This window comes from Tiliqua scincoides, chromosome 2 (assembly GCF_035046505.1).
Source record: "Tiliqua scincoides isolate rTilSci1 chromosome 2, rTilSci1.hap2, whole genome shotgun sequence".
NCBI classification, from domain to species: domain Eukaryota; kingdom Metazoa; phylum Chordata; class Lepidosauria; order Squamata; family Scincidae; genus Tiliqua; species Tiliqua scincoides.
The window spans coordinates 32,545,742-32,834,099 of record NC_089822.1 but is presented as its reverse complement, the minus strand read 5'-3'; the positions used below and the strand labels follow the sequence as shown (position 1 = coordinate 32,834,099).

The 288,358-nt window shown below is 42.8% G+C and overlaps 4 protein-coding genes, 1 long non-coding RNA gene and 2 pseudogenes across 5 annotated transcripts in view; 5 read left to right on the top strand and 2 right to left on the bottom strand.

Annotated features, from left to right (window-relative positions):
• Positions 1–764, top strand: part of LOC136641773 (uncharacterized) — a 9,303-nt gene extending 8,539 nt beyond the window's left edge. The window contains exon 3 of the long non-coding RNA XR_010793917.1: positions 540–764. This is a non-coding gene — a long non-coding RNA (uncharacterized lncRNA). The remainder of the gene's footprint in view (positions 1–539) is intronic.
• A 5,772-nt stretch (positions 765–6,536) lies between these two features.
• On the top strand, positions 6,537–60,429 carry TNPO1 (transportin 1). The gene is made up of 25 exons (XM_066614373.1): positions 6,537–6,613; positions 6,745–6,856; positions 11,226–11,301; positions 14,494–14,643; positions 15,446–15,552; positions 20,286–20,419; positions 21,176–21,257; positions 24,922–25,044; positions 28,749–28,867; positions 31,214–31,274; positions 33,899–34,067; positions 35,682–35,834; positions 40,811–41,036; positions 42,071–42,242; positions 44,952–45,038; positions 46,238–46,345; positions 47,129–47,287; positions 47,370–47,457; positions 48,972–49,070; positions 49,234–49,329; positions 52,151–52,226; positions 53,010–53,109; positions 53,598–53,672; positions 54,163–54,305; positions 55,241–60,429. Exons 2-24 carry the CDS (start codon positions 6,752–6,754, stop codon positions 54,268–54,270), a joined length of 2,673 nt encoding a protein of 890 aa, XP_066470470.1. The 5' UTR covers positions 6,537–6,613; positions 6,745–6,751; the 3' UTR covers positions 54,271–54,305; positions 55,241–60,429.
• An 8,433-nt stretch (positions 60,430–68,862) lies between these two features.
• LOC136642279 (5S ribosomal RNA) lies at positions 68,863–68,982 on the bottom strand (annotated as a pseudogene).
• A 6,283-nt stretch (positions 68,983–75,265) lies between these two features.
• On the top strand, positions 75,266–172,372 carry FCHO2 (FCH and mu domain containing endocytic adaptor 2). Its single transcript, XM_066613327.1, has 26 exons — positions 75,266–75,434; positions 91,082–91,173; positions 99,012–99,086; positions 101,167–101,308; positions 101,395–101,547; positions 102,787–102,891; positions 105,120–105,218; positions 107,945–108,041; positions 122,733–122,777; positions 124,518–124,593; positions 128,628–128,652; positions 133,474–133,531; positions 133,776–133,951; positions 136,236–136,247; positions 138,571–138,595; positions 140,493–140,535; positions 143,510–143,607; positions 145,380–145,483; positions 145,583–145,712; positions 154,340–154,451; positions 157,009–157,164; positions 160,689–160,821; positions 162,074–162,273; positions 166,914–166,978; positions 168,475–168,639; positions 170,058–172,372. The coding sequence occupies exons 1-26, from the start codon at positions 75,402–75,404 to the stop codon at positions 170,078–170,080; spliced, it is 2,442 nt and encodes an 813-aa protein (XP_066469424.1). The 5' UTR covers positions 75,266–75,401; the 3' UTR covers positions 170,081–172,372.
• A 6,171-nt stretch (positions 172,373–178,543) lies between these two features.
• On the top strand, positions 178,544–192,589 carry TMEM171 (transmembrane protein 171). Its single transcript, XM_066616450.1, has 4 exons — positions 178,544–178,849; positions 186,613–187,319; positions 189,912–190,053; positions 191,917–192,589. Coding segments are annotated over exons 2-4 (771 nt in total). The 5' UTR covers positions 178,544–178,849; positions 186,613–186,691; the 3' UTR covers positions 191,918–192,589.
• A 7,581-nt stretch (positions 192,590–200,170) lies between these two features.
• TMEM174 (transmembrane protein 174) lies at positions 200,171–202,583 on the top strand. The gene is given in 2 exon segments (XM_066612547.1): positions 200,171–200,799; positions 202,490–202,583. Coding segments are annotated over 2 exon segments (723 nt in total).
• A 1,733-nt stretch (positions 202,584–204,316) lies between these two features.
• Positions 204,317–204,432, bottom strand: LOC136642893 (5S ribosomal RNA; annotated as a pseudogene).
• Between the last annotated feature and the right edge of the window lie 83,926 nt (positions 204,433–288,358).

Here is a 288,358-nt window from a genome sequence, read left to right as displayed (position 1 = left end):
CTTTCTAAAACCCAATGAAGAACTCAGTTTCCCAAAGTCTTCAGGCAGTAGGTTCCAAAGCTTAGGAGCAATTACTGTAATGACCCTGTTCCAACAACCAGAGTCCTCAGTCGCCATGTGATAGAACCACAACTGCTGGCCAGCTCCTAATTGATGTGGGTTCCTATAGGTCATTTGATACTTTGTTGTTCATCCCATAGAGGATTACTGTTAACCAAATACTATAACTAAATACTTATTAATAGGGTTTGTTACTAGCTTCTCTAGCTTTCTGAATCAGTCTGCTGCATAAAGCTGGCAGCACTGCATACTCTTCTGCCCAAAGGAAATTTGTTTCAGGCTTGTACAGTTTTAATTGACTTACCAAACTGTAGAATATTATTTGGAAACAAACCTTTTCAGGTAGTTCCTGTGCAGTTCAGGCATAACTGTGAGGAAAAGATAACAGAACTTGTGCACAATGTAGAAATGTCTTGCTTGTGGTATTCCTGTTGTAAAGTATCATTCTACTGATATTGTTTTTTGTTATCTTCCCTTAGATGGTGCCATGTAAGCCTGCTGTTTCCTTGTGAGGCTCAAACTGTTCTTCTTCTGATACCTCCATCTCTTAGCATATTTATAGATCACAAGGAGCTTCCCAGTCCTTCACGTACAAAACCTTAATCCAGAATTGCCCTACACTCAGTCCTAGCCTGATGTTTCCACTGGTAAAACAGGCTGCAATGCTATACGACTTCCTTCTTAAACTGACTAATAGGTCTGTCATCCCAAGTTTTTCAATAAATTGCAGTATACTTTTCAGAACAAAGAAATTTTAGCCCTTAAGGGGATTGATTTATTCCATTTATGCATATATCTCTAGCATATCACTTTTTAATGTTTTGTCTTGCCTGAAAGGTGGAGAGAGCCCATCATCCAGTTCTCAGTAGTTCCAGCTAAGATGATCTCTCCCTCCTTCAATTGGCATCACAAATGAACCATCTTGTCCAATTAGACAGAACAGGCTGGTGAGCTACCCACTATCCATTGCTCAGTGTTAGAGCACATTCTTTGCATATTGAAGTTCCCTGGTTGAATTCCAAGTGGCTGCACACCGGCCTGTGAGGTGTAATTAGGGCAGAACCGGAGGGGCACCAACCCCAGGTGCTACAACAGTGGGGGCATGAAGCCACAAGTTCTCTCCTTCTCTGGGGAAAATCTGGGACTGCCTTGAGACACTTAACAGTTCTCCTGGAGGAGGGGGTGCTTGCTGCTGCAGCTTCATGCCACTGTACCTTCTTCTATGGAGGATCCCCCTAGAAGGGGACATCCCTCCAAAGGGAAGCATCCACAGGAGAAGGAATGGGAGCGTGAAGCCACCAGTGCCTCCTTCTCTGGGGAGAACCCGGAAGTGATGTCACAGTGTCATGTGATGTTGTGATGTCACTGCCCCAGGGAGCCAGGGCTTCTAGTTATGCCTCTGGAAAGACCCCCTATTGGAAACCTTGGAGAGCTGCTGCCCGTCAGTATACTGAGGTAGATGGGCCAATGGATTGATTCACCATGAGGCAGTTGTCATATGTTCCTATGTTAGTGGTTCAGCTGAGTTGGTACCACCCTCTCCATCTTACACACCCTGTAAGCCAGAATAGCCTATTCAATAACATGATTTCAGATAGCGGGAAAAAGCATATATTTGAGTGGTTTATTACCTGTAACAAACATGGAAGTCAGTTACTGCAAGGTATCTGAACCCCAGTGCTCTATGCATCCTTAGTATCTTTATTCTGCAGCAGGGGTGTCCAAACTTTTTGGCAGGAGGGCCACATCATCTCTCTGACACTGTGTCAGGGGTTGGAAAAATATTTACGTTTCAAATTTGAATAAATTTACAAAAATGAATATATTAGAGATGAAACATATGAATGAATGAAGGTCTTGCAATAGCTCAAGGCGTATAAAAGGCCTTGCATAAAGCAAGGCTAGCCTTTCCTTTGCTGCTGCAGCTGCATCACGGATGTGAAACAGTAAGCAGTGGAGGGAGCCCTCATCCCACAGTTCACGCAAGAGCTGTTGCATCAGGCCAGCACAGGCTCCAGCATGTATCTGGAGGGCCAGACTGAAGGCCGGATTGGGAGTCCTCGAGGGCTGCAAGTGGCCCCAGGGCCGGGGTTTGGGCACCTACAGTAACTCTTTTTAAAAGTAAGGTGATTCATGAACACAATAGATGATGATGATGATGATGATGATTAAAATTGGGAACACTGCCTCTTCCTCCAGAAGGGCCTCTTTCCCCTGAAGGGACATGTCAGCTGTGACACTACCATTAAAGCAGAGGATGTGGTTGTATCTCACTTCCCGCCTACAGCTGCAATCCTATCCACACTTTTTTGGGAGTAAGCCCCATTGACTATAATGGGACTTAGGGCCCAATCCAATTGGGCTATAGTGCCAGCACTGGGCTCCAGCGGCAAAGCTAGGTGGTGCAAATGTGCCATAAAGCACATTTACGGCACCCTTGGGGTAAGGAGCGCTGGGCCAGGGCTAGTTGGCACTGAGCCCAGCATTGGGAGGAGGATTCTGTGTGGCTGTGGGAGTTGAGTACAATTCCCAGGTGGCGGTACGGCCTTTTGGATTTGGGGGAGGCATTCTGGTGTGGGGGAAGGGTGCAACAGGTAGAAGGGCTGGGGCAGGAGGGAAGTAGGACCAACAGAGGGGGCCTCTGCCAGAGCCTATCCTCCTTGTTGGGCTGAAAAGCCTGACGCAGAGGTTCTCAAGTCTGCGCTGGCAAAATAGTCCATGCAGACTTGAGAAACCCCATTGCAGCCCTGGGGCTTTCCTTAGGGGAAGGGGACAAGAAGAGACCCCTGGGGAGACTGGAGACCGCTGGTGGCTTCCCCATGCCCACAGGATACAGTGGTAATCATTTTGGTCCTGCTGTTCCTCTGGATGCCAGGAACCATAGGATTAAGCTGCCCTTTCTTAGACTTGCATAGGATCAGGCTCTAAATGTAAGAAACTGGGTTGTGCATTTTGTTTTGGATTTTTGAAGTGGCTGAAAGCCAATTCACATACTTTTTAATTCTTTTTCTCTTGTATTCAGTAGGTGCTTTTGTAAGCCTACATTGAATGAGTGTGTGATGAAGCTGTCTTCTTGAGTGCTACATCATTTATCCAGAGCTTGATTTATGCAACTACAATTAAATTTATTAAGAAGTGTTTGTGATGGCCTGATGAAGCACTCAGATGAGTGTCTACTGTGTACCCCTTTGGTGCGGGTTGACAGAAGCTGGCCCAAGCTCCCCAAATAGTTGTGTGAGTTGTCCCTTCATGAGTGGTGGTGTATATTTTGAGACTCCTCTGTTTAATTTATACTTCAGTCACATTAGCACTGTGGAAGAAATTGATTAAAATGTTCAATTATTCCATTAAAGTATAACTGCTAATCAGTCTGAAGAGAATATAACGCAGGAAGCGTGTTCCTAAGTAAAAGATAAAGTTTGTCTTCCTGTCAGTACTACTAATCCTGGCATTTTACAACATTAGTAATTTATTAATCATTGGAAAATTTGGCACTACAGTATTGTTGAAAATATTCAGTGCATTGTTTGAAGTTCATAGTTCTGCTATTGACAGGAAGTCTTTGTCACCCTCTGCCTCCTGAAAAAAACTTACTACATGATTTTTCTTTTATGCAGAGGAGCCTAGCAGTCAGGACAGTTGAGGCTGGGATAATGAAGTTGCTAACACTTTCATCAGCTCATACCTCTTGATTTTTAAAAATTGTCCATAGTGCATCTTTCTGACATGTCATATGTAGAAAGAATGGACCAGTTTTGATTTTATGATATGAACTTGAACTAGGTCAGTGGTTCACAAACTGTGGGTTGGGACCCACTGGTGGGTCGTGATCTGATTTTTGGTGGGTCCCATAGCAGCTGAGTAGAGCCTCCAATGAAAACATGGGTGATGGAAAGATCAGATAACTATGTGCTCCAAGCACATATGCTATTCAAAAATCAAAAATCTATTCAAAAATCATATACAGGTGGGTATATATGATAAAAATCATATACATATCAGTGATAGAACCACAACTGCTGGCCTATTCCTAATTGATAAGTGGGTACCTATAGGTCCTGTAACCGCAGATCTGGCTCAGCATGTGTCCCTGGATCCACATTACAGCCCAATCCTAACCAACTTTCCAGGAACAATACAATTGCAATGCAACCTTGAGGTAAGGAAACAAACATTCCCTTACCTTGAGGAGGCCTCTGACTGCTCCACCCCCACAGAATGCAATGTGCACCCTGTTGGCAGGGCTGCATTGGTGCTGGAAACTTGGTTAGCCAATGGCTGTTAGACTCTGGACCCTCCAAAGGGGACTGGAGTTGTGGTCTGTTCTCCTCTGGAGGGCTTTCTGAAGCTCAGAGAGGCAGCACATGTCTGCCCACTGCCTCTGTGGGCTTCAGAATGGCCCACAGCTGCAAAAAACGCCACTTCTAGTTTCCTGAAGCGGACACATGCTACTTCTCCAGGCTTCAGAAAGACCTCCGAAGGGGACTGGAACATAGCTCCGGTCCCCTTCGGAGGGCATAAGGGGTCCAAAATCATGGATTCGCTTATCTGTGACTTTCAGTACTTGTGGGGGGGGGGGGGTGCAAGAACAGATCCCCGTGGATACTGAGGCTGCAACTATAGCTGCTAATTGACCTGCAAAGAGCTCAGCTCCTTGCAAACTGAGCTCCTGTTGTTTGCAAGCATGTGTAAATACAGGGAGAAAAATTAGCATCTTTTTTCTTAGTTTATTGTTACTTGTAAATAAATAATTTCTTTCTAGATCTCCTTTTTCAAAAGTCTTGAAAACCTAGGTGGGTCCCAATAGAGTGTTTTTAAAAGTGGGTTCTGGTGCTAAAAAGTTTGGGAACCACTGAAGTAGATACAAAGCTTGCTAAGATCCCTAGAATCCATTTCATTAACAAAATTCAATGTGATTAGAGAGAAACCAATATCATATGAAAGTGTATAGCAATATGTTTAAATGAGTGGATTTAAAGCTTGAAATTGGGCAGATAAGTGGGGTATAGAATAAATGCATTTATGTATGTTGGTTGGATATTATCAAGAATATTTTGCACTGTTTTCATCAGAAATTAAGTAATAAGTGATAGGTAGCAGGTACCCCAGAAGGATGTTTACTGTCAGAAAGATGTTTACCTGTGACAATTTGCTAGTGTTTACTGAACACATTGGGATTTCCTTCTGCATAAACCCATTGGGGATTGTGCAGTTAAAAATGTGCTAAATAACTGGGAGACCAATCCTGACGGGCACTGGCCCACTGCCGGTGCGCACTGTTGCAAATGTGTTGTAAGGCACGCTTGTGACAGTTGGTACTGGAGCTGACTCAGCACAAGCCTGTGCTGGGCCAGCGCTGGTTGGAGGCCAGTCAACAGCAGGTGCAGATCCGAGGAGACCCATTGGGGCTGCCTGGTTGCTACATGGGTTAAGGGAGTGTAAGCTCCCTCACCCTGAGTAGCCCTGGTGCTGCTTCCCAACCCCATGGGATGCAGTGGTAGGCACTTTGGTGCCAATGCAACCATGGGCATTGGGAAGCTCAGAAGTGAGCTATCATTCCTATATGCGTCTACTCAAAGTAAGCCCCCAATGCACAAGTAAATATACAAGGAAATAGAGTGCATTTTCCCTTAAAAACTGCCAGATTGCCATTTGGATGGAGAGAACATAACAAGAGCTCAGCTGGATCAGGCTCAGGGTTCATCTAGTCCAGCTTCCTGTATCTCACAGTGGCCCATCAGATGCCTCAGGGAGCACACAAGACAACAAGAGACCTGCATCCTGGTGCCACTCCCCTGCTCCTGAAATTCTGAGGTAGCCAGAATCAGGAAAATTCTGAAATCAGGAGGTTGCACACACATCATGGCTTGTAACCCGTGATGGACTTTTCCTCCAGATGTCTGTCCAATTCCCTTTTAAAGGCATCCATGCTAGCTGCCATCACCACATCATGTGGCAAGGAGTTCCACAAACTACTCACACATTGGGTAAAGAGCTATTTTCTGTTGCCTGTTCTAACTCTCCCAACACTCAGTTTCAGGGGACGTTCCCTGGTTCTGGTGTTGTGTGAGAGGGAAAAGAGCATCCCCCCAGCCACTCCATCACTTCCTGTGGCAAGGCGTTCCACAGACTCTCATCTGTAGCAGACGTCCCCTGGTTCTGGGAGACGCCTCCCAACCGTCCTCTTCAGAGACCCCCTTTGGGGGGCGGGCGGAGAGAGGCCTTCCCCCGTGGCGTGTGTCCGGGCTGTGTGCCATGCCCGCGCGCCCACGGCCGGACTGCGGAGGCGCGGGCTGTGCGTTCCCGGCCGGCCTGGCGCGGGCTGCTCTGGGAGCGCGGAAGGAGGCGCGCGCGCCACGACCGCCCCCTTTGCGGCCCGCCAGCGGCGCAGCGGATGAGGCCGGCTGCCGGCGGGGAGCGGCGCTAGGACCCGGGGGACGCGGCGGGCGGGCGGGCTCCGCGAGCCGGACTGCAAATTCTGCTCGGTGACTCAGTCGGCTCCGCGCAGCGCAGGGGAGGCGGCGGCGGAGCGGCGGCCGGGCGGAGGGCGCAGGTCTGTGTGGCCGGGAGAGGGCGCGGCCGCGGGCGGGGGGAAGGGGCCGTGCCGGGGTCGAGGCCGGCCTAACCCGGCGCCGCGCCCGCTCGGCCCCCGCTGCTGCTAACGGCGCGGCTGTTGTCTTGCAGAGCCAAGATGGAGTACGAGTGGAAGCCCGACGAGCAGGGGCTCCAGCAGATCCTGCAGCTGCTCAAGGAGTCGCAGTCCCCGGACACCGGCACGCAGAGGGCCGTGCAACAAGTATCCTCGGCCGGGCGAGGCGAGGGAGGGGAGGGGAGGAAGGCCCGGGCCGGGCGCCTCCAGGAGGGAGGGAGCGAGCAGGCCAGGCCAGGCGCGGGCTTTGAACCGCCGAGGGGGGCGGCGCGCCTCCCCCGGGCCGCCCGCACCTGTTGCGAGGAGCCTGGCGCCGAGCCCCGTCGCCGCCCCCTCTCTGGGCCCGGGCCAGCGGCCTGCGCAGGGTCGGCTCTCCTCCCCGAGTTCCTGGCGGGCCCGGATGAAACGCCTCCCTCCTTCCCTGGATGGCTCAAGGCAGCTCGGCCCTTGAAAGGCGCACGTGTGAGCGCGGGATCCGTGCCCTGTGGGCACTGCTGCCCAGGCCACCTTATCAGGGAGGGGGGGTTGGGGGGAGGCAAGTGAGGCAGCGCCTCCCCCATCCTTCGCAAAGCGTCACCACCATGGGAGGTGTGCAGGCACTAAGCCCATGCGCCCAGCTCGCCAGTTTCTGCCCAGCTCACAGGTGTACCAGGGACTTGCAGGGGGTGGGGAGGCAAATGGGGGGCAGAGCCTCCCCACTGGTGTCCTTCGAAAAGTGCCACTGCCATGTGAGGCACCCAAGCACCCCCAACCCACGCATGCTATACTCTGCCCGCTTTTCATGCTCTGCACATGGGTTGTGGGTGCTTGGGCACCTCAGACGGCGGCGCTTTTCGAAGAACACCTGTGGGGAGGCTCTGCCCTCACCTGCCCCCCACCCACCCCACGTCCCTGCTTGGTATTATAGGTAACAGTGCCTAGCGAAGGAGCTCGCTTTGTTGATCTGGTATTTTCTAGGTAATGTGGCAGGATCCAGGAATATTTGGGTCTGTTTATGGAGGCAGAAAGATAAAGGTCACCTTCAAAGAAGGGATAATAGCCTTGAATTGTAGATGTGCTATTCTCTCTTCTCTGTGTGATTTTCTTCATATGTGATGCATTATGAAGCAACCATTGTCTCCTTCAAAGGGAATGACAGGTGAATGGTTATCTGTGTGTTGGTAATAGTCACCAGCTATACAGGCATGCTTATTTGCAGTCTAGGCTTAAGCTAGTTTAAACCTAGTAACCCCTCCTTACTTAGATTATTTCAAGCTTTCAGCTCTGTCTTGTGTGTTAATGCTGCGACTAAGGGCTCAATCCTATCCAATTTTCCAGTGCCGGTGCAGCTGTGCCAATGGGGCATGCACTGTATCTTGTGGTGGGGCAGCAGTCACAGAGGCCCCCTTGAGATATGGGATCATTTGTTCCCTTACCTTGGGGCTGCATTGTGGCTGCACCAGTGCTTGAAAACTGGATAGGATTGGGCCCTAAGAGCCAGTGCAACCTGGAGGTAAGGGAATAAATGTTCCCTTACTTTGAGGAGGCCTTCATAACTACCCTCCCACCACAGGATGCAGCACACACCCCATTGACATGGCTATACCAGGGCAGGAAAGTTGAATAGGGGTTGGCCCTAAAACATTATGCTTGTGTAGAATTAAGATTGGAAATAATTGTTTCTCTTTCTCCCCTCCCTTGGAATACAGATTTTGCTATGAACTTGAAGGATGAATGTAACAAAAACTACACACAATCACAAACACAAGAAGTTCTTAAGACTTCTTGTTGGGTTACTTGTGTACCTGATAGCATACTTTCTTTAAAAAGAAGCAATCTAGCTGGCAGTGGTTCTGTGCAGCTTGGCCAGATTATCAGTTTCCAGATTTACCTCCCATTAAATGCAAATTCCAATTAACCTCTTGTCTCACTTTCTATAGTAGTAGTTTAACATTAAGCTTTATTTTGTATGTGTTGGCCTTAGCTTGCTGCATGGCATCCTGGGTATATTTCCTATTACCATGCCATGTTTCTTTTCTACACATGCATTCCCTATAGCTAGAGTGTCAGGAGTAACAAATGAATTCTGAGCGTTCCTTAGTGCCGAAAGTAGTCTTAATGTTCCTCAGACACAGCATGAATGGTTTATTGGATGGTTGAGTGTTTTTTTTTCTGTCTGTTGTAAATCAGTGTCGGGTGGGGCAGAGGCCTCTTTGTACTGAGTGAATAGAGTGGGCCTAAATTATCACTCTCCTTCTGACCAGATCATAGCATATGCACTGAGTTGGTGAGGTGCTGCTTATTTCCTCAGCAACTGTCTTTGCATTCTCAACTACAAGTTTTGTTACTTTGAATGCCATTAACATAGCAGTCTTAAGGTAGGGAATTCACTGCTTATCTATGTATCTGCAAGCGTGCTTCTTGTACCATAATTTAGGGGTTTTTAACCTCTTTAAAAAACCTAAGAACCAGTTATATGCTTATTCTTTTGCCTTTTAATTATATTTTATGTGGTATAATTTCCCAAATTCTAACTACTCTTACTCAAGCAGGACTTTCCTAAAACACTGCCAGGTGATTGAAATCTTCTCTCCATCTTCTATCTAGCCCCTAATCAGTAACTGAAAATAGGAAGACCCCCTAGCCAGTACCCTGTGTAAAGTCTCTCTTTAGAATTTCTTTTCCTATGCTCAAAACAAAACCTCAGGGCTTTACTGGAAGGAAAAAAGCTTTCACATCACCTTGCTTTCTTGTTTAGAAAGGCTTGTTTAGACAGGGCTAGTTTCTTGCTAGTTAGAGCAGGGATGTACAAACTTTTGGCAGGAGGGCCACATCATTTCTCTGACTCTGTGTTGGGGGCCAGGAAAAAAAAGAATTAATTTACGTTTCAAATTTGACTGAATATATTTTATTTACATAAATGAATATATTAGAGATGGAACTTAGATGAATGAATGAAGGTCTTGCAATAGGTTAAGGCCTATAAAAGATCTTACAAAAAGCAAGACCAGCCTTTCCTTCACTGCCGCTGCTGCATCACAGATGTGAAATAGCAAGCAGTGGATAGCAAGCCTTCATCCCACAGCTCATGCAAGAGGTTAAACAGTTGCTCTTATGCTAAGAGCAGTTGGGTCAGGCCAGTGTGGGCTACAGCAAGTCTCCAGAGGGCTAGAAGCTCATTGGTGACGGGGGCGCTCTGAGGGCCGGATTAGGAGTCCCTGAGGGCCATAAGTGGCCCTTGGGCTGGGGTTGGGGCACCCCTGGGTTAGAGGGGTATGCATTCTTAGCTGCTGTTAGGCAGGAGATGCAGATTCACAATCTGCAGAATACTTTATTGAGGGCCTGCTCCTATCCAATTTTTCAGGGCCGATGCAGTGGTGTCAGTGGGGAGGCAGTCACAGAAGCCTCCTCAAGGTAAGGGAACATTTGTTCCCTTGTCTCCGGACTGCGTTGTGGCTGCACCAGTGCTGGTGGTGCAAAGCTTTGTTTTATTTAAATTAAAAGAAACTTACAAATAACCCAAACATGCATTGACATAAATATATAATGGATTAAGTGGCTACAAAAGGATTTTTTTTTGCAGACTTGTTCTGAGTTACAGGCAAATAAGTTCGCAGCTCTCTTTTTTCTTTCCAGATTCAGACCTCAGTCCTAGGTATTGGCAAGGCCACATTGAAATCACTGTGACTTTGTCGATGCAAGTAGGTTTCATTCTAGCATAATGCTGCACCCTGTGTGTACTTACTCCTAAGTAAGTTCCACTGAACTCAGTTGAACTTATTTTCTGAGCTGATGTGCATAGGATGAGGCTATAAATTACTTAAGTAAACAAACATTCCAAAGAATAAACAGATAAACTTGGTGCAGCTAAAATATTTTGCATATGCTCCTGAAACGTGGTTATTGGAATAAGCCCCTTGTGTTTGATATAGCAGGTAGCTGTTTGAATCAATTTGTAATTGATTGCTATTTTTCTGTAATAGCTTTAAGTGACAGCAAAAATCTAGAAATGCTTTGAAATTCAAGACTGAGGGGTGGTTGTTTGGTCCCTACCCTCATTGCACAAGGAGCCCCCCCAGCACAGAGGCTGACTTGCAGTTTTTGCTTCGCATCTGGTAGAGTTCAAGGCAAGTGATGGAGATGCGTGGTTCTTATGTACGTCACAATTCTGAGTGAGGCATAAGATGAGATATAAGACATGCAGTCAACTGACAGCTACGCAGTACTGCCACCTTCTAAGTACAAGATACAGAGCTGTGTATCCTCCAGTGCTGTGCAGTGTGTTTTTTATTCCCATCATAGTCACTGTGGGCAATACTACTACCATTGGCGACTAGATGACTGACAGTAAGATTTACCAGGTGAATGCTAGGGATTTAGCATACTTAACTACCTATTATTTGGGATCCTAACTAGGTAAAATGTTGAGACTTCCTGCTTTGGTGGTTTCTGTAACTTTAACTATGCACAGAACTCAAAACTTGTAGTATTTTCATATTTTACACAAAATAGCCCTTAACGGAATGCTGTACTTTAGAAACTGGAACAACTCAATCAATATCCAGACTTCAACAACTACCTAATATTTGTTCTTACGAAGCTAAAATCAGAAGGTAAGTTGCTCATTTCATACCAGTTTTTTATTATTGACATGCAGAACTAGATAAGCTTCTCTTTGGGTTTCTGAGTTGTTCACTCACCAAGCCTTTATGATAGATTAGATTATACTGAATTGCATACAGATGCTTTGTCCTTAGTCTGAGGTGCCAAGTGCAGTTACTCTGAAACAAGTTGACTATAACTTATTTCAAAGTATATCAGTTTAGGATAGAGTTGTCTAACTGTCAGACCACATACAGATGAAGGATTTACTATTTTTAAAAAATTACAGATTTAATATTTTAAAAATGACAGATATTTGTATCTCAGTTAACTGTCTTAGGGCGCTGGAAAGCACTGACATAAGGGCAATGCAGCTCTGAGGTAAGGGAAAAAATATTCCCTTACTTTGAAAAAGCCTCTGTGAGTGACACCCAACTGCAGGATGCAGCACATGCCCCATTGGCACGACTATGCCAGTGCTGGAAAGAACTGGCATAAGGGGTTGGGTTTGTGCCCTTAATATCACTGTAGTATCTTGGAGAGAGAAAAATTCTTCTTGGGCAAGGTCTTTTTTTAATGAAATGCTTCTGAAAAGAAGGTGGTGATAAACTTGTAGTCTCTCAACTGCAGATTGAAAAAGCACAGGACCTCTGCGAATGCTCTTGTTCTACTAATGGCTAGGGTTTTGTGTGCAAATCAATCCTGCCAATTTTGTTAATATTTTGTGTCATTCTAGTGTAGCATACTATAACTTAGAAGTGACAGTGCATATTGGAAAACAATACATCTCTTCAAAAATAATTTTTTTCTTTTGAGCATGGCTTCTTGCTGGGGAGTTTTATAGGTTAAGATCTGATTTATAACCATTCACTTCCTGTTGCATGCAAGTCTCTGGATTCTAACTATGTATGGTATTTGGACAATTAGAAGTAGGATAATCAAGGCAATAGGATTCGGCTTGTGTTCTGGGAGTGTATATTTGATCTGGGGTTTTGTGCTCAGTCCTTCTGTTGTACATCTCTGAGTCTAAACTGATTCTGAATTTTTTTAAACAGCTTTGCAATTTGTATAGCTTGAATAGGCAACTGGTTGTACTTTAAGGCCAGCATTTCAGAATCTAGCTCAAATGACAGGATAATGTAGTAGGGAGTGAGAAGCAATTAAAATATCCTCTGCCAAAGCATTGGTGGAGAGGAATACTTCTTCATTGGAATTTGCTTGATCTGTACAAACAATTAACTCTGTGTACAGGCATACCTTGACTTTCATCCACATGACTTTCATCCCTTTGCTCTTTCAACAGCTTTTAGTTATAACCCCGTTTCAAATTTAATCCACATGGTTTCTTCTTTAATTCAGTTTCATCCCATCTTTCATGATGTTTGTCAATGTTCTTATGTTTTTTTTCTTTATTTCTGTTTATTTAGGTTTTGCATGTTTTATATAGTTTGTTTTTTCACTGGCAAAATAAATTTTCAATCTAAATAAAGCTATACTTTGACATAAATCCCATTTTTTACTTTCATCGGTGCTCTGGATCCTAACCAGATGAAAGTGCAAGGTATTGCTGTATTAAGAACTTTTAACACAGACTTGATCTGATTTAACATGGCCTGAAGTATAAATCTTCTGCTTTGTGTGGCTCTTATGCAGAGAGCTGTAGTTCTCCTTCAAATGTTAGTGCATTAAGAGATATCTCCAACAAACCGTTTCAAGTTGTGTAGAGGAAAATGTATATGGGAATCCTGTGTAATAATTAGCAGCTTATTCACATAAGACTATTTCAGGATATATTTTGTCTTACTGTAAGCTTTAGACTCCCAGCACAGGTCAAGGGAAGGACTGAGGCACTAATAGTGCAAATGACTTGCCTGTTATCTGAAGGATAGGGAACTTATGTTTGAATACACTCTGGATTGTGTGAGGCATTTCAAGATGTTATTGTATTTCTTTCCTCTCCTTTTCCTCCCCTATACTTAAGCGAGGGTCATAAAGTATAAAACAGAAATTTAAATTTGTGTCTGTAGCAGGATGAAGCTGCTACAAGACTGATGGTATGTTCTGAAATCAAGCATACTGTAACGCAAAAAAGTTAGGAGCCACATAAATGTTTCAGGCTTTTGTTTTACTGTTGGCTGAAAAACAAAACTTATGTGTCATCAGTGAGTGGTATCAATTAGATTTTACATATAAGCAAGCTTTAAAAAATACAGTTCCAACCCTTGTGGTATTAGCAAAACTTGGCAGATAACTGTGTGACAGTAAAAAGTTCCGAAGGCTTTGATTCAGAAAGAAATAAAGAAGTTGCAGCAATTTTTTTAAGTTAAAGTTCATGCCTCAAAGACTGTAATCCTATATGCATTTACTAAGTCCAGTTGAATTCTGTGGGCTTACTTCTCAATACATGTGCTATAAAACAGGTTCTCCTTTCTGACATGAGGGAGGAAGACATACATTGAGAGGCTGTATGTGTGTGAGAGACGCTTCCTCTAAAACTAAGTCCCCTGTCCCTTTACCTTCTCCCCTCCCTTGCCCAGCAGTGCTCACTCCTGTTGCTTCAATGATGAAATCCAGTGGCACCAGCAGCTGAAGTAATGGCTGTTGGTCTTTACAGCAATGGCTGTCTCTGAACTGCAGCCTTTCAGTCATTCTCAAGTAACCAGGAACAAATTTTGAATTGCCCCCAGTGATCTGAATTTGTGAGGCCATGATGTAGTTTAGTGGTTAAAAGACTGAGGTGTGAATTGGGACATTGCTGGTATGAATGTTTCCTGTGCGATGAAACAACTAGTCACTTTGGACAAGTCACTCCCTCTCATCCTCGGCTCCCCAAGTGAATATGGGGATACCAATACTTAACTTGCAGTAAGGTAATTATTGTCAGCAAACATTGTTGCTTAATAACATCAAGCTAGCATATGTGAAGCAATTTCAGAAAGTGCTATACTAAGTATTTAAAGATTTATCATTAATAATGTTTAACATGTACTACAGGATTAGGATCATAACTTTAACCCTTCTTTGTATTGGTTATGTTCCTAAAGTTACAGTATTGAGTTTTTCAATGGCTAACTTGAATAAGTGAAACCAATGTGTCTATGCCATATGACATTTTGACAGTATTTTAAACCTCATTGGAGTCCTGCAATTTTTATTGACTTATCAAAGTATTTTAAATGTGTCTTTCTGAATTTTTACTACAGATGAACCTACACGGTCACTAAGTGGCCTCATTTTGAAGAATAACGTGAAAGCTCACTTTCACAATTTTCCTAATGGAGTAACTGACTTCATTAAAAGCGAGTGCTTAAACAATATTGGTGATTCCTCCCCGTTAATCAGGGCCACTGTAGGTGAGTTGCAAAGATGTAATGTTATTTGTAGTTCCTATTTTGGTGGTAAATCTGCCTGCTTTGTGCAGCATGATTTGCCACCTGTTGAGAGTAGTGTTCTAGAAGGTTTCTGAAAACTTGCTTTAAAAAAAATCTATTTTTGTAAAAAGAAGTTCAAATTGTCAATGTGTTTGAGTATTTTAAATCATGTTCAGTTACTACAGTCTGTATTCAAAGCCTTGATAAAGTCAGATCCCTTCTTCTTTGAGAACTTAAATTTACATGTTGGTTTTTTTTACCAATTGTGATCTTTCTTGCCAAAATGAAGCTAAAATTTGACTTTAATGCACAAGACCAAGAACAGAATGGGTTCTGCAGTTCCACCAACCATAATAAAAGGGTTTTTAAAAATTTTGCTGACCATTCATGGTATTGATGAAATCAGCAGTGTGCTATGGGAGCAGGTAAATAGAATATAATTTCATTATAAAGATTTGCAAAAAGCGAAAGGAGTATAGTGGAATGATTTTGATATGTAGAAAAAGATGGATCACACTTGGCTGCCTGTATTTCAAGTTTTCCCATCACTTGCTGTTTTTCACATGGTAGACGTGGGAACAAGAAAGCTTCTTAAATTCAGATGTCCATATCAGTGTATCAGAATAATCCATCTATTTGTGCAGTTCCTACTGACTTAATAGCAAAATAATTTCTTGTTTCTGATATAATTGTTAAACTTGGATGCCATGCTAGCAGAAAATTACACTGAAACAACTTGAAGATAACTGTATTATCTTTTTTTACTCTTTCCAATATATTCAAGGTATCCTGATTACAACCATTGCCTCAAAAGGAGAGTTACAGAATTGGCCTGAACTCTTACCAAAGCTTTGTAGCCTGCTAGATTCTGAGGATTACAATACCTGTGAGGTGAGGCTTGTTTTGTAATCTGACAGTGCAACCCTATTAGACCCGGGCAGCAGCCGAATTCACTTTCCTCTGGCGTTGATGGATGTAAAGCAGTTGGCGCCAGCTGTAAATGGCATTCTGGCAGTGCGCAAACTCATGCGCTGCTGGAGCACCAACAGGAATGCCAGAGCCTTACTGTGTGCTCTGGAGCAGCTAGAAGATGCTGATGATGGAGTTAAGGTGGCAAGGGATAGACTAAAACACAGGGGGAAGGCCAGAATGGTCTGGGAAGGGGGCAGGTTTGGCTGCAGCAGCGTTCGCTAAATCCCAACTTTATTCCTGAACCTGTGGTGCTGGTCCATTACCAAACAATTATGATTGTTCCTTTACCCAGAGGAGACCTCTGAAACTGCTCCCCTTTCAGGATGCAATGAGAGCCATTTTGGCATTGCTGCATTGGTGGGGGCAGGGAGGCAGGGAAGAATAGGATTGGGCTGTGAGGTTTCCTCTACATTTGGTAGGAGATGACTGATCTTTATAAGCATTTTTAAAATTACATGATATTCCAATATTGTTCTGGTTGTCTAGCTCATTTGTGTAATAATCAACTGTTGTTTTATCTGTGCATAGTTCTATCTGATACTTTCAGAGATGATTTAATCTTGTTTAACAAGAGTCGCCCTAATACATCACCCACACATCCCACTAAAAGAAGGGGGAAAATCAATATTCACTATTGACCAGTCATTGTACAATGGACACAGCTTTATCCAAATAACACTTCCCTAGTTCTCAGTTGTCCAAAATACATTTCCACATTTCAGTGTATCCTACATAAATATAATTCCTGTTATCTAACATATGAGCATTGGAACAATGTGGGGGGCATCCAAGAGAGCAGAATAAGCAGTACTGTGAGTAAATATTTACTATTGGAATTACATTTTGAAACTCCAAATCTACCACCCAACACCAAGTTTCCCCGGAGCCTCTAGAATGCACATATATATGCATTCTAGAGGCTCTTGGGAAACTTGGTGTTGGGTGGTAGATCTGGAGTTTCAAAATGTAATTCCAGTAGTAAATATTTACTCAAATCTGTTCATTCAGTGAACATTTAAAGAAGCACATGTACTCAATTTGTTTTGCATTGGGTCATTTTAAATGTGTCTGGTTTTCACTAGAGTGGCGACACTGTTAATTGCAGCATTTAAATTATAAATTCAGTTTGGAGGCACAATAGAGAAACCAACAAATGTCATGTAATGGTTCAGATTGCAGTAAATAGTTAAAATGGCAGTTAGTCTCTAAATTAAAAACTGAATCTCTTTACTAAAGCAGGTTGTTTAGTAGTAAAGTCAATATAGTGTATAAAACATATTTCTTTTCCTTGTGGTATTAGGGCTGTTTTTAAGCTGGGATTGTTCTTTTTTGGGGGGTCGCAGACAGAATCTTTGAAGTGATGGATTCCTGGACAAGTTGCTGGCTTTTCATGTCTCACTGCCGGAGGACAGTTTCTTGGGAATTCCTAGTAGTTAGTAATTAGTAGGTGTTTAAAACACACACACACACACCACAAAACTTCCTCTTTGTGACTTTGCTTGGGAATCTAAGAAGAATTTTCTTTAGAGTCTACTTGAACTGTATTGGTTCCTTTTTTGCTGACAGTGCTACTATTTTCCGTGAGGAAGAGATCCCCCTTCAAGGCAGATAAAAGTATCTCATGGGATCCAAGTCTTGTAAGCTGACTTGTGTGTCTTTCCTCAGCAAGGAATAGTGGTTTACATGGTGCCAAGATGCACCTGAGCTCCATCTCTCTCTCTCTATCCTCCTCCCCTCTTTCCTGTGTTTGGGAACATACTGCTTTGGTGGTTGAAGTTGGCATTGTGTTTTGCAGAGTGTCATTAGGCCATGGTGTCTGCTGCTTTGGAAGGTCCACACCTGACTGGTCAGATTGTACCAGCTGGAGTATCCTTTCTTATAGACAGAAATAAAACAGCTCCAACATGAACATTTCACAATGAAAGAGAAGAACTTCAAGGGATTCCTAAACATCAATTAGTGCACTCAAAGCTTGGCATAAGGGTATAAGTGGAGTGAGTACGCCACTGTTGATGGAATGAGTAAGCCGCTTTGGCTGTGGGAAAGCTTTTTCCCCCCTTTCTGTTATTTGGGGGGGGTCCCCTCCTCAGCAAGTCTCCCTGACTTGGTTCATAAAGAGAGTGTCTGCGAAGGCAGACATGACAACCCCTGAGTGTCTGGCAGCAAATCTAAATAATTACCAGGTAAGAGGCTAGAACATGTCTCTGAGCTGCTCCCACATGACTCCCCATGTAAGTATCCTTTAGGTGACATTAACAGTTGCCTGAATTCTGATCCTGGGGCCCTTGTTAGCCTGTCACTTGGTAAGTTGAGCAACAGCCAACTCTCTGGTAGAGCACATGGCTTTGCATGCAGGAGGTTCAACCCCTGGCATCTTTAGATAAAAGGTTCACATAGTAGGTGGAGGGAAAAAAATCTCTGCTGAGGTCTTAGAAAGCCACTGTTAATCATAGTAGACAACACTATGCTAGATGGACCAGTGGTCTGAGTCAGTATATGACAGCTTCATATGTTCATGAGCCAGCTATCAGATCTTCCTTTTGGAAAATGGAGCAGGTTTGGGAGAAGAGTGCACAGCTTGAACAAGCTGAATCGTTCTCATTCTTGTTGCCTGGAAACTTGTGTGCATTTCAGTTGGAATTGAGGCTGCAATCCTATCCATGCTTACTTGAGAGTAAGCCCCATTGACTATAATGGGGCTTACTTCTGAGTAGATATTCATAGGATTGAATTCTTGGTACCCCTGAGCAGAATATGGCACAGGCTGTTCAGGCCAGAGGAGAGAGTGCAGTCATTACACAGACTAAACTCCCTATGCGTACTTTCCCTGAGTTTTTTGATTGGACGTTCAGGGAAAAGTGGTCCAGCGTGCCTAGTACCAAATCTTTTCATTGATTAAATTTTAGACTCACAGTCCAAAATGTTGGAGTATCTGATGGTCAGACCAGGATATCGCTCCTTTCACTGTATTTCTAATTGGATAATTCTAGCTCAGGACACAGATTTTTCAGTAATCCAACTATTGAATACACTGAAGACTCCTTAGACAAGGACTTTGAGGCTTTCTTCTGAAGCCTTGTCACCTTTGGTCACCGGTTCCTTGTTTGCCAAGGGACGAGTATGTCACCTACTTGGAAGCAACACTTGGAGTACAAGATGTTTCTCTCCTTGGACAATCAGGAGAGGATCAGGAATCAAATTTATCAGATTGTTGAGCAAGAGTGGGCAGAGCTTCTACGTCTGTGCTCCTTAGTGTGCTTGTATCTGAACAGGAGGCAGTCAGCTGAGCTCATGCTAGTTCCTTTAGGTTGCTATTGCCTTTCCAGTATGATCACAACCAGTGTCAGTTGATTTGTTAGGTGAGCCATTGCAGGAAACATTTGGCAAAGAATGTTTCATCCAGTGAGAACTGGCTGTGTGGACTATCTAGCTTCAGTGTGGGGGCAGAATTGAAGACCCTGATGAAATTAGAAGCACAGACAGTGTCTCCATCAAAGCCTGTGTCAAAGAGAAACAAGGACTTTATGGAGGAATCTTCCTTAGGGGATGGGGAGTGCCAGTTCAGCCTTGTCCCATTCAGATCTTCATTGCTGAGATGAATCTACACTTCATAAGGAACAAGAATGTACTCTTCTCTTTGTCCCAATTGTACTTATTCAGGTGAGGATAAATTCTGTTAGCAAAATGTTGGGAGGACCCTTAAGTTTTACACGAAAAGGGCTTGAGCCATCCAGCAATAAACATCTTTGTCTTTTGAATGTGTTTCCATTGAGGCTGAAAAGAGTTTTCTTAGTAGATGAAGGAATGCATTGTTTCTTATACTCATATAATTCTCTGGGTATCACAGCCCATTAAGTTTGGGGCCAGTGACTTTAGAGGCCCTTCTGAGCCAGGTGGAAGGCATCTGGGGAGCTGTTTTTTAGGCTTAAATCCATGCCTTTCTCAAGACATTACTTCACTGATAAATGGAACTCTGCCGAAGAGTCCTTTGACAGAAGGATTTTGGAGACTTATGAAACTTGACACCTCTGGTTTCAGTGGAATCATGCACCCAGGCGCTACACTGCCTCTATATCCCAGCTGCAGACTGTCCTATTGCCATTAGAGAGAGAAGGGAATTTGGTTGCTTAACCAATAAATCTTCTGTTCTTTGAGATGGATGTAGGGGCAGTCTGATCAAATGCCAAACTTTGAGTGCACTACTTATGAGGATGTTTAGGGATCCCTTGAAGTTCTCTTTCGTTGTGAAATGTTCATGCTGAAGCTATTTTATTTCTGTCTAATGTTAACTTCATGTTTAGTGCCTCCAAACATGCTTGAGAAGTTCTATTCCCCCACTTAGCATGGTCTGCACAAGCAAGCTCCTCTTTGATGTCATTACTTCAAAGACCATCACTGCTTCTAGAAACAATCCCAGTTCATAGTCGCCCTGCTTCTATTAAGAAGAACTTGAATGTACTGGTATGCATCAAATCTTCAATTTTATGATCTCTCAGAACCATGTTTGTCAACAGTAAAATCATTGTTTTTTAATTCTAGATAATGCTTGGAATGCAATCTCTTGAGAGGCATTGTAATTATTGAAAAAGAATAAAGCTTCTCAAAACAATTTAGAAGTCTTTAAAACAGAATTTACCTTATTTACCTTACAGGGTGCATTTGGAGCTCTTCAGAAGATTTGTGAAGATTCTGCTGAAATCTTAGATAGTGATGTATTAGAGCGACCTCTCAATATCATGATTCCTAAATTTTTACAATTCTTCAAACATAGTAGTCCAAAAATAAGGTAAGATATGACAACATTCCTCCCTCCTCCAAATTTTTCAGTCAACAAGCTTTTATGTGGAAGTGTTTTAAATGTCGTTAATCTGAATGCTGCTGTCAGTCAAATACCTTTTTCTGTCTTGGTTAAATTATATTCCTTGGACCTTGTCTGATCATTCTTAACTTTTATTGAACTTCCTAAGCATCCTATTGTTGATACACCACTGATGACAGTGAATGCAAAGCAGGCAAATACTTTTATGGATTTGTTTGATGTCAAGCCTCTGGCTGTATCTTGCTTGAGTTTGGATGCACCAATCTTAATGTCTCTTGTGGTGCAACCAGCCACTCTGATTTGAGGAACAAATCTTGGGTACCCTGGGGTATAAGAGCTTTGGTCAGAGAAGAAATATTTGAACTTGCACACAAATCTGTTAGGATCCAAACTACAGTCTTCTCTTCCTCGTATGTTTCTTTTTCTTCTCTCGCATCCATAGAAGCAAACAATGGGCTGCTCTCAAAAGCATTATGATAGTCTGGAGAGTAAAGTTGTGTACCCAGCTATAACTGGGAGACAGTGTTCATGACAGTCCTGAGTCTTTTTCTGGGATGAAAAATAGTTGTTTGAAAGAGTTGGGGGATGTACATGCATACTGTGTTCACAGGACTAAACAGACAGCCTTTTAAAAAAAAAGAAATATTCAGAAAAGAATCACTTATGCATGGTAACTGTATTTTTTGCTTTGACTATTTGATGCATTGCATAATATTTTTATAGGTCCCATGCAGTTGCATGTGTCAATCAATTTATCATCAGCCGAACTCAAGCTCTCATGTTGCATATTGATGCATTTATTGAGGTAGGTAGTTCTCTTTTTATTGCTTAACATCAGCGTGACACAACTTTTTGACAAAATTAGAAATACATAAAGAAACCTATGCTTGTTTCTGCCTCAAATTTAGTGATGAAACAGATTACATTTGTTATGTCTAAACCAGGGGTGTCCAAAGTTTTTGGCAGGAGGGCCACATCATTTCTCTGACACTGTGTTGGGGGCCAGGGAAAAAACAAATCAATTTACATTTAAAATTTGAATAAATTTACATAAGTTTACATGAGTGAATATATTAAAGATGAACTTATATGAATGAATGAAGGTCTTGCCATAGCTCAAGACCTATAAAAGGTTTTGCACAAAGCAAGGCTGGCCTTTCCTTTGCTGCAGCTACTGTATCACAGACGTGAAACGGCAAGCAGTGGAGGAAGCCCTCATCCCACAGCTCATGCGAGAGGTCAAATAGTCGACCTCACACTGAGAGCAGTTGCGTCGGTCCAGTGCGGGCTCCAACAAATCTCCAGAGGGCCGGAGGCTCATTGGAGACTGGGGGCTCCCAGAGGGCCGCATTGAGAGGCCTCGAGGGCTGCATATGGCCTCAGGGCCGGGGTTTGGGCACCCCTGGTCTAAACTAATGACAGACTTGTGTGTCTCCACACAAAGCAGGATATGAATGGAAATGATGCAAATCTGATTTTTAAAAAAATACTTTAGGTATTTTCCATGTTGCTTTTGTGCTGGGGTTTGTATTAGCACAGAAAAGAGCAGAGTTTAGATAAGGGCACATAGAATTAGGCAAAAAGAATTAGGTAGTTGCGTCACTATCTCTCTGTGTCATCAGTCAACAAATGTTACATTTATTGGAAAGGAAAAGTAGGCCTATACTTTGTTTCTGACAAAACAGAATCATCTGCATTGGCATAAGAACGTTTTCATCCCTTAGCAGCTGCTGTATCTGTGTAGAGCCATCCTTTATTTTCAGGACAACTGTCTCAAGCAGACTTCCTGGATATATCAAGGAAGGCAAAATATCACTGACTTCCTTTTATAATATTTGATAATGTGTCATTGCTCTTTACATCCAGTGTTACCACTATGGATACCTTGCTTACAGAGTTGCCAGAATCAGTGTGGGATTGTCCTTGAAGTTTGCTTCTCCTAACAGTTACCGAGGTGCCATTTTAAATGTTGAATAAATAAGAATTTAAGTTCTAATATAAAATGTATATCATACTGGCAGATTGTGAAAAAAACAGTCATGGCTACTGTTGAAAAGCAATTTTAAACACCCTAAATAAAACACAGTTACCGATAACAGAATATAGCAATAATTAGGCAGCACCTTTTAAAAATTTGAACACCAGCTGTGAAGGCCCAGGAAATTCTTATACATTCTTATATCATACATACATTCGTATGTCAGTTAACGATGGGGACTGGGACTGCGATTCCTGTCATCAAGCGGCGCTTGACACAATCTGAACTTTCCGTAGGGAAGGGGATGCTCAATTCTTCCTTCCTTCTGGAGGGTTGTCTGAGCCTCCCAGAGGCAGCGCACGTCCAAGCGCTACCTTTGCAAGGCTCAGACTGAGGGAAATTGCGCCTCTCACATGACTTCCGGTTTCCCAGAGGAAGCAGAAAATCTTGCATAAGCTGCAACTTCCCTCAGTGCCCCCAACAACCTCGTGACTACATGTGGTTGTCACATATGTGATCCCAGCATAAGCTGGTGGGTCGCTAAGGGCGCACACCTGTATATTTATTATTTATTTATTTATTCGATTTATATTCCACTTTTCTCCCCGAAGGGCACCCAAGGCGGCTAACAATCAGGTTAAAAAAATACAAAACAGCAGATAAAGATTAAAAATACAAAATAGTTAAAACAATTAAAACAAGATAAAATACATGGATAAAATACATACCATGCAGTAAAAGACAAATTTATAACAACAGCCCTTATGGTGCCTCAAAGGCTTTCCTGAATAAAAAGTCTTCAGGCCCCGCCAGAATGCTAATAGTGAGGAAGCAGCTCTCAATTCAAAGGGAAGGGAATTCCATAGTGTAGGTGCCACCACCGAAAGGCCCTGTTTCTGGTCACCATTCCCTTCACCACTCTCAATGATGGCACAACCAACAGGGCCCCTTTTGATGACCTTAGAGAATGGACCGGATTATACGGAAGAAGGCGGTCTCTCAAATACACTGGTCCCAAGCCGTTTAGGGCTTTAAAGGTCATAACCAGCACCTTGAATTCAGCCCGGAAATGAATGGGCAGCCAGTGCAGCCGCTGGAGTAGCGGCGTGACAGAGTCAAACCGCCGACCCCTAGCAACTACACGAGCTGCCGCATTCTGCACTAGCTGTAGCTTCCAGACCGTCTTCAGGGGCAGCGCCACGTGGAGCGCATTACAATAATCTAATCTTGCTGTCACTATGGCATGGACCACCGTGGCCAGATCCGCCTGAGACAGGTACGGCCACAGCTGGCGCACCAGCCGAAGCTGGGCAAAGGCACCCCTGGCCACAGCTGACACCTGGACATCCAGGAGGAGCTGTGAGTCCAGGAGAACCCCCAAGCTGCGAACCTGCTCTTTCAGGGGGAGTGCAACCCCATTCAGAGCAGGGCAATAGTCCAGCACCCGCATCGTGGATTTCTGCACGAGCAGGACCTCTGTCTTATCTGGATTTAATCTCAGCTTGTTCGCCCTCATCCAGATCCCAACTGCCTCCAGGCAGCGCTCCAGGACAGAGACAGCCACCCTGGAGTCAGGTGGAAAGGAGAGATAGAGCTGAGTGTCATCAGCATACTGATGGCACCCAACTCCAAATCCCTGGATGACCTCTCCCAGCGGTTTCACGTAGATGTTAAACAACATGGGGGACAATATAGAACCCTGTGGCACTCCACACCTCAAGGGCCAGGGTGCTGAACAGGAGTCCCCCAAAACAACTTACAAAAATAATATAAAATGCTCATTTAGGTAAGTAACCTTGAGCATCCAGCTTCCTGTTAGCATTCTCTTAGGACCCAATCCTATCCAACTTTCAAGAGCTGATGCAGCCTTGCCAAAGGGGAGTGCGCTGCATCTTGTGGTGGTGGAGGCCTCCTCAAGGTAAGGGAATGTTTGTCCCTTTACTTCAGAGCTACATTGCAGCTGCATCAGCACTGGAAAGTTAGGTTGGATTTGGCCTTCAATCTCCCTTCTCTAGCATTCTGGATGGCTACTTCTCACATTCCTCTTCTAGCATTCTATAACAGGCTGCAAAGGAAGAAACAGGAGTGCTTCCTGTGAGTGCTTCCACAGTAAGTATAGGGTCCCCTTTTATCTGCGGTTTTAGTATCATGGGGAGCGGGAATGTATCTTCTGTGGCTACAGGGTGACGTCTCTATAGAATTTTTTTCCTAGAGAGATTTTGTTAACTACCAGCTTACCCATGACTGTAATATTATAATTTAGTAAAAATTTCTGCTGAAACTCTTAATTCAAAGCTGACAATTAACCAAGCTTCCAGAACTGTAGGCTCTAAAGAAATAAACAATATTCTTTATTGTAAACAGTGTGGGTTGTTGAAATGAAAATATGTACCTTGTGATAATGTGAATAGTCACACTTTACTGTTAAATGCTGAAAATGATTTAGCTTTCTACTGCATCCCACATGTTTTTTTTTTTTCTCCTTTAACAGAATCTATTTGCATTGGCTGCTGATGAGGAGCCTGAAGTACGTAAAAATGTGTGTCGGGCACTGGTGATGTTGCTAGAAGTTCGAATGGACCGCTTGCTTCCTCACATGATTAGTATTGTTGAGGTAACTCTTTTGTTTTGAGTAAATGACAGTATAAGATTTTTAGTAAGTGGAAGAAGGTGAGATATGAGTTGTCTGTCACACATTGATGTATCATTTCATGTTATGCCAGGGATCAAGATTTTCTGAAATACAATTTTTCACTCACTATGTTCTCACCTTGTACTATTTTTTGTTTTTAATAAAAAGTGTAGAGTGTTTCTGTCTGTGTGTTGGCAACCTTCAGTCTCGAAAGACTATGGTATCGCGCTCTGGATGGTGGTTCTGGCACAGCGTCTAGTGTGGCTGAAAAGGCCAATTTGGGAGTGACAATCCCTTCCACACTGGGAGCAAGTGTAGTGTGTCCCTGGTCTGTTTCCCTGGCTATGGGCCTTCCTTCTTTGCCTCTTTGCCTCAGTCTGTTGGCAAAGTGTCTCTTCAGACTGGGAAAGGCCATGCTGCACAGCCTGCCTCCAAGCGGGCCGCTCAGAGGCCAGGGTTTCCCACCTGTTGAGGTCCACTCCTAAGGCCTTCAGATCCGTCTTGCAGATGTCCTTGTATCGCAGCTGTGGTCTACCTGTAGGACGCTTTCCTTGCACAAGTTCTCCATAGAGGAGATCCTTTGGGATCCGGCCATCATCCATTCTCACGACATGACCGAGCCAACGCAGACGTCTCTTTTTCAGCAGTGCATACATGCTAGGGATTCCAGCACGTTCCAGGACTGTGTTGTTTGGAACTTTGTCCTGCCAGGTGATGCCAAGGATGCGTCGGAGGCAGCGCATGTGGAATGCGTTCAGTTTCCTCTCCTGTTGTGAGTCCATGACTCGCTGCAGTACAGAAGTGTACTCAGGACGCAAGCTCTGTAGACCTGGATCTTGGTATGTTCCGTCAGCTTCTTGTTGGACCATACTCTCTTTGTGAGTCTGGAAAACGTGGTAGCTGCTTTACCGATGTGTTTGTTTAGCTCGGTATCGAGAGAGTGGCGGAGATGGTTGAGCCAAGGTACACAAAGTCATGGACAACCTCCAGTTCATGTGCAGAGATTGTAATGCAGGGAGGTGAGTCCACATCCTGAAACATGACCTGTGTTTTCTTCAGGCTGATTGTCAGTCCAAAATCTTGGCAGGCCTTGCTAAAACGATCCACGAGCTGCTGAAGATCTTTGGCAGAGTGGGTAGTGACAGCTGCATCGTTGGCAAAGAGAAAGTCACGCAGACATTTCAGCTGGACTTTGGACTTTGCTCTCAGTCTGGAGAGGTTGAAGAGCTTTCCGTCTGATCTGGTTCGGAGATAGATGCCTTCTGTTGCAGTTCCAAAGGCATGCTTCAGCAGGACAGTGAAGAAAATCCCAAACAAGGTTGGCGCAAGAACACAGCCCTGCTTCACTCCGCTTCGGATGTCAAAGGGGTCTGATGTGGAGCCATCAAAGACTACAGTGCCCTTCATGTCCTTGTGGGAAGATTTGATGATGCTGAGGAGCCTGGGTGGACATCCAATCTTGGGAAGAATCTTGAAGAGGCCGTCCCTGCTGACCAGGTCAAAAGCCTTCGTGAGATCTATGAAGGCTATAAAGAGTGGCTGTCGTTGTTCCCTGCATTTCTCCTGCAGTTGTCTAAGGGAGAATACCATATCAGTGGTGAACCTGTTGGCTCGGAATCCGCACTGTGATTCTGGATAGACGCTCTCTGCAAGTACCTGGAGCCTCTTTAGTGCAACTCGGGCAAACAGCTTTCCTACTACGCTAAGGAGAGAGATGCCGCGGTAGTTGTTGCAGTCACCCCTGTCACCTTTGTTCTTGTACAGCGTGATGATGTTTGCATCCCTCATGTCTTGAGGTACTCCACCTTCTCTCCAGCAAAGACAGAGGATTTCATGCAGCTCAGTGACGATGATCTCTTTGCAGCACTTTATGACTTCAGCAGGGATGCTGTCTTTTCCTGGTGCCTTGCCAAAGGCAAGGGAGTCCAGGGCCACGTGAAGTTCTTCTAGGGTTGGTTCACTGTCAAGCTCCTCCAACACAGGCAGGCACTCAATGTTGTTCAGCGCTTCTTCGGTGACTACATTTTCTCTGGAATATAGCTCAGAGTAGTGCTGCACCCAGCGTTCCATCTGCTACGCCCGATCCTGGATGACCTCGCCTGCTGCAGACTTCAGAGGGGCAATTTTCTTCTGTGTTGGACCTAGGGCCTGCTTGATACCATCATACATCCCCTTGATGTTGCCCGTGTCAGCTGCTATCTGTATCTGGGAACAGAGCTGGAGCCAGTAGTCGTTAGCACATCTTCTGGCAGCCTGCTGCACTTTGCTGCGAGCAGCTCGGAGGACCTGCAGGTTGCGCTCACTGGAACAAGCCTTGTATGCTGCTTGAGCTCTCCTCTTTTCCTCAATGACTGGTGTCAACTCCTCAGAGTGGGCTTCAAACCAGTCTGCCGTCTTATTGGTCTTCTTGCCAAATATGGACAAGGCGGTGTTGTAAACGGTATTCTTGAAATGTTCCCATCTCTTGGATGCGTTTGCATCGGCCTGGCCTGGAAGAGGTTCCTCAAGTGCTCGTGCAAATTCCTCCACTTTTCTCTGATCCTGTATCCTGTCTAATCTGATCTCTGATCCTGTCTAATGTAACTTTTTGACCAAATGAAGTGTACATGCTCTCTGTAGGTCAAATATACTGTTCAGGGTGGCTTAAAATGCTCCATAGTGTGCCTTTGTACTGCTTATTCTTTCACCACATCTGCATCAAGAAAAGTTACTTATAGGGCCAGCATCAGGTTTCAGGAAACCCTCTGCAAACTGCCCTCAGTGGGTCCTTTTCTACCACATGATGGACATGGGCACAACGATGGTATTGGGGACTAGCAGTGGGCCCCAGACCCTTGACAGCTGTCCAGTGATGCTGGCCCTAAATGCCTACATCTGGTGAATCTGTAATTACTTGAAAAGGATTATGAAGGAAATACTTCTAATGGAAGACTTAAGGGCTGGTTTGCATATGTAAGTGTATGCTTATTTTTTCCTTGCACTCCCTCCAGTGTAAGGGATCATGTGAGAAATTTCATTGTGAGCTGAACTATATACAGATAACAGGCTATAGTAACAATTTCTGCCGCATTTCAGCCAACATTTCTGCAACTACAGCAGTGCTTTTTTTCCTCCAGCTTCTGGGGACAGCATGGAGCAAGTAAATGTTTCACAGATGTTTCAATAGCCCCATAACAATCATGCCATCTTCTAAAACTTGGAAATTCAACACTTGGTGGCTGCAAAACAAAACAGTTCTTAATATTTTACAGATATCTTTTTTACATATATCTTCAAATTACCAGTATTGGTCCATAGCATCTTTTACTGATTTACCTTTTTGCTACTTTATCATTTAAGTTTTGGGAAGCAGAATAATCTAGAGAGGCTGAATACTATCCGTAGCAATGTGAGCAATACTTAACTGTTTGTAAAATCTGTGTTTTAAGTTTCAAAAAGTTTTACTGATGGGGGCCCAGAATGCAAGGCAAAACTACAGAAATTAATTTTGGAATTCATATTTAGTTGCCATTTCAGTGACCAGAATCCAGAGTAGTGGTACCTGAGTTGTAACTTTGGATTGCAAAGATTAAAATAACTTTGCACTAAGCAATGCCTGTGACTGCTATATTGAACCATGTAGGATCATTTACTCAAAACTAATGCATACACTTTCTTTATTTCTCATGGTATTGCTTTGTGTGCAGTACATGCTACAAAGGACTCAGGACCAAGATGAGAATGTTGCTTTGGAGGCTTGTGAATTTTGGCTGACTTTGGCTGAGCAGCCGATTTGTAAAGATGTATTATGTCGACATCTTGCCAAGTAAGTTAACAGATTGGGAATTGATATTCATCTTGTGTCCTTTCTTAATTAAAAAACAAAAGAATTGTTTATTTTGTGAATGTGTATTCAAATAAAATCTTAGTTCTGTGTTTTGTGTAGGTAGTAGCTTGATAACAGAGTATGTTAGTACTGTCTCTGTGTGAGCAAAGGAAAGGCGCATCCAATTATTTGGACGCTAGCACATTTTTCTCAGGCTACAAATGTATGCATAAAAGTAGGACCTTTTTCAACCCATGATGAGAAATGAGTGGTGACTCTGTATATGCTGCTAGGAGCAGCGTTTACAAAGTTATCAGAGGTTCTGCAGCAATATACATTCCTGCCAAGTGACCCACTGGCTACCCTTTGGGCATATAAAGCTTCAGAGGTATGTACTGAGTAAATATTTTTTTAGAAATCTAGTTTTCTTTTCCCCCTTTTAAAGCTGCAGTAATCAATTTAATAGCAAAGTTGCATGTGTTCAGTTTCAGCATGGAATCAAATAACTGTGATTTAAGAGTGTGATTCAAAAGGTATGTGACTGTAGTAGTGCTATAAAAACTCGGTATTTTGGAGGAAAGTGGCAGAGGGCAATAGGAATACAACTCCATAATTACTTCTAATGAGATTGTTATTAGGAAATCTATTATTTTTCTACATTTGTATACCACCCTTCCTCCAAGGAGCTCAGGGTGGCTTACATGGTTCCTTCCATCCTTTTGTCCTTACAACAACCCCTAAGAAGTAGTTGAGGCTGAGAGATAATGGCCCAAGGTCACCCAGGAAGCTTCATGGCTGAGCCAAGAGTTGAACCTGGATCTTCCAGATCGAAGTCCAGCTTCTGAACCACTTCACCATCCTGGCTCTCTCTATAATGAATGGGGTGCATTTAAATCATCAAGAGATGGTTCAGTAATTAAACATATAGCAAGAGAAGTTTTTCGGGAAGGTTTAAAAGAAGTTGGGATACCTAAGCATAATCACTTGTAGTGTACTCTGGTAGGTTTCATGAAGTTAGAGTAGGAGCTAATAAGATTAGTGTGTGTTCATAAACTGGATCAATTTTTAATTTACTGGAATAGATAGTGTTTTGATATAAAAATACTTTGAAAATACTGTGCATCTTTAAGTATGCTGGGTCTTGTATATAAGCAGGAATTTTATATATTGTCAGAACTATGCATTGCTTTCTGAAGTTAGGCATGTGGCTATTGTAGAGATGGTTTTCTTGAAAGTGGTGTCATGGTGTCATGTTTATGGAATCCTCCCCAAGTAGGCTCACCAGGTGTCCCCCTCCTTGTTTTTCATACCTGCTACCATCCCCATGATAATTGTAAGTTCACTCCTGAGAGTCAAGTGACACCCCCCCCCCCAGCAAAAGAGGATGCATCACAGGGATATATGAAATACTACCTCCTGTGCAAATGGAAATGTAACCCACACTTGGGATGCAATCCATTGTTATAAACCAGGGGTGCCCAAACCCCAGCTCTGGGGCCACTTGCAGCCCTCGAGGCCTCTCAATGCGGCCCTCAGGGAGCCCCCAGTCTCCAATGAGCCTCTGGCCTTCTGGAGATTTGTTGGAGCCCACACTGGCTCGATGCAGCTGCTCTCAGCGTGAGGGCAACTGTTTGACCTCTTGCATGAGCTGTGGGATGAGGGCTTCCTCCACTGCTTTACTGTTTCATGTCTGTGATGCAGTAGCAGCAGCAAAGGAAAGGCCAGCCTTGCTTTGTGCAAGGCCTTTTATAGGCCTTGAGCTATTTCAAGACCTTCATTCATTCATATGAGTTCATCTTTAATATATTCATTTATGTAAACTTATTCAAATTTTAAATGTAAATTAATTCTTTTTCCCCCGGCCCCCAACACAGTGTCAGAGAGATGATGTGGCCCTCCTGCCAAAAACTTTGGACACCCCTGTTATAAACTAATGTAATGAATTTTTTTAAAAAGATATGGTACTACTTGTATAAATATGAAATCTGTTCTTGTTTATGTACTACTGTCTTTGAGGGTTGTACTTTACATAAAGAGAGAAGGTGGGTTTCTATACCAAAATCTGACACATACAGGGAGATAACAGAGGAAGGGGAGAGAAATGGGTGTAGGAAGATACTGGGAAAGCCTCTGTTATTGTTCACATTTTCTTAATTGCAATGTTGAGTTCAGACATAGTTCCTTCACCATATATAGTTAAGGAAAAGGAAGTCATGTTTTTGCACCTCCTGTTGGAAACTTAGAGTACTTAAACAAGATTGATTAACAGTAGAACTAAGTTGTAATAATTAAATGTGGTGTCGAGCACTTGCTTTCTATCAATTAAATGGAGTCCTTTTTCTCTAGATTGATACCTGTTCTAGTAAATGGCATGAAATACTCAGAAATAGATATCATTCTGCTGAAGGTAAGCATGTCTGATTCTTGAAGAAATGATACCCAACAACTGAAACCCTTGAAAGTTACAAAAAAAATAACATTTATTTGACAGGTCTTGGTGATCTTTTAGAATCTATAGTATTTCTGTCATCAGGAACTCTGTTTGCAGTGCTCATAGAGGAAGCTCTTAATTGTAAATCATGAGACAGAATGCCATCCTAAAACAGACTGTTCAGAGTTTCAAAAAGTGAGAATAATTTTGCAGAGAAGTTCCAATGTGCTTTTGAGCTATGTTGAATCCCTTCACATTTTAAATAGTATTAAGAAGCACTTTTAAACCAACCTGTGCCCCATCTGAAAGGCTTGAAGTGGTGGTTCACCTGATACTCCATTTGTCTGCTCAGGGATCATCCATGGCCCAGGTTGTTTATCCAACTTGGACTGATGGGCCATCTGTGTCCATTCTTCAGCCAGTCAGATCTGTCATGGTTGTCCAGGTTTTGGTTATGTCTCATTTGTATTTCTGTAACATACTCTGTGTGCTGCCTGTGAACAGCATGCAGAAACTTCACTCTTGTTGCTTGACTGTTTACTCACACAAGGAAATCCTACCATTCCATTTATGTTCCATCTGCACTGATTGTCAGTATGTTCTGAGCAGTGGCGTCACTAGGATTCGCGTCACCAGGTCACCATGGGCCTGTACGTCACCCCATGTAGTGGGCGGGGCAACCCCCCAGGTGGGTGGGTGTGGTGATGTACCATTGCCCCACCCCCACTGGTTTCTTGACTGTACCTTTTGTTAGAACACAGATATTTCAATGTGGTTTGTTTCATTGCATTCTGCATGAAATTACGCATTGATTGATATATAACATGATGGGATTATTCCTCCAAATTCTGATTTTGGTGATTTTGAAAACTTGTAGAGTCTCTCTTTCTCACACACACACACGCACCCACCCCGTGTCAACTTACTAACACCTTATTGCAGCAGTTCTCAAACTTTTAGCACTGGGACCCACTTTTTAGAATGACAATCTGTCCAGGACCCATTGGAAGTGATGTCATGGCCAGAAGTGACATCATCAAGCAAATTAAAATAAATAATTATAAATAATTAAATTAAAATAAAAGAAATAATTAAATAAGGGGGAGCCAGTCCTGTTCCATCAACTGAATCTATTCTGAAGTAAGTCCTATTGTCTATAAGTAAGTCCTATTGTGGTCAATGGGGCTTACTCTCAGGAAAGTGTGGGTAGAATTGCAGCCTGTGAGCTCAAGCCTATGCATTTTTACTCAGCAGTAAGTCCCATAGTGGTCAATGGAGGGTACTCTGTAGTCTGCCTGCAATAACAACCCACCAAAAAGAATCAGTGAGATTTCCAACCCTCCCAGTGCCCAGTTTAAAGTTCTTCTATTTCAGGCATATCAAGATAAAGACCCTCCTGGCTTCATAAGTGCAAAATAGAAAACATTCCCCTTACCAGTTCAAGCTATCCTTTTTTGTGTGGGAGAGGCTGCCTTCTAGAGCATTTGTTGCACTCCAGCTCCATTGGATCAGGACCATTCTGGTGTCCTCACATTCCCCTTTGCCTGGCCTGACCACCAGCCAAAGCACGTCTGCCTACTTGCGAGTAAACGCAACCATGAGGCTGCTTTGCTTTCCATAGGGCTCAATAGACTTGCAGCTGGGAGGGGAGACCTCCTTCCTGGATGTTTTTGGGGGCTACATTCATTGGATCAGGACCATTCTGATGTCCTTGGAGTCCTCTCATCCTGCCCTTTCCGACAGACTAAGGCAGGTATGCCTACTCGCGAGTAAATGCGCGATACGGCTCACTTGCACTTTCCATAGGGATCCATTCATTTTTTTCTTTCTGGTTTTTTGGCCATGACTTTTGAAGGAAAGGAGCTATTTCAATTCTGTTTTTTGCATTGCATTCCGCTGGCAACTCCGCATCCAAAAGGTGTATGGCATGACAGGGTAGCCCCTAAAGCCGTGATTTTAGCGCATCACTCCCCTGGCACATCACCTGGTGCGGCCCGCACCCCTCTAGCGACGCCACTGTTTCTGAGTGCAATTTGAGGTGCAGGTTTTTACCGTTCAAGACTCTAAGCACCTTGGGAACCGTGTAGCTTGAAAGATCACTTCCCTCAAATGAAATCACCCATCCTCTGGGATAATGTGTTCTACTGTCACAGATTTTATTCCACTATGTATTCATCACCAACAAAAGTATGTTTGGAGCTGACCTGGGTTAGAGCCTTCTCTGTGGTGGTGTCCAAGCTGTGGCACTTCCTCCTGGAGGAGGCAAGGCTTTCAGTGGCACCACTAGCTAAAGACCTTTTTATACTGCTAAACTTTCTGTTCATTATGTATTGCTGTGATGTTGTTTTGAGCAGATGCCCTCTCTGATGTTTCTGCTGCTGTTGCTTGTTTTTTTAAAGATTATTTGCTGGTTTTAGCATTTTAAATGTATTTCATTGTAATACCTCACTTGAATACCTCACTAGGAGAGGGGGAAATTGTGAAATAAATTTTTTTTAAATAAATACGTTTATTCAAAAAGCTAACAGTGTTTCAGAAAGAGGCAAAAGCATCTTTGAAGTGCTTTATATAGTTCTTTGGTGTTTGGTTTTGGGTAACAGGGAGATGTTGAAGAAGATGAAGCCATCCCAGATAGTGAACAAGACATAAGGCCTCGGTTTCATCGTTCACGAACAGTAGCACAGCAACATGAAGAAGATGGTATTGAAGAGGATGACGATGAAGATGATGAACTTGATGATGATGATACCATTTCTGACTGGAACTTAAGTAAGTCGAATTCCCATATGAATTTACTGTAAAATACAAATATCCTAAGCAGCGTTTCTCAAACTGTAGGTTGGGACCCACTAGATGGGTTGTGAGCCAATTTCAGGTGGATCACATAGCACTTAGCTCAGCCGTCATTGAAAATACAAGATACAGAGCTGCTGGGCAGGGCAGGCTCCTGGTGATGAGATGCTAGAAAGGGGGAAGGGCTGTGTGGTTGGAGAAGCATCCAAGTCTGCACTCTGCTTTAACTTTGGAGCTGGAATGTTTGATATCAGTATTAATATTAGAAGAGAAGAGCTTTATTTGACTGCGGCCAATCACCCAAACATTGTTCAATTCAATGTCTGGAATGTTTGAATTCCAAGCTATGCAAAATAACAGAACAAGTGCCCTGTGTAATGGGACCTTTGGCTGATTGTGGCTTAGGTTTGAAGCCTATATTGATGTTGTCACTTCTGTCCATGACATCATTTCAGGTTAAAAACATCACTTCCAGTAGGTCATGGCAGATTCTCATTCTAAATAATGAGTCCTAGTGCTAAGAATGTTGAGAACCACTGTCCTAGGGTAACACTTTTCTTCTCATCTTCCTACTCTCCCCGTTCCTTTTAAAGCTTATTCAGCCACTGTGCTGAAGGTCTGGTTCCTCACTTTACTTAAGCTTGTTCTAAAGTTTTTAAAATTAAAATGGTTAACCTGATGGCTCTTTTGAAAGAATATTATTTGAACCAATGGTTCTGTCTTGTCATTTCTACGTAGCTGACTATAAACATAATTTTTCTTCTGAGTTCTGCCTTTAGACAAGTACAGAAGTCATGCCTAAAACTCTGTAATGAAGTTATTGTTATTAATAATACTTATATACCGCTTTTCAACAAGAGCAGGTCACAAAGCAGTTTACATAGCAAAATAAATCAATAAATTGTTCCCTGTTCCCAAAAGACTCACAAAAACCAACAAAAAACAGAGGAGACCAGACCCCATCAACAGCCACTTGAAAAGACTCCATGCTGAGGAGGGACAATTGTTTTCCCCGTTAAATGTAAGAGGACACCACTTTTTAAAGGGCACTGCTTTGTCCAGTTAGCAGGAGTTCTTTAGCTGTCGTGGCTTTTAAATGAAAACAGTAAACTGTGGTCATTAAGTGCAAATCTAACTTTCTAGTGCAGTGGTTCTCACACATTTAGCACCAGGACCCACTTTTTAGAATGAGAATCTGCCAGGACCCACCGGAAGTTTTATCATGACCGGAAGTGACATCATCAAGTGGAAATAATTTTTAACCATCCTAGGCTGCAGTCCTACCCACATTTACCCAGGAATAAGTCCCATTGACTATCATTGTTAAAAGAATATGCATAGTAGCTTGGTTAAAAGTACAAGTCTGTAACATTTCCCCAAAAGCAGTCACATACCATGGTAGCATCAAGTCTAATATATTAAAAATAAAATGTTGAAATTAATGGGGACCCACCTGAAATTGGCTCGTGACCCACCTAGTGGGTCCCGACCCACAGATTGAGAAACACTGTTCTAGTGAATTGTGCTTAGATAGCTGATTTTGTAATTAAGATGCATGTCTCATAAATGTATTGGATTTGTATCTTTTAGGGAAATGTTCTGCTGCTGCCCTTGATGTCCTTGCCAATGTATTCCATGATGAATTGCTGCCACACATTTTGCCCCTTTTGAAGGAATTGCTTTTTCATCCGGAGTGGGTAGTCAAAGAATCAGGCATTCTAGTTCTAGGAGCAATTGCTGAAGGTAAGTCAAACCTTGGATTACAGGCTGTAATTTACAATCAAAAGAACACATTGTTAATGGTAGTGTATATCTGAAACTCATTTTAAGATCATGTTGTACACTGAAGGCTTTTTTCCTTAAGCCTATAATTTTTGTATATGCAGTAGGCCTCAGTATCCATGGGGGTTTATTTCCAGGACCCCATACGGATGCCCAAATTTGTGAGTGCTCTCATCCGCAGTAGTATTGCTGAGAAAATGGTGCAAATTTGTGCAAATTATCAGAACTTGTGCGAACAAGGCAAGTACTGCAGGTAGAGAGAGCTGTGAAATGGTGGCAGACTACAGCAGGATCGGTGAAATTTCTTAAAAAATAAATTTTCAATCTATGAACAGTTGCTGTTAAATTAGTGGGTGCAGGGCGCACTGATACAGCAGGCCACTATATAAGTCTGATTTTTGTTTTGCCATAGACACCAAGCAACTGGAATAAGGTGACCTACCATCTTCTTAAATGACACATACTTCTCCAGAGAGGCAAATTTAAAATGCTAATTGTTCTCCTGTGTGGGAACTGTGGACACATCACATTGTTTGAATCTCCTAAAATTCTCCTTCTACACTATCTTCAGGTCCATATTTTCCCAAAATGAATCTGTTTATAGATATTTTTTCTAATGCATATGGACTATATAGTGTTCCCCATAGATGGAACAACTGTACTTTAGGCACCTTGTATGTGAGTATAGGCCTTAAATTAATAAATAAGAACACTGTACAGAGAAAGAGAGAGAGTTCATGTGCTTTCCAAGTTCTGTGTAGAACCTTGATACTTGAAAGAGTTGGTTGTATTCAGGGCTGCATTGTCAGTTAGCTGGACATATTAACAATTTTATGAACCAATGAAACCTTTCCAGCACCAGCCAACGGTAAACAGCTTTAACACTTTTGCTGTGGATTAACCATATTAAATTTTAGGAAACTATACCTCATTCATCTTTCAGCAAAGTCAATGGTGTTGTCATTTTGGGTTGGTGGATTAGAATTCTACTTCCAAAGTAGAAATTGAATTGAACAAACAGAAATTCTCTGAAGCTTTCTAGAAGTGTCCGTTATACAAGGCATTGAGATAAATGGTTTGTTTCATTCTGTAGCCAACTGAGCCATGACTGATTTTTGGTTAGTATATATGTTTGTTCTACATGCATAACAGAATAGATTATTGTTGGTTGATTTCCATCTTGATCTGTAATCTTTATATTGTGACTCTGAATCTGCATTTTCTCCATTATCACATGAATCAATTATTTAGCAACCAGCTTATTACCATTGTGCCAAATTTGCAAGCTTAACTATTCATTTCACCTATTCTAATTTCATATTGCCAACTTATTTTCCACCCTTCCACAAGCTAGCACACTTTATGAATTTTTTTCCTGCTTAATGGTGAGCTGCCTTCAACTTCTTTTGAGTGAGTAGACATGACACATTGATCCACCTTTATAAAGAAAAAATCAAACATAATTAAAAGAAACAGAAAAAGCCTATCCAAAAATTTTTAGACAGTATTCCAAATATGAAGTTCATAATATTACAAAAGAGTACATATGTATGTCCTTTCCACAAAATATTTAATTTGTCCATTTTGGTAAACTCTCTGAAAATTACTGTTCAATTACATACTGTGCACCAGTGCCAGGGTAGCTCATTTAACTAAATCCATAAGCATGAATTGATTCCAATAAAGTCCAAATTTAACAGTCTGATTTCAGACTGTAACTCTTTTTTATTGTTCATTAAAATAGTATTTCACAAAACTGAGCCAAAGTTCTGTTGAAGGCAACAGTTGGTGTTTTCAATACATAGTAGTCATGGTTGTTTCTGCTATAAACATGGTATATATATACCATCACCATTATTCTTTTCCAACATAATCATGCAAAATAGTTTTGGGTGAACAGTACAGTATGTAATTGTAAACATAGATTATAACTATTTTATTTGTTCATGTAACCTTATTTTTAAAAACTCCTGTAGTCCCTCTAAGAATCATACTATTCTTGCCCTTAATCATAATAATAGAAATGGGTTCCCTAGGATTATTTTGCATTCCAGTGCTTCCTGAAATCTTCCCGATTCAAAAATATGTATTGCTTCTCACTGGATTATATTTAGTTTTTAAACATTCGGTTAATTTATGCATCTTATATCTGCTACTTACCTGATATTGTTGCACTATGTTATCCGATTGGAGGTTTCTTATATGATTGAATGGTCAGAGGTTTTAGGGGTTAACTTTACCTTGCCATACTGGAATACTGTTTGGTGTATCCAAACACGTAATCTCTTCTGCTTTAAAAGAAAACAGGTATAAGGTAATGACTTTCTGGTATGTCACCCCTAAGTCTTTTTAAAATTTATTGAGACTATAGTACATAAGAACATAAGAATAGCCCCACTGGATCAGGCCATAGGCCCATCTAGTCCAGCTTCCTGTATCTCACAGCGGCCCACCAAATGCCCCAGGGAGCACACCAGATAACAAGAGACCTCATCCTGGTGTTCTCCCCTACATCTGGCATTCTGACTTAACCCATTCCTAAAATCAGGAGGTTGCGCATACACATCATGGCTTGTACCCCATAATGGATTTTTCCTCCAGAAACTCGTCCAATCCCCTTTTAAAGGCGTCTAGGCTAGACGCCAGCACCACATCCTGTGGCAAGGAGTTTCACAGACCGACCACACGCTGCGTAAAGAAATATTTTCTTTTGTCTGTCCTAACCCGCCCAACATTCAATTTTAGTGGATGTCCCCTGGTTCTGGTATTATGTGAGAGTGTAAAGAGCATCTCCCTATCCACTCTGTCCATCCCCTGCATAATTTTGTATGTCTCAATCATGTCCCCCCTCAAGCGTCTCTTTTCTAGGCTGAAGAGGCCCAAACGCCGTAGCCTTTCCTCATAAGGAAGGTGCCCCAGCCCCATAATCATCTTAGTCGCTCTCTTTTGCACCTTTTCCATTTCCACTATGTCTTTTTTGAGATGCGGCGACCAGAACTGGACACAATACTCCAGGTGTGGCCTTACCATAGATTTGTACAACGGCATTATAATACTAACCGTTTTGTTCTCAATACCCTTCCTAATGATCCCAAGCATAGAATTGGCCTTCTTCACTGCCGCCGCACATTGGGTCGACACTTTCATCGACCTGTCCACCACCACCCCAAGATCTCTCTCCTGATCTGTCACAGACAGCTCAGAACCCATCAGCCTATATCTAAAGTTTTGATTTTTTGCCCCAATGTGCATGACTTTACACTTACTGACATTGAAACGCATCTGCCATTTTGCTGCCCATTCTGCCAGTCTGGAGAGATCCTTCTGGAGCTCCTCACAATCACTTCTGGTCTTTACCACTCGGAAAAGTTTGGTGTCATCTGCAAACTTAGCCACTTCACTGCTCAACCCTGTCTCCAGGTCATTTATGAAGAGGTTGAAAAGCACCGGTCCCAGGACAGATCCTTGGGGCACACCGCTTTTCACCTCTCTCCATTGTGAAAATTGCCCATTGACACCCACTCTCTGCTTCCTGGCCTCCAACCAGTTCTCAATCCACGAGAGGACCTGTCCTCTAATTCCCTGACTGTGGAGTTTTTTCAGTAGCCTTTGGTGAGGGACCGTGTCAAACGCTTTCTGAAAGTCCAGATATATAATGTCCACGGGTTCTCCCGCATCCACATGCCTGTTGACCTTTTCAAAGAATTCTATAAGGTTCGTGAGGCAAGACTTACCCTTACAGAAGCCATGCTGACTCTCCCTCAGCAAGGCCTGTTCGTCTATGTGTTTTGAGATCCTATCTTTGATGAGGCATTCCACCATCTTACCCGGTATGGATGTTAGGCTGACCGGCCTATAGTTTCCCGGGTCCCCCCTCTTTCCCTTTTTAAAAATAGGCGTGACATTTGCTATCCTCCAATCTACTGGCACCGTGGCCGTTTTGAGGGACAAGTTGCATACCTTAGTCAAGAGATCTGCAACTTCATTCTTCAATTCCTTAATAACCCTTGGGTGGATGCCATCAGGGCCCGGTGACTTATTGATCTTTAATTTATCAATGAGGTCTGAAACATCTTCTCTTTTAACCTCTATCTGACTTAACTCCTCGGTTAGGAGGGGCCGTTCGGGCAGCTGTATCTGCCCAAGGTCTTCTGCCGTGAAGACAGATGCAAAGAACTCATTTAATTTCTCTGCCATCTCTAAGTCTCCTTTTATCTCCCCTTTCCCTCCCTCACCATCCAGAGGGCCAACCGCTTCTCTGGCGGGTTTCCTGCTTCTAACATATTTGAAGAAGCTTTTATTATTCCTCTTAATGTTGCTGGCCATGCGTTCCTCATAGTCGCGCTTGGCCTCCCCTATCACCTTCTTACATTTCTTTTGCCACAGTTTATGTTCCTTTTTATTCTCTTCATTAGGGCAAGTGTCTGTTGAATGTGTGGCCAAATGGAAACAATTTTTTTCTATTGTTGGTGGTCCTGCAACACATTAGAAAGCAGATAGCAGTATTGGAAACATATTGAATATATAAATTTAGTCTCGCTTGTTCTTACACAAGTTTGGGGTAGAGTCCCTAGTCTGAAGGAGCCGTTGTTGTGAATGTTTATATACAGCTTTTCAACAATAAAAATTCACAAAGTGGTTTACAGATAAAAATAAAATAACTAAATGACCCCCTGTCACAGAAGGACTTATAATCTTTAAAAAATGTAGAACGCCACCAACAAACTACCACTAGAAGAGAAGAGGACAGAGGGAAGAGAACAGTTATTCTCTCCTGCTAAATATAATATAAGAGGAGCACCATTGAAAAAAGTGCTTCTTCACCTGGTTAGCAAGGTATCAGCTCATTTCCTGGATATTTTTTTTTTAGTGCTCCTTATATGTAAGTGGAGGAGTGGTTCAACTAAACATTCCTAATTTCTATCCTGTTTTTACAGGCTGCATGCAGGGTATGATTCCATATCTTCCCGAGCTAATCCCTCACCTTATTCAGTGCCTCTCTGATAAAAAGGCTCTTGTGCGCTCCATTACTTGCTGGACTCTTAGCCGCTATGCACATTGGGTAGTCAGTCAACCCCCAGACACGTACTTGAAGCCATTAATGACTGAGTTGCTGAAGCGTATCCTTGATAGCAACAAGAGAGTACAAGAAGCTGCCTGCAGGTAGGTCAGAGCTATAAAAATATTGCATGTGGTTCTCAAAGCACATGATAATTCCTAACATTTTTTCATTATGGGTAAAAGCTCCTGCTTGCCAATACTGAATCTTTGATCTAGATTGGGGGTGATGTAGATTATAGATGTACTGGTAGAGATCTGGGTGATCTCTACCAGTACATCTGGGTTATTTGCAGTACATTGGCAAGGACTTGTGGTTCCAATAATTTAACAGTGGCATATAATTGCAAATAAAGCAAAATTTTCTGGCATTGTTGGCCTTGTTGCTTCTCTCTTTGACTCTTTTTTCTCTTCTGTAAATTATGAGCAATTATTGGTTCCTTTGACCAGGTCTTTGTATAGCTTTGGTTACCTGTATTAGAGTTTTCTGTTGGAATTTCTGATCAGATAGACATTTCTCATTCTATATGCACATTAGTCCACATATAGACTTATGCACATTATAAGGTGACTCTGCCCCCCAAGCCACCATTATGAGTCTGATTCTTCCCTAGTAATTTAACATGTGTTTTTTCTGTGGCACTTAGAACATAAATGGTAAGGAAACACAAGGCCTGTTCTAAGCAGTATATAGAGAAGAACTCATCAGTACAGGTGTGTCGCAGTATCCATTGGAGTGGGTCTGATCCACAGACCCCCCTGCTGATACGGAAACCATGGATATGAGGGACCATTGATTTTAATATGTATTAATACTGTAGTGCCACCCCCCATGCCCATTAATGTTTTTCAAAGGCTTACTAGGAAATGCATCTTGTTTATAGAGACCTGTTTAAAGCATTCCAGCTTAAAGTGCAAGGTGAACAGGCTGCCAGCAGCCTGAATGCCTGATGAAACTAGACCTAGTGCTAAATAGGAAGCAGTTAACTTCCACTTCCTGTTTAATGTTAGTTCTAGTTTCACCAGGCATTCCTACATACAAATCTGACATTTTAAAATAAAAATGGCTTGCTAGTTTGTCTACCAAAAAGTAGTATCCTCTTTCATTCTGCAGACTAAAGTTTTGTTTTTCTTCTTAGTGCCTTTGCTACTCTAGAAGAGGAGGCTTGTACAGAACTTGTTCCTTATCTTGCTTATATACTTGATACTCTGGTCTTCGCATTTAGTAAATACCAGCATAAGAATCTGCTCATTCTTTATGATGCCATAGGAACTTTAGCAGATTCTGTAGGCCATCATCTAAATAAACCAGTAAGTATTGCTTATACTTTCAATTAATTAAAACTCCTTATTTCTTCTCTAGATATATGTTTTAGAAGTCCCTATGTCAGTATATTGTGAAAGACAGCTGCATTTCAACATAGTGTTAAGTTTATAATCCCAAACTATGAAGAGTTTATCCAATCGTCTTTGAAAATTTTCTCAACAAGTCTTCCACTGGTCTGAATTTTGCTTGCTTTATGTTCATCTGTGGACTTATTTTTTGAAGGATTATTATGACAATGTGATCATCACCATTTGAAATACATAACTGTGTACTTGAAACACATTCTTTAGTGTGTAGCTATTTTTTCCTAGGTTCTTGTGTGCTTCATTTTATTTCACTTGGAAGGATTACTAATGCATAAGGTAGACAAATCTTATCCCCCTTTACAGAGGTGAGAAATGCTGGCTTGCCTTGTACAAACTACTAAGGTGCTCACTGCTGAAATGAATTCTGAAATTAAGCTTCTGACTCATGCTGTAAACAATCTACTCTTCACCAGCTCTTTCTAGACTGCGGCAGCACAGAGTTGAGAAGTCCCATTGTAGGACGAAAGTCTGCTTTCCCTGAGGGTACCTCCGGCAGCCTTGGCGGTTCTGCTGGATGCAGAGGTGGCCTTTTTGGTGTCATTGCACGCAGCAGAGCTGCCACCTTTAGGACTGGGCTGTTATCCAGCAATTCTGTTTTAGGTAGCCAGTCCCTTTGTGGGAACTTGAGTAGCACTTCAGATCCCATGTCTGTACAAGACAGTGAAGTTACTGTTTTACACAACAGGCTTTTTTTCTTTTGAAGTCTTACAAAAAAGACATGATGCTAGTCATGGAAAGCTATACATGCTAGTTACCTCAGACTTGAGTTGAACATGTAGTGCAGATAAATCAATGAATATAATCTGTCTTGGTAATCCTTTAAGTCAGTGGTATTCAGACTGGGGCGTCAAACTCTCCCAGAGAGTTTGAGAACCACTGCTTTAAGTGATAAATATAATAAATATGTGGAAGCTTGCAGATCTCATTTGTTGTATTGGGACATGTGTAGAGCCTTAGTATTCTTGTGCTGTCTTTTCTCCATCTCGTATTTGTATGAGAAGTACCATGATCGCAATATAATTTATGCTATGCATAAGTCTGTTCAAGCTTTTAAATAGATAAGATTATAATTGAAAAGATCTGATAAAGGTAAAGAAGCATTTCATTGATTTTTGACTTTTAAATAGGAATGATTTCCTCTGTTAAACTCCTGCAGATAGTAAGACACACTTAACTAAACTTAGCTATGTAGCTGTCCTAGTTGCAAAATAGCTTTGGGAGCCTAGGAATTGTTAGGGGAGAGATGACAGAGTATCTTATCTCTATGAAGTGCCTGTCCATCCCAAAGCTCCCTCCCCAATAGCTTTGTACACCCTAAACAAAAGAATGAGGATGATTGTTCTTTACAATCAGCTGCAGATCATCAGATGGACAAATTTATGTGTGATGAAGATTTTAACCACCACCTTACAAGGATCAAACCAGGTCATCTGACTCTCCTTGAAGGATTTTGGTTAATAGTTCTTAATCTAAGTTTTAAACGCCTGGTGGGCTTAGTCTCTTTTGAGATACTAATTCTGAAATGTTGCTAATGACAATCTGCGAAAGAGGAGAAATGCAGTTGTGCTACATAAGCTAATGGGAGAGTATTTGTTTCAAGCTGTGGAAAGGAGATACTGTTCAGCACTTATTCATATAGTAATCTTAAATGCATCTAAAAACTGTAACTGTTAATGAATAAACTATTTATAGGCTACAGTGACTTGTAAAATATTTTTGCTGAGGGTGTTTTAGGAATCTTATCAGTCGAGTGGTCTGACTTACTGACTTCATCATGAAGTTACGAGTAGATTTCTCTATTCATGGTCCTGTCCCTTTTAGTTTTAGACCTTCCGTACCCTGGGTTTAAACCAGATTCCTCTTTCTGTTTCTCAGTACAGGTTGAGACTAATTATTCGCGTGGGTTCTGTTCCAAGCACTTATGTGGATTAAAAAAATGCACTATAGCAAATCAATTTAAAAAACAAAGTTTCTTTGCTCCAGTGATTGAAAAACAGCCTTGCTGACCTTTTGACTCTAAGATAAGAGTCATTAAGAAGGCAATCCATCAGCACTTCACTCAGCCCCTCCCTTTACCAATGCAAAATGATCACCTTTCTTTCAAGTGCTGGGGGAAGGGAGGGGTCTGCAGGAGAGAGAAGGATTGATGGTTAGCCTGCTGCCCTCTTTCTTTCTCTCATAAAGGAGGCTGTTGTTAAAGGACTGTCCAGTTTTTAAAACTGACTTTAAAGGGATGCATTTTTCCCCTTCTCCAGGGATCAACACATTCTTTCTCATTTGCAGGGGCCATTCATGTTGAGTCAAATTGGTGTATAAAAAATCCGTGTATAAATAGGCTGGACCTGTATACTTGTACATGTACTGAGAAATGCATAGAGTGGAACACAGAGGAACTTGTTTAGTGTGAAGGCTTAGTTAGAACCCCATTTAATTAGAAATGCATTTCTTGGGGAGTCTTCATTACCCTTCTCAGACAGGGTAAACCCTTTTGGAGTCTTGCCCTTTGTTTTCAAAAATATATAAACATTACATAAGGTTCTAGATTTCGTTTCTACTTCAGTGCAATTTGCAGTGCTTAATTACATAACTTTCCTTCACTATGTATAGGAATACATTCAGATGCTTATGCCTCCACTAATCCAGAAATGGAACATGTTGAAGGATGAAGATAAAGATCTTTTTCCTTTATTAGAGGTAAATGATGCTATTTTATAGTTAAATGTTGTACCCCCCCCCATGCATGAACTGCTTCATTGTTCTTGTAGTGGCACTGTAAGGAACACTTTCAGCACAATCTTGTTCATGTTTACTCAGAAATAAGCCCCATTGTGTTAAGTTAGACTTACTCCAAGAAAGTATGCTTAGGAGTGTAGCCTCAGATGGAGAAGTTCTTTATATGCTTGCTTGGGAGAAAGCTCCACTGGATTTATTGGAAATTACTTCTACATGGGACTAGACTGGAAACTGTAACAACCAATGAAGCTAATGGCTGTGGGGTTTTCTTCTGGGTCTTACCTGACCAAATCCAGATCTTAGGCCGTATGACCACACCCTTGTGAAGCATCTACTTCTTTGTATTTTAAAGGTTGGCTTTTTTAATTTGAAAGCTGGGTAACAGATGTACTTTGTGGTAAAATTTGTCACTCTGCAAATGCCACACTTGCTAACGCTACTGGGGTGGCTTTGGTGGTGGTGGTAACCGTGTGATCTAGAGATTTTTTCAGATTGATGGCAGCAATTTGTTGCCCCTAGTCTTTAAAGGAATTTCTTCCTTGTTGCTAACTTTTCCATGAAATAATAATAACTGGGTATTTATATACTGCCTTTCTGGTCATCGGATTACTCCTCTGACTTTATTCAAGGCGATTTACTCAAGGCAGGCTGTTTCTAAATCCCCAAGGGGATTTTTACAATCATAGAAAGGTTCTGTCTTGCACGAACCACACAACATTTCAGATGGATCTTTCTGGTTTGGTATCACTTCTGGCCTCCAGTTGCCTTCCACACAGGCTGACAAGCAGCTCCTTCATCTCTTACATGAAGGGCAGCCAAGACCCTTCTTTGCTCACACCAAAGAGCAGGTGGAATAATTCAGCTCAGCTTGTCAGCTGCTTCAAGGTCTCGCCATACGGAGCTGCCAGTGGCCTCGAACTGGCGACATTCCGATGTTATCTTCTGGCTAACGAAGGCGCTACCCTCTAGACCAAACCTCCTGCCCTCAGAAATTATTGTACTAAAGACTGCATAATGTCAAAATGAATATCTTACTCTGGAGCCCAGGTTTCATAGTAGGGGGTGTGTTTGAAACAGCATTCAGGCCCTGCCTTCTCATTATTATCAATAAGGAAAAGTGTAACTTTCACTCTTGCCTGTGTTTGTGTTCTGCATTTCAGTGCCTATCTTCGGTTGCCACTGCTTTGCAATCTGGCTTCCTTCCATACTGTGAACCTGTGTACCAGCGATGTGTAAACCTGGTACAGAAGACTCTTGCACAAGCCATGGTATAATTTTGTTTTTAGTTGTTATAGCAGGAGGGCCACATCATCACTTTGACAGTGTGTTAGGGGCTGAGAAAGAAATAATTAATTTACTATTTAAAATTTGAATAAGTTTACATAAATGAATATATTAGAGATGGAATTTATATGAATGAATGAAGGTCTTGGAATAGCTAAAAGCCTATAAAAGGCCTTGCACAAAGCAAGGCCAGCCTTTCCTTAGCTACCACTGCTGAATCACAGACATGAAACAGCAAGTAGTGGAGGGATCCCTCGTCCCACAGTTCAAATGAGAGGTTGAACAGTTGTGCTTATGCTGAGAGCTGTTGCGTCAGGCCAGCATGGGCTCCAGCAAGTCTCCAGAGGGCCAGAGGCTCATTGGAGACTGGGGGCTCCCCGAGGACCTGGGAGCCTCCGAGGGCCGCAAGTGGCCCCTAGTCTGGGATTTGGGTACCCCTGTCTTACAGCATGAGGAAACACAGCTTACAAAACACTGTACGTGTAAAACAGTGGCATCCCAACTAGCACTTGTGCTGTCAAGTGCTCCCTTGGTGAACAACAGGAGTGTTCCACTTGTGCAAGAACCCCTTGTGTTAGTGGAATACTCCTTCCATTCGTGAAGGCAGCTAGCATTTGTGGAGGAAGATCTGATGTCAGAAGTGCTGTTTGGGATGTCTGCCAAAGAGACATGCAGTATCGCTTGACCAAAGCTGTTGGCTTTCAAGAAAAAGGCAAAAAGTATGAACTATATGTTGCATGATTCTTAATCATTGTCTTTATTTACAGCTACACAATGCTCAGCCAGACCAGTATGAGGCTCCAGATAAAGACTTCATGATTGTGGCTCTTGATTTGCTTAGCGGTTTAGCTGAAGGACTTGGAGGAAACATTGAGCAGTTAGTGGCTCGGAGCAATATCCTGACACTAATGTACCAGTGTATGCAGGTGAGACAGATTACTCTTGCCCACGCACTCCATTAATTTTTCTGAAAGAGAACAAACATTGGCTTCAATCTTTTTCTTCTAGGATAAAATGCCTGAGGTACGGCAGAGTTCTTTTGCCTTGCTAGGTGATCTGACAAAGGCATGTTTTCAACATGTGAAGCCTTGCATTGGTATGTTATTGCTGTAGTTCTTAACACTTATGGAATAGATTATCATTTGAGTTTTATGACATTGTGCTCTGTAAATGAGGATATGTTCGATTTCCATGTGCAAATTTTAAGGACTTTTAGGGTAGTTTTGAGAACTTGTAGGCATAACAGTGAATACAATAATTCTGTCTCCTGAGAGGAATGGTGTAGGGCAGAGGTATTTAAACTGGGGCATCACAAAGCCCCACCCTGAAAAGAAAAAGAAAAAGAAAGGCAGCAGCATGATTCCCAGGATTGTGCTGCTGCCATGGCTGATCAGGGGTGATTTTCCTTGAGCCAGCTCCTGCCTCCTGGGGGTGTGGGAAGCCCTGCAGAAGCCTTTGCAGCCCCCCCCAAGCCTCTAAAACAGTAAAAAGAAAAAAAAAGTAGAACCCACTTCCTGTTTTCTGATTGTGAACAGGAAGTGGATTCTGATTGTGTTTGCTTTTTACTGTTTTTGGGGCTTCATGTGTGGCTCCCCACACCCCCAGGAGGCAAAGACTGACTTAGGTAAGTGAAAATCACCCCAATCAACCACGGCAGGATCCTGGGGATCCTGCTGCTTCCTCACCCCCCCAGTGTGCTTACCTCACTTCTGATACTCCCAAGGAGTTTGAGAATCAAGGGGGCAGCAACACTTTACCAGGCTTTTCTATGGCAGTGTGTACTTGATACTCCTGTATCAGCGAGAATGTCATCTGAATGTTTGAATTATATGAAGAAATATTCACTGTTGGTTATTGCCTACCATTAGATTTCTCTTAAGGTCAGGCATACTTATTGTTACCTGGATCTATGGTAATTTGGTTATCTAAAATCTTCTGTTTTCCTATGAAAAGTTGATATTTGATTGTATTTTGACTAAACACTGTTCTGCCTGAGATGGGAGAGGCCTGGGCAGCCATGCACATACCCTATTTTCCCAGGAAAAGAACATGATCTACAATACTGGTATAATGGATCTTTCTGAACACACTGCCCCCTCTCCATTCTCAACACAGTTACAGATAGATAGTGTTTTTAGGGAGGTTCCAGTTGTAATATAGGTGAGCCTGGTATGGTGGTGATTTTATGCTAGTTTTTTAAGAGAAATGCTAGTTTTTTAAGAGAAGAGTGAAAAGTGTACATCACTCTAAATTGCCATTACTGAGTGTAGCTCAGTGCCTCATCCCTTCAGGAAAAATCTTTTCCATGGACATGTAAACAAAGTATAATTTATAGTTCCCCCTCCTGCAACCAATGGAGAAACTCTCTTGGTTTTTAATTGAATCAAATGGTATGGTATCAGGCTGGTCAAAAAACTATTTATGCCAAAATTGATTTCCCACTTTTGATCTCATGTTACTGGGTAGGGTATTAAATAGATGTTGGAGCATAAAAAGGCAGTTGTTCTTCTGGAAGCTTGTCAATTTAGAATTATATTAAATGTGAACATGTCTGTGAAGCTCTAGCAATAAGAAAATTTAAACAGTATGGTCTATTTGTGTTCTTTTCAGCTGATTTCATGCCAATTTTGGGAACCAACCTGAATCCAGAATTCATTTCTGTGTGTAACAATGCTACGTGGGCAATTGGAGAAATTTCTATTCAAATGGGTAAGATTGCTCTTTTAAGTAAAACTTTAGGGCTTTGCATTGTGTAAATTTATTTTCATTGTTGTTGCCAGTTGTAAATTCTGAACTTTAGATTGTGCTCAGGTGGCCATTGTGAAAGCTTGTATTCCATTTTTTAAAATGAGTTTGTGTTTTGTCTTTCTAGGTATAGAGATGCAGCCTTATATTCCTATGGTCTTGCACCAGCTTGTAGAAATCATTAACAGACCCAACACACCAAAGACTTTGTTAGAAAATACAGGTACCCTACAACTGAACTGCTTGCAGTGAATGAAGTTATGCAGATGTCTGTCTACACATGAGAGTACTCAGAGCTTTAGGGAAAGTGCATCAGAGTTAGTGTTAAAGCAAAGGCAACTCTTTTGGGTGTTTTTTTATAAGCATCTGTCTTGTTCGTTGCAGTTCATTACATTTCTGTTTTTTTTAAAAAAAAGCATTAATTAAAAGCTGCATAGGAACTGGAGGCTCTTAAATTAATCTACTAAAACCTAGTTGCACACACATTTAAATAACATAGAACTTGAAGATCTTTTGTAATGCAGCCCAGTTAAATGTGTTCTATACCCATGGCTATCTTTGAAAAGTCTCATAACTGGCACCAGAGTGAAATAAATAAATAAATAACTTTTTATAAATCCTGACTGGATGAACACTATCCTATATCTCGCTAACTTAATTAAGGTTGCAATCCTGTCCAAACTTTCCTGGGAGTTAGATCCATTAAACACAATGGAACTTACTTCTGAGGACATGCATAGGATTGTGCTGTAAGCTGCAATTCTGTAGTACTTACCTAGGAGTACTTACTTCTGAGGAGACATGCATAGGATTGCACTGTTAGTGCATTAAATGTATCTTGCTCTTAAAAAGGAGGCCTGTTAATAATTTCATATTGGTTGTGGGTTCAAGGAGTCTTTAAAATTGAATTTTAGGCTTGTCCTTCATTTGTAGAAAGCATGCCCTGGTTTGTGTGTTCTTTAAAATAAAAAAATAAAAACCTTCCATGTTCTGGAAAACACTAATAGTTTTTGTTTTTAAAGACAGCTTGTGCTTGCACTGTAATTTGATATCAGTGGCAACAGGTCCATAGATTTATAGTCTTATTCCATAGTGAAAATGAGTCATTACTTGAATTTCACTCCAGACATTAATAGTTACATCATTTACTTACTGGGGGCAAAATTATATTCTATGCATGTTTGTTATCTAGTGGAAAATACAATGACCATAGCTCTATGTTTTACTTTTATATGGAAGGTGAACTTTAAATAAAACAGCATAGTAGTTTAATTCATTATTGGTTTGCACTCTTCAGTGAGTTTGTGTGGTGTGTAGCAAAGTTACTGCAAAGTAACCTCCTGAACAATAATAGGATATCAGACTTGGATCTGTCCTTTTTCAGTTATTGGTGCATTTTGTGTAGTGCTTTCTTTTTATACAGTGTAGAAATTAAGATAGAACAGATCTTTCATTATTACTTTAAAATAATGTAAACAAGTACCTGAGAGGTTGATACTACAAATAAATGTTGAATGTGTTGTACTTCAGGTTTGTTGTGGGATATTGCAGGATATTATAATACTTGAAATCTTATTACAGTATTCAATAGATCTAGCAATTCTATCACTTTTTAATTTTATGGTTCTGTTTGCAATTGGCTTCTCATGAATGATTGGTTGGGGAAAAAATATATAGTAAGAATACCTGATAAAGCAGGCAGCATTGTTCAAACTCTTGAGTCCAGACTCTGTTGTTCATTATCATATAATCTTCGTAAACTGTATTCTAGTAATTGCAATGGAATTTATCAAATTTGACTTTTGGACAGGGGAAAAAAATTAAAGCATCTTGCAACCTTGTATTGTATAGAAATCAAACTTTGATATTACACAATGCACAATAAGTAATTTTTTTATATCATGGCATTGTGTAATTTGTTCACAGCACAGTCCTGTGCATACCTACTTAATCGAGTAAGCTCTATTAAATTCAGTGGGGCTTACTCCCAGGGAAGTTTAAGATTGCAACCTGAAACTCATGGGTTACATCTTTAAAAAGTTACATCTTGCAATGTTGGTATATCCCACACCAAATCTTTTCAGTGAAAAGAGCATCATCTGCTTTATTGCATGTGTTCATGAGATTTGTTCACAAATGCCTGTTCTGGAGTGTTGCATAATGTCTTAAGCATAGGCTTCTCTGCTTCATATAAATCTGCTGGATTTTAGTATTCATGTAGTTTGCTTCAAATAATCCTTAAACATATCCCACTCTGTCCCTTTTCTGAAGAATTATTCTGTGAGTTGAGAGAACATCAAGAAAACACACATGTAATTACTGGCTAAGCAGCCGTTACCCTAAAGACACATGCCCATTACCCTCTATGTGACTATAAAATTAATATTTCTCCTTCTTGTTTATGCCAGATCTGACTTCTGTCAGAAATATTAATATTGGCAATTGATGTGCCTTATTATGAAAGTCTATAAGACTAGACTAAGTTTAGCTTTAAAAACTTAGAAGGAAATTATTTGCTAGGAATTATGAAATTAGATTTTAATAGTTTCTTGTTCTCAATAAAATCCTGTATCAACATTTACATTTGTAATATTTAACTTTTGAAATCAAAATTACCCTTAAACTACCCTTAAAATGTAGTTACTCATCTTCATAAAACTTGAGAAGCTTACTACCCAGTAATCGAGGACTTCTGAAATGCCTTTGAATTGATACTTAGTAATAGATTGAACAGTATTTAAAGTATTGTATTGCTGTAATATTTTGATTTAAGATCTTGATCTTGGTGTTCTCTCATTCACTTAATTCCTTTTTTCCTTTACCCCTCCCTCTCCAAATAGTATGGCACATGTTGCTGCCCCTTCTTTTGAGGGGTGGTAATGAACAGCACTGGTGAAATCTTATGTTTATTATCATACACAGGTTCTGTTGGTTTCTGTTTCTGAGTTATTTGTTGTTTTTTCTTTATTTTTCTCCTTCCCCCCTCATTTGCTCATGTCTTGGTTGGCGTTTGGTGGTGTATAACCGTGATTGCGTTACCTTAGCAATAACAATTGGTCGTCTTGGTTACGTTTGTCCTCAAGAGGTGGCCCCCATGCTACAGCAGTTTATAAGACCCTGGTGTGTATTATTCAATCTTTTTTTTATTCATTTTTCTTCACTTTCTTCTTTATTTCCTCTCTCTATCTCACTTCTAGATATACTTTTCAGTTGGTTACAAAATCACTATTCTTAATCATTGCCAACCATGTGACTAATCTTGTCCTATCAGGTTTGTGAGTTCTTAGCAGTACCGTCATGTATATATTTCATGTTGTGGCTAACAACTAATGGATGCATGGGATAAGATTGTCACATGCTTGCTGTGTTAAAGCTTGAATATTGAAAGCATTTTAAAATCCACCAGAATGTTATTGTGCATGCAAATAGTGAAAAAGTTAAACACCGCATTACATTATTTCAAATTCATTTGGCAATTTGACTTGGTGTCTGGAATATATGTTTATAGACTTGTAATGTATCAAATAGCTTGCTTGCTGCTGTAAAAAGTGAGAGATGTTCTCTTAATGGTATTTGATATTCTGGCAGTATATACTGCTTTTAGCAATTGACACGCCTAAATGTATTTATCATTGTATTTAATGGAATACTGGTCACCTACAATATCTGTTAATGTTAAAGTAGTTGCACATTACAGGAAAAAATTAGCTGACCTGACATCTACAAAAAGAATAGCTTTAAATCCAGGTAAAAGTAAATATGGGGTACACAGGGAATGTAAAGAACCTTCCATGTGTGTGTTACATAGTATTTGAGTTGTTTGCTGTGACATCTATTCCATCAAATACTATAGCGACTTAATTCAGCTCTGCTTCAAATTTAATATTGACTCTGTTTTCTTAGGTGCACCTCTCTCCGAAACATAAGGGACAATGAAGAAAAAGATTCAGCATTCCGAGGGATTTGTACCATGATCACTGTCAATCCTAGTGGAGTAGTTCAAGTAAGTTTTGATTTGATCTTGATAAGCATATCCTAAATAAGGGCTCTAAATCTTGACCCACCTGCCAAATCTGAGGTTTAGAAAAGCCACTTCGCTGCTCAACCCTGTCTCCAGACCATTTATGGCACACAGTGTGCCACAGCACAGTGGTTGAAAATGGCTGCTAGAGTGTCATTTTAAAAAGTGGGTCCAGTGCTAAAAGGTTTGGGAAATATTGCTCTCAAAGGTCAAATCATGGTACCGGTTCTTACCTGTGATCAACATAATCATGATTTCCAAGTGCATTTGAACCCAGCTACTGTAGTGACATTCTATATTGCAGTTATGCCTTTAAGACAATGAATGATTGCAATTCTTATTACTGAAGTGTTTAAAAGCAAAACTATGAAATATTGGTGTAACATTTGCTTATTTTGTCTTTCCTGTGCAAAGCTGGTTGAGTTATATAGTGGCTGATACTAATTTGTGAATTTTATGAACTTTTCCAGGACTTTATATTTTTTTGTGATGCTGTAGCATCATGGATTAGCCCAAAAGATGATCTCAGAGACATGTTCTGTAAGGTAATGAATGATTTTGCATCTTGTTTGAAAGTGGTGGGTGGTTAGTTACACTAATCAGATATTCCAGACTGTTGGAATAAATTTGCTATTCTTTTGAACTTTTTATAAACTAGGTATATTTGAGTCAAGCTGCAAATTAATAGTTCTAGTATATAACTGCTTTACGTGCCTAATATAGACATTCCCCCGTATCTTCAGGGAATCAGTTCCACAGACCCTCCACAGATACAGAACCTGTGGATACAGGTGACACCTGTTTCAGTTGTGCCACCCCCCCCCCCCGTGCTTAACATTGTTTATAAACTTACTGTGGTGCCAAGTGTATCTTGCTTTAACTGATCACTGTAAGCATGTAAGCTTACATGCTGAAATGATGAAATTGGCAACCTATTTCATTACGCTGTATACGTTTGGATACTGTGTGTATGCAGTATACTGTTAGGTTTCATCATTTCCTAGATGAAGAAATTAAACTTTTGCTCTTCTTCAGATCCTTCATGGATTTAAAAATCAAGTTGGAGATGAAAATTGGAGGCGCTTCTCTGACCAGTTTCCTGTTCCCTTAAAAGAGCGCCTTGCAGCTTACTATGGAGTCTAACCTCATGTATTCAAGCTGCAGTACCACAATTAGAGGTAAATAATATTAACTGTCAGTCTTCCTACACTTTTCTGTAGTTATTCATAATATATATCCTCCTCCCCAGAGCAGTGGTTGGCAACCAACAACCCATGGGCCAGATCTGGCCTGCCACCCAAAGTCATCCAGTCAGTGCTGAGCTCAGCTTGGCAAGGCAAAGCTTTCCCGTTCAGTTTGCCACTGTATACCACTGTACACCAGACAGGGAATGGCAGAGCGGCACTGGGTAGGTGGCTCTGCTGTTCCCTGCCCACCATGTGGCAAATTGGGCAGGAGGCTTTACCTTCAAAGGCAAGTTCTGCACAGTTGCTTCTTGGAGCTTAGCAATCCCAAGGTTTGATGATGATGTCATTGCTGAACATTTAGCCCCTTTGCATCCCCTGCTCTGGAATCTTATATTCCTTATTTCTTTGGTAAGGATCAGTGGTGCAGCCTATTCAGTGATTCTGATTCTTCAGTTTTTTCCTAAGCCTGATAACTGTTGTATTGGTTCGTTTTTGCATATTGCAAAACGAGCGTTCTGGAGCACATTTTTATTAAGGCAAAGCACTGTTTATTTACATTTTTACTCTGCCCTTCCTCCAAGTTGCTAAGGGTGGCATACATGGTTCTTCCCTCCTTTTGTCCTCACAACAATCCTTCAAGGCAGAGAGAGTGTGATTGGCTCAGGGTGACCCAGGAAGCTTTGTGGCTGTGTGGGGACTTGAACCTGGATTTTCCAGATCTAAGTCCAACACCAGAACCACTACACCAAATTGAGTTTACTCCCTCTTCCATTACCAAAAGAAAGCAGATTTGGGGATTTTGTGCCCATTACATTGGCAAGTGTTTCTTGTCCAGTAGTTGGCTCCTCTGCTAAAAGGAGAACAGTGTATATGATTAACACTGTTAAATTAAAAGCTTCTAAATGTGTACATTTTGCTTTTTACAGGTCCTTCAGTCTGGAAGACTGGAAGGGAGCCTCTGCACCCAGGGAAAAAAATGTTACCCTTTACTGGGGGGAAGGGTAAACCAGTAGGGAATACAGTACAATCCCAAGCCTACTGGGAGGGGCGGGAGGGAGGTGTTGCCGTCACTGTATTAAGCCGATGTTGGGAAATGTTTTAACATCTGGAGCTTTTGTGGGTGGAAATCTGTCTCCTGTTACAACTCTGCACTGGATGTGAAGAAGCGCAAAAAAAAAATCTATTTACAAAATAGCACATTCTGCAATATTATGGGGAACTGTACCAAAATGAAAACTCTAAAATTGAACCAAGGGATATGTAAAGAGAAAATGTATTGTGTTTACATGGTAAAGGAAACTGATGAATGGGGATTACAGGCAGTAAAAGGTGTCGTAATAAGAGGTTTCTGCATTGTTTCACCTTGATGGGATTCCTAGGTAATGCATGTTAATGAAGAACTAAACAGATGAAGTTAGTACAGTTAAAATGAAGCTTGCTACCTTTGTTAGGAGCAAGACCTTGCAGTGTACAAATTTAAATAACCCCATAATAAAGTAATAAAGGTTAACTTGAACAAAATGAAGCAACCTGCAAGATGCCAAATGAGTCACTCCTTTTCATTTTGGGGGCGGGGGCGGGGCATTTCAGATGAAAGGTGAATCTTTTTTAATTTTACATTGAAATTTAAAGGTAGTGGATATGATTTGATGGTTGTACTTCATTAGATTTAATTTCTAGAGTAAGACATAATTCTTAACGTGCAGTTTAAGGTTCAGGCATGCATTTTGGATAATAGTGATTGAGCGTATTTTTAGTGGGAAAGTAGCATGCTTGCATCAAAGAGTGAGAGTGGTATACATTTACTTATGTTGCGCCAGTTTTGTGTTGCAGTTTACCAATTCAGTATAGCCCTGCGTTTAAAATTCCTTTAAGATTCTATGGATTTTATTTTTATTAAAAATATAGGTATAAAATACTGTAGTACAATTAGGCCTTGAAATATCTTTTTAGGATCTGTTAGGAGTAAGATTGATATTGTATTGTGTAACCTGCACAATGTGGAAAGCTGATATAGCTGTGCAAAGTATTGCCTCTGTGCTGTCAGTGTGATGTGCTTTCTGCATGGTTATACTACTAGTGATTTTTATCAAATCTTCTAAAAATGAGTTACTTGGTAAGACCTGCTAAAGGCTACATAAATGTTAGTTGGCACGTAAAGACAATTGTAGAAAATTGATGACATGATTGCTACATTTCAGTGTTTATTCCCGCCCAACATATTATCTTCTATAATTTTTTTTCCTGTCCCACAAAGCATGATCTTAAAAAATGCATAAGTGAATGGATGCAAAGCAGGGTATCTACACTGTATCGGCGCATGTTGGTGGCCCTTTGAGTCCTAGAGTGTGCACAAGGTGCAAGTTAAAAAGCTACAGAATGAAAGTTGGTTTGGATCCTCTTCATTTCATTTGTTTTAGCTTTTCTGTTTTTTCCCCTCCACTCACTTGTATTTCTGTGAATAAATCCTTGTTAAGTTAACCTTTTATTTTTTTTATGTGTATTTTCTTATGTACTGTGAATGTGAAAACCTAACTGGTACACTTGATCTTGTGTTACTATAAAAGTGGAAGTTGTGATTAATTTAGATTGCCTAAAGAGTATCCCATGATGATAAAGGAAAATGGAGAGATAATAACTCTGCTGGTCAGAGATGAAGCCACACCTTTCCATTTTCCCTTAAGTGCTGCAAAATTAATCTGTGCAAAAAAAAGAAAAGAAAAGCCATAACAGCCGCCTTATATTTTAGCTTCTCATCTTTGCATTGCAAAAACAAATACTGGATAACCATTTTTGTAAGAACTGACTTTGCATGATCTGGTTATTTTTAAGGTTGTTGAATGATTTTAGCCATTGCACTGAAGTTCAAGCTTGTGTGAGTGTGAATTTATGAAATCTGAGTTCGTTTTTGTTTAATGCATGGGGAGCATGCACACGTCTTATACATTCCTTCTTTCGCTTTGCAAATTTGAGTAGGTTAGACATGCTTGAAAACAACCTTTCTAAATACATGTCCTGTATATAAGCCTATAAAGATTGAAATTAGTGCTACTATGTCATGAAATCTACTGAAACAAAACTGCATGTACGTTCATATTAATTTGCTGTGTCAAAAGCCACAGCTCCTGGCTGAAAACCTATAGTAGCAACTTTTTAATTTAAAAGAAGTAGAAATAAATTCCCAAGAAGTAAATCTTAAAATTTAATAAGCGTGGAACTTGCTTTAGACAAGGGTTTATGTTGATTTCTCTGTAGACAGAGCCAAGCTTTCTATATGGTGTTCTCTTAAACATAAACCCTTTTATTTGTTTAGTCCTTTGTAAACTATTAATTTGCAAATTATTTGCAAATTATTGCACGCAATAGCCACTTGTTACATATATATAATTTTATTACATGGTTTAATATAGAGGGATGTGACTGTTCTACTGTGACTAAGCTGATCAGGCAGAAAAGTACCAAGAAAGCAATATTACAGTTAAAATCACAAATGCTTGTTAATGAGTTCATGCTTCATAACAGACAGAAACCATTTTCATACTGTATAAAGTATAGTACACTTGCAGAAACCACTTGGATTAGCATTTGAGGTAAAGAAAGCTCTGATACAACACTAACAGTTGTAAATCAAATATACTGCATCATGGGATATATATAAAGCATCTTAATTCTTTTCGTGTAGTCTTGACAGTTTTTGAATGTTGACTGAATGTTGATAACTGGTAGACTTGTGAGTTTGTCTTTGTTACATTCCAGTGTTCTCTGCCTCTTGGCATGCTACAAGCACGGCTTACTAAATCTGCTCCTTACACAGTGAATAAAGTGCTTAGTGTGCTAAACTACAGAAATAGCCGCTGCTAAGTGATGTAGATTTTCTACTTGAATATTTTTGTTGTAGGAACCTCAGGAGGTCAGTGTTTACTGTTTTTATATATGCCTTTGTTTTCATGTCCAAGGCCCCTCTGCTTTTGAAGGATTCTAACAGTGAACAAAGCTGCTGATCAACCTAAGTTGGTAACAGAAAGTGTATTTTAAAACATTTTGAATCCATCTCTTTTGCAGTTAAACTTGTCTAATACAGTAAGGTTTTTTAGTAATACAGTTTTTGACTATTAAGGAAAAAAATCTCCTTTACAATCTTTGTTTCATTTCTTTAAGGGAAATAGATAAATTTTGTACATTTTTAGCCTGATTTATTTTCTAAATTGGTATGCAGACATCAGTTACAGTCAGACCTAGATTCTAATGTTGTGCACCCTGATACTTGAAAGTATATTCTGCTTGTTTCAGTGGGATTAACTTCCAAGTGAGTCAGCTGAGGCTTGCGGCCTCAGTTTATTGCCACTTAGAGGTTGCAGTTGTGGCAATGTTCATAGAATAATATGTTTAAAATACATAGCCAATAGGGTTTTTTAAACATAAAAGTTTAGTTTTGTAATAAACACTATTGATACGCACTGTGATAATTCTGAATTTTTATTTAGCATTGGCATGAATTACTTAAGCTACTTAAATACTGTGTAATTAGATTTATACTACTTGTAAGAGGATTTCCAAAGTTGAAACTTCAGTTGCTATTTGGGTAAGGAATATTCATACTAGTTTTATCTCAGGTAAATACTCTTGTACCCTTTTTGTTCAGATAGAGGCTTCTAATATGTCTTAAGTGTACCAGTTTGTCTTTCATATAGGAATTGCCTAATGTCTTAAACTCTCATATCTAAATTTACTTACTGTGAGACAGCAGTGACTTGCTTCAGTATAAGTCGCCTATTTTATTCATATTGAATGTATTAACAGATGTATAAACATGCTTCTTAAGAGAAGAATGCATCTGTGCCTAATAGCACCTAAAATCACCATAAAGAGTGCTTTATATTGTGCAGTACGTTTTTGTTCCAATTTTTAATAAAAAATTATGACTTTGCTTGAATAATTCTGATATATTTTCATGTATAGATGCTTAGACCTTTTAGAGTAGAATGTAGAGTCTAAAGAATAACACAATACAGTCATAGGCAGTTAACTTCAGTGGAGATTATTCTCTGCTGCTGTAAACTACTGAATACCAAGCAGTAATCTCTTAAAGTTACTGTTTATATATGAATTTTATTATTGTGTACTGTGTAAGCATTGGGTTGTCTGGGATACTAAATCTTGATATGATGATAAATAATTGTATACATCTTAATGCAGTTCTATTCAACACTGCACTCAAATTTCAGATACTTGTCAGTTCAGAATGATGTCTGAAGCCAGACTTTGCTCTTTTGTACCTATTTGTCAGAGCAAATTAGTGTTGGGCTCTCCTGAATGAAACATTCACAAGGGCATACGTTATAGCTTTTTTCAGTAGGTGATTGAGCTAAAACAATGCGGGTTACTTAAACACATGTGTGCATGACAGGGAACATTTAGAATTGGTATATTAAACCAATTTTGTTTTGTCCAGCAAAATGATTTGTCCAGCAACCATCATTTGCTGGACAAATGCACTTTTAAGCAAGACAGTGAAATTGGCAAATCAGTTTCAGCACCAGTGGTGTGTTTCCCCACACACCCCCACCTGTCAATTCAGTTCATTTTGAGGACGGAGGCCTCTTCTGAGTGTGCAGCAAAACTAGAAATCCCTAGGAAATGTTTTGAGGGCACTTCTTTTTAAAGCTAAAAGCACTCTTTCTCTCCCCCCCTGATATAATTAGATTTTTTTCCCCTTTATCTCTTATATATCCTAAAATTAACTGTTGGAGTTGGATGCACTAACAATAGCTGAAGTAGCAACATAGCCAGATCTTTCTGCTGACAACTTAGGTTGGATGAGTTTTGCTTGAAAGCTTTAAATTGGATGTCTCTTCTGTATGTGTTAGAATATTCCCTTCAAACATATCCTTCAGCAACTTCTCAAGCTGTGTTTAAACTGATTTTTTTGTCTGCCTCTGCTAACACCACTTCATTTTAAATAGAATATGGTTTTGATTTTTAATAAGCTGCTGAATTCTAAAGAGTTTTTGGGGGCCACCAAATATTTTGGATCATGCAGAGAATATATATTGTAATGTAGTAATTTTGTATTTACATTTGTATGATGTGACGATAGATGTGAATGTTAAATCACTGCTTGATTATGTTAATAAAATTTGTTTAAATATAGATACTGCACTCTGATTCTTAATGGAAAGAGGAGGACCTCATCAAGAATTTTTGTTTTTAACAAGATCACACATTCATGCCTCTCTTTTGTAGTCAGGGAGTTCTGGGGTTTGAAATGAGTAAAACAGCCATATAAGAAGAATATATATATTTAATTCAATACCTGCCTTGGTACTTACAGTTTGTTTTATCAAATTGATGAAATCAGTGTGGGCCATTTAAACATTTATAAACAGTCACACCAGAATAGGAACATGTTTGGCCAGTATAAAATTGAAAATTAGCAATTGAATTAGAACTTGGCATTTAAATCATATTTTTGAGAGAGAAGCAGTCATGATTTGACTTATCACATGTACCTGGGAGTCGGGACCATTGAGGTCAATGAGACTTCAGTCATGCATAGGATTTCACTGTTAATATGTAAGATTTCAGGAAAACTGTAGATGTATACACACAAAGATGCCTAACTTCTAGTACCTGCACTCATCCTAACCCAGTTGTTGTAGCACTGATGTTTAATGGGTTGTCAAAAGGATGCTTTCTTTTCTCTTAGGAATAATATGAGCTGGGTACGTCAAGGCTGAAAATGTTGGCAAAATAGTGGGGCATTGAAGCTTCACCTGAGGGTGTTTACTACTGCATTATTTTTCTATTTAAAGGTCTGTGTGTACTTCTTTCACAAGAAGTTAGCTAGTAGTGAGGTTTTTTCAAAGCTATCTAGGGAGCACCTAGATGTGAACCTGTTTCTCTGTTTCAAGACAAGCTACACCACACAGGCTCTCAAAATGGTCTATAAAGACCTTTAGGATAACTCCATTAAGTTTTGAAAAATACTTTAGTAACCAGTGATGGCATAATATACATTCATAGACTTTGGTTCAATAATTGCTCCAGTATCACAAAATGGAATTTTGTACTGAAATACCAGTGATGGTAAAGCCAGTGTATTGCAGGACTTTCCTAGAAAATAGAGATTATGTGTTTAATGTTAGAGAAATGCATAATATTTATCTGGTAGGTGATTATACAGGAAAAGTAATAGTCCTAATCTAATCTATTTCAGTTATTCTGTTGTGTGGATTCTCAGAATTATGGTCCTTGTTGCTGGGTTGTTAAAAAAATGGAATGTAGATCTTTGTTTTATATGGCTAAATATGAACACACACATCTATGAACCCCTGCTAATTGGGTAAGAGGCACTTTTTCAAGTGGGTGCTCCTTTTTTTAGCAGGGGGAGAGTAACTGGCCCACCTCACCCCAGCACTGTCTGTTCTAGTGGCTGTCTGCTGGTATTCCTTGGCATCTTTTTAGATTGTGAGCCCTTTTGGGACAGGGAGCCATTTAGTTATTTGATTTTTCTCTGTAAACCGCTTTGTGAACGTTCAGTTGAAAAGCGGTATATAAATACTGTTTAATTAATTAATTAATTAATTAATTAATCTAAAAATACTGGGAGAATTGCCTGCAAGACCAAGACCACTTCTAAAATGGACATGTTAAAAGCATATGTTCCCACTTTATCTGAATGTTCCAGTTTTGTATGTTGAATTGTTTAGTAAAATTGACTCTTGCATACCTTTATTGAGTTATTTGGTATGCTGAAAGAAAAACATGAGAGCTGCATCAGATGCATGAAAGCAGATGGAAAATAACTGTTGCAACGACAGTGCTTCAATAAGCACACAGGTTATAATGGAGAAAATAGCTTTGTTGTTTTTTTTAAATCTTGACTCTGCAACATAAAACCCTTTTAATTCAATGTGGTAATCACTCATTAGTGGTATTGTCTATGAAGTCATTTGTCCCTTAATTTTTTTTTATGTGTAGTTATACAATGCGCTAATGAATTAAGGACAGTGTTTTCTGCAATCTTGATTGTATTTGCTGTTTTGTGGGACCAGCATTTGGTTGTTGTTGTTGTTGTTGTTGTTGTTATTATTATTAACAGTATTTATATACCGCTTTTCAACTAAAAGTTCACAAAGCGGTTTACAGAGAAAAATCAAATAACTAAATGGCTCCCTGTCCCAAAAGGGTTCACAATCTAAAAAGATGCAAATGAATACCAGCAGACAGCCACTAGAACAGACAGTGCTGGGGTGAGGTGGGCCAGTTATTCCTTGGCATACAGTCTATCCAAACCATAAACACCTAATTTTGGTGTGTAACTAGAGATCTTGTAAATCACCTTTATAGCTGCATCCCTTGGCATTTATAAATCGGGTAGCAGCCTCTAGGGCAGGGGTCTCCAAATCCCGGCCTGGGGACCAGACGCGGCCCATGGTGAGCCTCAATCCGGCCTGCGGCCAGCCTCTTGTCCCCTGAACGCCTTTGGCCCACTTGGCCGAACATGATTGGAACTGTGCTCTGGTTGCATCTGGAGGGTGTTCTAAGGGCCAGTGAGGTTGAATGAATGAGCCCATTCAATGAGCTTAGATTCACTCATCTAAGTTCCATCTCTAATTTATTTATACAAATTTTATATTTAAATTTTTTTTCTGGCCCACTGCACCGTGCTGGATATTTGATGTGGCCCTCTGGCCAAAAAGTTTGGAGACCCCTGCTCTAGGTTACTGGTTCCCAAGTGGTCTGCAAAGCCTCAGGAAAAAAATTGCCTTTGATCACTTCCATTGTATGGCCAAGCAAGCAAGCTCCCACAGACTACCAGAGAGGGTGGAGACTGCCTGCAGCTACAACCACCTAAGTGTTAACTGTGACTGTGGGCGGTCCGTTCTCTGTCCTTTCTGATAGTCTGTAGGGAAGTGCTGGGGAGATAGACCACCAGAGGGGCCGGAGAAAGATCTCTCACAGTTGCATGTGGTCCATGACAATTCTAATTTTTGCCTCAATAGTTCATGAGCTCCTAAAGGTTGGGAACTATTGCTCTTTGGCAGGGGTGTCCAAAGTTTTTGGCAGGAGGGCCACATCATCTCTGACACTGTGTGTGTGTGTGGGGGGGGGGGGAGAATTAATTTACATTTAAAATTTGAATACATTTACATAAGTATACATAAATGAATATATTAAAGAGGAACTTATATGAATGAATGAAGGTCTTGCAATAGCTCAAGGCCTATAAAAGGCCTTGCACAAAGCAAGGCTGGCCTTTCCTTTGCTGCTGCTACTGCATCACAGATGTGAAACAGCAAGCTGTGGAGGAAGCCCTCATCCCACAGCTCACGTGAGTGGTCGAACAGTTGCCCTCACGCTGACAGCAGTTGCATCAGGACAGTGCGGGCTCCAACAAATCTCCGGAGGGCCAGAGGCACATTGGAGACTGGGGGCTCCCTGAGGGCCGCATTGAGAGACCTTGAGGGCCGCATGTGGCCCCAGGGCCGGGGTTTGGGCACCTCTGCTCTGGCCTCTAAAAGATTTGAGAACCACTGGACTAGTGCAGCTTTCAGCAGCATGCACATTTTATTGGGATGTAAATAGAAGGTTTTTTTGTTTTTTTAATAATGTTACTTCTCAGGCTACATCTTTCTCAGTGCTGTATTTGATGTTGTGTGATACTTGCCCTTACAACCTTGTAACCTAGCATCTAAAATCATGTGGCATATACTCAGTGACTTTGATTCTCAATCTGTTATAACTGACACAGAAGTTTTACACTGGTCATTCAGGTGTTTACTCTCAACCGTCAGCAAGAGAAGTACAACCATCTTGGAATTTGGAAAGATGAAGAAAGGTGTAGGAATACTCACTACTGTAAACCAAAGAAGGCCTGTTTTCTAGTAGCTCCATATGGACAAAACCACCCAGATCCACATTGCAGTCCTGTTGAGGAGGAGGAGGAGGAGATCATTCCACTGTGGAACTACTGAAGTAGATTTTCTGATGCCATTCCAGCATGCACAATAAGGTTAAAAAAAAGTTGACTGTTTATACCTCTTATGAGATGGGGAGCCTGGTGCAGTCAAAGGGGCTCAACTTGCTGCATTGTTCATAACAGCATAAGAACAGCCCCACTGGATCAGGCCATAGGACCATCTAGTCCAGCTTCCTGTATCTCACAGGGGCCCACCAAATGCCCCAGGGAGTACACCAGATAACAAGAGACCTGCATGCTGGTGCCCTCCCCTGCATCTGGCATTCTGACATAACCCATTTCTAAAATCAGGAGGTTGCACATACACAGGTTGCTTGTAACCCGTAATGGATTTTTCCCAAGGCCTTCTGGATAAAAGGGGAAGAAAAGATACTTTCAGGAAGAATCCTTTTTTATTTCTGGAATGAGCTGCCAAAAAGCACGGCCTAGGCACATCCTAGAAGTGTTCTTGGGAGAAAGCAGTGGTTTCAGCACTAGTTTCTGGTGGCTATTCCAGATTGCTGGGACTGAGCTCTGAACTGAGTTGTTCATGTGTCCATATAGGCCCTCTGGCACTGCTGCCGCCACCACTGCTTTGGGATTCAAGGGTCTAACTACGTAAATTGATCTGAAATGGCCATTGGCTGCTGTCTGACCCAGCTGATCCCTGAAGCCATCTCTGCTGCTGAGAGTTCTCGCTCATCTCTGTTTACCTTTCACTCATCAGTTCTGACATCTGAAATGGGAGAACTTTTGACAAATCCCCTCAAGGTGGTTACATTGGTGTCAGTGTGAACTACAGATTAAAAAGATGGTTTAAAATAAGGATTAAAAAATTTTTAAAAAAGGATTAAAAAATTCTTATTTGTACCCTGCAGTATAGTGGTAAATTCCAACATGCATCATGGTTCTATATCCATACCTCAGTCTGTCACAAAAAGTCAGCTTTTAAATTTGAGTGTTTTTGCTTTTGCCACCCATTTCTGTTTTTGAAATTTATTAACCTACATCTTTACATGATGTATATTTTATTCTAAACTTTTGGGAGTGGACCACAATCATAAAACTAACGTATAGAAATTGAAGGGTGGGATTTTAAAAAATCCCAAGGAAAAGATTGAGTGCAGTCCAATGCCTGTTTCACTAAGTAAATTCTGCTTCTGCTCCCTGTGTTGCCTGGGGCCCCTCATCCAATGAAATTAAATAAGCAAGCCCCATTCTCAGTGAGGGGCATAATCTAAGTAGGATTATCTTCTTCCATTCGGCTGTCAATTTGTCCCTTCCCCAATCTATCCATTTGCACCCTCCCTTTTCCAGTATTTATATCTGAGATATAAAGAAGGAAATAGAGTTAAACCATGTATAGGGTTGTGCTGACATTTAGAATATTGTATTCTGTGCTTCCTCTCCTGAAAGAAAGGTACTCAAGGTGACTCAACTAGTTCTGGCAGTTGGACCAGAATTCTTTTTCAGCTAGGGAGAGGAAGTGAGCCTCCTGCCAACACACCATGCTCTGGCTGATGGTGGGGACCAGGTTGACTTCGCCTTTCCATGGTATTAATTGTGAGAGACCAGGGATGCAACCTCCCATGGTTAATCACATTGCAGTGGAGAAACCATGTGAAACCCTGAGTTTCTCATGAGTTTGTTTGAGGAAGGCTGGGATGAAATACTTTTGAAGATGCAACATTGATAAGTTACTGGTCTTATAAGGAGTGATTGGTGTGGTGGGGAATGTACAATGTGATGGTGGAATGGAATTCCAGAACAAGAAGTCAGAGTGGAAAAAAATCCAACAGTGTGTCATTGTCCAAAGATGAAAACTAGGATAGTTTTGGAAAATAGGTACAGCATCACCTGCAAGACACTAGATGGCAGTGTATTGTCTAGGAGGCAGATGACACAGAGCCCAACCCTCTGCATGTCTACTCAGAAGTAAGTCCCATTAGAATCAATGGGGCTTACAGGAAAGTGTGGCTGTCAGAGCTACCCTATCTTGAACTTTTACTTTGTCCTTTTTGACCTGTGCAGATGTACCCCTTTCTAGCTTCCTTCCTCCCCACCATCCAAAAACACAGATTGCTTTCCATGCGCTCAGATGACATGCAGCTGGTCAATCAGGCTGTGAGATCTCTTACACCCATACAAAGGGAATAGCCCTGGGATTCCCTGTTCCAAATCTAGGACCTGTACAACCAACAGAGATGTACATGCTTGTGAGAAAAGGAAGAGGGGGACAGAGAGGAAAAGGAAATGGGGAGGGGAGGTGGGTGTTGAATTTGAACACTGGACAGGGAGAAGCAGAGGTTGGCTTATCATTGGGTAAGGGAGCAGCATTTGGCATCCTGTCTCAGGCACTGGGTGATCTTGGGCTGCCCTGCTAGCTGCTCATTAAGTCACGCCAGGCTTGCAGACCAGAATGGTCAGACTGAAGCCAGCCCAATGTGGAGTTTTAGACAGTCCAAGGCTCATGGCTCAGCTCTTTGTTAGTATTCAGCAGTTCCAAAGGCTAATCTGCCCATTTCTCACTTTTCCTGAGGTTCTCTCCATGAAGTCCCTCTTGCTTTCCTCTGTCTTCGCTACCAGGGGAATTCCTATTTGTCCTCTTTACCTTCTTTCTCCCTCAGGGTTGTACGTACTGTTCAACCTTTCTCCTTCCCAGGGCCTTGTAACTGTCTCTTGTACGCTGTTAAATTTCTCCTCTTACTCTCTCTCGGCTTCTCCCCTTCTCACCCATCTTTCCTCTCCCTTTTGAATCCGACTGCCACCACACACAATCCTTGTTCTCCACAAATCACCTTCAGCTGTCAGCATTCCAGGTCCCAAAGCAATGACATCACTGCTGACCACAACCTTGGGAACCTGCAGCCATACATCCTGTCTGTTCCAGCAATGTGGCCACCAACCTGGGGTATATATGGAAGACAGGATAGCAGCAATTGCATTGGAGTCAGAGAGCAGAGTTTGGTTAAAAGGAGGAGATAAAGGAAGTGAGAGGAGAAGACAAGTAAGTACTCCATGGAAAAGCAGAAGAAACATAAGAAGGAGAGGCCAACTAATAACCATGGGAGAGCACCAGTGTCAACAGAAGTCTGGGGCAAAAATAGTCAAGAATACAGAAAGGGGTGAAGTAGGAGTCACGGGCAGTATGTAAATAACAACTGCTTGCTTCTTATATGTGGTTGGTAGTGTGAATGTTGTTTTAGAATGGGGGAGGAGCAGGTTCACTTTGTAAAGTAATAAAAATAAAAATGTATGGAGGGCATAAGAAGATAGTACATTTTTCGGAGACTTGGAAGTATCTTCTTTACAAGTGTTTGCAAGGAATGAACGTTCATTCTCAAGATACAGTTCAGTAGTCCCTTCAGTATTACTATGGCATGTAAAGAATGCAGCTTAGTGAGCAAGATTTTTTCAGCTTGACTGAAACCAATTATTAAATCTAGAGCAAACCATTCAGTCACTCAATCACTATTATGCTTGTTTTTAACTTCACATTTGATTTTAATCTCAAAAATGCCTCGATAGATTTTTGAAAAAGCCTAATACAGCCAAAGCCAATACATTCCTTAAGTGTATATATCTACACTTATTCAGTTTTCCTCTTTGGTAAAGTTTTTCTAACCCAATTTCACTGATCATTTTTGCTAAGTTATGGGAAGGCAGGAGGTAGAAGTATGCCCCCCTACTGCAGAACTTACATTTATTTTATGGGGGGTTGGGCTAGTTCTAAAAACTCAGGAAACCAGATAAAATTAGACTTGAGTTAGTTCCATCCTACAGTTGTTCAGCAGAATTCTCCATCCATTTTGTCCATCCAGTACAACATCTGCTCTAACAGAAAACATGTGAAACATTTGGTGCCCCAAAGTGGAACCTGAATATTTGAGAGCTTGTGATGTGTAAGAACATAAGAACAGCCCCACTGGATCAGGCCATAGGCCCATCTAGTCCAGCTTCCTGTATCTCACAGCAGCCCACCAAAATGCCCCAGGGAGCACACCAGATAACAAGAGACCTCATCCTGGTGCCCTCCCTTGCATCTGACATAGCCCATTTCTAAAATCAGGAGGTTGCACATACACATCATGGCTTGTACCCTGTAATGGATTTTTCCTCCAGAAACTTGTCCAATCCCCTTTTAAAGGCGTCCAGGCCAGATGCTGTCACCACATCCTGTGGCAAGGAGTTCCACAGACCAACCACACGCTGAGTAAAGAAATATTTTCTCTTGTCTGTTCTAACTCTCCCAACACTCAATTTTAGTGGATGTCCCCTGGTTCTGGTGTTATGTGAGAGTGTAAAGAGCATCTCCCTATCCACTCTGTCCATCCCCTGCATAATTTTGTATGTCTCAATCATGTCCCCCCTCAGGCGTCTCTTTGTCTCAGGCATCTGGAACATCTTGTTTCATATGGAGTAGGACAGAATGGGAGGGGGGACTTCTTAAGTACAATGAGAGACTTTTTCCTCATTGCAGAGCCAATGTGGCTTCCAGGTTTTCTGAGGAGCTGCGGGCAATGAAATAGCTTAGCAGACATGTTGAGCCATGGTTGGCAACCTTCAGTCTTGAAAGACTATGGTATAAGCCTACAGCACCCAGTATTCCCAGGCGGTCTCCCATCCAAGTACTAACCAGGCCTGACCCTGCTTAGCTTCCCAGATCAGATGAGATTGGGCATGTGCAGGGTAACAGTTGCTGTTGAGCCATGGTGGTGAAAAAACTCACTGAGTTCAATGAAATTCAGGCTGGAACTTATGCTAGAGCCTGTGACAGCAGCAAAGGGTTTTTCATGATTGGTCCAGTGGAGAATCATTCTGTAGAACAATTCTGAGTTGTCTAGAATCATCTCAGTTTGTTTCCTCAGGTAGGTAGTCTGAGAATGTGTGACCACCCGCCTACCTGATTGGCCCTTTCCCAACTTATCAGATCTGTGGGTGGTGGGTAGGTTGGCAGAGCAAATGGGGAAATTGTTAGATAATCTCTAATGGAGGAAGTGGTGCCAGTGGCATTCATGATATATCCTCTTCTGAAGAAACTCTCCCTGGATCTCATTCTGTTGGGCAGTTATAGGCCAGTCTCCAACCTCCTGTTCCTGGGCATGGGTGAGCAGGTGACAGCATCTCAGCTCCAGAGGGTTCTGGATGACATGGATTATCTGGTCCTTTTAAATCCGGTTTCAGGTCAGGCTTGAGGACTGAAAGTACTGTGGTCATCCCCAGCTAGACCTTTCAGCAGCATCCAGTGCAATCAACCATGGTGGATGTCTGTGAACATCCATCTGGGATGTTTGGCCAGGCTGGGCCTGCCAAGCACTGTTTTGCAGTGGTTCTGGTCTTTGCTAGCCAACAGATCCCAGATGAAATTACTGGGAACTCCAGTTCAGCACCCTGGCCTTTGGTGTATGGAGTGCCACACAGTCCCATCCTGTCACCCACATTGCTTAAGCCATTTTTGCCCAACATTGCATATACAGAACAGGGATCAAATGTGTGCACATGTGGGCTGGACAGAAAAGGGTTAATATTTATCTGACATCAATGGGAGAGATCATCTGATGGTTTGCGGTTGGGTGTCATCAATATGTGGATGTTACCTTGTTCTACCTTTATTTAGTTACTTACTTAGGCTACAATCCTATCCACACTTTCCTGGGAGTAAACCCCATTGACTATAATGGGACTTCATTCTGAGCAGAAATACATAGGATTGGGCTCTTACTTACAGTATTTTTTACTCCATCTTTCTCTCCAAGGGAACCTTTCTTTGCCATCTAATACTGGGGATGCAGTTGAAATTCTGGAAGGCTATCTGAAAGTAATGAAGATCTGGATGTGGGTGAACAAGCTGAGATTAAATCTAGACAAAACAGAGATCTTCTTGATATGATGTTGGAATACATGATACAGATACATGATGCAGGTGTTGGCCTGTTCTGAATGCAGTTGCATTCCCTTTGTAGGTACAGGTCTACAACTTCAGAGGTCATTCTGGTCTCCTTGTTGCTCCTGGATACCCAGGTAGCAGCGGTGGCCAGGAAGGCCAGCTTAGGGCTCAATCCTAACCAATTTTCCAGCACTGACATAGCTGTACCAATGTGGCGTGCACTGCATCCTACAGTGGGGAGGCAGACAAGGGAGCATCCTCAAGGTAAAGGCATGTTACCTTTTCTTGGGGCTGCATTGCAGCTAGATCAGTGCTGGAAAATTGGTTAGGATTATGCCCTTAGGCACAACTGTGCCCATATCTAAGCAGATTGGACCTAACCATTGTGATCCATGGCTTGGTGACATCAGAACTTGACTACAGTAGTCAAGTCATGGATCATTCTACATGGGTTGCCCTTGAAGATGGCCGAGAAATCACATTTATTTTTCACATTTTTATGCCACTCTTCCTCCAAAGACCTCAGGGTGGTGCACATAGTTTCTTCTCTCTTTCTGTCATCACAACAGCTTTGTGAGGTAGATTACGCTGAGTTACAGTGGGTCACCCAAGGTCACCCAGGAAGATTAATGGCTGAACAAGGATTTGAACCCAGATCTTCCAGGTCTAAGTCCAACACCAGAACCACTACATCCTAGCTAGATTTAGTGCATAATGTAGTGACCTGTGTAGTCTTGGGGCTCAGGCAACTTGACTTAGCCAACTCACTTTTCTTGCACCTACATTGGCTGCCAAATTGAATTGCTTTCCACGCCCAATTTAATGTGTCAGTTCTGACCTTTAAAGCCCTATCATCTTGAGACCAGTATATTTGAGGAACTGATTTCTCCTGTGTGAACAGATCTGCTCTTTAATGTTCCTGCTACATGTACTACCTCTAGGAGATGTCAGATTCACTATAATGAGGAGCAGGTCCTCCTCTGTGGTGGTGCCTTTATTGTGGCACTCCCTTTCAATGAGAGTAAGAGCTACCTACTCCCACTTAGCTTTCCAGCTAGGTCTGAAGACTTTCCTTTTTCACCTGGCTGTCCCTTAGTTGCCTTTGGGTTTTCTGGTTGTATTCTGTATAATTTTTAATGTTTCTATTGTACTATTCTTAATGACTGTTTATGATGATTACGCTTTATATTTTGTTGCTATATTTTGTGTTTTACTGTTTTTTTCCTCTATTTTATGTCACCTTAAGTGCTATGTATTCAGAGGAAAAGGTGTATAGACATCTAAATAAATACTATAAAATAAATATATTGAGCAGGAGGTCTGGCTCAGTTGGCAGAGCTGCCGCCTTGTATGCCTGAAGATCTGAGGCTGCCGGTTCGAAACAACCGGAAGTACCCGAGAACTGACGACACGCTGATATACTGAAGAGCTGACCCTCGGTGGCAGAGAGGAGTTGCCGCCAAGTGGAGCATGGGAGGCAAAGGGTCAGAGAGAGGCCAGACCGGGAAGCAATCCAGCTGGAGCGAGGAGTTCTATGAAAGACTAGAACTATTCAATTGTAAAAATCCCTACTGGGGTTTAGAACAGCCTGTCTATGTAAACAGCCTTGGATTAAAGCCTAAGGAAAAATCTGACGACCAAAGAAAGGTGCGGTATATAAATACCTGTATAAATAAATAAATAAATAAATGACAGTTATTCTAAGTCTGTGCATTTCTAAAACAAGAGCAGGAAGTTACTGCTTCCCCCCATCTCTGCACTGAGATATAGGCCACAATCCTAACCCAACTTTTCAGCACTGACATAATGGCAATGCAAGGTAAGCGAACAAACATTGCCTTAACTTTGAGGAGGTCCCCATTACTGCCCCCCATCTGCAGCATGCAGCATGTGCCCCACTGCCACAGCTATGCCAGTGCTGGAAAGTTGGTTAGGATTGCGCCCATAGCTTCTTATGAGGTTGAAGAAATGTAGTAGATGACAAGCCTTCTGAACCTTCAAGAGCTGTATTTAGAAGAGGTCATTTCCCCAAGATGAAACTTCTCAACCTCTTTTGCTTTCATCCATATAAGGCAGCTTTATGTGTTTATCTGCTTGTATATGTATTTCTTTGAGTCATGGCATTCAAAACTGGTCCTGATGCACACATTTTAGATATATGGAAGGCTTTGGCCCAGTTTATTTTGAAACTGACTTCACAAATTAAGAACAATTTAGTTTGTGTTATCTGTTTTTGAACTGAAAATTTTTAATAAATAAAGTATAAAAAACAAACAAGCACCACCCAAATGATTTTCTGCTGGTGCTGGTTATCAAAGAGGTGGGGTGTGTTTGTATGCATGTGCCCAGTGACTTTCATACTGAACAGTATTTACAGTTACTTTCTTCTATGAACTTGCTAAACAACTTCTGGAAGAAGATATCAAGAGGTATTCCACCCAGGCTGTTTCAGCTTCCAAGAGCTCCCAGCCCTGACATGTGTCAGCATAACCTCAACAGCACCATCTGTGCTTAACTGACAATGTGTTGTATCAAATGCTTTGTTTGAGAATGGAGTACATGTGAGTGGATGCAGCCTTTGGCTGGGCAGTTTTACCACACATTGTTTTTTTTGAGGACACTAACACCCTCCTCCCAGTGTAGAAGTTGACTAGTTTCTCATATGGGAGACCCCACAGTGACCATAACAAAGAAAAACAGACTGTTGTCCTTGGAGTGCTCATGTGTGTAGTCAGTCCTGAATCCACTTTTGTAGTGACGTGAGATGTTCCACTTATTTCTGGCTGGTGTATATGGTGCAATATATACCATATCTATCAGATGTGCATGTATTTTCCAAGCATTGTGGAACAGGCAATGAGGATGTAATGTTTAACAAGTAATTTCTTTATTTTTCGCATTTTTACATAGCTCTTCCTCCAAGGGGCTCAGGATGGTGTACATAGTCCCGCTCTTCTTTTTGGTCCTCACAACAACTTCACACAAGAGGTAGGTGAGGTTGAGAGATAGTGACTGGCCCAAGGTCACCCAGGATGCTTCATGGCTGAGCAGGGAATTGAACTTGGGTGTTCCAGTCCAACTTCTGAACCACTGTTCCGTCCTGACTAATAATGGCTTTATTATTATTATTTATCAGATTTGAAATTAAAATGCAGTCAACATAGATGGGTAGTACCCACATGAGCAAAAGTTATTTGGGGCTACTTAATATTTTTTAGAAGTGTAAAGGGTTCCCGAGACCAAAAGGTGTGAGAACTGCTGGTGTAAATCATGCCCAATCCAGCCTCCTTCTCTGTGGTTGGAGTCTCACATTTTGGGGGTGCTTCACACAGTGGCTGCAAAAGAACTGAGCACAAGGGTCTGCTGGCCTCACCGAGGCATGCATAGATAGTTGCGCTGTTGGAGAGGAGAGGAGTCTGGGTCAGTTGCCAGGTGGCAAACCTAGAACAGCATTTCTCACTGTTTGTCCCTCACCATACCACTTCGCATGGTCTACTTATTGGATGTATCACTGGAAGTAACTGGTGCTGATGTCATCATCAGTTATTTGGAGGGCACCAGGGCACAGGTTGTGTCTGTTGTCTTGTGTGTTCCCTGGGGCATTTGGTGGACCACTGTGAGATACAGGAAGCTGAACTAGATGGGCCCTTGGCCTGATCCAGCGGGGCTCCTTATGTTCTGGGTTGGGAGGCCAGATGTGATGTGACAAACACCAGTAAGAGGCTCAGGATGGATGGGAGGGCTTTTTTGAGCATGTGTAATACACACAATGTAGCTCTGCCCACCATACCAAGCCTCCTACCAAGGTTTGTTGTATTGTGTCACTGGTCTCACTGTTGGGTGGCAGGTGTCCAGGGGGAGTGGCATACAAATGGGGGCTGGGAGGCCGTGGGCGCCAAGCTGCAGGGGGTGACAGAGGCCGCCTCCCAATTTTTAAATTCTTGGTATTATCGTGTTATATGTCATTTGATGTGTAACTTCTGAAGAATGCAATGAAACAAACCATGTTGAAATCTCTATTCTATCAAATGTTATAGCCAAAAAACCAGAAAAGGAAAACTCAACTGCCTTATGTGACAAAAAGTGAATTACACTGGGAGTAAAGAGCTTGTTGCAAGCATTCCAAATGTATTCTTCATAAATGTATGTATGTATCTTTTGCCTTTCTTCTAAACTACAACAAAACTGCATGATAGACCACCAGCCCACTGCATATTACCTTGAAGGACCTTCCTTCCCTGTTTTGTTCTGGGTTATGATTTCTAATTTTCACTACATATGTGAAAGCTCACATAAAAATTTAATAAAAGAAAATGTTCACTATCTGTGCTTCTTCTCTGGCCGTTATTATTACTTGTTTCCTATCATGACTCTTACTGAAAATAATTTTGCCATGGGAAGGGCGCCAAAAATGTATGGGTGCAAAATGACCTTCATACACCACTGGTGTGGGGTCCTGTGCGTACCACCAGACACCACCTCATGTCCCACTGGTGGTACCTGTACTGCTGGTTGAGAAACACTGCCCTAGAAGATCAGGGATGTGCGGTGGGTAGGGAGGCAGGTGGGAGCATATGGCTTGTGAGTGCTTGGGTGCCTCACATGGTGGCAGTGCTTTTCGAAGGACTCTGGTGGGGAGGCTCTGCCTCACCTGTGTGTGGGTTGTGGTTACTTCTGTGTTTCACAGGGCGGTGAGGCTTTTCAAAGAACTCTGGTGGGGAGGCTCTGGCTCACCTGTGTGTGGGTTGTGAGTACTTGTGCGCCTCACGTGGTGGTGATGCTTTTCGAAGGACTCTGGTGGGGAGGCTCTGCCTCACCTGTGTGTGGGTACTTGTGTGTCTCACACAGAGGCGGTGCTTTTCGAAGGACACCGGTGCGGAGGCTCTGCCTCACCTGCCTCGCCGCCCAGCACACTCTCCCAGGCGCCCACACACCCCAGTAGCTGCACCAATGACTCCATAAGAGGAACCTGCTAGGAGGCGCTTCAGAACCCCCCCACTGCTGCCCCGCCTCTTTGCGCCTGCGCAGTCCGCCCTTTCTCCGGGAGGGGAGCGTTGCTGCGTCTCGGCCGTGTCAAGCAGCGGCGCATGCGCGGTGGGCGCCAGCTGTGCTCTATGGGTCGGCGTCGGGCAGGAGGGGAGAGAGCCCTGCCGTGAGGGGAAGGGCGGCGCTCGCGGTGTTTCCTCTTGGGGAGGCCCCGGTGGTGGCTGAGGCGACGGAGCCGAGGCGAGGCGGCGGGATGGTCATGGCGCACTTCGTCGAGAGCTTCTGGGTAGGCGCGGCCGGGCCGGGGCGAGGGCGGCTGGGCCGGGGCGGGGGAGCTGGAGCCGCAACCGCCACCGCCGGCGACCTCCCCTCCCTCCCCGGCTTCTGCTGCGCCACCTCCGGCGCAGGGCCGGGCCTGCCGTTGTGGCGGTTGCGGGGCGCCGGCGGGGCCCTGCCCGCGGGGGGGACCCTGGAGGGGAAAAGCGGCGGGCGCCCCCGAGGGCAGAGCTCGGGGACGGCTGGCAGAGAGGCCGGCGCGGCGGCAGGCGCGCCCCCTTCCCTCTCCTGGTGGGGAGGCGAAGCCGGGACACCTGCTCGCCACCACCGCTTGGCTCGGGCTTCAAATGCGCCCCGGCGAGGGCTTGTTTGCTTGGCCTCTCCTGCCCCCTCCGGACCAGCCCCTGGAGCCGCCTCCTCCCAGGCAGGGGAGCTTCCCTGACTGGGGGTCAGAACCCCCAAAGGTGCCCCCAAACGTAGGACATCCCAGAGGAATGGAGGGCCTGACAACACCAAGCCTGCAAAGCCTCCTAGGTGGATTTCACAAGGCTAATTTAAACATGATACTACTTATTATTAAGTTAAAACTATATCAGAACTTGCCCTCTGGGGGAGGGTGACCAGCTGTCATAACCCCCAGAGGGAAAAGGAACCCCAAAATGTAGGATATCCAAGAAAAATGTATGATGTGACAACACAAAACCTCAAAACACTCATCTGTTGATTGCATGTGGCTGATTTAAACACTATATACTGCTTATTGTTAAATTAAAACTATATTATGTATCGTTTATTACATAGAATTTATTAATTCCAAGAAGGCTCCGCACTGCCCGCTCACTGGGAAAAGGAGGGCATTAAGTTCTTCTCCAGGACTTGAGGCTAAAAAAGAGGACATGTCCTGGAAAAAAGGACATCTGGTCACCCTGCTTAGAGCTCTCCTTTTCTCTACTGTCTCTCCTGCTGAGTGCTGCAGAATCTTCTTTTGTGCCTTTGAATCCCCAAGGACTCTGTTGTGCTTAAATGAACACACACACCCACATACGCGCGCGCGCACACACACACACACACACACACATGTACACACTCAACACTTCATAAGAATCAGCTCTTTTCCCCCTTCCTCCAAAGAAACAACAAAGTCAAGAACTTGTAATTGGACCCTGAAGTCACTATCCAAACACAGATGTTTGTATACACTTTATTAATGAGTTACAATTATCCTTAATGACAGTTACCTTTAATGACAACTGGACCCACAATGGTTGGTAACTGTAGAGTAAAGCGGTGTTGTATGTGTGTCCTTCTCCAGACTTCTTATGTGTGTGTGTGTTCTATCCAGGAATTAATACTGTTCCTAGGTGAAGACATACAGTTTGTCTTCTGAATTTCGAAAGGGAGGGAGAACAGAAGAGAGCAAACAACTCTGGCTGTTTCTTGGCACAGCCTAGTGTAATTTTAAATAGCATGAACAGTTAATAAAACAATTAAAACTAGGCTAACAGTGAACACCCGCTTAAAATTGTTCATGAATTTCTTTGTTGCACATACAGTTTCTAAGAATAGCCTTGCAAATTGAATGTGTTTAAATCTGATGTATTTTTCTTTGAGAAGTCAGAGTTTCAACAAATAACTGCTATGTGTACTAGTGTCCTCTTAGTTGTTGGGAGCCGAGGAACTTTATTGCTGCAAACTTTTCTTAGTCAGAATTTTTACCTGTAAATCATCATACACTGGCTACCTGGTGTCTGAGGTTGCAGTCATATACACTTTCCTGGGAGTAAGACCCATTAAACACAGTGGGACTTACTTCTAAGTAGAAAAGTTTTCAAGTCAGGAAGCAACAGGTACATGCTGTGCAAGTTGAGTCAACTCAAGGGGTCAGCGTCTTGCACCTCAACTTGCAGCTCGAGGTTAGTGACTTGGGCTAACTCAAGGTTAGTGACATCCCTGGGATCTGAGGATTTAGTGTATTTTGAAGGTTCAGTCAACATTTTCCTTCAATTGTAATGCTTTTAGACTTACTGAATTCTACTTACCTGCATTCAGGATGTCTGAAATTGCAAGAATTATGATCAAGGTTACTGCTAGTAAACCAACCAAGATGTTGTGTTGCTTTATTAGAGCACTATATGTATACAAAATGGTATCTTTTAGAAAGTAAAATGGCTCTACTAGATGTAAGCATGACACTTGGGGTAATGATTCTGCAAGTAGTTCAGCAGTCCAGTGATTTTACTATTTCCATGATCCAGACTTTGAAATGTAAATAGCCATTACTCATTTGCTTTGATTCTCTGTCTTAAGCCATTTCTGCCCAATGTTTCATATACACAACAGGGATCAAATGTGTACACCTGTGGGCTGGGCAGAAATGGGTTAATTAAAATTGACAGCTAGGTTATGGTACAGTACTGCTTTTGGGGAGAGAAGGAGAGCTGTATGAAACTGACATTTGTTGATAACATCTGGAAAGGAGTAATAGGGAGACTTACATTTTAATATAGTACTGTCTTTTTAAATATCTCTGCTTATCACCTGTAAGGTTTGCCATCAATACTCTGGGGGAAGTTCTTAAACCAGATTTCACTGAAGCTATTTTCAAGGATAGAACACTTTTTTGTGTGACCAATGGCAGCAATCCTACTGACCCCAAAAGGACTGACTATTAGTAAGCATGCAAAGGGTTGCTGTGTAGGGACCAATTTACGTATGCACATGCATGATCTGTTTTCTCATAAATTGATTAGTTACCACTCAGTCCCATGGATGTCAGTCATTGTGTGCTAAAGTATACATGTAAACTACCCCTCAGTTTCTGTTAACTACTTCCATGGTCCTGGATGTGTAACTGCAATATTCATTTTCTATAGATGATAGCAATTAAGAGAATTTTTGATTTTAAAGACTTTTGAGTTTTTTGTAAAAAACCAAATTCCTCTAGTGATTTTTTTAAAAGCCAGTTCATAACTTTTGGAAGTATATTTTATATTAAATTTTTGTTTACGTCTTTATTTTATCAAATTCAATTCTCAGACACTATCCTAAATGGATTTGGTTTTTTTGGTTTGTTCTGTTTCCCCCAAAGACCACATGGTGAATTCTACTGACCCCTGCATGCATATGTGCAGAATACTCCCTTTGAATATTGGTTTTTAAATATTTTTCTAAGCATGTGTCAATAAAAGCAGGCAGAGCATTGAAATTGAAACAATGGTTCAAGTTCACACCCACCCTAAAATCACTTATGGATCAGAAATATCTGGATTCTTGTTATGTTCCTTCTAGATCAGTTGTCTTCAACCTTTTTCATGCCACAACCCCAATAAATAAAAAAAATACAAGACTGGCGACCCACAATTGATCACACTTCCCTGCCCCATAATGCCCTCCCACCTCTGTTCAATGTAGCCAAATATTATCAGAGCAGAGAAAGTTACCGCAAAACTTGGCATTATGATCCCATTGGGGTCCCAACCTCAGAGGTTGAAGAACACTGTTCTAGATCAGGGGTGTCCAAACTTTTTGGCAGGAGGGCCACATCATCTCTGTGACACTGTGTCAGGATTGGGGAAAAAATAATTAATTTACATTTCAAATTTGAATAAATTTACATAAATGAATATATTAGAGATGGAACTTATATGAATGAATGAAGGTCTTGAAATAATTCAAGGCCTATAAAAGGCCTTGCACAAAGCAAGGTCAGCCTTTCCTTCTCTGCCACTGCTGCATCACAGACGTAAACAGCAAGCAGTGGAGGCCCTCGTCCCACAGCTCACACAAGAGGTTGAACAGTTGGCCGTCATGCTGAGAGCAGTTGTGTCGGGTCAGCGTGGGCTCCAGCAAGTCTCCGGAGGGCCAGAGGCTTATTAGAGACTGGGGGCCCCTGCGGGCCGGATTGGGAGTCCTTGAGGGCCGCAAGTGGCCCCAGGGCCGGGGTTTGGGCCCTGTTATAGGTCATCCATGTTCTGTGTTCTAGGCTCTTGCAACTATACATGTTTATATAGAAAAAAGCACACAAATCTGAGTAATAATAATTAGCATTTGTTCACTGTTTTCTGAGTGTACAAAATACTGTGTCTTTTATCTTAATGCAGGGGTGCTCAAACTTTCAACTTTGGGGATGCTGGACCTTTAACAGGTGTATAGAAGAGAGAATTTCAGCAGGTGTAGCTTGTCATCTGTGGGATGACAAGTTGCACCTGCTGCAATTCTCTCTTCTATACACTTGTTAAAGGTCCAGCATCCCTAAAGTTGAAAGTTTGAGCACCCCTGTCTTAATGTAATCCTTGCAACAATCCTGTAAAGCAGGGGTGCCCAAACCCCGGCCCGGGGGCCACTTGCGGCCCTTGAGGCCTCTCAATGCGGCCCTCAGGGAGCCCCCAGTCTCCAATGAGCCTCTGGCCCTCCGGAGATTTGTTGAAGCCCATACTGGCCCAGCGCAACTTCTCTCAGTGTGAGGGCGACTGTTTGACCTCTCGTGTGAGCTGTGGGATGAGGGCTCCCTCCACTGCTTGCTCTTTCACATCTGTGATGCAGCAGTGGCAGCAAAGCAAAGGCCAGCCTTGCTTTGTGCAAGGCCTTTTATAGGCATTGAGCTATTGCAAGACCCTCATTCATTCATATAAGTTCATCTTTAATATATTCATTTATGTAAACTTATGTAAATTTATTCAAATTTTAAATGTAAATTAATTCTTCCCCTCCCCCGGCCCCCGACACTGTGTTAGAGAACTGATGTGGCCCTCCTGCCAAAAACTTTGGACACCCCTGCTGTAAAGCAGTGGTTCTCAAACATTTAGCTCTGGAACCCACTTTTTAGAATGAGAATCTGTCAGGGCCCACCAGAAGTGATGTCATGACTAGAAGTGACATCGTCAAGCAGGAAAATTTTTAACAATCCTAGGCTGCAGTCCTTCCCACATTCACCCAGGAGTAAGTTCCATTTACTGTCATTGTTAAAAGCGTATACATTGTAGCCTGTTAAATGTTCAGATGTGTAACATTTCTCCAAATGCAGTCACATACCATGGTACCATCAAGTCTAATATAATAAAAATGAAATATTGAAATGAGTTGGGACCCACCTGAAATTGGCTCACGACTCACCTAGTCGGTCCCAACCCACAGTTTGAGAAATATTGCTGTAAAATTTTATCTCCATATTGTATCTTGGTAGCTGAGGATAAGAGAATGACTTGTCTAAGACCAAGCAGGAGATTCCTGATTTAAAACTTGAGGTCCTACATAAGCTCTGTGGTTACAGAGGATTATATCCAAACTGTAGTGAGTACAGAAAGAAATTTTTCACTCTCTTACAGAAGTCTTCTCCTGTGGGACCCCCCTATCTACTGAGTTTAGAGGACCCTCCGCTGCATTGGGGTTGTAGCATGGGCGGGGGTTGCTGAGGCAGAAGGGATCAACAAAAATTGTCCCTTCTCTCTCTTGTGTGAATGGAAGTATTTTTCTTTGCGCAAGTGAAGGATAGGCTACAACCCATAGTATAACTGAGCGTGATGATGTGGGAAAGTCTGCCATGACTATCATGAAGGATTGATGAAGAAGCAAAGCCCTCAACCTTGTAAAGGTAGCCATGAATGATCTATAAGAGAGCAAAGGCAAAAGGTTTATGCAGTGGTCTGATTGAAACTGAACAGTTTAAGGGAAATTAGTCAAGGGTCAGATATTCCAAAGGAGACACTTTAAATTAAGCGAAATTGGGTTCTGCAATTAGAGGTTAAAAAAAGAAAATCCCAGTACAAAGTTCCTAGACGTTTTCCTTAGCTGAACCTAGCTGCAGTTCCGTTGCTTGCCTCCTGGTTCAGAAGGACATGATAGCTGCATACAGGTAACTTTACAAATGATCGTACAAAATGGGTTCTACGCTAATCTAATCCTCTTGGTACCCCATAAAATCACTTGGTTCTCCTCTGATCAAGGGTAGCTCTTGACTTCTCCTCAGCTATAAACAAAGAACAGGTGTTGGCAGCCTCAGTAGGGTGCTGCTGTGTTCAACCTGACCCTAGCAAACCCATGTGCTAGCCAAACTGGTATAGCCAGTGCACATTAAATGTTAAGCCTTCTGGATGTGCAGGTTACAGAGGCCTTGACGCCCTGGAAAAAGGTTGGTTCCTTACAGATGTGAAGCCTCCCATTACTACCACATCTCACTTCTTCGAGAAGAGGCACCTGTACCTCTTCTTCCTGTTCAGAATTGTTTGAGATTGTACTTTCTTCAACCAGTTTCTCCCCATTGAGAAGTCTAAGATGTGAGCTAGAGCTGCAATTTTCAACTGTTTTCATTTCATGGCACACTGACAAGGTGTTAACATTGTCAACACCATCAGTTTTCGGACAGTTGACAAGGCAACATGGTCCTGCTGGCAGGGTATCACATTCCTCAATGGCCCTACTAAAAATGGCCCTCCCCCAAACTAAAAACATTTAATGCAGGCATTCCTTAAAATAGTAAAGGCACAGCTGCAGATCATTTGCAGCACACCAGTGTGCTCCAGCACACTGGTTCAATATTGCTGACCTAGATGATCCTGCTTAGATGACCTAGATGATCCTTATGTTCTTATGCTGCCAGGTGGATCCATGGCTGACTGACATACCATAGAGAGTGCTTGTGAATGGCTCCTCATGTATCTGGAGGGAAATGATGAGTGGGGTGCCTTGAAACCTAGTGTTGCTCAACATCTTTGTAAATGACTTGAAGGAGTAGAGGGAATTCTCATCAAATTTTCAGACATCAAACGGAGTAGATAATACCCTGGAGGACAGAAACAGAATCTAAGATCATCTTGATAGGATGGAAAACTGGGCAAATACATGTAGCATCCTGCCCCTGGAAAGGAAAAATCAGAGGCGCTCAAGATTGGAGATGCTTGCTTGAGTGGTAGTACGTGTGAACAAGACCTGTATGTTTTAGCAGACAGCAAGCTAAACATGAGTTGGCATTGTGGCATGGCAGCAAAGAAGGCAAATGTAATTCTGGGATGTACCAACAGAAATATAGTATCCAGATGGCAATAAGTAATGGTATCATTGTATTCTGCATTCGTCAAATCCCACCTGGAATGTATCCTGTTTAAGAGACAAACTAGAGCAGGTCCAGAGAACTGAAATTGTGAGGGTTCTGGAGACCATGTCTGTGAGGACAAGTTGAAGGCATTGAGCATGTTTAGTTTGGAGAATATGATTAAGGGGTGACATAACTATCTATAAATATCTGAAGTGCTGTCATGTGACAGACACATTAGTGTCTTTAGAATTGCTCTAGATTGCTCCAGAAGGTAAGACCAGGACAAACAGGTTTAGATTACAAGGGAGGTTGTGATTAAACATTAGGAAGAACTTCCTGTTGGTATGAAGTGTTCAGCAGTGGAACAATCTGCCTCGTGATAGACTCACTGTTGGTGATTTTTAAGTAGAGACTGGATAGCCATCTGTTGGCTTAGTTGCGAACAGCCTGCATTGACAAGGGTTGGACCTTTTGTCTTATAGGTCCTTCCAACCCTGTTATTCTGTAATAGTGTGCTCTGCTAGCTGACTAGCACTGCAATCCTATATGCACCTTCTTGGGAGTAAGTTCTAGTGAACACAATAGGACTTACTTCTGAATAGAAATTTAGAGGATTATTATGATTAACAACAGTGTTTATATACCGGTTTTCAACGAAAAGTTCACAAAGTGGTTTACAAAGAAAATCAAATAACTAATGGCTCCCTGTCCCAGAAGGGCTCACAGTCTGACAAGATGCAAAAGAACACCAGAAGACAGTCACTAGAAAAGACACTGAAAGGAAAAAAAAGTATTTAGCAGGGTGCTCCTCACCCAGCAGTGTCTTTTCTAGTGGCTGTCTGCTGGTGTTCTTCTGCAACTTTTTAGGAGCACCCACTTGAAAAAACGCCTCATCCAGTTAGCAGGGGTGCAGTTAGCACAAGAATTATGCTGTAAGACAAGCCAGGTCAAAACTTTCCTATTAGGCCAGGATTCCCATTTACTACCTTTGTGCAAGATCGGAAATGTTGCAGAACATTGCACGTTTTAAGGAAGTACAATAGTTAGGTGATACTGTGTTTGTTCTAAATTCTTCTGCAGAATTGTGATTCTTTTAGAGATTATAACTAATTTCCCTTTTAGCTTTCCTTCCTCATTTATAGACACATCTGAAGTAGGGTGTGATGCAATAGGCTTAAATTACAAAACAAGATGACTGTCGGCACTGTCTGTGACAGATTGTTTAGGTAAGATTTTAAGGATAGATTCCTTAATGAGGAATATTGTGGCATATACAAGATAACCTAGCACTTAACCCAACCCAGACACAATTTCAAATGCAATGCATATTTTGATGCAATGATTGTGCCACATTGTGGTGTGGATTGCATAGGTCATGTGGTACGGATCACATTTGATGTGTAGTAAAGCTTGTAGGTTGTGCGACTTGGTTGCTCATTGGTTGCCTCAAGTGTGTATGGGAGCCAGTGCAGACAAAGCTTACGCAGAAAATTCTGCAATAGGTAGTTCAACTGTATCCAGCTTACTGTGTCTAGAATTTTTTTTTGGCTGAGGAAAGCTGTAGAAGCAATATGATGCTGTCTGTCAAGATCATCCTGATGAAGTAAGGATCTTCTGTGATCTGAAAAGGATCTATTCTTTGTGTCTCAGGCTTACCTCACTTTTACTATTTGTAAATCAAACACAATTTGATTTTTTGCAGTTCTCATGATAATATATATTAACTTCTGTTTCAGAAAGAAACTATAGCTTAAGTAACCAATTTTGTTTGTTCTACAAAGCTGTCTACCTTCTTGGGTTTATAATGAATGGATAAAATTGAAATGATATTTTTAATTGGCATATTGAATATGGTATTTTTCTTGCTTTTGAGACTGAAAGTAATAAGGCAGGAATTCCAAAAATGAATTGTGTAGGGAGATGTTTTGCTTCTTAGTCCAAAATTTTTATTCTAGTGCGCTACAGCTTAATAGACTACTTTGTGATAATGTGTCCACAGTAAGCAATATCTTGATGCTTTGTGATCTTTTGATTGTTGTTGCCACTCATTTGTAAGTGTAATGTAAATCTGTAAATTTCATATTTTTAGGTTTAATGGTCTTAATGAATTTAAGGTCTTAATGAATTTAAAATATTCAAGCATGTATATTTTGTGGGTACAGTTGTCAGGTAACTGAGATTGGCAGCAGCTATTTATTGAGTGTTCACTCCGGTTTGCTCAAAGCTGTCTAGCTCTGCATGCTTCCCACTGCTCTATCAGTCTTTTCCCTTTTTCACTGCAGCTCAGATACAAAGCAGTGCTTGAGCTTGCACAATAAAACACTAGTATAGTGGCATTCTAAAAAATTTTCTTTGAGTAGGAAATAAGTCTAAAACCCTGTTGAGTTCTTGGAAGTAGTTTCATGGTTTTTTGACAGAGCTGTTATACTCCAATGCTTGATTAGCATGTAGTTACTCTGGTGTTCTTATGTCGCAGTGGAAGATGCCATATGCAGTGGAGCATAGAATTAAGTTTTTTAATGATTTTAAATTTATATAGTTCTGTTCTTATTAAATAGCTTCATTGACTTAGTAAGAGACTTCAGAGAAGATACAACCAAAGTTGCTGCTGAAAGTTACCTGGATTCAACAAGTCCTATGGTCATGAAGGAAGGCCCATAGCCAGGGAGACAGACCAGGGACAGACTGCTCTTGCTCCCAGTGTGGAAGGGATTGTCACTCCCGAATCGGCCTTTTCAGCCACACTAGACGCTGTTCCAGAACCACCATTCAGAGCGTGATACCATAGTCTTTCGAGACTGAAGGTTGCCAACAACAATGGTCACCAATAATGTTTTGCTAAGCAGTCTTGATATTTTATCATATATACTGCAGACTATTATTTCTTATTTCTTATAGTATTCATTGATTTAAAAAATGTGTTAAACTGCTGTCTCGATTATCACTTCAATGCCCTGTAGACCTCTAGTCAGCTTTCCAGTGCCAAGTGGAAGTCTTCAACCCACTCTGAGGTCTTCAGGTGGTAGAGGAAATGCTAGGTTTTGCCTCTTAGCTGCAAAAGCTGTACACAAACTAAGGCCCAGCCTCTCTATGAGTATTTCAGGGATGGTAGGGACTGTTAGTAGCCACAAATAATAACTGGCTAATAGCCATGCCAAAATTTGTGGATTTCACTGTACAATGAGATCCAGACCAAGGGAGGCGCACACATTCACTCTCTCTCCCTTCCCCCCCCCTTAAGCTCTGGAACACACACTCTCACTCCCTCAGTAAAATTTTTTTAAAAACTCACTTCTTCCCCCACATGGAGCTTGGAAGAGCTCAGCACAGGCCTCTTGAAGGCACTATAAAATGGCTGCTCCTGCAGGTTTGGAGAGCCAGCCTGCTGCACAGTCTCCCTGCTTTTTTATTGTTTTTTTTAAAAAAACAAGAGAAGCAACTCTTCCAGCTGCCTCCCCAGAGCTTGCTGATGCAGGTGTCCTGCTATTTTTTTATTAGCTAGCCAACTGCCCTGCTTTTTTTAATTGGAAGACTCCCATGGTTTCAGCTTAATTCATTTCTGCCTGGCCCACAGGTGTACACATTTGATCCCTGTTGTGTATATGCAACATTGGGCAGCAATGGCTTAATCTGCTGGAGGCAAGTCTTCCTGCTACATCCCCAGTGAGTAATGACCTTTTTCTTACTGGCTGTTTTGTCCCTCTCAAGCCACTATAGTGGCTGAACTGATTGGCAATCTCCTTGTTCTTTCCATGTGCTGCTTTAAACTAGTTGTGTGCTGCAGCAGAGAAGCAGCTTGGGAAAGGCAAAATGTACTTTTTTAACTTGTTGGGTGCTTTTTAAATTTTTATTTGCTGGGTCAGGTGTGGCTCTGCCTACCCTGACTGCATGTCACTGCAGGGCCTCCAAGAGGAATTCTATCAGGGGGTACAAAGTTTCTTTTGGGCCCCTTCCCAAAGAGGGAGGGGGTGAAACAGAGTGGGGAGGCAATGGGGGTGGGCACCACTTCTGCAGCAGCTGTAGCCCCGCAGCTATGTCCCTGAGCTCCCAGCTATTCCTTCATTGTAAGCAGATCCACAAGCCAAAGAGCTCCTGGAGCAGGCCAACTTCCTCCCAGATGTGACACTGTTAAGGAATATAGGCATTCCTGGGCCTGGTGTGTGTGGCTTCTGGTAGTAGTTGCTGCCGTGTGCACCCTGTGTGGGCAGTAAGCCTGAGATTGGAAAATGTAAGATCCCAGGAAACTTCTGAACCCCCTTCTTTGGCTCCTGGGCCCCCTTTCTGACCCTGGGTCTGGGTACAAATTACCCCTCTCCTAGGCCCTGCATCACTGTATCACCCTTACAGAACAATGTCCCATTGTATTCAGTAGGAATTGTTCCTAGGTAATTTTGCAGAGGATTGCAATGTATCTCACATCACATTTGTCTGTGATAGCAGCTCTTAAAAAAGAAGTTGCCTTGTATATCCATTCAAGGCAAAGAGTAGCAATAAGAATGATCTGAATCTCAGAAATGCATTTCCATTATTTGTGCAGAATATCAACGAACAGTGCCACAAGAAATAACTGTTCATAACTGAGCATTAGTGTTGGCACATGTATAAGTGTGCATGTTATTAAGGCCCAAAATGAAAAAAAAATTAAAATATTCTTTTTTACTTTTGAAATCTTTGTCAGGGGACCTCAGAACAGAAGTATATGCCTTCATAAAAACTTCAAGGTGTTTCCATATACCTGAAACAGAGCGTGGTGTTTGTGCAATACTAGTACCTAGAGCTTGCATGCCTTCAGGTTAATATGATAAGGGTGCATAGATCTTTATCAGAATTCACAGTTTAAAAAAAAACACAAAACCTTTAGATTACAGGTTCTTAAATCAGTACTGTATTTATTTTGCATAAACACAACTTCTGAAAACATCAAAACAGAGGGAACAATATTGCCTAAGACATAACCCATACATAATGTAAGAAAACAATGAGCTTGAAACCACCTCCCCCCACCCAGACAAACCAGACAAATGCATGAATCAAACTGGACTATGAAGTTCCTTGAATTACACAGTGGTGGTACCATTTTGTGTAAGAAACACATTTACTGCTCATGATAAATATGCCTTATAGGGCTTGAATCTGACAAACCACATTCAAGTCCCATGTGACTTTCTGGCAAGTTTCTATTTCTTAGACTTGGTTCCCCACCAATAAACATGAATAATGGTAATGCTTCACAGGTTGGCTGTGTGTTCATAAATCTGTAACTGGATGCTTTAAGGCCATGCAAACTTAGCGGACCCGCCTCCCATCCCTCCCCCAGGCACACCTCCAGCCCGCCCTCTCCCCACTTCACACCTCCCCGTCATGCCTCCCACCCACCCTCTCTCCGCCCCGCTGGCCTTTTCCCTCCCCGGAACGCCTCCTCCCTGTTCTGTCCCCGCCCTGCCTACCGTTCTGCAGCCCCGTGGTTTAGACCGCTGAGCCGTGGAAGCTGGACGACCGCCCCGTACTAGCCCAGCACCGGCTGGAGCCCAGCAGTGAGGCTAGCAAATGTGCCTTAAGACACAGAGCTGTGCCGCTGAGCACAGGATTGGGCCCTAAATAAGTAAAATAATCTCCACCAGAACAACCCTCCCCCCCAGCAACTGTGGGATATTCACTAAGGAAAGAGCACCCGAAGAAGCTTTTTCCCCCTTGGTGCGTGGGATGAAACAGCAGAAGTAAGAATAGCTGAATTTCAATCTCACATACAGGTTCCCTGAAATAGCTAACTCTTACACAGATTTGAGGTCCTAGATGGGAGTTTTATTTTTATAGGCATAAAAATAAAGAGAATAATAGGGCAGAACTTAACCATCTGCAGGCTGAATGATCCCTTCCTGAAGATTCTTGTGAATTCACAACCTTGAATTCCCCTGGCCAAAGAGAAATCAACCACAGCACTCTTCTTCATTTGTGTAGGTACTTATCTAGAGACATTTTATGGTTCTCATCTTCCTTGCCCAGTAGACTTTGGTCCACCTAAGTCTCTTAATCTAAAATATTGAGTTTTTCTGCCACTGTTTTGTGTTGTATGCAGCTCCATGGTGGTCTCCAGGCTTTAGAAGCTTTTGTTAACCTCTTACTTTAGCTCAATTCGAACATTATTCCAAACCATTGTTTCTACTAAGTGGAGTTTAGAACCCAAGCCCTAGATAGAACTTCAAAGTATACAGGTGAACCATGCTTTAGAACTGTCTCTCTTTTCGTTTTGTCTGCTCAGCCTTGCTATCGCCTGCATAGTGGCTTCTAGAGGTGGAATGACTGCTGTAACTATCACAGCTTGTCAGTAAGACTCTATGCCAAAGCATGGTTTGCAAACTTATTTCAAACCATGGCTTCTGATTTCTCTTTTGCCAGCCCAAAGTTTCTTAACTATGGTTTCTGTGATGTGTGAATTGAGTTATTCGTATGGGCTCTTCTAATGCTGAAACATCCAAAGCATAGTGCTGCACTGGTTTCCCCATGCCACTCCCTGAGGGTACATTGGGTGCTATCACTGCCACCAGCACTAGCAGTTTAGGTGTCGCCTAGCCAGATGTTGCCCAACCTGGCTGATATCATCCATAGGCTATTCTAAGATGTAGTAGCGCTAGTGTCCAGGCATACAGCCACATTGTGGGTGCATAAACAGTCTATAAAGCTTTGAATTAAGTTTGAATTTGGACCCCATCCTACTTTTGTTCATCCACACTTTGTTTGAAGATGCATAGTGGGATACCTAAATGCATAACTGGGAACCTAAATGCTTGGATGCATAGATGAGAACAAGTTAATACCTTGTCATGTATTTTCCTATCCTAGCCAAATGTATTCAGTTCGGTGTTATGAATATAGAAATGACAATGGCTTAAATTTGTTTTTTGTCAATAGAAGAAGTCTTTACTTATTTATATATGTAAGAAGTGTACTACAGTTCTTGATGTTTTTAAATCAATCAGGTTTGCTGTTTGGGAAAACAAGGTGATCTCTTCTATCTTTTCTGCAGAGGTTGAACATGTATTAAGTCGAACATGTATTAGGACAGTTAACAAAACAAAGGAGTTCCTGTAATATGTTTCCTGTTTTGTACTGATTGTGGAAATGCTTTGGTCATTTGATAGTGCTTGCACAGCTTCTTTCATTTCCATGTTAGTATTAGATTTTTTTGTTTAGTTGATTAAGACAAAAGTCAAATGTTAGTACAAACATTATGTATTTAGATTTGTACTCTGCCCTCTTCATAGGATGGTAACATTGACATAGACATAAAGGACAAATGGAACTGTGTTTTCATTTAACATATATTCTGTGCAGGGGACTGGGCTTGCCACAGAAGGCAAAGAGCTTCCTTCCTTACTTGCGCCACATTGTATTTTTTTCTGCATTTGACATATGACACTACTAAAATGCTGAAGCAAGAATTTCTATGGGTAACACATCCACAAAAGACCTTGATGAACAGATTGGGTTAGAGTGGAAAGAACAAAAATAGTTACCTAAACATGTCTCTTTATTCTCATTATGGAAAGATGGTCTGATAACTTAAAGCACGCAATTTTAATTTAGATACATTAGAAGTATATGCCTAAAAGGTTTTCACTTAGGCTTCTATACTGTTTCCTGAACAATATAGGATTTTAAGGGTTTCTTACAGTAGTGCCATCAATCAATACTACAGAAGGTACAGTATCTTTAATTAACTGGGTACAAGGAAGAGCAGTGGTGTAATCTTATTTTTACTCTCCGTTTAAGCTGTTGACGGTCAGAATAATACACAGATCCCCAAACTTCATTAAACCTTTCAAGATGACTACAAGGAAACAGTCTTACAGCCCAGTCTTATCCCTGGCAGCGCCACTGGGTGCAGTGGCCCTGAAATGGCTACCACTGTATCCAGTAGCACCACTGGGGCCTCCACAGGTTTCCTCAGGGGAAGCCCCAAACCCCACTATTTGCTGTCGCAGACTTGAGAGCCTCCATATTGGGCTTTGCAGCCTGACATGGAAGATAGGATCTGTGGAGCAGTGTTAACAGAGTAGTGTTTCTACCAGTATCTTCCATCTTTAAAAAGAAAAAAAAAACTCTTCAGAATTATGGATGCAAAAGTATTTAATGAACAACCGACAAGTCCTAAGACAAATCTATATTAACTCTTTGATGTGGCTACTAAGCCACAGTGCAAATGGCTTACAGAATGTTTACAAATAGTTTCTTAGTGTAAATGGTTTACAGAATGCACATTTTAAAAACTTATTTATTGTAAGCATTGAAAAATAGAGGAATGACCCATAATGAAGAAGAAATACATAGCATTTTTGCAGTTGGAAAGGAAATTTTTAGCCATGAGAGAACCTTGTTATGGGAGACAAGACAAAGCAAGAATATGGACTTGGATAAAATTGGCCAAACATATGAGGAAGAAAAGTGAAGAGACAAATGGAATGAGGATTAGCCTGGAAAGGAATAACCCAGCTTTCTGATGAGCAAGAGTTGCCTATCTTAAGGAATTTGAGTCTTCATCAGTACATGGATTCTCTCTTTGTTCTTTTGTTTAAAGCTCTGATTTCTAACTCTGCAATTTAATCAGTTGTTTTTTGTTTGATTCCTAGGGAGAAAGGAACAATGGCTTTGATGTTCTCTATCACAATATGAAACATGGCCATGTATCTACAAAAGAACTAGCAGACTTTGTAAGAGAAAGGTAAATAGCTTTGTTACCTCATTTTTCTGATAAATTTGTAGAGAAACTTTTGGCAACTTAAAAGTCTTTTCTGAAATGCTCTAGCTGCAAGTTTTAAAATTACTCTAATCATTTGTGCTTTTGACCTCTTAAAAATCAGGTATTATGTTCAGGTATCATGTTGCTGTTCCGTCTCTCCTGACTTCAGAGTCATTTGTATATATCTGTATACATTTGAAAGTATTGGTGATTACCTTTCAAACCCTATATAGTTTAGGTTCAAGATATATATAGGGTTACCTCCTGTCATATGTTTGGATAACTGTTTTGTTTTTATTAGTTTTTGTTTTGGAAAGATTACTTGGTAAGGCTAATTGTATTGTTAAAGTCTTAGCACCTACTTATTAGCCTTATTGATTTAGCATTAATATGTTTCAGTAAATGTAACATGTTTGTTATTAATATACAAAGATGAGAAACTGGCTTGCCAAGTGGAATCATTGGGGCAAAAGAAAAGAATGAACCAAAGTGCAGATAAATATGCGGAGAACTCGTGCAAGGAAAGCGCCCTACAGGTAGACCATAGCTGCGATACAAGGACATCTGCAAGACGGATCTGAAGGCCTTAGGAGTGGACCTCAACAAGTGGAAAACCCTGGCCTCTGAGCAGCCCGCTTGGAGGCAGGCTGTGCAGCATGGCCTTTCCCAGTTTGAAGAGACACTTGGCCAACAGTATGAGGCAAAGAGTCAAAGAAGGAAGGCCTGTAGCCAGGGAGACAGACCAGGGACAGACTGCACTTGCTCCCAGTGTGGAAGGGATTGTCACTCCCGAATCGGCCTTTTCAGCCACACTAGACACTGTTCCAGAACCACCATTCAGAGCGCAATACCATAGTCTTTCGAGACTGAAGGTTGCCAACTCCTAAAATTAATTTTGCTTAGTGGTCTGTTTAAATTCAGTGCATCCAATATAAACACAGTCTAGATCTGGGTGCTGATTCTCACTTGGGTCTTCAGTCTTGGCTACAAGAGAAATATGACATTCTCTGTTAAGCAGCTGTTTTGATTTCCTTGTGCCACACCCACTTTGAGTGACAAATACTGATCAGCTAATGCTAAGCCACTGTTTTTGATATCATAACTGAAGACTTTTGCCACTAGGTATACTGAGTGGTGTTCATTGTAAAATCTAGACAGTCAGTAAGTGGTAGTTGTGGCCTTTGATACCTCATTCTTTTCAGATCCCTCTATCACTCCAGTTCTTAATCTATAAACCAGAGGTGTCCAAACTTTTTGGCACAAGAGCCACATCATTTCTCTGACACTGTGTTAGGGACCAGGAAAAAAGATCACTTTACATTTAAAATTTGAATACATAAATGAATATATTAGCGATGTAACTTACATGAATGAAGGTCCTGCAATAGCTCAAGTTCTATAAAGGCCTTGCACAAAGCAAGGTCAGCCTTTCCTTTGCTGCTGCTATTGCATCACAGATGTGAGACAGCAAGCGGTGGAAGGAGCCATTGGCCTGCAGTTCATGCAAGAAGTCAAACAGTCGCCCTCATGCTGAGAACAGTTGCATTGGGCCAGTACAGGCTCCAGCAAGTCTTCAGAGGGCCAGAGTCTCTTTGGAGTCTGGGGGCTCCCCGCAGGCCAGACTTGGGTTCTCCAAAGGCTGCAAATGGCCCCCGGGCTGGGGTTTGGGCACCCCTGCTATAAACTATGCATTTGGAACAGGCCGGTCCTTTGCACAGACAGTAGACGCTCCTATTGGATTCTTTGACACTCCACAAAACTGATGGTGCCTAGTGGGTGAAGTGCACAATGGTGAGTGAATGGGACGAGATGAGAGATCTTTGAGAAAACCATTTAGGAAACCAGGCATGCTAAATTAGCACTTTCGGTCTTTGTGATGATAGTCATGAGGTGAAACCAGATGATTCGTGATAAGTCGGGCATTGGTCAAGTAATATTTAGACTTGCATACAAGTGAATTTTTGCATTCTGTGTAAAAGTGATTCATAGGAATCAGAATACCTTTGTGTGTTTTAGATAACTATGAACTTATCCAGACAATTAGTTTCCATGGTTACAAAAAGGAATTTTAATGGACAAATGCAAGGGTTTTGTAGGCAAGCCTAGACTTGTAATAATAAAATACCAGTGTTTTAGGAATTCTTTCCATCACAGCAGTCTGCAGCAGTGATTTGTGAATCTCTCTCTCTCTCTTTCCGCATAATTGTCAATGGCCATGTTATGAAACAAGTTCCATTGAAACAATGCAGCGGACTCCTCAACAATATTTGAGTGTTGGGAGAGTTAGAACAGACAAGAGAAAATATTTCTTTACTCAGCGTGTGGTTGGTCTGTGGAACTCCTTGCCACAGGATGTGGTGACGGCGTCTGGCCTGGACGCCTTTAAAAGGGGATTGGACAAGTTTCTGGAGGAAAAATCCATTACGGGTTACAAGCCATGATGCGTATGTGCAACCTCCTGATTTTAGAAATGGGCTATGTCAGAATGCCAGATGCAAGGGAGGGCACCAGGATGAGGTCTCTTGTTATCTGGTGTGCTCCTTGGGGCATTTGGTGGGCCGCTGTGAGATACAGGAAGCTGGACTAGATGGGCCGATGGCCTGATCCAGTGGGGCTGTTCTTATGTTCTTATTAGATAATCTTGACAAAGTCATGTGGCAGTTGGTAAACCACATTTTGCAAATTTCAAATCCTCTATGATGTTGTTAAGCCATATTTTCTTTGGTCTTCCTCTGGCTCTTTTTCCAGTACTTTTGGCATTATATGTTTGCTTGACTTGGCGAGAGTTGTCCATATGCACCATATGACCAAACCAGTGCAATCTAGATTTTAAAGCCTTCACTGAAGGTGGTTTATCTGTTTGGATCCATACATCCCTACATCTTTGTGAATATGCTGGTTTGTTATTGGACAACCCTTCTTAAAAGGGAGGTTCCAGTTCTGTCTTATTTTTAAGTTGACTAAAAATATTGTCTCCCTGATTGCATAATCACAACTTTTTTCTCCAATAGACTTCTACACACAATCTTTATTTGAACCAAGAAATGGACCTTTTATACCAAGAAAATGCTAATTCTGCAATCAAATCTAATATTCACATCAATTTGATTTTACATAAACCCACTCCTATTTCATATCTTATTTTTATTATTTGAATAGCATAGAATTTTTTAATCAAGGAGGCCACAGAAGAGGGAAAGAATGGGTGAGCAGTTGGCATATATGGGTAGAGGAGCATCATGATGCTAGCTGTATTTCCTTTGGTGTTTGTAGAGACTTTGGAAATTTGGTGTTTTGGTCTCTTGTCTAGAGATCATGTCAAAGCCACACATACCATTGTGCTCTAGCTGTATATGCAGTGTAGATTCACTACTACCAGAAACATAAGATGTAACTTTTCTACCACTTCTCCCTCTTTAGCGAACTCAGTGTGAGGTCTGTCTGTTGCAGACTCACCTGCTGATTGAAGAAGGATAGGGAGCTTTTTGACAGACCTCCTTGCTGTAGTTTTCTCCCTCTCTCATTCATGAATCCACATACCAGCAAACATATGCTGCAGCATTCTCTGGGGTGTGCACAAAGCATCAGAAATGGGAGACTGAAGCAATGTGAAAGGTTGACTTTGTTGAAATCAAAGGGAAAGATTTATTGGGGTTTAAAAATGAACAAGGAAAAAGCAATCACATTCTATGCTTGAGAGAAAAAAGTTAAAAATAAAATAAAAACAGAGTACAATTAAACTTTAAACATAGTATTTAGAATCCTCCTTAGAATTCAGAATCCTCCTGTTCCCAGAGGAAAACCAGGAGTTATCTTTCCTAGCTGGAGAGCATCATGGCTTGCATCTTGGCCTGGCTGATAGCTTGTAAAGCACAACTTGCATCTTGCATGTCCCTGTGTCTTACTCTTCCCATCTAGCTGGGTAGCTCTGTTTTATCCCATTTTGGGAGCCTAAATTCTAATAGGCTGGATGTAAATTAATGGACATTCAAATTTCCTATTCCCAAGTCAGGTGAATAACTGGATCAATGACCAGGTATTCGCTAAGTTTCAGTCAAGGCGATTATTCTCTAGTTTTACTAAGAAGTAGTGCGGCTCCTATTGGCACTTGAAAGAGGAAAGCTATGTGTGATACATGTCTTAGTGCTCTGGTCAGAATGGAGGATATAACAGACTGCTCCTAGGTCAGCCTCAGTGTCACTGAGGTGTCTTTTAGGGAGAAAAAGGAGCTTTCTCAGGAGAAGGGTGCTTGCTCATGACCTTTTTCCTATTCATTTTCTAAAACATAATTTTGGCTGAGGCTAAAGGTATTTAACTAGTATTTTCCATCTTGAACTTCTGTTGACAGAAGAACAAAGTCTCCCAAAGAAAAGATTTCTTGTCAACTCACCCTGATGCCTCCAATCTTATGAAGGTCTTTCATCCCCTCTGTTAGTTCAGAGCAGGTTTCCTCACCTTGCTTCTCCTTAATTCAGTGTTGATGATTGGATGAGATGCAGAATTAAAATTCTAAATGGTTAGATTAATTCTTCAAACATAAATTATAGTTTGTATTCTATTTGATTTATCAGTCAACTGTGAACAGGCATTGTGAATACACCATTTAATACTTGGAGTGTAGATAAGGAGACGGGCAGCTCAATCCTGAGCTGCCTGGAGCGCCCAGGCTCAGCGGCACCGAGAAGGACTGCCACCGAATCCAGCACCTGCCGTGCTACCGCGGGAGGTGCCTCGGGAGAAGGGGACGAGCGTCCTGAGTAAGGTAAGCAGCCCCGCAATGGGGCTACTCACTTTACCAAAGGCGCTTGTGTAGGGGACGCAGCCCTGCACGAGTGCCTTGGATTCTGCGGAGCCCCCCGGCACACCTCCCGCTGGCCTTCCCCCTCCCCGTTCACACCCCCTCTTCCCATTCCGCTGCTCTGCTGAACTAGCACTGGCGGGAGTCTGGTGGTGAGCTCCGCAAACGTGCCTTACAGCATGTTTGCAACTGTGGTCGGTGGCACGGAGCCGTGCTGCTGACCACAGGATTGGGCTCTCACTTTCTAAGTATAAGAGTATCTTTAACAAGCTATTAGAACATTATTTTAAAAAGTTTTTGAGTTGCTTTTCTTATGCTTATGGGTCTTGTGTTCAGTTTCTAGAGATTCCCCCACCTCCTACGGCAGTAATTTTCAACCTTATTCCTCTCACCATCAGTTTTTGGGCAATTGACAAGGCACACCATGCTGTTGGTGGGGGGCTTACATCCCCCAATGGCCCTACTAATAAATGGCCCTCTCCCAAACTCCCGCAGCACACCTGCAGATCATTCACGGCACACCAGTGTGCCACGGCACAGTGGTTGAAAATGGCTGTCCTATGGTGTTGTGCATCCCATAATATTCCATAGGGTCTCCCAACCCTCGTGATTGGCTCTAGGAGGGGGTGGGCTTGGGGATATGCAGTAAAGAGGAGGGAGTAGAGAAAGTTGTTTGTGAATAATATTGTGCTGGCACTGTTTAGAAGACAGTCTTATGTATGCAAAAATTATATGATTCATCTTTATTACACAGTTGATTAGATTAGAAGAAAATGTGCCTTTCACATCCTTAATTCCGTATCACATAATATAGGCCCTTGCCTTCATTTTCTTCACAGTATTTTAATATTTATACATCTTAAGAGTCTGGTATTTCTTTACATGGGCACCAGATATATGTCCTCCTGCTGGAAGAGGGTTTGAGCGTGGGGACCGTCCAGTGCTTAATCTGATGGATGCTGTAATTTGAATCACAAGCTTCTCTCATCTTAAGTTCAGTCTAAGTTACCTTGCAGCCATATCAGTTTTCCTCTCATGCATAACTTCTTTGGTTTGTACTCAGAAGTTATCTAAATACATCTGTTTGCATTCAGACCTTCTTTGACACTCTTGGACACTTCTTAATTCATGAAAAACTTTGAAAGCCATAGAATATATTCAGTCAACTCTCGAACAAATATCTCCTATATTTGAAATAAACCTGCATTAAAATGTGTCTGTTACTCCACTTAAGACTGCGTCACTTAGACGTAGGAATCTAATTTTAGAAGAATCAACCATGCAATAATTCTAAAATTAGTTGCCTTGGAAAGTAATGTCTCTGCTAGGTAAACATGGGATCAGATTGTATAGAGAGGCAGCTTTTGTAGAACAGTTCATCTCAGTTTATGTAGGACTTGGCTGTGATTTAATAGAAGGTATGCAATGTGATTTAAAAATCATGGGGGCTTGTGCCCATTATTACATGGGTTACATTTATTCAGATTGTCTGTCTATACCAGGGGTCTCTAAACATTTTGGTCAAAGGGTCGCATCAAATATCTGGAACAGTGTCAAGGGCTGGAAAAAAAATTAAATATAAAATTTAAATAAACACGTTAGAGATGGAACTTAGATGAATCAATAAATGAATGGGCTCAAATGTCCAGGACTTCTCCAGGAATGAACACAGCCCAAGAAATAAAGCACACACTTAAATGGACGCCCATTGCCCCACCCTACAAACACAGCTCTGATTGTGTTTGGTCAGCTGGACCAGAGGCTCTCAGGAGATCAGAGGCTGGCTGCGGGCTGGATAGAGGCTTGCCGCAGGCTGCATCTGGCCCCCGGGCTGGGGTTTGGAGACCCCTGGTCTATACCAATATTTAATGGAAATATAAAATGAATTAGAAGTATGATGTGTGTATAACAATGTTCAAAAGCAGCCATTCATAGATTTGCCACTTTAGTGCCCTAGGAGACCGTATAGTGACATCCTTAATTTGCTAATAGAATTTCTAATTAAGAGAAAAAATTTTAATAAGGGAAGGTGGGAGGAAATCAGAAGTATGCTTTGCTAGTGGTTGCTCCTCCTTCTGTAGACTCCCCTTGCTACCTTCCATACTGCTGCCAAGGGGATAGATTTCTACTAGCACAATGCTCTGGTTGCTGCACCTTATCTTTTAAGGTAAAAGCCTGCTTGAAGATCTCTAGTGAGCGAGAATCCACCACCTCCCTTAGCAATCTGTTCCACTGCCAAACCACCTTACCATCAGAAATTTTTTTCTGCACTTGTCTGGTAATTATCAGTATAGTTTTTAAAAAAAATTAGTATACAATCCTTGGTAGATCACCCCCTGCCTTGGTATTGGTTTTTTCTCTTGTGTACCTTTGTGTTGGCGTCAGAGGAATTCTCCAAGCTCCACCTCTGAATCACCAAGTCAGGCTGAAATTTTTGCTTATCTGTGGGTAGGAGATCTGGTGTAGAGAGTAGAGCTGCCATTATGCCCAGAGATATCATCTGAAGGTCACCTGTTCAAGATAACCAGAAGCCCTGGGAGCTGCAAGACCTTGATAAGCTGAGCTCTTTTGAGTTGAGAGCCAAAGAAGCTGGCTCTGAAGCTCTTTGTGTGGGAGGAGACAACAGCTAAGAATGTGACCAGATTGTGAGAAGATCCACCTAGAATGTAGTCAGTTCTTGAAAGATAGAACTTCTCTGTTCATTGTAAAAACTCCTTCAGGGGTTTAGAGAAAGCCTGCCCATGTAAACTGCCTTGAATAAAGGAACAATCCAGTGGCCAGAAAGGTGGTATATAAATTCCTGTTGTTGTTATGACACCCTTAAAAACACACCAGAATACTCATCACTGTTTTGAAGGCTGATAGTTCTTGGAGCTGTTGAATCAAAATAGTGAATATTAGGCTGACTTGAACAGTGGCTAACTTTTCAATTGATAAACGGTAAAAATGTTTATGTAGTCCAAGGCCTATATTTATTTTTATATTTGTTTTGCTGAATATTAGTTTTCTTTTTTGTTAACAGAGCCACAATAGAGGAAGCATATTCAAGGTCAATGACCAAGCTAGCCAAATCAGCAAACAATTATTCTCAACTTGGGTAAGTTGATACATGTAAAAGCAAAATAACTTATTCAAAAGATAATATGCCTGAAATACTGACTGAAGGACATAAACTGTTGGAGTAGCTTTTTCTGCCTTCTATTTTTTTGGACTACATATTTATGCAGTAAATATCCTTAATATAAATGATTTTATCCTTTAGAATCACCTGAAATGAACACTACAGTAAAATGTCAAGTCCCAAGTGAATTTCCAAGCAAGTACCAAGTACTTGGGCAAAGACCAAATGCTGTATATGGTTTTGATGTTTTATTTTGAAGTTTAAACTGTTGAAGTGAAGCATCCATCATCCCTGCCCCAATCTCTTCATGTGTTCTGATGCTTTTCTGTATCTTTAGATCTGCTATGGCTTCATTGATCAGAGAACTGGACAATTTGTGGTTCAACTATCACAGCAGCCATGAATTGTCTAACAGCTCAATTCTATGCTGGGGCAGTGGCTGTGGTCCACATGTTTTCCCAACACTTACTGTCATACAGATGCTATAAGGCACCGCCACTGGTGGGGAACATGCAGAACCAGCAGAGAAGCCAGTGCTGACACAGATCTTATTAAACCAATTGGGGGCTGCCAGAGTTCTGCATAGGGTAAGGGAGCCCTTACTCTGAGGACTTCTCTGGTGGCTGCTCTGGCCCTGCAGGATATAGCAGTGGCAATTTTGGTGCCACTATACCTCGCGGTACCAGGGCAGCATAGGATTGAGCTACCTGGGATATTAGGCAACATACATTTCTCCAGATCCCAGTTCCCATTTGCAATATGAGATTCACAAAACTCTTCTATCTTACAAGCAGTGTTCCCAGTAAGGGGTCCACTCCGGTGCATGGACCACTTCTGTAGCTGCCTCTAGACGTTCAGCAATGTCGTCATGTCATTGTCGAACTTCTGCATTACCAAGCTCCACACTGTATGAAGCTTGACTTGGAGGTGCACAGTCTCTTGACCACACACTTTAGAGTACAGTTTCCCAACCTGTGGTCTGTGAAACCCTGTAAAGTGGTCCAAAAAGTGATTTTAGGGGGAAAAAAGACTGTCTTTGATCATTTCCAGTGTCTTATCCAACCAGGCACTCGCCAACGAACCGCCAGAGATGACTGAAGTATCAGCTGTAGGTGGTCCATTCTCTGCCCTCTCTGATAGTTCATGGGGGAGCACTTGCTCAGGAGACGCTTCCCTGCAGACCACCAGAGAAAGCAGAGAAAGGACTGCCCGCAGCTGGACCTAGTAACGAAATCTGTTATCTAAATAACCTAATAATCTTTTCTAATTATTACAAATTGTATATTTTATGGGGCTTGGAGGGGGTGCATGTGATCCACAACAATTCCAATTTGCCTCAGTGGTCCATGGGCTCCTAAAAGTTGGGAACCACTTCCTTAGAGGGAACAGAGCTTACAAGGCAATTGCAAGGATAGGTATTGTCATGCGTATACTGTAATGTGTGTAAAGTGTTTTGAACACTTGAAATACTGTACATCATATACATTTTGTGTTATGCAGGTGGAATGCTAGGTTCATTTCAGTAAAAGGAATAGAACTGTGCATACACTTGTTATCTCTGCTGAGATGAATGGAGCAGCTCTTAACTGAGGCTGAGCTTAGTGTACATGTCAGAGCTCCTAAATCTTAAAGAATCAATGTATTGAACTGCCTGTCCAAAATTGATTAATTCTATGAATTGTCACTTGGAATTTCTAGGAGATTTTTAAATCATTTCTAGAATAAACAAATGAACTTTGAATATTCACTTTCATATTCAGTGCTCCAAATAGGTTTGATGGTACTGGCCAAACTCTGTGTTCAACAGATATTGCTCATGACTTTCTTTCATATACTTGTTTTTCTGATAATGGACAAGACACAATTAAATTTACTGAGTTTTATTTCTGTTGGTTCTACATGCTAACAGGGTAAAAAGAAGTAAACACTTAATTCTTGCTTCTAAGGTAAGTAGCTAGGACTCCATAAAATATGTTAAGATTCATACTTAATAGAAAGCTACACTTAAACTATTCTGGTTGCTTCAATGTTTAAAGTGTTTATATGTTATTCTTAGGTCATTTGCACCAGTCTGGGATGTTTTCAAATCATCAACTGAAAAATTAGCAAGCTGTCACTTAGAACTTGTTAGGAAGTTGCAAGAACTGATAAAAGAAGTGCACAAGTATGGAGATGAACAAATAAAAGCTCATAAAAAGGTAATGTGAATTTTTTTTTAATATGTTGAAATAACTTCATAAGAGAATTTTAGGCCATAGGTTTCTGACAATCATGTAATTAACAGACTAAAGAAGACGTTTCTGGCACTTTGGAAGCAGTGCAAAACATTCAAAGTATTACTCAGGCCCTCCAGAAAGCAAAGGAAAACTACAATTCAAAATGTGTGGAGCAAGAACGTTTGAAAAAGGAAGGAGCAACACAGCGAGAAATAGAGAAGGTAACCTTGAGTTTTATTTCTCAGCTGAAATTTTCAGGAGGATCTGATTGCATGGACTGACATTTTGCATGTAGTCATTTTACATTGCTACTTTTTTTAGGTTTTTATAAATGAAAAATTCAAGGATGATGGATGCCTTTTGTGTGAAACAAATAATGCTATTTGAATTAAACCGATGAAAAATTATTAAATCATGTTCGCTTGTTGGATTAGTTATATGCATGCATACATGTGCAAACTTTGGAGTGTCACTAAAGCAGTTTTTTTAGTATGCATGGCTCCAACTGAATTCATCCTTGTAAAAATCTTTCTCTCTCTAAAGCATTGGTTCTCAAACTTTTAGCACTGGCACCCACTTTTTAGATTGAGAATCTCACAGGACCACCAGAAGTGGTGTCATGACCGGAAGTGGCATCATCAAGCAGGAAAATTTTTAACAATCCTAACCTGCAATCCTACCCACACTTACCTAGATGTAAGTCCCATTTACTGTCCACGTTAAAAGCATATACACAATAGCCTGTTAAAAGTACAGATCTGTAACATTTCCCCAAAGGCAGTCACATACCATGGTAGCACCAAGTCTACTATATTAAAAATAAAGTATTGAAATGAATGGGGACCAACCTGAAATGGGCTTGCGACCCACCTAGTGGGCCCTGACCCACAGTTTGAGAAACACTGATCTAAAGGAATTTGCTTTAGGCTGCATAACATGTCTTTGACTACTGAAAAATGTTACCATCCATTCCAATGATTGAGGTGTCTTACGGTGCCTAGTGTGCAGTGTAGTCTGATGCCACAGGCAGTCAAGATTCTTGAATAATATTTCATGTATTTGAGCCTTTGGACATTTCAGTTTTGTTTGGAGCCAGTCATGAAACTTTCAGAAGTAATTGTGGAAGAAGAAGAAAGGCTGTCTACATCCTGTATGCTACTTAGAATTTTGATTAAGAATGGAAATAGTGCTATGCTTATTTGGTACAACATGAGTGAGATGACAGTCCTCAGATTTAATTGAAAAATCAAGTTTGTGTGGTTTCAAACTAGACTTTAAAAATCTCTAATGGTTTTTTGCCACATGTGCTAAATTGTTTGTATGAGCCCTCCTGTGGTAGGAGTTGGTATTTTACTGTATTGGAACAGACCATTTAAGATAAGAATAGAGAATGACAATTTATTTGACTGTAATAATGTTTGCCTTGCCATGTCTTCCTTCTCCTTCGTTTATTTATTTAGGCAGCAGTAAAAGCCAAAAAAGCTACTGATACATACAAACTGTATGTAGAAAAGTATGCTGCAGCAAAATCGGATTTTGAACAGAAAATGACTGAAACTGCGCAGGTAAGAGTTGTTAAAATATCAACAGAATGTATACAGCAGCCATTTTCAACCACTGTGCCGTGGCGCACTGGTGTGCTGCAAATGGTCTGCAGGTGTGCCGTGAGAGTTTGGGGGAGAGTCATTTGTTTAATAGGGCCAATGGGGATATGAGCTCCTCATCAGCAGCCTGGTGTGCTTTGTCAATTGTCAAAAAACTGATGGTGTGCCTTGACAATTTTAGTACCTTGTCAGTGTGCCATGAGACGAAAAAGGTTGAAAATCACTGGTATACAGATACTGCATTTTGATAACTTCCATTCCGGTTTACCCGCAGCATTTCCCTTTATTATGCAGTTTGTTCCCAGCTGTCTCTGGGCCTCCTGAGCAGTGCTTTTATGTTGCAGCAAGGGATTCTAAAACTCTCTGGCTTCAGCATGAAAATGAGAGGGAGGAGATTGTGGCTGCCTCTCTCCTTCCCTGGGGTGCTGCCGCCATGTGCATAGAAGGGGGCATGTGTGCCGCAAACAAAATGGGAAGTGTGGAACACACTAGGCATGCTCCTGTTTAATAGAAGAGGTAAAGAAAATCCAGGCCTTGAATCTTCTGAGTAAATAACAGTCAGATTTTCACCTAAAACTCTAAAATATTAATGTTTAGATAGTATGTCTTCAAGGTGCTACAAGTCTCTTCATTGTGCTTGCTGCAACAAATTACTATGCCTATGCCTCTGGAAAAATCTTATAGTGTTTTGTGGGAACATGAGAAAAGGTTTAAGAATTTTTTTTCTTGAGTAAGAACAATAATGCATATAGCAGCAATTGAATAAAAGTTGTTAGTGATAGCACAGTTATTTGGGGCTATGAACATAAGAATATTGTTAACTCCTTTAATGTCTTAAATGTACAGCAAATAAAAGCTAGTTTTGTACAGTTTGTGTGTACATGACAAAACAGCTTTGTGTGGCTTGCTTGACAAAGAATCTTAATGTACATCTCTTTTCTTGATTAGATTTGGCATATTAATTAAAATATTTAGATTAGTGTTTATAGGATTGAAGTGAATATTTGATAGAACTCCTTATAATCATTGAATCCAAACCTTGCCTTGCATGAACTCTGTCTCTTGCAAGACAAGGAGGACCATATTTTTTTGACAGTTCCCTCTTTCCTTTCCAGCCCCCTGTATCCCCCTGAAAATCTGTATATCAGGACAAGATAGTATAAGGCAGTGGTTCTAACACATTTAGCACCAGGACCCACTTCTTAGAATGAGATTCTGTTGGGACCCATCAGAAGTGATGTCATGACTGGAAGTGACATCAGCAAGCAGGAAAATTTTTGACAATCCTAGGCTACAACCCTACCCACACTTACCCAGGAGTAAGTCTCATTGACTATCAATGTTAAAAGAATATACATAATAGCTTGTTGAAAGTACAGGTCTGTAACATTTCCCCAAATGCAGTCACATACCATGCAGCATCAAGTCTAATATATTAAAAATAAAATATTGAAATGAATGGGGACCCACCTAGTGGGTCCCGACCCACAGTTTGAGAAACACTGGTATAAGGCATAGGAAACCAGAGAAGGAAACTAAAATAGTTGAAAATTGCATATAGTTGAAAAGTTATTGGAAAATCAATAAGCCTCAGAAGTGTATTAATGCAAGTGCATCTTCTTTTACTGAACTTCTTTAGTCAATTAAACTGTAAACATGTTTGAATTCTTACTCTTGTCACTGTCCACCTTGTTATACGAGCCTCAATATTTGCCAATTAAGACAGAAGCAGAAACAAGCATCCTTTTTGCAGCAGATACAGGCATGTGCTGTGTAGTGAAGTTCTAATGAACAACCGCTTATGTGACAGTGGTCCCATCGAACTTACTGGGCTTGCTTCCTTCCCAGCTCAACTGCTAACCGGTCCTTCACGCACTTTGTGTGCGCTTTCACTAGCTAGCTTTCTTCCTGGCTTCCCAGAGCATTCTGGAGCATGACTCAGTTGCCATTAGTGATTGTCCGGGCAACAATGCATGTACCTAATGACAGTGTTTGCAGAACATATTCCCGTCATTAATCGATGCACACCTGTAGTTTATATTCCACATCTTTACTAAAAATGTTATTGATAAAACTAGAAGGTGAGCTGCTTCTTGAGGATGGTGGTGGCCCAATATATTCAGTCCTTGAAAGTCTGTTTTGAACTTGGTTTTCCTCATTTTGCAATAAATTAAATTTTTTTAATGCAGAAGTTTCAAGATATTGAAGAAATGCATCTCCTCCATATGAAAGAGATTATAGAGTGTTTTTCAAAAACTGTAAAAGAAGTTCACTTACAAATTGGCGAGGTGAGTTTTTGGTAGTGTCCAATTAACCATTTTCCTGTGCCATAAAAAGGGTGAAATTACACAAGAAGGAAACTCAAAAGTATCACAGTTCAGGTTGCTACACAATTGAAAAAGTTGATGTGAAATATTTCTGTATATGCTTTGAAAAATAAAGCGATATGAAACTTTCTCCTGAAAATTCATAGGATTGACCAGTGGTTGCCAAACTCTCCTAGAGAGTTTGGAACACTATAAGTGCTTGTGGGGGAAGGGACGTCTGCGATTGTGCCACTGCCGGGGACAAAAGGGCTGTTTTTACACTTATCAGGTTACTGTGGCCCTCTTGAGGGTGCACGGAGCTTGCTGCCCCTTCTGCAGGCCTCTTCGCTGCCCAGAGCAGCTTAAAAATGTGATTGTGACCCACTTAGGGTTTGAATCTGGTCATATTCAGAGGGTTTCTGAAACCTTTGGGAAACCTTAGAACGTAACTTCTGGTTTTCCCCAGAAAACTGGAAGTTACACTTTTATACCTTTCTGAGGCCTGGGGAGGCCATGCTCAGTGTCCCCAGGGCCCAGAACACCCTCTGAATGTGACCAGAGCACTCTGTTGATGTCTGGAGGGTACTAGTTGGTCCCACTCTGCAGGTACAGACTCCATGGATAATCAAATTCACTGATACCGACCAATAGTTTGTTTTCCCTCAGATTCATTTTAGGTTATGCAGTAATTTAGGTGGGGACATAAGCAGGGGTTCATTTGCACCAGGGCTCAGACCTGGCACCTGATCTGAATACCAAAGCCTAACTCTAAAATACATGGAAGTAAGATTAGGTGAAAGAACTCCTGAGCAGGTACATATCCCTTACCATTAATGTGTCACTCTGAGTAATTTCCGCACTCCTAAGGTCAGGGGGAAGGTCTTCTGGATGGCATTTCTGTACAAACAAGCACACAGCATGTCTTTCTGGAACATAACCTTTATATTTCAAGCTGCACATGTTATAATAAATACCTGCTAGCATAGTAGATTTACTTTGTGTCTGGGATTCAAAGAGCTGCTTCAACTCACTCAAGAGTCTTGTGCAACCCTGTGAAATGATTTACTTTTTTCTTTAAGTTACTCCCATGTCATATCAGAAATTGCTCTTGAAATTGCAGTTAACCAATCAGCATGCAAGTTGTTAAAACAAACCAGGTAGCCCAATCACTCCCCCTGGGTAGTACTGCATACACACTGCCTAGGCAACAGCTGTTGCAAACGTGCCATATGGCATGTTGCAGCAGCTGAGAGGGGGGAGGCAGTGGCCGGAACGCTACTGCTAGTCATTGCTGGGCCTCCATACTGGTGGGAGAAGCAGGAGCACTCCTTGGTAAGTCACCTGCCAAGCAGTGGGAAGGCATTTTGGAGCAGGAGGAATAATAATAATAATAATAATAATAATATACAGTATTTATATACCGCCTTTCTTGGTCTTTATTCAAGACTTTATTCAAGGCGGTTTACACAGGCAGGCTTATTAAATCCCCAAAGGGATTTTTACAATTTGAAAGAAGGTTCTCTCTTTCAAGAACCACCACATTCAAGATGTTACACTCCGATCTGGTTTCACATTCTGGCCTCCATCCTCCCACGCTCCGAGCAGATGGAACAGCTCAGCTGCAGCTTGCCAGCTGCTTCAAGGTCGCACGGTGCCGGTGGCCTCGAACTGGCGACCTTGTGGATGTTAATCTTCAGGCAAATGGAGGCTCTACCCTCTAGACCAGACCTCCTGCCTGAGGAAGGTGGGGAGGTGGAAGGTTGGGCCAAAGGATAGTTCAAGCCCAGAACAGGGGTGGGGATGGCAGCAGAGGCTGTGCTGAATCCTATTCCTCCTCTGGAGCCTCAGAACCCAACATGGGTCTCTTCGGTTCTGTGCCAGTTAAATAACTGGAACAGATCTGAGTATACCCATAGGGGCTGCTGGGGTTCTATATGGGCTAAGGCAGGGGTGTCCAAACTTTTTGGCAGGAGGGCCACATAATCTCTCTGACACTATGTCAGGATTGGGGGAAAAAGAATTAATTTACATTTCAAATTTGAATAGATTTACGTAAATGAATATATTAGAGATGGAATTTGTATGAATGAATGAAGGTCTTGCAATAGCTCATGGCCTATAAAAGGCCTTGCACAAAGCAAGGCCGGCCTTTGCTGCCACTGCTGCATCACAGACGTGAAACAACAAGCACTGGAGGGAGCCCTCATTCCACAGCTCCTACGAGAGGTCAAACAGTTGGCCGTCACGCTGAGAGTAGTTGTGTCGGGCCAGCCCAGGCTCCAGCGAGTCTCCAGAGGACCAGAGCTTATTGGGGGCTCCCAGCGAGCCGGAATGGAAGTCTTCGAGGGCCGCAAGTGGTCCCAGGGCCAGGGTTTGGGCACCCCTGGGCTAAGGGATCTGATGTTCCTTTATCCCAAGGAGACCTCCAGCTGCTCTTCTGGCACCACAGGATAAAGCGGCCATTTTGGTGCCGCTGTACTCCCTGGTGCCAGGACAGCATAGGATTGGGCCATAAATCTGCCTTTGGTTTGAGGGACTAGTTTCATGGTTCTTTTGGATTCCGGGCTGATAGCTTGCATTTATTTATTTATTCATTTTCACATTTATTTATAAAAGCATGTTGTAAAACACAGTGATTGAATGTAAACTGTAGATGCATCAAATGCTGAAGTGTAGCATTATGTTTAATAGTGTTCTTTCTCTCAAAGGTTCATGAAGAATTTATAAATAACTTGGCAAACACAACAGTTGCAAGTTTGATACAAAAATTTGCTGAGTCAAAAGGCACAGGCAAAGACAGACCTGGTAAGAGATATAAAATTAATATTTTTCTTTTATATATTTTAATATATAAATATTTTAATATTTTCTAATCGGGTGGCTCCTTTATCTGTGAATTCACTTGTCAGAATGCCAGATGCAAGGGAGGGCACCAGGATGAGGTCTCTTGTTATCTGGTGCGCTCCCTGGGGCATTTGCTGGGCCACTGTGAGATACAGGAAGCTGAACTAGATGGGCCTATGGCCTGATCCAGTGGGGCATGTTCTTATGTACTTATGCCCTTGCCTCCAGAGGCTCTTCTGAACCCTGCAGAGGCCTCATATGCCTACCAACTGCTTCTGCAGAACTCAGAATGGCTGTTTAGGCCAAAAAAACACATGCTTTTTCATAAAAGCAGAAATGATGTTTTTATGCATTTTAAAAGCATTGTGAGTGCCATGGAAACCACTTCCATCCACTGAGGGCTTTCCTGGCCCTCATAATACCTTTTAAAAGGCATAACAGCATCACTTTCATTTTATGACACACACGCACATGCAGACACACACAAAAACTGGAAGTGACCTCATTTCAGCTTAAATGGCCATTCTGAGCCCTGCAGTGACCTCAAGCAGACACTTGCGGCCTCTGCAGGGTTCAGAAGACTCTTTGGAGACAAGAGGAGCACAGCTCCCCTAACTCCCGAAGGGCGGGGGGTGTCCCTGGTATCCACGGTTTCAGCTATCTGTGGGGATTTGTGTGTGTGCTTTGGAATAGAACCCCTGTGGATACTGCTGCTTTGTGATTGTTCCAATTTTGTACAAAGCCACTCTGTGCTAGCCGAAAATGCCTTCTGATTGCAGAAGGAGCTTCTAATGGCAGTGCACAACTTTGCAGAGGGTGTGGATGTTGCCTCTCAATATCCAGAAGTTTCCATCCAGGTGCATGTCCATATTGGTCATAGTATATGTGTATTGTGTGGTATATATATATTTTCCCCTGGTGGATATGTATTTTCCCCCGGTGGCTGTGTTCCAAACAACACAGTCCTGGAATGTGCTGGAATCCCTAGCATGTATGCACTGCTGAAACAGACGCCTGCGTTGGCTCGGTCATGTCGTGAGAATGGATGATGGCCGGATCCCAAAGGATCTAGTCTATGGAGAACTCGTGCAAGGAAAGCGCCCTACAGGTAGACCACAGCTGCGATACAAGGACATCTGCAAGAGGGATCAGAAGGCCTTAGGAGTGGACCTCAACAAGTGGGAAACCCTGGCCTCTGAGCGGCCCGCTTGGAGGCAGGCTGTGCAGCATGGCCTTTCCCAGTTTGAAGAGACACTTGGCCAACAGTCTGAGGCAAAGAGGCAAAGAAGGAAGGCCCATGGCCGGGGAGACAGACCAGGGACAGACTGCACTTGCTCCCAGTGTGGAAGGGATTGTCATTCCTGAATTGGCCTTTTCAGCCACACTAGACGCTGTTCCAGAACCACCTTTCAGAGCGCGATACCATAGTCTTTCGAGACTGAAGGTTGCCAACATGGGGATAAGAATAGGCCCTCAGTTTGGCTGTACTTGTCGTAAGAGGTGACTAAACAGCCACCTGGTAGATGTAAGGCAGCTCATCTGAGAGAAGGAAAATTCTTATCCCAAACCTCCTGCCTTGTGGCTACATCCAGTTATGGAAAAGGATTTAGGAGTCAACCTCGAGGCAAAATCCAGAGCCGGAGTCCCTGAAGCAGTTCATGGCTGAACACAGTCATGCTCTGGCAACTCCTGCAACGCCGCTGGAACCAACCGTACTGGCTTCTGCCTTTCCATTGGACCATTTCAGCGACGTGGAGAGGGGGGATTTGCTGCATGGGCAACAGTCTATCCTCCATATCTACCTTACCAGGCTTCGCACACTGGAGAGGACACTGTTCCGTAACCACTATTCAGAGTGCGATACCATAGTCTGAATATGTGTATTGGAAGTATTTTTCTTGAGCCTACTTAATAGCATAGACCAGTAGTTCTCAAACCTTTCGCACTGGGATCCACTTTTTAGAATGAGAATCCGTCAGAACCCACCAGAAGTGATGTCATGACTGGAAGTGGCACCATAAAGCAGGAAATTTTTTAACAATCTTAGGCTGCAATTCTACCCACACTTACCCAGGAGTAAGTCCCATTTACTGTCATTGTTAAAAGCATATACATAGTAGCTTCTTAAAAGTACAGGTCTGTAACATTTCCCCAAATGCAGTCACATACCATGGTAGCATAAAGTCTAATACACTAAAAATAAAATATTGAAATGAATGGGGACCCATCTGAAAGTGAGCTCACAACCCACCTAGTGGGTCCTGACCCGCAGTTTGAGAAACACTGGATAGACATTATTTAACAGTGAAATTGGTCTATCAAATGCTGGTGTTGAGGCGTCCTTTCCTTGCTTTGATATTATTTGTTATAATCTGCTCTTATCTGTCAGTTACCAGTAGTGGCAAAAAATTTGCACTGAATGGTTTTTGGAAGGACCCGTGGATGCCAGCATTAAGGGCTGCTTACCTTACTTGGGGGAAGGGGACGATAGTCTGCTTCTCCCGAGGCACCTCCCATGGTACGTCGGGAGGCGCAGGATCCGGTGGCAGCCCTTCTTGGTGCCGCTGAGCCTGGGCCCCCTGGGCAGCTCAGGATTGGACTGTAAGATGCAGAAATCTTATATTTAAAAAAAGGTTGACACTGTTTAAATTATTCCATAAAGAGAAATGAAAAAAAGCAACATGGCTGCTCTCTACTCTGGGAATTAAGTGACAAATGAGGACAGCTGGAAGCTGATTTAGAAGCCTATTTATACTTGAGTTTTCCAATACGATATCAAGACACAGAATGCTAAGTAATGTGTAAATATAAGAGTCATGGCAATTCATTCCTTGGAAATATCTAACCAACCTGCACAACATCAAATTACTTCTCTGGAAAACAAATGTGACAAGGTTTTGACATTTTGAGGCAACAAGTGCAGGACACTTAAAGCAAACCTACATGCTCTTTGAAGAATTGCACTGGCAACATGCCAGCTATTAATTCTTATGTACTATTTTGAGCATAATAACATTAGATTATTTTTAAAATACCATTAGAGACAGGAAAGAGCGACATAACTACCCAATTAAAAAGATTAATCTGTTTCAGTGTCATGTGGAAGGCATTTAACATTTTTAAGTTTCAAAAGGAACACAGAATTCTGAAACTTTTCATATCATGCAAAATAAAGAAATTTCTAAGTCAAATTCATGGTTCATCAATATTAAGATGAGCATTGTTCAGAAATTCCATTTTTATCACCTTTAAACAGACTCAGTGACTATATAGACAATATAGGGCAGTGGTTCTCACACATTTAGCACCGGGGCCCACTTTTTAGAATGAGTCTCTGTCCGGACCCACCTGAACTGATGTCATGACCGGAAGCGACATCATCAAGCATGGAAATTTTTAACAATCCTAGGCTGCAATCCTACTCACACCCAGGAGCTAGTCCCATTTACTGTCATTATTGACAAATAAGCTTTTTTGACAAATAGGCCACAGTCAGTTACAATGGGCTCTTATCATTCTTCCACTCTGATATTAAATACAGGAGCTCCCCAAGGCTGTGTGCTGAGGCCCTTCCTCTATTCCGTGTATACACATGATTGTACCTCATCACGTAACACCAATGAAATTATAAACTTTGCAGACGATACTACAATGATGGGGCTTGTTAGTGGGAATGATGAGTCTGCTTATAGGAAGGAAGTACAGGAGTTGTTATTGTGGAACAAAGAAAATAATCTCACTTAACATCAAAAAACTAAAGAACTTATAATTGACTTCCAGAAAAAGAGGGATGTACACACACCATTATACATAAATGGTGAGGAGGTGGAGAGGGTTGGTAGTTTCAAATTCCTAGGTATTTACATCACAGAGGACCTCTCATCAACTATTAACACCAGCATGTTGATTAAAAAAGCACAAAACAGGTTATATTTTCTGAGGAAGCTTGGGAGGTTAAATTTGTCACAGCAGCTGCTTGTGTCTTACTATTGTTAAGAACATAAGAACAGCCCCACTGGATCAGGCCATAGGCCCATCTAGTTCAGCTTCCTGTAGCTCACAGCGGCCCACCAAATGCCCCAGGGAGCACACCTGATAACAAGAGACCTGCATCCTGGTGCCCTCCCTTGCATCTGACATAGGCCACTTCTAAAATCAGGAGGTTGTACATAGACATCATGGCTTGTAACCCATAATGGATTTTTCCTCCAGAAACTTGCCCAATCCCCTTCTAAAGGCATACAGGCCAGATGCAGTCACCGCATCCTGTGGCAAGGAATTCCATAGACCAACCACATGCTGAGTAAAGGACATTTTCTTTTGTCTGTCCTAACTCTCCCAACACTCAATTTTAGTGGATATCTCCTGGTTCTGTTGTTATGTGAGAGTGTAAAGAGTCTCTCTCTATCCACTTTATCCTTCCCGTGCATAATTTTGTATGTCTCAATCATGTCCCCTCTCAGGCGCCTCTTTTCTAGACTGAAGAGGCCCAAACGCCATAGCCTTTCCTCATAAGGAAGGTGCCCCAGCCCAGCAATCATCTTAGTCGCTCTCTTTTTCACCTTTTCCATGTCCACTATATCCTTTTTGAGATGCGGCGACCAGAACTGGACACAATGCTCTAGGTGCGGCCTTACCATTGATTTGTACAACGGCATTATAATAGCCATTTTGTTCTCAATAGCTTTTCTAATGATCCCAAGCATAGAATTGGCCTTCTTTACTGCCGCTGCACATTGAGTCAACACTTTCATTGACTTGTCCACCCCCCCAAGATCTCTCTCCTGATCTGTCACAGACAGCTCAGAACCCATCAGCCTATATCTAAAGTTTTGATTTTTTGTCCCAATGTGCATGACTTAACACTTACTTACATTGAAATGCACCTGCCATTTTGCTGCCCATTCTGCCAGTTTGGAGAGATCCTTCTGGAGCTCCTCGCAATCACTTCTGGTCTTCATCACTTGGAAAAGTTAGGTGTTGTCTGCAAACTTAGCCACCTCACTGCTCACTCCTGTCTCCAGGTCATTTATGAAGAGGTTGAAGAGCACCGGTCCCAGGACAGATCCTTGGGGCACACCGCTTTTCACCTCTCTCCATTGTGAAAATTGCCCATTGACACCCACTCTCTGTTTCCTGGTCTTCAACCAGTTCTCAGTCCATGAGAGGACCTGCCCTCTAATTCCCTGACTGTGGAGTTTTTTCAATAGCCTTTGGTGGGGGACCACTGAGAGTGTCCTAACCTATGATATCTTGGTGTGGTACGGAAATTGCTCTGCAGGGGACCAAAAAGCTCTGAAGAGAATTAAGATCACACAGCACATCATCAGCCTTCATCTACCAGCTTTGGAGGACATCTATACATCTCGCTGTCTGCAGAAGTCACATAGTATTCTGAGAGACCCCTTCCATCCGGCTCATAAGTTATTTGAACTGTTGCCTTTGGGTAGACGATACAGAACTATTAGAGCACGCACCACACGACTCCTGAACAGTTTTTAACCGTTTTATTCAATTACGTTGAATAAGGCGATATAGTTGTTACCATGCTCCTGGGCATTATGGTCTATTATACTGTTTTTATATTATGATGCATGTTGTATGGAATGTGTGGGTGAGTGTGTAGAGTGTGATAGTTGGAACTGTAATATATATTTATGCTTGTATCACAAAGGTGCATAAATTTTGTTGTGCTGTAGCACAATGACAAAGTAGTTACTACTACTACTACTACTACTACTACTACTATCATTGTTCATATATATATATATATAGTAGCCTGTTAAATGTACAGATCTGTCACATTTCCCCAGATGTAGTCATATAACATGGTATCATTAAGTCTTAATATATTAAAAACATAATATTGAAATGAATGGGGACCCATTTGAAATTGGCTCACGGCCCACCTAGTGGGTGCCGGCCCACAGTTTGAGAAACACCTATGTAAGGACATCAGTATTTACAACCAAACTGCGACAGTAAACCAAACCTTCTCAACATCATTAGAAATCCTTTGGTTTGTTCGTGTGTTCTCCAAATACACACCATATATGAATATCATTTCACTAAAGCATGCCATTAAAAATTCTGGAAACTCTCAGTGTAACACAGCTTGTCCTTTTCCCCCCCAGAAATGTGGGACGTGATAAATTGAGTAGCTTTCATTACCTATTTAATTTATTAAATATTTAAGAATCTAAATTAAGAAAGCACAAGTATTTTAGAGGGCAGAATTATCATTCAGGATCTTGAAATACTTGGAAAAATTGATAGAAGACACAATTGCTACTTCATTTTTTTAAGCAAGGGGCAATGCTTGTGGTGTAGAATGTGCATCAGCAGTGTAGTGTCATTGCAAGAAAAAGTAATGGCACTGTCTTGCATCCCTATGAGAACTAAGGCAATGCTTTGTTCCTATTAGCTGATTTTTTTGTTTGAGAGGCTAACTATCTCTTTTCATACAGCATCCTTTCATTGTTTTATTAGCCCCTCCGGTGCTTTCCACATGAACAAAGATCAGCAGAATAACTACCTGTGGGTACAGATTCCCTCCGGTGGATTGGATAATTTCCTAGAAGTAAAATCAATAAATCAAGTTCTACTGCAAACACTCTCCCACAAGTCAATCTCACAAATAAGTCGAGGGCAGGTTTTGAGCAAAAAAACATGGAATTTTCTATGACCCTCAGATAAGTGGAAGTGTGTGGTTTAAACTTAGGGGGATGCCTGGCTATAGTTTTATCCAGTGACGTAGCTAGGTCTTGCCAGCCGGGGCCCATAAATTTTTGTCACCCCATAAGACTTAATTAATTATATTAATTATTAATTCATCCACATTTTAAAGCACCCTTCCTCTAAGTAGCTCAGGGTGGTGTACATGGTTCCTGCCCTTATTTTGTCATTACAACAACCCTGTGAGGTAGGTGAGACTGAGAGATAGTCATAGTCATGACATGAAATGAATAATAATAATGGCCAGAAAATAAATGCAGTGAACATTTCCCCACAAGCAATGGATGAAATTCTGCATCAAATGGTATATAACATGATGGTATTTTCCTAAAAGCCATGATTTCTGGAATTTTGCTCACTAGGGTGTCACACTAAGGATGTCTCATTGGCTTGTTTTGAATTAAGGCAGTGGTTCTCAAACTTTTAACACTGGGACCCGCTTTTTAGAATGACAATCTGTCCAGAATCCACAGGCAGTGATGTCATGGCTGGAAGTTACATCATCAAGCAAAATAAAATAAATAATTATAAATTAAAGAAAAACAAATAATTAAATAAAGGGAAGACAGCCCTGTTTCACCAAGTGGATTTGCTCTGTAGTCTGCCTGCAATAACACCTCCCCCCCCCCCACAAAATATCAGTGAGATTTTTCAGCCCTCCCCAGTGCCCAGTTCAGTTTAAATTCTTAAATTTCAAGCATATCACTATCAGGACGCACCTGGCTTTACAAGTCTAAAAAGGAAAAAAAATTGACCTTACCAGCTCAAGCCTCTGTTTTATTCTTTGTGTGTTTGGGGGGTGGGATTCTGTCTTCTGGAGCATTTGTTGAGCTCCACTTTCATCAGATGGGGACCATGCAGCTAACCTTGCATTCCCATTTGCCTGACTTGACCAGGAACCAATGCACGGTTGCTTACTTGTGAGTAAATGCGACTGTGTGGCTTACTTTTGCTTTCCATAGGGCTCAATACATTTGTCAACTTGGAGGGAGGGACTTCCTTCTTGGGTGTTTTTTGGGGGCTGCTTTCATTGGATAGGAACCATTCCAGTGTCATTGGATTCCTCTCAGCCTGCCTCTTCCTAAGGCAAGTTCGCCTACTCAAGAGTAAATGCGCCATATGACTCGGTTTCAGTTTCCATAGGGTTCAATGCATTTTTTGTTGTCCTGTTTTTAGGCCATAACTTTCGATGAAAAGGAGACATTTTATTGTTGTTGTTTTTGTTTTCTTCTGGAAATTTCACATCTAATGGTATATAGCAGGGGTGTCCAAAGTTTTTGGCAGGAGGGCCACATCATCTCCCTGACACTGTGTCGGGGGCCTGGGAAAAAAAGAATTTACATTTAAAATTTGAATAAATTTACATAAGTTTACATAAATAAATATATTAAAGATGAACTTATATGAATGAATGAATGGTCTTGCAATAGCTCAAGGCCTATAAAAGGCCTTGCACAAAGCAAGGCTGGCCTTTCCTTTGCTGCTGCTACTGCATCACAGATGTGAAACAGCAAGCAGTGGAGGAAGCCCTCATCCCACAGCTCATGCGAGAGATCAAGCAGTTGCCCTCACTCTGAGAGCAGTTGCGTCAAGCCAGTGCGGGCTCCAACAAATCTCCGGAGGGCCAGAGGCTCATTAGAGACTGGGGGCTCCCTGAGGGCCACATTGAGAGGCCTCAAGGGCTGCAAGTGGCCCCAGGGCTGGGGTTTGGGCACCCCTGGTATATAGCATGATGGGGTTATTCGTAACCTCTGCAATGTTGGGTCATTTGTGGTGTTACCCCCCCCCCAAGGCTGGTACCTGGGACAGATTGCCCCTCCACCCCTCGCTAGCTACACCACTGGTTTTGTCTGATTTTACCTGAGGCCAGATCCTGAAAAATAACCTGCCAGTAATTGTTACTTAAGAACTCTACAGTCTCTAATTAAAAATATAGTAAAAGATCGTAACTTCTGGTCTTCACAACCTTTTGTAAACACTATCGGAGTAAGTGTCCTATAAGCAACATACCAGTAGAACAGTGGTTCCCAACCTGGGGTACATGCACCCCAGGTGCATTTGACAGGACCTTTAGGGGTACTTGAAAAAGAATTGAATAGTGGCAGAAAAAGGCAGGTAGTGCTCCAGAACACCTTTCAGGACCAGGAAGGGAGGTAGCTAGATGGCTGTTAAAGCCCCACCGATAGCTAGTTTTTGGTGATCAATTCATGTATGAATCAGTGATTGAAAACCAGTGCAGTCAAAAAGCTGAAACATAATATGGAAAGTGATCAATCATCCATAATTTCTCAGGATACTTCTGATGCAAAACAGTGCAAAGGCATAGTCTTCAGTTCTTCAAACAGATAAAAAGAGGCAATACTGTGATGAATACATGAAATACGGGTCTTCATATAGAGGAGATGAAGGCTTATATTCACATTTATGACAAACATTTTGCTAATATGAGGGGTACAATTTATGGAAATAGGCTGCAAAGGGGTATGCAAGTGAAAAAAGGTTAGGAACCACTGCAGAAGAACCATTAATCAGATCCTTCTTTAAGGTGCCTGGTATGTTAAGCCAGAGACTCTGTGTATAACATACAACTTATAACGCATAATTGGGAGTGTGCAATTCAATTCACAGCAGAGAGACAAGCATCAAGGAATGACTGTGAGCAAGTGCAGCTGACATAGTTGCAGTGCTATTTACTCAGAAGTAGACCCATTGCTTTCCATGGGTGTTATTCTTAAGTAATGGTGCACTGAATTGTAGCCTGGGACTTTGTTTCAAATGGAAAAGAGGATTACATTCTGGTGTTTAAAAATAGTCTGCCAAGCATTTGCAAAATGGGAGGAGACTTGCTTGATTTAAATGGAAACCTTTAGTCCTTTTTTCAGGAGGAGAATAAAAGGTTAACTTTGGCTGGAGCTTGCCAGGGAGGTTACCATGGAGATTAACAGTCCTCTAATTATCTCTGCATTGCTTCTCTGGTGCCATAATTTACTTGAAAAGGCCTGACTCCTGGGGATAAGGCAAGGTGTTGATCTAAGCTTGATTTATTGGCAGAAATTTCTTGCCTTTTTGCTGAGTATATACAGCAATTAGGAATTCCAACCAGGATGTTATTTTTTCACTCATTGTTTTTATGATTAAAACAGGAATAAACATCCTATTTTTGCTGCATTGGTGGAACATCAAAAATGACTAGCAGGTTGCATTAGGCTTTGAAAGACACAAGTTTGCCACTCCTGTTCACTCTAAGCTCTTCTTTGACTTATCAAATTTTTTTATGTGGCAAATGTTCCCCAGCAGAAACCTAGTTAATGCCAAGTACAGGAGGAGCTGTGCCTCCTCTATCTTAGCACAGCTCCTCCTGTACATGGCATTAACTAGGTTTCTGCTGGGGAACATTTGCCACATAAAAATATTTGATAAGTCAAAGAAGAGCAGCAAAACTGTTATGAGTTCTGGGGGATATGATGAATGAGAGAAACGTAAAGGGCTAATTTTTCTTGAGGGTGAACAAGGGGACTTAGAATACATGCAGGTTTACTTTAAGAAGGATGGAAGCCTTTTTCCTCATTTACCATAGAAAAGATATAATGGGCTCAAATCACAACTAATGCTTATTGAAATCTCTGAAGCCTAGGGAGGGATGGGAGGCAACTAATAGAATATGCTGTTTAGATGGTGATAGTTTAGTGCAGTCTTCATCTCTGGCTCAAAAATAACTTTCATATTTTGCTTGGACATGGTGATACAGTCTTGCAATACAGGAGTGCCCCCTGTATTTGCAGATCCTGTATCCACAGATTCACTTATCCACGGTTTGGGTGTGGCCCTCACACCCGTCTGGCTTTTGCCACGCTCAGACTATCAGATAAAAAAATGCAACTTCCAGTTTCTCCGTGAAACCTTGTATTGGCAACCTTCAGTCTCGAAAGACTATGGTATCGCGCTCTGAAAGGTGGTTCTGGCACAGCGTCTAGTGTGGCTGAAAAGGCCAATCCGGGAGTGACAATCCCTTCCACACCAGGAGCAAGTGCAGTCTGTCCCTGGTCTGTCTCCCTGGCTATGGGCCTTCCTTCTTTGCCTCTTAGCCTCAGACTGTTGGCAAAGTGTCTCTTCAAACTGGGAAAGGCCATGCTGCACAGCCTGCCTCCAAGCGGGCCGCTCAGAGGCCAGGGTTTCCCACTTGTTGAAACCACAAGTGTCATTTTTAATGCCTTATAAGGCATTGGCGGCACGGAGAACTCAGGAAGGTGGGGGGTGGCCTTTGCCTATATCCACTGTTTCACGTAACCATGGGGGCTTGCACAATGGAACCCCTGCTGATACAGGGGTGAACTCTTACCTATCCCGTGGGACTAAGGCTATTTGGGGAGGCTTTGGAATCTGTTCTAGCAGAAAACTGGAGTACGAAAAGGTTCCTTCCTGTGGCAAGGGAAGAATAACAAGTCTCCTCAGCCCGTTCTGCCAGTCCTACTGACCCTACTGATCAAGACAGGTTACAGACCAAATTCAGGTGACCTTCCAAGATTGGCAGATCTTCCAAAGAAGCGTCTTCCCAACAGGAAGCATGAGTTAATACAGTGTCTGATGCCAGGTGGCCCAACATCCCTATACCCATCAGAAGCCGTCTTCAACATTTTGAAGATTGGTTGTGCACCACCACCTCTCGCCTCCTCCGTGCCTACCTTTTCCTCTTGCGTTGGCCCAGTCAGGGTGACGCGAGACTCTGCGGGGAAGCCACCATGGAGGCTGGATTCAGCCTCCGTGTGTTGGTGCATCTCCTTGCGCCGACGCAGCTTCCTCCTGAGGCAGCGCAAGGGACTTGAGCTGGCCCAACCCAGGTCAGGATTGTGCCCTAAGGCTGGTTAGCAGTGATAGTAAACATTTACAAACATGTTGTATTCATCCTAACTTGCTAGACTTTTAGCTAAACACATTTAGAAATGTGTTGCAGAACAGATAATGATGCATTTGGTCTTTAATGCCTAAATATAGCAAGTTATTTTTTGGATGATTTATTTTTCCTTTTATCAGTCAGTGCAAATGATATCGTTAGAAAACATTAATTGCCAATTTTTGTACAATTGATGTATTTGGAGCTTTAGTTGCTGCTGAACATGAAATGGCATGAGATTTTATCAAGGAAAAGATTGCTTGTGTGTTTGTACACACAGAATTGACCTTTGTGCTCCAGCTTAACATCTAAGTACTAAGAGCAATCATTTGTTTTGACAGCAGAATTATTTGAGGCTAAAACAGTTGAAATTCCACTTGTATCAAGCTGTTCATTAGGAATTGCTCTCTGGCTTTAGTGCTGTCAAAAAAATAACCTGTCCTGCTATGATTAAATAGCAGAATGATGGTCGGTCCACTGCATTTGAGAGAGAGGTTGAATAAACTTTCTACTGCGGAAACAATTCAGAAGTGACACGCTGTAAGGGGGGTCAGAATGTGCATTGATATCCAGCTGAGCTGTCAACTGGCACTGAGCCAGACACGCAAAGCTTTGCCATTTTGAAGCAGCATGTGAGGCATATGTAGTTTGGAAAAAATTGTCCTCCTTTCATGCATGATTTAATGCCAGAGGGGGAAAAATCCTTTTGTTTTCATCTAAAACCAAGGCTAGTGCCTGCTATCATATTCGTAACTACATGTACCTTTTAGACCAAACTTTTTTAAAAGTTGCTTGTAATGTTTCAACAATATGTAAAATCAATACACGTTAGTATTTATATTTCAGCTAGTGTATTCTAGTTAATCCAGTGTTTTATTTTCAGTTTAACACTACTGCTGTGTATTAAAAAAAACTGTTATACAGTATTTAGCTACAGCCAAACTAGAACTTAATGTGGATTATTTTCTTCCTATTGAAAAATTATGCAATATATTTTCCAGTCTTTTTTTAAAAAAGAAACATTTCAGTCCCATGAACAGCTGTTCTTTGTCCATTTTGGCATATCTACTTGTGCAGCACACACACTGGTTAACTAGTCATGACACCATTCTCTAATCTAGCAATATTCAACCTTTTTATCTAATGTAATCTGAGAAGGTGCTAGAATTGTCAAAGTATACTATCAGTCTTTTGACAACCGACAAGGCGCACTGCACTGCTGACCAGGGCTCATATCTTCCAGTGGCCCTACTAATATATGACTGTACCCCAAATTCCCACAGCAGACCATTTGCAGCACACCAGTGTGTCATGCACAGTGGCTGGAAATCACCACAGTTGAGGGCTCAGTTAACTGTTTTCAAGATCAGTATTTTACAAATTTATTATTATTGTTGTTGTTGTTGTTACTATTATTATTAACAACAGTATTTATATACCACTTTTCAACATAAGTTCACAAAGCGATTTACAGAGAAAATCAAATAACTAATGGCTCCCTGTCCCAAAGGGGTTCACAATCTAAAAAGATGCAAAAGAACACCAGCAGACAGCCACTAGAAAAGACACTGCTGGGGTGAGGAGGGCCAGTTACTCTCCCCCACTAAATAAAGAGGGACACCCACTTGAAAAAATGCTTCTTACCTAGTTAGCAGGAGTTAATTAGGTGATACTTGATGCTGAGATGACTGAATTCTGAAAACCGTCTCATTCCACCCTCTTGAAGGATCGCTTTTAACTAATAAAATGAAGTGGATCACTAGCAACAGTGTAGTTTCTTTCCAGTTGTCATTGGTCAAAATGATGTTCGATTTGCTTATTTGCTCATTAAAAATTAGTGTTGTTGCTCAGAGTGCAAACGTTCTTCATCCTTTCCTAAAGGGACAAATCTTCTTGAATTTGTACTTAATGATAGTTCTTATAGTATAGGATGCTGCATTGTTGTAATGTAATCTCTTTTGGCTTTCCCTATGCATCACTCAGGCTAGTTGGTTGTGTCCAAGAGAATTTGGTATGATTGGCACTGTGAGTGGGAAATGGAAACACTTCTGCTTGTGTTTCAGTAGTCGTGATTCCTTCTTATTTGTGAAGCATACAGGTCGCTCTTGAAATGTGAGAAAGTACTTGGGGACCCAATAAGTTTTGTGTGCAGAGCACACTTGGAGTTGTGCGAGCCAACACATGCTTATATTCAGGCAAGCACCCCAGTAGTGCTTGATACAGTAGCTTTCAATAACTTGCCAGCAGCCCAGGCTGTAATTTTTCACAGATATGAAAAATTAGAGTGTGTATCTGCTAAATGAAGTGTATATACCGTAAGATAATCATTACAAAATATTTTAATAGGATGTATGACTTTTGTGAATTCACAATGTGATTAATTTAGGTGCACTGCTCAAACTAAAGTCAGAAGACAGCAAAAATCAATTGGGAGATTTCTGTAGTTATGTTTGAAACAAAATTCATGTGCTATGATACAATATTCATTACATTTGACCAGGTGTGTAGTTTCCTTCTCTAATTCATTCTGTTCTGGTTCTAGGTGCGTTAGTCAGCCAGAATTTGTGCTTGCCATCTAATCTGCATCTCCCCCCCCCCCCCTGCACAAGTTTTGGAGGCATGCAGAAAACAGTGAAAAACCTCTACATTTTTAGTGGTGCCTCTGAAGTTCAGTGTTGTGTTGAGGATATGACCCAACCCTTCTTGAGCCTTAGGAAAAGGGCATGGTTCTCCCTGACCTCATGCTGAACTTTCCTTGCAAGGTTAAATTATTTACTTGCTAGTAGTGAGCATATCTGTGGACTCTATCCCAGAAGAGGCATTCCCTTCTGAGAAAGTGTCTTTTCTAAGATTATACTCGCCATCTTGGTTTTCATAGCTAGTTATACTAAATTTAATTCATTTCTTTAAAATCTGCTGTTCTATTAACTAAGGATACTGGAGTCCTAATCTTAACTTAATATTACTTTCAATTTATGCTGGAATATTAACTAAATCAGAACAATTCTTTTTCATGTTTTTAAAAGGACTTATTGAATTTGAAGAATGTAACACAGCCAGCGCAGTTGAAGGTGAGTTTACTTGTATTATAAGAATGGTTTACAATGTATGTCTTGTGTAGTTTCCAGATAAACATTGATTGGAACAGGTTTAAAAATATTAGATGAAATAGATGCCACAACTTAAGATGAAATGAATTTGTTTTGTTCCTTACAAGCCAGAGCATGCTTTGTGTGTCCCAGCTACACAAGCTATAGCAGGTTGGTAACTTTCTGTATCATTACAGATACATTCTGTATCAGATACGTTCTGTATCATTACATCATAGTCATTATATTATAGCTGACATTGCTAGCAAATTCCCCTCCCCAATCCTCACATTCCATTTCCAAGCATACACATGCATGTTTTCTGTTCAAAGTGCTTGAAGCCCCTCCCCTGAAAGAACTTACTGAGGGAGTAAAGCTCCCTCAAATTTTGAGGAACACTGGTCTAGATCTTTATCAGTTTAGCTTCTGTACCAGTTTTAGGCAGAAACCACCTTTGTAACCCTGCTAGATGATCTTTGTCAGAAGGTAGACTTTATTGATTGTCCTGAACTTGTTGGCTCTTTTGAGTACCATTGGCCATGGTATCTTTTATAGGAAGCTTGAGTTTTGGGAATAGAACTTTACACTGGGTCCATTCTTGTCAGAAAAAAACCCAACACAACGCTATTAGGGTTCTGTTGTGTCACACTATAAATGTTTTCCTGTTGGTACAATCTTGTTCCTGTAGACTTTAAAAACTCTATGAAACTGAGGGGAGAAGTGTGAAGATTTGAGGTGAGATTGTGTTAGTATGTTGATAATAGTATGTTGATGCCACTTGGCTCTATTTCTCCTTTTGTTGAAACCAGATTAATTGCTAAAGCCTTGAAAAGGTGTCTAAATTCAGTGGTAAACTGAATGAGGGGGACCAAACTGTAGATCATCGGGGATTGTTGGTGAGAAGTCCAGTTGGCTGTTTTGTATATATGCAATAAGACACATGCTGATCTCATAAAATGAAACATCTTCATTTTATTTGCTGCTGTAGTGTCTGAACTCTTTCCATCTACAGGCGTGCCCCGGTATCCATGGGGGTTCCATTCCAGAACTCCCCACAGTTAACTAAAACTAATTCCATAGGACGCCCCCCACACTCTGGAGGTGAGGGGAGCTCTGCTCCCCTTGCCTCTGGAGGGTCCTCTGAATCCAGCAGAGACCTTGGACATCCGTTTGCGGCTTCTACTGGGCTCAAATTGAGCCCAACAATTAAAAAAGCTATGTTCAATTTCTCTGTCAAACCAGAAGTGACGTTATTAATACCTTATAAGGCATTAGGAGGCCCTCCGGGACATCAGCATGTATCTTATTGCATATATATGGAAGAACTGCCAACTCTTGTACCAACTGGACTGCCCACTAGCAAAATCCTCTCTGGGGCTTCCCCTGGCCTCCCAGCGCCTTATAAGGCATTAAAATCATCACTTCCAATTTCACAGAAAAACTGGAAGTAGTGTGTTTTCTTTTCTTTTTTTTAACTGTCTGGCTGGGCTCAGAGGACTCTCCAGAGGAAGGGCGCGCATGTAGGGGCCCCGTGGATAAGTGAATCTGTGTATATGGGGCCCCTCTTAATACCCAAATCACATTAGTATGCTTGGTAGTGCATATATGGGTTCTTCTGTGCGTAGATAATTTTCACATCTGCAGACATGAACTATATACTAGAAATTCATATATCCTGTACTATTAAGTATGTATTTTAATCTAACAATATTTACTTTACAGCAATAAAACCAAGAAAAAGAAAGCATTTTGGGTTGCCAGGGATTAATATTAAGAAGGAAAAAGATGCAGAATCTGTGTAAGTATGCTTCAAACTTTAGTAAATCACTTAAAAATTTGAAAAAGCATAACAGTAGCATAATCTTAGTTAACATTACAATTCATGGTTTGAGGGACAGTGTTTTTCTGTAAAGATTGTTTTAAAATTCAAAACTTAATGTAAGATATAATTTATTTAAAATATTCCACTTATCTTCATCCTATGGATATAACCAAAGTGGCTTACATTTCTGGTTAAAATGCAGATTTTAAATTACAAACAATACAATTATCTGATAAAAATGGAGAAAGTTAAAGGACTGCAGTACCGGTCAGAAAATTAAACAGAGAGAAATAATTGCCTGAAATCAGAAAAGGCAGAAAGTTAAATGAAGGTCTTCAAGTGCTCCTGGAACTTCCGCAGCAAAGGAAGTTTGCTGTCTAAGCAAAACTCTGTCTAATTTCAAGACAGAGCGTGTTCCCCATTGGAGTGCCACAACAGAGAAGACTGTTCCCCTGTTAGTGTTGCCACTAACTGAAATTCTCTAAATGGTGGCACTTGCAGGAGGTTCTCCCGCTACCACATGTTGATCTCAAGGACAGACCATTTCAGATAGGGGGTAGCAGTCCTTTAGATATACTGGCCCTAAGGCTGCAATCCTATACAGTGGGTCCTCTTTATCAGTGGGCTTGGATTTCAGTATCCACCTTCCAGTCGCATCTGGAGGCCTTCTGAAGTGCAGGAAGGTCACTTGCAGCCTCCCGGAGGTGTCCAAAAGACAATTCCAGTTTGTGCTAGAGACTTCTGGTTGCATCCAGGAACTGCTCTGAGGCCTAAGCACAGATTTAATTATCCACAGCAGTGATTCTCACACATTTAGCACTGACACCCACTTTTTAGAATGAGAATCTGTCAGGACCCACAGGAAGTGATGTCATGACTGGAAGTGGCATCATCAAGTTGGAAAATTTTTAGGAATCCTAGGCTGCAATCCTGCCCAGGAGTAAATACCATTTACTATAATTGTTAAAAGAATATACATAGTAACTTGTTAAAAGTACAGGTCTGTAACATTTCCCCAAATGCAGTCACATACCATGGTAGCATCAAATCTAATATATTAAAAATAAAATACTGAAATGAATGGGGACCCACCTGAAATTGACTCATAACCCACCTAGTGGATCCTGATCCACAGTTTGAGAAACACACAGAATTTGGAAATTGAAGGAGGTCCTGGAACTCTTAGTATCTCTTGCAGATACTCAGGGCCCTCTGTACACATTTACCTGGGAGTGAATCTCACTGAATGTAGTGGGACTTGCATCTGAGTAAACATGTAGGATTGTACTGTAAATCATATAGAGCTGTAAAGGGAAATCAGCAGTACCTTGAACTGAACTCAGAAATATACTGGCAGTCAGTGCAGCTGGTATAACCAAAAACACTGGTATGATCAAAGAACCTATTTTCAGTCAGAAAACCTGCAGCGCATATTGCAATGACTGAAGCTTCTGGGTGGTCTTCAGGGATAGTCCCATGCAGAGCACATTACAGTAGTCAAATCTTGATGTAAGCAATGAATGGAACACCTTGATAGAGACTTTGACTGACTCAGGTAAGGATGCAGTTGGCACACTATCCTGGGTTGTAAAGAATTTTTTTCTTCCACATTTCTTACCATCCTTTCTTCATGGTAGTACCAGAGTTTCTTGGATGGGTTAAGCATCTCATGGCTTGGAAAATCCATGTATTAGATCCTGCTACATGGATTTTTAGGTGTCTTCAAGAATACTGTTGACACTGGCCACCTCAAGCCATTCCTGGGCCTTCAATTCTAGGAAGAAGTATAGTTCCAGCACCGTCTGTTTCTTACCATAGGGGTTGATTTTGCCTCAAATGGACAAAGCAATAAAAATAGATGGTCACTTGCATCCTGAAGATGGTTTCTAATGGCTGAACTATGGAATTATGGCAAGAGAAAAAATTTATCTCGTGCAAGAGAGTGCAGTTTCGTTCTGAGTTGACCCTGCCCCCCATATATTTTGGATAGAGGCCTTCCTTTGAGGGCTTTTCAGAAGACTGCTGCAAACTGGGGCTTGTGCCCACTTTTAAAGCAGTCATGTCATTAATCAGTTGCTATCAGAGCACGATACCATAGTCTTTCGAGACTGAAGGTTGCCAACAAGAAGATCAGAGCTTGATTTTTTTCTTGGGCAAGAGGTGATATTAAACCTCTTTTTAAAAACTTGTTTTTGCTACACCTTTGCAGGCAGCAGCTAAATACTTCAAGCACTGCTGTGCTGTGATCAATCCTGCTGGTCTGCTTCTGCTGGTCACCATCTCTCTTACTTAGAATGTATTAAAGTGAGGGACATTTCAGTACATTCTAAAAGAGAGAAAATCACAGCTGGCAGAAACATGCTGCCAGGAACATTACCAGTGCTTAGAGCAGGGGTCTCCAAACTTTTTGGCTAGAGGGCCACATCAAATGTCTGGCATGGTTTTGAGGGCCAAAAAATTTTTTTAAATATAAAATTTATATAAATAAATTAGAGATGGAAATTAGATGTGTGAACAAATGAATGGGCTCATTCATTCAACCTCTCTGGCCCTTAGAACACCCTCCAGATGCAACCAGAGCAGAGTTCAGTATATGTTTGGCAAAGTGGGTCAGGGGCTTTCAGGGAACAAGAGGCTCGCCACAGGTCAGATAGAAGCTCACCACGGGCCACATCTGGCCCCCTGGCTTAGAGCAAGGAATTTTTGCAGGTGAGGGAATGTAAAGGGCTTGATAACAAGGTATTTTAAAGCCATATACTACTTGTGACCTGTGTACCCAAAGGAGCACCTACTCTTTCATGTTCCTGCTCATATCCTTGGACGGCATCTGAGGAATGGACCTTCCCCACGTGGTGTCCTGATGATAGAATTCTCTCCCATTTAAGATTCACCTTAGATGCCTATATTTCTTGCAGGTGCCAAGTCCCTTTTTTATCGGTTTAGAAACAATTATTTTCATGCTGTTTTAAAACTGCTGTGGCAAACTTTTGTTAGCTGTTATGGTTGAAGCATAAGAAGAGCCCTGTTGGATCAGACCAAAGACTCATTTGTTGAGTATCCTGATTCCTACAGTATCCAACCAGATGCCTCTGGGAAGCTCACATGCAGAACAGGAAGGCAACACTCATTTTTCTCATTGCTTCTTTGCAACTGGTAGTCTGAGGCATAGCACCTCTGAACCTTGTTTCTACTGTATGCCCCTTTCTGTATTTAAAAAAAAATAAAAATGCTACCTAAAAATTTGTTAAATAGGCAGTCCTTGGAATATTAAACTGATGATACATTTATCTTCTTGAAGCAAGAGAAAATTTTGATTTCCAAGAATTCTTATTCTCAAGGTGGGGATAGTCCATCACTCAATACCCAAATGAATATTGTGGCATGGGCTGCCCAAATAGGCCCTTGCTGAGAAGGCTATCTCTTTGTTCTTTTGAGTTCCATCCCAAATTTGCCACATTTGGCTTAAATGCTGTTTTTAGTGGTTTGAAATATTTAGTGGTCCAGGGCTCCTGTCCTTTCAGGTTTAATTTGGGATAACAGGAAGGTCCCTTTCCCAGATGGTGAGTAAATATATCTACCTTTCATCAGAAGAATGTGCTTTCCCAGAAATTGGGACTACCCACTAGTCTTAAGAATGATAATTTATGCAAAGTTCAAATTTCCCCTTTCCCTGCTAACCCTTCCAACTGAATAGTTAATAGTTAAATAGTATCCAAGGATATGAACATCTGAAATAAAGTTGTGTAGAAAACTCTCTTAAAAAAAACATACTTGAGTTTCAACCCATTCATTTTCATTGATTAGTTTTCTAAGCAGCTCAGGTATTCAGTTATTTTCATGATATATTTTTGCTGGATAAAAAATGTCATATCTTGTACACTGAGTTTTTTTCCAAAGTGTTAAGAAGAAGATATCTAGAGTGATGCATTAAATAATAAGTACAAAGAAGATGGATTTTGATAGAAAAAACCTAATATATTCTATGAACGCTCTTTCTTTTTTCTAAACAGGGAATGTCCAGATGCAGATTCAGTTGTAAGTAATCTTAATTTGAATATGGGTAACACTTTTCAGGAACATAAATTTTCAGACAAAATATGTGCAGCATGTTCTTTTTGCATCAGTATGATTTTAGGTTTTTGGCTTCCATTTTATCAATGTATAATTCAAGGTGACAGAAAGGTAAAACTCCCTGGAGCTGAAATGGAAGAATAGATTTCCAGAATACTCTAAAAAAATTTCCTGTAGGCAGACTGTTTTCAGCTATTAGATATCCAATTTTCTAATTCATAGATGAATTCATAGATTCAATTTACTTTTAATGAAACAAATCCTAGTGTAAATGTGTCTGGCATATTCCTTTCAGCTTTCATTTTTTTCCTCTGCAGAGCAACTCTGCTTTTTAGTTGCAGATAATAAATCTGATTTTCTTTCTGTAGTGTTTCAAAAATTTTGCATGAGCTTATTCTTGTCTAGTGTCAGTTTTAGCAAGCAGTAGCACTCTTCATTCTGCAGAGTTTGTAACAAAGAGTTGCAAACATAACTGAAGTGTTTTACCTTTAATTTTTTTGACAATATATATAAATGTTAATATTTGACAGATATTCATGCATCTACTATATACTTTGAAGTTATATAATTATCATTGAAAACATCCCTGCCTCTTAAAAACCTGGAGAGTTTTTATTTAGAAACATCCTCCAAAGGCAGTTTGCAAATAACTTACAATAAAAGAACATACCAGCCATCACATCAACAGCAGTAACAACAGCCACATCAACCTTAGGCAGGAAGCTCCTACTGACACAAAAGCATTTTACTGTTTTTCAAAGGTCATAGAGAATAAATATGGTGGCCCTGTGTGGGAAGTGAAATTTTACAAAGAGATGTCTACTGCTGTGAGAGGTTTATTGTACTTTGCCCCCAAATTTCCCAATTTTTGGAATTTAAACCATCAGTTCTTTGAATCATGCCAGGAAACTAGCTTTGAAGCCTGTGTAGTTCTGTTAGTACTGATGCCATGTGTTTTCTGGAACCAACTCCAGTCAAATTGACTGAAACGTTATGGATCAGTTGAAGTTTCCAAATGTTCTCCAAAGCTAGCTTACATGTAGCATGCTGCAGTAATCTGCTCTACCAAGATGGTTACTAGTGGCGTAGCCAGGGGGCTGTAGGGGTAGCAATTCCATCGGAATGCAGGCTGTCTGGGGGCAACAATCTGGCCGCGCACCTACAGAATTCCCCCCCCCCCGCGATTGCTGCTTGCGCCTCTTGCAGAAAGTGCTGGGGGAAAAACATTCTTTGCAAGAGGGGCAGTGGGGATTGCAGTCCCTGGGTGCTTGTTCCGGGGACTTGGGGACAAACAGGAGGGGGCTCAGGTGGGAGAGGCAGTGGAGCAAAGGGAGTGAGCAGCCAGAGATTCTGGCTGCTCGCATCTCTTGAAGATGCGAGCAGGAGGGCTGAGGTGGAAGTGAGGTGGCAATTTTTTTCATTAAAAAAAAAAAAAAAGCACTGGTGTAGCATCACACCTGGAAGTGATGTCTCTTCCAGGTGTGACATGGTGGAGCACTATTTTTAGCTCTGGGGGGGGGCTAGCTACGCCACTGCTAAGATCTGCACTGCTATAGCCAAGTCCCTCATATATGAGAGCATTCAGCTGGTGAGGTTTTTCAGGTGTCAAATTATAACTGGTTACTTCAGTTATTCTTTTTTCCATGGTTAATTGGCTTTCAAACTCTTCAGGGGAATCCTGGGATTCCTCAAATACTTACAAAGACTCCGCAGTTAAAAGACTGCATTATAAAAGACAGAAACAGGAATTTATCTAAGGGTCAGGGATGGGCAAATCCAGTGTGGCTTGATCTGAGTCACGAATCTCTGCCCCCTGTGTCTTAGGTTGAAAACAAGTCCTAACGGGGGCACTTTCTGAGTCTCCTGGAGCATTTTCATGACTCAAAATGACTCAAGTCACTAGTCTTTTTGATACACGTGTCAGGTGTGGGGAAAAAACAGGGCTGCTGCCAGGGTGTGTATGTGTTGGTTCTCTTTAAACACTCCCCTGCTGTTTCATCCCATCTGTAAATGGGGTGGGAGGGGGTGGGACGGACTGCAAGTGAGTGGGGACAGAAGTGGCAAGTGGGAGGAGCGTCATGCACAGCAACTGCAAAGCTTACCAGGACAACCCAATCCTTTGCAGCTGTACTCAGAAGTAGTCCCACTGTAGCCAGTCATTCACTGGGGCTCCCTCCCCCCAAATAACAATGGAGCTCACAGCAGCCATGTGATTGGAAAGCATGATCTCTATAAACCTCCCTCCCGGCTTCCCCGCCTCCTTTTTCCCTGAGCTTCTCTAGCCAATTCCAAGGCAAGAACCCCCTTGGGCTCCTCCTCCTGCCCTCTCTGATCCAAAGAAACAAATCAGACCTCCCATCTTTCATCTAGTAGTAATAATAATAATAATAATAATAATAATAATAATAGGTATTTATATACCGCCTTTCTTGGTCTTTATTCAAGACTTTATTCAAGGCGGTTTACATAGGCAGGCTTTATTTAAATCCCTTATTAAATAGGGATTTTTACAATTTGAGAGAAGGTTCTTTCTTTCAAGAACCACTACATTCAGGTGTTTCATTCCGATTTGGCTTCACATTCTGGCCTCCCACGCTCAGAGCAGATGGAATAGCTCGGCTTCAGCTTGTCAGCTGCTTCAAGGTCGCACGGTGCCGGTGGCCTCGAACTGGCGACCTTGTGGATGTTATCTTCAGGCAGACGGAGGCTCTACCCTCTAGACCAGACCTCCTGCCCGATTATCTAGTAATAACCGGTTCCTTCAGAGTTGGGGAAGAGAGCCTGCTCCCACCTCCCCCCCCCCGCTTGGATGCGAAAGCAAACATTAACCCTTCCCTGCCTCCTGGCTGGAACTTCCTGCTGCTTTCCCAGTTTGAATGATGGCCCCATGAGGTTTTTCATGTCACAAGAACAAGCACAGACAGACTCAAGTTTGCATGTGTGGTGACTGAGTGCCAAGTCAGGAGTCCTTGACTCAAGTGTTTTACCAAGTCTTCCACCTGTGTGACTCAAATGTACACAAGTCAGTGAAAAGCATTGATTGTCACGACTCGAACTCAAGTCATCTGACTCGAGTTCCCATCCCTACTAAGGGTTCCTCTGTGACTGAGTGTTGTGTCAGGAAGGTGGCATTTCTATGTATGGCGGTAGCTTGTGTGAACTTCATGATTATTTTCTGTTAAGGATCCGTTTTAAAATTCCCTTAAAATGCTACCTTATGGTATCTGCTGAATTCTGTGTGCACAGCAGTTACCAGCTGCTTTTACAGTATCACTAGCTATCAGTGCAAAAAAGGTGTTAACTATGTTGAAAGCAATCAAAGTTGGCAGTATTTGTTGCAAGAAGTACGATGGCTAACATAATGCTGCAACCAGTATAACTTCAGAAGCCTGTTTAATTGAAGTATAATATGGGAATGTACACAGCCTCAAGCTATTTGAATTTGTTCCATTTATTTTGTTGTCAAGTCTCGTTAGGATAAAAATGTACTGACAACAGGGTCGGCTTGAGGTCAAGCATAGTAAAGCTTCATGATTTTGAGCAAGTATAACTAAAGCATTTGGGTATATATATGATGCCGCTCTGTATCTATTTCTTTTCTTAATCATGTTGAATAGTGGAAGAAAAACATCCAAGTTTTAAAACAGAAATTGCATCTATATATTCTGGGTTGGGTACTTTCTTCAGCAGCATTCTACTCGTTGGGAAGTCTAATACGGGAAAGGGCTTACTTTGCTTAATAATAAAATTTATGTATAGAATTACCTTTTCTTATTGACTAGAACAGCAGTCTCCATACCGCGGGACCACTGTGTCCAAAAAATGCCTTCCCTGTGTGGCGCTTACCATTCCATTCTACAGCCATTCATCTTTCCTACCAGTCACCCAAGAAACTCACATCTGGCAGATGCTTCCACTGCTCATTGTCCCTGCAGGCTATGCGCCCTGATTTCTGGGCAGAAGCAGTTGCCCAGTGCAGGTTTCTGGGGAGATCAGCTGGATCTGCCCTGTGGGTTGGGGTTTGGTGCCCGCTGGTCAATACACTTACTGTAAAGCTGTCAACACTCTGTATATCTGGTCAGCACTACCAAAGGGCTAATTGTGTTGATCTTTTGCAGCAGAAACAAGTTGATGCATCTTAAATACTTAAGAAGCTTCTTATAGCTTCCGGTTTTTGGATTACAGTCAGCTTCATCACGTGCATAACAGGTTCTCTGGCAGAGGCATGTGTGTGTTTATACATAGTAAACACACCCTTTTTACATAGGTAAAGAAAAAATGGTAAACAGTGAGACCAATGCTTGTAAAATGGTATAGTCTTGTTAATTCTGTGTAAAGCTTAAATGCCTGTAAATAAGCACAATAGCAATAATTCGTGCTAGGATAATTTGCCTAGCTTTACTAAACGGATTAACTCTGGAAGGTGACACAAAATTATTTGTCTCAATTCATGCCTGAACAAGTAGAATCAACCACAATAAATTCTAATTCAGCACTTTCACACACTGAGTTTAGACAAAATGCTATCCCTCAGTCTTGGCTCTCCTTTATGGAATATAAGTGGTAGAAAGATTTGCAATAAGACTTTACAATGCTGTAAAACACCCTATCACGATTAACCTCATTTCTCTGTACTCATTGCTTTTAAAATTTCTGTAGTCAGATGAACTTTTTCATGAATAGGTTAAAAGATTATCAATTAACAATAAATTTTGTGTGTAGTTCAGTGGTATCAAAATATTTCAGAACTATATTACCACAATAAGAGCTCTTCTTTCATTCCAGAACATTCCAGATGTAGATGAAGACGGGTATAGCATTAAACCGGAATCTAGTCAGAATATCCTTGTTGATGTTATGTTTATATATGTTTTATCTTTTTTATATAGCTTTCCAAGTAAGTAAAGCACTAACTTCAGTGAGTTTGGTTTTCCTTAGCAACAAAAATGGCACATCGTCACAGCTAATATTGTCAGACTGTCTTTTGGACTTTGTTTTTGTGTGATTCTTGCATGGTTACTTGTGTAAAGTAGTAATATTATTCATTTACTGATGAATCAACGTTTACCTTAACTGCAAATTACATACCAAAGAGAACCACTTCTATTCATCAAGTGATTCAGACTCTGAAGATGATGAACCTAGGAAGTTCCACGTGGAAATCAAGCCTGTACAGCCAAACAATAGTTCTCATTATACCATGCCTTCACTGGATGAATTAAAAGAATCAATAGGGAACATCACACTATCACCAGCTGTATCTGTGAGTAACCCTTGTTACAGTATTTAGTATGGCATAAATAATACTTGTTGCTAGTTTAAGACTAATCTAGTTAGTACAGATCTATAAAATATTGAACCTCCCTGGCTCAATCAATTTATTATCAATTATGTCAAAAAATTAAAGGACAACTTTTTCAATATATTCTAGGCTTTGGGAAGTAGAAGCAGAGCTGCTATTACTGTCATTTTTGGAATACTACATTCAAAAAGTCATCCTTGATGTGTGAATGAATGTTAGAGCCACTTTTGTTTCAGAGAGAGGCCAAACAAATCAGCTAGTAGGTTAGCAGAAGTCTTACTGCCCAGGAAGGATTCTAAAATTATTTTCTAGAGAATTATACTATGTAGCTTGATACTGTTTTTCTGTACTAATTAGTACAGATATTGTTTAGATGCTACCTTCTGGTATACTAATGATGCTGGTTTGAACACTGAATTCATCATTTGGTTTTTAGTTTAAGAACATAAGGAGCATCACTGGATCGGACCCAGGGCCCATCTAGTCCACCTTCCTGTATCTCACAGTGGCCCACCCGATGCCTCAGTGAGCACACACAAGACCACATGATACTTGCATCTTGCTGCCACCTCCCTGCATCTAGCATTCTATTTACCCTCACACCCTCCAGCAAAGACACCATATTGCAATTGGGTTGAACTTGTGCTACTTTATTAAAGACAGTGACCAATTTTTAATACATGAAACCGACTAAATATACCTTCCATCCCTTGTCAGTTTGGGATAGGCGAAAAAACTGCCATCCACCGACAATTCAGATGACAGAAAGTTAATTAGAGTTATTTATGATATAAAGGTCCAGCCTTGTTATACACGGATTTTTTATACATGGATTTGACTCGACACGCATGGCCACTGCAAATGAGAAGGAATGTGCTGATCCTGGAGAAGGGGAAAAATGCACCCCTTTAAAATCGGTTTTAAAAACTGCAGTCCTTTAACAATAGCCTCATTAATGAAAGAGAGAGAGAGGACAGCTGGCTGACAATCCATCAGTCCTTCTCTCTCCAGCGGACCCCTCCCTTCCCCCTGAGCACATGAAAGAAAGGTGATCCCTTTGCATTGGTGAAGGGAGGGGCTGGGTGAAGTGCTTGGAGGACAACTGATTGATGGATTGTCTTCTTAATGACTCTTATCTTAGAGTCAAAAGGTCAGCAAGGCTGTTTTTAAATCACAGGAGCAAAGAAACTTTGTTTTTCAAATTGATTTGCTGTAGTTCATTTTTTGCTATCCACATGAGTGCTTGGAATGGAACTCAAATGAATAATGAGTCTCAACCTGTATCAGAACATTTGACGCACAGCACAATCCTATATATTTCTACTCAGAACTAAGCCCTATTGAGCTTATTGGGACTTACTCCCAGGCAGGTGTGTATAGGATTGCAGCCATAGTTTCATCTCTTACCATGATGTACACTGATGGGCTTTGTTGGATTCCTGAGATGAATGTATCTCATTCTGGTGGTGCTCCTGTCCCTCAGGTGAAGGGAGCTGTAGTTCGGAGGGGTGGGAAAAAACCCTTGCACAAGGCTTGTTCTGGCACAAATCAAGATCCAAGCATATTGTTGTGGAAGCACCTTAATACTCTTGTGAGCAAAGCCCAAAGGTCTTGGGCTTGCATATATGTCTTGGTCTTGGACAGTGGTTCCCAAACTTTCTGGGAGGGTTTGGGCCTCTGTAGTGCTTGCAAGGGAGGGGGCAGCACCAAAAGGGCTTTCTAAAAACTTACCAGGGATCTCCATGGCCTTCCAGAGGGTGCAGGGAGCCTCCAACCCCATCTGCATCCCTGTGCCTCCAAACTCCTCAAAAATGTGATTGCGACCCACTTCTGGTTTTTATCTGGGAACCAGGTCATGATCACAGTTTCAAGCAGTTTGGCGGCATGGGAGGCTCATAGGCCTCCTGCATCCTCAGGAGGGCCATGGCAAGCCCCGGTAAGTTTTTTAAAAACCCTTTTGTTCTAGGCTGTGGCAGGAACATGAAAGCACTGCCATCATCAGGCAGGGCTTTCCTGGCTGGGGTGCAGTTTGAGAAGCTGTGGTCGAGGTAGATATATAAAGTATATGACAATACAATGTTGCTATATGAGAGATCTATACCAAACAGGTAGTTTAATTCATTAATTGCAATTTCTTCTCTTTCATTTTAAAATGCAAAGACTGTCTTATACTGAAAGTTGGGACTTGCCCAATATTACTGTGTAATTATGTTTTGTTTTATTTTATTTTCTATGCTGACATCAGAGACACAGTCCTGTAAGTATTAAACTATATTTGATATTATTACACTGTTCTTAATTTAAAAAAAACTTTGTGCGGCCAGTAATTATAGCTAAGTCCTGATATTTTTTCGTAGTGTGATTTACCAGTTTTGCTTACATTAAATTTCTGCCATGAAATTATCATGAAATTTTGCTCTGCAATAAAAATTTCTTTTGTTTGCAAATAGGAGAGGCAAAATACCCCTAGTTAAGAACATAAGAACAGCCCCACTGGATCAGGCCATAGGCCCATCTAGTCCAGCTTGCTGTATCTCACAGCGGCCCACCAAATGCCCCAGGGAGCACACCAGATAACAAGAGACCTCATCCTGGTGCCCTCCCTTGCATCTGGCATTCTGACTTAACCCATTCCTAAAATCAGGAGGTTGCGCATACACATCATGGCTTGTACCCCCATAATGGATTTTTCCTCCAGAAACTTGTCCAATCCCCTTTTAAAGGCGTCTAGGCTAGACGCCAGCACCACATCCTGTGGCAAGGAGTTCCACAGACCGACCACACGCTGAGTAAAGAAATATTTTCTTTTGTCTGTCCTAACCCGCCCAACACTCAATTTTAGTGGATGTCCCCTGGTTCTGGTATTATGTGAGAGTGTAAAGAGCATCTCCCTATCCACTCTGTCCATTCCCTGCATAGTTTTGTATGTCTCAATCATGTCCCCCCTCAGGCGTCACTTTTCTAGGCTGAAGAGGCCCAAACGCCGTAGCCTTTCCTCATAAGGAAGGTGCCCCAGCCCCGTAATCATCTTAGTCGCTCTCTTTTGCACCTTTTCCATTTCCACTATGTCTTTTTTGAGATGCGGCGACCAGAACTGGACACAATACTCCAGGTGTGGCCTTACCATAGATTTGTACAACGGCATTATAATACTAGCCGTTTTGTTCTCAATACCCTTCCTAATGATCCCAAGCATAGAATTGGCCTTCTTCACTGCCGCCGCACATTGGGTCGACACTTTCATCGACCTGTCCACCACCATCCCAAGATCTCTCTCCTGATCTGTCACAGACAGCTCAGAACCCATCAGCCTATATGTGAAGTTTTGATTTTTTGCCCCAACGTGCATGACTTTACACTTACTGACATTGAAGCGCATCTGCCATTTTGCTGCCCATTCTGCCAGTCTGGAGAGATCCTTCTGGAGCTCCTCACAATCACTTCTGGTCTTTACCACTCGGAAAAGTTTGGTGTCGTCTGCAAACTTAGCCACTTCACTGCTCAACCCTGTCTCCAGGTCATTTATGAAGAGGTTGAAAAGCACCGGTCCCAGGACAGATCCTTGGGGCACACCGCTTTTCACCTCTCTCCATTGTGAAAATTGCCCATTGACACCCACTCTCTGCTTCCTGGCCTCCAACCAGTTCTCAATCCACGAGAGGACCTGTCCTCTAATTCCCTGATTGTGGAGTTTTTTCAGTAGCCTTTGGTGAGGGACCGTGTCAAACGCCTTCTGAAAGTCCAGATATATAATGTCCACGGGTTCTCCCGCATCCACATGCCTGTTGACCTTTTCAAAGAATTCTATAAGGTTCGTGAGGCAAGACTTACCCTTACAGAAGCCATGCTGACTCTCCCTCAGCAAGGCCTGTTCGTCTATGTGTTTTGAGATCCTGTCTTTGATGAGGCATTCCACCATCTTACCCGGTATGGATGTTAGGCTGTAATACAAGACTGTTTCTAGTTCTGTCAAAGTGGAAGAAAAATTAATATTGTGATAACTGTGACATTACTGATTTGTCCTGTCATCTATTTTCATATCAGCTCAGCACAGATTTCTCATGGTGATTTCTTACACTATGATTTCTCATGGTGATTTTCTCATGGTGATTTAGCCCGCCTTGCAAAGCCCACTTTGAAATTGACTCTGCATGGCAATTATTGTAACTGCACATTATTTTGGGTAACTGTGTTGCCATGTGGAATAATACCTACTTGCTTGACTTGTCTGCACTTTCCTGCAAGCTGCTACTAGCTACATTTTCCATCAGTCAAGAAAACTGAGAAGGAAGACTTTCCTTAATAGTGTCCTTCCCATGTAGAGTAGCTACCATGTTGTAGCACTTCTAAGCAGCCTCCATGTTTGAAGCAGTACACAGTCTTTAACTTGAATTTATAGACTGTGGATTCAGGCTTCCAAATATTGAAATCTATCCCTACTTCATCATGTTTTATGCTTGCTAAGCTCAATAGCTGTTGATGTCTTTGATTTTTGTCTCTAGCTTCAGCTCTACTTTCTTAGCTTACATAGCACATTTTTATTCAGTAAGCAACATTTACTTTTATTTTCTTTCATTTAGGCACTAATGAATCGGAACTCATCTAGTAAGTGGATATCTGGTTGTTGGATATTTCTTTTATATCAGATTTGAACTTCCTGTTTATGAAAGTCTGCTGGAGTAATTATGGTCTAAAACACTTTTTGTTTGTTTTTGTATTTGAGTGTTTTGTTTGAAGTCATTATAATAAGATAAATTATCTTTCCCCACAGTAAGCAATTGCAAATCCTAGCTGTTCTGAGACATAGGGATTCCCCTATATTATTATTTTGTTTTAATTATTTCATTTTTTAGCACTCCTTGTAGGGTGTATGCCTGTATGTGCACACATGCAATATATGGATATCTGCACATTTTTAAACTTTCTTCCAGTGGATGTACATAACAATGTAAACTTTAGCCATCAAGCCAGAAAATATTACTCAGAAGTCATGTTCAGTTCTTTCTCCTCTGTGGTAGTTCTTAAACGGGGAGATTGTTCTCTTAGCTTAAAACTAGACAAGACATTGGGGATTGTGATCAAATATGCTGTCTCTTAAACTTTTGTAAAAGCAACCATTGGACATCATTTGACTGGGACTGCAACACTGTAGGAGAAAGGGGTTGACGCTTCTTCGTGTTCCATTTTCTTGATGGACCCTCCCCCAAAGGCTGTATTTTCTACATTAGGGAAACAATATGCTCAAGCTTTGAATGCAAACATTTTTCCTAGTGGTGCAAGTAGCAGCTGGGAATGGAGGAATTCTAATCAGGAAAGGGTCAAGTCTTTCCTCTCCTTACCATTGCAGTCCTTATCTGATTAGGACAGAGGTTCTCATATTTCTCAGGAGAAAAACTTCTGAGGTAAGTCTTGGCAGGGGAGGAGGAAGTGCAGCATTGCAATCTCCAGAATAGTGCCAATGTGAGGGGTGTGTGTGTGTGCCAGGGGCTTTCCTTTACTTACATGATGCAGCAGCAAGCTCCTGGGGTGTGGGGAGCCCTGCAGGGCTCTCCAAGCCACGGAGAATGAAAAATTTCACAATCACAAAACTGGAAGTGGGTCTCGATCATTATTTTTCATTCTTCGCAGCTTGGGGAGCCCTTCAGAGGCTTCCACAGGGCTCCCCTCATCCTCAGGAGCTTAGTAAAGTAAAGGAAAACCCCTGACACCTCCCATCAGCAACACAATCCTGGGGATCAATCCCCTTCCCCACCCCTTAAAGGGGTAAAGGCAGAGGTCCTCAGGCTGAAACGCAGTGATGTCCCAGGTTGAGAACCTTTAGACTAGGGTCTTTGACACAAATGTAAAGAGAGGGAAAATTTCATCCATGGTTTTGGAATCTGTTAGGACTGTTTCTTATGTAACATAATTATGTATGATGAAAATAACTTCTGTGTGGGAATTTGGGTTGATGCCTTGAATAAGATCGTGTGACTGTCTGCATGTGCAATTCCTGAGCAAAAGTTATTTTTATATAGGAATTCATTAAATGTGAAATATTTTCCATTTTTTTCTGATATGCTTAATTGTAAATCTTAATCTACATTGTTTGTAATACAAAAAAGACAAGTATAAATTTATTCTTGATTTATATTGAGAAAAGACAGTATAGGATACTGCTGCATTCTAGTAAAACTGCTAAGGCTGACAACTGCAGAGTTCTTTCCTATCTCAAATACTTGTTTAGAAAATATGGCAAAGGCAGATGATTCATGTCAGTGTCGTGTTGCTGGGGCTCAGGATAAACTCCTGCACTGGCCACCCACGGCGACCCAACCCATTCCCTGATGATGCATTGGGAAGTACTACTGCCATCAATACTCTGGGTTTCAAAACCTGACCTGGCCAAGTGGGTCCCTGGTGGACTTGACCAATGGCTATCCCAACGCCACTACTGATTCACATAATGCATGGTCATTTTGTTAAATATCATGTCTTTCAGTTGTCATATCTTTTTGATTAGGTGAAGAATTAACAAAATCAAAACTTTCTGCTTCATCTAATGAGTAAGTTTCACCATTGACATTTATTTTTATTTGAAGGTCGTTGAGTATTTTTGCAGAATTTCTTTTCCTGGATTGCTGTGTTAACTCCTAGATTCAAATGCATAAGCTTGGGCATCTGGGGACTAACGAGTTTAATTTCCCTGGTTTTACATTCAATTCACTCTTCATCACTACCTGCTCCCCCCCCCCATTTTGTGATTATTTTGATCTGTGTTGATGTCAAAATATATAAATATTTGCATATGAAAATAATTAATATGAATACTAGATTAAAATAAATCTGGTACCACCCCTATCGTGTTAGCTACTCCCATCTCAGAACTAAATTGTAGCAAATACTTTAAAAATTTAATCTGCTTTACTTGGGGCCAAATTACATGTCACAAATAGCATGTTGGTCTGACCCAGCTTTTTCTCAAATATCACTGGGAAATTGTCCCACATGGAGCAAAACTGTAGCAGGCAATTCTGATCTTGATTGTTTGCTTCTCCATATGCAGGGAATGTGTGAAATTGAAAATACAACAAGAGCAAAATGTTATGGTTTCCTACCCCATCATGATTTAGCCCCATTATGGGTGCCCCCAGTGTTCTTTTTTAAGGAAAAATGGGTCAGACTATAATGTCCTTCAAAATATGTAGTTTGGTCCTTAACCCAAGAGTGCTTTGCTTTTTTAAGTCAGACTTTCTTATTTATCAGTAGAAACATTTTAAGTTAATAACACAGGCCTACAAAATTTAAGGTCAGAAAAGTTTTCCCCAAACTTTATGGTGGTTTGATATGAATTTGGGGTGCCGATTCCAAAAATGGCATCCGTTTTGCCCTATCACCTCTAGTTTTGGAGATATAGTATAGCCTCATTAGTGAATGGTTCAAGCAGCTTCCTCATGAGGAAGCCATGGTGTAGGCTATTCACTAAAGAGGCTATGGCATGTCTCCAAAATATACCCAGGAATTGGTGTAATGTATAAGGAAGCAAAATCTGTGTTGGCCTGTGTAATCAGTACTTATTCTGTAACAAAAACATAATGACCTGACCTGACCATAAGCCAGCATTGAACAATTTATTAGCACTACATTCCTCCCTCCCCCCCCAAAGCACTGCAGTTGTATTATTTTGCCTGACAATAAAAACTAGATTAAAAACTATGCACCTGTTATATATTTGTTGTATTTAAATAAATGGAGCCCTTATGAAAAGAGATGGAATTGATAGTATTTGGAAAAACAGAACATTACAAAATATAGTCAGATACAATGACTGCTGTTGTGTCTCAGAGCATAATCATATATCTTCTGACAGTAGCTAGGATGGAAGTAGTATTCAAATGGGAGAATGTAAAGCCGCCATCAATAATAGAATTGTTATGAAGGGTCTGAGAAGTGGTGTATATGATAACATTGACATAAATGCAAGTGATAAGTTATTCCCTGGAAGAAGAAGGACATTCCTAACATATGGGGAATGCCCTCGCACCAGCACAGGTAAGGTAGTTAACCACTCTTCTTCCTCTCAGGGGCTGACCATTACTCCAGTTTTGACCCTACCTAGCTGAGGACAGGTTGTAGAATTTTACACTCTCAGCCAATGGCTATATTTGTTAAATTTTAAAGTTTTTTCATGCTCCTACCTTCACTGGGCTTCTGCAGAGGTCCGAGTGCAGGAGTTTAGCAGCAGCATTTTAGGCAAAGGAAGTAGATTTGCAGCAAGCTTCACTGGCTGCCACCCTGCAGAAGCGCAGAATTGCAGCCACAAAACACATCCAGCCTGCTAGGAAACAGGCAGTGGAAGTCAGCTAGGCTTGTTCACCTCGCCATCACTGACTTTGCCTGAAGGAAGAGGCATGCTGTGCCCTGGAGGGCTGATCTTAGTCACTTCTGTAGTAGCAGCAGTGACAAGCTTCAAGGAGCTTGCAGACCTCCTCAGGGTTCTTTTGGCAGTCCCCTTCTGATGTCTCTGGGGTGCATGAGACATAAAGTATTTTTGTAATGTTCTAGAACAGTGTTTGCCACACCACAGCATGTAGGCTGGATCCAGTGCAACACTGAATTCCTCCCCATCGTGAGCGATGCTTACTATTCTACTGCACCGCTGACAGTCAGCCCACCATCTTCAGGGCGACCCACAGTGCAGTAGCATTTGCCTGGAAATGCAGGTGCAAAGCCTGCTAGAGCAGTGGGCTAGAGATGTGACTGCCCAGAGTGTCACACTGATGAGATCGGATGGGCTGGTTGTCAGCAGTGTGGTAGAACGATAAGCACTGGTCTGAAAGGGGATGCCTTTTTGCTACACAGTGGTCACAAGTTTGTTCTGGAGTCAACCATATGTCATGGTTGTAGAACAACCGAGAACATTGTAGAATTAGGAATTTGATAATGAATAAAGTCACGAAGTGATAAAAATAATTTTTATTGGGGGGCATTCAAATGCTTGGTGCAACTTTATACTGTTGTTAAAAGCTCCTTCCAGTCACTAAAGGAGGATGGTTTTCATGGAAGCAGCTTCCAGTCATGATATGTTTCTGTGTAAAAGGTTTGGGTTTTGCCCTATATAAATCAATGATGGAAATTACTGTGTTTGTGTGTATTGTCATTTTGAAATGAATTTTAAAAAATAGTCATGGAACCTTGAGCAAAAACTTCTAGAAGGGACATTGCTAGATCTGTTTTGACAGAAATCAATATAGCAAATGATTGGCGTATCAACTATCTCTTGAATTCAGTGCTAATAGAAGGATATTTCCTTTTCCAAACTATATGTTTGAATAAACTGCAAGGACATTATGTTCTGATTATAAGGGAATCATTCTCTTATATTAAAATATTATGTTAGTTTAAAATGTAATTAAACTTGTTACAAAAGCATGTGTATTTAGCTCAGTTTTAACTGTTCTGCAACAACAAAAACACTTTAGTAACTTGCATTTATAAGCATGTATGATTTATTCTGTTTCAAATGAATGTTTAAAATAGGAAGGGGAACAATGACCTTCTGGCATGGGATCCACTCTTTAAACATTCTGGTGATTCCTCCTCTTCCTCGACCTCAACAATGTCTTCATCCTCCTCAGGTAAAATTGTTGCTAAGAAGCGTATTTGAAGGTGACATCTTTGTATTGTAAGGGAAAATTTCAGTGACAAGTCTGCCATAAGAAGAAAGCTTATGAAGATACAGTTAGAGTAGTGTTAGATTATAGCTGTTCTTTTTTCCTGATAGTTCCTCTAATCCTCCCCACTTTGTGCTTTTCTGTAGTTCAGATATGCTTTGTGTTTGCTAGACTTAGGGCACAATCCTAACCAGGTCTACTCAGAAGTAAGTCCTATTTTGTTCAGTGGGGCTTACTCTCAGGAAAGTGTGATTAGGTTTGCAGCCTTAGTTGAATATTCCTGATTCCTGTGATAAATGAACAATTACATCATAACCCTGTTAGCCAGTGGGAGAGGTTTTCACACCTTACCTGTTACCTTGCTAACTTTAAAATGTTGGTTCTGAAAAAGCAATAGAAGTTACCGGGACAATTTTTTAACCTCTGGCTATAGAGTTAAAAATAGACAGTAAACTTAACAGTTTATCAGTTTGATGTGGATTCAATAGATGGCCAAACATAAGGTGATTCCATTACACAATTGGATGATGAACATGTTTGTAATGATGGATGGATGATGAACATGAAAGATACCTGTTATAAGTAGCAGTTCACATGAGTGAAACCTGATTACTTGTTACAGGTTATTTTGTGAACATTGTGAATAGAACTAAGAAAGGTAGTTCTAGATACAGAATCATTGATAGAACTTCATAAACTTGGAACAGTGTCATTTCCAGCTATACTTTTCAGAGCTGTATTCGTGCTATTGCTATTCAAAACATATATCACACCCATGGTATGGTATATGACAAACGTGGCTAAACTTGCTTAAGAGCCACATATGATAAACTTCAGATGTTTGAGAGCTGCAAGATATGAACAAATATTACACACATGTATGATTCCTCTGAAATAGTTGGTGATCTGAAATTTCTTTAATCCCTGTGTTGTCGTTTTCATCATCGTCTCCGCTCACAGTGAATCCCCCTTCCCCAGTCATGAAATTATGGGACTGAAGCTATGTAAAGGGGGAGCAACAGGCCATAGGTTCCTCCTCCCTTCCTTTCACAACTCACTTGGTTCTTCTCCCTGGTTCTTCAGGGATGGGGTAGGCAGGCAGAAATGGGCAACAAGCAACATCTTTGTGCCAACAGAGTAGGTCCCATCAGTGCTCTGTGAGGTTGACATCATGCTGCCAGTGCACACTGTGTTAGTGAATAATTAACTCTTCTCCCAACCTGCTCCAACAGCTTAGGTGGCACTCTCTCTACATATCTCGCCCACCAAGGGGGCCCACCCATAAGAGTTTTCACTTCATGTGTAGAGAAGGACAGGAGAACAAGAGATAGAAAAAGATAAAATAGCAAGGCATGGAAGGTGGTGGATAAGGGGGATAAGGCACTCGGCCAGCGTATTTCCACCAGCTGCACATTATACGTCAAAGAGCTACATGTGGCTCACAAATTGCTGTTTGGCTGCCCTGGTGTATGGTATTATTGAAGACCAGCAGTTCTAATTGTCTTGGATCCAGATCTATCCTGCACTTGCAGAAATGACTTCTGTGAATGAAGGTAAAATTGTGCTCACTTAAGCATCTTTTCCAATGAGTGCAGAAGTTTGGATCCAAGCCTTTATCTCTTAAAGTTGTTGCTAAATTATCTTGTATTCAGTCACTACAGTGCCACAATATTTTTGGCAATGTTCATGGTTTCTTCTGTAACTCAAATGTACTGATATCCCTTTATTCCTTCCAGCAAGGCCAACAACTCCTCTTTCTGTAGGTACTTTAGTGCCTCCTCCAAGACCAGCTTCCAGACCAAAGTTGCCTGCAGGGAAACTTGGTGGAATTAATGAAATTGTAGGTGCATTACATCTTGGCTTTGTTGATCATTATTTCTCTAGTTGTTGCTTTATCCACTGGAGTATGTGCATTAATGCTTCTAAATTCTATTTTAAGCCAAGGCCATTCAGTCCTCCTGTGACCTCCAATTCTAGCCCCCCTCCTTCAGCTCCTTTGGCACGTGCAGAGAGCTCCTCTTCCATATCATCTTCTGCTTCATTAAGTGCAGCAAATACACCCACTGTTGGTGAGTCAGCCTTGGCACCCAATTCTTTTGTTGCTTTTGAAAATGGAATGTAAACTATCACTTATAATTGTATTACAGGTTTAGTATCCCTTATACAAAACTCTAAAATCCAAAACTTAATTATTTATGCCATTATTTTGCCATTATTTATGCCAGAAATGAACATTTCATTTCTTGATGAGGCTTCCACGCCTGCCCCCCCCCACTGCAGGATGCAGCGCATGTTCCATTGGCATGTGCCTGTCGCCCCACTGGCATGTGCCCATTGGCACAATTGCATCCTGGATAGGATTAGGCTCTAAGTGAAAAAAAAGGTTGCTTATTGGTAGCATATAAATTCAAAATCAGGGATGATGGGGATGCCAAACAATTGCAAATTGTCCACAGTGGTGGTAGAATCCTTTGCTTTTTGATGGTTCAATGTACACAAACTGTTTCGTGCACATATTATTTAAAATATTATACAAAATTAACTTCAGGCATGTGTATATGAAACATAAATGTTGTATTTAGACTTGGATACCATCCCCAAGATATCTTATTATGTATATTCCAAAATGCAAAACACTTCTGGTCTCAAGCATTTTGGATAAGAGATACTCAACCTGTAATATGAAACTAATGCTGCTTTGAAAAATGTCCAACAAAACTTGTGTGTTTGGAATGATAGAATCCGCTTCAGTGGGATACACAAATTTATGTGTATATTTTTCCATCTCAGAGAAATGTTTACACAGTCAAGCTCCTAAGGAAAGTATTTATAACTTTCTCCTTGGAGATAATTATTCTTCTGTGCAAAGACCAATTCCGTATGATAAAATAAGAAGCTTTATTGTTCTAACAGCTGATTTTTGAAGTTAGTTATCTGGTGCTATGTCTGGTTAGAAGTGGAGAGTTTTCCAAATACCTTTAAAAATTACCTGAAATTTGGTATATAACAAGTATGACCTAGCTCTCTCACAAATCCTTGAACAAGCTGCCTTCAAAATATGTTTTACATGTTCAGTAGTGGTTACATAGTCCTTTTCTTTGTGGGCGATGTTGATATTGTCCAGTGATAGCATTAACTGTCTCTTGGAAGTAGAGGGTAATATTGAGATTTTCCCTGCTATTGAGCAACACTGTGATGCTCAGTATTGTATTCAAAGCAGGTATTTCTGTATATAGTGTGGCCAGTGCCTTGATAAAACATCCATTCCTCTGATTGGTAGTGGCTGTAAAATTTATGGTATCTGTGAGTTTAAAGAAATCTCTAAATGATGCTACTGCTTAATACAGGGGTGACAAACATAAGACCCATGAGCCAAATGTGCCCCTAGAAGCTTTATCCATCCCCCATGATAATTGGGCTCTCCCTGTGCTGCCCTTTCAGCAGTGCTGCTTCTGTCGAAGCTCTGAGAGGGAGTGATGGAAGGAAGCCTCAAAATGCAAGGAACTTCAGGGGAAGGGACAGACCAAGAGGTGTGAGAAAGGGATGCTGCTGAGGGCCTGGGAGAGCCCAATTATCACGTGGGTCCCCTTTTAGCAGCACCTCTTCTGCTATGAAGTGTCACTTCAAACCACTCTCAGCTGCTGAGTTATGAAGTGATGGGATGGAAACAATGCTGCTAAAAGGGGAGCCCATATGATAATTGGGCTTTCGCAAATCCTGAAATTATGATCAAGGTTTGCATAGTTTTTCTTCTGTCATTTGCCGCTAATTAGTTTCTGTGTGAGAACAAAGTGCCTTTTTCTGGCTATCATCTGCTTAATATCACTTCCTACTTAATGATGTCACTTGCAACCCTCAGCAGACACCATGAATGCTGTTTGGCCCACTGTGTGAAATGAGTTTGACACCCCTGACTTAATATATTCTGGGTGTATGTCTCCTTACTAAAGTTTTAAAAGTTACTATATCCAACAAAATTACTTGATTCTTTTTATTTTTAAAAAGAATCATCTTATTTTTTATTTTTAAAAATAATCATCTTATAAGATGAATAAGAATTCATCTTATTTTTAATTATTTTCCAAAATAAAAACAAACAACAAATAATAACAAATAGAAACTCAATACGCAACACAAAAACACACCGTTGGAGGGTGCAGGCAATCATATATCAATATATCTAATCAATACATATCTTCTAATCTTGTTCCTCTTCTAGTTTAGCCTCTTAATATCATTTATCTATCATATCACATCCTATATAATATATCATGTATACATTCATCTAAATGCCCTATCTTATACATTTACAACTTCATTTTCAACCAAGCATAGAATGGTTTCCACTGCTCTATCTGTGTCGGTTTGCGCTGTTGATCCAAAATCTCTGTAAGTCTATCCATTTCCGCCACATTCATTATTTTCTCTGTTAATTCATCTTTCGTTGGAATTTTAATATTTTTCCAGTATCTAGCATATAAAATCCTTGCAGCAGTTAATGTTATAATAACTAAATACACGTCATTTTCTTTATCTATAATACCCAAGGTAATATTAAGCAAAAATAACTCTGGTTTCAGCAGTATTGTAAATCCAACAATCTCTTGTATTAGATTCCTTACCATTTTCCAATATACTTGTATATTTTTTTACACGTCCACCACATATGATAAAATGTCCCTTCTTCACATTTACACTTCCAACAATTTTTTGAAATGTTCTGATTCTTTTATACCGGTTTTACTGGTGTCATGTACCATCTATAAAACATTTTATATACATTTTCTTTAAAATTTGTTGCTCTAGTAAATTTTATATTATATTTCCAAATCCGTTCCCATTGTTCTAATGTAATATTATGGTCTATATTTTGCACCCATTTTATCATACGTTCTTTTATTGTTTCTTCTTGCATCTCAAAATCCAATAAGAACATATATATTCTTTTGATATATTTTTCTTTTGTTTCTAAGAGTATTCTATCTAATGGCGTCTGTTCTGAATAGAATCCTTCTTGTTTATCTTTCCCAAATTTTGAATCAAGTTGCAAGTGAGTCCACCAATCCATCTCCACACCCTGTCTTAACAATTCTTCTTTTGTCTTTAATTGCCCATCTTTCTTCAATAAACTTTCATATATAAGCATCTTTGTTGTCTCTAATAAACGGAGGCCGAGTACATGCTTCTAGCGGCGCCACTCATTGGGGGATTTTTGTATACATTTGTCTTTGCATTTTAGCCCAGATCCATAATAAAGATTTCCTTAATATATGATTATTGTATCGCTTATATTCGTTTGCTTTTCCATACCAAACAAATGCATGCCATCCCCATTCAAGATCATGTCCCTCCAGTTTAAGTATTCTTTGATCTTCTAATATAATCCATTCTTTAATCCACAGTAGCGCCGCGGCTTTAAAGTAAAAAAACCAATCAGGAAGCCCCATGCCTCCTCTTAGTTTCACATCTTGCAAGGCCTTCATTTTAATTCTTGGTTTCTTTCCCTGCCAGATAAATTTCAAGATAATTTGATTAATTTCTTTAAATATATCTTGCTTCAAAATTACAGGGATTGTTTGGAAAAGAAAGTTTATTTTAGGCAAAACATTCATTTTCACTGCAGCAACTCTTCCCATGAACGAAAGTTGCAATTCTTTCCATTTTGTTAAGTCTCTTTTTATTTCTTCAGTCAGTTTCAAATAATTATCTTTCACTAATGAACTTGTTTTCTTCATTAATTGAATCCCTAAATATTTAATTTTTTTCTTCTTTAAAGTTTGTTAATTCCACTAACAGTGCAGTCTTAATGGGCAGCCCAATCCTGAGCTGCCTGGGGCGGCCCAGCTCAGTGGCACCGCGAGGGCTGCTGCCAAAGCCAGCGCCTCCCATGCTACCGCGGGAGGCACCTCAGGAGTAGGGGACATTCATCCCCCTGGGTAAGGGAGGCAGCCCCACAATGGGGCTAGTCACTTTGGGCGCTGCTAAAATAAAGGCGCTCGTGTAAGGTACGCAGCCTTCACTTGCGCCAACGATACTGCGGAGCAGAGCTCCGCGTTTCCTCCTCCCGCCTGCCCCCCCGGCACGTCTCTGGCACATCCCCCTCTCCACATCATGTCGGCTTCCCTGCCCCCTCGCTGCATCATGCTGGCCTCCCCCCCTTCCCGGAACGCCCCCGCCCTCATTTGCCATTCCACAGCCTGGCGGTCGCAGGCACTGCCGAGCCGCGGAACGCAGGCGCCCAGCAGGTGGTGGCTCAGCGCCAGCCAGAGCTGAGCCACCTCCGGCGGGAGCCCGGCGGTAAGCCCCGCAAATGTGCCTTATGGCACGTTTGCAACTGTGATCCACGCCGTGGAGGCGCGGTGCAGACCACAGGATTGGGCTCTAATTCCTGTATTTTCTTTATTTGCATATTCTATGTTAAAATTTTCATTTTCTTGACATTTATTTTCAGTCCTGTCACTTCAGTATATTCTCGCAACACATCTAACAAATTTTTGGCAGATTCTCATGGTTCTTCTACAATCGCCATAAGGTCATCCGCAAATGCCTGGATTTTAAATTCTTCACCTCTTATATTTAATCCTTTAATCTCTTCTGTCTTTCTCACTTGATTCAAAAGTATTTCCATGATCACTATAAATAGTAATGGAGAAAGTGGACATCCCTGTCTCGTTCCTTTTTCCATTTTTATCTCCTCTGAAAGCTCTCCATTTATTCTAATTCTAGAAGTTTGATTCTTATATATAGCTTTAATCATAGCAATAAACAGAGTTTCTGTATCCATCATTTCAAATTGTAAAAACATCAAATTCCAGTTCACATTATCAAATGCTTTTCAAAAATCTATAAAAAACCGCCATTTGCTTATCAGGGTGCATTTCATAATATTCTAAAAAGTTCAATATCTTTCTCATAAGAACATAAGAACAGCCCCACTGGATCAGGCCATAGGCCCATCTAGTCCAGCTTCCTGTATCTCACAGCGGCCCACCAAATGCCCCAGGGAGCACACCAGATAACAAGAGACCTCATCCTGGTGCCCTCCCTTGCATCTGGCATTCTGACATAACCCATTTCTAAAATCAGGAGGTTGCGCATACACATCAAGACTTGTACCCCGTAATGGATTTTTCCTCCAGAAACTTGTCCAATCCCCTTTTAAAGGCGTCTAGGCTAGACGCCAGCACCACATCCCGTGGCAAGGAGTTCCACAGACCGACCACACGCTGAGTAAAGAAATATTTTCTTTTGTCTGTCCTAACCCGCCCAACACTCAATTTTAGTGGATGTCCCCTGGTTCTGGTATTATGTGAGAGTGTAAAGAGCATCTCCCTATCCACTCTGTCCATCCCCTGCATAATTTTGTATGTCTCAATCATGTCCCCCCTCAGGCGTCTCTTTTCTAGGCTGAAGAGGCCCAAATGCCGTAGCCTTTCCTCATAAGGAAGGTGCTCCAGCCCCGTAATCATCTTAGTCGCTCGCTTTTGCACCTTTTTTGCTTTTTTGCTCTTTTGCTCTCTTTTGCACTTGCACCTCATATTATTTCTGATTTGTCTTCTTGGTAAGAGCCCTGCTTGATCTTGATGAATAATGTTTATCAAAACTCTTTTTAATCTTGAAGCTAATATTGTTGCAAAAATTTTATAATTCATAAATATATATAAACTGTTATATATAAACTTTCTTTTTGTTGCTGCGACATCTTTAATTCATTATTTTTTTGTAAGTAATTCCTTTGAGTAATGCTTGGGATCCCTTCTTCCATATATAATTTTTCATAAAATTTTTTAGCAACATTAATCATATCTTTTACATTCATAGTCTTTTTTCCATCTTCATTCTTTAATGTGTCTATATAGGATTTCATTTTCTCTCTCTTTAATTTATAAGCCAGCCATTTTCCAGTTTTATTGGCATTTTCAAAAAACTTGTCTAGCAAAAGTAAGTTTCTTTGCTAGTTCTTCTGTCAATAAAATATTCAATTTGTGTTGTACCTCTCTCATTCTCTGTCTTATCTCTGTTGCTGTAGGGTATTGCTTTGCCAATAATTCTTGTTGTTTCAATTCTTTCTCTAATTCTACATATTTTTTCTCTTTTTCTTGCACCTTCTCTTATTGCCAATCCTTTAAAAACAACTTTACTAGCATCTCAGACCGTGGTCATTGGAATATCAGGTGTAATATTAGCTCTGAAATAATGTTCTATACCTTCTTTCAAACTCTTTTTAAATTTTTCATTTTTTAAACTATTAATGTACAATCTCCGTTGAGATGGCTTTTGCAGAGTTTCAAATTTGCTCTTTACTGGGTTGTGATCTGATAATATCTTTGGTAATATTTCCACTTCTACCAGATTTTTAGTCCATGCTCGTGGTATCCAAAGAGCATCAATCCTTGACCACATCTGGTGTCTATTTGAATAAAAAGTATAGTCTTTTATTTCAGGATATCTTGTTCTTCATACATCTATCAGATACATCTCTTCCGCTAATTGGGACAGGGAGCCATTTAGTTATTTGATTTTTCTCTGTAAACTGCTTTGTGAACTTTTAGTTGAAAAGCGGTATATAAATACTGTTAATAATAATAATAATTGTAAAAATGCTTTAGGAATTTGTGCTCTCCTTTTTTATTCTCTTTTACTTGTATCGATGTAGAATCCATTTGTCTATCAAAAACTAAATTAAAGTCTCCAACATTACAGCACTGTTCATATTCTCTAATTCTTGTGTCTTTATATAGCTTTGCAAAGAATTCTTGCTGCTTTTCATTTGGTGCATAAATATTCACACTTAAGAATCTTGCACTTTCTTTTTGTACTTCCACCATCAATATTCTTCCATCTTGTGATGCATATATTAGTTTTGGTCTCAGTCTTTCTTTTACATATATGGCCACACACCCCTTTTTAAAAAAAATCTAAGGCTACAAATACTTATAATTTTTTGTTCACAAGCAGTGCTTTATTCATATTTTTGATGTGCGTTTCTTGTATACAAGTTATATCCATATTTAACTTTTGCAATTGACGGAAGACTTTCTTTCGTTTTTGAGGTGAGTTTAAGCCATTTATGTTGACAAAGTAAATACTCCATCCTCCCTTAACCATCATGTCACTTTTTACTATTCACCTTCTCTTTTTGTCTTCTTGTTGCTATCAGTGAATGCCTCCTTGCCCCTCTAGTCTCTTCCTTCTCAATTCCTCAGTTGTCTCTGAATCATCTGATTTCTTCCAGCTCCATTTCTACACTTTCTAGTTCTTTTCTTCTCAGTTCCTCTTCCTCATTTTCTTCATTTCTTGTCTCACCTTTCATCATTGTACTCAGAAAATTTTCTGCTTTCATTGTTGAATTTATATTGTATCTCTGACAGGAATTGAAAAAAACATACCTTCTGGGAAAAGCCATCTATATGGTATTTGCTTTCCTCTTAAAAATTTTACTAGCTCTTCATATTCTTTTCTCTTCTTTCTCACTCTCCATCGGACATGTCTCAGAATTTTCACTTTGCTACCCTCCACCATCCATTCCTTTTCCTGTGAGATCTTCAATATTTTATCTCTGTAAAAATTCTGATGAATTTCACATGGATTTCTCTTGGTAGTTCATGTTTTCTTAGATAAAAAGTGCTCACTCTTCTCACTGAATCCAGGTCCATAAGTATCTCCTCTGTTGGCGTGTCAATCCACTCTGATATTAAATCACCAATCAGATGTCGTGTATCTTCTCCTTTCTGTTCTGGTACATTTTGTATTCTCACCACTCGAGCTGCACTCTCCATCTGAATTTCCATTAATGTTGCCTCTCCATCATACTGGTTTTGTTCTGTCTCAGTATTCTAGATTATCTTTTGTTGTCTTTTTTTTCTAATCTTCTAATCTTTTGTGTGTTCTCATCTGTTTGGCCTTTAACAGCTTTCAGTTGCACACTAAGATGATTTAGTTGTGTAGTTAAAACATCCAGACTACTTGAACCTGCAGATATTGATTTGTGTGCTGCTGTCCCATCACCACTAATTTCTCTATATTGTCTTGTATTGTCTGCTTTCAATCTTTCCCTTTATTAAAAAAAAAATTACTTATTTCTTTGCAAATCAGAAGAATGCAAAGATAAAGTTCTTTTGAGGGTGGTCAGAATTGCCCCAAACAGCACTAGTAAGAACATTCTTGCCCTGTTGATAAAATAAACTGAATTACAAAAGTGTATGTCCTGTTTTATTATGCATATAGTTATGTGTACCTGAGTTCATGAATGTAAAGTACGTATCCGCAAGGTGCACTGCAAGCATACATATGCACTCAGATTCACTTATCTGTCTTGGCTACAAGGACAGCACAGAGCTATAGCACAGTTCTGGTCACGTTCGGAGAATTGCAAGGTGCCTGACCTACAGATTTCATTATCCACTGGTTTCGGCACCCAAGGGGTTTCGGGGAATAGAACCCCCGTGGATGCCGAGGCATGGCTGTGTCTTTTTCTGCAAGTGTACAATAGATGAAATTTGGTATGATATAATTATATTTGAATTACATCAATTCTAGTGTAATTTTTTAAAAACTGCATAGTGTCATTCAATCATAGTTCCTTTTCATAGGGTTGATGTTCATCCTGAAGAACCCATGATGATTATAGTTGGTCCTCTGTATTTGATGTTGCTAACATTATTGGAAATTAAACCTACAACTATATGTATCCTAGGTGTTTCACGTGGTCCTAGCCCTGTCAGCCTTGGAAACCAGGACACATTACCTGTTGCCATAGCTCTGACTGAGTCTGTTAATGCCTACTTTAAAGGAGCAGATCCCACAAAGTTAGTGAAACTATTTTTTGAAATTTTATATCTTGCATTTTGGAAAAAAGTAGTGTTTCATTGTCACTTTGGGCAAGAAGATGAAGCTTCAGAAGAATATTTGTAGGCATTGCTGATTAATTATATAGCACTGGTCTGCCATTGTTCCTTAAGTTGTCATGTACGTTGTTGTGTCTGCTTCTGCAGTAGCCTTGCTGTGCCAGTCTGTAGGACTTGGCAGCTTTATTTGGTAAAATTGTTATAATCTGAACAAAATCATCAGGTTTATTTTGTTTGCTTGCTTGTCATACTTGTATTTAGTTCAACATTCCAATTTTCATAACAAGTTAAAATGTAATTTTAAAAACTGCATATAAGCACACATTCTCAAAATTAAGGAGTCATTTAAGAGCCTACATTCTAAATACTTGACTTTTGAAAGTAAAGAAGTTTTACCCATTTCTGGGTTGTATCCTAGAACTAAATTTAGGATTCAACCCAGAAATTGGTAAACTTTGAAATAGGGAAAACAATGGAAAATGACTAAGTTTCATTGAATCTATCCATTTTAATTCCTCCTTTTACTAAAAAGTCTTAAGATAGCTATATAAAATATGCAAACATAGAAACTATTAAAATGTTAAAAAACTATCCATTCTTAGGGTGTCAGACAAAAGACCTGCAGGCCAGATAGGGCCCACAGAAGCTCTTTATCTGCCCCACCCCGATAACTGGGCTGTTCTAGCACCACCCTTTCAGCAGTGCCAATTCTACCAAGAGTCTGGGAGGGAGAGACAGAAGGAGGCCTCAGAAGGTGAAGCATTCTGTAGCATTCTACAGGTGAAGGAGAAGACCAGGAGGGGTAAGAAAGGGAGATGCTACTGAGATACTGGGAGTGCCTAATCATCACATGGGCCATCCTTTCAGCAGTGCCATTTCTGCTGAGGCATCATTTTGCAGATCCCCACTCAACTATTGAACTGTGAAGTGACGCTGTGGGTGATAATTGGGCTCTCCCATATCTTCAAAATATCATCAAGATTTGCACATTTTCTCTTCTATCATTTGCAGCTAATGAGTCTCTATATGAAAATAAAGTGCCCACTTATGGCCATCATCTGCTTAAGCCATTTCTGCCCAAAGTTGCATATACACAACTGGGATCAAATGTGTACACCTGTGGGCTGGGCGGAAATGGGTTAATGACATCACTACTTGCTCTCAGGCCGCCTTCATTCACTCACCATAGTCCTGGCTGATTCCCCTGTGAGTGTGCCACAGAACACTGCTTGGGAACCACTGCCCTAGTGTCATGTTCTGCATTTTCCTCTTCAGGTAGGACTAGAAATAGGACAATACCATGCCTTTCAGCCCTGAGAGGTGGTCCAGAAGAATACCATGGTTGAGAATCTCAAATACCACTGAGAGGTCCAGCAAAACCAACAATGGTGCATTCCCCCTATTTGTTCCTAGTGTAGCTTGTTAACCTATGCAGTTTTAGTCCCAGGCTCAGGCCGGAAGTTGCATTGAAAGGGTCAAGATAATCAGTTTCATATAAAATCCTCTGGAGCTAAGTGATTACCACGTGCTTAGTTACCTTGCCCTAAAAAGGAGATTATAAATTGGGTGGTAGATGTCAAGGGTTGAAGTCACAGGACCTTGTCATAACTAAGTAAACGAGGAATACAACCTACTGAAAGGACACAAATAAGGTTCCAGTATACAAAAAATCCTGTTTATAATTTGATGACAGTCTGGCATCCAAAAATATAAAACCTGGAGCAGGACTTAATTGAGTGACCTTAAACCTTGAGAAGATTTGAGTGTCAGATCTGCTGCTTTCTTTCTTGATCCTTGCCCAGTGTGGTTATTATGTCACCAATATGTGACCCTGCTCTCTTTTCCACCAGTTTCCAAGGGGATTGTCGAAGTTTTGGGGCACTGTTCTGTTGGCACCTGGATAAGGGTTAATAAACCAAAATTAAATCTTGGACAAGGCAGTGGTCCTCCTGATCCAGAAGGCCGCTATGTGGGTACTAGATCTATAACTTGCTCTGGACGGAGTAGTACTCCCTCTTAAAGAACGGGTTAACACCTTTCTGGAATCAGTTACTAGAACACTTGAGAACTACCCTATTGTTACATGATTTACAGTGAAGTTTAAATACTTGTTTCACGTGGGTTTCAAGAAGGAAGGGACCTCCTAGGGAACACTGTTTTAACGTCTGTTGCTGCTTTGATTTTATAGCTGCTCCTGTATTGTCTTTAATTATTTTTAATGGTTTTATTTGAATATTTTTACCTACAGTATGTTTAATTTTTATGTTGTGCACCGGAAAAAACGTATATAAATCTAATAAACAAGGGAGAGATTGCACTTCCTGAGGCATTTATGACCTAGCTGGTTCAGGGTTTGGTGTTGCAGTCTTACCTAGCATAAAAATTGTGTCATAAAGGGCTTAGTAAATAACATGCCAATGAATATTTAATTCTAAAGTCGATTGTATACATTACTGAAAGTAACATGCATTCAATAATTTTTCCAAAGTAACATTTCTATTTTCACATCTTTCTTCAGATGTATTGTGAAGATCACTGGTGATATGACAGTCTCATTCCCAAGTGGGATTATTAAAGTCTTCACCAGCAATCCATGTCCAGCTGTGCTCTGCTTCAGGGTAAAAAATACAAGCAAACTAGAGCAGATTCTTCCAAATGCACAACTTGTATACAGGTTTTGTATTTTTTTATCTAATAGCAAACCATCTAATCTGTAAATATACTTTGTTATCGTAGTACCTTTTCATTTGAAAAAAATGAATTCTCTCACTCTGTGAACATGCTTTGGTAAACTGCATTGTGTTTTTTTCCCCCTTTTAGTTTCTTTTAGTTCTTTCTCTTAGTTTCTTTTTCAGCACTGTCATTTCAATTCTAGTGCCTGTATTTGCAAGTTACTACTGGAGTTCAGCTAGAACAGACTAGCAAAAATAACTTTAGCCTATTTTTAAGTCATATAAACATTTGCCTCACTAGCATGATATTTGAAAGAAGAAATCAGTAGGAGACCAAGAAATACATTTTTTTCTGCATCATCATCATCATCATCATCATAATAATAATAACAACAATACTTTATTTTTATCCCGCCCTTCTCCCTAACGGGACCCATTACAGTGGACCCTTGGTATCTATGGGGGATCCATTCCAGGACCCCATGTGGATTCTGATGGTCTCGGGCCCTCTATTCCTCCAGAGTCGGCAGGAACTGTGCTCCCACTGCCTCTGGATGATGCTTTGAGGGCCTTCGGGAGGCTTTAGAAAGTCAGTTCTGGGTTATTGTAAACACCAGAAGTGACATTTAAAGACCTTAAAAAGCAGTTGGAGAACTGGGGAAGGCCTCTGGAACACCCTCTGGAGGCGACTGGAGCCAGTTGCCTCTGCAGGGTCCATGTCGGGCCAACCCCACAGGTTTGGGACTTGTGGGTAGTGAAATTCACAGATACAGTGGGCCCACTGTACAAATGTAACATAATTTAACAAAAATAAGTTATTAATGTGTAATGTTTAAAAGCATTTGCATGCTGATTCTGGCTTGCAATAATAAGAGGGATACGTCACTTGCATAAACTATTCAACTGTGCTTGAGTTATGTGGAAAGGAACGTGTTGAAACTTTGTAACTTCTGTCTTGCAGCCAGTTTACTTAGGTAAATTCATGAAATGGCCATCAGCTCCGCATGTCATCTGTTTGTGCACATTTTCTCACCATGTGGATGGTTGGCACAATCCTGATTGTCTCCACACAGCTTTACAGTTGCTAATGGTGACATGGATTCGTGCACTAAGTTTTAGCTGTTGCAATTACTTTCTTATTGTTTGGGAATACTTTGTAACAGAGAGCTTAGTCAACAATTTGTTGTAAGGCTGAGCTGCATCCAGATGTTTCTTTATTAGATTTTGCCCATGCAGCAGTCAGAAGTTTTTGTAGCTATATATTTTAGTGAGCACCATTATTAATGACTACAGTACTGTTATTCTGAATCATTTCATGAGTAATAGAGGACATTTCCTATTCTTTTAACTGTGTATGGTAAGTAGCACCCTGTGTGCTAATTTCGTTTGTTTGCTGTTTTATAGTGTGAAGAAATCAGCTGCTTACTAAGAAAGAGGTTTGATACTCAGAAACAAATTAGGAACTCTTATTATCTTCCAGCAAATGAGTAGTTGTAATATTTTTTTTATCATTTGCTGGAACATGTGATGCAAATTCTTTAGAGAATAATTCTAATATAGCTTTGAACTTCAGTTCTAGAGAAATAGTTCAGACATCACTTTTCATACAGAACTTGAAAACTGAAATTATGTCACTTGTACAAGTCCTGTGAATGAATTAACTTCCCTAAAGCTCACTGCTGCTGATGTTATGTCTGTGTAACTAGGATAAACATACTGTATATGCTATGAACCCTTGTACACTGAATTGTGGTAATCCATAAGAACATAAGAAGTGACTTGCTGGATCAGACCAAAGGCTCATTTAGTCCAGTTTCTTGTATCTCACACTGGTCCACCAGATACCTGTGTACCAGATACAAGATACTTGTATACCAGGGTGGCCAAACTATGGCTTGCAAACCATATGCAGCTCTTTGACATATCATATGCTGCTCACGGAAACATTTGCTGAGTTCCCTTTTGCATTACAATTAATATTAAAGGTAAAAAAGAAATTTTCAAGCTGTATGATTATTTACTGGTGTAAAGAGTTTACTGGGCTAAAATGCAAGTTTAATGTTCAAGGTGAGTTAATATATTTAAAAATTTAAATGCTTCTTAAATATTGTGGTTCTCAAACATCTCTCTTGCAGCTCTCAAACATATGATAAACTTCAGATGTGGTTAAGTAAGTTTGACCACCCCTGTTGTATACTGTTCCACCCCCCACCCCCCACCCCCGCATCTGACATTCTCAGATAGGCTATTTCTAAAACCCAGAGAGTGCATATAGTTGTCATGACTTGTTACGTGAAATGAACTTTTCCTCTGTAAATCTGTCTAATTCATTCTCAAAGGCATGTGGACCAGGTGCCATCATAGCATCCTGTTGCAAGTAATTCCACAGATTACTCACTGAATCAAGAAATATTTCTTTTTGTCTGTTCTGATTTTCTTGTCAATTTTACTGATTGTCCCCTGGTTCTGGTGTTGTGCGAGAAGGAAAAGAACTTCCTTCTATCCATCCCATGCATTATTTTATGTGTCTCAAACATTCCCCTACCTCCAGATGCCTTCTTTCAGGCTGAAGTACCCCAAATGTTGTCACCTTCTCTCATAAGAGAGGTGCCCTAGTCCACTAATCATTTTGGTTGTTCTCGTCATCCTGACCCAATTGTTGCATGCTCAACTATTGCTTTTTAAGTTTTAGTAGGATATGAACTAGGCTACCATCTTAGTCTTAGAAACCTGATTTGTTCCTGAACTCAGTCACTCAAAATGTATTGTTTAGTGACTACTGCTCATTGCATGCAAGCTGCTTATATTTAACATAAATTGATACCAAATAGCCACATATGAGAGTGATTAAAGCCATTGCTTTCTTCCAGCTACTTCTTTTACTGGGCAACATGGTTTGCCCAGGATATGATATTTTAAAAGAAAACAGGAACATACTATGTTCTGGAAGTGTTTGCACAAATTATATTTTGCCACATTTACTGATAAGTAAATTCAGTTTATCCCAGGACACTTGGCTTCAGGCCTAGTAGCAGCATGTGGCACTCTCGGGTGTGTGTGTACACTGCCTTTCGAAGACTACAGCTGATGGCTAGGCAGTGGCCTGCTTTCCCTTTACATTTTCCATGGAGCTGAGCATAAGGAGGCTAGAGATTAAAAATATAAATATAAAATTAATATAAAATATTATAAAAATATAATATAAAAATAAGTGAGATTCCATGACGTGTCAAGAAAAGTCTATGAGTTGGATCCAATGAACAATGAGCAGAAGGAAAATAGCCACTGGTGGTGTTCTGTTAAGGCTTGCACAATAATTCATGGTGTGTTATAATAGGCTAACATTCTTTCCATGAGTGGAAGACTCCTTCAGCATGCAGAAGCATACCTTTTAGATCAAATCTATTATCCACAGTTGTAGTTTTAAGGGGATCACAAAGTGTTGCACTGTTCCTAGTTTTGCAAATATTTCTAGTACAGACAAAAAGCTAAAGCCAGTGTTTTCACTCCTATTTTTTGCATACAGTGATACATCACAAAATGATTTGAATACAAGGGATTTTTGGATGAACATGCAAGCTGTCACAGTCTACCTCAAGAAGTTATCAGAGCAGAATCCCTCTGCCTCTTACTATAATGTAGATGTTCTAAAGTATCAGGTAATTATCTCGTTTGTTTCATAGTAGAAGCTGAAGAGGAATTTTCATATCTCTAAGGCAGGGTTTCTCAAACTGTGAGTCATGACCTGATTGTTGGTGGGTTGCTAAACTTTAGCTGATAGCTGAGAATGCATGGAGCCATATGGAAAGTGAAACTGAGCCATATCATGTGTTTACCTGCAATTATGCAAACTTGCCTTAGTCCACTGGAAAGGGCAGGCTGAGAGGAATCTAACGACACAGGATGTTCCTGATCCGATGAATGAAGCCCCCAAAAACACCCAAGAAGGAAGTCCCTCCCTCCAAGCTGACGAATGTATTCTTATGGAAAGTGAAACTAAGCTACACGTTTGTGTTTACTTGTGAATAAGCAAATGCGCCTTGGCTCCTGATCAGGTCAGACAAAGATGAATGCAAGACCACTAGAATGGTCCCAATCTGCTCAGGGCCAGGGTATCTTAGAGACTGCCTACTCCCATACAATCCAGCTCATCCCCTTAGGTCGTCAGAGAAGGCCTTTTTACAAGTGCTGCTGCCCAGGGAGGTACGTGGGGCGGTGGCAAGAAATAGGGACTTTTCGGTAGTGGCATCTACGCTATGGAACTCCGTCCCCCTTGATTTACAAACTGCTTCTTTCTTGAAACTTTCATAAGAACATAAGAACAAGAAGATATTTCTTTTTAGACATATCTGAAGATATTTCTTTTTAGACCCAGGCCTTCTGAGTTCCTGGCCTTTTAAACATCTTAACATTTTTTACATCTCTTACACCTTTTAACATCTGGTTTCGGGTTTGGGGCCTTGTATAAACTGCTGCTGTTTGCTCTTTTTACACCTTTTTGTCTGATCGCTGTTTTTAAGATGTTTTGCTACAAAAGTGTTTTTATCTTGTTTTTAAATCATGTTTTTAATTATGTTCTTCTTAAATTATTATTGTAAGCCGCCTTGGGTTCCTTCAGGGAGAAAGACGGGGTATGAATGAAGTAAATAGATAAATCTGATGAAAGTGGAGCTCAACAAATGCTCCAGAAGGCAGCCCCCCCCCACATCTGTTCTCTAACACAGTCACTGATAACTCATATGCAGATTATTCCCAAAGATTGTACTTGTATTCTCTGTACCATTTCTTTTTGAGGACTATACTGTAAAATGATTTTTTTAGAGCCCAGAGACTCATGATGGTAACTGAGTTGTGCAATGCATAGTGTTTCCTGGACAGAATCTAAAAATCATGTTTTAATTATTTTCAAAGGTATCTTCAAATGGTATCCAATCTACCCCTTTGAATCTAGCTACATACTGGAAATGCAATGCTAGCACCACTGATGTAAGAGTAGATTACAAATACAACCCAGCATCTATGGCAGTGCCAAGTGTTCTGTCTAATATACAAGTCATGGTGCCTGTTGATGGAGGTGTAATGAACATGCAGTCACTCCCGCCAGCAAAATGGTAATATTTTTTAAAATTTATGTTTTATAGAAATTGTTCTAGTTTGCTGCTGCTTGTTATATGTAGCCTTTAAAACTGAATTGTAAAAAGCAGTCCCAGCTTTAGTGATGTCCCCTTTTTGTTCATTTTAAACATTTTGGTTTCACCATTCTGAACTACCTGTCGAATTTCCTGCTGTACACCTTCCCAAGTTAATATATAGATATTTGAATATCTAATTCCAGCTTTAATTCTGAATTAAACTGATATATTTCTCAAGATACAGTATTTAGACTGCAAAGCTTCTGGGAAGGATCTGCATAATTTCCCTCCTATGTCTGGTTTCTATTTTTTTGTAAGTAAAGACAACTTAAAGTTTAATGTAAACAAGTGAAATAAGCTCTTGGATATACTAAGGGTTAAAATACAAGGAACAGACAGTTCTGTATCCCTGGTTAGCAACTAATTTTGGCTTTGCCACTGACTAGATGTGATGGTGGCAGTTGCATATGTACACAGAACATCCCCAAGCATGTGGATTGGGTCTGATATTAAAAACAAATGGGGCTAGTTCCCTCACCCCAATACTTTCTGCATGCTTCCCCTCAGACTTCTAGCATTTTTCTTTATACTCTCAGAAATGCTGTTGGCATTTTTTTCCCCAGTTTGCAAAGAGGGATCTCCACTCCTCTCATTCTGTGTCATTGAAGCCATTCTGTATTCTGAACATTCTGTATATTCAGGCACATGAAATACCTACTCTCATATCCAGTTTGGCCCTCATATCCATGTGATCAGAACACTTGAAAATGGATTTTTAATGCCTTCCCTATCAGGATGAAATGTAACAAAATTTTTGATTCCCCCCCCCCCTTATATTTAATTGTTCACTTCCATTTTGTCTATGCCTTGGTTCAGACACAGGAGTCAGCAGCTGAGATGTAAAAAGGACGAAATCTGACAAAATGTTTATGACTGTTCGCAAGTCATATGAACACCTTCACCTGGTAGGATGGTGGTTGAAGAGCCATTTCTAGGTTTTGGTTTGTGTAAGAGAAGGTGATTTTTCATGTGATTAACGATCAGATTGAAGGGCACCAGGAGCTAGAATAGAAGTCTCTGATTGCCTGTCTACTCTTGGACCCTTGTTCTTATAAGCTTTATAATTTCTGCAAAACCTATTTTAACCATAATGGCTTATTTTTTTATGTTATTTTCTCTGTTAGATTCTTTTCCTGTGTTTTCACATTCACAGTAAAGGAAGAGATGAGTGGGGTTGAAACCAGGCCATGCCCATGTATCTGTAATGAAGAGCACAGCTATCAAAAAAATAAGCCAATTCATCTCTTGGCTGCACCTTTTCAGGCTGGACAGCTTATTTTCCATATAAATATGTGATTTTTTCTAAATCATTGTTGGCAACCTTCAGTCTCAAAAGACTATGGTATTGTGGCGCAGCGTCTAGTGTGGCTGAAAAGGCCGATTCAGGAGTGACAATCCCTTCCACACTGGGAGCAAGTGTAGTGTGTCCCTGGTCTGTCTCCCTGGCTGTGGGCCTTCCTTCTTTGCCTCTTTGCCTCAGTCTGTTGGCAAAGTGTCTCTTCAAACTGGGAAAGGCCATGCTGCACAGCTTGCCTCCGTGCAGAACGCTCAGAGGCCAAGGTTTCCCATCTGCTGAGGTTCATTCCTAAGGCTTTCAGATCCCTCTTGCAGATGTCCTTGTAGCGTAGCTGTGGTCTACCCGTAGGGCGCTTTCCCTGCACAAGTTCTCCATAGAGGAGATCCTTTGGGATCTGACCATTGCCCATTCTCACGACATGACCAAGCCAACGCAGGCGTCTCTGTTTCAGCAGTGTATACACGCTGGGGATTCCAGCTCGTTCCAGGACTGTGTTGTTTGGAACTTTGTCCTGCCAGGTGATACCGAGGATGCGTCGGAGGCAGCGCATGTGGAAAGCGTTCAGCTTCTTCTCCTGTTGTGTGCGAAGTTTCCATGACTCGCTGCAGTACAGAAGTGTACTCAAGACACAAGCTCTGTAGACCTGGATCTTGGTATGTTCCATTAGCTTCTTGTTGGACCAGACTCTTTGTGAGTCTGGAAAACGTGATAGCTGCTTTGCCGATGCGCTTGTTTAGCTTGGTATCGAGAGAAAGAGTGTCGGAGATAGTTGAGCCAAGGTACACAAAGACATGGACAACCTCCAGTTCGTGTGCAGAGATTGTAATGCAGGGAAGTGAGTCCACATCCTGAACTATGACCTGGGTTTTCTTCAGGCTGATTGTCAGTTCAGAGTCTTGGCAGGCCTTGCTAAAACATTTCATGAGCTGCTAGAGATCTTTGGCAGAGTGGGCGGTGACAGCTGCATCGTCGGCAAAGAGGAAGTCACGCAGACATTTCAGCTGGACTTTGGACTTTGCTCTCAGTCTGGAGAGGTTGAAGAGCTTTCTGTCTGATCTAGTCTGGAGATAGATGCCTTCTGTTGCAGTTCCAAAGGCTTGTTTCAGCAGGACAGCGAAGAAATTCCCAAACAAGGTCGGCGCAAGAACACAGCCCTGCTTCATTCTGCTTTGGGTGTCAAAGGGGTCTGATGTGGAGCCATCAAAGACTACAGTGCCCTTCATGTCCTTATGGAAAGACCTGATGATGCTGAGGAGCCTGGGTGGACATCCGATCTTGGGAGAATCTTGAAGAGGCCGTCCCTGCTGACCAGGTCGAAAGCCTTCGTGAGATCTATGAAGACTATAAAGAGTGGCTGTCGTTGTTCCCTGCATTTCTCCTGCAGCTGTCTAAGGGAGAATACCATATCAGTGGTGGACCTGTTGGCTCGGAATCCGCACTGCGATTTTGGATAGACGCTCTCTGTAAGTACCTGGAACCTCTTCAGTGCAACTCGGGCAAATAGCTTTCCTACAACGCTAAGGAGAGAGATGCCACAGTAGTTGTTGCAGTCACCCCTGTCACCTTTGTTCTTGTACAGCATGACGATGTTTGCATCCCTCATATCCTGTGGTATTCCACCTTCTCTCCAGCAGAGGCAGAGGATTTCATGCAGCTCAGTGGTGATGATCTCTTTGCAGCACTTTAGGACTTCAGCAGAGATGCTGTCTTTCCCAGGTGCCTTGCAAGAAGCGAGGGAGTCCAGGGCCACATGAAGTTCTGCTAGGGTTGGTTCACTGTCAAGCTCCTCCAACACAGGCAGGCACTTGATGTTGTTCAGTGCTTCCTCGGTTACTGCATTTTCTCAGGAATACAGCTCAGAGTAGTGCTGCACCCAGCGTTCCGTCTGCTGTGCCCGGTCCTGGATGACCTCGCCTGTGGCAGACTTCAGAGTGGCAGTTTTCTTCTGTGTTGGACCTAGGGCCAGCTTGATACCATCATACATCCCCTTGATGTTGCCTGTGTCAGCTGCTATCTGTATCTGGGAACAGAGTTGGAGCCAGTAGTCGTTAGCACATCTCTTGGCAGTCTGCTGGACTTTGCTGCGAGCAGCTCAGAGGACCTGCAGGTTGCGCTCACTGGGGCAGGCTTTGTATGCTGCTAGAGCTCTCCTCTTTTCCTCAATCACTGGTGTCAACTCCTCAGAGTGGGCTTCAAACCAATCTGCCATCTTGCTGGTCTTCCTGCCGAATATGGACAAGATGGTGTTGTAAATGGCATTCTTGAAATCTTCCCATCTGTTGGATGCATCTGCATCGGCTGGGCCTGGAAGAGATTCCTCAAGCACTCGTGCAAATTCCTCCACTTTTCCCTGATCCCAGGTCTTGCTGGTGTCAATGCGAGGTCTTCCTTCCTTTTTCTTGTGATACAGTCACTTAGTTTGCAGTTTCACTCTGCTGCACACCAGGGAGTGGTCAGTGTCACAGGCAGCACCCTGATAACTACATGTGATCTTGATGCTGGGAAGGCTGGAGCGTCTGGTGAGAATCAGGTCGAGCTGGTGCCAGTGCTTTGATCTTGGGTGTCTCCAAGAGACTCTATGTTGGGGCTTCGTTGAAGAATGTGTTGCTGACGCAGAGACTGTGATGACAGCAAAGCTCTAGCAGGCGTTGGCCATTTTCGTTCATCCTGCCAGTGCCGAACTGGCCTAAGCAAGTGGGCCACGAACTGTGATCAGCACCAACTCTAGCAATGGAATTGCCGAGGATGAACAATGGCTCTTTTTTGGGGGATTTTCTTGGTAGTGGTGGCCAGGTCCTCATAGAATTTGTCTTTAGCTTCTGCTGAAGATGACAGAGTCAGTGCATATGCACTGGTGAGAGTGACAAGTCCTGCTAATGAGTGGAGCTATAGGGACCAAATTTTCACTTCCTGCAGAAGGTGGGATGATGGATTTCAGCAGGGTATTTCTGACCGCAACGCCATGTTCCCTGGTCTCGTTTGGTGGTTTTCCCTGCCAGAAAAATGAGAAATTTCTCTCCTTGACAGATCCTGAATCTGGCAACCTCGTCTCTTGAAGGGCAGTCTGTCCATCTGCAATCTGCTCAGCTCCATGTCGATGACAGCTGTTTTGCGTGCGTGATTTTTTTCCCCTAAATAGCTTCTACTTAAGCTATCCCAGTACCAATAGCTTGGTGTGAAACTCACCAGGAGAGTGGATATAGTATAATAATATTTCTAGAGAACTGCCATTACCTCAAGTAACCAGGTCTTTTTCTTACAGGAATGCAGACCAGATGAAAGCTTTTTGGAAATTATCGGATATTTCAGAAAAATCAGAAAATGGAGGTAAGAATTTTTTTTGTTTGATATGTAAGAAAAATAATTTGTCTTTTTTTAAAGTTGTCAAATAACTGGGCAAGTTACTTACCAGTAAGTTGTAGGAAAAAAATTACGATGTCTCAAGAATGCCCACTTTCTCTTATAATTATTAAAGGTTACTTATCTGCGATATGGGATGAAACATGACTGTGAGATCTATTTTACTGCATGCTTCACAAACCTGCCTCTTTGTCTTTGTGGCCCTTTCCTTGTTCTGTCATCCAGTAATGGGCTTTTCTATTTCTTGGTATTACTTTTCTTACATTCATACCGTATGTTTTTCTTCTGCTTTATATGTACTGAGTTGCTTCTCATCCTACCTATTAATAAGACTTGCTTTTTGTGAGTTATTCAGTAGTTATTTTGCTGTGGCCCCAACTTGAAAGGACATCGCTTTCTCAAACACACTTTTTCCTACAGCGTCTGTACAGGTTGATTACCCCTTAATCGGAATTTCAAATTCTGGAATGCTTTAAAATCTGGAACGTTTTTGAGTGCTGAGCGCCAAGGGTGTCAAAGCAAGAAAAAGAAAATTAGAAGGCAGGTTAAAAGTACTTGTTTTGTAGTTGATCAGAAGTGAAACTCAGCAGGAAAACCTTTTAAAGCAAGGTGAAAGAAGAGCCACCCAAGGACAACAGAAATGCAGATAAAAAATGTAACTGCCAGGAAGGAATGGCTCATCACAGCAGAGGCCATCTGATCCAAGAAGTGAAGCAAGGACACTTCACTAGATCAGTATAATCTGAGAGTTCGCACAAGAAGGGTAGAGGTAGGAAATACACGGTCACTTTGGCATTCATTGAGCAGCATCGGTAGAGAGAGAATGGTGAGAAATGGTGCAGAGATTCCTAGTTTCTTGATGGAGGCTGTGTTTGCAAGTGGTCTACTTTGTGCTGAGTAGCATCCCCCCATGCCTTGCAAGGAAGCTGGTCGGTATAGCACAAGGGCATGCTGGGGTGCTACTCAGCAAACACTGAGTTGCAAACACTGCAACCCCTGGCATCAGACTTTGCAGAAGGTGGCACAGAGCTGAGTGGGAGGCTTGAGTGCCTTACAGCAGGTAACAGGGTTACAAGAAGAGGCAATCCAGGAACCTCGCCCAAATTGGACTGCACATTGTGGACTGCACCAATGGTACGTTCAGTCTTTGCCTGCAAGAAGCAGGTTGCAATCCCCAAGGTACAGGAACTCATTATGTTTATGCAAATATTATAACACCTGGAAAATGTCAAAATCCAGAACACTTCCAGTTCTGTGCAATCCAGATAAGGGATATACAACCTGTACTTCTTTCTCCTCCCATGTAGATACTTTGCTTTTTGCTGCACTGAATTTGTGTGCTGGTGTTACGGTTCTAAGATCTTCCAAATGGTTTTTTACTCATCCATTTGTTATGTTACATCAAAGTCCTTAATTTAGTGTGTGTATTCTCCTTCTCTTCCCCCCCCCCTTGCTCTGAATAGGCTCTGGCTCCCTCAGGGCCAAATTTGATCTTTCAGATGGACCCAGTAAGCCAGCAACACTTGCCGTGCAATTTATCAGTGAAGGGAGCATTCTTTCAGGAGTCAACATTGAATTAGTGGGCACAGGCTATCGGCTTTCCCTAATTAAGAAGAGATTTGCCACTGGTAAGGAACTATGTTACAAGACTGTTTCTAACTGTTTTTAGGATGGAGTTAAACTGGGTCAATTTGACTGCCAAGCAAGTGCATATGTCATTTGTGTACACTATGCATGTCACTGAAGTTCCTTACAGTTGGCATCATAAAATGCAAAGAGGAGATGTCTGTCTAGAGTAAAAAACATGTCAGTATACTAGATACATACAAGGAAAATGAGTTTGGATCTAGCCCTCTGGATCATGTCAGTCACACAGTTAGACATTCTTCTGTTTGTGTTTTAGTGCTCACTACAGCAAATGCTGGTGTATGCTTAACAAACAACTTCTCCAGTGTAATGTGTAACTCAGCCTTCAGACCTGTGTGTGGATTTGACATCTTGAAATATAGGCATAGGGTTGGCATATACAGGTCCAGCCTTGTTATACACGGATTTGACTCAACATGAATGGCCACTGCAAATGAGAAGGAATGTGCTGATCCCTGGAGAAGGGGAAAAGTGCACCCCTTTAGAATCAGTTTAAAAAACTGAACAGTCCTTTAACAGTAGCCTCCTTAATGAGAGGGGGGGCAGCTGGCTGACAATCCATCAGTCCTTCTCTCTCCAGGCGACCTCTCCCTTCCCCCTGAGCATGTGAAAGAAGGGTGATCACTTTGCATTGGTGAAGGGAGTGGCTGAGTGAAGGCCTTTCTAAGCACTTGGAGGATGACTGATTGATGGATTGTCTTCTTAATGACTCTTATCTTACACCACAAAGGTCAGCAAGGCTGTTTTTAAATCACCGGAGCAAGGGAACTTTGTTTTTTAAATGGATTTGCTTTAGTGCATTTTTTGCCATCCACGTGAGTTCTGGGAACGGAACCCACGCGAATAATAAGGCTCAACCTGTATAAAGTTCAAACATTTAACATGTGTCCTTAATTTTCTTCTATTTAAAAGACAAGTATTTTACAGTGGGCTCTCAGTATCGGTTCCACAACCCCCGTGGATCCACGGATAATGAAATCTGCAGGGGACGGGAGGGTGGAGGTACCTTAGCTACTTATTTGGTGGCTGTCCCAGGCCCTCCTGAAGTCACACCAGCATCCAAGCGTCTTCAGAAGGCCTCCTTGGCACAGCCAGAAGTCACTTCCTGTTTGCATCCACAACTTCTGGTCATGTCCAGATGGTGTTCTGAGGCAGAGGGAGGCTTGCAGCCCACTCCATGGGCCTTTCCCAGTCTCAAAACACTTCCTGGATGCAACAGGAAGCCACTTCTAGTTGCATCCAGGAGGCCCTCTGAGCTGGGGCTTGGCATCCATGGATGCCAAACCCATGAATAAGGAAGGCCCACTGTATGTGTAAGCAATAGCAGTCCATGTAACTGTTGTTAAAATATCACTGTATTGAAAAGATATTAACTACAACAAAAATTTGTGTCTTTCAGGACGATATATGGCAGACTGCTGATGAACCTGTGGATAAAATTAGTTCTCTCAATGAATACCAGATCATTCTTTCTTTACTACTTTTCCAACACTATTTTAACATGCATTAATTTTTGAAAATATGTCGACTAGAGGTTATACACAACAAAAATGCACTTTTTAAAATAAGTCATTTAAAACTATTCTTTATTTTATAATAGCACTGAAGTGAACTCCAACACTAGCTGTAGAAAATTGACTGAAATACTGGGAAACAAGATTATTCAGATGCTTAGTAATGAGATAGGGTATGAGCCAAAACAGCAGTCATTTGTGGCATTTGAATGGTGTGGTGCTTTGTGACACCATAAACAACTACATTTTAGCTTTCTATGAATATTTCTATGAACTTGTATAATTTTCCACTTCCATTATTGCCATTTCATAAATAAAACCATGGCAAAGTAATTTTGTTTCACTCTTGTGTATTCATGTGCCATATCTTGTTAGAGATATGTATACAAAGCAATTTGATTTCCATATACCATATACAATTCAGTGTACATTTTTATAAAATATTTTTTTAATGCAAGTGCAATGTTTTCTTAAAAAAATTGCAGCAGACAACAGATACTTCTGCCATTAGTTAAGTTTATGGGAGTTGTAATTTTTGAATTAATGCTGTAGATTAATTTATTTTTATATGGAATGTGTAACATTTGTGCCTTTTTAAAATTGTGCCTGTCAAAATGTTGTTTATGTGCCTCTCATTTCCTTTTTCAATGTCTGGGTCTTCCACACAGAAAACTTGGTGTTTTTCTGTGTAATAAATAAAACTACAGAATTCCCCAGTCAGGGACTTAGAAGGGAAATTTACTTTCAGTGAACTTTCAACGTTCAGAATATTAAGTGACTTCCTTGTGGGTTAATTGCAATAAATGCAGCCACTGTAAAGGGAACTGCTTGACTTTGATATCTTTACAGAAAAACATCTTGATATCAAAATTTTCAGTATCACCAAAGATGTGTAAAATCCTGAAGGTGCATTACATAATGATTTCAAAGCATTAATTTATAAAACAACAATTGTAGCATTTCCCTTTGATTGTAAAGTTTAGAAGATTCAGGGGCTTTCAGAGATAACATGAGTGTAAATGTATTGCTTGTCAGGAATAGCATTCTTTAAAAGGTTTTTAAAACAGAATAAAAGTGGTCATTTGTGTATGTTTTCAACAGTGTTGATAAACCAAGTAATTTAAATGGTTGGATGAGTCTGATCTCTTTGCCGTATTTTAAAATCAGTGGCAAATAGTGTTTTGAACAGTAGTTGAAGTGATCCAGTGGGATCATTTTTAATACAAATTATTTTTTTTAAGAGGGTGGTGGATATTATGCTATTAAAAGACATTCAGTGCTGAAATCAAAAGTTATAGGGATAGAATCAACATTATTCCTTTAAATTCTAGGGGCAAGGAAAACATTTATGAACAATAATTAAGCTTTGAAAAACTTTGTAAAACCACTAATGAATTGGCCCATCACTCTTTATATATAAATCTGTATATATAATGCCTGCAGCCATATAAATTTGAGTGAATGTTGCAAACTGTAAAGGTTCATCCAATGACAGGTGCATATGTTCAATTGATTTCAGAAGAATTTTTACAATAATTGTGGTAGAATTGTGATCAAAAGACTTCATATTTGATAGTTTGTCTATTACATGTTTTCATGGTTTTAATCAAATATTAACTAGATTTAATTGGAGTAGTAATATTGGATATTCATATTGTAAAATGTTACTGAATGATGATTAGAACTTAACTAGAATTGGCATTTCAAATGGTACAGTATCTTCCTGGTGTCTTAATTGTAATCTGTTTTTGCAATCAAAACTTGTCTGGGCACTGAAATATCTTGCTATCTGAATTTCCATCTATTTTATTCTCAATTTTAAATCATGTATTCTTAATTAGTGCAAAAGTTATGCTTCAGCACTTTTAATGTAGCTTTCTTACCAAGTGTTCTCAAGCATTCATTCGCAAAGGGTGCAGGTTACAATTTTGAAGCCATACAAGTTTATATAGACTTTTTGTAAAGAAATCTAAAAACTGTATAAAAGTACAGATATCTGAAAACTGCATGTAGCAAGCTGGATCTTGCTTGTTTATAACGTGATCATCTTTGTAGGTGCCTCCTAGAGAAAATTTGTAAACACAACTTTAAAGTGTCTGAGGTTTCTATGAATTGTAAATTAGAGCAATATAGATCTATCTTACAAAACTGTAAATATATCTGATCTTTCATAAATGTAAAAAAAATGCACCCCATAATAAACATGTAATATATAATTTATAAGTTGATGTTTGCTGCTTATATACTACATATATTTAAATGACGAAACAGTCTCTTTGGGCAGACAGTGCTAACCTTGTGTGGTGGCTGTTTAGAGAGGGGAGCTACAGGAGATCCTTCAGCCTTCTTGGTTGAAAGAAAAAAGGTACAACTGCCATCTTGATACAGGCCATTTATTGTGCTCTTACCAACAGCACTTGGAGGATTTCCCCCTTTCTTTCCTGCAGTATAAAAAAAGTTTCTCGCATAGAAAATGCTGTTGTACATCCCAGGCAGCTAAACAAGCTTAATGGGGAGGGATCTGGGGTGTGCTGTCTAGGAACCTTCCCAGAAACATACGCTAGTAGGCTGAGGAAGCCATCTTCAGAAGAACAAGCTCTTTGCTGGAAGAATTAGTCTGAGTTGGCAACCTTCAGTCTCGAAAGACTATGGTATCGTGCTCTGAATGGTGGTTCTGGAACAGCGTCTAGTGTGGCTGAAAAGGCCGATTCGGGAGTGACAATCCCTTCCACACTGGGAGCAAGTGTTAGTAGGAGCAAGTGTTAGTAGTAGTTAGTTTAGCGTTACTGGGAGCAAGAATTAGAATCAAAAACCTTCTGAGCAATGTTTTAAAAAATTCCCTCATTTTAATCAGATGCCATTTTAGAAAAAATGTTCCCCTTCTGTTCTGTTTCTTTTAAAGTAGTACCTGCTATTTGTCTTTTCACTTCGCCTTGGGGAGAGAGGAAGTATCAGACAGAGCCATTGCTGGTTCTTCTCAGCTATTTGGAGTAGTCAGGTTAGCTAGGAAAAAGGATGATTAACCCAATCCACTATCAAGGCAAGATATCACACTGGGCCCTTTGGAGGAGGTTGCAATTCTGCAGATTTCCTTAGAAGTAAACCCCACTGAAACTTGATACTGAGTAGCTTGTCATAGAAAGCAAGTTTTTCTTCAGGACTCTTGGTGTTATGTACATGCAGTTTTCTTTTACAAATTTAACTAACACTCCAATCCTATAATATTGGGCTGACAGGCAGAGCACATGATGACAGCAGGAGCAACTTCCACTGTTATAAAATGGCTGTTGTGCACACAGCAATCCATTGACAGCCATCTCCAAGCAATGCTGCAAGAGGCTGCAGCTCTGCTGCCAGACAGCTCTTACACTTCTGCTGCAGCTCTTACTGCCAGACTCAGTAAGTCAATGGTGGAGGTGGGCAGGGAAGGGGAGAACTGCCTTGAATCTGGGTGAGGGGAAGGTGGAAGCAGGTAGATCCCATATACCAAATCTTATCCCCTTCTTTTTAAAGCTCCCTGTTCTCTGTGGACATGCACCATCAAAAGTCTTCCACTTTGCCCTTGGGTTACTCCCCCTCACTGCTGGATGCAACACTCTCCTTTTTGGAGCAACCTCATTAGCAGGTGGAAGACGATCAGATTGGGCCCTTAAAACTCATACAATTGACAGCTATTTACTGTGGGTGATAATTCTATCAGTAACTAACATTCTGAAGGGGGAGATAAAACGTGCATAGGTTTTGGAAGTTATGTAGGTAGTGCTCCTCAGGCACTGTTGTAATCAGTATTTGCTTTTAGTGACCTAACATAAGAAAAGCCCTGCTGGATCAGGCCAAATGCCCATCTAGTCCAGCTTCCTGTATCTCACAGTGATTCACCAAATGCTTCAAGGATGTTCACAAGACAAGACACAACCTGTGTCCTGATGCCCTCCCCTGCATCTGACATTCTGAGGCAACCTACTTCTAAAATCAGGAGCTTGCATGTACCTATCACGCCTTGTAACTCATGATGGACTTTTCCTCTAGAAATTTGTCCAATCCCCTCTTAAAGGCATCTAGGCGAGATGCCATCACCACTTGCTGTGGCAAAGTGTTCCACAGAATAATTACATGCTGGGTAAAATTTATTTTGTCTGCCCTAACTCTCCCAACCCTCAATTTTAGCTGATGTCCCCTGCTTCTGGTGTTATGTGAGAGGGACAAGAGCATCTCTATCCATCCCCTGCATAATTTTGTATGTCTCAAGCGTGTCCCCCCCTCAGGCCCCTCTTTTCTAGACTGAAGAGCCCCAAATGCTGTAGCCTTTCCTCATATGGGAGGTGCCCCAGCCCAGTAATCATTTTGGTTGCTCTCTTCTGCACTTTCCATTTCCACTATATACTTTTTGAGATGTGGCAGCCAGAATTGGACACAATATTCCAGGTATGGCCTTACCATCGATTTGTACGACGGCATTATAATATTAGCTGTCTTATTCTCAATACCTTTTCTAATGATCCTAAGCAAGGAATTAACCTTCACCGCTGCCACACATTGGGTTGACACTTTCATTGAGCTGTTCACCAGCACCCCAAGAACTCTCTACTGATCTGTCACAGACAGCTCAGAACTTATTAGCCTATATGTAAAGTTTTGATTCTTTGCCCCAATGTGCATGACCTTACATTTACTTACATTGAAACGCTTCCGCCATTTTGCTGCCCATTCTCCCAGTTTGGAGAGATCCTTCCAGAGCTCTTCACAATCTTTTCTGGTCTTCACCACTTAGAAAAGTTTGGTGTTGTCTGCATTGATGAAATTGTTGGTGTACAGCAGGCCTTTTCAAACTGGAGCGTCGTGATACCCAAACCTGTGGGCCCTGGCCACTTTCACCTTAAGGGGCAGGGCAGCCTGGAGGCAGCGGTGCAATCCCCAGGATTGCGCTGTTCAGGGGGGCTGCAGGGGCTTGGGTACACTTACCCGAGCCTCCTGCAGCCTCCCGGGGGTGCCGAGAGCCCTACACAACCTTCTGTAGGGCTCCCCACAGCTTTGAAACCGAAAGCGGAGCAATCGTGCCTCGCTTCCGCTAAAGCGGAAGTGGAGCATGATCGCTCCACTTTCACTTCTGAAGCTGCAGGGAGCCCTGCAGAAGGTCGCACAGGGCTCCCCACACCCCTGGGAGGCTGCAGGAGGCTCAAGTAAGTGTACCCAAGCCCCTGCAGCCCCCCGGAGCGGCACAATCCTGGGGACTGTGCCACTGTCTCTGCCCCCGCAAAAACTTAGGGTTCAAACTCTCTCTGAGACTTTGAAAACCGCTGGTGTACAGGATGTGGGGTGGTGGTAACACCATGTTAGACCTCCCATCTTTCATGGATATAGAGTGATGATGTTGCTAGGGTGGAGCATTTGTCCATGGCTGCGTGGAGCTTTGCAGCAAGAAAATGGAAATGGTCCTCTGCCTCCCCCCTTTCTCCCTCAGTCCTGGTTCCCAGAAGTTTCTGCCTGTCAAGATACTTTTTACTTTGCTCTCCATGGGAAGGGAGGAAGATTCATGGATTGGGCTGTGGGAAGGAAGAACAGATTGATTCTGTTAAAACAGGTAGGGGTGTGGGTGAACTGGAAAGAACTTGGAGATGGATGAATTTTTCTGTGTGTAATTTGGTGGAGTGTAGCTGTGGGAAATTATAAATGGCTCGTACTTCAAAATTTACCACTATACCCACTGCTGATAATGACAGATTTGGAGATAAGATTCATATCAGTAAGAAGTGGGAATGATGTTGCAAATCCAAGTACTAGAAATGGAATGACAATCAGAATGAAGTCACTTTTTCTGGCTGCAATCCTCCACACACTTTCCTGGGAGTAAACCTGTATTAAACACTTCTGAGTAGACATACATAGGATTATGCTGTTAGGAACTAATAAGAATTTGCTATTGGTTGAGAATTTGTTAGGGGAAAAAAACAGTTTAAAAAGTGTTTGGTAGGACTTGTTTATATGTGGCTTTTGTGCATCATTAACTTTTGTTTTGAATTCTCTTGAGTGTCCAACTCTAAGACTAGAGTTGAAGACAAGTATTCAGGATCCATATTTTTCATGTATTAGTATGTACATATATGCAATTTCTAAAAAACGTTTACAAAGCGGTTTCCATAGCTAGACAAATAAAAGGCTTCCTGTCCCCTAAAGGCGTCCCAATCTAAAAGAGGTAACAGTCTTTGCAAAAAATGTCATTGTTGTAAATACTGCTTTTCAACAGAAAAGCTCACAAAGCTGGTTACAGAGCATAGCTAACTACTTAACACTGGAAGATCAATTCTGCTTTCTTCCCAAATAGTTCTCTTGTACACGGCAGGAAACACATGATTAAAATGATTACAGGTGGCTCTGTTTATAGCTGAGCTCTGCTTATTATTGTATAGTTTTCAGTACTTATACAAATGCCACCATGCAGTGGTGTTGCTGGGGGTGTGTGTGGGCTGCACTGGGTGACACACAGGGGGGATGACATCTCTACTCGACAATATTTTAAAAATCTTGGTATTTTTGAATAATACCATCATGTCATATGTCAATTGATGCATAATTTCATGCAGAATGCAATGAAACAACCCGCAATGAAATATCTCTATTCTATCAAAAGTTGTAGCAAAACAATACCTGTGGGGGCAGGGCAAAGGTCCATCACCATGTCCACTGCCTGGGCATAGTCCCACCCACTGCATGGGAGAAGGGCCATTATGAGGATGACGCCAGGGTCCATGAGGGGGGGATAAAGGGGGTAATTTGTACTGGGCCCATGGTCAAAAAGGGGGCCCAGGAGCCAAAGGTGAAAATTTCCTGGGCCCCCTTTTTGACCCTAGGCCCAGTACAAATTACCTCCCATAAATTTCCTGGGATCTTACATTTTCTGATCTCACCTCTGCCCAGGTGGGATGCTGGGGGCACTACCATAGGCATGAGGCAGCAGCTACTGCCACAAGCCATATGCACTGGCTTCAGAATGCATACAGTCCTGGTATCACATCTGGGAGGAAACTGGCCTGCTACAGGAGCTCTTTGGCTTGTAGATCCACTTACCCTGAAGGAGTGTATAGGAGCTCAGGGACACAGCTGCAGGGCTACAGCTGCTGCAGAAGTATGTTTTTGGTCCACACAGGGCAGTTTCCATTCTAAGTGTGAGCCTAAATACGATGATGCTAATTTCCTGCCATGATTTCCTAGAACAGTGGTTCCAAACCTGGGGTACTTGCTAGGACCTTTAGGGGTACTTGAAAGAGAATTAAATAATGGCAGAAAAAGGCAGAACTGTATTAGAATGCCTTGCAGGGCTGGCATGAGAACGTCTTGTGGGGCTAATAAGAGAGGTACAGCTGACGGAAATAGGCTGCCAAGGGGTATGCAAGTAAAATGTTCAGAACCACTGTCCTAGAAGATACTAGAGAGACCTAGGAGTGGTGTTTGGTTTTCTGTATTACTGCATCTACCATGTTTCCCCCAAAATAAGACACTGTCTTATATATATTTTTGGCTCAAAAAAACACACTAGGTCTTATTTTTTTCAAAGTCAGCCCCTTTATAGTTAATGGGACTTACTCCCTGGAAAGTGTGGAGAGCCTCAGAGCCCAGTAGGCAGGGTTGCCTCACTTGCTGCTTCCCACCTCATCGTCCTCTACTCAAGGCAGCACAGCAGGAGCTTTCTTGGTGGCGCGAATGGTCACATTGTCCACCTGCCCCCACCCACCCAAGGACCCCTTCCGCACGGCCCCCCCCCCCGGCCCTGATCACAACTAGGTCTTATTTTCGGGGAAACATGGTAGCTGCTGACACTGACAATCTTATCCACACTTTCCTGGGAGTAAGCTCCATTGACTAGAATGGGACTGACTTCTGAGTAGACAGGCATAGGATTGGGCTCTTAGGAGGAGCGTGTTTGGTTTTTTGTATTACTGAAGTGGGCAGCTGACAGACACTGTGCAGGTGGGTAGACATAAGAACAGCCCCACTGGATCAGGCCATAGGCCCATCTAGTCCAGCTTCCTGAATCTCACAGCGGCCCACCAAATGCCCCAGGGAGCACACCAGATAACAAGGGACCTCATCCTGGTGCCCTCCCTTGCATCTGACATAGCCATTTCTAAAATCAGGAGGTTGCACATACACATCACGGCTTGTAACCAGTAATGGATTTTCCCTCTGGTTACCCCCTGGTTACCTGGGCCCTGCCTTGGGAAGCCTGGTAGACCTGGGCTTCAGAAACTTTCCTGGCAGTCTCCACCCTGCCCTGCCCTGCTCCACCACCCCTGCTCTGCCCCCTCCCGGGGAGGTGCCCCAAAGGAACGTCGTGCCCCTGCCCAAACCCTCTGAGGCGCCGGGTGACGCGCTGGTCTCTCGCGCCGCCCCTGCCACCATGTACCTGCAGTCCCCCCTCCCCCGCTGGCCCCCTGCAGGCCGGGCGTGGCGCCTCCCCGCCGCAGCTCGGCATCCGGCCGCCTCCCTCGCAAGGTGCCGGCAAGGAGGCGGGCTCGTGCGCGCTGGGCTCAGCGAGGGCGGGAGGGAGCTGCGGCGGCGGTGCGAGGGAGACCCGCGCAGCGCTCCCGCTCAAGGTCACCCGGGCGGCTCCGAAACAGCGTCTCGCTCCGTCCCCTCAGGGAGGGGGAAGAAGAGGCGCCCCTCCTCGGGCGAGTCGAAGGTACTGCGGCGGGTGTCGTGTCCGGTTCTCCGGTGCCCGCCAAGCCTGAGCCGAAGGAAGGCTCTGCTTCCCCAGCCTCCGCGCGCGCTCTCGGGCCTCCGCTCGGCCTGGCAGCAGCTCCCCTCCCAGCCCGCGCCCCGCTTGCCCCGCGGTGGCGCCACAGCCTCGCTGGGGCCGCAGGGAGATGCTGGGGAGCCTCCCTCCGACCCCCAGCTGTGTGGGACCCTCATGACGCCCTGCTCAGCCTGGGGAAGGGAGAGGGGCGCAGTCAGCCCAGGGGTCGCCAGGGTCCTTAGCCCATGGCTGGGCCCCCAGCCTCTCAGGGGCTTCAGCCCCCTCCAGCACTGGGGTCCATTAGTGGTACCCCCCTGCTTCTGGCAGCCTGACCCTGGTATGGGAGGCACTGGACCATGTCTATTCTGAGGGTCTCCTGATGCCAGAGATGTGTGGGGGCTGGGGAGGCAGGTGAGGCAGAGCCTCCCCACTGGAGTCCTTTGGGAAACGCCACTGCCGTGGGAGGCACCCAAGCACCCACAAGCAGTGCTCACAATGCTTCCACACTCACATCCTGAGGCAGCCTTTCCAAGACAGGCCAGGCAGGCGTGCCCCATATAGACAGGCACCTGGTGTGCACCAGGTTCAGGTATCTAGCTGGGTGGCACCAAGTGGTGGTCTGTCTCACTAGGAGGATTGGCTCTCACTAGTGAATGCGGTGAAATCTGAAATTCTTAAGATGTGGGAAATGAAATGGGTGCTGAATCTATGTTGAAAAAATAATCTAGAAATGTATGAGAAATGTGCTGAGGTTTATATGTCATAGGCCTCTTTGAACAAGTGTTTTGTAACAGCAGTGTGCCACCAATCCCATTGGAAGTGGTTTGTTTGGAAGGAGGGCCAGAAAACAAATTCTGTACACCTGTTTGATTATAATAGTAGATAAGGATGGCTTCCAGTATCAGTGAAGGAATATGGCCTGCTGGATGTGTGCTCACCTTTTCTTGAAAGGCTTAAAAGTGTACTTGCACAGAACTGCAGCCTACATCTTTTTCACATGGGATCTCTACCTCAGGTGTTCCCAGTAAGCACCCCTATGAAATGCAAAGGTCACTTGTGCATCTGTTTGGGTTGTAGTGTTCTGGGAACATCCAAAGCTTTCGTGGGTTGGAAAAGTGTTCTAATTTTAGCTATGTAACAGATTATTACAGTTGTTGAAAGGTAGTACCCTACTAGCCATCATTCCTCCTAGTTCCATTGTAGGTGAATGGGAAAAGCTGTATATTAGTGTTGGACTCAACTGAGCCATCACAGTAAGACTTCATCTAAAAGGTTGTTAACTATTAGAAGGCTCTTCTGATCCTCCCTTCCCTACCTTTTTTTAAATTACCAGCTATGGCTCCTAGTTTATTCTATTGGCATAAGATTTATTGAAACATAGTGGGTTTGTGGTAAGGGTGAATTTTGATGACTTCATCAAAAGCAAGACACGGACTTGCTTAATATGCTTTTGGTGAAACTTCTAACAAATTTTAATCATGCAATGGGTTCACTGTTAAAGTTCAATAGTAAATGAAATGAGCTAAATTTGCAACCAACAAACTGGATTTTTAATTGTGAAGGCCACAACAGAGAGATTTTTATGCTTTCTTTTGTGGTACTGAGAATTAGAAAAATATGTCTGTCTTACACACATTTTTGTGTATTTAATTACATTTCTACAAAATTGGTGAGGAAAAGGGGCATCCCTCAAAAGTAATAAAAACAAATGTTCATATTTTGTCTTTAATGTAGCATTGTAAATTAGTTTTTTATTATTTCAAATTATTTTTCTTCATCCTAGCCTTCTTTTTAATTTCCGACACTTTTAAGGAAGGAAATGGTTCATCTTTTTTGAATCAACTTTTTTGAATCAACTTTTCATTCATTCAACTTTTAGGAAGGAAAGAATTCATCCGTTTGTTAATCATTCTCAAGTTTGAACAATAATTTACCAATTTACTGTGTTAAATAAAGTAGAAAGAGAACACTAATTTAAAACAAATTTGATTTTTACAGTATTTATTTAAATGTATTTTTATAGTATTATTCATAAAAATATATCACAGTGGTTTCCAACATTAAAACAAAAGTATAAATAAAACAGTGCAGTTAAGAAATTAAAAGCATATCAATAACAAGAAATGGTTGTACTGTGGCAGTAGAAACTGTTACTGAATCTCATTGAAAATGTAAAATACATATTATTGAATCTCATTGCAAAATATATATATAAAATAAATTCCTTCAGCTCAGAATACAGTGCTTCCTACAGCATGAGATGTGGTTTTGGTGCATTAGTTTTCAGCTGTAGGAAATCTAACTGGTAGGTTATCTAACATGAAGAGCAAGGTTATTGCTCACATTGTGAGAGAAGAGGCATGCAAGTTTTGTTCCCCAATTTCTCGCTCCCCCAAAGTTAGCCAAATCAGGGCCCTTTACAGCCTTGTAAAAGAGTGGTCCAGGATGTGGACTCACCTCCCTGCATTACAATCTCTGCGCATGAACTGGAGGTTGTCCATGACTTTGTGTACCTTGGCTCAACGATCTCCAACACTCTTTCTCTCGATACCGAGCTAAACAAACGCATCAGTAAAGCAGCTACCACGTTTTCCAGACTCACAAAGAGAGTCTGGTCCAACAAGAAGCTGACGGAACATAGCAAGATCCAGGTCTACAGAGCTTGCGTCCTGAGTACACTTCTGTACTGCAGCGAGTCATGGACTCTTCGCTCACAACAGGAGAGGAAACTGAACGCTTTCCACATGCGCGGCCTCCGATGCATTCTCGGCATCACCTGGCAGGACAAAGTTCCAAACAACACAGTCCTGGAACGTGCTGGAATCCCTAGCATGTATGCACTACTGAAACAGAGACGCCTGCGTTGGCTCGGTCATGTCGTGAGAATGGATGATGGCCGGATCCCAAAGGATCTCCTCTATGAAGAACTCGTGCAAGGAAAGCGCCCTACAGGTAGACCATAGCTATGATACAAGGACATCTGCAAGAGGGATCTGAAGGCCTTAGGAGTGGACCTCAACAGGTGGGAAACCCTGGCCTCTGAGCGGCCCGCTTGGAGGCAGGCTGTGCAACATGACCTTTCCCAGTTTGAAGAGACACTTGACCAACAGTCTGAGGCTAAGAGGCAAAGAAGGAAGGCCCATAGCCAGGGAGACAGGCCAGGGACAGATTGCACTTGCTCCCAGTGTGGAAGGGATTGTCACTCCCGAATCGGCCTTTTCAGCCACACTAGACGCTGTTCCAGAACCACCTTTCAGAGCGCGATACCATAGTCTTTCGAGACTGAAGGTTGCCAACTAACTAACTAAAAGAGTGGCTGAAAGATCATTGAAAAACTAGAACAGTTTGAGCACTGAAATTAGTCAGAGCAGAACTATATGAAATTTCTGGGAAGGATGGAATGAAGTAGATAAGAATGAGGACTATTCCTAATGTGTGTGCATATATGTATCAATGTTTGTGGGAATGAATTCTACCTAAGGAGCAAATATGGTTCACTAGTCAGAACTGAGTGTGAGAAATTTACTAATCCAGTTCTAATTCTGAGGGAAGCTGCATTCAGTTTCTCTGTTAATAGATCTTTTTCTGCACAGGGCTTTCCCTTGCTCTCAGTACCACATTTCACCTGTAAGGAAATGGTAGAGCTTTGCACGGAGCTTGCACACCAGCACCATATTTCTTTTATATTAATTGTTACTTGCATCTGCTGTGGGGTTAGATCTGTGCCAGCAGCACCTCAGAGTTGTGTGGCTTTCAGGTCTCATGTGGCTGAATGAACACATCTGGAAAACCTTCCATGCATAATCATCCTGTCTATGAGTGGATCATTCACTGATGTGATGCCTTTGCTGGCATTAAGGTCATGTTGTTGGTTAGCACACCATCCAACACCAAATTAAACTTGACACCCACAACTCTGAGACTTGTATGTTGCATTTTACTTAAAACGCAATCCTAACCTGTGCTAGAACAGACAGGCTAACTGGCCTGTGCTGTATTCAGCACAGGTTTGGTGCAGGCTGGGATGCAACTCACAGTATGGGATTTTATTCCCCTTAACCTGAGAAATGCCCCATGCAACCCTATGGGGCTACTCGGATCTGCCCCCGCAGTTTCAGAAGTGCAAATCCGAGTGGCCTGTGTAACGCTGGTTAGGCTGGGAACAGGGGTTAGGATCTGGCCTGCACCACTGCGTCCAGTCCCACCCCCAATCCCAGTCCTGATATGCTCTCCAGGTCAGCACATCCATGCATTGGCCTAGCCTGCTCCCAAGTAGTCGCAAGGGACTTGTGCCAAATCAGAGCTCTGTTAGGATTGTGCTGTTAATTATGTTCCTTTTTCACACAGTGTGGTCAAAGAGAGTCTCAGGAGGGTACCACTCTCCATTTCTGTAGCCAACTACAAGTGCAGTTATTCTCCTCCTGCTAGCAGCATCCCATTTTAGATTTCCCCAAGTTAGAGAACATACCTTGTGATAGAGTAAAGAAAGAACCACCACGTTCTGAGAATCTGTTGAAGTCTACTGCAAGAAACAAGATATGCTTTCTGCACAATGTAACAGGATTAGATCAGCACTTCCCAGTCTTTTTAGTACCACAACCACTTCGTCGGCTGAGTAATGCCCCAGAATACTTTGCAGTGCCACAGCTGGTGCTGGCCTGCAGCTTTTTTGTGACCCACCAAAAATTGACTTGCAACCCACTGGTGGGTCACAACCCAGTGTTGGAACTTCTGAATTAGATAATTAACTCTACAGAAATCATCTCAAGGCCCAAGCCTATCCTACTTTCCAGCACTGAAGCAGCTTTACCAACTGGACATGTGCTGCATTCTGCCATGGAAAGTCATGGAGGACTCCTCAAGGTAAGGAAACAGGGCTGCATTGCAGTTACATTATCACTAGGAAGTTGAATAGGAGTGGGCCCTTAATTTGCTTGAAGCCTTAAAGGAACATGTATTTCATAAATGTGGTCTGGAATAATATCGTTTAATCATGAGTGCACAACAAAGACAGTCTGAGGGCACAGCCCTAACCCCTTATGTCAGTGCTTTCCAGCACTGGCATAGCGGTGCCAGTGGGACGTGTGCTGCATCCTGCAGTTGGGTGTCACTCATGGAGGCCTCCTCAAAGTAAGGAAATGTTTGCTCCCTTACCACAGAGCTGCATTGCCCTTATGTCAGTGTTGGAAAGCACTGACATAAGGGGTTAGGATTGCCCCCTAAAAGTGGTGTATAGTAGGGATGGAAAATGCAGTCTAAAAGTGATGTATTGCAGGGATGGTTATAAAATTGTTGGCACACAATGTTTATGCATGAGATTACTCTGATAAAATAACTCTGGAAAGGGAATTTCAATACAGGCCTCAAATTTCGAATTGTCTGGATTCCTTTCTTGACCTATTGAAATCAATGCATGTCAGATGATGTGGTTAATCAAGAATTTCTGGAACTGGTATTCTAATAACTGTGTCTTTTTATGTTAAGTGTTGTGAAATCTTATTTTACATATATCAGTGTTTTCATTGATTTTTATTATATGTTTGCTTCTTTTATAAAATAATGATTCATTTAAAAAAAAGGAAAAAAACCCTTTTCAGTTCTTTTGCCTGAAGGCATGAGAATCTCAGTGAACTAACCCTTAAGATCTGAAATTGTTCACTTGGAATTAAAGGCTGTTATATCAGACATCTTCAGTAGGTGGAGCAGGACCCAGAACTGGGTTACAACTGAACCTCAGGTGGGTCATGGCAGTAGTACTGCTGCCATTTTATTTTAAAGTCAGGCCTGCATAGGCTGAACAGTAGCCAGGGCTAGGGGTGCTATGTGAGGTCAGTCCTGCTGGAGACTTGGGCAGGGTTGCTTTGGCCAAGCCTCCTATCTTCAGTGGCCCCCTTGGTCTCTCATCCACTCATGTGCTTTGCACTCCAACTGCCTCTCGCTTTGCTTGTACGTGCACTAACTCTCCACCTTTCAAAATTGCCATGCCAATCTTGCAAGATTTGCTGATTGCCAGTGTTGCCACATCCCTCTCTGCCTCATCTTTCCTTTCAGTTGTCTTGGAAGGAAAGCCATTACAGAACAACACAGTACAATTGCATTCTGATTGGCTGTCACTGGGCAAAAACAGAAGAGAAATGGTGGCTCCTTCTTTGCCCACACCCTCTTGCCTATTGAGTTCTGTTTGCAGACTGAGGTTTTAGATGGGCCCCAGCCCTTTGTGAGTTGAAGACCACAGTCTTATGTAATTCAACTGAAGCAAAGTGCTGAGAAGGATGAAGGCCTGCCATTCCAATTCTGGCAATGTATATAACCTTTGTAAATCATTGTGGCTTTTTTGCGACTCGGTTTTTGGCATAAAAAGCAAGCTATATTACTGTTTTAGGTTCATGGCTATTTTTCTTTCAGATAACCTATATTTAATGCACTGTGATTTCTTCAGGATTTTTTTTTTGTCTCTATATGGAATCTCCTTATATGGAATCCCTGCAGTCACAAAGATATTCTTTACAGACTTAGAGAAGCACTGTTTAGAGCAGTGATTTTCAAATTTTTTCATCTCATGGCACACTGCCAAGGCACTAAAATGGTCAAGGCACACCACCAGGTTTTTGAAAATTGCCAAGGCACACCATGCTACCAGTGGGGGCTCACATCTCCCATTGGCCCTATTAAAAAATGACCTCCCAAATTCCTGTGGCACACCTGTGGACCACTCACGGCACACCAGTGTGCCACGGCACAGTGGTTGAAAATGGCTGGTTTAGAGTTTAACTTCCCAGTGTTGGACTAGCACATAGCTGTGTTCTGTTCTATTTGAATAATCACTAGCAAGGAGTTGGCGAACTTTGCTTTTTTCTCCTGCAAGCTTGCTTCCTTTCCAGTCTGTGGCAAGGAAATTTCTCCACATGTCAGTTTATCTATTTATCATATTTGTGTCCTAAGGTGCTCAGTGGCCAGTATATTTAGTTGGCCATTCTATTTTTACAATAATGTCATGAGTTAGGTTAGGATGATAGAAAGATTGATTGTCCAAGATTGCTTGTCCAGTGACCTCAAGACCCAGTCAAAGTTGAACATTCTAGGTTCCCAACCTGTAGTCCATGAGACCCTGAGAAGTGGTCTGCAGAGTCTCAGAAAAAAAGATTGCCTTTGATCACTTACAGCGTTTCTCTGAGCAAGTGCTTCTCCAAAGACCACCAGAGAGGATGGAGAACACACCATCCACTGCTGGCACAGAAGTATCAGCTGCAGCTGTGGGCGGTCCATTCTCTGCCCTCTCTGGTAGTTTGTGGGGGTGCACTCAGGAGACAGTTCCCTATGGACCACCAGAGAGGGCAGAGAACGGACCGCCTATTGCTGGCGTTGCATGTAGTCCATGACAATTCCAGTTTTTTCCTAAGTTGTCTGTGGTCTCCTAAAGGTTGGGAACTGCTGTTCTAGACCAAGTATACCACACTGGTTTGCCATGTCATTGCTCTACCATTTACTTTGTATTTTATTTTGTGACCTTAATTAAAATATACTGCTGAATTACATGTCTTCAGTTACTAGCTCCGTTGATAGAAGCCTGATTACCCTGATTTCATAGCACGGAAACACAGGAGCAATTGCAGCTGCTGGATAGGACTGAAAGTCAGTGATCAGTCACTCTATAAATTGAATTTTACCATCTGGTTTAATAATCATAGTCATCTCTCTTTTACCTCTAGGTCCACTGAAGTGTCATGTCATTTTCATGTCCATAGAAGAAAGCTCCTCTGTGGGTTGAAGAGGGTGTTTAAATAAACAATGTATTCAGTTCCTGGTTCCACGCATGGAGAAGGAGATAATGGACACCCTCGGAAACTTATCTCTTTTCTTTTTGTTTTTGGCATCACATTATTATGTTCTGGGTTTCTTCTTTCAATGTTTGTTTTGCAGACATGTCCCAGTGGAGCCTTTGGTGACTGTAAAGGAGCCCTTAAAATTGTTGGGCCACTCCTTGCTGTTGTTGGACTAGTTTGTATAATTTTGGCACAATCGAGAGCGAAGGGCTACCTCAGAGAGGTGCAGCTACAAGATGACCAGATATATGGCTTTGTTTTTTGCAGAGGAAACTGCCAGTTTGCTCAGTTCCTCATTTTCGGTTTTTTATTTTTAACTAGTGGGATGCTCATTAGTGTCCTTGGCATTTGGATTCCTGGATGTAGCCCAGGATGGCACTACCAACAGTTTAATGTGAGCAATATGTCTGCTAATGAACCACAAGACTGTGGATTTCACTCTGTTCAAACCATGGGTCCTTTGATTGTGCTTATTGGATTATGTTTCTTCGTGATAGCTCACATCAAAAAGAAACAAACCTTAAATCTCATCCAAGAGTCTTCTGCAAATGAAGATGAGCAACTGAGCCCTGAATCATTTCAAGTGACAGTAGGTAAGTGAATGACTGGGAGGGTCTTCCCAGTAGACAGTGCAAGGTGGCAGTCCAGCAGGAGTCGCTTGGGGTTTGTGCCTGTTCCATCTGGGCGCTGGTATGGGAACGGTGGCTTAGAAGGGAGCAGCAGCATTTTGGAATTGGAGGAATGGAGGAAGGTGTTCTCTCTGAGAGACCACACAACTAGATGGGGTGGGGAAGGATATTGGGTACAGCAACTCCAGAATTTGTCATTGGAGGGGTAGTTTTTGTAAGGACTATCTTGGAACAGTTGAAGGAGCAGTGAACTTTGCTGAATTCAAGAACGAGTCAGATACCTTTTATAAAGGATGATAGCTACTTGGCATTATGTTCAAAGCACTTCACACGCATTGCCCCAGCAATTACTGTAAACAAAAAGTAAGAGAAAAACAAGGCAATGTGCCTCACCTACAGAGTAGATACTGACATGAGTTGGCACCCTTGGTTAAATAAGTGATAAAAATGAAAACACAAATTACACAACAGATTTTTATCTAGAGGAGGGGCAGATGTTGGTGATTGCCTGGAATTTTTGACATAATCTAAACTTGCACAATGTAGCACAGTCTATCGGCAACTAAAGGGGTTGGGGAGAAGATGCCTAGTGGGAGACCTTCATTCGGTCATACAAGTTCCATCTCTAATATATTCATTTATGTAAATTTAAGCAAATTTATGCAAATTTGAAGTGTAAATTAATTCTTTTTTCCCAGCCCCCAACACAGTGTCAGAGAGATGATGTGGCCCTCCTGTCAAAAAGTTTGGACACTCCTGGTCTGGACTCTAGACAAATTTGCATTTTGAAATAAACCTTAATGCTTGTGTTTTGTGCTTAGTAGCACTGAAGTGAGTATGACAGGGGAAAAATAGTCACATAGTCAAAATTAGTGACAGTTAAACAACCACTTGACCAGCCATAGAGAAAATGTGTAATGAAAACTTGCCTGCCAACCCCTGTCACGCCAGTTATAATCTGGTGGCACCCTTGGTTAGAAATGAGAAATGAGGGGTTGACAACTGCCACCACCAAATCATGACGAGGGAAGGCAAAGAACAGTACTTGACTATGACGTTTTAAAGGGAAGGAAAGCCAAATTGATGTTTTGAAGAGATTTTGAGTAAATATGTCTATCGGGCAGACGTGTTCCTTTCAGTTCTAAAAGTCATAAAGGAAGGAACATGAAATGAGACGGATGCTAAAGAATTGGCTTTATTAAGTAACAGAAATAAACCCTTTTCATCAAAATGTTTAGGGAGTTAAAGCAGGAAAATAGTGCCTGAGGGGAAAACAAAAGTACTGACATGTTTCTGTCATTTATCTGTCCTTTTTTATGTCATTTATCTTTGCATCAGTCCTGTGACACATATTAGATTGAGTGATGAAGACTTTCCTATAGTTTCCCAGTGAGGTTCACAGCTGAGTAGGAATTGTGATGCCGATTTCTTAAATGCCTAAAAAAGAAAGGTACAGCTGGAGCCTGATTATCCACAGATTTTATATCCGTGGATCTGGCTCAGTGCGGGTTCCCCAGACCCACGTTGGGCCAGACTCAGCCCCACCTGAACCCTCTGAAGGGTGTCACAGGGTGGGGCAATGGCTTGGGAATCTCCCCTGTTCCTCCCCTACCCCAAGGGTGATGTTTGTGACAAAGGGGACCAGTCTGTGGTATGCGGACCTGAATGTGCTACTCTTATCTGCATGACTGGTGATGCATCCATCGATCAGTCACATACTGTGGCCTGCCAGAAACATGAGAAACTAACCCCCTCTGCCTTCCCCATTTTTTGAAGTCTCAGACAGGTGACTAAGGACCAAATTATACATGACATAGCATTACTAGCTCTGATAGGGTAGTCAATAGCAGCAGGATTGGGATCTCCTGCAAATTGAGACTGCAGGGAGTAGGATTAAAGTCCCTCTATCCCCTGCTGTAGTTGCAATCTTCAGGAGGCCCCAATCTGGCTGCTTTGACAAAAAAACCAAAAAACTAACCGTTGGGGCTATTCTGCTTTTGCCCTAAAGCAGACCCTTAGTGGACCTCTGGTGAGCTGCTGAGTATAACTGAAAGAGGCTGAATTAGTGGATGACAAGTTGTGTAGGGCTACTCTCTCTCTCTACAAAACTACATTTACCAGTCACAGTTCTGTTTATTATGGCATCATAGGCTGAGCAGCATAGCTTAGTGGTCATTTCACATGTAAACAATCTAAGCCTAAAAGAACAGTGAAAAACCCTAGGTAGGGACAAATATAACGAATGCAGACTCTGCAGTAGGCATCAGAGGAATGTAGTTCTTTAGTTGGAACTTTTTCTAATAGCTGTGTGTGTTGTCCACAGTATTCTGCATATTAATAAGTGACAGCAAGCACTATAATTATTCTCCTACAACACTGCAGGAAAAGACTGAAAGGAGTTTGCACTTGAGCTGGTGAGATCTGATGCCTAGAATACTATCATTCCTGTTGAAATACACTTTACAAGTAGGAATGTCTCACCTATTGATTCAAAGAGAGCAGCAAAGCATCAGCAGCAAAGTGATTTCATTTCAATCCTGAGTTTTCTTTTCATAGGTGATACTGTATTGGTGTTCCCACCTCCTCCTCCACCTTATTTTGCTGACCCTCCATTGCAAACAATTACTCCGTGCGTTGGTGCAAGTGATTTACCTTTAAATGAAAATCCTCCGCCATACCACAGCACTTTTATCAACTGGTAAGATTGTTTTTATTACTTATACATTAAATATAATGTATTTGATATATGCATTTATCTGTATGTGAACCAATAGATTTATGAAGTGTACTAAAACAAGGGCCAAAATAAACATTCATGACTGGACTCCCAATGCCTTCTTTTACACTTAAAAGGAACTGAGAGGACAGGTTGTGTTAGAAACATGGTTTTGGGAGATAGAGTTTAACTCTCCCCTCCTCAGCCCTCTGGCACCATTTCCCCAGTTTAAATCACCCCCTGAAAGTTCTTGTTAGGGAGGAAGGTAAAGCGTGGTATGGTTCAGATACATGCATTTCCCCATCCCCCACTACAGCTAAGAGCAGCTTGGACTGAGGGTGGTGAAGTCAGAAGCCAATGCAGCAGTACAAGGGAAAGGGTTATCCCCCTCTATGCTGTGGACCTTATCCAGTTGCTCTCATCAATGCTACTGTTAAGCTGTTCACATATCTCTCATATCATATCTAAGTTTGGCCTTGGCATTCTTAAACTAGGTATAATCTTTTACCTTTTCTTAAGTACATTGCATCCCAGTAAACTAAAGAGGAGGCTCAAATCTGAATGGGGCTTTAAAAGAAGTTCCACTTTTCAAGGAGGACACAAATATTATGAGGCTATTGGGAAAAGAAATGAAATTTTCAAAGCAATTGAGGGCAAAACAGGAAGAGAAAAAAGATTCTTGCCTCATTTAACAGATATGGAGTTGACTGTGTGTCATTTTTTAAATTGAAACTGTTTACCATTCAGCTTTTCAACAATTAATATTTAATTCACTTTTGATTAGAAGTTATTCTTCCTCATCTACATTTCCAGAGTATAATTAGCTAATTGAAACTGAGGGACAATTAAAACCCCAAGCAGCTGACCCCCACCAGAAAGGCCAGCTGGTCCCTTTTCTGTGACAGAAAATTCTGAAGGTGCATGATATCCGAACTCACTGAAGCTAAGCAGATTTAGGTTAGGTTAGTGCTTGGGTGTCACATGTGAGCTCCATGGAGGAAAGATAAATATGAATGTAATAAGTACATTAACAAATGAAATATATAATCTCAGAAAATCCATCTGATATTTTAGGTGAACTAAAACATCATACTATTGTGTATCATACTATTTTCACTAAGCATATGAAGCTGTCTTGCCCTGGATCAGACCGCTGGTCCTTCTAGCTCAGTACTATATTTACTACACTGGCTGTCTGCAGGTCTCGAGGGTCTTACACACACACACACCCACACACACACCCACCCAAAAATGCCAGGGATTGAACCTGGGACTTTCTGCAGAAAAAGCATTTGCTCTCTCACTGAGCTCAGCTTCCATTGTTGTACAGTACTTAAATGCCCACGTCATAAATGTCTTTGTGAATCCCCAGAATGGGGATCTGTTAAGTGTTTGCCTCCCCAGAGACAATTAGGGCCTCTTCTTATATATCCATCACAGATGTCATTGCTTCTGGGTAGGGACTTGCATTTACCCTTCATGCGCCCTTTCTCATCATGTGAGAAAACTGCACTTCACTTTTTTTATTGCATTAACACAATGCAGGATTAACCACACCATGATCAGCTTCCTGTCAAGGGTACATTTGATAAAATAATCATGGCTGCATTCTCACAGGGGAGAGATACAAGAAATAATGTGTGATAGTCATGTTGCAAATTCACAATGTACAAATCTTTGAACTCTACCAGTTGGTATTGGGGAATCTGGAATTGGTGGTATTCCTGTCAAATATAATTATAATTATAATATACCATAGTCTTTCGAGACTGAAGGTTGCCAATACAAATATAAAATATTATTAAAATTTGCATCGATTTATTATTTTATTTTTATTATTTGCAGATCAGAGAACGTATTAGGCCCAGTTGCCTGAAGAGAGAATCAGCTGCTGTGTACCATGTAAGAGAGTGATTCGCTTTCTGAGGCTGTGTCTGCTCTCTGTTTTCCCTCTGAACCATCTCAGAAATATCAGACAAAAGAAGCAGCTATAAATAATGAATGTGTCCTGTCTTCCTCTCCCTGCAACAGTTAATCCATTGCCATCCACTTTTCTCAGATTGAAAGAAATACCCACAGCTAAATCAGAATGGAGGGGGAAGGAAATAAATGAATTACGGCGGAGAAAGAACTTGAGGAGGGAAGGTGAAGATGTTAGGAGGAGAATTCAGGAGCTTTGGGTCATCTGGGTTCCCCCAGCAGCCAACAAAACAAGCCCCAAAGGCAAAACTGCAGAGGAAGCTTCAGGAGAATCCGTATCAAGATAAGATTTCCATAGCTGGCAAAATCCACCAACAACCCAAGAACAGTTGCTGTGGGAAACTTCCAGAGATACATTCAAGAGACAAAAGACCCCAAACCTTTTGAGTTGGTGCCACTGTCGGTGTTTGGAATATTCAGACAAAGTCAGCTACTGTTTCTAAAGTATAGCCACCGGAAACCTGACTTTATTCTACAGTATTAAATTGTAAATATGAGGTTTAAGTGTATTAAATATTGTGGTACTAAATATGCAGAATATATGCTGTCTGTAATCTTTAATTAGTGTGATAAATGAAAAGCTTCAGTCTACAAAAGCAGGGACCTATTATGAGGAGCACATGGCTAATTCCAATCCACATCACACACAGACTCCACATGTTTTCCCAGTAATGTTTGGTAAAAGAATGCACAGTGTGACATTCCCTTCAGTGTTTCTCTGCTCCAGTTCATTGGCTGTTGCTTGCAGGGGACCGGGAATCAATAACCCTGATATCACAGAGTACTTCTATCAAATGTTATGGAGATACATTTTGTGGTAGCCATCTTTTCCCTGCAGTGTTTCTCAAACTGTAGGTCAGGACCCACTAGGTGGGTTGCAAGCCAATTTCAGGTGGGTCCCCATTCATTTCACCATTTTATTTTTAATATATTAGACTTGCTGCTACCCTGGTATGTGACTGCATTTGGGGAAATGTTACAGACCTGTATTTTTAACAAGCTACTATGCATATTCTTTTAACAATGATAGTAAATGGGACTTACTTCTGGGTAAGTGTAGGTAGGATTGCAGCCTAGTTTTGTTCAAAATTTTCCAGCTTGATGATGTCACTTCCGGTCAGCGCTTTTTTTGTAAAAAAAAAAAAAAAAGAAAAAAAAGTGCAGGAACTCACAACTTCTTATTTATTTATTTATTTATTTATTTATTTATTTATTTATTTATTTATAAACATGTCCAGGGAAAGAAGGAGAAAACAGGCATGTCTATCACAGCCCTGCAAAAGTTGTGAGCCTGCATGACTCTCTTCAAGCCCAAAGGAAATTACTGGATCACAGCCTATAACTGGTTCTCCCAGCTCAGCAGTTAGATTACTCTGTGACAACTGTTCATCAGAGTCTCACAGGTGGCAGAGAAACAGCATCTTAATAACTTAGTAAGTTATAAGTAATAAGATACAACTAGATGTAGCCAATAACTACACACACACACACAAACACACGTCCATCCCGTGTGAGCTCCCTGATAGCAAAAGCACTCCTGCCACAACTGGAGTGAAACACCCCATTTTTTTTAGGTGGGGAGGTGCTCCATTGGGGTATAGGAAACTCTCTCTATTGGGCTATAGGAAAGCCTATAGTTAAAGTGTTCAGAACTAATATATAAGGTCTTGAGCCCAGCTGGTGGCCATCAGTGCCTCAAGTATTAGTTCCAAACACCTTGAGCATAAGAGCTCTTATGGCTCAATTGCTAAAGTGCTGGTCTGTGGAGCCAGAGGCTAGGGGTTCAAATCCCTATGAGGAAGAAATTCTTTTTCTTTTTTCTTTTTCTTTTTTTAGGTGGGGAGGTGCTCCATGGCTGCAAAATATAAAGGTTGGTTGCCAGTTGCCAAAAGGGGGGCCAGTTGAGGCTGCAAAACTCCTCAAAGTTCAGTCCCAGGCAGGCTTTTTTTACCTTTTTTTTTTTAAGTCCCAGGTAGGACTTCCCACAGTTAAGCTCCTGGAGTGAGCCCCACCCATGTGAATAGTGTGGTGAGAGTCGATAAAAGTGTATTGTTCACTTGTAATACTAGTCTTTGGAATCACCCAGTGAAATTGTCAGTAGGTTCAAGCTTCCAGTTCAGGCCTGCCAGAGGTTCAGAAGGCTTTCCGAGTGCTCCAGGATGCTGCACAAAGCTGTGGAGCCCCCAGATAAGCAAAGGGGGGCTGTAGCCTCAGGGCATCCAGCGCCATCCTGGAGTATGCACTCTGCAGTTGTGGCCCTGGGTATGATATCACCCAGGGTCGTCACTGGGAGGTTCAAGACAGAGAAAAGAAACTACTTATTTTTTGACACATAACTAACTTATGGATTCCTATCACAAAATGTTGTGATGTCCATCACTTTAAATGGAATTTTAAAAGGATTAGTCAGATCCATAGAAGCTCGGTCCATCAACAACTATTACTTGTGATAGGTAAATACAACTCTCCATAATCAGATGCTAGGGTCAAGCAGTGGGGATGCCCTATTTGTACACTTCTTGGAAACATATGGCTGACCTACCTAGAGGAACAGGGTACTGTACTATCTGGATCTTTGGTCTTATCCTGCTGAATTCTTACAAGCTGTAGAAGCTGCTTCTAGTTTAGCTCAGAGTCCTAATTGTAGCTGTTTTCAGCAGTAGAAGTTCAAGCAAAATGCTGATCTTTTTGCTGAGTTTCCTGTGTGCATTTTGATCTACATCATCCAAGTATCATCAAAGCTGCACCAAAGTGACAGCCATAAAGTGGTTTTCTTCATGTTTTTTTATTGTCTGAAAAGTATGAACTGGTCATAGTTAGACATGTTTAGGTGTACAGTCTGAGGAAATGCTTGGTATAAAAAGCAAAATCTGTTACATGTCTACTGACAAATGCTTTGCTGCCTAATTCGGAACACTTACGGCCATTACATAAGTAATAATCCCCAGGAAAATCAGTTTTAGCTGGCAGCTCAGAGCTCTAAGTCAAAGCTGAAGAGAGTTAATGCTCTAACCCTTTCAACTGTGGTAATTACTGATTTCATGGGAATCACGGTTAGTGTAAATCATAGTCCAGGGCTTATTCCAACTGGACCCATTTATTTTTCACTTGGCCTCTTCTGTGAGGTTGCCCTCTATTTCTGAAACCTGTTATTTGCTCATCTACAAACCAACAATTGTCAGAGTCTTGGCGTGAAGGATGCTTCAAGCACCTTGAACAGGCATGCCGCAATATGAAGTTTGAAGTCTAATGAAGGATTAATTCTTGTGATATGCAGAGCGTCTTCATTTTCTCAGTGGCAGCAGCACACATTGAGATCCTTTCCCCCTTTTCCTGCCCCAAACTTTCCCCTGTATCTCCCCAAAGTGCACCTACAAAATAGCTGGCATGGGTCTGAGGAGACCTATTTGAAGGCAGGCAGGCTTTGGGAGTGGGGGTAAGTAATAAAAAGCTTTACTTGCCTTTCCTGGGCTCTCTGGTCCCCCTCCCCTCAGCATGCAGTACATGTTCTGTCAGTGGCACTGCATGCTAAGGGCTGGGCCCTTAGATACCTTCCTTAGAAAACAACGAAACTCATGATAAAAATCCAAACCACGACGCTAGCAATCAAAAAGCTAAAAGCATTCAACATCCAAGAATGCGCTCTCTGCAGAAGCGTGCATGGCCTCTGGGAACCAAGTGCCTCGGGATGCCTTTAAAAGAGGATTGGACAAGTTTCTGGAGGAAAAATCCATTACGGGGTACAAGCCATGATGCGTATGTGCAACCTCCTGATTTTAGAAATGGGCTATGTCAGAATGCCAGATGCAAGTGAGGGCATCAGGATGCCAGTCTCTTGTTATCTGGTATGCTTCTTGGGGCATTTGGTGGGCTGCTGTGAGATACAGGAAGCTGGACTAGATGGACCTATGGCCTGATCCAGTGGGGCTGTTCTTATGTTCAAGAGGTGGGAAACAGGTTTTTTTCAAATACAGACATCTGTGTTTGGCATTAATTCCACAACACCATAGTTGCAGCCAAGAGTAGATCCTTTTGTTGACATTGCCCTGAAAAATCGGCCCCAAAACTGAACTAGCTTTAATGGAACAGGGCAGTCCGGTGGGGGGCACTTCCTAAGTGAAGTTGGTTACAGGCCATTCTAGGTTCTAAGGCAGTGGTTCCCAAACTGAGCTATGGCTCCCTAGGGAGCCGCAGAAACCAGCCAGGGCAGTTGCAATATCCTCATGAAAAACCCACCACCTTGTACAACGAATAGGATTGTAGCCCTAATAGGGCGCCGCAGCTAATGGCCCAGTCAGTCAAGGGAGCCACTGTTCTAAGGGATAAGACCAGTACTTTTTTTTACTTAGTTCAATTTGGAGCCAATAGGTAGGAAGGACAGCTATTTGCCTTTGCCAAAGCATTCTTAGATTGCAAAAAGGGCCAGCCCTAATTAACTTACAGTGCACTGCTGTGCATATTTACTTGGATGTAAGTCCCAGTGGAGTTTATTACCAGGAAATTGTGTATAGGATTGCAGCCTTAGCTAAACTTACTTCATACAAGCAGCCAGTATGATCTTAAAGCTCCACTTGCCACCATTTTTGTTTTAAACAGCAGTATTTGTGCTGTTAATAGCTGCATAACAGCAATTGGATGGGTGCATGTGTTCCTAGTCTAGACGTGTAGCAATGGGGAGAATTTTCAGCTTCATGCCTCCCTTCCCTCAAACAAATGGTGCATCTGTGGGATGCAGTTGCTCGTCAGGGGTACAGCACACAATTTGGATGGCTGCACATAACTCACATGTCCAGGGGAAGAAGGAGAAAACAGGCATGTCTATCACAGCCCTGCAAAAGTTGTGAGCCTGCATGACTCTCTTCAAGCCCAAAGGAAATTACTGGATCACAGCCTACAACTGGTTCTCCCAGCTCAGCAGTTAAATTGACAACTAAGCAGCAGTTAGTGTGACAACTGTTCATCAGTCTCACAGGTGGCAGAGAAACAGCATCTTAATAACTTATTATATAATAACCACATTCACCAGATTACTTTGGTATTTGGTTCAGTTACCCAGCAAGTGATCACAAATGGTGTTGGAAGCAGAATGGTAGTATACTCAAAGATTCATGGGCATCTCACAACATGATCTCAGGTGCAGACTTCCTTATTTTCTGCAGGGATTTATTTTTACACAGTGCCAGTACAAAATGTAATGCATTTAGTATAATCAACTGAAAGTAGTGCGCTCTCTCTCTCTCTCTCTCTCTCTCTCTCTCTCTCTCTCTCTCTCTCTCTTGTGTTGCTTATTAGATTGCAATGCAAGTAGTTATACAAAAGGGACATTCTCTACATTCTCTTGTTATGAACTTGGAGCTTAAATAAATAATCATTAACATGCAAGGGCAGAGAGGAAATAAGACAAACAGGTCAAGATACATAATGGCTTTTTGGGTTGTTGTTTTGCCCAAAGAATAGCACAATTGCGAGGAGCAATCAAACAGAAGTGATTTATGAACACAAGCGCATAAAAAACATTGAAGAATGTGGGAGGATTTGCGAGATAGGCTGAAAGAATTTTGAAATATACTACAAGAATTAGGCAGCTGATGGAACGATCTGCAGCCTGTTTTACTGTAGCTGTGGTACAGTATTTAAAACTTTCAAAGGCTGATGGCTGCATTCTGCTCAGAAATCTAGGCCATCAGCTGTGTAAAAGACAGCGTTTTTAAAAGGTGTGCTGTTACTCTTAGTACTTTAGAGTGCCAGGTTTAGAACATAAAATAATGGATCTAGACATTTTTTCCCCTTTATAGTTTTCATCATATTGAGTAATATTCTGTATAAGGAAAAAGGGTATTTCCTGGTGGTGATATTAAATGTCAGCTATGATAGTAGACCTTATGTAAAAGGCCAAAACAGATGCCCCAATAAACTTGCCTGAGAAGACCCTTTTGTCTTGCACATTGCAAGATACAAACTCTGTGTTTTGAAAGAGCACACATTGTGGGAAACTTGACTAATTGCGACTCCCTTAATGCTTGTATGCTTCTTTCAAAACACACATTTTGCCTCCTTTTAAATGTTGTATTTCAGTACTTTAACATAAAATAGTTTTTAGCCATTGCATGCAATTTCTGAAGGCACCTGCTTTTTGCGGGGGGGGGGGGGGATTTACTTTCTATACACCTGGTGAGGGAGCTGAACCCTAAATGTCTCAGCTATAGCAATTCACACACCGTTTTAGCAAGGTCAAGGACAAAATCAGGATAGGTTTTGACAGGAGGTGGGGGCCAGAAAACAAGAACTGGTGAATAGGGTAAGTTGGATCACATGTCTTATGGTCTAATCCAGGGGTTTCAAACATAAGGCCCGAAGCCAGATGTGGCCCCTGGAAGCTCTTTATTTGACCCTTGGGCTCTCCCAGCACCACCATCACTGCTGAAAGGGTGGCCCGTGTGATCATATGGCTCTTCCATATCTTGAAATATGATCAAGATTTATTTTCTCTTGTGTTATTTGCAGCTAATGAGTTCCAAAGTGAAAAAAATGCTTATTTCTGGCCATGACCAGCTTCATGACATCACTTCTGGCCATCAGCAGGCATAATGAATGCTACTGTATGAAACGGTTTAACACCCCTGGTCTAGCTAATCTGGCTTCCCTGAGATCAATACAACCCTCCCTAGTTGCTTATCTGCATAACTTTACATTGCTCTGGATCTGAGGTTTTCCCTTAAGAAAGTCTGAGAAATCCAACAGCAAAGTTCGATCAGGATTTTCAAAATGCCAGTATTTCACATTTATTTAGTGCCAATGTCACGCAATGCTGTCCCTGCTGCCTCCATCACTATGACACTTTCCAAATAAGGGGGGTTTAAATGTTCTGTCTTAACCTTGCGTTTTCAACAGCTTTTACTAACCATCGAAGCTGTGTTTCCCTAACACAGTGGCTTGAGGCTGAACCAGAGTTCTTCAGGAACTTCACCTGTAGCTCAGAAAGGCTGTGTATGGGTGAAATAGTTCATCATGCCAGGCTGGCATCCATATATGTTGGCACTTAAAGCTGGTGCTTATGTTACCTGGCAGCAACATTTATACTGGCCTTTATAAGGGCACAACACATGCATTAATTAATAAGAAATAAGAATAAAAGGTTGCTGTGTAACACATTTTGCTTCTTGAAACAGACCGACCTGTCAGTACAGTTGAGGCAATAAAAGATGCTGGAGCCAGGAACCTCAGGGCCTCAATCAGTGAGCTACCCAGGAGTGTGTGTGACCTTTAGGCCTTGGAATTCTCTTCAGAAATGGAGGAGCATGGCTGTGCAAGTGATATGGTTGGCCAGCCACACTATTCCAAACATGATGTAATGTCATTCAGCAAAGGAAGCCCTGTTAAAACCTCCCAGATTGCTTTCAGCAGCCATCTGTAATTGATGCTGATTCTTGGATCACTGAGACTAGGCCAAGTCTGGAGGCTTGGCAAGCCTATGCAGTTAGCATGGTATAAACACTCAGAACTCTGACTCATCTCCTTTGCCTGGTCAACATACACTCTGCTGCCTGGATTCCAGACTTTAGCCTCCAGCTTAGGATGGCTCAGGGGTCAACCAGGTAAACCAGGTCAGGCACTGGCCAAGACCAATCTGGCCACCCCTGTATCCTCAGGAGGGTAATGGTGTCCAGTGTGCTGTCAGGGGCAGGGAGCCAGGGCAGGGGTTTGTCCCAGAGCCCCCAGAAACCTTTCCTGGCACCAGCACCACTTTGACCTCTGCAGCTAAACTTCGGTATACTAGAATTGGAAAATACACAATCTCCTGCTCTGGATTTAGTATGGCCTGACACTCTGGACCATTTTGTAGCCTGTCAGTGAGGACATCAACAGCCCAAAACATATAAAACAATAGCTGACATGGAAACAGCATTGAAAGAGGGAACTGAAGGCACCGCAGCTTTGAGGCAAGCCTTCAAGTTTCACTTCCCAGACCATTATTCTCCCAAGCAAAGTTGATGCCTTCACATGACTTCTCTGTTAACTATACACAAACAAAGTTCTTACATAACTCATGTGAACCTTCCACTTGGCAAGCACCTACCAGTACCTTCTCAGTCAAGACAGTCCTGGCCAGAGTGCAGCAATGGCTCGGCACAGCAGTCATGCGGAAGATTTCTTCGTCAATGTCTTTTCCATCACTCCTTATCAGCCAAGTGGCTCTGAACTCCTGGTATCTGACCATGACAAAGCTGGTGCCACGTTAATTTTCTCAGGTATCTTTTTGGGTCTAGTTGGAATTACTTTCACAGTGATGGGATGGGCAGAATATGAAGACATAACTCACTTGGAGTGGACTCAATTGCTCGGCCCAATCCTGCTGTCAGTTGGCGCGACCTTTTTGCTGATTGCTACATGCAAATTTAAAATGCCGGCCTGCATAGCTTGCAGTCGAAGTGCAGAAAGAGCGTCAGAGGTGGACCATGTTGCTAGTAGGCAGTCCTTTGTTTTCACTGGAATTATCCAACCTATAACTTCCCACAGTGCTACGGTAGTTCAGTATATTCCTTCATAGCCTATCCAGGATGTTGTTGATATTAATTTGGCTCATTTTCACCAGCTGCTCAGTCATTCTAGACTTCCTCCGTTCCCTGAGCCAGTAATTCCTGGTTCCAACTCTCCACATTATTGCAATGTCTTCCGGCTGGATAACCTTGCTTTTGCAGTGGATGAAAACCTTTCTGCTTGTCTTGCGGTGGACACCGGAAGTGAAAGGTATATTAATGTTGATATACTATGATTAAATTATACAGCCTCTGACAAACACCAGATTGCAGTATTAATCAAGCAAAGGCAGAATTTCAATTACTGACCTTAACTTCCAGCTTTGCCTGAAGCATCAGCTACAATTGGCTCACAAATATTGCTGTTCTAGTTAATTAACTAACTGACATTCATTAAGCAATTTTACTCTTCCAAGTGTTGTTTTTGTCAGCTAAGTACAATGCTCCCTATTAGTGTCACATCGGTATTATCTTTGACCTGGTGTTGCTCTCATTTTGCCAAAGTAGCATTATGCATGGATTTATGGAGGTACAATCTATAACCAGAGCTATACTAGTTTTCAGCCTGCCAATCTACTTCTAGTGCCAGGAAGATAGTAGGTGACAGAAAGGAGAAGGTGCCTCTGAGCACATTTCCAGCATTGAGTAACTGTAGGTAGATACACATGCAATGATAGCAGTTAGGGCTTCTAGGTCAAAAAGTGTTTCTTGATGGACTTAAACCCTTGCACAGTTAGAAATTCAGCAACAGTGGTAGCCAAGCATGCATTTATTATGCCTGCAATGATGAATCTTCTATGCAGTTGACATATTCCTTAAAGACTTTTGCATGAGAAGAACAACTGTTTGAGCCTCCTCAACCCTCCTGAGTCACACAGTTTCAGACTTTTGTACAATAAATACACTTCATTTGTTGTTTCCAACAGGGTGGGGGTGGGGAGGCAGACATGCACCTAGATCACATCCAATCTCCATAATCCATATCAGGGATGGTGTCGAAGGTCGGTCTAAAGGTCAGCACTGGGGAGGGCCCACGTCCATTAGAGGGCTAACCTACATAGATGGGCCCACTCCTGAACCCTCAGTACTAAGGACAGCAATAGTACCTAATGCACCATGAGAGGGCAGGCAGATGGTCTTGCCCCAGCACTGGCATTGGTGCACAGGTGCACCTCATTGTTAGTCCTGTACCTGTTCACAACCTGTTATGATGATTTGGGACTAGCATGGAAGTTACACAAAGTGACTCATGATATTAGCTCACAATAGTCTCAGTTGACCTACTTGTGTTAGTCTCCTGCTTTGATTGCTTTTCACCCTTCTGGTGTAGACTGTTGGCAACCTTCAGTCTCGAAAGACTATGGTATCGCACTCTGAATGGTGGTTCTGGAACAGCATCTAGAGTGGCTGAAAAGGCCAATTCGGGAGTAACAATCCCTTCCACACTGGGAGCAAGTACAGTCTGTCCCTGGTCTGACTCCCTGGCTATGGGCCTTCCTTCTTTTCCTCTTTGCCTCAGTCTGTTGGTCAAGTGTCTCTTCAAACTGGGAAAGGCCATGCTGCACAGCCTGCCTCCAAGCGGGCCGCTCAGAGGCCAGGGTTTCCCACTTGTTGAAGTCCACTCCTAAGGCCTTCAGATCCCTCTTGCAGATGTCCTTGTATCGCAGCTGTGGTCTACCTGTAGGGCGCTTTCCTTGCACGAGTTTTCCATAGAGGAGATCCTTTGGGATCCGGCCATCATCCATTCTCACAACATGACCGAGCCAACGCAGGCTTCTCTGTTTCAGCAGCGCATACATGCTAGGGATTCCAGCACGTTCCAGGACTGTGTTGTTTGGAACTTTGTCCTGCCAGGTGATGCCGAGAATGCCCTTTATAAAGTGTTTTCTTCACATTTGCAGGTCAACAGACTGTCCTCAAGAGACATTGAAAGAAGATGCTTGCCATGACTTCTCACCCCCTCCGTATGAGAAATTGTTTCCTCAGTCATCATAAATAGGAAAAGGCATCCCTGACACCTCCATGTGATCTGAGCTTCCTTCTATGAGACATAAGTAGGTACTGAATGAGCATGAGCTCATTCTATGATATTGAGAATACATCATTGCACTTCAGTGATACTTCCTTGTTGAGAACTGACACCGAACTGTTTGTTGGGCACTTGTCTCCACTGAAAATGGTCTCCTTCCACGTGTGCATTCACTTCCATCTTTATTTTCATCTTTATTTCCCTCTTGCCTGCTCACCGAGTTTTTCTGGCCCCTTGTTCAGGGAGTTGAAGAGTTTGTGTGGGGCTCTTCTTGGGTTTTCAGTTTCAGAGAATACGCACCAGGGCTCCATCCTGGAATCTGTCTTCAGTACCAGGAGCATGTGAGGCTGTGGTACAGGGGTGACCAAACTTGCTTAACTTAAGAGCCACATGTGATAATTCAGATGTTTGAGAGCTGAAAGAGAGATGTTTATACTATAGTAAAAGAAAAGTGTCTGAGTATGTCCAGAGTAAACCTACTGATTATGGAAGCCCTGTCAAGAGGTTAATCTGTAGAAAAGATTGGGAGGGTACCACAAGCACATTAGCAAGCTCCACCCCATACTAATATGCTCCTGAAGTCCTGCCCCCTCAGCACCAATGAGTACAGCATTGTCTGCAGCAACAAATTCTGTAGCTGAGTTGAAATACCATCCACTGGGCACCCACTAATTTTTATCTTGGAGAAGACTGTGCCCTGGGTACAGTGATGGTTCTCATGGGGTTGAGAACAGGATTTCAAGAGCACAGCAGCACCAGAGCAGGGTTTGCCGACACACTCTTTCTGACCCCCTCCTCACATTTGTCCCATTGTTGGGCATGCACATAGAAATGCTGCAATATACACACTGTATTAATTATTATTAACAGTATTTATATACCGCTTTTCAACTAAAAGTTCACAAAGCGGTTTACAGAGAAAAATCAAATAACTAAATGGCTCCCTGTCCCAAAAGGGCTCACAATCTAAAAAGATGCAAATGAATACCAGCAGACAGCCACTAGAACAGACAGTGCTGGGGTGAGGTGGGCCAGTTACTCTCCCCCTGCTAAAAAAAGGAGCACCCACTTGAAAAAGTGCCTCTTACCCAATTAGCAGGGGTTAATTGGGTACTACAAGCACTGTAGTAGCCCTTGTTTGAGCTTTCCTGCTTGCACAAATATGGCCGCTGCATGTCCAACCCCGCACTGGTTCATACAGCTGGCACTCCCACTTGAACCTGTTTCACATGCCCACCAGCAGCTCCACATGCTATGGCAGGCCATCTGAAGCATCTGAACCAGGCCAGTATCACTGCAGTGCTTTATATATGGATTCACAGAGCTGACATGCAATCCCCCAGGACTGAAAATGTCAGCCTTTGGTTTTCTTTTGGAGGGCACACGTGTCCTGAAGCACCCAGAATGGCTATTGCCTTGCTCCAGCCTGCAGTTCCTCCAAAGTGCAATAGCTTTGCTCCTGCATGCGTCAAGGCTCTTCCAGTATCTCATTACCTTGAGCTTCTCTGAAATGTAGGGGAACTGGTCCTCATTTCAGAAATTTGAGGTTTGAGTCTGTGAAGGTTCTTGAATATCCTCACTCCACAAGGATTCTTTGGATGGCAAAGATGTCCCCTGCTGCTGTCAAGAGTAGTTGCAACACTGATTTCCTCCATCCTAAAATGGTTGGCAACCTTCAGTCTCGAAAGACTATGGTATCAGCCTGCAGCACCCAGTACTCCCAGGTGGTCTCCCATCCAAGTACTAACCAGGCCTGACCCTGCTTAGCTTCCAAGTTCAAACGAGATTGGGCATGTGCAGGGTAACCCTCCATCCTGGGTTGATCCTATTCAGTCAAAAGGTCCACATTCCTGCCATTCTCTCCTACTCACCACAAGAGGGTGGAAGTGAGATGCCTGCCTTTTAAAGCCAAAAACAAGGAGACAGAGCTATGCAGAGGAGGGCTCTGCTGGGAGTCAGTAGGGCACTGTCTCGCCTCCTCTGAGGACTCAAACCATGGTTATCGACTACCATGTGAGCTTTGCAATCATAACTTCAAAACCCACATGAAAGATTTGAAAACGTGTGTTTTTAATCATGCAAGCCACCTTGAGTGCCCTTACCAGGAGAAAAGTGGGGTATAAATTCATTAAATAAATAAAATAAATAAACTTAAGGGATAAAAAGTGAGAATGGTACTTGGCTTGTTGTGGAGGGGGGGGGGGAAACCATGTGGGTTTTGCATCCAATCATGCAGCTGTTCCATGGGAAATGCTCATTTCCATGTGGGTTTTTGTACATTTGGTCTGGGCATTAATTTAGTGAGATCATGCTTGGTGCAACAGGATCTCAGAATGCAGCAAGGCACACTGACTTGGTTCCCATTGATAAATATAAATGGAAGCAGTTATTCAGATCTGTGTGCAGCACTTACTGCACATTCACGTGCCTTTGTAAAGTAGAGAGCCAATAGTGACCAGGGCCAGCCTTTGGCCAACTTGGGCCCCCACACCCTGAAGGGGCCCTGTCTTGGAGTGGCAAGCAGAGCACACACAGCTGTAGCCAGAACCTCGCTCTGTAGCTGACATTCTGTCATGGAATCTTCCACGGAGATGTCACAAGGGCATAGTGAGCAGAGCATTGCTGCTGGATACCCCTCCCTCCTGCCAATCACTGGGCCCGATTGGCTTGAAATCCCCCTCAAAGCAGTTGGTAGTGATGCTACTGCTGGGTGCCTCACTGCCGCTGCCACTCCCCCTCATGAGTGGGAGGGGGGCTGCAAAAATGCTTCACATTGGGTCCTGCAGCTCCCAAGGCTGGCCCTGATAGTGACAGTGACAGTATAGATTGTGTCCTCATCTTTCATGAATATTAGTAGACAACCATGTGAAAAACTCCTGATCTAGATGCACCTCTAGTCATAGAGAAGGGTCCATGCTGTCTGCACTGGTTACATTAGATCTGTTTGCCTGGGTACTGACTGCAGTTACACAGGCCAACACACATTTTGCTTCCTTAAACATTACACCAATTCCTGGGTATATTTGGGGTACTGATTCCAAAAATGGCATCCATTTTGCCCCACCACACCTAGTTTAGGAGACACGGCATAGCCTCTTTAGTGAATGGTTCAAGCAGCTTCCTCAGGAGGAAGCCTACACCATGGCTTCCTCATGAGGAAGCTGCTTGAACCATTCACTAATGAGGCTACACTATATCTCCAAAACTAGACGTGATAGGGCAAAACGGATGCCATTTTTTGAATTGGCACCTCAAATTCATATCAAACCACCATAAAGTTTGGGAAAAACTTTTCTGACCCTCAGTTTTGTAGGCCTGTGCAGACACCCGAAAGTGATATGGCAGAGTTGTCTGAGAGTACACACAGTTCAATCCTACTCATGTCTACTGTGAAGTCCCATGATGTGTAACCCCATTCTTTTTTTTTCTCTTGCAGTAGTCAAACAGGGCTTTACGGATGTTTGCACTGCTTTTATCTCTGGTGATCCAAGAGTGAAACAGAAACAAGAAGTGTGCAGTCCTTTCGTACTGGCTTCAAATCTCTGAAAAAGCCAGCTACAATCTTTATACCATCTTGGCAATTATGAGATATTCTTGTCAGAACTGCAGGTCCAAAAAGAGGTGAGCATACACATAGCTCTCTTCAGCAAGACCACTGTCAGCACACCCCTATAGTTGTCTACTCAGAAGTAAGTTCCATTGAGTACAATGGGACTTACTCCCAAGTAAGTGCGTATAGGAATGCAGCCTGTAAGTGGCTGTAGGTGTCTGCATTCAGTCTTTATTACTCAGAAACCACAAAGACCTCTTTCACATATACTGTATTTTGCTGGCCTGTTCAGTGACAACCCAGGAATATACAGGAATTCAGTCTGATCTTTGCAAATCTTTGCTGACCCATACATTTTCTTTACTTCTCTCCTTCCTAGGCCACCTAAGAATGATCAGTGCTTGGTCTGCTTTTTGCAAGGGTCATAAGATAGCTGACTGAGAATTAACTGGTCTATTTGCATGTTAGAGTTTTGTAAGTTCAGAGATGTTTGTGTTTTCCTTATTTACCCACACATAAAAGGTGGGTAAGTAAGATCAGAATGTGTGTTATGCTTTCAGGCAAGGAATTCCTATTTTCCCTGTCTCAGAACCATGTGTTCGGTGCTATGAATCTTCTCCCTCTATTTCTGAATCACTCAGGAAAACCAACAGGCAGGCTAGGGATTTCCTCTGGTCTGACAGTCTGCTGCATTACTGCCAATGGACACCAGGGAGCAGGAGAGAGAGACGGATGCAACCCAACTGCAGCCAGGCTATACAGCACAGCACCTTGGCTGTTGCAGGGAGACTGAGTGCAGGAGGTGATGAACGGCAGCCAGTTGCAGGCCTGGCAACAACATGCCTTGTTTCTTGACTGCTTTGCACTTGCTGAGCCCGTTGGGCTGTGACTGCTAGCCCAGCTTTTCCTAAGCAGCTTCCCTCCATCTTTAAAAATGAGACTCTCCATAATGTGTACCTCTTCTGCAGTTTTCTACTGCTTACTCATTGCAATCTCTCCGGGGATCTTGAAGACCCAAATGAGCCCAGCAACCACTCACAGCTTTTCATTCTACCACTGTTGCCACTTCAGCTTATGCATCCCATTGCCTTTTGCTTCTGTTGGTATTGTAGAGCAGCAGATGTTTGCTCACATTTGGTCATAAAGGTGGTACAGTATCAAAAAAACAGCCTCCAAAAGCCACACAGTCTGCCACTGTGTTTAACAGTGATTTCCTCATCTTCATCACAGTAAATTTTCAGGAGCCTGATAGGGGAATTGCCCTTCCCTCAGAGGCGTCACTAGGGTTTACGTCACCCAGCACTAGAGCTCATTGCGTCACCCCCGTGATGGACCTCCTCCCATACCAGACCATACAGAATAAATTACAATATCATATGCACAACCTTAGTGCAGTGGCATCACTAGGGTTGGTGTAACCCCCATTAATTTTATTTATTTAAATATATAACAGTACAGGTCAACAAAAAAATCAGTAACCAACAAAGAACCAGTGGCCAACTTGATGACGCTCACGCAAATGAATAATAGTTCTAGTATTAACTCTGATACATGGAAATGAGAGCTGACTCTTACTAACACCTTATTGGTTCCCTTCTGTGCCATAATTACACCTCATTCACTCTTGGAACAATCAGTCTCATTGGTCAGTTTTGAGTTAAGCAAATCCATTTCTTGTTCCATAAGGCAGTTGTGTTTTCTTTTTCTGGTTATTTGGCTATAAATTTTGATAGACTACAGATATTTCAACATGGTTTCACTGCATTCTGCATTAAATCATACATCAAATGATATTTAACATGATGGTATTATTTAAAGACACCAAGATTTTCACAATTTTGGCCAGTAGTGGTGTCACACACACACCCCCAGAGGGTGTCACCTGGAGCGGTCCATACCCCCTAGTGAAACTACAACCCTGTCTCCACCTCCTCCACAATGCCTTTAATTTGCATTTCAAGGTCATGCAACAAATTATCAATACTTGTGCAGCTCAAGCTGCCACTAAGACTTTTCCAAGGCCGAACGTTTAAAATGCTATTCACCACATTCTTGAAAGCATCACAGTATTAAAATATGTCAGAATCCTGGCAACTACCAGCAATTTCATCTTTCTATAGTTTAAACCCAATAATCTGAAAACCATCACCAATGTATTAGAAATTTACAGCTACCATAATTTATATCACGGTGGATCACAAATCCTTTTTCCTTCTTTTTCTCTTCTTTCCCCCCCTCTTCCCCATCCCATTCCATCCTTCTTAACAATATTTGGCAGCACATTGACTGTGGAAAGTTGACTGTTTTACATTAGTTAGTAGTACATTCAATCATTCCTGTGAAATGATTTACTGTGGATTACAAATTCTTATATGGCATTTTAAGTTAATGATTAGACCAGTAATAGATCATCACACCATGATTGGTCCCATATGGATTGTGCTTGCTTCTAACTCTTGCAGTTGGGAGATTACAACAAAGTCTTGTTGTTTTTGCAGATCAGAGTGCTTTGTTGTTCTGCTGGTTGCACAGGAAGCCTTCACACACACCCACAACAGTGTGGACACAATTTTCCCCCTTTGTGATCCCACATGGCTGTGATGTGTATGTGTATGTACTACAAACATATGGGAAACCCAGATGAGGGGAACAGAACCTATAGTAGCCTAGAGAAGACACTATGGTAACAAAGTTGTGTTAAAGCAGTGTTTCTCAAAGTGTGCTCCTAAGAGCCCTGGGACTCCCTGAGACCAATAGCATAGCTAAGGTGGGGCTGGGGAGTACACAGCCCCGGATACCACACCTAAGGAGGTGTCAAGCCGAGGGCACTCAGAGCACTTGCACACCACTGAATGGTTGATGACTTTTTCAGCCTTTTTTCCTTCAACAAATGGGAAAAGAAGGTGAAAAAAGTGGACAGCTGCTCAGAGTGGCTTGCAACTGCTCCAAGTGCTGCTGTAACCTGGAATTGCAGGGACGTCATTATGTCACCACAATTACTTCCGGGGGAAGGTGACATTGCTAGTCAAGGCCACCAGGTGCCAGAGAGGCCAGCTATGCCACTGCCTGAGACCCCTTCAGGGACTCCACGAACACACCATAAATGGCTGCCATCAGCTTGACGCAGTGCCACTCTGCGCATGCATCAGTTTCTCTAGAGCTCCTGGAGACTCTACTCATACACCAGCCAAGCTCCTCAGATTCTGTTTAGTGCAAAGGGCTCCAGACACCAAAAGTTTGAGAACCGCTGTGTTAAAGGATTACTTTCGATTCTTAGCTGTCAAGATATGTGAAGCTCAAAACTAGAAAGCACTGCATCAATCTTTTGTGAGTCTTGTGATGCAATAAAAATCTGGGAAATGAGATCAGTGCCAAAATTAACCCACTCTAGAAAGGACAGCTACTTAGATTGCACTGCAGGACTGTGTGCATAACAGAGACAAAAAGCATTAGGCATTCTGCAAGAATGTGTTTTTTTCTATGCTGTTCAAATATTTTTTTAAAAAACAGGAGTATGTGTGTGTGCATGTGTGTGTCTCCAGAGGATCATTTCCAGTGAATATCCCACAATTCTACAACATTAGCTTTGTTCTCACTGAAGCAATAAACTTGTTTCTGGGCTGTAACACTTCAAACTGCAGACCCCATGTTTAAATGCTCCTCCATACAAAATATTCATATGGCAAAATAGATAATTCTAGAGAAAAGTTCTCAACTATTTTTTCCCCTGGCATCCTAGTTTCCAGCATGGGGGGAAATCTGTTTTTGGCATGGAAAAATATTCCATTGTATGTGCCCCCATTTGCAGTCTGAAGTGGTACAATCCAGACTATCACTATAATATGTTTTTCATATTTTTATACCTCTGTTCCTCCAAGGAGTTCAGGGTGGTGTATATGGTCCCTTCTTTTGTCCTCACAACAACCCTGTGAGTCAGGTTATTTTATTATCAAACAGAAATGACATCCAGTATCAAAAGAACAAATGACTATAAGTATACTCTTAGATCTATATACATGCATTACCAATGTCAGACCAATCCTAACCAACATTCCAGCACAGATGCAGCTGCAATGCAGTCCCAAGGAGGCCTCCTTGACTCCGCCCCTCCACTGCAGGATGCAGCACTGCCGAATTGGCACAGTTACATCAGTGCTGGAAAGTTGGATAGGATTGAGCTGTGTGTGCACTATTGTGCAATACTATATATTGCTTTCAAATGTTGAAAAACTTCACATATAACTTGTTTTCCCTACCACTAAGTCAGCCAAGTAACTATTATTATTCCTAGTTTGTAAATATGGGGCTGAGTCTGAGAGAGAATGGCTTGCTGAGGGCCACCTATGGAAGAGAAGCTTCTTTGATAACACAGAGGCTGCTTTTCTTTCTTGCTACACACTTCTCTTCCCTTCAGGAGCCATTTTCTCAGGCAGACTCTTTATGAGCTCTTTTGTGAGGCACACAGCTTGCCCTGAGGTCATAAAACTGGGCCCCCTCAGCTCTCCAAGGGTGGTTTGCACTACCTAAGGCCAATAAGTAGCTGCTTGTGTCCAAGGGCTGTAAAAAGAGATGCTCTCCATAGACTACAACCAGCAATAAACTGTTACAAAAGGCCTTTATGATGGCATGCTACTGTTCCCCTAAAACAAGGTTGCTGGAAGGCTGTCTTGATGGTCATCTGCAAGAATCATGTAGCAAATCTCCAAGAAAGGCAAAGGCCTAGGAATGGGTTTGCCTGGCGTCAGAGCAGCTGGAAGGCACCAGGCTTTAAGTGCAGGTGTGCATTATTTTCTAGGCGCTGTGACGTCATTGGATACTTATTTAGTGTCCAATGCAACAATACAGTATCTGTGATCTGAGGGTAGGGCACAAGTGCACAGAGTCACATGACCAATAGTGAGGATGAATTAGCCTAGGCATGTATATCCCTGAAACAGCAGGGTCAGTTCAGGTCAATGGCACTTTGCCTCCAGCCTCCCTCTCCTTTTCAGACATGCTTAGTGCAATCCCAGAAGCCTGTTACTCAGAAGTAACTCACAAGCCAAACAAAGCTTGCTGTGGTTGACATTAGCCCATCATATTCCATCTGCTGGGTAATGTTTTCCCAGCCCACCCCCAGCTCCTACTCCCCCCCCCCCCATGAATTTTCCTGATCACCTCTGATAGGGCTTAGTGGTCCCTAAAACCAGGGCTGGGTTTTAGGTGATTGGGTCAATTTCACCCAGTTGGGCCCCCCGGTGCTGCCCTTCCACCCACTGCTACTTCCAATTGGCCTGAATTTGGTGCAGTGCAGGTGGCAGCATGTGCACCTCGCTCTTTCCCCGCCCTTGTAGCTCCCAGTGCTGTCCTCTCCCCCCTCCATCTTGCTCTGAAGTGGCTGCTGCACATAGGCGAGAGTTGGGGAGCACTGCAGGCTGGGTGTGCACTGTACCACTAAAGGTACAGGAGTCCCATCCACCTGCACAGACGTAACGTTATGTTTGTTTGTTTTTTTCTGGGTCTGCCTCTATTCAAGCGAGGAGCTAAAAAAAATTAGTAGAGAGGGTCCTGCAAAATTAGCAGGGGCCCCATAAAAGTGTTTCCAATTAGGCCCTGCATCTCCTAAGGCCGGCCCTGCCTAATACCCCCTCCACATCAGTTTCACATTAGTGAACATGATATTAAAGACATGTTTGCAAAAGACACACATGGAGCATTATCCTTTGGGGAAACAACCATTTAAATAAGCTCCCTCCGCCCGCCCCCCCGCGCTTTTTTTGGTCTTCTTCCAGCAATTTTGCATGATTTATCTGGGCTGTAATGAACCTCACCCGCCAGCAGTGAAACCCAACCTCCAAGCTGCGCCTTGCAAAGATCTGATATCTTGTTTCTGGTCGGATTAAATTAGCCCGCGACAAATGAAATTTGCAAAATTTGCTCTCTGGTAAACAGACCGAGGGCCCAATCCTATCCCACTTTCCTGTGCCAATGCAGGCATGCCAATGGGGTGTGCACAGCTTCCTGTGGTCACAGAGGCCTCCTCAAGGCCTTGAGGCAGGGTGACCAGATCTCATAACCGCAAAAGAGGACCAGGCACACCAAAATGTAGGACATCCAAGAAAAACGTAGGACGTGACCAAATAAAAGCTAAATTTCCTGCGGTTTCATTGATTTCATGGGGTTAATTTAAACACTAGTTTACTTATTATTACATTTAAAACTATACTACATACAATTTATTCATTGCAAGAAGGCTCTGCGCTGCCTGCTCACAGGGAAAAGGAGGACATTGAAGTACTTTTCCAGGACACAAGACTCAAAAAGAGAACATGTCCTGGAAAAAGAGGACACCTGGTCACCCTGCCTCAGGGCTGCATTGCGGCTGCACCAGTGCTGGAAAGCTGGACAGGATTGGGCCCTGAGGCTCTGTCTTATTTGTAAGCCCATGATAATGGCCAAGGGGAAGGGAGACTGCTATGATAAGCGCATTAACCTGGATCCCAGCTGCATTCTCCCCCCTCCCGGCGGATGTGGCTGGTAACTAGTGAGGCTCGCATGTGCTTGTTGACATTGCCCTTTCCCAGCGTAATTTTAGTCCCTTGTGTTGATGACTTTCACGGGTGTTCCCATCTGAACTGCATTTGCCCACCAGGAGATCCTGTGTGAGCCTGTGTATTCAGGTCCTCCTTTCTAATACTCTCTGCCGCCAGCCCGAGCCTCTGGGGGCCTACTTGGAAGTAAACCACATTCCTCCTTGTTGGCATCCTTCAGTCTCGGAAGACTATGGTATCGCGCTCTGAATGGTAGTTCTGGAACAGAGTGTCCTCTCCATTGCGCGAAGCCTGGGTAAAGCAGGTATGGAGGACAGGCTGTTACCCGTGCAGCAAATCCCCCCTCTCCACGTCGCTGAAATGGTCCAATGGAAAGGCAGAGGCCAATATGGTTGGTTCCAGCGGCGTCGCAGGAGTTGCCAGAACGTGACTGTGTTCAGCCCTGAACTGCCTCAGGGACTCCGGCTCCGGATTTTGCCTCGAGGTTGACTCCTGAAGCCTTTACCTTAACTGGATGTAGCCACAAGGCAGTGGAGGTTTGGGATCAGAGTTTTCCTTCTCTCAGATGAGCTGCCTTCCCAGGCTGATGAGTCCCACCTACCCGGTGGCTGTTTAGTCGCCTCTTACGACAAGTACAGCCACATTATGTTCAATACGACAAGTACAGCCTCTTACAAACCACATTATGTTCAATGAAACTTACTCCCAGGAAAGTGGGCATAAGACTGAAGCCTGAGAGCCCAAGCCTATGCATGTCTACTTGGAAGTAAGCTCCATTATAGTCAATGAAACTTACTGCCAGGAAATTGTGCAGAGGATCGTAGCTTGAGAGCCCAATTCTATACATGTCTACTTGGAAGTAAATATAGTCAATGAAACTTACTCCCAGGAAAGTGTGCAGAGGATCGTAGCCTGACCCTCCCCAGGAGGAGGAGGAGGAGAGCGCCCCTCCTTCCTCCAGGGCTCCACCCCGCACAGAGAAGACCAGGCTGCTGGGGCCGATGGGGGCTTCAGGGTGGAGCACCGCCTGCCTCCCAGTTTGTGTGCCTTCGGCTACCCTCTTTCCCACGGGCTGCCCCTGAACCGCGTCACTGCAGGCCCAGCTGATGAGTCTGGACGAGGCTGGGTTGGGCTGAGCTGCAGAGCTTGCTGCTGTGGCCACTGAGGCTGCGAGCCTGTCCACACTTTCCTGAAAGTAAGCCCCACTGAACACAACAGTACTTACTTCTGAGTAGATCTGCCTGTGAGTTGGGCTCTGATGGAGGCAGTGGCATAGCAAGAGGGGGTGCAAAGGATGAAGTTTTGCAGGGAGCCTCACTGCAGGGTGCAAAGGGTCCCTCAAGCTCCCCTTGAGAGCCACTGCCTGGAATGGCTCCCAAGGGGAGAGGGAGGGGCCCTTTGCATGCTGTGCAAAATTTAGTGCTTGACTTTGCACCCCTTCTAGCTACATACTGTATGGTGGCAGAGCTGCTGGGATTGGAACCACACCACACAGTGCACCTTGCCCTGGCAGTTCCCTCCCTGACCTTCCAAATGGCCTGGATGAAAAAGAGAAGGGGTTCTTCTACAGAGGCGCAGGGCCCAGGGTCTTTCCCCCTGCTCCAGGTTATTCTGTAAAACACACTTCAGATTGTGAGCCCTTTGGGGCAGGGGCCTGTTTTCTTAGAGCAGGGGTGCTCAAACTTTCAACTTTAGGGATGCTGGACCTTTAACAAGTGTATAGAAGAGAGAATTGCAGCAGGTGCAACTTGTCATCCCATGACAAGCTACACCTGCTGAAATTCTCTCTTCTATACACTTGTTAAAGGTCCAGCATCCCTAAAGTTGAAAGTTTGAGCACCCCTGTCTTAGAGCATCCAAGCATGCTTCATGTAGTGCCAGTTTTCCCACTTGCAGGCACTCTTAGAGAATTCCAGTGCTCCTTCCTCACTGCTGTAGATGTGTATTTGGGCACACATACATCGCACTATGTACCTTCCACACTACTGGGAAGTGCTTTGCAGAACATCACTGAGACACAGTTGACTGATGATACCCCCTTTACCATGCTTCTCAGGAAGGAAAAAAGAGCATTAGCTCTAGCAGCAGCCCACATGTGTGGTCATGGCATGGTAGTAGTGCTGTTTTCAAAAACAGCGGTATTTTTCTATGCTAATAAGCAGAACATTTTAAGTGCATGGAAAAATACAGGTGGGCTGTAGATGGGTGATGATGACATTGTGTGAATCCCCTGTAAAGAACAAGTGGACAAAGTGTGCCAGTCTTGGACTAAAACTCTGCCTTGTAGTGCCCCTATATAAAGTACAATGCGCAGTGATGGCACAATATAAATACAAATGCAAAATAGTAATAATTAAGCAGCAAGTTTGACTAACTAGATAGGTGGTTGGGGGAGAGATGAAAAGGAAGCCAATGCACTGGCATCATATATCTGGGTGCTTACCTTGTCTTTAAAATTTGACCCTGGATGAGGTTGAATTCTAGAGTCCCAGAGAAAGAAGGCTGTGAGCAACTTCAAGGCTTCAGGGAGAGACCAAAGGTGGTGGCAGGCCATTAGCTTTCAGATTCAATCTCTGGCTGAGGCATCCAAATTTAACAAGCCAGTGCCAGTCAGTAGGGAAGGGACATCTTCATGCACTTCCCCCAAAGGCTACATTAGGGCAAATTAGGGACCATGTTTCACCAGGGACAGGTAACAGCAAGTAGGGACTGTCCCTGGCAAACAAGGTTAATTGGAATGTGTATATTGCTAGAATTCCTATTCCCAACTTTACAGACATACTGCACAGGGTTTGCTGCCATCCACTCAGATCTTTAGAAAGTCAGATTTTGGATTAATGCAAACCCCTTCACTTAAACTTTAAGGTTTTATTCTGATCATACTGTTGTTGATCAATTCTAACTTTAAGTCATTAATGCTCTATTATTTTTCACCATTAATTTTTTAAAAAATTATTCCTTAGCATTTAGCCTTCCTTCCATCCAACCATGTAATTCAGTGAAATTGTTTGGACATTTGTTTTGTTCCTCCTCCTGATTTTAACTTTTTTCCATTAATTGTCTGGGAAGTGATTTGCACTGAAATCTTTTCCCAGCTACACATAAAGCCCAGTCCTAACCAGCTTTCCATGGCAGATTCAGCTGTGCCAACAGGGTGTGTGTCCTGTCCAAATATTCCAACTCCCTTCTAATGCCCATTTTTTGGGCTATTTAACACTCTCCTTTTCTAAGAACAGCAGCTGTGGTGTGCAAAGAAACAAACACACCTCCTTATCTATAGCAATTAACCAAATTTATTGCTACAGACACTACAACACTGCAAGTCTTCTTGTCCAGAGGTTTTCCCTCCCCAGAACCCCACTTAACTCAGTGGGTAAAGGTCTGAAGCCTCCAGTCCAAGTCCAATCCTGTCTAATCTCCAAAGCACAGTCCAATCTTCCCAATTCAGTCTTCTGCAGCAGAGTCTCTCCTCTCCAGCAGGGTTCTGGCAGTCCCCTCTTCTGTGTCCTCCAGCAGGGTTCTGGCAGTCCCCTTCTCCCATGTGTCTGTCCTGTAGGTCTGGGCTCCAGTAGCATCTCCCTCTGAGTCAGGGTAGCTCTGTCTGGGTAGCTTTGCTCCTTCTGAAGCTGCCTTTTATCCTTGTATGTCCCATTAAGTCCAAATGCAGCTCAGCTGTGAGCTACCTCCTTAGCTCATTCAAAGTCCCATCAAGGGCAAATGATGCTCAGGTGTCCATCCAGGTTTCCATTGGCCTTGATTGATTACAGCTGTGGAGCCAGCCCTGCCCTTCCCAGAGCTGTCAAACAGCTGTCAAAACACGGAATCGCTGTCAACACCACATCATCCACCTGATGATCTTCCGATCTTCCATTACAGTGTGTGCACCATCCTGTGGTGGGGAGGCAGTCATAGAGACCACCTCAAGGTAAGATGATGTTTGTTCCCTTATCTCTAGGCTGCATTACAGCTCCATCTGTGCTGGAAAGTTTGTTAAAACTGGGCTAAATTGTAGTAGTTGGCTTGGATTCTTTCACTTCCCAAGACTGTCGGCAGTTTCTGTCTCTTGCACTTGTACAAGCTGCCTAGGCCTTCCTTCCAAATGCTTATCTTTCTTGGGTCAAAAGAACCATTAAATTGTTCAGGCTTATCTCTTTCAACTGCACCTCCAGTCCCCATTTACAAAGATTGAAAAGTGGTCAGAACCAAGCTCAAAGTCTCTTGTCCCTTGTGTTGGTTTTCCCACAATGCAGTTGTTTGCTAATTTGATTGGAGCACAGCAACAATTGCATACCCTCCCACATTTCACAGATGAAAATGGAGACATAAACACTCCCAGTCTCATGCTGCTGATTTCTGTTTTTAAAAACCCCTCTGTTACACGCCCTTTAGTGTTGCCAGCCACTAAAGACGTATCCACCCACCCACCCACCCACCCAGAGTTTTAACTTCTGCAGACCCTGGGGAGGAAGGTGAACCCTGACACACGCCAACCCCAGCAACTCACAAGAAGATAATTTTCGCAAAGCGGCTCCAACAAGCAAAAATAGGGACAAAATACGGACAGCCGTTTACCAGGACAGAGAACAAAGACTGGAGATTATTCCCAATAATAGGCAACTGGTTTATTTTGAGCTTGCAAAAATAACCTTTCTGTGGTTTGCAGCATCCATGACAAAGTGTATTAAATTTAGAAAATGAGTAACTCACAAAAAACGAAGGGCTCTTTTTTTGAACTAGCTCCCATGCCCTGCCCCAGCCATCAGGGGGTGGGCTTGCCTCAGTGAAATGGCTTCTTGTGCCAGACAAAGCCTCTTTCTGGGTGGCTGGGAATGTCCATGCCAGGCCACTGCTGACTGGGGTGGGAAGGTGGCCAAGGCAGGCGAGATCCTCCTCCAGTATCAGGCCTGGAGGGGTGGATCCTGTTGCTGCCTGGTTGCCTCCCTTGTCTCCCCTCCTTTCTCCTCCTCCTCCTCCTCTCTCCTCCTAATGTCTGAAGACGTCTCACTTCATCTGTCACCCATTCTGTTCGCCTGCCCAGCTGTCAAAACAGGGGGTGTCTCTTTCATTCCGGCTCACAAAATACCGAAGGGAAAAGGGGCTTTAATGCCTGTGTTTGGACACAAGCAATTATCTCTAATTATTGTTTTTCTTTTGAGCTTGCCCGTCCTGCTGGAGAGCCAGCAGATGAACATGCCCTAATCCTCCCCAGTCGGTTGATCTCAGTGGGTTTTGCAGGACAAGCGGACCAAGGGGGGCTTGGTGGCTTTCATCTCAATGTGAGTTTAGGGCTGATTCAAACGCTTTGCGATGGGAGAATTAACCCCAGAGCCCGGACTTTCAATGGCCTCTGATAAGAGATTATACGGGTTGATGGCAAACTTTTCTTGGCCAAATGTTTTCAAAGGCCTCAGAGCTGTGAAATCAAAGCGCTATTGAATTTGGACAGGCCTTTGGCTCTGACCCCCTCTTTTCTCTTATTCAGTGGTGGGTATAATTACTGGTGGGGTGGCAAGACGGAGCTCCTCCTTCAGCCCCTTCCACTCACGGGATACCACCCCTACTTTGTCCTGAGAGCCAGGAGACACAATGACCAGGATGGAAGCCAGAGAGATGGTGTGAAGTCTGTTATTTTTAATCAAGCATCTTGTTGACTAGGAATGGAAGCCTCACAACTAACTCTGTGCCCTCCTAATCTAGCAACTTTCCATTTCTGTATTTAACTTCCTTACTGGGAGGCAGAGACATTAATAGATAGGGATATCATCTATCTGCAGTCTCAACATGAAAACGACTATATTCTGTATACAGACGTTTATATCCAGGGTGCAACTTGTGCCTAGAGACTGCAAGGGGGACCCTGAAGTTGTGCCAATATTAAGCTTCCTTCAGCCTCACCAGTCTTCTAGTGGAAAGGAAAAGTTCTTTCCACACTGCCCTGTATTCTTTGAAGGCCAGTTAGGGGGGAAAAGCATTCCCACTTCATGCAAGAATCTTAGAGACATTGGAGCAGTGAGAGATTTGCATGTCACCTCCCCCCCCCCCAATAGTCCTTCAGAAGAAGACACACTGGTGGGCATCTTTCATGAGGAAGCTTGAAAGGTTTGGAGCTTTTGTTGGTTTGCTTCCACTCGAGTTGGATGTGAAGGAAGTGATTTTCCTCACCCAGATTGTCTAGAGATTCAGGAGAGAGGGGAGAAGGTTGCCTTCCCTGGAAAATGTGGCTTGGCTCATTTGCTTGAGCTGCCTAGAGCTTTGTGCCCTGCAATCACTTTTCTTTGGCACACACACCTCTCTGCTTATACCATTGCCAGTATACTCTGCATACTGATACTGTTCTTATGCAGTTTCTACGGGGGGGGGGGGGTGTCGCCTGGGAGTTATCAGTGAGGTTTTAATTAGTGCAATTGAAAGCATATTGGGATTCTGGATCTTTTTAGTGGGTTTTTCTCTGCTGGAGAATGTGGGCAAAGGCTTGCCTTTTAATTGAACTGTGGGCTGTCTGAGTTTAAAGACGTCATAGCTTTTGTTCCCCCTCCCCCCCAAAACCCCCAAATCTGTGGAAAAATAAAGCCATTCTCTAACACTTCTGCATATTCTCTAATACATATTCTCTAATACATATTGTCTAATACATGCATGTGGCTACAGTTGTGGACGCTATACCATCTATATCATCTACCTAGTACACTTTAAAAGTGATTATAATTTATAACTATAATTTATAAAAATGCCTCCTTCAAATTAAAAGACATACCAGTGCTTTCCGCACTTCTAACTTTGGGAAACACTGAAATCCCTGAAAAAATAAAACAGTTTTCACCCACCTGTGGGCCAAGAATGTGCCATTAGCATTCTTCTGAATCCATCATCCAGGAAGTGCCTGCTGCATACTCGGCCATCAAGGCCCTTGTGTGGCTGTGGCTGTGACTAAACATAGCTGATAACTTGACTCATGTTGAAAAGTATCTCGATGTGGGCCATAGCAGAAATTTGAAATCCAACCCGGGCAGGGAAGTGTTTAGGTAAGTTTTGTTTGGATACGGGAAAGCTTGAAGCAGAGTCAGATCAGTACTTGTGGAGACGGAGGAGTTCAGGGATGGCAAAAGGTAGGAATCAGTGACTCGCTGATGGAAAAGAATGAAAAGAGATGAGGAGCCAGAGGACCAGGCACTCTGAGCTGGCTCCAGTCTTAAACTGCAGAACAGTGAACTCTGGAACCCAGCAAAAAATGGTTTTCCAGTGTGTCAAGTGAAAATTCAGATACAGTAGACAAACATAAAGCACACATTAAAACAGTAATAATTGTCTATGCTCTGATTGAACATTTCATTATCCGCAACTCGGGAGCCAATATTAGCCAATGACTAGGCAACAAGTGGCAATCTGGCATGCACACTCGGTTTGCTTGATCCATAAAGTAGCAAAACCTGAATTATTTCTAATTGAAGCATCTGGATCAATGTATGTGTATGAACTTAAAGCCAACCAGAAGCCCTTAAGGACTTGCAGAGACAATGGGACTTCGGAGTTTGGAAGTGTATTCCAAATTGCAGCTGGTGTTTCTCCAGTTTCTTTCACTGGTGCTGTGTCTGTTGGTATGTGGTCTGCAATTGATGAGTTACTGATGTTTAAATTATCTCTTTTAAATTACTTCCTCTGCTTCTCAGTTCTTGCTGCCAGTGAGCTCATGATCCACACTAAAGAAAAAGGAATAAGTTGGAGTATGTTTCTCTGCCAAAACTGCATTAGCTCCAGAAATAGAAACCCCCACCCCAGCACAAAGAAAACCTCAACTGCTCCCAGATATTAGGGCAATGCACTTATAAACAGAGAGAAAAGGAAAATATATAGACAAAATAAACATGCAGGCTACATTATACTCTGAGCACACCTCTTTGAATTAAAGTTTCTCATCTGTGAATGCATTTTGATAAACTGCTTTCTTCATAGGCTAATGAACTGCACTCACTGTAGCAAAGCCATCATGTATAACACAAATTAAAAATAGTAGGAACATAGCCATAAAAAAAACTATACTGGACAGAATTTGCATATGAATACGTCAGTGTAGCAAACTCTTTGCCCTGTCTTCTTTCCCTTGGAGATTCACCAAGTGATGGCCCCTAAATAATTCCATTGGACTTTTCATTTGGGTTGGTTTTTCATGGCAGCTAAGGAAGATTTTAGCCTGAAAAATGCGCAGCACTTTCGATTTATTTATTTTTGTACTGATTTGGGTCTACTGGATGTATTGCTTTCATTTGATGTTACAGGGTATTGGGCACAATCTTAACCAGGTCTACTCAGAAGTAAGTCCTATTTTGTTCAATGGGGCTTACTCTCAGGAAAGTGTGGTTAAGATTGCAGCCATTGTCACCTTCCAAGGCGGAATGTGTTGTGAAGCTACAACAGGTATAACAGGAAGCAGTGGATGTTTTTGTTAACTGGGAGAAAAGGAAGATTCATTATCACTCTCTGTATTATTTTGATAGGGGAGTTTTCAAAATGCACATAAGCAGAGCTATAAAAGGTTGGGGGTCTCAGAATTAATGAGTTCTGCTCCAATAAGATGCAGCGGGGATTTTTAAAAAAATCATATATGACCTATGTGCATATTTCATATAAAAAAATATACAAATGCAATTCCATCTTCATTTATTTATTTACGTATTGAGCACGCTACTACTATATTTTTAGGTCTGCTTCTGTTTTATTTAATAACAGTAGCCAATTTTGTTTAGTGAACAATGCTACGGGATCAAGAGCCTTGGGACCAAGGCCACCCAAGATCTTCTATTGCCTGAGATGGTGGACCAAATGGCTCCTTTTACCTGGTGGTGTGCTAGACCTTTCTCTTCCCATACCCTGAAAAGGAAGAGGGGGGTGAAACAGGATGTGTGCAGGAGAGGAGTGCTGGGCTAAAACATTGGAGATGCTTTAGGCTGCCACTCTATACTTCTCCTCCCACTCCATGCTGCTCTAACTTTTCAGAGAAGGAGTTGGAGTTGGAGAAGTTGGAGCAGAGGAGCAGAGTAGTTGGAGAAGGAGCAGAGGGTGGATGGGTGGATGTAGGTGGGCATCTGCCTCCTATCTGCTGTCTGGGGCTGTGGACTCAGTGAGCCATATAAATGGGCTGGCCCTGGTTAAGTTCCTTTACATCTGGTTGGGTAAATCTGGTTACATCACAGCTGGGATTAGCCCAGTATTGTCATCTCTGACAACAGCTCTCCAAGGATTCTAACCTATGTCTTTCTAGGCTTGCTACTTATCCTTTTTTGGGGAGAGTGGGGGATGGAGATGTGGAGAATCAAAACTGGAACTTCCTACAGGTGAAGAATGTGCTCTGCTACTGAACTGTATTTCCTCCCCAGTTTCTCTAAAGTTAGCAAGATCCCGGTGAATATCATTTTGATATTATCCAATAGGTGCACCCAGAAGCTCTTTCAATTATTTTGTGTTTTCTACACTTCAGTATAAGAAACTCTTGAAAGAGGTATGTATGTGGTGTTGGTTGTAATTACCACATGAGCGTACATGTTCATGGTGCGTACATGTGCTAGAAGATGCAGCTGGCAGACATCAGTGCCTACCATAGCGTGCCAGAATATAATACAAGATACTGGTTTCTGACTTTTCTGTCTAGGAATACCGATGGGATACTTGAAATAAGGTGTGGAGAGAAAGAGGTGTGCACCAGCATATGCTTGTGCGCTGACTTTCCTTTGAGTGAGCTACCTAGAAGAAAGAGTCCTGATGACAGGGTACAGCGCGTGCACACGCACACACAAAAACCTCATTTCTGATGACTTGTGACTGTGACAAAGGACCCAGATATGAGAGCCCCCTTGTAGTTATTTCATTCCAGCCCAGTGTTATCACAAGCAAGTAAACTACCCTGGGACTTGTTCTGTTATCACAGCACTGCACAGCGGATTCGGCCAGATGAGATTCCCCAAAGATGTCAGAGGTATGACATGGATCTCGATGCTTGATGACAGCCGTTGTGCAAATGTGTTTCACATTTGAGGTTGCCATCAAGTCTGAGGAGTAGGTGGGTTTCCTGCTTCACAGGCTGCCAGATTGCATTTGGGTGGCCTCAAGAGAATGTGTTTACGCAGTTGTGGAGTTTGCAGCGTTTGGAATAGGAGAATTATGTTACAGGCTCCCTCATGGTTTGCTGCTGCCTTTGTCTTCCTTTTCTTTAACCGTACCACCATGAAGAACATATGCAAGGGAACAGTGCTTGCAGCTGGAATATACATGTGTAAGTTTTACATGTGCAGTGACTGGAACCATCTCATTGATTTTCATTGTGGAGGTCCATGCAAACAAGAAAATCCTCTGCTTCCTTCTATTTTTTTTTTTTTTTTAGAAAGCTCCCAGTGAAATTTGTAGTATGCAAAGGGCCAAAATGTGGAGACCCAGGAACATTTTTATTTGGAGTTCCCTAAGATGAAACCTGCCCCTTGGCTATTTTCACAAGTGAGACATAAATCCATTTTTGCATTTTCCACTCCTGTAATGCAAATGTAAACTGGATGGAGAAGTATGATGAGACAGCAGTGATGTGATGTTCACAGCTACTGTTATAAACATTCACTGCTTTTGTGTAGAAATGTAGGTGCCAGTGTTGGTCACACAAGTTGGTAGCTGGAGAGGTCACACAGGGCTGCTGGTCCTCAAATCTGTGGTCAGCCTGTAACCATCCCCAAGGCCGAGACTGTAATTCAGATCAAATTCTGTAATCCTAACACTTGTAAAGTCAGTTAGCAGTCGTATTATTGCCAGATTGTGCAAGGAGGAAAGGCAGACCTGTGGTTTGCGCAAGGCCAGTGTTCGTTTGTGGTCAAAGTGAGATCAGAATTTGGGAATTCCATGTAACAGTCTAGCCAGTCTAGCCACTATGTTTGAGAAAGAAAATATTGGGGCCAGGGAAGGGAATGGGATTCCACAGTGGGAATAGCATTCCCTTTCATAGTACATTTGGCAATGAATTATGATCCCCTTTTATCTCTGAAATTATCCCTGGAAATTATCTCTGTGTTGTCGTCCCCCCTTATTTTAAAAAACCTGTTCTGTCATTAGGTGTTTTCTCCACAATGTTCTAGTTTAGGAAACTCATTTATGAAGCGGGACAACAGGATTGACTGGTAAGACATTTACACTTCGGCACCCTATTCAAGGAAACGGTGCAGATTACACTTTTGTCTGACTATTATTGATTGAATTAGAAAGTGGCTTCAAAAGAAAACCTCACCCCACTTGGTGAGGCTTCTCCATCTGGAAGAAATTGAGAATTGCCCACAGGGACAAACACCAATTATTAAGGCTGCACTTTTTTTAATGGTCCTCATCACAGCTGTCCATAAAATCCATCCAGTGGCCCAAAGCTATTTTTCCTGAATTTTTTTTGTTTAATATTAAATATTTACATATTGTATAATCTACAATGAAGCACACAATGCTGATTAAGATGCATTTGCTATTAGATCAAATTACCGGGGGAGCTGCACAATCAAAAAGAGCTTTCAAGCTTCACACAACCCTTCTTTGGTTAGAGAAAAGTTGAGCAGATGGACCGGTTTTGCCTGAAGAGCAGCTCTGTATGACTGAAACTTTTAGAAATAGCCTACCTCAGAATGCCAGATGCAAGGAAGGGCACCAGGATGCAGGTCCCTTGTTGTCTTGTGTGCTCCATGAAGCATCTTGTGAACCGCTGTGAGTTACAGGAATCTGGACTACATACGCCTTTGGCCTGATCCGTCAGGGTTCTCCCTATGTTTGTCTGAGTTTTGTATTTAATAGTAAGTTGGCCCAATAAAGATTTCTTACTACATTTCCCTGTTTTGTATGGGATCAACACAGTGATTTTCTGTCATGACCCTGAGCAGCAGTGTGGACTCAGAGCTTGAGAACCAAGACCTGGCTGGACCTTTACTGGCCTGTGCATTTTTTCTTCAAACCAAGACAATACACAGACACCTCACGGCCCAGGCACATCCTGTAGATAGTGCTTTGAGAGCAATACAGCAGAGGCATTGCACGCTACATCCTTTGTGTTCTCATAAATCCCTGAGGGATATTGAAGATGATGTTACTACAGCTCTGTAGTACCCATATGCATACTGCAAACATTTATGCCAAAAAAACTGCTTCTGCTCAGGGAATCAAGGTCAGTGCTTCCTGCTGGATTCTCCTTGCCTCCTTTCTGCTCTGCCTTTCTGTCATGTCTGAAGGGAGCCCAGCACCAGCAATTTTGAAATTACCCTTGAGGCAGAAGAACCTCCAACAACAGCAGCATTAGTGTATGCATAGTACAAGTACAGGAACAATACAAATACTAGAAGCCTGACCAGGTTCAGCTCTGTTTTATTGACTGGGCTGCCACTTTGGGCCTGGGAAATAATTTTCCCCCAGATCAATGACCCCATAAATATTTGTTCTGCATGCACCTTTCTGTGGTTTGTTGGATGTTTCTGGGGCCCAGATTGTTGTAGCACAACGAATGGATTGCATATGGATCGCCAAAAGTAAAGATGGATAGATGGATGAGCTTGTCTCCCAGTGGATACTTTCATCATAAGCTCTCTGATTCTATAACCTTAAAGAATCTCAAGAGGGGCAAATTGCCTCAAAGATTTATTTATTTATTTATTTATTTATTTATTTATTTATTTATTTATAAAATGTATATCCTGCCTTTCTGTCCAATGAAGGGTACTCAAGGAGGCTCACAATTAAAACCATATTAAAAACATGTACATATATGTACAAAAGACATTTAAAAAACAGTATGTGCATAAAAAAGATGTACATTAATAACAGAGCAGGGACACACTATACTTGCTCCCAGTGTGGAAGGGATTGTCACTCCCGAATCAGCCTTTTCAGCCACACTAGACGCTGTGCCAGAACCACTATTCAGAGCGCGATACCATAGTCTTTCGAGACTGAAGGTTGCCAACAGCTATTACATTCTGTAAACCCTACAACATGTTTGGTGTGAATGTATTTGTAACAATATTCCCAAACCTACTACCTGCCACAAAAAATGCTAGGGCTTTTTATAGAATTACAAATAGAAGCAACTGTTTGCAGGATCAAGTCTCTTGACAACAGGGACTGGGGCACTGAGTCCCGTCTGACTGTGAAATTCTCATGTATGCCTTTTCTTTCATTATGGCCAATCACAATGTGTTGGGAGGAGGCGTAAATCAATGGTTCCATTAGGGATGGCCCAAGACATTTTGCTGCCTTGGGAGAATACAAATGGAAGCTTCACCCTTCCCAGTAATTATTTAATGGAGCACAAACCGCTGGACAGATCTCCTGTGCAGAATGGGTACCTGGGGTGGCCCTTTCACTGTGTTGTTAATTTGCTGTGTCGACCCGTTTGTGAATCTGTTATTGAAAAGCAGAATATGAATATTCTTTGAGAACAGCATCTCATGATATGGCTGTCACTGGAAGCCATCATGGCCAGTTGCTTTCAGTCCAATCCTATTGAAACCCACACAGAATGATGCAGCAGCACTGGTGCAGCTTCTGCTGCATCCTATGGGGATGTTTTGGCTGCTGGAGGTCTCCTTGGGGTAAGGGGACATTTGTCCCCTTGGCTTGGGATAAGACCCAGCAGCTGTTGGGTTACTTGGACATGCGACCGTGATATTGCGGTGCAAGTCTGCATTGACCTGTCCAGGTGGATCAGGCCCAGGAAGGAGGTTTGGATTCACTGGGTGTGGCCACTGCTGAACCTGCTCCCCTGGGCCCGATCTGCCCACCCACATCCCATCTCCTCATCCGCTCACCTCTACCCTCCCCTGCTCTGGTGGGCCTCCCATCATCCACTGACATGCATGGGAAGTCTGGTCTTCCCACCAGGCTTTGCACAGAATGCTTTATAGCTGCTTTGCAGCAGCCTGCACCAGCAGAATGTGTATGGCAGAATGCTGACACTAGTCTTCAATAGGATTGGGCCATTTAGTCAGAGAAGAGTATAGCATGCAACCATCTTATTTTTAGCAGATAAGAAGTCCCTCACATCTGTTCTCTTCTTGTTTTGGTTGTGTGTTTGTTTGTGTCTTGCTGGCTTTAGCTGTAATTTGTAAAAATCCTTCCTAAGCTTCCATGCACCAGATGTTGATCGGGCCTAAATGCATTGTACCTGCTTGTTTCATTGCTGGACAAAATGCTGCCATGCATTATTTGGTTTGGGGATATTTTACATGTAAGGAGAGTCCATTTCATTTTGCCTTATTTGAAGGAATTCATCTTTTCCTCCTGCTCAAAATAGCAGTGTGCCCTTAAGCCTTTGCAGTGGTGTGATGAAGGCATCTCTCATGTCAGCTTATTTATCATCACATGATGAGATGTTTGTTGTCCTCAGATAACCCAAAATACCAGGAGGCTTTTACAAATGAATTCGCAGACTGCATTTCCCCACCTCATATGTCTTAGGATCCCTTTACATGCACAGAAGCATAGGTGTTTACAGTTCTTGGGCAAATTTCAAACCAGCAGATATGGCTGTTTGATTTTCACTTAGAAAACCATATTTGCCATTTATCTTCTTTGGAACTCTCCTTACAATGATTTTTGACTCATCTGTGTTTTTATGCAAGTGTAGGCTGCAAAATCTATGCCTATCTAATCCTCCATGACCAGAGCATGCAAACAACATAGTTGTGAAGTCAGCTTCTTGCTGGTTATGGGAGAAACTCTACTGTGCAAACCTGTGTGTGTGCGCGCACGCATAGATTTGACCATGACCTTTTCCTTTCACTTGTTAACAAGCTATAGATGCCCATATTCTGTATACTGAGCAACGCCTTTGTGTTTTCAGTGCTGCCCTGAAAATAAAGGCTGAAATGCTCAGTGTTCCATGAGGCTGTTTCCATGCTCTCCAAATGACCTCTGATGTTGCCTGGGTCATTACACGCAATATACTAATGCATCCAACAAATAATTCCACAGACCCACTGCTCCTAAGCTGCCAGAGTTCTAGTGCACTTGATTACTTCAGCTGTTTGTTGTTGGTGTATGAACAGCATTGCTCCAGACCCTGGAATTTTATAGAAAGTGGAGAGATGTTTCTCTTTTGGATTAGGACAGAATTTTCCTGGAAGATTTAGAACATGCATTTGATTGGCTCTTCTTTTGCCGATGGGTTGCAGAGCTACAGATGTAGAGGCCACTGAACAGTATTTATTTATATATTTTGTTTAAGTTGTCTTTGTTTAAAGGGGCTTGCAAACCATAAAAAGTAACATCCATTGCTTAAAAATTAAAGCAAGTGAAACTTAATAAATAAATAAATACTTAATAAAAAATAAATACAATAAATATACTACCTGCCCCATCTGCCTGCCTCCATTCTTCCCAATATTCCAAGCTGTTATCTTAAGGACCTGCAAAGAAAGGCGCTGGAAACAGGTTCACACAGGCAAGAGAAGGGCCAAGTGTCCTCTGTACACTTCTGTGCTCTCTTCCTTTCCCGATGCGGAGAGAAAAGGGTGTGGTGGTGGAGCGGCAACAGCTGGACTTCCCAACAGATGCTTTGAGGGCCCTCCCTTTTCACTCAGACTGGTCTGTTAGTAATACTACTACCTAACAAAGCCTATATGTGGTACAGTACAGACTACTAGTCCACTAGTACTGTTGCAAGGTGTTGCAAGGTTCAAAAGCAAACTCAGTAGGCAAGAGAGGTGATCGTCTGCAAGCTTTATTTCGTTGCCAGCAACGGGCATCTCAAGGGACTCCTGTCCAAAGCGAAGAGAGAGAGAGAGCAATTTTTGCAGTCTGAACCTTTCCCTCATTTTGGCTCCTTTGTTTGAGGAGTTCTACACTTTTCATTGGCTGGAGTTTGACATCATAGATGGGGCTTTCTCTGGGTTGGCTCGAGATAGCTTTACAGTCATTTGATTGGTGTACAATCAAGTTACAGGTTTCAAATAAGGCAATTCCATACATTTAAACATATAGAAAACTTTGTTTGCAAGTCCCAGTAGAGTGCACTGTAACCTCAATTATTATTTAGAACTGGCTTTTTGGCATGTCTTTTGTACTTAACTTGGCATCCTCAACTTGTTTGGCCTTGGCAAGAGCCACCTGTGCTATCTCTAACATTCTTTCAACCAGACACCATGGGGCTCTGTGCCAACATTGTTAAACTGAGCCTTTTCTATTCCATGCTGTGATCCCATATGTGACCTGTTACTTTGATGTATAGTGGTGTAATTATATTTAATACAAGACAAACCAACCTCTTATTGTAAAAAGGATTTTAAGAACTCTTTTCTTATTTACTTTAACCAAATTTCAGCTCCCTCTCTGCCTGTTGTAGCCCAGACAGAGGCTGTTCATGAATGTTTTGGCTCAGTCAGGGGGCTTTCCCATAGATGTTTCTGTTATCTTCTGTCTAGCTGTCTCTGCAGGTGTTTGTATCCTTATTTGTTAGAAAATTCTATTTCCATCTGCCAAACAAGATAAAAAGTTGCAAGTCCCTCCCATTGCTTCTCCACCATAATGTTCAAGTCCCTCACCAAAATGTTACAAGTTTGTGTGTTTTCAGCCTTATAACATTTCAACTTTCCTGCTTTCTGATGCCAACAGATATGCCTCCCCATCTCAATGTTGCAAGTACACTCGCAGCATCTGTTGGTTTACGGTTGCTGCTGTCAAGACAAGAGTCTTATCCATCTTTGAGATGTAACTTTCTCTTGCTTTCCCGTTTGCTGTTGCCAAAAGTCTATCTTTGAGATATAGCTTTCCAAAAGTATCAAGCAGGACTTTGAATCCTCAAGGTCTTACAGAGATACAAGCTCCCATATTCCAGAATCTGTGAGACAGACTCATGATTAGAGCTGGAAATAGCTTTTGCCAAGGTTGCATCTTTAATAATAGAATCTAACAGCTTTTACTATTCTGTGTATTTCCGTGCTTTTACTAAACATTCTAATAACATCAGGCAATTAAACTTTACTCTAATAGCTAATATATAAGACAATAACTATTAAGTATTGAAGAGTATTTGGCAAGTATGCAAACATTGTGATGCTTTGGCATTTCTATGAACTTTGTGTATATAAGACTGTTTTTTGTTGTTGTTGTTGTTTTAAAATGAACCTGACAGACAAGCAGGGAGCTTCAAGATGACTTGGATACTTTCCAGCAACCTCCCTATTCTTAATGTGTGTATTGTTTCAATATCTCTTGTACCACTGCCAAGAGCTCCTGGCACTCTACCAAGAGACTGCTATTTTTAGCTGAAACTGCCAGCTTGCTGTTTGGGCCTCTTCTTGAAACAAAGAGAACAAAAATGGATTTATGTGATCTGCTAGGCACTTAGGCTTTTTAAATGTATGCTCTAATGATTTGTTTTAAACTAATATAGCATTCATGGCTTTATTACCCTGTATTAGTACAGTATGTTTATTGGTGTATTTTGTTTATTTGTGTATATTATATTAATGCCCTGCCTTTCTTCCATCATGGAACACAAGATCAGTGGCATAGCTATGGGGGTGCAGGGGTAGCAGCTACACGGGGCATCAAGCTTTAGGGGTGAGCTTGACAATAGTGATCAAAATTGTGAAAATCTTGGTATGTATGAATAATACCATCATGTTATATATCATTGGAAAGGTAATTTAATGCAGAATGCAATGAAACAAACTGCACTGGAATATCTGTATTCTATCAAAGGTTATGGCCAATTAACCAGAAAATGAAAACACAACTGCCTTGTGGAACAAAAAGTGGATTTACTTAACTTGAGTTTTGACCTATGAGACTGATTGTTCTGAGTACCAATGAAATGTTATTACAGTACAGCATGGAACTAATAACTTTATATTTATTTACTTAATTATATTTGACTTTGTCATGCGCGGGGGCTACAAAATCTTCTTTGACCCCAGGTAGCAGATAGATGCCTTAGCTATGCCACTGACTGGGAGGGAGGCCACAGAGCAAGTGAGTGGCTGTAGGAGGAGGTGGGTTTCTCCCAATTTTCACTTTGTAAAAAGCCCAGGTGTGATATTACTTCCAGTTGTGACATCACTTCCAGGACAATATTTTGAACTTGGCACCGGGCTACACGATCATTAGCTATGCCGCTGTTCAAGATGGTGTACATAGATTCACAGGTGGTGACCCAGCCAGGTACTGGCCAAACTTAAGCCTGATTAACTTTGGCGAGGTGGCTGCATCATGTGCCCTCAGGCATGAGTGCGCCATGCTGACATGAGACATGAGTGCACCATGATGATTTTTTTTGTTACATTCTTTAGTAGGTTGATAATGCACACATTTATAAATTAGAACGAATGTTTGAAATGTGCTGAATGTCAGTATGTGAATCATAGGCAAATGTTGTCAATGTCAGAGGTGATGAATATAGCAGTAATCTCCTAACTGTGATTGTCAGCATCTCAAAAAAGACATAGTGAAAATGGAAAAGGTGCAAAAGAGAGCGACTAAGATGACTGGGGCACCTACGGGGCTGGAGCACCTTCCTTATGAGGAAAGGCTACGGCGTTTGGGCCTCTTCAGGCTAGAAAAGAGACGCCTGAGGGGGGACTTGATTGAGACATACAAAATTATGCAGGGGATGGACAGAGTGGATAGGGAGATGCTCTTTACACTCTCACATAACACCAGAACCAGGGGACATCCACTAAAATTGAGTGTTGGGAGAGTTAGAACAGACAAAAGAAAATATTTCTTTACTCAGCGTGTGGTTGGTCTGTGGAACTCTTTGCCACAGGATGTGGTGATGGCGACTGGCCTGGATGCCTTTAAAAGGGGATTGGACAAGTTTCTGGAGGAAAAATCCATTACGGGGTACAAGCCATGATGTGTATGCGCAACCTCCTGATTTTAGAAATGGGTTATGTCAGAATGCCAGATGCAGGGGAGGGCACCAGGATGAGGTCTCTTGTTATCTGGTGTGCTCCTTGGGGCATTTGGTGGGCTGCTGTGAGATATAGGAAGCTGGACTAGATGGGCCTATGGCCTAATCCAGTGGGGCTGTTCTTATGTACCAGTATGACTGAAAAATGAGGAAATATGGGTACATAAGTGTAATAGGAGGGAAATATTCAGAAAACCCTAATGACCACCCTTTGTTTCCCACGCACCCACCTCCCTGAATGGCAGAGGACTATGGCAGAATGGAGGTTCCAGCTGTGCTGCTTGTCTTTGCTGAAACTCAAAATGTATTTAAATGGTTTATGAGGAAGTAATTTGACCTCTGTGTTGATAGCTACTTGGCACACTGGAGCTCAGTTCTGCCAGTTAAGATAGCTTCATCCAGGCACTGCCAGGATTCAGGCATAAGAGAGTAAATGGGTCCAAGCCACTCCCTCATAAATATCCTGGTACATTCTGCCTGAGGAAAGAGAGAAAGAAGAAGCTGGAATGAGTCAGAGGGAAGAGGATGGAGATGTCTCAGCTCCTGCCAAGGTAGTAAGAGCTCAAACTGAGATTCCAGAAATTATCTACCACCCCTATTGTAGCTGCACTTTGGCTCTTTCATTTCTATTCAATTACTGCTCTAAGTAAAACAAACAAAAATTGAAACTTACATTATCTAAGGGACATGATGGAGGAATGGGGTGAAGGGTGGGCAGATTGGGCCAAGAAGGGGGTGGTGCTGGCACGTACCCTATCCTACCCCCCTTCCCAGGCCTAATCCACCTGCACAGATCAATTTGGACTTGGGCCAGTAATATAGACTTGGCACTGGTCTGAGCTGACCCATTGTTGCTGCTGGTGCTTACCTGGGACAAGGGGACAAATGTCTCCTTACCCCAAGGAGACCTCCAGCAGCCAAAATTCCTTCACTGGTTGCAGTGGTGCCACAGTACCACTGCACAGGAATTTGGTTAGGATTGGGCTGTAAGAAGGGTTATGATAGCCATCTTCAAGGATCTGAAGGGCTGTCACACAGGAGAAGGTGAGGACTTACTCTCGGTGGCTCCTGAAAGCAGGGCTGGAACCAATGAGTTGAAACTACAGTGGGGTAGTTCTAGACTAGACATGAGGAAGAAATTCCTAACTAACAGCTGTCCAGCATGGGAATGGCCTGACTTGTACAGTTGTGAGCTCTTCCCCCAATTGAGGTTTTCAAGCAGTGGCAGGATGTCTATCTGACAGGGATGCTACAGTTGCTTGTGCTGAACAGGGGATTGGACTAGATGGCCTTGAAGTTCCTTTCCACCTCTAGCCTTCTATGACTCTATGAATACCTGACACAAAGTTTGCTCTCCCAGAATATACTTTGCCCCGTCTTTGCCTACCCAAATACTTTTTCTGGTGTTAGTACTGCAAACATGCATCCGAACATGTATTCACATAAATGTTTCTGGACCTTTTAGCATTTATGTGCAAATGTCAACATTCACCACGATTTTTAAACATTCATTGTAACCTACACTGACTATTCAACCAGGACCAATTTTAATTAGTGAGCTGGAGAATCCGTGACACACTTGTTTACCTTTTGTGTCTGTTTTCATTCTGGTGTATTAAATGCCCTACAGCCACAAACCAGATGACGAGTTAAGCAAACATTCTTCTCTCAGCTGTCAGATGTGTTGTGTGCAGATACAGCACAACCAAGAGACAGCACAACAGCCATCATCTTTATAGCATCTCTACCCACACTTAAAAGACCATGCAAGCCTCAGTCTCCTTTCCCACACATTATGCGCCATGTATACTGCAGAAGAAGCCTTTTATTGTGACTAGGGTTTCCAGGGCCTTCTGACTGACCTCATTACCCTCCCCTGGTGGAAAACATTCCTGGTGGGAGACTGCAGCACCTTCCGTTCAGAAAAGACCACACGGAAAGCCCACCCCTAATCTGTTGTCTGATCTCACCCAAAGGGAAAAATCTTCCTGACTCTCTAACAGCAGCAACCGGAGTGAAGCTGTCTCCCTTCCGTGGAACAACTCCCAAGCAGCGTGCCGTGGAATATATTGTACGCTTAATGAAAGACACATTTTGTAACCTCAAGTTATAACCAACACATGGTAAAAGATCATTATTTTAAGCCTTTCAAGCTGAACCCATTTTATGGTGGGAGGTGAATCTATCAGAATTTGGCAACATTTTTCATTCACTGATGCACTTTAACAAGTGTAGGAAAAAAAGAAAATGCAGACAGCTGAACCCATAGTCATGATGATGATGATGCTGGAAGGAACCCCCTGAGAGTTTCCAATGCCCTTCATCAACATGCTGCCATGAAACTGAAAGGAAAGTTGATTTGTGTGCTGGAGATGGTGTTTATCTGCCTCCTCCCCATACCCTCCTTCATCATCCCTGTCCCAGATGAGCTGTGGACCGCATACAAATACTTGGAGAGATCAGAGCCTCCTCCACGCCACATGGCTTCTATATGCACTTCTGCTTTACATGTTAAAAACAGAATGTTCTACTCAAAATGTCATGTACCAATTCGCAGTACAACTGAAGAGCATTTCCATGCGTGGGGCCTCAGTCACTCCTGGACTGCTCCAGTGAACATTTGTTCATTATTAATGAAGGACAGAAAGCAGAAGAAAGGCACTGGGAGAAGCAATGAGCAATATGGCTAGTGTAGGTTGTACATTCATATTATAAACTGATGTCAAACCACTTTAGGCTCCATGTAGAAAAACATAATAACAATAACAACAACAATAACAATAATAATAATAATAATAAAGGTATTTATATACCACCTTTCTTGGTATCAGATTTCTCCTCAGACTTTATTCAAGGCGGTTTACATAGGCAGGCTATTTAAATCCCCATAGGGATTTTTACAATTGAAAGAAGATTCTATCTTTCAAGAAGCACAACATTCAGATGTTTCTCTCTGATCTGATCGCACATTCTGGCCTCCATCCTCCCACGCTCAGAGCAGATGGAATAACTCGGCTCAGCTTGTCAGCTGCTTCAAGGTCGCACGGTGCCGGTGGCCTCGAACTGGCGACCTTTGGATGTTATCTTCAGGCAAATGGAGTTTCTACCCTCTAGACCAGACCTCCTGCCATCCTCAGGATTCTACACAAAACAAAATGTTCAGAGTTCCCAAATACGGTATAAGATGTTTGATTATGTATATGTGTCATCCTACAGCACTAGGTATGTACGAGCCTTCCAAACTGCGCATCATATTATCTAATGAGGGTGCCACAGCAAACTCACATGGATGCCACAGGATGTCTCCAGCAGCCTCTGATCATGTGCATTCCACACCAGAGAGCTCGGAAGAAAAGAAGGGCTCAATGACCACCGTAAGCTTAGGACTGCTGGTCTAGTCTAAGGGTCCTAACATCAGTGAAGAGAATAATTCCTCTTGTTGCCCTGGAAATTGAACCTTGCTTGGAGCAAAAGCTGCCTGAGGCTGGTGTGGTACTCCTTTTGCACCAGCACAGCTGTGGTAGGACACAGCAGTGCCATGCAAAGGTTATTGTCTAATGCGCACAGAACAAGACCCCCTCCTGTGAAATACTGTGTGGGCCTTCCAAACCTATGAAATATATGGAGATGCATCCCTTGATGAGTTCAGCAGCATGGCCAGTTCTCTCATGATGACCCATGACTGCACAAATGTATTGCATGAGCAAAAAAAAACAACACACAAAACTGGAACCTGTTTCCTGATTATTGCATTTTCACATTTCATAGTTTCATACTAAGTAATTTGAAGGGTGAATTTTGCAGCCAGGGTCCATGGACAACCTGGGAATATCTATTTAACATAAGAACATAAGAACAGCCCCACTGGATCAGGCCATAGGCCCATCTAGTCCAGCTTCCTGTATCTCACAGCGGCCCACCAAATGCCCCAGGGAGCACACCAGATAACAAGAGACCTCATCCTGGTGCCCTCCCTTGCATCTGGCATTCTGACATAACCCATTTCTACAATCAGGAGGTTGCGCATACACATCATAGCTTGTACCCCATAATGGATTTTTCCTCCAGAAACTTGTCCAATCCCCTTTTAAAGGCGTCTAGGCTAGACGCCAGCACCACATCCTGTGGCAAGGAGTTCCACAGACCGACCACACGCTGAGTAAAGAAATATTTTCTTTTGTCTGTCCTAACCCGCCCAACACTCAATTTTAGTGGATGTCCCCTGGTTCTGGTATTATGTGAGAGTGTAAAGAGCATCTCCCTATCCACTCTGTCCATCCCCTGCATAATTTTGTATGTCTCAATCATGTCCCCCCTCAGGCGTCTCTTTTCTAGGCTGAAGAGGCCCAAACGCCATAGCCTTTCCTCATAAGGAAGGTGCCCCAGCCCCGTAATCATCTTAGTCGCTCTCTTTTGCACCTTTTCCATTTCCACTATGTCTTTTTTGAGATGCGGCGACCAGAACTGGACACAATACTCCAGGTGTGGCCTTACCATAGATTTGTACAACAGCATTATAATACTAGCCATTTTGTTCTCAATACCCTTCCTAATGATCCCAAGCATAGAATTGGCCTTCTTCACTGCCGCCGCACATTGGGTCGACACTTTCATCGACCTGTCCACCACCACCCCAAGATCTCTCTCCTGATCTGTCACAGACAGCTCAGAATCCATCAGCCTATATCTAAAGTTTTGATTTTTTGCCCCAATGTGCATGATTTTACACTTACTGACATGGAAGCGCATCTGCCATTTTGCTGCCCATTCTGCCAGTCTGGAGAGATCCTTCTGGAGCTCCTCACAATCACTTCTGGTCTTCACCACTCGGAAAAGTTTGGTGTCAGCTGCAAACTTAGCCACTTCACTGCTCAACCCTGTCTCCAGGTCATTTATGAAGAGGTTGAAAAGCACCGGTCCCAGGACAGATCCTTGGGGCACACCGCTTTTCACCTCTTCACCTTTCACCACTTTTCACCTATTTGAGAGCATTCAAATCCTGCTGGCATCCTTAAATGCCATCTAGTTAAAAGAATTCACTTTTATAGTTGTATCCATCCTACGAACATTTAAGAAGCTGCCTTAAATTGAATCTGACCAATTGAATCATTGGGCCATCATTGTCTACACTGAGTGGCAGTGACTCCCCAAAGAATCCCCAAATCCTCTGCAAACAGAGCTTGTGTTCTGTCACTGAGCTATAGCCTGTGCCCCCAAGAACAGGCACAACTGAAATACCTCAAGTTTTCTCTATTATGCTTTGAAAAGAGAAGAGGGGAAAGCTGCGTTCTGGAGCCCTTCAGCCAACCTCCAAGTAGACACATGGTTTCTGATTAGTGCATAAAATACTAAGAGACAAACTTTCACCCGAAAAAGTTGTAGAAATGTAAATCACCCACCGCACGTATCTGAGACAAGACTTTCAGTCAGGCTAATAATATGTGACTTACTCCCCATTCAGCAAGGATATATAGGTTGAATGGATAAAATATAGGGACCATCAAATATAGAAACATCTTGCATTTGTGCGTGGGAGACTATTTGGAAAGTTGCCAGGCAACAGATCTGATAGTTTAAAAGCTGGAAACCAGCAATGGGGAATCTGACTGCAGCTTTCCTGAATGACAAATTTTTAACACTTTATGAAAATAGGAACATAAAAGAGCAGATTTTCCAAGAGCTAGTTTAGTTCAGTGGCCCAGATACTGGGCTGTAAGCCCCCAGTTCAAATCTTGCATTAACCATGCATTTGTGAGGTGGCCTTAGGCTAAACCACGTTTAGCCTTGGTTCCAAAGTATGCAATATCAGGAGGATAAGAATTGCATCCTGCCTTGCATGATTTGGTGCTGTTATTTAGAAGCCTTTGCAGCTCAGTGGGAAAGCATCTGCCCAGCATGCAGAGGGACCCAGATTCCATCCTTGGGATTGCCAAGTAGGACTGGAACAGTTTCACTCGAGAGTCACTGCAACCTCTGACTTAGCACAAGTTAGCATCATAGAACTATTTACTCAAAGTATTTTGAAGGTACTGTAACTCAAAGTATTTTATACTCAGAGTATTTTGAATACAGTCAAGTGATATAATAATGTGAAGCGCAATTATTTGTGTCAATTTTTATATTTTGTGGTTGGATGCAAGAATCAGAGGGGCAGCCCAATCCCAAGCTACCTGGAGGGCAGGGCTGCTGCGGTGCTGAAAATGGCTGCCACAGCATCCAGGGTGCCCAGGGCAGCCGCCACCATCTCTTCAGGAGAAGAGGATGTTTGTCTCCTTCCCCCGAGTAAAGGAAGTAACCCCACAATGGGGTTACTCAATTCTATGGCAGCTCTGGAACTGCCACAGAATCAGAGAGCTCCGTGTTAGGATGTAAGGCCCAACACAGAGCTCAGGAACCAGTGGAGCTCGAAAATATGCTTTATGGCATGTTCTTGACTGTTTGTGATTGGGCGCTTAGTGGGGTGTAGCTGTGTCACCCAAACATTTTTGATTGTGACCCTAAATACAGTTTTGCTTTCAGTCTGGTGTGACCTACTGTAATGGAAGATCAGAAGATCATCAGGTGGATGATGTGGTGTTGACAGCGATTCATGTTTTGACAGCTGTTTGACAGCTCTGGGAAGGCAGGGCTGGCTCCACAGCTGTAATCGATCAAGGCCAATGGAGACTCTGATGGATGCCTGAGCTTCATTTGACCTTGATTGGATTTTGAATGGACATGGACTGAAGAGATGGCTCACCTGAGCCTAATTTGGACTTAACAAGGGGCTAACAAAGTTGCTCACAGCTGAGCTGCATTTTGGATAATGGGACATGGAAGGATAAAAAGCAGCTTCAGAAGGCGCCAAAGACACTACCCAGGACCCAGACCTACAGGACCCCAGACCTGTGGGACATGAATGGACCAGGACCTACAGGAGAAGGTGGACTGCCAGGACTCTGCTGGAGAAGACACAGAGGAAGGGAGTCTGCTGCAGTGGACTGCTTTGGGAGATTGGATTGGACTGGACTTGGATTGGAGTCTTTGGACCTTTACCCACTGAGTTAAGTGGAGTTTTGGGGAGGGAAAGCCTCTGGACAAGAGGACTTGCAGGGAATAAGAGTTTGTAGCAATAAATTTGGTTAATTGCTATAGATAAGGAGTTCTGTGTTCATTCCTTTGTACACCACAGCTGTTGTTTCTAGAGATAAGAGGTGGGGTTAATTAGCCAAAAAGCGGGCATGGAGAGAGTATAATTTGGACGGGGCACCTACGGCAGGGCTTCTCAAACTAAGGCAGAGGTGTCAAACATAAGGCCCAGGGGTCAGATGCAGCTCGTGGAAACTTTTTATCTGGCCCTCAGACTCTCAGCTGCTGAACAGTGCTAAGGAGTTGCTGCTGAAAGGGCAGCCCACATGAAAATGGGGCTCTCCCATATCTTGAAATATGGTCAAGATTTGCACATTTTCTCTTCTGTCATTTGCAGCTAATGAGTTCCTGAGAAAAAGTGCTTATTTTTGGTTATGACCTGTTTAATAACACCCTCAGCAGGCATGATGAATGCTATTCGGCCCTCTGTATGAAATGAGTTTGACACTCCTGAACTAGGGTGTTGCAGGGGGGAGGCAGCTATGCGATCTGCAGGGGGGACACAGGGACTGACATTTACTTCCCAGTCTCTGCAGCAGCCTCCTGGGGGTGTGGGGAGCCCTGCGGAAGCCAACCTTCCGCAGGGCTCCCTGAAGCTTAAAAAGTGAAAGCGGATCGATCGCGCTCCACTTCTGGTTTTGTGGAGGCGGGCCACGATTGCTCCGCTTTCACTTTCTAAGCTTCGGGGAGCCCTGTGGATGGTCACGCAGGGCTCCCTGCACCACCCGGAGGCTCGCGTTGCTGCCTCCCCTGTTCCCACAAGGATTTGCTGTGGCTCAAAATATCCCAGAGAGTTTGAGAACTGCTGACCTACAGAGTTGGTACATGTAGTAGTAGTTGTTGTTGTTGTTAATACCACATTCCCATGACTCTTGGGAACATTCATGTAACTGTTATTTGGGTTGCAACCCCTAGTTTTGGAACCACTGGATCCAGTGTCATTGTGATTATCATTACATTTACATATTTCAAAACCTAATTTTCTTATTGAAGGAAATATGGCATAGCTTAGGGCACAATCCTAACCAGGTCTACTCAGAAGTAAGTCCTATTTTGTTCAGTGGGGCTTACTCTCAGGAAAGTGTGGTTAGGCTTGCAGCCTTAGTGTAATAAACAAAGGTTGCCATTTATTGTTTGAGCACCTTTAATTTTTTATTTTTCATTTTTATTACAAAATAATTCTAGAAATGAAATAAGTGAAGCTGAAATAACAACAACAACAAACAGCAAGTAGAGAAACAGATGAAACAGTGGACCACCTAATGAGTTGGTGTTAAAAGATTGCACAGACAGACTACAAACAAAGGCATGACAAGGTAGCAACAATGATACCCTGGAACATTTGTAAAAAATACAAGCTACCTGAAGCCAGAAGCTGGTGGGACCACAAAATTGAAATATTGAAAATAAAGATGCCAAAATATTATGGGAATTCTGACAACAGACAGACATCTATAACATCTATCTCACAATACACCAGACATAACTGTAGTCGAGAAGAAAGAAAAACAAGTCCAAATCATCAATATAGCAATACCGGGGTCAGCAGAGTGAAAGAAAAAGAGCTGGAAAAAATAACAAAATACAAAGATTTACAAATAGAAATTGAAAGGCTGTGGCAGAAGAAGACCAAAGTGATCCCATTGGTAATTGGCGCTCTCCATGTTATTGAAAAACACCTTGAAGAGCATATGGGCCACAGAAATTACCATCAATCAACTGTAAAAAGCAGCATTACTGGGAACAGCTTACATTTTGTGACAGTGTTTATGGGATAAAAACCAGGCACCCCAGGTCCTTGGGAAGGAATTGATGTGTGGATAAAACAAACCAATCAATAATGCCTTATTGATTGGTTATTATTGGTTATAACAACAACAACAACAACATGCCCTTAAATTTCGGCCTCAGTCAAAATGTGATTAAGATGAACCTCTACTGATTAGTGTTGCCAACTAAGCAGAAAAAAGTAACCTGCTGTTAACTATTTGATGTGCAGAAATCAGCAGGTGAAATTATTCACAGTATAAAGATTAAATATCTGACCAGCCCCACATGATAAATGTGCTCACTCATGGAACAAGTGCACGTTTACGCATGCACACACACACACACACGCACTTCAATCAGAAGAAAAGTCAACATGAGGTAATAACACCACAGCAAAAAGACCCACACCACATCAAACTGTTTCCCCAGCTAGCCCCTCAGAAGAACCACAAGACACTTTGCTTTAAACAGCAAATGAAGCAAATAAATGGTGAGGGGGATAATCACAGCAAAGAAAAGAGAAACTATTAGGCAAACTAAAAAAGAGGGGCAGAGATGTGGTGGCAGCTGGCCTGGACCTAAAAACTATCCAGCATTTTTAAATGTTTTGCCAAAAAATGTGGAGACTGGAGGGGTGGATTGGTCTGTAAGTACAGTAAACTTTAAAGGATTTTTCATATTGACAGAGAAGAGTTTTTCAAAAAGAAACATATGCAGGCGGGGGAAGCCACAGTCTTAGAACAATAGCTCATAAAATGATGTCTCAAAACGTCCACAGAAGGCCGCAGATATAAATGGTTGAAAATAGTTGAAGAGAAGCTGATGATGAAATAGAGGCAGAGCCATATTTTAATAATGAATTGAGGGTTACATGCCTACAGAGCTTGGAAATCTGAACTACCAACTGCTTGGCTTGGTACATGTTGAAGGGCATGTGTGAACAGGACTGTAGTGTGTCACAAGGAAAGCCAGTCTGCAAGAAACCTCAACCAGGCTGCATCATAGGTTGTGTGGTAGTCATGGTTAGACTGTATTGGGTTTAGGTGACAGCAATGCATTGCAAGAACACACAGGCTCAAGGCTAAGATTACTTGGTGCAATCTACCAGCGCTCCTCAACCTTTATGACAGTGCAAGGACCTGACTGCCTGACCCAGGAGAGCAATTGCATTGATCCATGCTGCTGTGCTGTACCTTCCTTCCCAGTTCCTGCCATTACAGTGTTTTGGCCAGGGCACAGTGAGGACAGGGTACCCCCTGCCACCTTGCATAGCATCCCAAAGGTCTTCTTGGAGCTGTCAGAGATCAGTACAAGTCTACATCAGGCATGGTAAAATCAGAGCTTGGACAGTGACTTCCTCAGGCTTGGAGTCAACTTCACTGGCACGGTCTCCATGCTGCAATGACATAAGTCAGAATATATGCTGCTGTGGTTTAAGCTGGGCCACAGGATCAGGATCCCAGATGTGCCACCCAGAATAACAGCTGGTGTTCGGAAAATCAAAGAGCAAAGGGATTTTAATTGATTCTGTAAAAACAAGAAGGAAGAGGAAGAAAACCCATGATTTTTCATTGACCCAAAGAGCAGGAACACAAACATGCTGCTCTTAAGTATGTTTATGGATCATTTACTTCCCCTGATTTTAGTGGAACTTACTTTCAAGTAACTGTGTTTACAATTTGAGCCAAGAAGAATGGGAAGCTTTTTAAATTATTTGTTGAGAAGAAACAATTAGTGTGGGGAAACCAAATGATGCAGCAAATTAATTTTGTTGGCAAAGTCCTGGTATTTTGACTTGGATGCAGAAAATATTTGCCTTTCCACTAACAATGCATAATTTGACTTGTGCCTTTTTAAAGAATTGCCTGGATTTCTTCATGATCTCTGCTGACTGTAGTTGTCTTCTCTGCAGAATGGGGTGTAGCCTTGTGTAGTCATTCTCCAGCTTTGCTAGGTGATCTTCTCCTATCAATAGCGGTGTTCGAAAATGGTGTTCTTTATTTTACTCAGAAGTAAGCTCACTGTGTCCAGTAAGACTTAGGCAGTTACCCTACCTTATTCACTGGAAACAAACACCTCCACCTGCCAAAGATGGAGAGATGTGCCAGAACATTTACACAAGGAATCTCGTTTTGCAGAGAAGACAGCTACAGTCAGTGGAAAGTATGAGGAATTCCTCATGCCAGTTCATCATCATCCCCCACTAAGCCTGCCAACCAAGGTGCCAATTAGCACCAATTGCATTAGAGGGCTTGACAACGTGGACACCTACCCAGTTGGGAACAGAACTAAAAGTCTCCAACTGATTTCATAGAGGTCACTGAAAAGCAATTGGATGGTAATAATTTTTTAGTCACTACCTGCTTGGGCTGCAATCAAACCAGTGACCTGGAGGTGAAAGGCTATATATCCTGTTACCAATCAGCTAAACTGTTCAGCTGCCCTTATTACTGCAATTTTAATTAACCGAGCCAATGACACGAAAGTGGAAGGGAGGGAGGATACAGATGCTCGTGTACAACAGTTCCTCCTTTGGGTCTCCCTTTTGCAGAGAAATCGCATCCCATGAGAAGCATCTCTGGTGAGGTGGTGGACATTCTGCAGCACAGCTGGGAAAAGAGAGGATTAGGATTCAACCATAATCAAAACATGAAGGTATATTTTGTACTTAAGGCACAACTCTTTAAAAGGGAACAAGACAGATTCTTTCATTGGGTCCCATGAGCAAAAAAGACCCAATGCTGTTGACAGATAAGACAGTTGAAAGCTGGTGCAGTGTAGTTGTATTGCATCTTCTCTAGTGAGATTTACAGTGGGGTTTATTTCTGTGAACATGCACAGGATTATATTGTGCAAGTGAAAGCCTAAAAGTCCTTGGTTCAAATTTCACACCAGCCACAAATTCTCACAGCCTCAGCTTTCCTCCTCACTGGAAGCAATATGGGAATAATATTGGCTTAACTTACAGGATTGCAGAGATACCTTGTGTCCAGGACTTTGAGGTGCCTTATAGAAATGCTAACATGATAAGGCTGCAAACCTAACCTCACTTTCTTGAGAGTAAGCACCATTGAACAAAATAGGACTTACTTCTGAGTAGACCTGGTTAGGATTGTGCCCTATATGCTATTAAGTTGCTTGTTGTGGAACTAGACTATGAAAGTGTTTCCCCCAGATATCATGACTGTGTGAACATGGGCTCCATTAGGCAAGACTTTCCAGATTTCTTTATTTAATGATTGTTAGCAAGCATCTGGATGTGTAGCTAGAATTCTGGGGGGGACGGGGGACCAGCAGCTGCATTCAGGCTATTGTTAGGAACAACTTCCTGTATTCTAGAAAGTTGTGAACTAGTCTCCTGCTGACTGCATTGCTCAGGGGTATCAAACTTGTTTCATACAGCAGGCCAAATAGCATTCATGGCACATGCTGTGGGCTGGAAGTGATATCATTAAGCAGGTGTTGATCAGAAATAAGCACTTTTTTTCCTCAGTAACGCATTGACTATAAGTGACAGAAGAGAAAATACGTGAATCTTGATCGTATTTTCCAGATATGGGAGAGCCCAATTATCACACAGGCCACTCTTTCAGCAGCACTGCTTCTGCCGAGGTGTCACTGCCAAGGCTCACCAGCTGAGTGGTGCTCTGCAATGCAATGCTTCATCAGAAGTGGCACTACTGTAAAGCTGGCACAGGGATAGCCAGGGCCTAGGAGTGGGGTGTGTGTGTAAAGGGAGTAATTTGTACCTGGGCCCAGGGTCAGAAAGGGCGCCCATGAGCCAAAGGAGCGGCCCCAGAAAGTTCCTGGGACTTGACATTTTCCTATCTCACCTGAACTCACTGCCAGTGCATATTGCTGGGGCACAACCACATGCATGCAGTGTTAACTGCTGCTGCAAGCCATACACACCAGGCCCAGAAAAGCACCCATGACCCTCCTTAACACAGTGTCAGATCTGGGAGGAAACTGGCCTGCTACAGTAGCTCTTTGGCTTGTGGATCCCATAACCATGAAGGAGTATATAGAAGCTCAGGGACCCAGCTGTGGGGCTACAGCGGCTGCAGAAGTTCATTTTGATCCATTCTGGTGTGTGCCTAAATACGCCGATGCTATTTTTTTGCAATGGATTTTCTACATTTCAGAGATTTTAGAGAGACCTAGGAGTGCATTTAGTTTTTCATATTACTTGATCTAGCTGCCAATGCCGCATGGTCGAGCAGACCTGGGCTCTGCATCAAGAAACCTAGTAGACCTGAGCTCCAAAGACTATTGTGGCTGTCAGCACCCTCCCACATGCTATTTTGCCCCCCCCCCCGTTCTGCCTGCCCCACTGCCCCCCTTCCCCTTTGGGAAGGGGCCCAGATGAAACTTTGTACCCCCAGCTAAAATTCCTCTCATAGGCCCTGGGGACAGCCCAATTATCACATGGGCCGTCCTTTCAGCAGTAGCACCCTGCTAAAAGAGTGTTCCTCATGATAATTGAACACTGCCTTTTCAGCAGCGCTGCTTCTGCCAATGCATCACTTCACAGCTCAGCAGCTGAGAGCAGCTGATGGTGGTGCTGGGAGAGCCCAATTACCATGAGGGCAGATAAAAAGCTTCCAGGGGGCATATCCAGCCTTCAGGCCTTACATTTGACATCCCTGGACTAAGCAATTTCCTTGGAATCCAGCAGTTAAAGCTGTATAAGATTGCCCAGTTAACTTGCCCTTGTTTGATGTAATACTTGCTACTAGGGCTTCCAATCTGTCACAAAAACAGAAAGCTGAACCTGGCCTACTTCTTTTCTGTGCTGCACAACAACGCACCATTAAAGGCATGTCAACAGGGGTTGGTTCAGAAATCAGCAACCTCCGCTACTAATGTCACTTTTGCAATGTATTAAGAGTACCAGTTTTTGTGTTCTTTCTACTGCTCGTATCTGAATGCCTTGAATTCTTGCTTCCGTCTGCCTTGAATAATTCTTGGGCAACTGATCTGCTTGAGGGAATGTACTGGCCTAGTTTGATTTCCATCCTTGCCCAAGATCCTAATTCTGTCTCTCAATGTCCACCAAAATGTTGCCATTGTCATGATTTCACCTGCTTTAAAAATAAACAAAAACATATTATGTCTCTGATATATGCAGCATAATTTAGCCTGCATTCCCAGGGAGTTGGACACAATGATCTTAGCAGTCCCTTCTAACTCTGATTCTATTATTCCATATGGTTGGCAACCTTCAGTCTCGAAAGACTATGGTAGAAGCTGTTCTGCCAAATTCTCGACTCCTGCCGACCACGGCAATTTGTCCCGTCCAAATATCCCAACTCCCTTTTAATGCCCGCTTTTTGGCTAATTAACACCCTCCTTTTCCAGGAACAACAGCTGCAGTGTGCAATGGAATGAACACAGAGCTCCTTATCTATAGCAAATTACAAGAATTTATTGCTACAAACACAGCCACTCCCTGCAAGTCCCCTTGTCCAGAGGCTTTCCCTCCCCAAAACTCCACTTAACTCCGGGGGTAACGTCTGAAGCCTCCAAGTCCAATCCGTCTCCAAAACACAGTCCAGTCTTCTGCAGTAGAGTTCCTCCTCTCCAGCAGTGTGTCTCCTCCAGCAGGGTCCTGGCAGTCCTCTCTTCCTGTAGGTCTGGGTCAGGTAGCCCTCTTGGTCAGCGTCCGGCTTCCGGCTGGGTCAGCGTCCTGCTTGACCAGCCCTTTGCTCCTTCTGAAGCTGCCTTTTATCCTGCAGCCCCTTGTTAAATCCAAATCCAGCTCAGCTGTGAGAAGTCCAAGTTAGGCTCAGCTGAGCCATCTCTTCAGTCCATTCAAAGTCTCATCAAGGTCAAATGAAGCTCAGGTGTCCATCAGAGTCTCCATTGGCCTTGTTTGATTACAGCTGTGGAGCCAGCCCTGCCCTTCCCAGAGCTGTCAAACAGCTGTCAAAACATGGGATCACTGTCAACACCACATCATCCACCTGATGATCTTCTGATCTTCCATTACAGAAGCCTACAGCACCCAATATTCCCAGGCGGTCTCCCATCCAGGTATTAACCAGGCCTGACCCTGCTTAGCTTCTGAGAAGAGACAAGATAAGGCATCTGCAGGGTGGTGCTTCGAAGAACACCATTTGTGAACCTGGACACTATGCCGCCCAGGGCGAAGACCACAGAATGCTTACCTCTACTGTTGCATCTTGGGGGTCTTTGGAGAGCTGGGGGAGGCCACATGTGATCTCCCCTGGCCCTCTGAAGGCCTTCTGAGGCTTCCAGAAGGCCTACAAAGCCTTGAGGACCCTTATGCGGTGGGAAAGGCAGGGTATAAATCTCTTAAATAAGATAAATAAAACCCCCACATCCAGTTTTTGGGCAAAAATTGTTAAGCAACATTTGAGGCCCTTAGAAGGCTTTTGGAAGGCCAATGAGGGCCCTCTAAGGGTCTAAAATGCAAATGCCCCAGGCAGCACAGGTGCCACACCATCCACTCCTCCCCCATGGTGCCCTGTACGGAGGCCCTGTACTGAAGGCCAAAAGACATGATCAATGATCACCTAGGCATAATGCAAGAATTTTCTTTGTGATAAGACTAGCTGTGCAATCCTATGCCTATCAATTCAGAAGTAAGTTCCATTGACTATAATGGGACTTACTCCAATGTAAGTCTTTAAATTGCAGCCTCCGTCTACCTGGTCCAGCATTTCATTTCCAATTGCAGTTAAAAGTTCATAAATATGATCTTCTCATTTTTCATCTCATCAGATTATACGCTGACCTCTATGGATGGAGACTCATGGCTAATAGCTCCACACATGCCTCGCTTACTATACTTAGAAGCAATGACCACCTCATGGCATGGGTCTTGGTCATCTGAACTTAAGAAAGATGTAAAGAGAGAGACAGGGCAAGTATATTTATTCTGTTTTGAAGATAAGTATATGTTCTAATTCTCAAGACAACAGACTATGAGGAAAGTAGCAAGTTCATGGCATCACCACCCTTTTGTCTTGCCAGAGATCCTCCCCACTGGGTATCGTGCCCGCTTAAGGCTGGTTAGTTTCCCCTTGTTAACTCACCAGGGCAGTAAGCACTGCTCGTTGCTCTGACTCTAATGTCTGAGTTCACTCAGTACTTAGGATTTACTCTGCTTGAATTGCTGCTCTCTGTTCAAAGCACAGCATAGGGATCAAACAGGCAAGCTGAACTAGCTAGAACTGCAGCACTTATGCACAAGCAGCCCAATTCTAACCTGTTCTGCTAGGAGCAGGCAGGCCAGTGGGCCTGGCCTGCATCCAAGGCAGGGTTGGGGCCAGAAGCAGCTCAGTCAAGGGCAGAGTCAGAGTCAGATCCCAGTCCAATAAATGCAGATTGCCAAATCACAGTCCAAAGTCAATATGCCAGGTCACAGTCCAAGGTCAAAGTCCAGGTAAGCCAGTTAGTCAATGCAAAGTGCCAAATCAGAGTCAGAAACAATATGGCAGGAGGTCTGGTCTAGAGGGTAGAGCCTCCATTTGCCTGAAGATTAACATCCACAAGGTCGCCAGTTCGAGGCCACCGGCACCGTGCGACCTTGAAGCAGCTGGCAAGCTGCAGCTGAGCTGTTCCATCTGCTCGGAGCGTGGGAGGATGGAGGCCAGAATGTTAAACCAGATCGGAGTGTAACAGCTTGAATGTGGTGGTTCTTGAAAGAGAGAACCTTCTTTCAATTTGTAAAAATCCCTGCGTGGATTTAATAAGCCTGCCTGTGTAAACCGCCTTGAATAAAGTCTTGAATAAAGACCAAGAAAGGCGGTATATAAATACTGTATATATATATATGCCAAGTCACAGTCCAAGGTCAGATGCCAGGTAGGTAGTCTTGTCTCATTCAAACATTCACTCCTCCTACAACCCACACCACTAGTTCCTCCAGGTGCTGTTTATATGCTCCCAGGTTCACTTTAGCCTCTAGTGGCTGCAGCTGTGCAGCACCCCTCCAGCTACCACCTGGGCTTTAACCCTGCATTTACTTAGAGTAAGGGGCACTGTGGACACCACACCCTATCTCCTCGGTAATATCTTCTGCGATGTCACTACACCTTTCCTAAGGTGCATCTGTTTATCATAAAGACCACTGCATCTTCCTGAGGAATCAAATCTGTCAAGGAGTTTGAATTGTTTTGAAGGGAATGTATTTGGAAGTGCTGAATCAGTGGGGAGAGGTAAGGCACAGCCTTCTAAATAGCTTCTTCAGATGTATATAATCCTGATCAGTGGCATATGAAGAGGGTGGCTGGGGGAGCCCCTGGCCCTTGAGTGCTGGCCATTATTATTATTCATTTCATGTCATGACTATGACTGAAAACTTTGTCATGCGGGCATGCCAAAAATTTATGGGCCCCAGGTGTCAAATGACCTTGGTTTGCCACTGATCCTGTTTACTTTTGTTCATACAAACACTATTCATGAATAGGTTCACTATTTGGTGACTTCTTTTCTTGGATTGCACAGGCCTACACACATTTTGTTGTTGTAAAAGTTACACTTATTCTTGAGTATATTTGGGGTGCTGAATCCCAAAATGGCATCGGTTTTGTCCAATTGGCTCTAGCTTTGGGGGCATGGCATAGCCATGGTTCCCTCATGAGGAAGCTGCTTGAATCAGCATATAAGGTGGCTATGCCATACCCCCAAACTAGAGCCTAGCAGGCAAAACTGATGCAATTTTTTGATTCAGCCCCCACAAAATATCCAAAATTTATTAAAACATCCTTGGCAACTAAAACAATGTGTTTTGTGTGTGTGTGTGTGTGTGTGTGCGTGCATGTGTGCGCGTGCGCTTGTTTTTTGTAGGTCTGTGTTAGTTGTGGAGACAAGAGGCACTTTCTGACTGAGAAGGCCCACATGACAAGTTTTGTACAATCCGGGAAACAGCAAACTGTAACCAAAGTGGTAGCTTCATTTATCATTTTGAAAAGTGTGTGCTGAGTTACATATGGACATGAATTAATTCTGTCAACCCAGTAGCTCTGTGTTATTCACTCTGGAATTAAATGCACTTCAAGTTCTGCCAATATTTTCTGTTCCTGAGATTTGCAGCTTTTAGTGCGGAAATTGCATAAGGACATCACAAACAATGCCAAGAAGAAAGCGGGAGGGTTTGGCAGCTGGAGGCTGGAAATGGCAGCTGCAGTATAGAAGCAACAGCGGCACACAGAGACTGTGCTGGTTTTGCTTTTCTGCTGGAATGATCAGCTGGGCCCGGTGAACAGTTCCGAGATGTTTTCCTGAGAGTTCTGCTTTATTTTAAACATGATGGATGATCCATTTTTGTTAATAATCTTTGTTTTGCAACTCCAAACACATACTTAATTACTATACTTAAGTACATACTTACAGTAACTACCAACAAAATCAATATAATGAGATGCACATTCGCTAGATGTGGAATTGCAACCTTTCTCCCATGTCTCTTAGGGCCTTCCTAACAGTGACAGTGCTAAGCTGTCACTTCCTAAGCTGACAGTGCTTAGAAGGGTCACCTAGGAAAGAGGGCAGCATTGGGGGGCAAAGACTGACCCTCCCTGCCACTATTTTCTTGTGAAGTAGAGACCATTTCCAGCCTGGCCCACTCTTCCCGGTTTCTGTCTTGGTTTGTCTGCATGCAGACTGGCTGAGCTCAAAAGTAGGATTTTGGTGCTTGTTTTCAATCATGTCATGTTCCATAATGAGCGGGAAGTCTCAAGCTTTGTTCTTTGGGGTGTAGAACTTGCACGCAACAAAGGAGACTTTGGGAGCCTCTTTTCCTGAAAATGAGGATTAGCCACAAACAAGAATTAAATTGCTACACATTCTTTTATTTTTCTAACCCAAGATTTTCCTTTCTAGTCCAAGTCAGCATGTTGCTCTATGTAGTTGGTTGCACTTTTATGTTGCCATCCCTGTTTTATCACTAGCATGTGTCTAACTTGGAAAATTGACCAAAAAAATGAAACCAGAAAATGTTCTCCAAAGTATAAGTGCTGTTTTATATACTGGCTGTGGCCTTTGGACAGTTTGGACATATTTTATTTTTCAGATCTTCCAACTTAATGCAAAGTTCATGCCAGCCAAATTGGTCATCTTAGGGCGCAATCCTAACCCCTTATGTCAGTGCTTTCCAGAGTGCTTTCCAGAGTGCAACTCTGAGGGAAGGGAACAAACGTTCCCTTACTTTGAAGAGGCCTCCATGAGTGACACCCAACTGCAGGATGCAGTACACATCCCATTAGCACTGCTATGCCAGTGCTGGAAAGCACTGATATAAGGGGTTACGATTGCGTCCTTAGTTAAGTGCAATGCTGGGGTTAGTGGAAGATTCGGGAAGTGGACGTCCAGCTGCCAAAGATGCTTACATTTTCTGTTTCCGATTTAGAGCAACCACAACCACAGGGAGAATGAATGTTGCAACTTAGGACGCAAGCTTAAAAAGGTAATGGCGCAAATCCCTTGCACAGGCCCACTTGTTACGTGAAAATCCCCTTTTTCCTTTTAAGTTGTGATTTTATATCTGGTCATGTTATTATGGAGGCCAAACTTCCCGTACAGGCCACAAAAGGAGTCAAGTCAAGCTCATGGTGACAACATCCCCCTCCCGAGGGTAAACAAGTCTGGAAGAGGAAATTATTTGTTTAACCCAATCACTGTGTCTCCTAATCCAAGCACTGGCTATGCAAACGCATTAAACTTCTCACAGGCCAAACTTCCAAAAATCCCTGGTCAAGCTACAACACAACTTCTACCTCTCTAGGCTGGAATAGTAAATCGTTGCTTAAGTGTCTCCTATTGTTGTATTGTTAACTCAATCACTGCTTATTGTGTAAGTTCCCTTAGCTAGGAAGCCAACCATTAGACACATTGAATTTTGCTGGTAAGGGACATCTTGACCCCAAACACCCTGGTGGGTGGCAGTTTTCCCCCAGCTCAGCGCCCACAAAAAAATCCTTTTAAGAGAGGGCTTCGCCTCATGCTCGCTCTCTCTGGGCTCCCCCCTCCAAGGACACAACACATCTGTGTTGTGAGGGTCCTCCATAGGACTCTCCATCCCCCATCCAACTGCTTTTCAGGACAGGTAACTATATGCGTCTGGAACTCTTTCCCTTCTTTCTTTCCCACCTATTTCTCCCCTTCTCTCCCCAGCTTTAGTTAGCAACGGGGTTTAGCAGACCAGGGACCCCTAAAATCCTTCCCTACAAATTTCCCTTTTCCTAATTTCCTCGGATGCACCAAATACATGTCACATGCAACCACCATAAGCTAGGTACACTTTTCAAGTAATAGAACCAAGAAATGTGCATTATGTTTTCCTCTGTGCTTTTGTAATAAAAATCTAATCTTGTATTAAAAAGTTATCTTTCTCTCAGTCTCCTCCTTAAGCAAAAAAGGGAATTTCTCTGCATTACGCCGTCTTGCTATCTAGCCTGCGACCCTGAAGTTCCAAAAAAGGTAGTATACTAATTCCCCTAAACAAAACAGCCCCTTTTGGTAACACACTAGTGTCACGAAAGTGCTCTAAAGCACTTTTGTGCCACCAGGAGAGGAGGGAGGCCAGTGTACAGATGCGCAGAGGCCTCCAAAGGCCGATGTGGGACCTGTTTGGCTGGCTCAGCAGGTGAGCCTGCACTGGCTGAGCTCGGCTGGCCCGGGGGTCTGGGGGGCATGGGGAGGGAGGCATTTTGGAGTGGGGGACAGGTGGGTGGGTTGGCCCAAGTGCAGGCAGTGGGTGGGCACTTACACAGGATCCTATCCCATTCCTGGGCAGCCCAGGGCAGTTCCAGGCTGCTTGGATCTGCACCACCTCTTTAGGTGGCGCAGATCTGAATAGACCCATTGGGGATGCTTCATTGTTACCCGGGGTAAGAGGAAGCGATTCTGCTTGCCCTTGACTGAGCTGCTTCTGGCCCCAACCCTGCCTTGGATGCAGGCCAGGCCCACTGGCCTGCTTGCTCCTAGCAGGACAGGTTAGAATTGGGCTGCTTGTGCATAAGTGCTGCAGTTCTAGCTAGTTCAGCTTGCCTGTTTGATCCCTATGCTGTGCTTTGAACAGAGAGCAGCAATTCAAGCAGAGGAAATCCTGAGTGAACTCAGACATTAGAGTCAGAGCAACGAGCCTCACACTTCTGGCTTCTGGTAGGGCTTTTGTAATGTCTGCAGAAGGAGAACTCATCATGTAGCTAAGATTGGCCTAGGTTGTAATCCTACGTATACTTATCAGGGACTAACAGCCCAATCCTAAAGCCAGAGGCTCTGCAGGGTGCAGTGGTGCCAAAATGGCTATCACTGCATCCAGTGGCGCTGTTGGAGATCTCCTCGGGGAAACCCCAAGCCCTACGATGGGGCTTCTCAAGTCTGCACCAGCTGTTCTGCTGGTGCAGACTTGAGGGACTCCGTTTGGCCCGACACAGAGTTCAGAATCCAGGGGAGCAGAGCTCCGTCTGTCCTACCCCCCTCTCACCTTGATTCCTCCTGCCCTATAAACACTGTTATAATTGGACATAAATCCAAAATGGTTTCCTCCTCTCCCTACGCCATGCCTCTTAAGAGAGACCTCCAGGCCAACTTCTTTAATAAAGTGATACAGTCACTCACTCCTACACCCCTGATTAAATATGGAAAACATCACAAATAGAGAAGGAGGAAAGAAAGAAGGCAGCATTTCAAGAGCAAAACCTGGAAATGTTTGACATCCAAAAAGTCAAATGGGAATTCTGACTTGTTGCTAAATGTCATAGTTATAAACCATTTTGTTGCTCTTCTAAGCATGACATTGTAGAATAGAGACAAATGAGGCTGTGACCTACTCAGTGGGACTGTAGGTTCATCCAGCTCCGTGTTGCTTGCACTGACTGGTGGTGGCTCTCCTGGACAGTGGTCTTTCCCAGGCTTACCTGGAGGTGCCAGGAAATGAACCTGCAAAACATGCATTTCCCCACAGAGAACAGCCCCAACCCAGTGTGTCAGAGACTATGTGTCAATAGCAAGTCCCATCAACCACTCATGTAGTACAATTAAGAAGACAAATACATTGCAGCATAGCCTGTGTTTTAAATAAAAACATAGCGCTCAGCTGTGCTCTCTCAGGTTATTGTGTCAGAGAGTGAAAGTATCACCATTAATTTACTAAAACGAAAAACACAGAAAACCAGACAAAGAAGCGCAGATTTGATATCTGAAGATCATTTCTTAAAATTTGACCTGAATGATCAGACAGGGACATATTTTGCAAAGTCCCCCAGGATGTTTTTTCCCCCTCTCCATAATATAAATACAGATATTGTTTTTTGTGGACAGTATTTTTCTAGCACTTTATACTTGTCCATTCCTGACCACAATGTCCGTTGCACCAAACACAATGCTTAGATTCTTAGACTCCCCCCACCCTACCCCTGGTGTGATTTGGATTCTTCTTGGTGCATCACTTGCAGGGCAGCTGGGAACATAAGAAGAACCCCGCTGGATCAGGCCATAGGCTCATCTAGTCCAGCTTCCTGTATCACACAATGGCCCACCAGATGCCTGGGAATTTTCCATCTTCTCTGTTGGTCCATTACAATAGCATATGTGATGCTTTAAAATTACATTTGTTTCCAGTCAATAAATATGAGGCAAGATGAGGAGCAAGAGGATTAAAGATGAGGAAGCAGGAATGCATGCTGGTTTTCTGAGCCTAGGTGTGGTAGACCATTGACCTTGCTATTGGCCCCTTAACCCTCTCTAAAATGGGTTTGAGAATCTGAATGAGAGCACAAAGGCCCACTGAATTTTGCCTAATTTCTTAGAACATCAGACACAGACATACCATATCCCAGGCTGTTTCATGAAAGCCCTCACAATTTCAAAAGTGGGATGATGGGTGGTTGTTTAAGCTATTTCTGCCCAACGTTGCATATACGCAACATGGATCAAATCTGTATACCCGTGGGCTGGGCAGAAATAGGGTAAGTAGTACTGAGTAAAACCCACCCCCTTTGTGAGGCTTAGGCTGCAATATACACATTTAAGTGGGAGGAAATCTCACTGAAATCATTGGAGCTTACTTCTAAGTACAGACATGCCTAGGATCACACTGTTAATATCTGAATGTTCATATGATTCTAAGATTAAAAACTTACAAAACTGGAAGGATAGTTTACTGCTGTCATTCACTATTTGTAAATCATGCTTCAATTTGACACCTGATGTCTTGCCCAACATCACACAGCTACATTTGTTGCAATGTCATTCTTTTTATTAAATCACTTTTTAAAATTAAAATAACACCAAAAAAGATGTAACAAATGATAGATAGATAGATAGATAGATAGATAGATAGATAGATAGATAGATAGATAGATAGATAGATAGATAGAGAAAAGTCTCTACAGCTCCCTACAAATTGTTGCAAATTCATTCTTGTTGGATGAAATTAAATATGTTTTTGAGGCTGAGTTGTTGATGAATTGAGTAATGGGTAAAGGGGAAGCACTCTGTTTCATCCTTGTATGTTTAAGGAAATATTAAAACCTGTGTGGCATGGAGGGGGAGCTGCCCTACTCATGGAATGTGAATGCCAGTCTATCAAGGGCTTTCCCATTGCCCATCCCACCCCATCTTTCCTTCCACGCGCACTGAACTTCAGGGTGCTGTGGGGTCTTTGTCTATTTCTTCATCCTAAGTAGAACATTCCTATTGGGAATTTGCCATTGCTCATCCATTTTTATTTGCATACTAAAATATCTTCATTCAGATCATCATTTTATCAGCTGACAGTTAATAAACCAAGCAACCTCTTGGTATTTGCACTGAGGGGTAAAACTGCAGATGTGGCATATGGAGAATTACTAGCCACATAGTTAAGCAGTTCTCTAACTCTTAAACGTTACAGACTGTCAACAGGGTAGAAAGTACTGTAAACACTTTTTAATCCTTCAAAGAACCTGTCCTTCAGCTTGTGTGTGTGTGTGTGTGTGTGTGTGTGTGTGTGTGTGTTTCTAACGGTAAAGAGTGCTGCCCTTTTGTTGTTCACATCCCCTTACTCTTCCTGCCCCATGCCTCACAACCAACCCCAGAGGGCAACTGCAAGGTTCCAAGGGCTGGGCCAGCTGAGGAGGAGGAGGCCAGGCAAAAACATCATGTGGTCCACTCTTTATTCCTAAGGAGAATGGGGAAGTTAGCCTTTAGTGCAGCCATTTTCAACCACTGTGCCGTGGCACACTGGTGTGCCCTGGGAGTGTGGGGGAGGGTCATTTATTAAATGTGCTGTGGGAGTTTGGAGGAGGGTCATTTATTAATAGAGCCGTCGGGGATGTGCGCCTCCCACTGATAGCATGGTATGCCTTATCAAATGTCAAAAAACTGAGGTGTGTCTTGACAGTTTTAGCACCTTGTCAGTGTGCCATGAGACAAAAAGGCTGAAAATCAAACCAGATGGGGCTGCCCGTTGGAAGAGCAGGGGAGAGGCCGGCAGCCGGTTCCAAGGATGGCACGCAGCATCCCGTTCCCCCCCCCCCCAGTCTCAGCAAGGTGTGGGGCGGATCAGTGCACCACCGACGTCCAGTTCATCAGTACCATTTCCATTCAGATCAGTGGGTGGAAAGCCTCCCAGCCCCCAAGGCGTCCGGCTGCCTGTTCGCTGGCAGCTTCGAAGGGGCGAGAGGAAAGCGGTAGCGCCGAAGCCAGGACTCCCGTCCCGTCGATCAGGTCCATGGACTGGCACCCCAGGCTGCGGGTGAACCAGGCGGTGTCAAGACCTGGCGCGGGACAGGGGAAACGTGTGAACGTGCGCACGATGGGCGAAGGCGTGCATCGTCGCGCACTGCTTGTCCTACCCGAGGTGAATGGATGATGTTCGCCTCCTCGCGGCGCAGGCAAGACCAGGCGGAGCGGTGCAGCCCAGCCTATCCCTGATTGGGACCTCACCCCCAGGGGAAAGTGTAGGAAGCTCCGATCCGGAGCGGGACAGCCCAGAAGGAAAGGATTAAGGCCTCGCTCCCCGCGGCCTGGAGTGCGTCCCCCGCTCCCCATTTCCCTCCACCCCGCAGGGGCAGAATCCCCTCGAAAGCTCTGAATCCAGTTTTTCCCTTCCTGAACGACGGGCACGATCTAGTCACAGAACCCAATCCTGTGCATGCCTACTCAGAAGTAAGCCCCATTAGAGTCAATGGGGCTTACTCCAAAGTCAGTGTGGACAGAATCCAACCTGGAGAAGTAGTAGCGAGCACTACGCAGAGGGTCGAACCGCGCCCGGGAAGAATCAGCTTCAGACGAGCTCAGCCCGGCCCTGAGGCTCAGGGGGCGACTCTGGACCCATCACTCACCCCGAGGAACCTCCCGAAGCTGGGGGGGGGGGAGAGAAAGCCACTGACCCCGACCAGGCTCCGGAGTCGTTTGTAGGAGAGGCGGGGGGAGGGATAGGAACAGGGAGGAAGGCACTTCTGATTCTGGTTAAACGCAAGAAACCAAGTTCCAGCAGGATCCTCAGCACGTGTACTTCCACGGCCCGCCCAGGGCAACGGGAATTACTCCTGGGATGTATCAGGCTGCAGCCTTACAGCACAAGCCTAGGCATGTCTACTCACAAGCTTAACGTTCTTCCTGCGGAACTCCGCCAGACTTCAACCTGCTTCGCTTTACTTATGGGGCCAATTCAAACACGTGCTTGGCTTTACCTGGGTGGAGCCTGCTTTCTTCGGACTTCTCGCGTTCCCAGTCAGCCTTGGTTGCTCCTGAGCACCGGGCCCTCTTTGAAATCCCCAAGAGAGCCTTCAAACCACAGGGAAGACCCGGGTTTAAAGGATCGTGGAAACGAGCGCCCAGCTCCTTGTTGCTCTCCAGGGCAGGCTGTCCTGATGTCATGACCACAAAAGAGGACCAGGCACCTCAAAATGTAGGACATGACGAAACAAAAGCTAAAAACACTTAATGTAGTTCATTGAAACACTATATTACTGAATTAAATTTAAACTATATTTCAAATAATTTATTACAGTGTTTCTCAAACTGTGAGTCAGGACCCACTAGGTGGGTCACGAGCCAATTTCAGGTGGGTCTCCATTCATTTCAATGTATATTTTATTTTTAACATATTAGATTTGATGCTACCATGGTATGTGATGGCATTTGGGGAAATGTGACAGATCTGTACTTTTAACAGTATACCGTGTATATGCTGTTAACAATGACAGTCAAAGGGGCTTACTCTCAGGTAAGTGTAGATAGGACTGCAGCCTTTGGGATGTTTGGGAATTTTTTTGAACAGATCAGGGTTAGGAGGGTTCTTCTTTATTTTAAATAAATTTTAAGAACATATTGTAAACTTTTACTTAATGATTTGATTTTGTCTTATGGGGAGGGTTAAAAATTTTCCTGCTTGATGATGTCATTTCTGGCTATGGCATCACTTCCGGGTTAATGACATCACTTCTGGTGGGTCCCAACAGATTGTCATTCTAAAAAGTGAGTCCCAGTGCTAAAAAGTTTGAGAACCCCTGATTTATTGCATAAAATTTCTTCATTCCAGGAAGGCTCTCCGTTGCCTGCGGGGGTGGGGGCACTTACAGCGAAAAGGAGGACATTTAAGTTCTTTTCCAGGACATGAGGCTGAAAAAGAGGACATGTCCTAGAAAAAGAGGGTGTCTGGTCACGCTGCTCCAGGAGCCAACGAAGGATGCCCCAGAAGGAGCATAGGAATGGGGGGTGACGACAACACTGTCAGAACCATCCTCATTTTGTTATCATCCTAAGCCTGCTCAATTGGCTAAGAAAGTCAACCGGGACTCCTCTGTTTGGCTTCCAAAAAGGGGAAATCTTGTTAGGAAACATTGAAACCCAACCCTAAAGCATTCCCCTCCCCCCACATTTCGTTAAGTGCCCCTGTGGGTTAATAAACCAAACAAGGAGAAGAAACCCACGCAGCCCCCCAGGAATGGAAACCAGGCTGAGTAAACGGAGGAGAGTTTACAAGGAGCTGGGCAGAGGCAGCGCCGAGGGAAGAGGGTAATGGGAAGCAGGTGAGCGGAGGCGGCCCCGATTAGGTACTCGGGCTTCGCCGCCGCCTTCACACGATCACGTCTTTATATATGGTCAGCAATTAATCCGGAACCATTCAGCTCCGCTTATCCGAATCAGAGTCACGTTCACAGGAGGGAAATACGCGGTACCCCCCTCGTTTTGCTTGATCTGTGCAAAACGGCCCACTGAGGCAGGCTAATCAGCCTCTGAGCAGCAGTTTCTTCCCACTACAGCTGACTGGCGTCCCAGATCAGAACCAGAATCTCCCACTGAAAGTAGTGGGACTGATTCCTCCGTTAACCCATTTCTGCCCGGCCCACAGGTGGACACATTTGGTCTCTGTTGCGCATATGCAACGCTGGGCGGAAATGGGTTTTAAAGAAAAAGTGAAAGAAGACGCGGCAAGGGAGGAATGGACCCTCTGCAGGAAGAAACCGCTTCTTCTCTCCTGCTCCCCCCCTTTTTTTTCCTTATTGGACACCCAGCCGGCGTGCCTCAATAGCTGCCTCGCAGCCCTGACCACGGGGATCTTCCAGAGAAAAAGCGTCAGTCACCCCTCGCTGGCCGCATCTCTCTGCTGTTCGTCCTGCCCAGCGCAGCTGTCTTTCTGAGCCAGGGTGACCAGATGTCATAAGAGGACCAGCCCCCCAAATGTAGGACATGCAAGAAAAATGTAGGACGTGACAAAACAAGAGTATTTGATGGGGTTAATATAAACACTATAGTACAGTACTTACTATTAAATGGAAAACGATATTACATCTTATTTATTCACTGCAAGAAGGCTATGTCCTGGGGTACTCACTGGGAAAAGGAGGACATTGACGTTCTTTTGCAGGATACGAGGTTCAAAAAGAGTACGTGTCCTGGAAAAAGAGGACATCTGTTCACACCATGGCTGTAGTGGGTACCACTTCAGCTCACTTTGTGCACGGGTAATTATAACCTTACTCTTCATAATTCTTCTCCCCCCCCCCCATTTCCTGCTTCCCGGTGTCCGGAGGTGATCCAAACGCCCCCGCCCGGCTATGGATCTTCTCCCCAAGACCCCAGCCTGACGATGTCTTTGAAAGTCGATTTCTTCCAGTCCTCACGTGCACGTTTTGAATCGCCTTACAGTGTGAGGAAATTGATGGATCCCAGACCCCAAGTGAGTTTCGGGCCGCGGTGCTGCTCCGCGTCCCACCGCAATCGATGGGGCTGAATCGCTCCTCCCCCCTATCAAATTGTGAGTATCACCCCTATCAAATCTCGCTGTTTGAGGGTCATTTTGAACTCTCGGGGGATAGTTGACTTGTCCCTACGTTTCAAGAAGGCACGGATCTAAGAGCCCAATCCTAGGTAGGTCTACTCAGAAGTAAATCCCATTACAGTCAATGGGACTTACTCCAAGTAGGTGCGGATAGGATTGTAGCCTAAGAGCCATGCATGTCTACTTGGAAGTAAATCCCATTATAGAATTGTAGGCTAAGCCTACTACAGTCTTATCCACACTTCCTTGGAAGTAAGCCCCATTGACTGTAATGGGACTTACTTCTGAGTAGACACGGATAGGATTGGGCTCTGACTTCCTTAGTGGGTTGCTACTTAGTGAGTTCATGTGTACCACAAGGGTTTCAATGACTTGCTTTGAATCACTTTGTTGACACTGAATTAATGGAACATTCACACATCTCAGTGTGAATGTTTAGAGAACATAAAGATATTTTCATGCCGAAAACGGATTTGCCCTAAACCAGGGAGAGAAATCTTTGTATTGAGTTAGGAATCCATCAGGAAAAACAGTCTCACTCTCAGATTTTGATGGGATCAGGTCTTGGCATCTGGTCATAGGAAAGAGTTGCTGGTAAATTCGGTTTTAAACTCTGAAATTGATGAATTAGACTATTTTTTCTATCATTGTGTCCCTTAATCTCGTCCATTGAATTCACGTAACAGCAAAAGGTTTCTCCTTGCCCTGGACTGGCGTGTCCGGTGAAGTGCACACGCCGTTAATTCGGATCGAATGCGGAGGCAAGAACTGAAGTGGTGGAGCGGAACCGAATTATTTATGGCTGTCCTGAACACAGAACCCATAAGACGGCAAAGGGAGAATGGGGACGTCCGGGGGAGACTGTCACGCCCCTAAGAAACAATGGGATATAAGGAGAATTTACTTCAAAGTAAGCCTACTAGGAATAATCAGGGTGACCAGATGTCATAAGAGGACCAGGCCCCACAAAATGTAGGTCATCCAAGAAAAATGTAGGACACGGCAAAATAAAAGCTAAAAATTCTTGTAGATCGATTTCGTGAGTTTAAACACTATATTACTTATTAAATTTAAAACTATATTGCATTTATTACGCATAATTTTTAACTACAAGAAGGCTATGTCCGGAGTGCTCACAGGGAAAAGATCCATTGAAGTTTTTCCCCAGGATACGAGGCTCAAAAAGAGGACATGTCCAGGAAAAAGAGGACATCTGTTCTGGTCACCGTGGGAATAAAGGACTGTGATGCCAAGTTCTGCTAAAACCGGTCTGAACTTCAGGTGTCCAGGATCAGGTTCCAGAAGTTCCACCGGCGTTCACAAGAGTCACTTAAAACGCGTGTCCACTATTCTTGCTAGCAGGATTTGACACCAATGGGGCGCAGGCTGAAGTGGCGAAGAAAGACTGTCAGGATCGTAATTATTCGTCAGTCTCCAGTTAAGCCCGGAGCAAACCCACGTTTTCTGATCGTGTGAAAAGCGTCTTATCGGTGCGTGTTTAATGTCAGCAGACAACAATGCTGGCCTTTGGAGTTGGGTGAAGACCCCCCCCCCCACGGCTCTTCCCCCCCAAAGGGTGAAAAGGTGGTTTACACTCTTCTGGTTGCCCCTCCCCCCCGTCCAAGAAAGCTGAATAAACACCTCCCGCTCCAGTTGACACGGCAGAAAACGGGCTTGCAGGGAAAAGAAAGCTGAGCGTGACCCAGAGGAGAAGGGCTCCCCCCCTTCCAGCAACATTTTCTTCTGTCAGCTCTTCACTTTCTCCTCTTCAAGGGGGGGGGGAGCCAAGACCGTGTGAATGTAGCTTACACGTGTACAGAAGAAATGGACTCCAATGAACATTTCAGCCGGAATGGACCTGACATGTTCAGCTTGCAAGACTTTGGGCTCTGTCAATTTCCCAGTCTGTGTCCCCCCCCTCATGTTTATTCGTTGTGCTCCGCGCAGTGTGAGTGTGAGTGGGAACCCCGCTCTGGGGGGAAACCCCCCTTCCAGGGAGGACGCCACCCACCCAGAAAGGAGGCGAGGCATTCATCTCCCCAAGACAAAGGGGGCTTAAGAGGGCGGTCTGCGAATGGTTACGATTCAATTTGCTTGGGATTCCCCGCTGCTCCCGGAATGGAGATCAGAAGCACAAGTGAAACCACATGGCCGGGGTCAGGGATCAGAGGACCACCGCAGGCTGCAGGGGCCCGCCGAGCTCGCGAGAAGCCGTCGCTTGCACCCCCTTAGCCTCTCATCTAGCCGGCCGGGAAGGGCTCGGCCCGCCGCCTGCCAATCAAGGGCCCGCCCGCCCCCTTCCAGGGCTGGGGTAGCCCCCCTCCTCGCTCGGTGACGTCAGCAGCCAGCACTGGGAGGGGCCTTTCACTTCCCAAACCGGTTACTCGAAACTCAGCACTACTGATAGCCCAATCCAATGCGCATCTACTCAGAAGTAAGTCCCATTTGAGTCAATGGGGCTTACTCCCATGTAAGTGTGGATAGGTTTGTGCCCGGTCCCCTTTTGAGGAACAGGCCCTGGGGAGACGCGATGGCCCCTTTCTGCCAATCGAACTGGAGACTGCTCGGGGCACAGACCTGTCTGTCGCGTACCTCTGGGAGGCGCTGCTGTGCCAGTTCCTGGCCCTGCGAGGACCGTTCCCGCCGTCTCTCCTGCTCCAGAGCTGACCTCTGGGGGAAGGAAACCGACCCCCCCCCCATCTTCCCAAGGCTCTCGGCTTACTCCAAGCAGAGGGGCTGAGTTCAGCGGGGCTTGTTCCTTCCTCGGTACCCCCCGAGGGGGCAGCCGCCCCGCACTGCATCACCTGCTGCCTTGCGCGCGGAAGGTCCCCAGTTATGCCCCACACGGGTCTCGGCGGAGAGTCTCAGGTCGCCCCCGGGAAGCGAGAGGCGCCCCCGGGCACAGCCCGCACCCCCACCGGGCAGCTTCCGAGACTCGCGAGCACCTGCGCCTGCAAGAGCTGCGGGAAGCCTTTGCGCTCGCTAGACGGGCGGAGGAAGGCGAGGGCGCCACGGTTCCTGCCCTGCGCGGAGCCTGCGGGGGCAAGGAGAGCGATCCTGCCTGGACGGTCCAGCTGCGGACTCCCCAGGGACGCCTCCACCACCTCCCTTCCGACGTGGCCAGGGCCGCGCAGGGTGAGCTGGCCAGCGAGCCACGTGGTGGGCAGGGCGGGCCCTCCTCTGCGGCCGCCCCGCTCCATTCCTGCCCCGGGTCCTCGAGGTGCCCACCGAGGAGCTGCACCCCTGGAGGCCGCTCTCTCGCCAGCACCGGCCTCCACCAGCAGCCTGAGAGCCCAATCTATGCCTGTCTACTCAGAAGTAAGTCCCATTAGAGTCAATGGAGCTTACTCCCAAGAAAGCGTGGCTAGGATTGCAGACTGAACCATTCGATGCATTTGCCAAGATCAAAGCGGGTTCACCAAACGCAGCGGGGCTGCAGCGCACTCCCCAGGCCTGCCCACTGGGGCTTGGCCCTCCCTGGGTTGGAGAGCGTTGGGGCAGCGGGCCCACCCAGGGCTGCAGACGTTCAACAGGTGCCGTTTCCACTGGCTGGGCGGACCCCCCACCAGAGCCTGCCAGGCCAGCCGAAGCAGCTGCTCCTTGCACGGGTGGTCAAGGCCAGGCCTCATCCCTTCCCTTTTCCAGAGGAGATCAGGAGGAAACTTGCCTGCAGCTAGCTTCTCTGCACTTGGATGGAGCTGTAAGCCCTGATTTTGGTGTCCCTCACTACCCTACATAAGAACAGCCCCACTGGATCAGGCCATAGGCCCATCTAGTCCAGCTTCCTGTATCTCACAGTGGCCCACCAAATGTCCCAGGGAGCACACCAGATAACAAGAGACCTCATCCTGGTGCCCTCCCTTGCATCTGGCATTCTGACATAGCCCATTTCTAAAGTCAGGAGGTTGCACATACACATCATGGCTTGTAACATGTTATGGATTTTTCCTCCAGAAACTTGTCCAATCCCCTTTTAAAGGCATCCAGGCCAGATGCCATCACCACAACCTGTGGCAAGGAGTTCCACAGACCAACCACACGCTGAGTAAAGAAATATTTTCTTTTGTCTGTCCTAACCCGCCCAACACTCAATTTTAGTGGATGTCCCCTGTTCTGGTGTTATGTGAGAGTGTAAAGAGCATCTCCCTATCCACTCTGTCCATCCCCTGCATAATTTTGTATGTCTCAATCATGTTCCCCCTCAGGCGTCTCTTTTCTAGGCTGAAGAGGCCCAAAGTAGCCTTTCCTCATAAGGAAGGTGCCCCAGCCCAGGAATCATCTTAGTCGCTCTCTTGTGCACCTTTTCCATTTCCACTATGTCTTTTTTGAGATGTGGCAACCAGAACTGGACACAGTACTCCAGGTGTACACAATACCCTCCTGCAGGGGCGGCAGCAGGCACCCTTGTGGGCTGATTTGAAGGCTGCATTCCTAGGCACGCTAAGGGTCCAACCCTATCCAGTTTTCCAGTGTGATGCAGCCACAGTGCAGCCTCGAGGGAAGGGAACAATTAGCTAGCATTGAGGAGACCCCCCCACCACCACAGAATGCAGCATACACCCTGTTGACACAGCTGCATCAGTACTGGAAAGTTAGATTGGATCAGCCCCTTATGCCCAAATCCTAACCCACTTTTCAAGACTGGCATACCAGTGCCAATGGGACGTGTGCTGCATTCTGCAGTTGGAGGGCACTCACAGAGGCCTTCTCAAGGTAAGGGAAAGGGAATGTTTGTTTCCTTACCTAGGAGCTGCATTGCCCTTTTGTGGTGGTGGAAAGTGGGTTAGGATTGCGCCCATAGTCTCATTGTATTTAGCAGGACTTACTGCTGAGTAATCCTCATAGGAGGATCCCACTGAGAAATGACTTTGGGGTACCCCCACCTTCTTTGGAGAGATCAGCAGTGCAATTATACTCATGTCTGCTCAGAAGACATGCAGAGACGAGCCCATTGAGTTCAGTGGGACTTATTCTCAGGTGAGCAGCCTGAGGCTTCAATTCTGGGCACACTTCTCTAGGAGTAACAGCCCCATCCTAACCCACTTCCCAGCTCCAGTGCAGGTCAAGGTAAGGGAAAAAATGTTTCCCTACCTTGAGGAGGCCTCTGTGACTGCAGGATGCCACCTAAGTGGGTTGGCAGGGCAGGATTGGCACTGGAAAGTGACTTGACTGCAAGTCACCTGAAGTCTGAAAGACTTGCACCCAAGCCATACTGCACAGGTGTTGGCTGTCAAGGAGAGGCTGCTGGGAGAACCACCTGCCTTTGGCATTTCAATGCATTTCCCAGGAAATCCAATTGATCCCAGTTGAAATGAACTTCTCAACAAGCTGGCTTAATACAAAGGGCTGGAGAAAGCAATATGCAGCCTGCCAACGGTTTATATTTTCCTACAGAGGCAGAGCTGGTCGGTGCAGATTGGAGCGCAAGAACAGAGCAGACTCCCTGGCTGCATTTTCAAGGAAGGGGTTTGTGGCCCAGGTGAAGGGTACTCCAGGTTTCCTGCCCTGATATTGGAGCCTTACTCCAAATTCCACTTCTATTCATGCTTGTCTCCACATTGCAATGGAGCCTGGACCTGCTGAGTAGCACACACAGGAACCTTCTCCTCGTTTGCATTAGACCATCAAGCAGGGGAGGGTGAAGAACTCACAGAGGAACCGAGCCAAGCGCAGCCTGTTGGTGAGCAAGCGCAAGTCCCAAGGAAGTGCTCAACGGAAAGAGCAAGTTGCCCTGCAAAGAGAAGATTTGAGGAGGGGTGCAAAATAACACCTTTATTGGGACTAAGTAATTATTCTGAAAGGCTGCTAATAGGAACAATCCTGCGAGGAGGCTCTGTGTTGGGACTGGCCATGAGAAAGGTGAAGAGAAAATGAGAAGGAAATCTTACCTACCCACCCCCAGGAATCAGCTGTGATCCAGCTATTTTTTCTTTCTGGGGATTAAGACAAAGGGGAGCACCCATTTAACCATGGTTAACCATTGCAAATTACAATACTGGCATTTTTAAAAGGGGGGAGGGGAAAAAGGAATGGGGAAAAGTCTCCAATTCACCCCTTTGATGAACACAAACCTGGAGCAGTGAGTCCTAAAGTTGTCCTGAGGAGAAGGAAGGCCATGCCCTGGCGAGGGGAGTTTCTGCCCTCAGCTCTGGAAGGGGTCACCTGAGACCATCCCTGTTGGATCACTTGCACCTTTTTGCTCCTAGTATTTAAACTGTAACCCTTGAATTCCGTATAAATCTAATAGCAAGAGGATCCAATTCCTATTTGGGTGACTGCTGCCCCAAACTGTGCTTTGCACCTTGGAGCAGAGCTGCCAGGGACCAGACCCCACGGATTAAGGTCACAACCCAGTGCAGTGAAACAAGTGGGATCAAGTGCATCTGGCAACTGCTTTCTTGGCAGTTTGGCAAGCCAGAGCCCATTTAAATGAATGAATTCGGGCATATCTAACTCTGCTTTATCATCAAGCCCTTGAAGTTCTTCTGAACTGTGACCAATAAATATACCCTCCATGGTGAGTAATTTAAAAAAAAAGTTTGCTCTAGGATTGCAATTGTTTTTGTGCTCATTGGCTCAGGAATGAAAAACAGATACGAGATTGTAGAACTCTGCAGTTGAGCCAGTGTGCTCAGAGTCCCTCTCTTTGGGACCCTCAGACCTCAGTGATGCTACCAGGGCACAATCCTAACCAATTTTCCAACACCAAGGTAAGGGAACAAACATTCGTGACTGACCCCCAACTGCAGGATGCAACATGTGCCCCACTGGCACAGCTATTCCAGTGCTGGAAATTTGGTTAGGATTTTACCCCCAGTGAAAGATCTCTAGTGCAGTGGAAATGGAGCAGCCATGCTCTTTCACAGTCCTTGCTTTTTTTTTTTTTACTTGATGGAGGAGAACCTTCCACCAAAATGGATGGTACCCAATGACTGCAATTTTCATTTAAGGATGCCATATGCAACATGCCCCATCTGGAAGCTATTGGACTTACTCCCAAGTTCATGATCATGGTGTGAATCTGTTTTGCTCTGGACAAATCAGTTGAACCGGGTGGGCGATTCTTTGGATGGCAATATTTTGTTATTGGTCCACAAACTTTTGCGTATTCTGTGACTTGACACTTAATTTATAGCTTTCTACACCATTGGTAGAAACCTACTTTCCTTAACTTACTTTCTCATTGTGGAAGGGCTGTTACTGACTTAATTACTTGGCTTTAATTGGGTGAGTGGATCAAATGACGAGAAATACATGCAAGGAGAGAAGAGTGCATTTTAAACATCTCCTAAGATGCAACAGTCCTAGCTAGGCAGAGGAGATTTTACTACAGGCTGCAAATTCTAGGCAGACGTTTCCAAACCAAAGAGGCCCTGTGCAGTTTCCTAACAGGAGGTCTGCGGAGAAAAATAACTTCACTCATAAAACAACTACCTTAACGGCAAGAGCTTATTTCTATTACAAACGTTAAGAGCCTCTGGAGACTGCAAAGCCACAGAAATTCTGCAAAAAGAAACCAAAGGCCTCTCCTTCCCTTTCCTCCTTGATGCAGCCAAACATTTAAGCCAATTCAAATGTTAGGAAAGGTCACGCCATATATAGTAGTGTTCTGTGCACAGGGAGATCTTGAAGGCACTTTTAAACAAATAATCCTGTGCACCATGGATTTGGAGAGAACTGCACCTTGTCCTCTTTTCTGAAAATTTGAATTAGCTCATAGGTTGTGATTAAAGTAAACCAGAGCAGAACTCACTGTGAGAAAAGTCATGCATGTTAAGCCAGCTTAATCCATCCCTGCTCTTTGTTGATGGCATTTTTTCCCCGCCCTTTGCCCAAGTGGCACAGGCAGGAATGCAGGTTCTCATCTCCCATGTATTTTCACAACTGCTCTGTGGAGTAGGCTAAGCTAAGAAGTAGTGCTTGGTCTAAGATTGCCCAGAGAGCATCAGGGAAATCTGAACCCAAATCTTTCACAGTCCAAGCCTGAGGCACTCACTACTGTGGTTCTCATCAAGCTCTCTTCTAATGGAATTTATATCCATAGGACCCATACAGGTGGACTGAGTCAGGCAAAGCTCTGGGGGGACTCAGAACTGAGGCCACTTCAGGTATTACATTTTTTTAGATGCATAGCTAAGATCCTTTTTGCATATACTTAAAAATGTGAACTGTGTGATAAACATGTATCTCGTACAGCTACATACCTGAAAGTTGAGATTGGCTGCAGTTCCCTTGTTGGCTATATATTTACTAGCAAATGAGGGCAAGAAGCAGATCATCATGGTCAACATTACCATCCCCTTTGAGAACAGAAGCCATGACAGAGGCCAGGGAGCGCAAGCACCAGAAATACGCACCCCGGCAGACACTCTGAGACAGAGAGGGTATGAGGTCTCCGTCCACGCCCTCCTGATTGGGGCCCTTGGTGGCTGGGACCCCAAGACCGAGCCTGTGCTGAGAGCCTGTGGTGTGGGCAAACGCTACGCAAAGCTCATGTGCAAGCTGATGGTGTCTGACACCATCTGGTGGTCCCGAGATATCTACATTGAACATATCTTGGGACACAGCCAGTACGAGGTTCCACTCCACTCCCCAAACTTGAGGATGAGGGGACCACAACCAGCCTGCTCCCCTAACCCCGGAGGGGAGAGGCCACCAGACGCTCGGACTGCCAGTCTGCCCCCTGACCCAGTGGGGGGAGGCTACCGTGGCTCGCCCTCCTGGCACAGTGGAGGGGAGCCACCCACGGCGTGCCCTCCTGACACAGTGGAGGAGAGCCACCCATGGCTTGCCCTCCTGGCACAGTGAAGGAGAGCCACCCATGGTTCACCCCACTCCATACAAGGGGTGAGCCACAAGCTGCTCTCTCCCACAAGAGATGAGCAACAGCCTACCAGCCTCCCACCAGCTCTGGGAGTGCTGGAGGCAACCTGCGCTGCAGGTGGCCCCCAGAATGCCCCCGAGCGAACCAAGAGACTGTTCAGCTCAGGGGCACTTGGGGGGCACGCTACCTGCCCTATGCAGGGTTGCCCTATGCAACCTAGGACTATATACCACCAGAGCAACTCTGCACCTGCACAGTATTTTTTTTTTTTAGCATATTAGACTTGATGCCAACATGGTATGTGACTGCATTTGGGGAGATCTGTAATTTTAACAGGCTACAATGTATATGCTTTTAACAATGGTAGTTAATGGGGCTTACTCCTAGGTAAGTGTGGATAGTACTGCAGCATAGAATAGGTTAATGACATCACTTCCGGTGGATCCTGACAGATTGGCATTCTACAAAGTGGGTTCTAAAAAGTTTGAGAACCATTGTCATGCACTAATCATATTAGTAGGGTAATCATATTACCCAAACTAGATGGGACTGGCATCAGGGCCAGCACATGCATGAGGCCAACTGAAGCGGTCACCTCAGGCAGCAGATGGGGGGGGGGATCCCATCTCTCTCCACCTACTTGCCTCCACTGCTCCTCTGCCTCCTTCTCCTTCCAGTTGCTGGATTGGGAAAGGAAGAGAGGGACAGGGAAAAAGAGGAAAAGGGGAGAGCTGAGCTAGATCATTGGAGAATGGGAGGAGCAGAGGCTGGCACATCATCAGTAAGAGAGCAGTATTTGGCATTCCAGGAGGTCTTGGTTCAATCCTACTTGGCCTGGTTGCTTTTTTTCTGTAGATAGCAGATATGGGTGGTTCAAGCAGTGTGGGAACCACAGTGGGAGGGGCTTTAACCTTACCCCCACTATGGGTCCCAGTCTAGATTGGGCCTCCCTGCAGATGCTTTTAACAGCAAAGAATGGAAGCATATTGGAGCCAATGGCACAATAAAAGCCACATCTACTGTGGTCTTTAAACTCCTGTTTCCCATCAGCTTGGAGGTGCTTCACTTCCAACCAGGTTTGCTGAGGTTTGTAATCATGGAGCATTACTTATTTCCTAACATGGGATTTGATCTTTACTCTGTTAAATCATGTTCTGATTTAGTAGTTATCAGATTTAAAACTTTAATCACAGGGCACTAGAAAAAGTCTATGCAGTAGCTTAAAAACATTGAGTGGTACTTTACAAATATGGTTTGAATGTCACTCCCCAATTTTCCAGTTTCCAGATAATTCCACTGGCTTTTTAGCTATCTGACTGCAGCAAATTCTGAACAACCATGAAATGGACTCCCTGATCCTAAAATATTTTTATAAGAATGATAGAAAATCAATCAAAAGAAGCCTTTTAAAAGACTTGGAAGGAGAGTCTTGGAGATTAATGGGGAACATAGTGAATTGACAAATTGGTCAATTCCTGCAGATCATTATGGCATAGGAATTTACAAATTAAGAATATTGAATTCTAAGTTATAGCACAGGGTTCATTGATTGTCATTCTCTTTAAATGAAATGACTTAAAACTAAGAAAAATGATACAGCGTAGGAACCAAAACTTTACTTTTACTCTTCTCTTAACAAAGTTAAGGCCTACTTGATCCTGAGGCAGTTCATGTAGATGAACTATTGGCACTATTGGAAAATGATTTAAGATATATACAGCCCAATCGTATGTATGTCTACTCAGAAGTAAGTCCCATTATAGTCAGTGGAACTTTCTCTCAATGGATAGAGCTGCAGCCATAGGGAATTAATGGCATTGACATTCACTCATACTAAGGAAACTGTCGTTAAACTGTTTAGAAATTATAACTAATTATTGAAAATATTTAGCAGAAGGTGGTTATTTAATTAATTTTGTTTCATAGTGACTTTTAAAATTGGTTACTGTTTGAAAAGATCTGTTAGAAGATTAACTAAATGAACATGAATTAGAAATTGTAAGTAATTATGGGAGAGAAAGCTATTAAGGCTACAATCTAATACACACTTAACTGAGAGTAAGTCCATTCAACTTGGTGGAATTTACTTCTGAGTAAGCATTCATAGAATTGGGGCTGTATGTGACTGAAAAAATTTGATTTAGTTTTGGAAAGGACTTACAGCCCAATCCTACCTAAACCTCTGTGATACCACACAGCACTGCCAGGGTGGCATCTGCTGTATCCCACAGGGGAGTTTTGGCATCTGGAGGCTGAGGAGGCCTAGGAACATTTATGCCTTTGGGGCAAGCCCCCACTGCTGCCAAACCTGCCCCCTTCCTGGGCCCGATCCACCCTCCCCTTTGCCCTGTAACCTTTCTGCCCACCCCTGCCCCATCCCATTCTGACCTCCCCTCCTCCCTCCCAATCCCTGCACAGTCTTAATATTTGTGGCGTGCATCTATTGTCCATCGTTGTGTGGACATGGCCGCTTGCTGCTTGTGGCAGTGGCCAGACCATCCTTGCCAGCCTTGTTGTGTTTGCAACTTCTGTAAAGCTGTTCATGCCACCAGAACGCTCATTCCAGCTGCATAAACAGCCCATAGGATTGGACCATCAATCATTGAGTGACTCATTGTTTAATCTTTGTGTGATGCCAGCCTATGCAAGCTTATTCAGAAGTAATTCCTGCTGAGCGCAGTGGGACATACTCCCAGGTATTTGTGCACAGGACTGCAACCTTAGTGTTTTAGTCTAATCTCATTTGTAAAAGATTTTACCTTAGATTCCACTGAAGCCAACAAACAGACTCTAATTGATTTAAATGGAGCAGAATGTTATTGTATTTAATGGGGACATTTTTATCAACCCGTGGGGAGCTGGAGTCAGTCCTAGGATAAACAGATGCCCTGCTCATTGGAATCAAGAACCATGACTTCAACTCTGTGTGCATTCAGGAAAGAAAAGGAAAGAAAAGGACTGGGAATGAGGGTGTGTGGAAATCTAATAAAAACTTGTTCGAATAAACATGTACCAATAGGTTTGTTTGCAAATATGGTACATTTTTTAAAAATAGGCTGGTTTCATCCTGTATCCTCCAAAAATATAGTGTAGTAGGAATGTTTTTTCTACATGAAGTCAGCTACCCTGACCCAGAGGGAGATGCTACCTGACCCAGAGGAGACCTGACCTGACCTACCTGGACTTTGACCTTGGACCGTGACCTGGCATATTGACTTTGGACTGTGAGTTGGCAATCTGCATTTATTGGACTGGGACCTGACTCTGACTTTTGCTTGCTGCACTTGTGAGTTTAACAAGGGAAACTAATCAGCCTTAAGCGGGCACAAGGCCCAGTGGGGAGGAGCTGTGGCACAACAAGCCGCTCCGCTCTCCTTGAACTTGCGCCACCTCCAGGCATGAAGGAGTGTCTTGCAACAAGGAGTGCAACAAGGAGTGTCTTGGCAGGGAAGGGGCAGGCAGGAGATGGAATGAGGAGGGGGGGGTAGATCTGGAAGAATCAGGTTCAAATGCCTGCTCAGCCATTGACAAAAGGAGGCAAGGAACCTTGTCTACCACCACCCTGAGCTTCTTGGAAAAATGGCAGTATAAAAAGGTGAAAAAATAAACATAAAATAAAGTTGGCACAGGGAATTTTTAAGCAAGGCTGTACACAGCAGGAGGGACAAAATACAAGACATGTATTAAGGTACCCTCACATTCATCTTCTACCTTAAACCTTCACCATCCCTCTGTAAGCATTCTGATCTCCAGTGGGCTTCCTCGGACCTGCACTAGCTCTTCAGTTCACACAAGTCCAAGGAGAAAGAAGGGACATGTTGACTGCTCCCAGAGGGGATAGTATCCAGTGCAAGTTGCCTAACTTGAGTGCCACCCCCTCCCACCTCTGATATGCCTTCCACCTTTGTCCTGTTCCACCCTCCCTCTGCTCTGTTCTGCCCTCCCTGCTGATTCACTACCATTGGTGGGTGCTTCTTTCCCCGCCGCCACATTCTGGAGGGGGTGGCATTGCTCTCTGCTGGAACACTGTTTGTGATGGCTACCACTAGTTCTGGCAGCGGTAGGGCCCAATAGGATTGGGCTGTTAGGGAATCTAGATTCAAAATATGGTCTAGTAGTCCATTACACCCTATTATCATGTAATTTAGTACTGCAGATCACTCATCTGTAGGGTTCAGCTAGATATTACTTTAGGCTGCTGACTAGAGGTCTCCTTCTTGGTCTCTATTCAGTAAGTTACAGCTGGATCAGCCCCCCTGGATTAGGATCATTGGGGAAGGAAGAGAACCCTCTGTCCTTCCCACAGTCCTAAACTAGACCAGATCCCTCTTCCTTGTGTGGCTATTTGCCTGGAAAAACAGGCAATGGAAACTTTTTTCCAGGACAAATACCTATTGGGGGAAAACCCAGGGCAAAAACCCATTGGGGGATCTCGGACCATGGCAGGAACAGCCTTCCCTCCCTCCACATCAGTCTAATCCAGGGGTGTCCAAAGTTTTTGGCAGAAGGGCCACATCATCTCTCTGACACTGTGTCAGGGGCTGGGGGGGGGGAAGAATTAATCTACATTTAAAATTTGAATAAATTTGCATAAGTTTACATAAATGAATATATTAAAGATGAATTTATATGAATGATTGAAGGTCTTGCAATAGCTCAAGGCCTATGAAAGGCCTTGCACAAGGCAAGGCTGGCCTTTCCTTTGCTGTGGCTACTGCATCACAGACATGAAACAACAAGCAGTGGAGAGAGCCCTCATCCCACAGCTCACGTGAGAGGTCAAACAGTCGCCCTCGCTCTGAGAGCAGTTGCATCGGGTCAGTGTGGGCTCCAACAAATCTCTGGATGGCCAGAGGCTCATTGGAGACTGAGGGCTCCCTGACGGCCGCATTGAGAAGCCTCGAGGGCCGCAAGTGGCCCCAGGGCCAGGGTTTGGACACCCCTGGTCTAATCCATGAGGGCCCCTATCCAGCTGTTATTTACGGAATGAAAGACAAGCATGCTCGCTCCAATCACATGCTTAGACTAACAGCTAGTTTAATTCTTATTACAACCTCTCTGATAAACCATTTCTAAGGGATCAGGTGTGAGATTATCACATACTTGGCCTGAAAAATTAAGAATATTCTGATTTCTCAGGTTGCACGTGATGAAGGTATAATGAGATTTGTATTCATACCACAGGCTGGGTCAGCATGGTAAAATGTGGGATACAAGTTCTCTAGATGCAGAACTGGTTATGGTATACTTTTCAAGTACTTGTTATGTTATACTGGTGAGAAATCAACTCTCCCTCCTTAGAACATGTGAACAGAAAGCAATTTATGTGAGACGATGCCAGTCTGTTCTATCACAACTCAAATTGTTCTGCATGGTTTTATGTCACAATATTTACTTACATGACTGTCAGCCTCTGGGGAGAGTTTTATGTCATCTTGGCTCATTGGGTGATCCTTGATCAGCTGCTATCCTACCTGGCAGGGTCGTTTTGAAAATAAAATGGGGGTAGTTTATGTACTCAGCCCCGGTCTCCTTGGAGGTGGGACACAAATGTAATAGGGAAATAACATTAACGCCTATGGAAATAAAGTCCATAGTTTTGTACACATATGAAACGCTGATTCTACTGTTGGCTTTAAAATGTTGATCCCTCCCACGTCTCCTGCAACAGCAATTTAAAATAAAACCTGGCAGCTGTACAGCAAGAACCAAGAATTGCCATGCATCGTGTACAAATGTCTTTCTTCTGGGTTTGGAGCAGGATAAAGACAATGAAGAGTATCTCATTTTTAAATAGTAGTTTTCTGAAAGTGGCAACTGGAGAAGCAGGAAGAGGTTTGCACAGTGCATAAATTTAGGTTGGCGTCCATGCATTTTTCATTGAGGAAAATGTAACCCTTTAATTAGATTGTCACATTATGTTCTTCAGCTAAATGCACATCACTTTTTAAAAAATATACTCTGGAAACTATTTTCGGTCTTTAACAGCTTTCATTCTTCTCTAGCCTTTACTTCACTCCAGCACTCTGTGACTAATTAAAAGAGTCAATTATTGTAAATAGAGTTATTGGATTAAGCTGCAAGTATTTATTATTCTGTGGTTTCCTTGACATAGATAGGAAGTTTTACATTGGGGTCTATTCAACAACAACCATCTGAAGATGAAGCAAAAGCCCAAAAGATATCAACCATTATTATAAATTAGTTGATTAAACAATACAGTATAGAGACCTGGCTTAATTTCCTATTGGTATAATACAAGCATTCTGACAAATTGTCATATGTTTCTGCAGGAAAAATTCTCGTTAACTAGAGGAATTGTCTGCAAGGGGCTAATTATTTCCAGAATTGCTGAATCAAAATCTTTTAACTTGCAGTAACATAAAACTACATATTGTTTCAATCTTTCCTGAGACTAACTAAACATGATCCTGTAAGGGCATATACACGAGATCACTTAACATAGATTGTATTATCCTTTATCACTTGTAAAACTCAATCATCTTCACAATAAGGGTGGTAAAAGGGTTTCTGTTTCATGCTTGTGAGTGAAATAGAAACTTTTAATGCACTTTAGTTATTTAGTACAGATCCAGGGTGGTAACTTTTTAATTAATTAATTAAGATGTGATTTTGTGTATATGGGTCCTAACCCTGTCCTCCATGTCTGTTGTCTCCTGCTTGTGCAAGAAGTGGGTGGGTGGATGAAAAGAATTCTTGCTGTCTTCTCCTCTGTCTCCTGAAAGTCTACCTCTGAGAATTGAGGGATCCTCAGGAGCTAGATGGCCTGTGTGGCATGGGGGCTAGAGAAGGAAGGGGAAATTATCAAAAATTGCACCCCTGGTGTCTCTCTTGCACAAGCAGGAGACAACATCTGAAAACAGGATTTGGATCCAATCCTGTGCTGTTAAGTCTGCTGTCTAATGAGAGAAGAGGGGTAGTGGTAAATTTTAGAGTGTAGAAAGTCATTTTGACACATCCATAGCCACTTCCCCATAAATCTATACAACAATAAGGCTTCTGAGGCCTCCGGAAGGCCTTAACGTCACTTCTGGTTTTTGGCAAAACTGGAAATGAGGTTTGAAGGCCCCCCAGAGGCCTTAGAAAGCTTTTGGAGGCCAGTAAGGCCATGAGAGAAAGATAGAAACTAGAATTTATTACCCTGCACAAGCAACAGGCCAGGATGAAAGCAATGGAGTGAAGAAGTGCCACACTCCATGTCAACAGGTTGCTTCTTTAAATTTCTCTGCTCTCTGGGAAGGGAGGCAGAGCCTGGGCAGGATAGCCTCAGCCTGAAGGTATTTAAGATCTCATTTCTTCTCCAGCACCTTGCTGTTTCTGAGCTGTCCAGGGTACTGTAACCCCACCCTGCCTTACCTCACTGGCAGAAAAGACCAGAAAAAACAAATACGCAATCCTACCCTTCCCATCTTCTTTCATTTCATCATTGCTTGGTGATGAAATGAAGACTTGTTGGCCTTGAGCAGACTACTTCTTGTTTGTAACTGTGTAAGTAATCACTTCAAGATTCTCCCCAAGATCGGATGTCCACCCAGGCTCCTCAGCATCATCAGGTCTTTCCACAAGGACATGAAGGTCGCTGTAGTCTTTCATGGCTCCACATCAGACCCCTCTGACATCCAAAGCTGAGCAAAGCAGGGCTGTGTTCTCGCGCCAACCTTGTTTGGGATTTTCTTCGCTGTCCTGCTGAAGCAGGCCTTTGGAACTGCAACAGAAGGCTTCTATCAGGACCAGATCAGACGGAAAGCTCTTCAACCTCTCCAGTCTGAGACCAAAGTCCAAAGTCCAGCTGAAATGTCTGCGTGACTTCCTCTTTGCCGATGATGCAGCTGTCACCGCCCACTCTGCCAAAGATCTCCAGCAGTTTATGAACTGTTTTAGCAAGGCCTGCCAAGACTTTGAACTGACAATCAACCTGAAGAAAACACAGGTCATGGTTCAGGATGTGGACTCACCTCCCTGCATTGCAATCTCTGTGCATGAGCTGGAGGTTGTCCATGACTGTGTACCTTGGCTCAACGATCTCCAACACTCTTTCTCTGGATACCAAGCTAAACAAACGCATCGCTAAAGCAGCTACCACATTTTCCAGACTCACAAAAACAGTCTGGTCCAACAAGAAGCTGACGGAACATACCAAGATCCAGGTATACGGAGCTTGCGTCTTGAGTACACTTCTGTACTGCAGTGAGTCATGGACTCTTCACACACAACAGGAGAAGAAGCTGAACGCTTTCCACATGCGCTGCCTCCGATGCATCCTTGGCATCACCTGGCAGGACAAAGTTCCAAACAACACAGTCCTGGAATGAGCTGGAATCCGCAGCGTGTATACACTGCTGAAACAGAGACGCCTGTGTTGGCTTGGTTATGTCGTGAGAATGGGCGATGGTCGGATCCCAAAGGATCTCCTCTATGGAGAACTTGTGCAGGGAAAGTGCCCTATGTGTAGACCACAGCTGCGCTACAAGGATATCTGCAAAAGGGATCTGAAAGCCTTAGGAATGACCCTCAACAGATGGGAGACCCTGGCCTCTGAGCCTCTGCTTGGAGGCAGGCTGTGCAGCATGGCCTTTCCCAGTCTGAAGAGACACTTTGCCAACAGACTGAGGCAAAGAGGCAAAGAAGGAAGGCCCATAGCCAGGGAGACAGACCAGGGACACACCATACTTGCTCCCAGTGTGGAAGGGATTGTCACTCCCAAATCGGCCTTTTCAGCCACACTAATGCTGTGCCAGAACCACCATTCAGAGCACGATACCATAGTCCTTCGAGACTGAAGGTTGCCAACAAGATGAAGTAACACAGAAGCCCCTGGGCTAACATGACCTCAAGTGGAGGCTGCTTGAAAATGCCTGCCCTGAGCCTTTTTCAGGCCTAGCTTGCCCTGTGCGCTGTTATCTGCCACTTAGGTTTCTCAACCCAGCTTGTCCAGCTGCCCGCAGGAATGTTTTGTAGTGCCTTCTTGAGACAGATAGCATGGCAATGGTCAATCTGTATAGTAAGCCACTGCACCAGCCTGGCTTGCCACACAGAGCAACTAACAGGTGGATGCCATTTCCTGCAGGATCTTTGAGGTGGTGGTTTCATGGCAAGGGAAATTTAACTTTTAAGAAATGTGGAGAAACAGGAATGTAACTAAAAGGGTTTGGTCCAGGGCAGAGTATAGACTTAGCACCCAATACATAATGTTCAGGACAGGCATATTTATGTTCTATACATGTCCACTTCTTAGATGAAAAACCAAACCACCCATCTTATGTTTTGCAGCCAGAATGTGTAACCCTGTGGTTTATACAGTTTGTAAACAATAGTTCATGTAGCAAGTCTTGCTTAGGTATACAGGTAGCTCCAGAATGAAACTGTGGCTGAGCAGAGATTGCCATAATGGCTCTGGATATTCCTGTGCTAGAAGATGGTTTCGCTGAAGGAATTTTGATGTCAAAGAAGTGGATGGTCTTCCTTTATTACCAGCTGCTGCAACTGCACGAGAACAGCAGGTCAGTTCTAGCATAGCTCAGCTATGAAGATATGTTGTGGAAGGCTGATAGGAATTGAATCATGTCCAGTGAAATGCTATCCATGTTTACTCAGAAAAAGCAAGTCGTACTGTGTTCAGTGGGGCTGAACACTTCCAGGAAAACGTGCAGAGGCCTGCTGCTGTAATTATTTTTCTGACTCTCCAAGTTGCTTTAAATGCTAGAATATTTGCCAGTAGATGGCACTCCAGAATATAGGACTTGTTTCATGGAGGGAATAATAATATTTGCTGTGCTTTGCAAACGCTGTTGTCTATGCAGTTTTTGACACGAGAATTACTGGCCAGATTCCGATGATCAGTGAAACTGTGGTTTAGATTATCATGAATAAGCCTCAGCAACCTTCAGCAGAGGAGACAGGGTAGTACACAAACCTGAGGGTTGCTGAGGTTTATTTATGGGAAAGAAGACTGAAAGCTTTCACTTTTTGTTTCAAATAAACCACTTTTTCTCATTGTACTACAAATTTGGGAAATGGTGATTTATTCTAACTGTGGTTAGTTCACAAACCAGAATCCGAGACCACAGTTTGATCTTTATTTGTTCGGAATATCCACATTTAGAACAAACCACAGTTTCCTGAGTTCATGTGTAAAAGAAAAGTACAGCTTATCAGAAAGTGAAAGCCTTCAGTCTCCAGAGGAGTGTGAGGCAGGCTGTGGTGACTCATTCCAAATAATCTAAGGCTGCAATCCTAACCACACTTTCCTGAGAGTAAGCCCCACTGAACAAAATTGAACTTACTTATGAGTAGACCAGGTTAGGATTGTGCCCTTAGTGGTTTTTCTGAGAGCACAATCCAATCCAGATCTACTCAGAAGTAAGATGTGTTCAATAGGGATTAGTCCCAGGAAAGTATGTATAGGATTGTAGCCTGAGCGAATATCTACCTACACTGGCATAATTACTAAACATAAATAGCACCAAATACCTCAATCATGCTAAAGTTTCGTTTCCCTCAACCTGTCAGTATCGTTGTTTTGCTCACCCATGTAAATGGGTTAGTGTGAGTATGAGGTGAACACAGATGCAGGCTAGGGCAAGGACTGGTACTTCTGTGAGTAGCAAGGTCCAAAACAAAAAAGATGTACCTGCGCATAAATAAAATGTATATGTATTCTAACACAATTATCAAAGCTATAATACATTAGAACCCAATGAGACAGACTAATTTTAAGACAGTCCTGTGCACTGAGCAAGAATCTATTTTTGATTTACATGGCTAGTTATAAACATGACCAATCAATCAAAGCATGAACTGTGACACAACCACATTTTGGTGTCACCCCCAGTGATGTCACCCAGTGCCATCAGTCCCCCTGCGCCCCCTAGTGACACCATGGACTTTAATTATATTCTTTCAATAAAGCATTATATTATTGCAGGCTTGTGTCTTTGTGAATACAAAGAAAATGGATATCTAAGTCTGGCCTAGGCCACTCAGGGCCAATCCTATCCAACTTTCCAGCAACGGTGCAGCCTCAAGGTAAGGGAACAAATGTCATATGTGAGGCTAAGCATAAATACTCCCCTTCTTATTTTAGAATTAAATTTCCCACTAAATTTTGATTATCCATCTATTTTTATGTACTGATGGTTCCCAAGTTGAGGCGTGCTTATATGATTGCATGATGTAATGCTTTACCAACTGCACAAATGAATGTTAGTTTTCAAAGGATCCTTCCCGAGCAGCATTACTGTGATTGTCCCTTAACTGAATTAGAAACCCTGGTGCATATCTTTTCCTGATGCTCAAAATATAAAGCAGGGAGAGATAGATTCTTAAAGAAATGGATACATAAATTCTCTATGTTTTCGGACTCTTTAAGATTGAAATTACTGTTAAGTAGTCTTTGTAAAGAGAGTGTTGTGAATGTAGCCAAATTCTGTTTCTATGTGGTTTTAAACTCTGGTTTTAAGGTTTTAGATAAATAGGTGTATGGCTTATGTGCTGATCAACCAAAGAAACTTGACTTAGTGTTCTCATTCGTTGAGGAGGCCTCTAAGACTGCCTCCCCACCACAAGATGCAGTGCACACCCCATTGGCACGGCTGCACCGGCACTGGAAAATTGGATAGGAATGAGCTCTCAGGGTGCAATCCTAACCCCTTATGTCAGTGCTTTCCAGCACTGGCATAGCAGTGCCAGTGGGACATGTGCTGCATCCTGCAGTTGGGTGTCACTCACAGAGGCCTCCTCAAAGTTAGGGAATGTTTATTCCCTTCCCTTACCTTGGAGCTGCATTGCCCTTATGTCAGTGCTGGAAAGCACTGACATAAGGGGTTAGGATTGCACCCTCGGTCTACTACACTGAAGCAAACCAGAGCTGTGAGGCCTGAGTCCCTAGAGTTGGGGAGCTCAGAGCTTGGAAGGGCTGGGGGCCCATAGGACTTCAGCTTCCCCTTGGCTAGAAGACTGGCTGCTAGAAGGGGTAGTGGTACCTATCAGAGGGCAATTTGTCCTGAGGACTGGTACACCCACCTTTTTGGTGTGTTTGGCCAGTCAGGTGAACTTGTGCAAGAACTTGTACACAATGTTTGGCTTTTGGCCTGAGAACTGTAGCTTGCTCTCTCATGGAGCATTAAGACCCTTGAGATGGTAGGATACACAAGGCCAAATTGGGAACATACATTTCTGGCTCATGGGGGACGGGGGGTGTTTGGCCAATGAACCAGGATTGTATAAGATTGGTCAGAGACACCCTGGACTGTGAAACTGCTTAAAGGCCTACATTGTTCTGTGTCAGTGTGAAGTGGTATAAGCTGCCATGGTCCTTGACAGTGCCACTGTGTCATCCTGTATGGGGTACTTTGCTAGTGAACAGCAAGTGAAGAAGATCTCTACCCATTTTGGCTGCTAGGAATTTTGGTGTGTTCTGTATTGTAATTGAATCTGCCTGCTGCAGCTTGCGTGTGTACCTTTGTTTGTATAAGTATCTAGAGTGCAATTGTGACCCATTTAATCAACTGTAGTTCTAGTTTAGGCGTGTCATCAGAAGTCAGGCTGGCACTGACCAATTGCCCAGGCCATAAGAGGGCTTAAGGCGCAATCCTAACCAACTTTCCATCACTGGCCTAGCCGCAATGCAGCCCCAAGTTAAGGTAACAAACATGCCCTTACCTTGAAGAGTGCCTCTTGACAGCCCTCTTGACTGCAGGATGCAGTGCATGCCTTATTGAAACAGCTAAGTCAGTGCTGGAATGCTGTACCCTTAGTTGGTTGGACCAATTCCCTGAACCCCTCAGTCATGGTCAGCTACTTCAGATTCCCCCCACATTCACTAATGGGGGGAGTGGGAGGAGTCACCACCTGTTACTGTTGCGTCTCAGCTGGGGGGGCAGCGTAGATGCTTGCCCCGAGTCTCCGACAACATAGAGCTCACCCTGCTTTAGCTGACAAATTGAGAATGCCAATTTGAATCTGAAGGGCTGTGAGTTAAGGACACATCTGATTATTATTTTAAGGTTATTTTGCTTCTGATGTGTTGATGTAATAAGAAATGGGGGGAAAAAATTAAATATAGTCTTTCCTTCCCACAACTAGCATTTGGTTTATTTAAACAGTACATTTTGTAATTTCATTTTTTTAAAATGTAAATTCCAGTTAAGGGGCCCAAGGCAGCTAACAACATACTGTAATAAAAAGTATAATCAATAAAATACAATAAAAAACAATGGGTATGCACATCACAAAAGGATAAACATGAAGAGAATCTTATCTTACAAGACCTTCAATATCTCAGAACACAAATGAGGGATGCAGACAGATTATTGAGGGGCAGTATGGTTCTGGAGATCAAGTGCTCAACGAGGAGGTGCTAGTTGATCAAGTGCTCATTTCTGATCAAGTGCTCATTTCTGAATGAAATCTCTTCACAACAGGAAGTTCACTGGGTGATTGGGGGCATCACAATGTCTTAACCTGACCAATCACACAGTATTGTTGTTGGCACAAAAGTACAGGAGCACATGTGCTGTTTTGAGTTTCGTGGAGGGTGAGGGATATAAATGTAATAATTTTGAACATCAAATCAAGTAGATGCGCATGCGTTTGCATGGGTTTGCGCATGGGTACAAGGTACCAGCAAGGAACACTTGCACACCTGGAGAATTTATTCCAGCAGCATCTCTGATAAATAAAAGACAAGTAAATATAAAGATCTGCAATACTGCTGCCAGCCAAGGGACAAGTGTGTCAATCGTTTTCCCGGTCTTACTGTCAAGTCTGAAGAAAGGGACTATTGTCCTCCAGTCTTTTACAGCATTTTCTCTGGGGTGAGGAGAGACTATCAGTCATTTGTTAATCAAGAGGTCACCCCCTCTTTCCATTGCCCTGATCCAAGGCAGCAGATCAGTTTGATCGGTGGGAGGAAATGGCACCCCATGAGTTCCTGCCTGCTCCAGGCAAGCCCAGCACAGTTCAGGGTCCTCCTCGCTCCCCCTAATCACAACAGCCATTTCGGCCTCTCCTCCTGAGAGCCACATACTTTGCATTTTCCCTCTACAAATAACCGCCTCAGTCCTCCTTTCAAAGAGCCTTTATTAAACCCCCAACTATTTGCTGTCGAGACATTTAGGATGAAATCATCATGTTAAACAAATAAACGCCGCTCCATACAGATCTCTGCTCTGGGAGCAGAGTAAGAAAATAATTTCTGTCTGCTGTCCACAAAAGCGGCTGGAAAGGCCAGAAGGAAAATATTATTTTTACTTCATTGTGTGAAATATCATTGTGGACAATCTGACGCGTTGAGTGTTTGAAGAGTTTTCACTGGCAGGTTCCAAGGGTCTCCTGGGTTGACCCCCTGGGATTGTTTCCTTCATTAATAAACTTAGCATGATGTGTGTTAAAAGGAACACTCTGTTTGCTTTGTAAGCAAGGGATGTCAAACAAGGAGCAGAAGCCTTGCAGAGACTAGGGGGATGTGCTCCCCAAGTTGCGGGGTTGGAGGGGCATGAAGGGAAGCCTGGAAAATTTGGGAATGCTCTCACCACCTGGAGCCAAAGCCAGGGCTTTGTTGGGAAAGCAATTCAGCCAGTAAATCCAAGGGAGGCCGTTGCCTTCCTGATACTGGTGGGAAAGTTGTACACTCTGTCCTGAACCAGCAGGGGATGGCCTTGGGAAGGAAAGAAGCACTCCAGCACTTGCTCACGGTGCCCTGAAGGATGCAGGCCAGGGACACAGCAAACAGTTGCAGGCCTGACCTGGTTCACCCGGTGAAACAGATGCCTGCTTCAACTCTGTACATGCCTTCCAACCTCTCACAGATGAGAACAGGGCCCTACTTGTAACACGCCGACTCTTCTACCAAAGATCACTTTCTGAGCCTCGTTACGCATTACTGAAAGCCTCTGCTCTGTCTCTTGTATGCATTCATTTGCTCTGAGTTTGTCAGTCCTTCAGGGGTTGAAGTACCCTCACTGCCTTGTGAGGCACAAGAACTCAGCCTTGAGTGCCCTCCCTGGGAAAAAGGTGGGATAAAAATTCATTAAGCAAATAAATATCTTGAAATGAGATCGCATCTGACCAGGCAATTACCCCTCCCCCTGCGCCAATACACCTTTAACCAAAAGACTTGATTCTGTTATGGTTTTCACCTTTTTCCCAGTGAGGGCACTCAAGTCTGCTTACAGCAATTAATAATAATAATAATAATAATAATAATAATAATAAAAAATACAGGTATTTCTATACCGCCTTTCTTGGTCCTCAGATTTCTCCTTAGACTTTATTCAAGGTGGTTTACATAGGCAGGCAATTTAAATCCCCATAGGGATTTTTACAATTTGAAAGAAGGTTTCAAGAAACCACATCATTCAGATGTTTCTTTCTTGATCTGGTCGCACATTCTGGCCTCCATCCTCCCACGCTCAGAGCAGATGGAATAACTCGGCTCAGCTTGTCAGCTGCTTCAAGGTTGCATGGTGCCGGTGGCCTCGAACTGGCGACCTTCAGATGTTATTTAAAAAACATAGCACAATAATCAGTAGAAACAATAAAAACATTAAAAACAGTAAAAACAACAGGGAAGCCCAGCGGATCGAATTAGTAATTTACAATTTAAAAATTAAGTTAAATTAAATTAAATGCTGGTGAATCATGTCAGTCACTAAAAGCCATCATAAACAAAAATGTCTTCGGGTCCTGCCAAAAGGTCTCCAAAGAGTAAACCGTTCTGACTGATCTACATCAGTCCTATATCTATAGTTTTGGAAATGGCAAACTGAGCACTCAGGCCCATCCAGGGGCAGGGGATGCAGGGACTGGGGCAGGCTTGACCCAAATTGCCTCAGCACCTGAAGGTGGACCCAGATTTTCTATGCTACCTTTTTATAAGACCCAGAGAAAAGGTGAATGCCTCCATTTTGCTCCTACTGCCGAGAATGGCTCTGAAGGGGAGGGGTACCATGGTGAGACCCCCTGCAAAACTTAGTGCTTTGCACCCCCTCTGCCACTGCACTTTGGCATTTGTGCACATGCATTTCTAACTGACCCCCTAACTGGCACACTAGAGCAGGGGTCTCCAAACTTTTTGGCCAGAGGGCTGCATCAAATATCTGGCATGGTACAGAGGGCCAGAAAAAAATTTAAATATAATATTTATATAAATAAATTAGAGAAGGAACTTAGATGAGTGAATAAATGAATGAATGGGTTCATTCATTCAATCTCTCCAGCCCTTAGCACCCTCCAGATGCAACCAGAGCACAACTCCAATCATATTTGGTCAAATGGGCCAGAAGCTTTGAGGGGACAAGAGGCTGGTCGTGGGCCGAATAAAGGCTGGCCGTGGGCCGCATCTGGCCCCCGGGCTGGGGTTTGGAGACCCCTGCACTAGAGAAAAGTTATAGCCACACACACCTTGAAAATCACAACTCTAGAGGCTAACAGTTAGGATCTGTAGAATAATTTCTGCATGTGTATTATCATTTGAATTATCATTCAAATGCATTATCTTGATGAAATCCATATAACCACCTCATAAGTATTATTGTCACCATATTGCGGTTGGGAGTTGAGCCTGAGAGGGAGTGGCTTGCCAAAGTTTGGGGCAGAGGCAAGATTCAAACCAGGCAAGTCCTGTTTGCAGCTCAGTCTCAAACAGCCCCAAACTATCTATATCCCCATGTAGCAATGCAGCGGCACTGTTGTGGCTACTGCTGTATCCTGTGGGGGATTTTTTTGCTGTGACGCTAGTTACGCCAAAGGGGGGGGGGAGATAGGATTGGGCCATTAGACACTATGCAACATGTGCAGTGCAGGAAGGACGTGGAACCCCCAAAGACTAACAACTGACCTTAGCAACACTTTTAATAAGAGACCCCAAAACAGCAAACCCTGGGAGAAAATAGGGACAGCAATTCACTAAGGACAGGTAAGCAGAAAATGAGGACCATCAGGGCCAGCCCAGACTCCCTGACACTTCTCATGTGCCAAAGTCTGGCAATGACCGGCTGCTATCCCTCCAAAGTACCACATTGAGGGCCATTCCAAGGGACCATCCCTGGGAAACATGGACAGACAGATAATATAGTTTGAGAGAAAAGGACAAGCCCAGCCAGCCTGGAGTAAAGCTCAGAATTATGCCCCTTACTTTACCCCCCAGAAGTGCTATCACTCCTGGGTGTGAGGTCACACCCCTGAGGTTTTTTAAAAAAATAGAAAGGCTGGTGATGGCCCCAAGTCTGCCCACCATAGCCTTGAAACAGGAACTTTCAGTTTTCATGAAAACTGGGGCCATCAGTGGTTGGGGTAGTCAGTGATTCAGAAGAGCTCCCAAAGCCTGTTTAAAGGCTTGGGCAAACTTGGGACTTGGCACTCGGAGTCGCAGCAGCGTGGAGCCATGGGCAATTGCCCCCTGCCCCCCCTTAGTAATGCTACTGAGCCCAGGTCAGCCTGAAAATACTCTAAAATCCAAGCAGTAATGAAAATCCAAGCAGAAAAGCACGGCCTTCTCAGTCCTAGGGACTAGACCCCAAGTGTGGCTGCTATTAAAGCCATAATTACAGTGGTTTTAATAAGAGAAACTACCGTAATCTCAATAGGTGAACATCTGGAGAAAGAGAGATGCTACTAAACTTCCACTGGCCTTGTAGCCCTTGAATTGTTGGGACTGACTGAGCCTGCCTGCCCCTGACTAACCACACTGTTGTTTTAACATAAAGGCTCCATTTGAATTTAAATCAAATTATTTTCGAAGTAGAAGTTTATTCCTGCTAAGTGTTGAAAAAGCAAAGGAACAAATTTCTTAATATGCTGCAAACGCATTTATCTAGGCAGGCTGGAAATGTCAAACATGGCCAATTCAGCAAAGGATTAGGCAAATAATAGATGTTACTAGTCTTGCACTTCATCCACACAGAGGTGTGTTTATTGGGCATGGAAACATACTTCAGAGCCGTGCCCTCCTGGGTCCCTGACACAAGTCATCCTGCCACCGTTTTCCATTTTTAATAATGGACTCTTTCCATTGAGGAGTTTTTGGCACGGCTCATGTTGTAACCTCGGTATTTGGGAAAGTTTGCTGATGTTTTCTTAAATTACATCCTCTTGCGGGTCCATAAAAATCCTGAAGTTATTACAAATAAATAAACGGAGTTTCTCTTCATGATGTAAACCAGCTTTGAATGAAGTCATTGAGTGGAAATTTGACTTGGATTGCTTCTGAAAAGCTGTTCAGACTCAAAGCAGCGATCTGCTTTTCTTCCCAGAACTAGAAAAATTGGCGAGCAGCTGTTCTAAGTCAACCGTGTGTAGAAACCCCCCATTGCTTAATGTCTTGTTTTGATTTCCAGGAGGAAACTAAATATCAAAAAGTCCTTTCCCCTATTTGCCTTTTATCTTTGCTCTTGCAATTTTCATCTTGGGCCTGATTGAAAGAAAGGTTTTAACAAGGTCTATTGGAGTGGAACATTTGTGCATCTCCAGATCTTGATTCCCCCAAAGGGTGCTGCCCATTCTCTCTTGCTGCCTCTTGTGCCTGGAATTGCCTCCCAGAAGCATGCAATCTGCCACCTCTCTTACCAGGGACAGTGCAACACAGAATGCCAACCCAACAAGACTGATGCTGTCTTGGGTCCACTATCTCTGCGCGACCCCAGCCAAAAATTCAAAACCCTTATTATGCAGTGTCATGACCTGGAAGAGGATGGCAGCATCCACTGAATCCTAATTCCCTCCCCTGCTTCAATGCCGCAACTTGGGTCCACAAAGACATGCAGCCCAGCAAACCTGGCAAGCTTACCCTGGGGCAAGGAAACAAATGGAGGCTGAGGAGGCCTCCAGAGGTTGAAATTCTCCCAAAGGATGCAGTGGATGCCATGCTATCGCTACTGCATCACCGCACAGGGAGTTAGTTAGGATTGGGTTGCTTAAGTTGTTGCTGCTTCAGCTGTCTTGTGATGTGACTACACAACCCACCCTGGTTAGGATGTTCATTTGCAGTACAATGTCGTAATTCCACAATAGCAACAGTCATCATTCATATAAGCAGCATGACAGACTTAATGGTGATGGAAGCCCCCTCTGCCAAATCTCATCTTAGCACAGAGCTAGCCCAAGAACTCTTGGTGCCTGAGCCAGCATGCCAAATACTGCTGCCCCTCTTTCCTGGCGATGCATCAGCTTCTTCTCTTCCCATCCCTAGGTTGGAAAAGGAATGGAGTTGAGGAGAAAGTGTGGAGTAGAGGTGGGTCCAGGCTAGCGAACCACTCTTGACTCCTCTGCACTTCAGATCCATAAGAACCTAAGAACATAAGAACAGCCCCACTGGATCAGGCTATAGGCCCATCTAGTCCAGCTTCCTGTATCTCACAGCGGCCCACCAAATGCCCCAGGGAGCACACCAGATAACAAGAGACCTGCATCCTGGTGCCCTCCCTTGCATCTGGCTTTCTGACATAGCCCATTTCTAAAATCAGGAGGTTGCACGTACACATCATGGCTTGTACCCCGTAATGGATTTTTCCTCCAGAAACTTGTCCAATCCCCTTTTAAAGTTGTCCAGGCCAGATGCCGTCACCACATCCTGTGGCAAGGAGTTCCACAGACCAACCACACGCTGAGTAAAGAAATATTTTCTTTTGTTTGTCCTAACTCTCCCAACACTCAATTTTAGTGGATGTCCCCTGGTTCTGGTGTTATGTGAGAGTGTAAAGAGCATCTCCCTATCCACACCCTATCCACTCTGCTCTTCTTGGCAGAGCAGCTTTTAAACTGACTC

Excerpts from the sequence above, each read along its gene's own strand:
- TNPO1 (XM_066614373.1), top strand. The coding sequence starts at position 6,752 with ATGGAGTACGAGTGGAAGCCCGACGAGCAGGGGCTCCAGCAGATCCTG. Across the intron at positions 42,243-44,951 it reads GCCATCATCTAAATAAACCA|GAATACATTCAGATGCTTAT; the intron begins GTAAGTATTGCT and ends CACTATGTATAG. Across the intron at positions 53,673-54,162 it reads TCAGAGACATGTTCTGTAAG|ATCCTTCATGGATTTAAAAA; the intron begins GTAATGAATGAT and ends GCTCTTCTTCAG.
- TMEM171 (XM_066616450.1), top strand. The coding sequence starts at position 186,692 with ATGTATTCAGTTCCTGGTTCCACGCATGGAGAAGGAGATAATGGACAC. Across the intron at positions 187,320-189,911 it reads ATCATTTCAAGTGACAGTAG|GTGATACTGTATTGGTGTTC; the intron begins GTAAGTGAATGA and ends TTCTTTTCATAG.
- FCHO2 (XM_066613327.1), top strand. The coding sequence starts at position 75,402 with ATGGTCATGGCGCACTTCGTCGAGAGCTTCTGG. Across the intron at positions 91,174-99,011 it reads GCAGACTTTGTAAGAGAAAG|AGCCACAATAGAGGAAGCAT; the intron begins GTAAATAGCTTT and ends TTTTGTTAACAG. Across the intron at positions 124,594-128,627 it reads GAAAAAGATGCAGAATCTGT|GGAATGTCCAGATGCAGATT; the intron begins GTAAGTATGCTT and ends TTTTCTAAACAG.